Source organism: Mobula hypostoma, chromosome 4, assembly GCF_963921235.1.
Source record: "Mobula hypostoma chromosome 4, sMobHyp1.1, whole genome shotgun sequence".
Taxonomy (NCBI): domain Eukaryota; kingdom Metazoa; phylum Chordata; class Chondrichthyes; order Myliobatiformes; family Myliobatidae; genus Mobula; species Mobula hypostoma.
In genome coordinates, this window is record NC_086100.1 from 127,845,754 (window position 1) to 128,066,525 (window position 220,772).

Genomic DNA, 220,772 nt, shown 5'->3' on the forward strand with positions numbered 1-220,772 from the left:
GCGGTATATATTGTTGCATTCTGTGTTGTCTGCCAGGCATTGTGGGAGTATAATATTGGTACTGGAATGTGTGGTGTCACTTGCGGGCTGCCCTTAGCACGCCCTTGGCTGTGTTTGTTGATAACGCTGATGGCGCATTTTGCTGTATTTATTTATTTAGAAACAGGGCGCGGAACAGGCACTTCTGGCCCAACAAAACAGGCACTTCTGGCCCAACAAAACAGGCCCTTCTGGCCCAATGAAACAGGCCCTTCTGGCCCAACAAAACAGGCCCTTCCGGCCCAACAAAACAGGCACTTCTGGCCCAACAAAACAGGCCCTTCTGGCCCAATGAAACAGGCCCTTCCGGCCCAACGAAACAGGCCCTTCCGGCTCAACGAAACAGGCACTTCTGGCCCAACAAAACAGGCCCTTCTGGCCCAACAAAACAGGCCCTTCTGGCCCAATGAAACAGGCCCTTTCGGCTCAACGAGCTGCACCAGCCAGCAACACACCTGTTTAACACGAGCCTTATCACGAGACAAGTTACAACGACCAATTAACCTACCCTCTATACACCTTTGAACTGTGAGTAGAAACCGGAGCACCGGGATTCCACACCATCACGGGGAGAACGTACAAACTCCTGACCGGAACACCAGTATTCCCACACTGTCACGGGGAGAACGTACAAACTCCTTACTGGAACACCAGTATTCCCACACTGTCACGGGGAGAATGTACAAACTCCTGACCGGAACACCAGTATTCCCACTCCGTCACAGGGAGAACGTACAAACTCCTGACCGGAACACCAGTATTCCCACTCCGTCACAGGGAAAATGTACAAACTCCTGACCGGAACACCAGTATTCCCACTCCGTCACGGGGAGAATGTACAAACTCCTGACCGGAACACCAGTATTCCCACTCCGTCACAGGGAGAACATACAAACTCCTGACTGGAACACCAGTATTCCCACACCGTCACGGGGAGATCGTATAAACGCCTTACCGGAACACCGGGATTCCCACTCCGTCACAGGGAGAACGTACAAACTCCTTATCAGAACACTGGGATTCCCACACTGTCACGGGGAGAACGTACAAACTCCTTACTGGAACACCAGGATTCCCACTCTGTCACAGGGAGAACGTACAAACTCCTGACCGGAACACTGGGGTCACACACCATCACGGGGAGAACGTACAAACTCCTGACCGGAACACTGGGATTCCCACACTGTTACGGGGAGAATGTACAAACGCCTTACTGGAACACCAGTATTCCCACACTGTCACGGGGAGAACGTACAAACTCCTGACTGGAACACCAGGATTCCCACTCCGTCACAGGGAGAACGTACAAACTCCTGACCAGAACACTGGGATTCCCACACCATCACGGGGAGAACGTACAAATTCCTTATCGGAACACTGGGATCACACACCATCACAAGGAGACCGTACAAACTCCTGACCGGAACACCGGGGTCACACACCATCACGGGGAGAACGTACAAACTCCTGACCGGAACACTGGGATTCCCACACTGTTACGGGGAGAATGTACAAACGCCTTACTGGAACACCAGTATTCCCACACTGTCACGGGGAGAACGTACAAACTCCTGACTGGAACACCAGTATTCCCACTCCATCACAGGAAGAACGTACAAACTCCTGACCGGAACACCAGTATTCCCACTCCGTCACAGGGAGAACGTACAAACTCCTGACCGGAACACCAGTATTCCCACTCCGTCACAGGGAGAACGTACAAACTCCTGACCGGAACACCAGTATTCCCACTCCGTCACGGGGAGAACGTACAAACTCCTAACCGGAACACCAGTATTCCCACTCCGTCACAGGGAGAAGGTACAAACTCCTGACTGGAACACCAGTATTCCCACACTGTCACGGGGAGATCGTATAAACGCCTTACCGGAACACCGGGATTCCCACTCCGTCACAGGGAGAACGTACAAACTCCTTATCAGAACACTGGGATTCCCACACTGTCACGGGGAGAACGTACAAACTCCTTACTGGAACACCAGGATTCCCACTCTGTCACAGGGAGAACGTACAAACTCCTGACCGGAACACTGGGGTCACACACCATCACGGGGAGAACGTACAAACTCCTGACCGGAACACTGGGATTCCCACACTGTTACGGGGAGAATGTACAAACGCCTTACTGGAACACCAGTATTCCCACACTGTCACGGGGAGAACGTACAAACTCCTGACTGGAACACCAGGATTCCCACTCCGTCACAGGGAGAACGTACAAACTCCTGACCAGAACACTGGGATTCCCACACCATCACGGGGAGAACGTACAAATTCCTTATCGGAACACTGGGATCACACACCATCACAAGGAGACCGTACAAACTCCTGACCGGAACACCGGGGTCACACACCATCACGGGGAGAACGTACAAACTCCTGACCGGAACACTGGGATTCCCACACTGTTACGGGGAGAATGTACAAACGCCTTACTGGAACACCAGTATTCCCACACTGTCACGGGGAGAACGTACAAACTCCTGACTGGAACACCAGTATTCCCACTCCGTCACAGGGAAAATGTACAAACTCCTGACCGGAACACCAGTATTCCCACTCCGTCACAGGGAGAACATACAAACTCCTGACTGGAACACCAGTATTCCCACACCGTCACGGGGAGATTGTATAAACGCCTTACCGGAACACCGGGATTCCCACTCCGTCACAGGGAGAACGTACAAACTCCTTATCAGAACACTGGGATTCCCACACTGTCACGGGGAGAACGTACAAACTCCTTACTGGAACACCAGGATTCCCACTCTGTCACAGGGAGAACGTACAAACTCCTGACCGGAACACTGGGGTCACACACCATCACGGGGAGAACGTACAAACTCCTGACCGGAACACTGGGATTCCCACACTGTTACGGGGAGAATGTACAAACGCCTTACTGGAACACCAGTATTCCCACACTGTCACGGGGAGAACGTACAAACTCCTGACTGGAACACCAGGATTCCCACTCCGTCACAGGGAGAACGTACAAACTCCTGACCAGAACACTGGGATTCCCACACCATCACGGGGAGAACGTACAAATTCCTTATCGGAACACTGGGATCACACACCATCACAAGGAGACCGTACAAACTCCTGACCGGAACACCGGGGTCACACACCATCACGGGGAGAACGTACAAACTCCTGACCGGAACACTGGGATTCCCACACTGTTACGGGGAGAATGTACAAACGCCTTACTGGAACACCAGTATTCCCACACTGTCACGGGGAGAACGTACAAACTCCTGACTGGAACACCAGTATTCCCACTCCATCACAGGGAGAACGTACAAACTCCTGACCGGAACACCAGTATTCCCACTCCGTCACAGGGAGAACGTACAAACTCCTGACCGGAACACCAGTATTCCCACTCCGTCACAGGGAGAACGTACAAACTCCTGACCGGAACACCAGTATTCCCACTCCGTCACGGGGAGAACGTACAAACTCCTAACCGGAACACCAGTATTCCCACTCCGTCACAGGGAGAAGGTACAAACTCCTGACTGGAACACCAGTATTCCCACACCATCACGGGGAGATCGTATAAAGGCCTTACCGGAACACCGGGATTCCCAATCCGTCACAGGGAGAACGTACAAACTCCTGACCGGGACACCGGGATTCCCAAACCGTCACGGGGAGAACGTACAAACTCCTTATCAGAACACTGGGATTCCCACACTGTTACGGGGAGAACGTACAAACTCCTTACTGGAACACCAGGATTCCCACTCCGTCACAGGGAGAACGTACAAACTCCTGACCGGAATACCAGTATTCCCACTCCGTCACAGGGAAAATGTACAAACTCCTGACTGGAACACCAGTATTCCCACTCCGTCACGGGGAGAACGTACAAACTCCTGACCGGAACACCAGTATTCCCATTCCGTCACAGGGAGAACGTACAAATTCCTTATCGGAACACTGGGATCACACACCGTCACAAGGAGACCGTACAAACTCCTGACCGGAACACTGTGGTCACACTCCGTCACAGGGAGAACGTACAAACGCCTTACTGGAACACCAGTATTCCCACTCTGTCACGGGCAGAACGTACAAACTCCTGACTGGAACACCAGGATTCCCACTCCGTCACAGGGAGAACGTACAAACTCCTGACCTGAACACTGGGGTCACACACCATCACGGGGACAACGTACAAACTCCTGACCGGAACACTGGGATTCCCACACCATCACGCGGAGAACGTACAAATTCCTTATCGGAACACTGGGATCACACACCATCACAAGGAGACCGTACAAACTCCTGACCGGAACACTGGGGTCACACACCATCACGGGGAGAACGCACAAACTCCTGACCGGAACACTGGGATTCCCGCACTGTTACGGGGAGAATGTACAAACGCCTTACTGGAACACCAGTATTCCCACACTGTCACGGGGAGAACGTACAAACTCCTGACTGGAACACCAGGATTCCCGCTCCGTCACAGGGAGAACGTACAAACTCCTGACCAGAACACTGGGATTCCCACACCATCACGGGGAGAACATACAAATTCCTTATCGGAACACTGGGATCACACACCGTCATAAGGAGACCGTACAAACTCCTGACCGGAACACTGGGGTCACACACCATCACGGGGAGAACGTACAAACTCCTGACCGGAACACTGGGATTCCCACACTGTTACGGGGAGAATGTACAAACGCCTTACTGGAACACCAGTATTCCCACACTGTCACGGGGAGAACGTACAAACTCCTGACTGGAACACCAGTATTCCCACTCCATCACAGGGAGAACGTACAAACTCCTGACCGGAACACCAGTATTCCCACTCCGTCACAGGGAGAACGTACAAACTCCTGACCGGAACACCAGTATTCCCACTCCGTCACGGGGAGAACGTACAAACTCCTGACCGGAACACCAGTATTCCCACTCCGTCACAGGGAGAACGTACAAACTCCTGACTGGAACACCAGTATTCCCACACCGTCACGGGGAGATCGTATAAACGCCTTACCGGAACACCGGGATTCCCAATCCGTCACAGGGAGAACGTACAAACTCCTGACCTGGACACCGGGATTCCCAAACCGTCACGGGGAGAATGTACAAACTCCTTATCAGAACACTGGGATTCCCACACTGTCACGGGGAGAACGTACAAACTCCTTACTGGAACACCAGGATTCCCACTCCGTCACAGGGAGAACGTACAAACTCCTGACCGGAACACTGGGATTCCCACACTGTTACGGGGAGAATGTACAAACGCCTTACTGGAACACCAGGATTCCCACACCATCACGGGGAAAACGTAGAAACTCCTTACTGGAACACCGGGATCACACACCATCACGGGGAGAACGTACAAACTCCTTACAGCTGGGTCAATGCCAGATTTGAACTCTGAGCTTAATTGCATCAAGCTACCCGTTACCGTTCACCTCATGCGCTGTACGTGTGGTAAGTAAATCTGAATCCTGAACAGAGAGGTCAGCATGGATGTCATGGGCCAAGAGGCTTTTTTACTATGTTATATGCTTCTCGAAGAGAAGGGAACTTGTTTCTCTGAAGGCAACAGTTGGAATCAGTAATTCAAAGGAAGGAACAATAGAAATTCATCAAACCTAGTTTTGAGTTCTTGTTTTGTGAAGCTTTTCATTTCCACTTGCCGACATATCATTCGATATCGGTTCGAAGCACATTGTGTTCAGATCGGAGGTGCCACTGCACCCCCAGTGTGCAGGTTCCTTCCCGGGCAGGAGGGATGTCTGAGTGGCGATTCTGACATGCTGTCTGTTACTGTCCCGTGACCATGGGGCACCTGACAGGATTGGGACGTCTTTGCCATTCTATTGCCGGGAAACAGCAATTTGACGCCGCACAGCAGCTGTTTTATCTCATTTTTTTTCTCTTTCACTCTTTACTGACTTTCTCTCTAAAATACTGGAATATAAAACAGACCTAACGAGTGTACGATTGAGGCGATGACAAAGTTCCAACCTGAAACACAATGGGGCACTTTTTAAGCACTCTGAAATCCCTAACTGTCCTTTTAATCCCCAAGAGTTCAGTCTGCCTTTTTTGCAGACAAGTCAGAGCTAAGTTGAAAGAGGAGATTCTTCATGTGCTCATAGTTCATTGTGTGGGATCATTGCCAGCAGCAGCAGTTTTTGTATGACCTAATGAGACAGTCACCTAGTGCGCAGGATGTGTCTGACAAAGAAGAGGAAAAACAGCGAACAGCACCTCAGGAATTCAGAAAAATTATGAGAGGGAGATACAGCAATAAACAAACGATTTTTAATTTTTTAAAAATGTAATTTTTGCATATGATTAACTAGATCTGGGGGAAGGACAAGACTTTCATGAAAGTGTTAAATTATACTGATAATCAGCTGGAATTGTAAACTAACATGATCAGTGCCACTGAACAAGAATGATTATGAGTGATAAAGTTTTAGTCTTTAAAAATTGATCTTACCTTTTACATATAATTGGTGAGGATGGGTTTGAAAACTGGAAAAAATACATTAGTACCACAGTCTATGCAAACATATTTGGAAAAGAAAGGATTTTTTTGAATAATTGCAAGATAAATTCCAAACAATTAATTTGCTGAGAAAAAATAATAACAAACACTGTGACTAATACTTCCCATTTAAAAACCTCAGAAGTAAACTTGTTTTAAGGTGTAGTTAAGCATGTTTCTATCAAATCACTCAGGCATCTGGGTGTGACGTTCAGCAAAGCAACACAGAGGCAAGGCAGGCGCTATAGTGATTTTTAACCAGGTTTAACACAACAGCATTTCACAGCGACACTTACCTTCGCCAGAAAATAACAGGACCACCATCACCATCAAACGCAAACTTGAGTTCTGCTGGTTCATGTTACTTTATAGTAAATGTGTGTTCAGTTTCATTGTGCTCTGATTTCCTCTCATACTCAAAAGAACATTACCATTTCCTGTTTCCTGTGAGTGTTTCTGGCCTAAAGATTTCTTCAGGACCTGTTTTTGAATGATATTTTTAAGGAAGTGATGTAATACAACCTAAGTTATATTACATCACAACCAGGCTGATTAATTTTGAAAGTGATTATTTTCTCATTTTTTGGCATTAAAATATACCGTACAGCATTTTCTACTTGGAATAACCAGGATCCTCCAGCGTCCATCCAAGGGTTACCTGCTCCAGTCTGTGAGTATAGGATGCAACCATTTAAAAAGTGCCTTATTTGATAAACAAATATAGATATATACAAAAATAAAGATGAATATTATATTCACTTAATAAATTCAGTCCATTTTGTCCTGTAAGAAGGCAAAACATATTGATCTTTTCCAGATTTGGATAAAATCTATATTTGACTTCCACCAGGAAGAGGAGATTATTAAAACCTAGCCTGGAGCAAAAAGATTTCCAATATCTATAGACTTCCTTGAGTTTAAAAAATCAGTCCGTTTTCAATGTGTATGAGAAGCCAAAGTGAAATTTAGAGGTAAGAGATCAATAAAAATGAACTAAAGTGCCCATTTTATTTGATGCCCCTTTTAGGTCATATACTCTTCCAGAATGAAATTATTGTTTGTGAAAATATATGCAATGTAGGAAGCAAAAATTTGTAGATGTAAGGAGCATCGACAGCTAAGAAACACAATTAAGGCTTCACTGTCAATATGATTTGTATTGCAAAGAGTCTCATTCATAAATAATGAAATAAAAGAGGCAACTTTGAACTGGTCTGCTTCCTGTAGGTAGTCAGGTACAAGAACCTAGCTCTGAGAACCATCCTCTCAGCTTCATGTACCATCTTCACCTTTCAACGGGTGAAGATCCACTCCACAGCTAACATGCTGAGATGGGACGAAACATCTGGATGTGCATCACTAGGAGGGGTTGCCCTCTCTGATGTGACCTCTTCATGAAGATATTGCTTACACGAACAACCTAGAAGGAAGAGAAGAGAAACAAGTTTAGGATGGAGCAATATTTTGCAGGTGTCTCTCTTCAATTTGCAAACTTCCTTGAACTAGATAACTTAGCCAATGTTGTCTGGTTTGATACAGGCCAATTCACATCACCCCATTCTCATACATTGCAACCAGTTCCTTTCTGTGGGCCAGCAGTCTGTGATCTAGAGACAGTGTTGTTTGTTTGAGAAGCTGATCTTTTAACTTCAGTCTGATTACTGCTTGCCATTTACAATAAGAACTGAAGACTGTTTATGGCAAAAAGCTGAACAAAGAATATTGGTTGGAGTATTGGTTAATCAAAACAACTCTTTGATCTCTAGGAGTTCCCTGCTGCTGTGTTAGAAAGCTGAGTATGCCAAAAAAACAGTGAATATCCATCATAATCTAAGATCTGCATCTTCACTTTAATTAGAGTTTGGAAAGGAAACCGACTATGAGACAGGTCATTTGGAATGGCAACCCAATCCCTGATGAGAATGCTTGGGCAACACATTTATCCTGTTGGAAAGGGTATCTGGGGTTAAACTGCTCCCATGTTGTAATCACACCAGGATGCTTTCCGCTAGTAAGTGCACTAAGTTAACTCAAGGCTCTCCTGTATGGTTGACGTACAGCATAAACAGTACACCTCTAAATTTTGATCCCGATCACAAGGCACTTGTCCCTATGTGGGCAATGCATTGCTGAGTAAATCTTCACAAGCTCTAAGCATTAGCAAATCATAAAGTTGTAGTTAATTGAAGTAGGTAAATCTACAATATTCATTTTCAGAAAAACGATATGATCCAGATTGTAATTTCTAACTAGTAGGAAGTATGTTGGTTGTACAGTCTGTGCACTTACACTGGGTGCTGTGGGTGCAGAATTAGATCCAATGCAGTAAGCACTGCTGAACATTTGCACAGAGGGAGGAAGGGGAGCTGGGGGGGGGGGTACTTTGGAGTTCTTACGTTTAACTGTCATTCATCCTCTGGGGCACTCCTCTGTTTTCATGGATGTTTGCAAAGAAAAAGCATTTCGGGATGTATATTGTATACATTTCTCTGACATTAAATTGAACCTTTGAATCTTTGAAATGCACAGTTGATATTACAAACTATGGAAAAACAGCAATCTGTTAAAAAATTTCTAAAGAACAAGAGGTCAAACTCAGTTATTCTCTTTCTCTGTCCCCTAGTTTGAATATTTATTTGTAGGCTTGGAGGAAGTTGAACATACACTTACCAAATTGTCACCTGCACTCAAGGGGTTAAATTGCAAAGAGAGCATGCAGGAACAAGTTGTGCTCTCTGCAATTTAAAAAGTAAGATGAGTTGTGGGCATGCTATGTTGCCACTGGAAGTGAAGCCACACTTGCAGACAGTCAAGAACAATCCTCACTGAATTACTTTGTAATTTGACACAAACTATGCTATGTTTCGATGTACATGTGTCACATAATGCTAATCTTTCTTTCTTTATGTTTCTTTAAGTAGACAATTGGGTCTGTTTTATTGGCTAACACCTGAACAAATGCAAGAAGAAAAAATATGGGGTCATAAAGCTCCTCTCTACGTGTATCTGTGCACTGGTATGGAAGTTGGGAACAGCCAATGGTTCTCTGCAGACTGTCATCTGAAGATCAGTAGAATCCAATGGCTCCCCTCTGCCCCACACCCCGCCTAGAGCATCACAACAGGGCTGGTGTAATTACGAGGGGTGATTGATAAGTTTGTGGTCTAAGGTAGAAGGAGTCAATTTTAGAAAACCTAGCACATTTATTTTTCAACATTGTCCCCTCCTACATTTACACACTTAGTCCAGCAGTTGTGGAGCATACGGATCTTGGACTTCCAGAAGGTGTCCACAGCAGGGGTGATTGATAAGTTCGTGGCCTAAGGTAGAAGGAGATGAGTTATTAACTTCAAACTTTCTGCATAATCACTCAAAGATTTGAACTGCATGTGCGTGTAATGAGAGCTGTATAACTCATCAGGATGAGAGGGGATCTGATTGAAACATATAAGATTATTAAGGGATTAGACACGCTAGAGGCAGGAAACATGTTCCCGATGTTGGGGGAGTCCAGAACCAGAGGCCACAGTTTAAGAATAAGGGGTAGACCATTTAGAACAGAGTTGGGGAAAAACTTTTTCACACAGAGGGTTGTGGTTCTGTGGAATGCTCTGCCTCAGAAGGCAGTGGAGGCCAATCCTCTGGATTCTTTCAAGAAAGAGTTAGATAGAGATCTTAAAGATAGCGGAGTCAATGATATGAGGAGAAGGCAAGATCAGGATACTGATCGCGGATGATCAGCCATGATCACAGTGAATGGCAGTGCTGGCTCGAAGGGCCGAATGGCCTACTCCTGCACCTATTGTCTATTGTCTATTGACCGCTGGACTAAGTGAATGAATGTTTTCTAAGTGAATGAATGAATGTTTTCTAAAATTGACTCCTACCTTAGGCCACTCACCCCTTGTATACTTTCAAAAGTTCAGTGACAGCAAAGCTGATCTATGGACTAGGTTCTTGAGCTAACCTGTGACTCATTTCTCTTTTCAATACCTTTGATCACAAAAATACTACCAATTTCAGATTCAAAATTAACAATTGAATGAACTCCAGAAAGGAAGCTTCAAACTTCTATGATGCTTTGCATGTCGTATTTTTGTCTAACTACACTTCCTAAAGACCTGACAATAATTTTAATCTCTCCCTATTAACCCTTGGCTCTCCAGTCAATGGAAGTAATTTCTCTCATCTATTTCAAGTCCCCTTAATATATTGCAAACTTCAAGCAAACTTTTACTTTCTAAACTGTAGAGAACCCAACTTGTTCCCGAGAGATCTCTTTGAAATTTAACCTCTTAATGCAGGTAATAATTTGGTATAAGTATGTTGAACTTTGGTAAAAGTTGTTGCTCCGAGCTACAAATAAATATTCAAGCTAAGAGACAGAGGAGGAGAATAACCGGGTCTGACCTCTTGTTTTAGAGGGACATGAGTGACTTGGGTTCTGATTTAAGCTAAGAACTATCTTGGGTTTGGTGGTATTATTTAATCATGTGTATTGTTCAAGGGAGGTTTGCTGATGATGTGTGTCGCTAATTTATTCTGTAAAGCAAATGCTTGGTGTTTGCAACTGTGCTTCATTGGCTCCAGTGTAGTCATCTCTGCTACAATGCCTATCAATAGTCTACTTGGAACCTCCTCGCTTTGAGGATCTCCTCAGCATCCACTAAATTTTTCCTTTTTTCCTTTCCTCAGAGATGGCTCTGGGGAAGACTAGTAAATGCTACTGAAATTTATCTTGTTATTCATCAAAGGGACTGGTTGACCAATATTTCCTGTGAAGGTCCACAAGATATGTAGATTACACAGTTAACAGATGTGAATTTCCGTTTTTAATCTCGGTTTCAGGAGGAAGATAAACCAGTTTGTGGGTGCTAAGCACTGATGTAGAACAAAGAAGCTGAAGAAAATTCTTTTCTAAGTTATTATTTTGATAACATACATTATTAATCGTTTGGGTTTAATGTAGCTCTTGAAACATGTGTGACACCTCCACGTTGTGCTTGAGAAGTGTCGGTCCTGAATATTTTACAAGGCTCTTCAAATGGTTACATTGGCAGCGTCTGAACAAACACCCACGCAAACTGTCAGCCAATCAGCACCACAGATCTGTGCATTCAGGTTTGCTGCTGCAGGCCGAGAAAAGCTCAAAGGCAAGCAACTATGAGCGTTGCCTTTCAACTGTTTTTAATCTTAAAGAGACGTGCTGCTTAATCAAAACAAAGTGATTTTCCACTTACTAACTTAAACGTGAGATTTCAACGTCAGATTGACTGTGAATGGTTGTAAATTTAACCTGAATCAGCTATGGCTGTTAGACTTTGACGAGTGGCGTCAGTGCTTTGTCCAGTCAGCTGGGCATTGCCGCACTATCCGTCCTTGTCAGCAGATATTTCCAAGTAAAGAGCCCTGATCGTAAGTCGAGAAGGCCTGGATCTGCGCAGAACATCCTGCAGACATTGCGGACAGGGACTCCATGGGGTCAGATACGGTGGGCTGGCTCCCCAAGCAGACCATTCAAGCCACCTGTCAGAGCGCCTCATTGCCAGATCTCACCAGCAAGCACCAAGACCTCGCTTGGCTGTCGGTGAGAGGGGGCCTGCCTGTACTGTATCACCCCCAGTGGAAGCTGTCCTCGGGATAGCTGTGTTGGGGTGGAGCTGGGCACCCACCTCTCTGCAGACTGTTGATTTGCAGATAGGTTGAGGAGTCAGATGCGATTCCTGGTCACCCTCAGCAGCAGCATGACACAGGACCCGCTGATCGACAGGCTGCTGCCAGAATCTCCCACCAATACAGACATCAAATGCCACTGACAGGTCATCAGCTCAGTGAAAGGTGCCCAAAACCTGTTGTTCTCCCCGCACTGTGGCGTGTCTATAAGGGAATGCTGCAGACTAGCATAGTCCAGGCCGTAGGGGTATCTGGCTAAGGGATGCGCTCAAACTCGGTGCTACCCATGTTAAGTCTCCGTGGGGAAGGACCACAGTCTGGGCTCTTTCCACTAGTGCACGTGGAGGGATAGAGTTGAGTGAGGAAGCCCCTTGAGCAATAAAAAGGGCCTCTCAGCCCAGGGGGCTACAGTAGTGGCATGGTGCTCTGTTTGTATTTCTTTACTGAATGTAACGACCATGAATATAAAGTTGTTTTGCATTGTTTATTCCTCTGTACATGTTTTATAAACAATATTTAATTTTGAAATAAAATAATCAGGGCTTTGTAAGGTGTATCACCCCAGGGGGTCACAGAGTGGCAAAGATGCTATGGTTTTTAAAATAAGCTAACACGACTGAATATAATAACCAAGAATGTGAAAGTTTTTCACTCTCTTCTTTTGTATATATTTTAGACAATAGATAATAGAAAATAGGTGCAGGTTTAGGCCATTCGGCCCTTTGAGCCAGCACCGCCATTCACTGTGATCATGGCTGATCATCCACAATCAGTATCCGGTTCCTGCCTTATCCCCATAACCTTTGATTCTGCTATCTTTAAGAGCTCTATCCATCTCTTTTTTGAAAGCATCCAGAGACTTGGCCTCCGCAGCCTTCTGGGGCAGAGCATTCCATATATCCACCACTCTCTGGGTGAAAAAGTTTCTCCTCAACTCCGTTCTAAATGGCCTACCCCCTATTCTCAAACTGTGGCCTCTGGTTCTGGACTCACCCATCAGTGGGAATATGCTTCCTGCCTCCAGCGTGTCCAATCCCTGAATAATCTTATATGTTTCAATCAGATCCCTTCTCAGCCTTCTAAATTCCAGCGTATACAAGCCCAGTCGCTCCAATCTTTCGACATATGACAGTCCCGCCATCCTGGGAATTAACCTTGTGAACCTACGCTGCACTCCCTCAATAGCAAGAATGTCCTTCCTCAAATTTGGAGACCAAAACTGCACACAGTACTCCAGGTGTGGTCTCACCAGGGCCCTGTACAGCTGCAGAAGGACCTCTTTGCTCTTATACTCAATTCCCCTTGTGATGAAGGCCAGCATGCCATTAGCTTTCTTCACAGTCTGCTGTACTTGCATGCTTGCTTTCAGCGACTGATGTACAAGAACACCTAGATCTCATTGTGCTTCCCCTTTTCCTAACTTGACTCCATTTAGATAATAATCTGCCTTCCCGTTCTTACCACCAAAGTGGATAACCTCACATTTATCCACATTAAACTGCATCCGCCATGCATCTGCTCACTCACCCAGCCTGTCCAAGTCACCATGCATTCTCATAACATCCTCCTCACATTTCACACTGCCTCCCAGCTTTGTGTCATCGGCAAATTTGCTAATGTTACTTTTAATTCCCTCATCTAAATCATTAATATATATTGTAAACAGCTGCGGTCCTAGCACTGAACCCTGCAGTACCCCACTGGTCACCGCCTGCCATTCCGAAAGGGACCCATTAATCCCTACTCTTTGTTTTCTGTCAGCCAGCCAATTTTCAATCCATGTCAGTACTCTGCCCCCAATACCATGTGCCCTAATTTTGCCCACTAATCTCCTATGTGGGACTTTATCAAAGGCTTTCTGAAAGTCCAGGTACTCTACATCCACTGGCTCTCCCTTGTCCATTTTCATAGTTACATCCTCAAAAAATTCCAGAAGATTAGTCAAGCACGATTTCCCGTTCGTAAATCCATGCTGACTCGGACTGATCCTGTTACTGCTATCCAGATGTGTCGTAATTCATTCTTTTATAATTGACTCCAGCATCTTTCCCACCACCGACGTCAGGCTAACTGGTCTATTATTCCCTGTTTTCTCTCTTCCTCCCTTCTTGAAGAGAGGGACAACATTAGCCACCCTCCAATCCACAGGAACTGATCCTGAATCTATAGAACATTGGAAAATGATTATCAATGCGTCCACGATTTCTAAAGCCACCTCCTTAAGTACCCTGGGATGCAGACAATCAGGTCCCGGGGAGTTATCAGTCTTCAGACCCAACAGCCTATCCAACACCATTTCCTGCCTAATATAAATTTCCTTCAGTTCATCCATTACCCTAAGTCCTTTGGCCACTATTGTATCTGGGAGATTGTTTGTGTCTTCCCTAGTGAAGACAGATCCAAAGTACCTTTTCAACTCATCTGCCATTTCCTTGTTCCCCATAATAGATTCACCCATTTCTGTCTTCAAGGGCCCAATTTTGGTCTTAACTATTTTTTTCCTTTTCGCATACCTAAAGAAGCTTTTACTATCTTCCCTTATACTCTTGGCTAGTTTACCTTCATACCTCATTTTTTCTCCGCGTATTGCCTTTTTAGTTACCTTCTGTTGCTCTTTAAAAGTCTCCCAATCCTCCGGCTTCCCGTTCATCTTTGCTATGTTATACTTCTTCTCTTTTATTTTTATACTGTCCATTACTTCCCTTGTCAGCCACGACCTCCCCTTACTCCCCTTAGGATCTTTCTTCCTCTTTGGAACGAACTGATCCTGCACCTTCCGTGTTATTCCCAGAAACACCTGCCATTGCTGTTCCACTGTCATCCCTGCTAGGGTATTGTTCCATTGAACTTTGGCCAGCTCCTCCCTCATAGCACCATAGTTCCCTTTGTTCAACTGTAATACTGACACTTCCGAGTTTCCCTTCTCCCTCTCAAATTGTAGATTAAAACTTATCATATTATGGTCACTACCTCCTAATGGCTCCTTTACCTCGAGGTCCCTGATCAAATCCGGTTCATTGCACAACACTAAATCTGGAATTGCCTTCTCTCTGGTAGGCTCCAGTACCAGCTGTTCTAAGAATCCATCTCGGAGGGACTCCACAAACTCCCTTTCTTGGGGTCCGGTACCAACCTGATTCCTCTGGTCTACCTGCATGTTGGAGTCCCCCATAACAACTGTAGCATTACCAATTTTAATGCCAATCTATTTACCAATCTACATGCCAATTTTAACTCTTGATTCAATTTACACCCTACATCCAGACTACTGTTAGGGGGCCTGTAGATAACTCCCATTAGGGTCTTTCTACCCTTAGAATTTCTCAGTTCTATGCATACTGACTCTATGTCTCCTGATCCTATGTCCCCCCTTGCAAGGGACTGAATATCATTCCTCACCAACAGAGCCACCCCACCCCCTCTGCCCATCAGTCTGTCCTTTCGATAGGACGTATACCTTGAATATTCATTTCCCAGGCCCTGTCCACTTGAAGCCATGTCTCTGTTATTCCCACAACATCATACTTACCAATTTCCAACTGTGCCTCAAACTCATCCACTTTATTTCTTATACTCTGTGCATCCATATACAATACTTTTAATTCATTACTCCCCTCACCTCCCATATCAATTCCTATTTCACTTGGCCATACTGTACGATTCCTTCTTGAGCTTTCTGCTCTGTTGATTCTGCTGTCATTCTTAATTTTTCTTATTCTCACTTTCCCTTTATCTCCATCCTTATGTTTCCAGTTCGTCCCCTTCCCCCCCACAACTTAGTTTAAACACACCCGTGTTGCAAACCTGGCTGCCAGAATGCTGGTGCCCCGTTTATTAAGGTGCAACCCGTCGCTTTTGTACAATTCATCCTGACCCCGAAACATTCCCCCAGTGGTCCAAGAATGTAAATCCTTGCTTCCTGCACCAGTTCCTCAGCCACACATTCAGATCCATTATCTCCCTGTTCTTGACCACTCCAGCACGAGGAACTAGAAGCAAACCGGAGATAACCACCCTGGAAGTCCTGCTTTTCAGCCTTCTTCCGAGTTCTCTGAAGTCACGCTGTAGAATGTCTTTCCTCTTCTTCCCCACGTCATTTGTGACGACATGCACCACCACTTCCGGATGTTCACCTTCACTCTTGAGGATTCCCTGCAATCGGTCCGTGACATCCTGGATCCCGGCACCAGGGAGGCAACACACCATCCTTAAATCTCGCCTGTTGCCACAGAAACCCCTTTCTGTACCTCTCACTATGGAGTCCCCTACCACCATGGCTCTGCCTGATGTCTGTCTCCTCGGCTTTGCCTCAGCGCCAATTGTTGACTCACAGACCCGTCGGCCTCTCAGACTGGCACTGTCTTCTGTCCCGACAGCTTCCAAGAGGGAGAACCTGTTTACAAGAGGCACATCCCCCGGGGTCTCCAGTACTTCAAGCATCCTTTCCTTGCTCATCGTCGCCCCCCCTCCTCCAGTATCCTGGGTGTAACGACCTCACTGTAGGTCCTGTCCAGAAAACTCTCGTTTTCCCGGATGAACCTAAAGTCATCCAGTTGCCTCTCCAGTGCTGCAACACGGACCTTCAGAAGCTGAAACTGGACACATTTTCCACAGGTGTAGGAGCCAGAGGCACTATCAGTGTCCCTGACCTCCCACATCATGCATGCAGCACACTGAATCAGCCTAGCGGTCATCTCTTCACCATTTCTCACCCTGTCCAACTGTGCCGTAGTCTCCTCTCTCAGCCTCCTCGCCGAAGCCTCCTGAGGGGTCCCCACTTGGAGTGAAGCTCGTCCTCAGCCTCTGCTCGCCGAAGCCTCTCGAGCCAAAGCCTTCCTACTCTGTCTCCCTCCACTCCGTCGCCTGCTCCGTCAAACTGCTCTCCTTTAAATACTCCTGCTGACTCACGGACTGACTTGCACGCGTTTGTGCAGTCCTGTCCCAATCAACCGCCAAGAAAAATGTATTTCGTATGATGAATAAAGTTTATTTTGAAATATATTTAAAAATCAGTGGTTTGTATGCAGAACATACTAACTTGATGGCACCTTAAATGTATAGACTAGATATCACAATGAATGTAAAGAAAGCCACGTACAGTTTTGCATATAGAGAATAGGGTTTATTTTTGAAATAAAAGATAGAAGGGTGACAATGGGGCTGTTCAGACCGATCGTATGTGGATGACATCACCATCTTCTGCTGGGATCCACGGTTAGTCTGCAGATCGATTAGCAAGGCCTTGGGGGTCAGAAGCATCGCAGGCAGAATGAGACACATCTGTGGCAAGTGACCCTACCAATCATCTTTTCCCCTCCCAGTCAAGTCTGAGCATATTGGCAAGCTCGAACAAAACTGGGAACATGAGAGTGGTGCTCCCTCTTCATGGCATCAGGTGTGCGGTGCGCTTGGTATTGGTGTACGTGGCACGAGCGTGGCCCCAACTCCACTCCTGCACCGTGCCAGTCACCGCAGTGATCTTCCATTTCATCTGGGGATCCAAGGTGGAGCACGACGGGTGGGGTGTGATGCACAAGTCTCTGAAAAACAGGAAAGAAAGCTTTCCCGAAACCACCCTTATCCCAATGGCAACCTTTTGCTTGTGCCTGCATCAAGCTGTAGAACTGAAGTACTTGGTGAGATTCTACCTGTGCTCAGCATTCAGAAGGTTGGACCTAGCCTTGTTTGCACACAATCTCATATTCAGTTGGACTTTGATGCAATACCTGTCCTTTGTAGAAACGTTTCAGCAGGTGAAGGATGGCCTAGTAGTGTAGCTGTTAGAATAATGTTTTCACAGTACCAGAGACCTGGCATCAATTCCTCCACTATCCTCGTGACCGTGTGGGTTCATCCAGGTTCTCCGATTTCCTCCCACATCCAAAGGCGTCACGGCTAGCAGGTTAAATTGTCACACAGGTGTGATTAGGCAGTATGGACTCATTGGACTGTTACTGTGTCGTGTCTGTATATAATAAAACTCCATGGACCATACAGGCATCAAAGTGTGACCAGAAAGGTCACAAAAGGTGGTCAGCGTGAGACGTCCTGTAGGCCCAGCTGGAAGGGACCTGCTGGATATTGTAGGATGATTTCCTGAGCTAGGGGTTCCCAACCTTTTTAATGCCATGGTCTTCTACCATTACCCCAGAGGTGCACGGACCCTTGTCCTGAGCAGATTGTTCAAACCATCTGGCAGGAAGTCTGATCGCCAGAGCTCAGCAACAAGCAGCAATACCTCAGCTGGGCGGCGATGAGAGGGGCCAACCTCGTCAGGTGCCTCCTGTGTGGTCGGAGTCATAATTCCATTGCATGTGACCCTTGAGAAGGCTGCGATAAGAGTGAGACGGTCATCTGTTTTTTGGCTATGCTTTGGCCAAGAAGGTCTGGCAAAGGATGTAAGGTTCCTGCAGGAACTCAATGCTGCTATGAATGTATAGACTCAACAACATTATGGATGTATAGAGAGGATGACACAATGAGTGCAAAAAGCAATGAGCTAATTAACTGTTCTGTATTCCTTGTATATACACTCAATGGTCACTTTACTAAGTACCTCTTAGACCTAATAAAGTGGCCACTGTATGCATGTTCATGATCTTCTGCTGCTGTAGCCCATCCACCTCAGTGCTCGATGTGTTGTACATTCAGAGATGCTCTTCTGCACACCACTGTTGTAAGGCGTGGATATTTGAGTTACTGTCACCTTCCTGTCAGCTTGAACCAGTCTGGCCATTCTCCTCTGATCTCTCACAAGGTGTTTTTGCTTGCAGAACAGCTGCTCAATGAATGTGTTTTTTTGTTTTTAGCACTATTCTCTGTAAACTCTAGAGATCGGTACGTGTAAAAACCCCAAGAGATCAGCAGATTCTGAGATACTCAACCCACCCTGTCTGGCACCAACAGACATTCCACTGTCAAAGTCACTTAGATCACATTTCTTCCCCATTCTGATATTTTGTCTGAACAGCAAATGAATCTCTTGACCATGTCTGCCTGCTTTTATGCATTGAGTTGCTGCCACATGATTGGCTGTTGAGATATTGGGATTAACAAGCAGGTGTACAAGTGGATTTAATAAACTGCCTCCTCAGTGTATTTTTTATGAATAATGTTAGTTTTGGAATAAAATAATAATCTTACTTTGGGAGATAGAAGGAAACAAGATTTAAAGATGCAATCTGTCTTCTCTGCGATGACCATTAATTAACAAAGGTCAGGAACCTAAATACATCGTTTCATCAATACAACAATGTACAAAAATCTCCCAACAAAGTTGGATCTCTCATCCTGTTCACAAATTACAAGAAGCTGGCAGTTACAAGAAGAACAGCCTGTTGCATTTTTGTGCTTAGAATGATCTGAATCCCCCTCCTTTGCCAAACAGAAACCTTACACCTAACTATTTTCATTTCTTAACAGCTTTTCATTGGAATTATTCCTCTCAGGAGCCGGTGGAGGTGTAGCGCCATCTGGTGGTAATACAATTGTAATGATCAATAAGAAAAAAGCTGCAGATATTGGAAATCTGCAATGTAAGGCAAAATAATAGTGATACTTAGCAGGTGAGGCAGCATTCGTGGGCAGAGTAATTACGAGGATAAAGCATTTTGAGGTCAGTAGTCAAAGTGTGGAGGGTGCTTGCTTGGTAGCTTACAATCTTTTATGTCGTAATTTATAATATGACTCACCAAGAAAGATATGCTTCATCAAAAAAGCTATTGTTGATGGCTTTACATAATACAGTCCCAGAAGGAGATTTGAGCATGTTGTATTGATTCTATGTGTGATTTTGCTTGAAACAATAAATTGCTTTTGAGAAAATGATGGATCCACCACTTGGCATTGAGCCAGCAACCATCATTAAGGAGCCCGTCACCCAGGGCATGTCTCCATCAGGGAGGAGGTGCTGGAGCCTGAAGCACACACTCAACGATTCAGGAACAGCCTCTTCCCCTTGGCCATCCAACTTCTGAATGGACATTAAACCCATGAACACTACCTCACCACTTCTTTATTTTTATTTTTGCATTACTTATTTAAAATAACTATTGAACATAGAGACACGCTTACTGCAACTGCAGTTCTTTTCTATTATTATGTATTGCTTTGTACTATTGCAGGAAACACAACAAATTTTATGACACAAACACGAGGAATTCTGCAGATGCTGGAAATTCAAGCAACACACATCAAAGTTGCTGGTGAACGCAGCAGGCCAGGCAGCATCTGTAGGAACAGCTACAGTCGACGTTTCAGAACAAGACCCTTCGGCCCGAAACATCGACTGTACCTCTTCCTAGAAATTTTATGACATATGCCGATGATATTAAACCTGATTCTGATTCTGAAATTGCTGGAGGAAGAAAGATGTATCTGGTGCTCCTGGTACGGCCTCTGGTATATCGATGAGATCTGACGTAGATTGGGAGACCGCCGCTGAGCACCTACTCTCCATCCACCAGCAGGATCTTCCAGTCGCCACCTATTTTAATTCCACATCCCTTTCCCATTCCGATATGTCCATCCATGGCCTCCTCTAAGGTCACGATGAGGCCATACACAGGGTGGAGGAACAACACCTTATATTCCATCAGGGTAACCTCCGACCCGATGGCATAGAACATAGAAATTTACGGCACATTACTTGTGCTGACCATGTAACCTACTCGAGAGACTGCCTAGAATTTCCCTAGCGCATAGCCCCCTATTTCTCTAAGCTCCATGTACCTATCTAAGAGGCTCTCAAAAGACCCTATTGTATCCACTTCCACTGCCACTGCCAGCAGTGCATTCCACACACCCACCACTCTCTGTGTGAAAAACATACCCCTGACATCCCCTCAGTACCTACTCCCAAGCACCCTCATACTAGCCATTTCAGCCCTTGGGAAAAAGCCTCTGGCTATCCACACGATCAATGCCCCTCATCATCTTATATATCTTATATGCCTCTATCAGGTCACCTCTCGTCCTCCGTCGCTCCAAGGAGAAAAGGCCCAGTTCACTCAACCTATTCTCATAAGATACGCTCTCCAATCCAGGCAATAACCTTGTAAATCTCATCTGCACTCTCTCTGTAGTATCCACATCCTTCCTGTAGTGAGGTGACCAGAACTGGACACAGTACTCCAAGTGGGGTCTGACCAAGGTCTTATATAGCCATAACATTACCTCTTGGCTCTTGAACTCAATCCCATGGTTAATGAATGCCAACACACCATACGCCTTCTTAACAACACTGTCAACCTGCGCAGCAGCTTTGAGTGTCCTATGGACATGGACCCCAAGATCCCTCTGATCCTCTACTCTGCCAAGAGTCTTAACATTTATATTATATTCTGTCTTCAAACTGGACCTACCAAAATGAACCACTTCACACTTATCTGGGTTGAACTCCATCTGCCACTTCTCAGTCCAGTTCTGCATCTTATCCATGTCCCGCTGTAACCTCTGACAACCCTCCAGACCATCCACAACATTCCCCAACCTTTGTGTCATCAGCAAATTTACTAACCCACCCTTCTACTTCTTCACCCAGGTCATTTATAAAAGTCACAAAGAGGAGGGGTCCCAGAACAGATCCCTGCAGAACACCACTGGTCACCGGCCTCCATGCAGAATACGAACCATCTACAACCACCCTTTGCCTTCTGTGGGCAAGCTAGTTCTGGATCAACAAAGCAAGGTCCTATTGGATCCCATGCCTCCTTACTTTCTGAAGGAGCCTGGCATGGGGAACCTTATCAAATACCTTACTGAAATCCATATACACCACATCCACTGCTCTATCTTCATCAATGTGGTTTGTTACATCCTCAAGGGATTCAATCAGGCTCGTAAGGCATGACTTTTGAAAAAGCCATGCTGACTATCCCGAATCAGATTACGTTTCTCCAAATGCTCATAATTCCTGCCTCTCAGGATGTTCTCCAACAACATGCCCACCACTGAAGTCAGACTCGCAGGTCTATAATTTCCTGGGTTATCTCTACTCCCTTTCCTGAACAAGGGAACAACATTTGCAACCTCCAATCCTCCGGTACTTCTCCCGTCCTCAGTGATAATGCAAAGATCATTGCATGAGGCTAGCAATCTCCTCCCTCGCTTCCCTGGGGTATACCTCATCTAACTTAATGCTTTTCAAAATCTCCACTACATCCTCTTTCTTATTGTCTATATGCTCAAGTGTTTCAGTTCGCTGTAAGTCATCCCTACAATTGCCAAGGTCTTCTTCCCTTGTGAACACTGAAGCAAAGCACTTATTAAATACCTCCGCTACCTCCTCCGACTCCATGTACGTGTTTTCACTATCGCACCTGATTGGTCCTATTCTCACATGGCTTATCCTCTTGCTCTTCACATACTTGTAGAGTGCCTTGGGGTTTTCCTTAATCCTGCTCGCTAAGGCCTTCTCATGGCCCCTTCTTGCTCTCCCCATTCTTAAGCGCCTTCCTAGCAACCTGGTAATTTTCTAGAACTCTAACAGTACCTAGTTTCTTGAACCTTTTGTAAGCTTTTCTTTTTTTCTTAACTAGATTCTCTATGTCCTTTGTACATCATGGTTCTTTTACCTTACCATCCTTTCCATGCCTTAATGGAACATAGCTATGCAGAACTCCATGCAAATATTCCCTGAACATAGAACATAGAACATAGAAAGCCTACAGCACAATACAGGCCCCTTGGCCCACAAAGCTGTGAAAGGCAGCGTCCATTATTAAAGACCTCCAGCACCCAGGGCATGCAGCTTTCTCACTGTTACCATCAGGCAGGAGGTACAGAAGCCTGAAGGCACACACTCAGCGATTCAGGAGCAGCTTCTTCCCCTCTGCCATCCGATTCCTAAATGGACTTTGAGCTTTGGACACTACCTCACTTTTTTAATACACAGTATTTCTGTTGTTGCACATTTTTAAAATAATCTATTCAATATACGTAATTGATTTACTTGTTTATTTATTATGTTTTATTTTATTTATTATTATTATTTTTTTCTCTCTCTCTGCTAGATTATGTATTGCATTGAACTGCTGCTGCTAAGTTAACAAATTTCACGTCACATGCCGGTGATAATAAAGCTGATTCTGATTCTGACCTTAGAAATTACCTAGGGTTACCCATAGCCCTCTATTTTTCTGAGCTCTATGTACCTGTCCATAGGCTCTTAAAAGACCCTATTGTATCCGCCTTCACCACCGTCGCTGGCAGCCCATTCCATGCACTCACGACTCTCTGCGTAAAAAACTTACCCCTGACATCTTCTCTGTACCTACTTCCAAGCACCTTAAAACTGTGCCCTCTTGTGTTAGCCAATTCAGCCCTGGGAAAAAGCCTTTGACTATCCACACGATCAATGCCTCCCATCATCTTATACACCTTTATCAGGTCACCTCTCATCCTCCGTTGCTCCAAGGAGAAAAGGCCAAGTTCACTCAAACTATTCTCGTAAGGCATGCTCCCCAATCCAGGCAACGTCCTTGTAAGTCTCTTCTTTGACTATCCACACAATCAATGCCTCTCATCTTTCTTTCTCATCATCTTTCTGCCATACATTTCCCTAAGAACACCTGTTCCCAATTTATGCTCCTAAGTTCCTACCTAAGAGCATCATATTTCCCCCTACCCCAACTAAATGTTTTCCCAAATTGCCTGCTCCTATTCCTCTCCAGCGCTATGGTGAAGGAGATAGAGTTGTGGTCACTACCTCCAAAATTATCTCCCACCAAGAGATCTGACACCTGATCAGGTTCATTTCTCAGTACCAGATCAAGTACAACCTCTCCTCTCGTTAGCTTATCTATATATTTTGTCAGGAAATCTTCCTGAACAAACGTAACAAACTCCACCTCATCTAAACCCCTTACATGAAGGAGATGCCAATCAATATGAGGAAAGTTAAAATCTCCCATCACAACAACCCTATTATTATTGCACTGTTCCAGAATCTGCCTTCTGATCTGCTCCTCGATATCCCTGTTACTATTGGCGGGGGGTGGGGGGGATGTAAAAAACACACAGTAGAGTTATTGCACCTTTCCTGTTTCTGACTTTCATCCACACTGACTCAGTAGACCATCCCTCCATGACCTCCTCCTTTCCTGCAGCCGTGACGCTATCCCTAATTAGCAATGCCACGCTCCACCTCTTTTGCCTCCCTCTCTCCTTTCTGAAACACCTAAAGCCTGGCAAACTCAGCAGCCATTCCTCCCCCTAAGACATTCAAATCTCTGTAATGGCCACAGCGTCACAGTTTCACATATTGATCCATGCTCTAAGTTCATCTGCCTTGTTTATGATCCTCCTTGCATTGAAATAGACACATCTCAAACCATAGGCTGAGTGCATTTTGCTCTAACATCTGCCTATCCTTCCTCACAACCTCCCTACAAGCTGTCTCTACTTGTCCTCCAACCTCACCATCCTCTGCCTCTTCACTTCGGTTCCCACCCCCCTGCAAATCTAGTTTAAACCCTCACCAATAGCCTTAGCAAACCTCCTCGCCAGGATATTGGTCCCCCTCGGATTCAAGTGCAACCGCCCTGTTTGTACATATCACTCCTGTCCCAGAAGAGGTCCCAATGATCCAAAATCTGAATCGCTGACCCCCGCTCCAGTCCTTCAGCCACACATTTATCCTCCACCTTATTCTATTCCTATACTCACTATCATGTGGCAAAGGTAGCAATCCCAAGATTACTACCTTTGAGGGCCTGCTTCTCAACTTCCTTCCTAACTCCCCGTATTCTGTTTTCAGGACCTCCACCCTTTTTCTATCTATGTCGTTGGTACCAATATGTACCACGACTCCTGGCTGTCACCCTCCCATTTATACTTTATACTTTATACTTTATTGTCACCAAACAATTGATACTAGAACGTACAATCATCACAGTGATGTTTGATTCTGCGCTTCGTGCTCCCTGGAGTACAAATCGATAGTAAATATTAAAAATTTAAATTATAAATCATAAATAGAAAATAGAAAAATGAAAGTAAGGTAGTGCAAAAAAACCAAGATGCAGGTCCAGGTATTTGGAGGGTACGGCCCAGATCCGGGTCAGGATCCGTTCAGCAGTCTTATCACAGTTGGAAAGAAGCTGTTCCCAAATCTGGCCATACGAGTCTTCAAGCTCCTGAGTCTTCTCCCAGAGGGAAGAGGGACGAAAAGTGTGTTGGCTGGGTGGGTCGTGTCCTTGATTATCCCGGCAGCACTGCTCCGACAGCGTGTGGTGTAAAGTGAGTCCACGGACGGAAGATTGGTTTGTGTGATGTGCTGCACCGTGTTCACGATCTTCTGCGGCTTCTTTCGGTCTTGGACAGGACAACTTCCATACCAGGTTGTGATGCACCCTAGAAGAATGCTTTCTACGGTGCATCCATAAAAATTAGTGAGGGTTTTAGGGGACAGGCCGAATTTCTTTAGTTTTCTCAGGAAGTAAAGGCGCTGGTGGGCCTTTTTGGCAGTGGACTCTGCTTGGTTGGACCAAGTCAGGTCATTTGTGATATTGACCCCGAGGAACTTAAAGCTTTTGACTTGTTCCACTTGCGTACCACCGATGTAAATTGGGTCGTGCAGTCCGCTACTCCTTCTGAAATCAACAACCAATTCCTTTGTCTTGCTGACGTTGAGGGATAGGTTATTGTCTTCGCTCCATGCCGCCAGGTTCTTAATTTCCTTTCTGTACTCAAACTCATCATTACCCAAGATACGGCCTACAATTGTTGCGTCATCAGCAAATTTATATATTGAGTTTGATGGAAACTTGGCTACACAATCATGGGTGTACAGTGAGTACAGCAGGGGGCTGAGTACACAGCCTTGGGGGGCACCGGTGCTCAGAGTGATTGCAGAGGAGGGCTTGTCCCCTATTATTACAGCCTGGGTCCTGTCTGTGAGGAAGTTGAAGATCCAGCTGCAGATCTGAGTGCTAAGGCCCAGGTTCCGGAGCTTAGGAATCAGTTTATTTAGAATTATGGTATTAAAGGCAGAGCTGTAGTCAATGAAAAGGAGCCTTACATATGCATCTTTATTCTCCAGGTGTTCTAAGGAGGAACGTAGGGCCAGAGAGATGGCATCTGCTGTTACCGTTGCCATTGTGAATGCGCTCAGAAACATCACTAACCCTGGCACCTGGGAGGCAAACTACCAACCTTGTTTCTTTTCGAACATCATGGACGTCAATTTCTCTAACTTCTGGTAATGGCCCCTCCTTCACCTTTTCTCATCCCCTTTTCCCTCTCTCACCTTATCTCCTTGCCTGCGCATCACCTGCCCCTTTTCTTTCTTCCATGGCCTTCTGTCCTCTCCTATTAGATTCCCTCTTCTCCAGCCCAGTACCTCTTTCACCGATCAACTTCCCAGCTCTTTACTTCACCCCTCCCCCTCCCGGTTTCGCCTATCACCTTGCGTTTCTCCCTCCCCTCCCCTCACCTTTTAAATCTACCCCACATCTTTTTTTCCTCCAGCCTTGCTGGAGGGTCTCAGCCCAAAACATTGACTGTACTCTTTTCCATAGATGCTGCCTGGCCTGTTGAGTTCCTCCAGCATTTTGTGTGTGTTGCAAGAATTTGAAGGTATTGGCAATCATCTTGAATATTAAGATGAAAATGAAGATTTGGATGACACAATCATCAAAAACATTGTATGAAGGCAGACTATTATCTGCAGTAGGTGTCTGCACTGATTTTGTTCATTTACAGTCAATCATAGAATATGGCAGCATACACTGGATGAATTCCTCTGTCAATAACTATTAGGAACTAATACACAGTTTCATAGTACTCTAGTAGCAGTGGAAGTGTTCTAGTTCATTCTGTCTTTCATTTAAATGCAAAATGTGTTCCTCAGTTAAACGGTAGTTTGACATTTTTGTACCTTTTTAACTATTTCCATGAAACTTTGGCTAATTGAGGCAGCTGCTTAAATGGGCCAACATGTACTGGTTGGTCCCAAGGTGTCTCAATTAACCAAAATTGACTGTATCATCAAAATAACCAAGCAGTCTTCAGGTTTTGGAGCAAAATTCTTCTGACCATGCAACATAATTTGGAGATTTCCATATCTTCTCCCAAACCTAATTTGATTGCCTAGCCTTATAGAACAGAACTGAATGGTTTGCACCCACAAAACACTGGAAGAATTCAGCAGGCCAGGCAGCATCTATGGAAAAAAATACAGTCAACATCTCGACTGAGATGCTGCCTGGCCTGCTGAGTTCCTCCAGCATTTGTGTGTGTTGTTTCAATTTCCAGCATCTGTAGATTTTCTCTTGTTTGTGGCTTGCACCTAGTTCTTTTGATTTTTTTTTTGTGCATTTGTGATTGATTGGAGAATTTTCAAGGGTTTTTTTTAGTTGTTTTCACTCTCAATATGTCCAAACCTTCTAACATATATTCTCATTAATGTTGCTCATGGAAAAAGTCCCAAATTCGTAAGAGTCAATTAACTATTCCTTCACTAAAACATTGTTAGAATCATCAACAACTCTAGCAGAACTTTATTTGTACAAAGTGACAGGAAGTATCTCTGAAAGAAGAGGACAGAAATCTTACACTGAGGAATAGTTTATATATAATCTCATTTAATTGGACTACAAAAGAGCCTAGTCATTTCAGGGTCCATTACTTGCAATCTTATCTCCTTGAGTCAAAAGGTTTTGTGGTCAAATCCAATTCCAAAAATCTAGACTAATGATTCAGTGCTGCACTGTTGAAGGTGTCATCTTCCTTAAGGTCTTCTTAATTAGAGTCATTAGCAAAGTTTACTGTACTCAAATAGAAGTGTGTGCCTTTTTAGGTAACAAGCAGACTAGGAAATTAAACTAATAACAGAGACCTGATGAGAGCCCATGATCCTGCAAAAACGCATTCCACACTCAATAAAACGCAACTGTTAAATGAGTTCTGAAGAAATTTCTGAAAGTGAGTCCTGAAGAAGGGTCTGCGGCCAAAATGTTGACTGTTTACTCTTTTCCATAAATGCTGCCTGACCTGTTGAGTTCCTCCAGCATTTTGTGCGTGTTGTTAAATGAGTTAAAGGAACTGGAAAACCTGCAGGAAACCCCATTATACACCGATATGAAAGTAGACAGTAGGTAGTACATCTGTCAGTTTTGCATTCCAGGAACTGTTAAGGAGAAATTGAAAGCTTAATTTGATAGACTGATAGAGGAGGAAATTGATGTCTATTTTTCCACTCCGGAATTTTTCTCAACAAAGCCCACTCAAGCTCTCTCGGAAATCTTGGTGGTGGTGAGAAAAACTTAACTGCAGTTTAGAACTCCTCCTCACAAATTTCCCCATTCTCAACCAAACACTGGAAGAATATCATTGGGTCGGTTGAGAAAAATGTGCCTCCATATCTCTGCTGTGTTTTCTCAGTGGTATGGATTTGTAGTTAGACTTATCATCATCATCATCATAATAATAGTTATTAATCCCGAATGGGGAATTCTTTCATTACAGCAGCAACTTTTTAAAACACACTTAGACGTGTGCTTAACTAATAATAAATATAGAATAATAATAGTGTGAACATAGTAATAATATAAAAAGTGTACCAATGTACAATAACAATGAACAAAATAATAAAACAGAGACTATTGCACTATGATGTGTGTTCTCCTGATGAACAGAGATGAGCTGTTGTATATGTTTATTGCATATGTAACGCTCCTTGTGACAGCAGAACTGAATGAGTCTGTTTGAAAAGATCCTTCTCTGTTTATTCAGTAGGTCATGGAGAGGATGTGCCAGATTACCCATAATGGATAACAGTTTGTTTAGTGACCTCCTCTCCAGCACTAACTGAAAAGAGTCCAGGTTGTAGCCAAGGACAGATCAAGCCTTTCAGATGAGCTTATTTAGTCCTTTCGAATTACCAGCACCGATGCTGCCCCCCCCCCAACATAAAGCCGCAAAGAAGGTTGCACTTGCTGCAATGGACTGGTAAAAGATCTATCAGCAGTGTTTAACTTTTTTCCCTATAGCTTCTAACAAGGTAACTATTTGTTTATCAGCAAATGCAATTCAGTGCAAGGGTGTCTGCAGATGATTTTCAATAGTTGACACTGTTTCTGTCATGGTCCGGTCCGTATGGTCCGGTCCGTGTAGTCCGTATTCCGGTTCACGGTCTGGTCCATCGACCCTTGCTCCAGGTTTTCCTGTCTACCCTGTTTCTGTTCTTGTTGAGCTCTAAGTGAGACAGCTGATTCTCATTGGGACTGGCTGCACAAATACCTTCAGAGACCAGGGCATGGCTGCTGGATTGTTCTTGTCCTTACTTCTTGTATCCCTTCCCCTGCCTTCTGTTTCCTCGCCTGAAGCCCTGCCCTGCCTTGTCTTGCTGGTAACTCTCACCTCACCTGAAGTTCTGTCTTGCCTTGCATTGCCTGAAGCCTAGCCTTGTCTTGTCTTGCTGCCTTGTCCTGGAGCCACCCTGTACCTAGCTCCCTTTCTGTCCCTTGCCTCTGCCGGGTAAGTCAGGCCATCTTGCCAGTACCCTGCAGTTGGTTCTGTCCCTTCCTGTCCCTTGCCTCTGTTGGGTAGTGTACCGCGCCCTGCCCAGGAGGAGCCTCCAGCCTTCTGCCTCCTGCCAAACCTCGCCTCTAGCCTCTAGCCTCAAGCCTGAAGACTCCAGCCTCCTGCCTCCTGCCAAGCCTCACCTCTAGCCTCAAGCCTGAAGACTCCAGCCTCCTGCCTCCTGCCAAGCCTCGCCTCTAGCCTCAAGCCTGAAGACTCCAGCCTCCTGCCAAGCCTCGCCTCGTCTCTAGCCTCTAGCCTCTAGCCTCAAGCCTCAAGTCTCTGGCTTTCTGCGTCCTGCCAAGCCTTGCCTCAAGTCTCCAGCCTCCTGCCTCCTGCCAAGCCTCACCTGTAGTCTCTAGCCTCTAGCCTCAAGCCTGAAGACTCCAGCCTCCTGCCTCCTGCCAAGCCTCGCCTCTAGTCTCTAGCCTTAAGCCTGAAGACTCCAGCCTCATCCTGCCTGCCAGCCAAGCCTCGTCCTTGCCTAGTTCTGGGGTCCGAACCAGAGGCAAGACCCAGGTACTGGGTCCTTGTCCAGTCTCTGGCTTGGAGCCCAAGCCCGGGCTCCTAGCTCTCTTGTCCAGTCCTGTTCCAGGTTCCTGGTTTTCCTGTCCATGTCCTTGCCATCGCCCTGTATCCTAGTCCTGTCCCTAGTACTTCAGTGTCTGTGTCTTGCACTTGGGTCCGTTCCCAGCTACCGCCTTATGACAGTTTCATGTTGTAAAATTGACTACCAGATTTATGTTATCATTAGCAAAATACAATTTTAGCTTAACATAAACTTGAGGACTTCTATTTATCTAAGTATACCATGTTTTGTTTTAAGAATGTACTTTCCAATGCTTCCTCCTATATATATTTTAGATTCGATAATTAACCTTAATCCATGTCAGAAAGGTGCATCGGCTATGATTTATAATATTATTATGAAACTCAGGAAAGCTCCATTTGATAAGATTAGGGTAGATTGGGAACAGGAATTGGGGCTTACCATTTCTGTGGATGATTGGGGGCAGATTTTACAATTAGTTAATACTTCCTCTATTTGTGCTAAACATTCCCTAATTCAATTTAAAGTGGTGCATAGAGCACATATGTCCAAAGATAAGTTAGCGCGTTTTTACTCGCATATTAATCCTTTCTGTGATAGATGTTCGGGGCAGATAGCCTCTTTAACTCATATGTTTTGGTCTTGCCCTACTTTGGAAACTTTTTGGAGAGATACTTTCAATATTATTTCTAAGGTATTAAATATAGATATCTCTCCTCACCCTATTACTGCTATCTTTGGACTACCTAAAATTTCTAGTAATCTTTCCCCTTCAGCCCGTAGAATGATTGCATTTCTTACTTTAATGGCGAAAAGATGTATTTTACAACATTGGAAAGAGCTTAATGCTCCAACTACCTTTTTTTGGTTTTCTCAGACGATTTTATGTTTGAATCTGGAGAAAATTAGAAGTAACCTTTATGATTCTTCATTTAAATTTGAACAGATTTGGGGACCTTTTATTCGATATTTTCATTTAATGTAATATTTACCCTTCTTGTTTTTTTTTCACTGTTTTAATGGAGGTCGGGATTGAGGACGTGATTTTAAGTTTAACTCTGTTTGGTTTCAAGTTAGCCCATTGCTTTGCTTTGCTTTTAGTTAGTTGCACGGTGGGTTTTTTTTTGGGGGGTTTTTTTTTTCTTTTTTTCCATTGATATATATAAAATCTAGTATACTATTATGTTATCTTGGTTTCTTATGCTTAAATTACATTGTTTGTAGTATTTTCTTTTTGGTATTGTTATCTTTTGGAATTTTATTATACTTTAACATTGTATTAATGTTTATATGGCTTACTTTTTTTGTATACTTACTCAATAAAAAGATTTAAAAAGAAAGAAAGAAAGAAGAATGTAATCATTTTATAAAATCATGTAATATTTTACTGTTGAATGCAAGAAACATATTTGTCATGGTCCGGTCCATTGACTCCTCATTTCTTTTAATTCCCTTTTCCCCGTGTTTTACCGGGCTCCTTGATTAAGGCATCTGATTCTCATCCAAACCAGCAACATAAAAACCCCGGCTTACATCTACTCGGGGCTGGACCATCACCCGAGCCAGTGTGGCAATGCACATTCCAAGCCGCCAAGAATGGTGGATTCTAAGTTGCTCTGGTGCCTGGGGTTGCTTTGGGATTTCAGTCATTTTCGAGTTCAGCTGAGTTTTGCCGGCCATTTGCCGTACTCCGAGTCAAGATACGAATTCTGTCGTTTTTGTGGCCAGCTTAGAATTGCAGGCCGTTTGCCGCTACTCGGAGCCAAGATATGAATTGTCTGTCATTGTTTGGTTTTGTCGAATCAGAGTCCGAGTCCAGGCTCCGTGTCTGAGTCCAAGTCCGGGCTCCATGACCAAGCTCCAGGTCCAGGCTCCTCCGGTTTGTTGTCCAATGATCACGTCCACGTAGGCATCTAATCCTCACTCCCTGGCCTTCCTTGCTACTATTAATAAACACACTTCTGTTAATGCTACCTATGTCTCGGTGTCCTGCACTTGGGTTCGCTTCCAGTCGCTGATTGTAACAGAATGGTCCAGTCCAAACACGGACCCAGCGGACACATACACTGTCTTACAAACTCTCGCTAGCCAGAGTCCTCTACTGGAATCCCACCCAGAGAGCAACTTGTGGGTTTGAAGAGAGTGACTCAGAGCTCCCAGGTATCAAATGAGAAAATTGTGCAATTACAACGACAATTAGAAGAAGCTAATGTGTCGTTACGAACTGAATTATACTTCTGAGCTAGGATTATGGGACTGTCGCCAATTGAGCAAGAAAAGCGTTCACTGACTTCCACAAAAGAGGGACCTGTGTCTGTCAGCCGTTGTGCCCTCCTGCCAAACCCCCCTCCACCCGCCCGGGTCGTTGACAATCTGGACAAGCCTGTTGAATTGCCTGGAGGCTCCCATTAAGGGGAGGGTACTGTCACGGTCCGGTCCGTTGACTCCTCATTTCTTTTAATTCCCTTTTCCCCATGTTTTACCGGGTTCCTTGATTAAGGCACCTGATTCTCATCCGAACCGGCAGCATAAAAACTCCGGCTTACATCTACTCGGGGCTGGACCGTCACCTGAGCCAGTGTGGCAATGCACGTTCCGGGCTGCCGAGAATGGTGGATTCTAAGTTGCTTCGGTGCCTGGGGTTGCTTCGGGAATTCGGTCATTTTCGAGTCCAGCTGAGGATTGCAGGCCATTTGCCGCTACTCCAAGCCAAGATACGAATCATCTGTTGTTGTTTGGTTTTGTCGAGTCTGAGTCCAGGCTCTGTGTCCGTGACCAAGTCCAGGCTCCGTTACCAAGTCCAGGTTCCATGACCAAGCTCTGGGTCCAGGCTCCTGCGGTTTGTTGTCCAACAATCACGTCCACGTAGGCATCTAATCCTCGATCTCCAGCTTTCTTTCCAACTGTTAATAAACACACTTCTGTTAATGCTACCTACATGTCGGGGTCCTGCACTCGGGGCCGCTCCTTATGCCCGTATAACAATAATATCTTTATATTACTATTCCAGATTCTGCAGTTACTTTTGCGCTTTGACATTATCCCTGATATTAAAAGAAAGGGACCTGGGTGGTGGAGGGGTGTAGGTATAATTGCTGGAAAACTTGAAAATGCAAACTTCCTTGAAGGTGTGGCTGTAAGGATGCTTTAGGTGTAAGAACGTTAATATGCCCTGATATTGTGTGAGCTTAGTGGAGGGTAAAGGATGCAGAAATTAATTCTGAATCACATTGACTAAAACAGTAAAATTGACAATCGAGTACACTCGAGACTTTGTTGGTGTCAGATTTTCTGGAGTCTCACTCCATTTAAAAGTTTACCTCTTCTTTCTTTCATTCTTTCTTTCAAGGTGGATGACACGTATGTGGATTTTCACCAATTTGCCAATTCTTGCCCATACATCTATCTAAATCCTTCTACAAATTCATTGTGTTCTGTTCACAATTTACTAACCCATCTATATTTGTATCATCAGCAAATGTGGCTAAAGCATACTTAATCCAGGCTATTACCATACTTTGTAAATAATTGAAGTCCCAGCACTGATCGCTATAGCACCAAACTCATTACTAATTACTGATCTGAAAATTACATTATATTCTACTAGTTAATCAATTCCCTATTGATACTTTTGTGTTAGCTTGAGGACAGTTCAGGATATTTCATCATCTTTCAACAGTTTTGAGGAAGAACCTTCAACCTAAAACATTAACTCTTTTCACAGATGCTGACTGACATGCCGACTGTTTCCAGTATTTTCAGTTTCTGCTTTCAGTTTCCTGCACTTTTCCTTCAGTTTGTTGCGGAATTCTACTAGAGAATCGGCTTTTGGGTCCTGCACCCTTAAACTCATTGATTTCAGGAGGAAGAATCAAAGAGTCACAGATAAAACTTAAAAGAAGTAGTGAGTTTCTTTTTTAACAATTAAATTTCTATTTTTATAGAAGTTCTCAGTCAATTTTATCACTTATTTTTAAAAAGAATAATTTTACAAGTCACTGGACTCAAAGTGCTCCCCAGTTGTAATTGTGGTTACTTGGTTTTCCTGGTTCCCCAAGGTCAGACTATTATTGCTCCTTCCTGGATGAGGAAACTGTCTTGGATACACCGCATAAATTCTGCCCCATCCAGATCCTTTACACTCTGGGTGGCCCAGTCGACACCGGGAAAATTTAAATCTCCCACTCGCACTACTCTACTATTCTCAACATGCAATTTCTCAACAAATTCCTGTGGACTATCAGGGTGACCATCCCTTTTTATTCAAAATTCTGCCCATATGGCCTTGGTAGATAATATCTCAAGAATTTCTTCTCTGCACTGCTGTAATATTCTCCCTTATCAAAAAGTCCACACTCCCTTCCCTCTATCTGTTTCTCTGCCATGCCTAAAACATTAGTATAGTGGAGCATTGAGTTGCCAGTCCTGCCCTTTCTGCTGTGGCCATGTTATCTCAGTCCCTACAGGCAATCCACACTCTCTATTTGTCCCCATTACCCGTTAAGCCAAGTGCATTGATTTCAAGCAGTGGCTGTCGGCCCCTTTACTTTCCTGATCGCTCAGCTTTCACTCCTTGCTTGCTGCATCTACAGTATCTCTGTCTTCTAGCTGACTTTGCCCTCTTGACTCCCACCCCGTCCCTTCTGCCAGTGTAGAACCCTGCCTGGTGGCAAAAGAAAATTTTCCCACTAGAATACTAACTCTCTGGTTCAATTGCAAACTCTTGAACAGGTCACCTGTACCTCAGAAGAGATCCCATTGATCCAAGAATCCAACTTCAGCCACATGTTCATCTGGACTATCTTTCTATTCTTAGACTCGCTAGCATCTGGCATTGAAAATAACTTGGTCTGCACCCGGACCTCTGCCAATTATGCAAATAAACTTGTTCAAAAAATTTGAGTCCAGTTTGAATGGAATAAAATTTGTTGTTAATATTTTAGACCAATGGCATCTGCTGAAAGATAATTCCAGACAATTTAACTCATTGTGATATTTAGTCCTCTTCAACAAGGTATAAGTTTTCAAAACACAAAATAAAATCTACGGCATTGTCAGCTGGCTTCAGTTACTGGTAAAAAAATGTAATTTTGCAGAAAGAGCAAATGAGGAATACTAGAGATATATCCATAGTTCCAGAGAGGATATGATTCATTTCTCTGGAGGTATCGGTGGCAATTTAATTACTGATACAGGGCACAGTGTGCTGAAATTTGACATACAGAGAAAATATGGTGCTGGCTTCCACTGGCATCATTGTCCCACTGTGAGGATTTGTAGCAGGACAGAAATGCTAATGCAAAATCTATCAAAAAGTGCAAGGGACTCCTGTGGCCAGGGTGGGATATACTGAGTGAGCAGTAAGGCACTGGAGAGTGTGGTAAAATAGGCAGATCTGGGAATACAGACCCATAATTGCCTGAAAGTGGTGTCACAGGTCGATAGGGTCGTAAAGAGGACTTTTGGTACATTGGCCTCCATAAGTCAAAGTATTGAGTGCAGGAGTTGGGATGTTACTTTGAACTTCTATAAGGCATTGGTGAGGCCTAATTTGGAGTACTGTGTGCAGTTCTGATCAACTACCTGTAGGAAAGATATCAATAAGAATGAAAGAGTGCAGAGAAAATTGACAAGGCTGGGACTTGAGGGCCTGAGTTATAGGGAAAGGTTGACTAGGTTAGGATTTTTTTCCTTGGAGCATTGGAGAGTGAGGTGAAATTTGACGGAAGTGTACAAAATTATGAGGGGTATAGATAGGGTAAACACAAGCAGGCTTTTTCCACTGAGTTTAGATGACACTAGAACTAGAAGTCATGGGTTAAGGGTGAAAAGTGAAATATTTAGGAAGAAACCTGTGTCTGGAGCCTTGCCCTGATTGTGTATTGTTGAGTGGGAACCGTCTCTGTGTCCACACCTTCGCTAGGTAGGTCTGGCTATTTGCCGCTACCTAGTGTTGGGAACCGTCTCATTGTGTTCAGCATTCTGTATATGATTCCTGGCTCTACGTCCTGTTCCCAAGGAGGGGTCCCAGCTCTGTGTTCCACGTTCCTGTCTCCCAAGTCCAAGGCTCCATATTCCTGTGCTTGAGACCAAGGCTCTGTGTTCCTTTCCTCCCCAAGACCAAGGCTCTGTGTTCCTTTCCTCCCCAAGACCAAGGCTCTGTGTTCTGCGTTCCTGTCATCCCAAGTCCAAGGCTCGGCTGTTCCTGAGTACCAAGTCAAGGCTTTATGTTCTCGTCCTGTCCATGTGTTCCCTTGTCTTGCCCAGGAGTCTCTCCTTTTGTCCTGTAGCCTAGCTTAGTCCTGTCTCCCAAGACCATGTCATGTCTTTGCCTAGTTCCGGAGTCTGAGCCTGAATCAAGACCCAGTCTCTGCCTTGCAGTCCAAATCCAAGCCTCGAGGAACCCAAGCCATGTCCGGTCCTGTAGCCATGTCATGTCCTTGCCTAGTTCCGGGGTCCAAGCCTGAGTCAAGACCCAGGTTCTGGGTCCTTGTCCAGTCTCCGGCTCAAAGTCCAAGCCCAGGCTGCTAGTTCCCAGTTCCTAGTCCTGGTCCCGCTTGCCTAGCCAATGTCCTAGCCCAAGTCTGTGTTCTTGTCCCAGCTCCTAGTCTGCATCCAGTCACGTCCCTAACTCTAGTCTCTAGTCCTGTCCTGTTCCTAGTACCTCAGTGTCTGTGTCTTGCATCTGGGTCCACCATCAACGCCCACCTTATGACATAAGGTAAAAGGAAATGAGTTATTAACTTCAAACTTTCTGCATAATCACTCAGAGTTGACCTGCATGTGCATGTAATGAGAGTTGTATAACTCATCTCCTTCTACTTTAGGCCACAAACTTATCAATCATCCCTGCTGTGGACACTTTTTGGAGGTCCAAGATCGGTATGCTCCAAGACCGCTGGACTAAGTGTGTAAATGTAGGAGGGGACTATGTTGAAAAATAAAAGTGGTAGGTTTTCTAAAATTGACTCCTTCTACCGTAGGCCATGAACTTATCAATCGCCCCTCGTATAATTCTAACTACTGTGGCAGTTGATAAGAATTATTAGTTTCCCATTAAGTTCCATGTAAGATTATTGGTTTGTATTGGTCATGCCAAGAAGATGGTGATCAAGAGTATGTAAATCAATGTATTTACAATTACAAAGATAATTATATTGAATTAACAATTGAGAAACTGGCTAGGAAACCAGATCTGAGGGAAGCTAATCCGATATGTGATTGACCGGAATTAATAGCCTCCAGAGGGATATTTCAGAGTCATTAAAAAAAGAAACAAAATGATCAGCTGAATTTGCCTTTGTTTGAATTTACAAATATATGCAAATCTTTGTAGTTAACTGGGTGTATAATCGTACGAACATAAATGGTTTGTTTTTATTTAAAGGGCGAGAGAGCAGTGTAGTGTATAGGAACTGAGTGCACTATGTGGTAGGATTTGAAATGTTATATCAGAGACAACTACCTAGTTGGGAGTCGTTGCATTCAGTAAATGTTGTTAATAGCTCCAGCTCGGTATTGGCCTTCGTTAGCAGCAGGGCTAAAGACACCACAATGAAAAGCAGATGTCCTCATATGTACTAAATAATTCAGAGCAGCCTATACCAGCTTCATTCTTCAGCAGCCATGACAACAGCAGTTGTAAATTAAGGAAAGGCAAAATATTTGGAATTTGTAATCTTGGATCAAACACTGAACAGAATATTCTCTTGATCTCCTGCATTTAAGGTCGCGGTCTCCTGCCAGCTCTGGAAACGAGCCATCACTTTCAGGAAGGAAAGCTGAAGGAATGAACAACATTTAGATGTATTTGTACACTTGAAGGTGCTGAGGTAACACAACTTTTATATGGTTGTTTACTTATTTTGTTTCTCAGTCTGGAGTTGCAAATGCACAACTTGCGCTGCCAATGCTTTTGGGCTTCTGAACTCACTGGGTCAACTGAGCACTTAACGTTGTAACCCCAGGGTTTTGTGTATGATCTGTGTGGGAATAGACCTCCAATGCACTCCGTTGTATTATATAGCTGCCTTGGTGTGGATACTGTATTGCTATTTCATGAATGTCTTTAGTTTGGAGAAACCAATCATGGAAGTACATTTGAAATGAAAGATGAAGAATCATATTCTGACTGACTCAACATGACTTGACACCATAGAGAAAACTTTCCCCTGGTTAATTAGATGTAAAGCTGCAATTATGGATTCAGCTGGTCTGAATGGTCTGTTTCTTTTGAGAAAGTGACCATCTTGCTTTCACTTCTTTTGCTTTTTAATTCTGCAAGAAGCAGTCATTTATAGTCCCATGATGCAAGGCACTAACTTGAAATTTTCTTGCAGCAAGCTGATAATTGGGTATTTGTTCCAATTTTTAATTCTGGTCAAAAAGTATAAAGCATGATCAAATAGGAAAGAGATGACCTGATGATTGACTGTGACTGCAGCAATACTGCAAAGATCTCTAACTTGCTGAAAATAGATTCTCAGAATTGAACAGTGGGTATTCCCTGCAAGAAATGGACATTTGTCAATCTTGCTCACCCCAAATTGAATTGAAATGTCGTTATTATTTTTCAGCTTGGATTTGGTTCATTGTATCATGCAAAATCTGCAGAGATTCTGGTATATTGGTGATTAAAATGTTAGTGGAATAAAGAGCTGACATGACATTTAATGCAAAACTACATTAACTAAAGATAAGAAATCACAATCCCATTACACATTGATTGTGAACCTTGCCATCAAATTACAGCAAAAGCATGAGATAAAGTGTAACTTAGTGGCAGCACAATGACTAACATTTTCTTCAAGTATATTGATGAAGTAACGATTTGTTAAGATGCAAGATTATTTGTGCTTCTGCTCATGAACCTCTTCAATTTTCAGAATCAGATTTACTGTCATTATCACTTACATGATGTGAAATTTGTTATTTTGTGGCAACAGTACTGGCAACTATTTCACACCATTGAACTGGAAGTCGTTCTGTTTCTGTCTCAATTTAAGTTGATTTGTGAATAGATGTTACCCTGATCATGAACAAGGATAAATATGGTGACATGGAAATTTTACTGTTGCAGCTGAACTGCAAGAACTCCATTAGAGAAACATGGTCAAAAATGAAACAAATAGTTGGTGCTTGTGCTTTACCGCCTGATGTCATGATCACACGGAAAGTCATAACACAGACAATGATACCATGGCAGAAAGTCCTTCAAAATGAGCACACAATTTCTGAAAGAATAGTGTTCCAAAGGAATGCACATGGATGAAGGGAAAATAAGGCGCTATGTGGGGGAGGGGAAGGGTTAGATTGATCTTGCAGTAGGTTAAAGGGTCAGCACAACATTGCGGTCTGAAGGGCCTGTACTGTGCAATAATGCTCCATGTTCCATGTTCTGTGGTCTGTGGTCTAATCTATACTGCGTAATCTACACTGGACCATTGCTACACCACCATCAAGAATGCCTACCGTGCTATTCCATGCCCTCACTTCAGAAAGTCTGATCACCTGGCTGTACTTCTACTCCCTGAGTATAGGCAGACTGAAGACTGAAGCACCAGCAGTGAGGACCAAGAAGGTTTGGACAAGGGAAGCCAGGAGCGCCTACAGGACTGCTTTGAATTGGTAGACTGGACTGTATTCAGGGATTCATCTTTAAATCTGGATGAGTATGCTGCAGTTGTTACCAATTTCATTAATGCCTGTGTGGATGAGTGTGTGCCTACAAAGACTTACTGTACACTCCCAAACCAAAAGCCGTGGATGAACCAGGAGGTACGTCGCCTGCTGAAGGCTAGATCTGTGGCATTCAAGTCTGGCAACCTAGGCCTGTACCAGAAAACCAGGTATGATTTGTGGAGGGCTATTTGAAGGTCAAAGAGACAATTTTGAATGAGGTTGGAGGCGGTATCAGATGCACTGCAACTCTGGCAGGGTCTGCGAGACATTAGTTCCTACAAAGCGAAACCCAATAGTATGAATGGAAACGATGCTTCACTACCAGATGAACTCAACGCCTTCTATGCACGCTTTGAAAATGAGAACACAACTACAGCTGTGAAGATCCCTGTTCACCTGATGACCCTGTGATCTCTGTCTCACCGGCCAATGTTAGGCTATCTTTAAAGAGAGTTAACCCTCGCAAGGTGGGAGGTCCCGATGGAGTACCTGGTAAGGCTCTGAAAACCTGTGTGAACCAACTAGCGGGACTATTCAAGGACATTTTCAACTTCACACTGCTATGGGTGGAAGTTCCCACTTGCTTCAAAAGGCAACAATTATACCAGTGCCTGAGAGGAATAATGTGGGCTGCCTTTATGACTATTGCCCGGTAGAACTCACATCGACAGTGATGAAATGCTTTGAGAGGTTGGTCAGGACTAGACTGAACTCCTGACTCAGCAAAAACCTGGACCCATTGAAATTTGCCTGTCGCCACAATAGGTCAATGGCAGACGCAATCTCAATGGCTCTTCACATGACCTTAGACCATCTGGACAACACAAACACCTACGTCAGAATGCTGTTCATTAACTATAGCTCAGCATTTAATGCTATCATTTCCACAATCCTGATTGATGAACTACAGAACCTAGGCTTCTGTATCTCCCTCTGCAATTGGATCCCAGACTTCCTAACTGGAAGACCACAATCTGTGCAGACTGGTGATAACATCTCCTCCTCGCTGGCGATCAATACTGGTGCACCTCAGGGGTGTGTGCTTAGCCCACTGCTCTACTCTCTGTATACACATGACTGTGTGGCTAGGCATAGCTCAAATACCATCTATAGATTTGCTGACGATACAACCATTATTGGTAGAATCTTAGGTGGTAACAAGAGGGTGTACAGGAGTGAGATATGCCAACTAGTGGAATGGTGTCGCAGCAACAACCTGGCACTCAACGTCAGTAAGACGAAAGAGCTGATTGTGGACTTCCAGAAGGGTAAGATGAAGGAACACGTACCTCACTTTTTTTAATATACAGTATTTCTGTTTTTGCACGTATTTTTAATCTATTCAGTATACTTGTTTATTTATTATTATTTTTTTCTCTCTGTGTGCTAGATTATGTATCGCATTGTACTGCTGCTGCTAAGTTAACAAATTTCACGTCACATGCTGGTGATAATAAACCTGATTCTGATTCCTTACAGAGGGATCAGAAGTGGAGAGTGAGTAGTTTCAAGCTCCTGGGTGTCAAGATCTCTGGGGATCTAACCTGATTCCAACTATCAATGCGGCTACGGAGGAGGCAAAACAAGGTCTATACTTTATCTGGAGATTGAAGAGATTTGGTATGTCAATAAATACACTCAAAAACTTCTGTAGATGTACTATGGAGAGCATTCTGACAGGCTGCATCACTGTCTGGTATGGAGGGGCTACTGCACAGGACTGAAAGAAGCTGCAGAGAGTTATAAATTTAGTCAGCTCCATCTTGGGTACTAGCCTACAAAGTACCCAGGAAATCTTCAAGGAGCAATGTCTCAGAAAGGCAGCATCCATTAAGGGCCTCCAGCACACAGGGCATGCCCTTTTCTCACTGTTACCATCTGAAAGGAGATACAGAAGCCTGAAGGCACACACTTTACAATTCAGGAACAGCTTCTTCCCCTCTGCCATCCGATTCCTAAATGGACATTGATCCTGTGAACACTACCTCACTTTTTAAATATATATTATTTCTGTTATTGCATGATTTTTAATCTATCCGTTTATACATATACTGTTATTTATTTACTTTATTATTTTTGTTTTTTCTTCTAGATTATGTATTGAACTGCTGGTGCTAAGTTAACAAGTTTCATGACACATGCTGGTGACAATAAACCTTATTCTAATTTATGATAACCAGACAGAACTTTTTCCATAAGTGTCCACATCATTTTCTGTTTTTAATTTAGATTTCCATTATTGGAAACACCAATAAATTGTGGAGAAGCGACATTCTGGCAGGATCCTTACTGATCTGTCATCTATTTTACACCCACACAATCCCTGCAGTCAGGAAGAGCAAACCAGTCGTTCTCATCAGATGCCAGCAGAGGGAATCTCTGCGTTTGGGACTGCATTCAGGGAAATGAGGTGACAGAGTGAGATTTCATCCCACTGCTTTGACCCTTAGGTAATGTTTACTGATTTGTTAGCCATTTGTCAGCCTTGAAGTACAGGTTCCAGAAAAACACCCTGTATCACCAGTCACTACTGATAAGAAATACTAGCACTGCAGAACTTGGGGTTATCTAAGGAAGACTGTTCTGTTTAAATATGGAAATGTATCACTCTTCTGAGACTTGGGTTTTGGGTTTTGGATTTTGTGGAGAGGAAACCACAGCTGGGCCCTCTCCTTTCATGCTAATATGTAGACTGCCTACTGCTCAAATACAGCACTGCTACAATCTTTTTCCTGGGGTCAGAAGGCAGAGGCCCCACCTAATTTCCATGACATTCCTACATTGATACTCAGATCCCCTAGCAATAAATAATAACACTCAGTTAGCTTTCCTAATTTATTGTCCTATCTATAGAGATGTCTTTGCAAATCATGCTTTGGGACACTGAATTCCCTCTGCATCTTGCAGCTCTGCAATCTCTAGCCATTTAGAAAAGACACTATAAACTTTCCTGTCAAAATGAACATTTTCACACTTGGCCACTCACTTAATCTATTCATATCCCTTTGTGGCATCTTTACTACTTTTTGTTGGTAACATTGAACCTGGGTGTCAACGTATAACTCATTTGTAGAAACTGAGGCTATAGCACTGAAGCCTGAGGCATATTGCTTGTTATATTTTGGTTAGAAAAAGAACCATTTACTCTCAGTTTCCTGTTAGCTAGCTAATTTGTCTATTCATCCTGGTAGCTACTGCCTACCGCTTTTCTTTTCCACATTAACCTTCAAGGCATCTTATCAAATACTTCATGGAAATCTAAGGAAAGTACATTTACCAATCCCCCTTCTCACAGCTGCTTTGAAGAACTCTAGTAAATTGGTCAGCCATGATTGCTCTTTCACTAAATAACATTGGTGTTCCATAAAAATTTCTAACTTACCTGCTATAACAACTTCAAATACTTTCTCAATGATATTTCCTCATTTTCTCCCCTTAAATATACAGCCCTCAGTCACAAACAAGAGAAAATCTGCCAATGCTGGAAATCAAAGTAATACACACATGATGCTGGAAGAACTCAGCAGGCCAGGCAGCGTCTATGGAAAAGAGTAAACAGTTGACATTTCGGGCCGAGTCACTACATCAGGACCAGTGAAGGGTCTTGGCCCGAAACGTCGATTATACTCTTTTCATTAGGTGCTGCCTGGCCAACCGAGTTCCTCCTGCATTTTGTGTGTGTACAACCCTCAGTGTTAACCTTGGGCTCTAGCAAAATTCATTACTAATTCATATAATCTGCCAAACTGACAAGCAAATTACTTGTGAGTTGATTTAAACAAATGCTTCATTGTCCAATAACCACAAAGAATGTTTGTCACTGCCGATATTAACTGCTGTGCTTACATTTTATACCACAAAGGCCTTTTACAGTCCACAAAAAGATAGCGTAGGGTGAGCCAGGGCTTGGAGTACGAGCATACATGGCATGTTTTAACTGCAGCTAGTTGCATGCTTTCATGCTTGTAAACATGTGGATCCAAAGAGGGCTGTTTTTTCCCCCAGATTAACAGGTTACTGGCAAATACAAAAACTCCAGTGGGAGAGTTGTGTAATCATAAAATAGACGTTGTAAGAACCAGTATATTGTACATTTCTTACTGCACTTTATTTTCTTGCCATGGAGAAAAGTAACATTGGTAAGAAGTAAATAATTTTGCTTGAACATAGATCACAAAACATAGGAAAAGGTCCTTGTGCCCATGACATTCTGCTGAACTAACTAAATTAATGAGGTTAAAAATTAATTAAACTAATCCCTTCTGCCTGCACGTGGTCCATATCCCCTTATTACGATATCTTTGTAAATAAATAATTGTGCACTCCTCTCTGATCTTTTGTCTCAGATGAGAGATGTGACAGAAGGCAAATTGTTAAGGATATGCATAAAACAGTTTTAGTAATTCTCACTTCAAGTGAACTTCATTCATAGAACTATCAGCTATAGAATTGTAAAGTGCAGAAAGAAGTAATTCAGTCCACCATCCTAATACCAGCCCTTTAAAAGAGCTGCCATTAAATTCCTTCCTGGTGGTAAATAAGATTAATGCAACAAATGGATCCACACTTTCACTGGACTAAGAGTATTCATTTTTGTTGGACTTTGTTTCTGAAACTAAATGGTAGGACAAGGGATCTTGGCTTTGATGGCTGCTGCAGTCAAAGAGCCTAGCAATAATTTTAGCCAAAGCTGGCATGACTAAAGTCTTGTGACTTGCGATCAAGGAGTTTTCTTTTGAGATGTAAGTGAGCGATTATGGTGAAGGAGAGATGAGTCAAGGTCAAACAGAAAAGCAAGAATAGGGAGTCCCAAGTGCTGAAGTGACGACCAGTCCTGACGAAGGGTTCCTGTCCGAAACGTTGACTGATCGTTTCCACGGATGCGGCCTGACCTGGACAAAAAGTGTGTTGGCTGGGTGGGTCGTGTCCTTGATTATCCTGGCAGCACTGCTCCGACAAAATGCAGTGTAAAGTGAGTCCAAGGTTGGAAGATTGGTTTATGTGTTGTGCTGGGCTGTGTTCACGATCTTCTGCAGCTTCTTCTGGTCTTGGACAGGACAACTTCCATATCGGGTTATGATGTACCCTAGAAGAATGCTTTCTATGGTGCATCTATAAAAATTAGTGAGGGTTTTAGGGGACAGGCCAAAGTTCTTTAGCTTTCTCAGGAAGTAAAGGCGCTGGTGGGCCTTCTTGGCAGTGGACTCTGCTTGGTTGGACCAAGTCAAGTCATTTATGATATTGACCCTGAGGAACTTAAAGCTTTTGACCTGTTCCACTTGCGCACCACCGACGTAAATGGGGTCGTGCAGTCTGCTACTCCTTCTGAAGTCGACAACCAATTCCTTTGTCTTGCTGACGTTGAGGGATAGGTTATTGTCTTCACACCATGCCACCAGGTTCTTAATTTCCTCTCTGTACTCAAACTCATCATTACCCAGGTTACGGCCTACAATTGTTGTGTCATCAGCAAACTTATATATTGAGTTTGATGGAAACTTGGCCACACAATCATGGGTGTACAGTGCACAGCAGTGGTACAGTATAGTGAGTCCTGAGAGGCCTTGACAGGGTGAGTATGGAAATATACTTCCCTTAAGGGAGAAACTGGAACGAGAGGCCACAATAGAAGTGGTTGCCCAGAGGGGAGGTGATTTTGTTTTTTACTGTTACTGGTTTCAGTTTTTGGAATTTCCTTAAGAAGTCTGAAAATTTTAAAGGCAAAGATAGAGAGATTCCTGATATGCAAGGGGGTGATAAATTATTCAGGAAAGACTGGGATACAGATTCAAAATATGAATCAGATTATCCATGATCTTTCTGAATGATGAAGCAAACAGAAGGGATGGAGTGCCTACATGTATTCATAATCTGTAAATTTGTATTTTTGTGGGAAGGGTTAGTGTGAGCAGGTAAGAATGCACAGCTGATATTGCCTTCAGATAAGCTGTCATCTTCCAGAGTGGCAAAATAGACTTGATGCGTCAAGTGGTTTAAATCAGCCACTAATTCCTCTGATGGTATGTATGTTTGAGTGGTGATTTTGTATGCCATGCTGTGGCACAGGAGGCAAGAGTCAGAGTAGTCAGTTATGTTCAGGTGATAATGGTGGTGTACCCGAACTTGGCTTGCAAAACTGACGATGCAGCCTCTTCCTCTGATGGATAGTGATTTACAGGATATTCACTGTGAGAATCACACAAGATTCTGAAGGACTGAACATCAAGGTTTAAAGAAGGTGTGAAAGGATAGCCAGGTGGTCCTTCTCTTCATTTGATGAAGCTTCTTATTCCAAGCTAGGTTTTTTTTCCCTCATCATAAGACCACATCTTATGCTGCACTCTATGTTGGAATCATCATCTTTTAAAATGACTATATTTTCTCAATGCGGAAGAACGTTGCCAGAAAACATTTTGTTGACAGCTGATTTAACAGTGGTGGTGTAATGCCAATAGCTTCTTGTTCCTCTTGCAATTTCTGTTGCTCAAGTTTTAACAAATCCTTATCTGTAAATTTTTCATCACGAGATTTCAATAACTGACCAACATAATTTTGAGCTGCTTTATCAAACACAGACACATTTTCAATTTAACAATGCCTTTTCAAAACTTTTGCAGTTTCATAAACACATAGGAGACATATCTACTCCAGTCTTAATATTCATTATATATCACCATTCTTAGGCAATGCCATTTCAAGAAGCTCTGATGTAGGCTATAGCTATCTTGATATTTTACCTCTTTTAAACTTCCCAAGTGGAAGTTTGTCATTGCCCTTTGATCATGTAACTGCATGGCTTATTACTGTGGTAGATACCAAACCATGAACACAGTGCTCCAATGAAATAGCATCAGAGGCAAAAATGCCACCCAGATGTTGTCAGTTGTATTCCTGATGTTAATTGGGACATTGCTATTGATAAGAAAGGCACTGTTATCCAGGTTATTCCGTGTACAATATCACACAGTGAAGAGCAAGAGAAATGACATGATATAATCTTGGAAGAGTAGGGCTGTTATTCAGGTTTCTTTGTTAGATTACCTCACCCGTTAAAGTTTGGCTGCTGAATACCCCTGTTTTGTACTTGGATCCTCTGATTAATAAAGATCTCAACTTGGAGTTACCATTGGCATTGTCTGAAAAGAGAAGATGACATCAATTTGGTTGCTTTGAAGCCTGGAACAGTTTTCTCATCCTTTAAGATGAATGTGTGAGGGCACCCCATTTAAACAGAGTCCCACTCATCCATGATAAACGTGCTTAAGAGACTAGGTGCCTTCCTTGATGATTGGAAAAATATCAATGTTTGAGGGGCCCCCCTTGTAAGACCACCAAATATTGAAAGGCCTAGATACAGTGGGTGGATAGGTTGCTTCCATTAGTGGGAGAGTCTAGCAGCAGAGGGTTTAGCCTCAGAAATAGAGAACATCCCTTTAGAACAGATGAGGAGGACTTTCTTTAGCTATAGATGGCAGTGGAGGCGAAGTCATTCAGTATATTAAAGAGTCACACTCAACCATGATAAATATTTGTTTAAGAGAGTAGGTACTTCCTTGATGATTGAGAAAATATCAACATTTGAGGGCTCCTCTTGCAAGACCAACAAATAATAGGTTCTTGATTAGTAACAGCATCAAAGATTATGGGGAGAAGGCTGGACATTGGGGTTGAGGGAAAATCATCAGCGACATTCGAATAGCAGAGCAGTCTTAATGGGCCAAATGGCCCAAATCTCTCCAATGTCTTATATGAAAGTTTGCAAGTTTCTTCAGATGTTCAGCCAAGGCTGGGCTTGAATGTATTGTTATTTTTGGAAGATCCAACACCAGTCTTGTGCTATTTTAAAGTCTTGCCACAACATCTCATATTTTCCTGGATCATCAAATTCACAGTACAGGTCGACCTTCACTAATCCAACTACCTGTAATCCGGTTCCTTCGATAATCAGGCACTGATTATGCTTAATGTGATCCTTCTGTAATTCAGCATTTTCACTGATCCGGCACTCCTCAGGTCCCAATGGTGCCGGATTAGTGAAGGTCAACCTGTAATGGGATTGAATCTGATCTTCTAACCACATTTTTAATGCTTTTCTTTTCAGTTTACTATATTGTAAGATCTGTTCCTTGTAACATGTAATGCACTTGTAGGAATAATATTTTGGGTGCCTACTTTTGTCTGTATTGGTAAAGAACTTGATGCTGCAAGCTTTAACATGCAGCTGTTGGAACCAAACATCCACTCTTTTCACTGGAATACTACAGCACAGTACAAGCCCTTCAGCCCTCGATGTTGTGCCGACCCATATATTCCTTTATTAAAAAGAAGTACTAAACCCACACTACCCTGTACCCCTCTATTTTTCTTTCATCCATGTGCCTGTCCAAGAGGTTCTTAAATACCCCAAATGTTTTAGCCTCCACCACCATCCCTGGCAAGTCATTTCAGGCACCCACAACCCTCTGTGTAAAAAAACTTACCCCTGATGTCTCCCCTAAACTTCCCTCCCTTAACTTTGTACATTTGCCCTCTGGTGTTTGCTATTCGTGCTCTGGGAAACAGGTACTGGCTATCCACCCTATCTATGCCTCTCAAAATCTTGTAGACCTCTATCAAGTCACCTCTCATCCTTCTACGCTCCAAAGAGAAAAGCCCCAGCTCTGCTAACCTTGCCTCATAAGACTTGTTTTCCAATCCAGGCAACATCCTGGTAAATCTCCTCTGCACCCTCTCCATAGCTTCCACATCCTTCCTATAATGAGGTGACCAGAACTGAACACAATACTCCAAGTGTGGTCTCACCAGAGATTTGTAGAGTTGCAACATGACCTCTCTACTCCTGAACTCAATCCCCCTATTAATGAAGCCTAGCATCCCATAGGCCTTCTTAACTATCCTATCAACCTGTGCAGTGACCTTGAGGGACATATGGATTTGAACCCCAAGGTCCCTCTGTTCATCCACACTCTTAAGTAACCGACCATTAACCCTGTACTCAGCCTTCTGGTTTGTCCTTCCAAAATGCATCACCTCACACTTATCCGGATTGAACTCCATCTGCCACTTTTTTGCCCAACTCTGCATCCTGTCTATGTCCTCTTGTAACTTTCGACAACCTACAGCTCCATCCACAACTCCTCCAATCTTCGTGTCATCCGCAAACTTACTCACCCATCCTTCCACCTCTTCATCCAGGTCATTTATAAAAATCACAAAGGGCAAGGGTACCAGGACAGATCCCTGTGGCACTCCACTAGTCACCGACCTCCAGGCAGAATACTTTCCTTCCACTACTACGCTCTGCTTTCTTCCTGTAAGCCATTTTTTTTATCCAAACAGCCAAGGTTCCACTGATCCCATGCCTCATGACTTTGTGGATGAGTTTCTCGTGGGGGACCTTGTCAAATGCCTTGCTAACATCCATGTAGACCACATCTACCAACCTATCCTCATCAATTTCTTTTGTTATCTCTTCAAAAAACTCAATTAGGCTCGTGAGGCACAACCTTCCCTTCACAAAGCCATGTTGACTATCCTTGAGTAGACTGTACTTCTCCAAGTGCTTGTAGATCCTATCCTTAAGAATCCTTTCCAATAGTTTGCAGACCACCAATGTAAGACTCACCGGTCTATAGTTCCCAGGATTCTCCCCATTACCTTTTTTAATCAAGGGAACTACATTTGCCATTCTCCAAACCTCTGGCACCTCCCCTGCAGGCAAAGAGGATTCAAAGATCATAGCTACTGCTCCAACGATCTCTTCTCTCACTTCCCACAGCAACCTGGGGTATATAACATCCGGCCCTGCGGACTTATCAATCTTGATGTTTTTAAGAAGATCCAACACTTCTTCCTTATTCTCCACATTGTCCAGCACACAGGCCTGTTCTATTTCGACCTCACCCTGATCAAGGTTGTTTTCACTTGTGAATACTGAAGCAAAGTATTCATTTAGGAACTCCCCAACCTCGTCCGCCTCCAGGCACATGTTGCATTCTTTGTCCTTTAGCGGCCCCACCTTCATTCTTGTCATCCTTCTGTTCTTCACATATGCATAGAACGCCTTGGGGTTCTCCTTAATCCTACATGCCAAGACCTTCTCATACCTCCTTCAAACTCTCCTGAGTCCTTTCTTAAGCTCCTTCCTGGCTACCCTATATTTCTCATGAGCCCCTCCTGCTTCCTGCTTGTTATATCTAACATATGCTTCCTCCTTCCTCTTGAGGAGTTGCCTCACCTATTTCGTCAGCCATGGTTCCCTTTTCCTACCATTTTTTCCTTGTCTCAGTGGGACAAACCTATCCTGAACCCAGCACAAGTGGTCCCTAAACTTCCTCCACATTACTTGTGTGCTTTCACCCTTGAACATCTGTTTCCAATTTACTCTCGCTAGTTCCTGCCTCATTCCTTCATAGTTAGCCCTTCCCCAGTTAAGCACTTTCCCATTTTGTCTGTTTTTATCCTTTTCCATAGCTATGCTGAAGCTAAGGGAGTTGTGGTCACTCTCACCGAAATGCTCCCACACCAAGAGGTCTGCCACCTGACCAGATTCATTACCCAGAACTAGATCCAGTATGGCCTCTCCTCTCATCGGCCGGTCCACATACTGTGTCAGGAATCCTTCTTGAACACATCTGACAAATTCAGCCTCATCTATCCCTGTTGCAGTCAGGAGGTGCCAGTCAATATGAGGGAAGTTGAAATCACCCATAACTACAACCCTGTATTTCCTGCAACGTTCTAAAATCTGCCTGCTTATCTGCTCCTCGGTGTCCCGAGGGCTATTTGAGGGCCTATAGACAACTCCCAGCACAGTGATTGATCCCTTCCTATTTTAGACTTCCACCCACACTGACTCAGTGGACACTCCCTCTGCAGCGTCCTCCCTTTCTATAACCGTGATACTATCCCTGACCAGTAATTCTACTCCCCCCCCTTTTCTACCTCCCATCCTATTCCTTTTAAAACACCTAAACCCCGGTACCTGCATCAGCCAATCCTGCCCTTCCTCCAGCCAAGTTTCAGTAATGACCACAACATCGTAGTTCCACGTACTGGTCCATGCTCTAAGTTCATCCCCTTTATTCCTAATACTCCTAGCATTGAAATAGACACATTTCAACCCCTCTAACTGGCTACATTTGTGTTTTGTCCCCTGCCTGTCCTTCCTCACCAACTCAGAACACATAGCATCATGCCCTTGTCCTTCTACCCTAATCTCTGCACTCACATTCTGATTCCCACCCCCCTGTCAAACTAGTTTAAACCCTCCCCAACAGCTCTAGCAAACCTGCCCGGCAGGATATTGGTCCCTTTCCAGTTCAGGTTCAGCCCGTCCTTTTTGTACAGGTCAGACCTTCCCCAGAAGAGATCCCAATGATCCAGAAATCTGAACCCCTGCACCCTGCACCAACTCTTCAGCCACACATTCATCTGCCACTTCTGTTAAAAACACCCAGCTTCATATTAATCTTACATTTTGCAATGAATTCATAGAGGAAGTGCAATCCTCTAAACCACCTTAAACTGTGATAAATTAAAAAACAAAAAACTTTCACAACAAAAAAAAATGGCATAGGATGAAGTACAAAATGAATTGTTGGTGAAGGTCACCAACAACCAAGTAAAGCTTAATAAATAAGAGTCAATGGCATCATGGCAAATACTCACAGATTTATAATTGGAGGAGTACCTGTATTAAATTAAATGACCTTCAGATAAATCCATGGGTAAAGTACACACTTAGTGGCCACCTGGTTAGGTACACCTCTACACCTGCTCATTAATGCAGATATCTAATCAGCTAATCATACGCAACAACTCAATGCAAAAAAAAAATTCAGGCATGGTCAAGAGGTTCAGACCAAAGATCAGAATGGAGAAGACATTTGACCTAAGTGGCTTTGACCATGGAATGATTGTTGGTGCTGAGCTGGCTGGTTTGAGTATTTTATTTTATTATTTAGTGATCTAGTGAAGAACAGGCCCTTCCAGATCTTTGAGCCATGCTGCTCCAACAACCCACAATTTCACCCGAGCCTAATCATGAGACTGTCATGGTCTGGATTGGGGTCCCTTTAAATTTACTTTGTTTATGTTACGATCCAGACCGTTGTCTCCCTGTTTCCCTTTGGTTCCCTGTTTTCCCATGTCCCTCGGCCTTGGTGATTGAAGGCAATTTACTCCCAGCTGAACCGATAGTTTATAGTCTCCGGCTGTCAGCTGTTTGGTGCGGGAAGTCACCAAAGTCACGGCGTGCCAATGTCATCTGGCTGGAGCCAGCCTAGTCTCCGCCCGAAGCGAGTGCCGGTAATTTGCCTTTCCTCACCGGAGCAACCCTGTCAAGTTACCTCACCAAAGCGAGCCTGCAAAGTTTCCTCACCGAGGAGGGTCCGTCAGTTAACCCGCCGGAGGGAATCAAGAACCGCTCTCTACTGTTCCCGGGCCGAGTTGAGAGCTCGCCACTACCCAGAGGATCCAAGTCAAGTCTGGCTCCGGCGGCATTCAGGTACTGAGTCAAGTCCCGTCCCTCGCAGCATCCACGTACCGAGTCAAGTCCCGGCCCTGGCGGTCTGTGATTCCTGTCCTACCCCGCCTGTCTGAATCCCTTCTCTACCCCTCTCGCCTCTAGCCCTCGTCTGCAGCCCTGGCCTGCACTTTGGTCTAGTTCTGTCGCCGGAGCTAGATGGGTACTGTCTTGTGTTCTTTTGTGTTGGTCTTGTCTTGTCCTCACCTCTGTGGGGAAAGTCAGGCCGGATTGCCATTGCCCTGCGGGGGGTCATGAGTCCCAGCCCTATGTCCTGTACCCAAGGAGGGGTCCCGGCTCTCTGTTCTGTGTGTGAGTCCCGGCCCTATGTCCTGTACCCAAGGAGGGGTCCCGGCTCTCTGTTCTGTGTGTGAGTCCCGGCCCTATGTCCTGTACCCAAGGAGGGGTCCCAACTCTGTGTTCTGTGTATGTGTTCACGGTTCCATGTACCTGCTCTCCTGAGACCGAGGCTTTGTTTACCATGTTCCTCCTCTCCCTAGCCCATGTCATGTCCATGCCTGGTTCTGGGGTCCAAGCCCGAGGCAAGACCCAGGTACTGGGTCCTTGCCCAGTCTCTGGCTCGGAGTCCATGCCCTAGCCTCTTCATGTCTCCTCTAGTTCTGGGATCCGATTCCGAGTCCCAGCCCAGGCCCTTGGTCCCAGCCTAGTCGTAGTCCTGAGTCCTTGTCCAGTTTGCTACTCCTGCTCCTGCCTTGCTCTCCTGGTATCAAACAATAAACTAAATCTAAGTAACCTCACAAGATGTGTCTTGCATTTGGGTCCACCCTTGCTCCCAATGCTCCCCCATTGTGACAGAACGCCTTCACCAAATATGGACCAGGAAGACACAAGCATTGTTTTTCCAAACTCTTGTCAGCCTGAAAGTCAAGGTGTTGTTGTTCTGTTTTGCCCGCCGGCCAAACCCCCTCCACCCACCCAGGTCATCGATAATACAGGCAAATCTGTCATTGACTCCCTGTTTCACTTTGGTTCCCTGTTTCCCCGTGTCCCTCGACTTTGGTGATTGAAGGCAATTTACTCCCGGCTGAACCGGTAGTTTATAGTCTCTGGCTGTCAGCTGTTCGGTGCGGGAGCGTCTGAAAAGTCACCAAAGGTATGGCGTGCCAATGTCATCTGGCCGGAGCCAGCCTCGTCTCCGCCCGAAGCGAGTGCCGGTAATTTGCCTTTCCTCACCGGAGCAACCCTGTCAAGTTACCTCACCAAAGCGAGCCTGCAAAGTTTCCTCACCAAGGTGGGTCTGTCAGTTAACCCGCCGGAGGGAATCAAGAACCGCTGTCTACTGTTCCCAGGCCGAGTCGAGAGCTCGCCACTACCCGGAGGATCCAAATCGAGTCCTGGCCCTGGCGGCATCCAAGTTCCGAGTCAAGTCCTGGCCCTGGCGGTCTGTGATTCCTGTCCTACCCCCTTGTCTGAATCCCTTTTCTGCCCCTCCCACCTCTAGCCCTTGTCTGCAGCCCTCGCCTGCACTTCGGTCTAGTTCTATTGCCGGAGCTAGATAGGTACTGTCTGGTGTTCTTTCGTGTTGGTCTTGTCTTGTCCTCGCCTCCATGGGGTAAGTCAGGCTGTCTTGCCATTGCCCCACGGGGGGTCATGAGTCCCGGCCCTATGTCCTGTACCCAAGGAGGGGTCCCAACTCTGTGTTCTGTGTATGTGTTCACGGTTCCATGTACCTGCTCTCCTGAGACCGAGGCTTTGTTTTCCATGTTCCTCCTCTCCCTAGCCCATGTCATGTCCATGCCTGGTTCTGGGGTCCGAGCCCGAGGCAAGACCCAGGTACTGGGTCCTTGCCCAGTCTCTGGCTCGGAGTCCATGCCCTAGCCTCTTCATGTCTCCTCTAGTTCTGGGATCCGATTCCAAGTCCTAGCCCAGACCCTTGTGCCAGCCTAGTCGTAGTCCTGGGTCCTTGTCCAGTTCGCTATTCCTGCTTCCGCTTTGCTCTCCTGGTATCAAACAATAAACTAAATTTAATTAACCTCACAAGATGTGTCTTGCATTTAGGTCCACCCTTGCTCCCAATGCCCCCCCATTGTGACAGAGACAACTTACAATAACCAATTAACCTACTAACTGGTACGTCTTTGAACTGTGGGAGGAAACCGGAACATCCGGAGAAAACCCACACATTTCACGGGGAGAACGTACAGATTCCTTGGAGAAGAAAGGAATTGAACTGCAAACTCTGACACCCTCTGCTGTAATAGTATCACACTAACTACTAGGCAACCTTGGCATGCATCCCAGAATCTCAGAAACTGCTGATCTCCCGGGATTTTCACACAAGACAGTCTCTAGTGTTTATAGGGAATGGTGTGAAAAACAAAAAACATTCAGTGAGCAGCAGTTCTAAAAGTGAAAACAACTTGCTAATGAGAAAGGTCAGAAGAAAATGGCCAGACTGGTTCGAGGTGACAGTAACTCAAATAACCACATTATAACAGTGGTGTGTAGAAGAACATCTCTAAATTCACAACACGTCGAATCTTGAAGTGGTAGGCTATAGCAGCAGAAGACCATGAACAAACATGGTACAGGAGGCACCTAACAAAGTGGCCACTGAGTGTACAGGACCTATAAGTTTCTAGGAGAGACAAGAGATGCCAGATGTTGTAAACTAGAGCAACAAACAATCTGTTGAAGGAAATCAGCAGGTTGAGCCACATCTGCAGTGGGAAAGGAATTGTCGATGTTTCAGGTTAAAACTTGGCACCAGGCTATTGTTACTGTGATTATGCCACTGAAGAAACTGGAGAAGTTTTGGATATGGAAGTCTTTATTCACAACAAACAAACATTCTCTCAAACACACTGTTGGTAAACTCCCACAAACTCAAATGTACATCACATTTTTATTTCTCTTTAGATCAAAGGGAACAGTAGATGATTCAATACAATTTCAGTTGTTACAATGACATTGTTTACTTCAATACTTTGGGTTGACAAATGCTTCCTTTGAGACATACTTACTGTGGAAGCATCTTGTAATTGTTAACACACCTCTGAAGGTTCAAACTGCTTTGTTGGGAGAAACTAATTTACACAGATATTACAAAAAATCTTCTGAGAACAGAGAGTCAGATGAAACCCATAGTTGCCTGGATTCATGCAGGCCAATTAACACAACCCCATTGTCTTAATGTTTGGCTGATGCAATGCAAACATCTTATGGTCACCATTTTTCAAACCACATTTCTTACAGAAAATAATGTTTATTTGCAAAGGTGTGCTTTTAAGTTCAATTTACTACTTGCAAATAACAAATTGCATTAAAAATGGAAGACTGATTCTTGTTTGAATTAATAGCTGCTATATTCACTTTGCTCCAGCATACTTCCTAAGATATCCTCCTCTTGGCACCTGGACAGAAATCTGTTCCAGGAAAGCCAGACTTTAAGAAGGATCTAATTAAAGAGGGTCGCAAAAATGCCCTTCACTTCGCATCCCTTCTCAAATTAATAACCTATCATGTCCTTATGAATTTATACCTACACCTGGGTTTCCCAACCTTGGGTTAATGATAGGGGGCCATGGCATAAAAAAAGCTTGGGAAGCACTGATCTAGACAATCCGTCATCCCTAATTGGTTATCTGCAAGACTAGGTAGAGATGGCAATAAAATGTTCCAGAAATTTAATCACATCATTTTCTTGGACATAGTTGTCTCCTCAATTTCAATGTCTCCTCGCCTGCTGGCCCGTTGCACTTCCATCACATCCTTACCTTTGCCCCCTCCATCTCTGATCTCTAATCTGGAACTAGGAGAGCTGGTTGTCAGTAGTTACTGTGTGGTCAGGGGGCTCCCGCAAGGTAACTTTTTTTCAGCTTCACATGCAACGGTTCACATTCCACGCCATGACAGATTATCAAAATAATTTGACAAGTCTCTCAGACCCTTTGATTGATCTACAGGAGGGTTGGGTTGCCTTTATTTGAATCGCTGCAAGGGCTTCGCCCCAGTGGCTCTCCCGCCCAGACTGTCCTTTTGATCGCTGGCCTGACACTGAAAGGACTCAGTTCATTTGTGTTCACTCTTATTCAGGCTGGGACAGCACCTTCAACACTATGTGAAATTTTCTTCTCTTTCTTGGTCTACCTTGCCTTTCTTTCTTTATTAATCTTTTTATTGATTTAGAAAGGGCATATATACAAACAAGAGGAGAATTATCTCAAATATATATCAATAACAATACAAACAGAAAGTGAAATAGACATTATCAAAATCATACATAGTGTTAAGCAAATATGTAATATACAATAAAAAAGAAAGACAACTAATTCTCCTCTTATCAATTCATAGAGAGAGAAAAAACTTACAATTTTTAAAATGAGAAGAAAAAAAAACCCACTACACTATAAGAAAAAAGAAAAAAAGGGGAAACAACAGGAATTCTGCAGATGCTGGAAATTCAAGCAACACACATAAAAGTTGCTGGTGAACGCAGCAGGCCAGGCAGCACCTCTTCAAAGAAAAAAAGGGGACTGGGCAGTCCCTTCTGAGGATACGACTTTCTGATCAAATCTAAAACTTCAAAAAGAAATAATTGGGAGAGCAATAAATCAAATCAAATGAAAATATTGAATAAAAGGTTGCCAGATTTGCTCAAATTTAAAGGATGTATCAAATGTCCGACTTCTCTAAAGATTTTCTCTAAACTTAAACAGGACATAATGGAGGAAAGCCAATAAAAGACCGTAGGTGGATTAGAATCTTTCCACTTCAGTAAAATGGCTCTCCTAGCCAATAAAGTTGAAAAGGCTATCATACGTTGAGCAGAAACAGGAATATTTCCTGCTTCCGATGGGAAAATCCCAAAGATTGCCGTAAGTAAATTAGGTTGTAGGTCCAGATCCAAGACTTTTGATAGCATTTTAAACATATCTCTCCAAAAATTATCTAGCTTTATACAAGACCAAAACATATGAGTTAAAGAGTCCACCTCAATATTACATCTGTCACAAATAGGATTGATGTTGGAAAAAATACATGCTAGTTTATCCTTTGACATATGGGCCCGATGCACTACCTTGAACTGTATCAAGGAATGATGGGCACAAATAGATGAGTTATTTACCAAATGAAAAATTTTATTCCATTGATTATCTGAAAATGGCACTTGAAATTCCAGTTCCCAAGCATGTTTAATTTTATCGTTAGATGTCTTTCGTAAATTCAATAACCGTTTATAGATGATAGCTATCAACTCTTTTTGAAGTGGTTTAAGCTGAAAGAGAGCATCTGTCATACTAGGTGGATAAGCAGAAGGGTAATTTGGCAGCAAATCATGTAAAAAATTCCTAATTTGTAAATATCTAAAAAAGTGTACATTAGATAAATCATTTTGATCCACTAACTGAGAAAAAGAGATTAAACAATCCCTTCACTGAGTTTTCCTCCAATTCCAAACATGAAGGACATTCATATATGTCTAAATAATGAATCCAAAAAGTAATGTATTGAATATTAATTGTCCAATAATACATTCTAAAATTTGGCAAAGCCATACCACCATCCCTTTTTAAGTTCTGCAATAAGGGTTTACTCAATCTAGGATTTTTATTATTCCAAATATAAGATAAGAGTATAGAGTCTATTCTGTCAAAAAACTTTTTAGGAACAAGGGAAAGAACTGCCTGAAATATATATCGTTATAAGAATTTCGATAGAGCTATCATTTTAATAGCATTAATTCGACCTATTAATGATAATATCATAGGTGGCCATTTAGAAAGCATTTGTTGGGTGTAATCAATTAATGGGAGAAAATTATATTTATAGAGGTCCTTATAATTTTTAGTAATTTTAATACCAAGATAAGTAAAGTAATTTTTAGCAATACTAAAAGGTACTTGATGATTTTGATCCAAGTAATTATTAATGGGAAATAACTCATGTAAATTTAATTTATATCCAGAAAAACTACTGAAAATATAGGTAACATAGAAGGAGTAGATTTCCTAGGATCTGAAATATAAACTGACAGGTCATCTGCATACAACAAAACCTTGTGTACTTTGTCCCCTCTCTTAATACCCTGAACAGTATTAGAAGCTCTAAGAGCAATAGCAAGGGAGTTCTAGAGCCAAGTTAAATAATAAAGGCCTAAGAGGACATCCCTGCCTAGTACCCCTGTATAATCTAAAGTAAGGAGATTTTTGATTATTATTTATAACCGCAGCCATAAGGGCGTGATAGATCAATTTGATCCAGGAAATAAATCCCGGACCAAAATTAAATCTTCCCAAAACCTCGAATAAGTAAGACCACTCCACCCTATCAAAGGCTTTCTCTGCATCAAGAGAAACAACACGTTCAGATTCTTTAGATGGAGAAGAATGAATAATGTTTAATAATCTTCAAATGTTAAAATGCGAATATCTATTTTTAATAAATCCAGTTTGATCATTGGAAATAACACTAGGTAAAATACTCTCAAGTCTATTAGCCAAGATCTTAGAAAGAATTTTAAAATCCACATTCAGTAGAGACATTGGTCTATAGTAAGTGCATTCAGATAAATCTTTTTCTTTTTTTAGGAATTAATGAGATTGATGCTTCATAAAAAGTTTTTGGGGAGAATCCCAGAGGATTTGACATAAGTGAGGTGTAAGTATTTTAGTGAAAGATTTATAAAATTCCACTGTATATCCATCCGGTCCTGGGGCCTTACCTGGTTGGGAAGAGGATATAGCCCTTGCTATTTCCTCTTGTTTAATAGGTGCATCTAATGTATTCATATCTTGAATAGAAATTTTAGGTATATTCAATTTTTGCAAAAATCTATTCATAAAGGTAATATTGTCTGAAAATTCAGGTTTATAAAGATTAGAGTAGAAATCCATAAATACCTCATTAATTTCATAAGGATCTACCATTTCAGTTCTATCCAGGTCTTCGTATTTTCAGGATCTGTCTTCTAGCCATATTTGCTTTTAATTGACCTGTCACTAATTTGCCTGACCTGTTTCCATGTATATAAAATTGACTTTTAGATTTAGGAAGTTACTGCTCAATGGGAAAAGTCAAAAGCAAGTCATGCTGTGTTTGGAGTTCTACCCTTTCCTTATAGAGATCTTCACTAGGCATTACTGAATAAACTTTATCTATTTCTTTAATCCTATTAGTAATCACTAAAAGTTCTGCCTCGGGTTTCCTTCTTAAACCTACTGAGTATGAAATTACCTGTCCCCTAAGAAAAGATTTCATCGTATCCCAAATAACCAAATTTGACATTCCCTCAGTTGTATTTAATTTAAAAAATAGAAAAATTTGCTCTTTAATAAAATTTACAAAGGTTGAATTTTGTAGCAATGAAGCATTAAATCTCCACTGAGGTAACTTCAGAATATTATCGGAAAACTTCAAAGTTAGTTTCATAGGCGCATGATCCAACAACACAATCACATCATACACACATTCAGCATCAGAGGGCACCAATCGCATGCCCAGCAAAAAATAATCAATTCTTGAATATTTATGGCATACATGTGGAACAAAAGGAAAAAATCTTTTTCTTTAGGATGTCTAAATCTCCAAATATCCACCAAACCGTATTCTAATAAAAAAGAATTAATACAAGTCGCAGCTTTATTAGGAAGTGATGGATTGGTGGACGATCTGTCAATCGAGATTGAGCTACCTTGCCATCAAGGTTTGAAAACCTGATGTCTCTGCCATAACTCAAGATCCCTTTCCAACTACTTTCACAATATCTTTCTATCCTGATCTATAGACCTGATCATTTACCTTCCAGAACCAGTCTTCATTACAAAGTACTATTACCATTATATTTTAATGAGTTACTTGTGGCTTGTTGTCACACTTTCTATATCTTCTGCATTTGTATTCCCATTCCTTTTCATTCTCAGGCTGCTTTAATCAGGTGGTTGACAGCTATCATTTAATTTCCTGTAGTGAGATTGTTAGTGGGCTGACTCACTTGGCTTACCTTCTCCCTCTGGTTCTGTAGGATCAACAATGATGAACACTCATTTTGCATTTTCCAGACACAGGCATCTCATATCCAGAATAGAAACTCACAAGTCCATCATCTTAACCTGGATTCCCCATGACCAGTGTGGAAAACGGGTCTCTCTCTCCAATTCAATTCTAAAGCAAAAAAATAAATAGACACAAGCTTAAAACACATATAAAACAAAAAAAATCCATGCTCACACTTCCTTCTGAAGCTTCACAAATAAATTGAAAAAATTTGAAACAAACATTTAATATACAGTAGACACATATTTCAAAGAACAAAGGAAAGGAAAAGATAGACGGCCCCCCACACATTCATACAATTTCTTAGAGACTTCTTGAGAAGACATCCTGCAAATTAATTTCACATTAAGGAATAGAATATTCCTCTTGGATTAATTCAAACATCTTTCCAATACAGATTTAACAAACATATGACAGAATGTGTACTCACTGACTCATGCATACTCTCCCTCTCAGTCTCTCAAGCGAACTCGTGTGGCCACACCTCACATAATATTTTTCAAACTCAAACCATCCATGTTTTAATTACTGTCTCTCAAAGGTCAAACAATCAGCAAAACATCTTAAAACACACAGTCACAACCACCTTCCAGAATCTTAGATCTTAAGGCTTTGAAACAAAGGACACTGGAAATTATTAGTCAAGGACAAGCAAACATTCGACCATCCCCACATCAACCTAAGTTCCAACATCTTCTGAGCTTTCTCAAATTCAAATCCCTGATTGATAGAATTCTGATTATATGACCTGTTTATTTTACAGTCTTGGGCAATCTACCCTACTTTAGAACAACTCATCCTTTTAGAACCCTCTTTCAGACCAGAGCCTTGCTTCCACTTCTGTCTCAAGCCATCATGTCCACTATGAATCTTATGTGTTTGCTGACCCTGACTTGTCTATGTAATTGGTCTTGTCCCTGAATCTATGACAACAGCTGACTTACTAAGTACATGTATCTCCAGGACAGTGCCTTAATTGTTCAGGCATATGCAGAAATCCACTGGAAAAGTGCACTCCCTCTACTTCAAGTACCTGAGGCTCACTTTTTTCTGCCCTTATTGTTCTTCCTTCCCTCCCCCACACCCCACCTGATAACTGTAAGTAGCCTCCCCAGTTGTGGGCAAAGGTAAGTCAGTTATGGACACTGAAGGTTCTGTGTTCACAAATATTTCATACTGTTGGCCCTATTTAGAACTCTTGTGACCAGTACTGACAATAGGGGCTATCAATAGTTGTTTGTCTGACTTGGCTGTTGTCTTTACTACTTCTATAATCTAGTCAGTGATCAATGTGGGTAGAGAAGATTCTGCTGTGGTTCCTGCCTGTTTTGGTTGGTGACTGTCACACTTCCTTTCCTTCTTGCGATACTGCCTCCAACCATGGTCTGTGAGACCACAGCTGTAACAAACCATTGTCTTTACCCTTCTATGTCCGTTCTGGCAGTCCTGTGCTAGGTACCCCAATTGCTGGCACAAAAAAGCAAGTCCTGTGTCCTTGCAGATGCTATATCCACTATGACCTCTTTCTGCTCTTTTGATCTATTTCCCCGGCCCATAAAACTATTGTGGAGTAGTTGTGTCCCACCGTTATCCCCAAGCCTAAAGCTTTGAGATGGGCTGAGCTCAGCCCTTTCTTGAGTGTTTTCAGAAGACTGGATCATCATTCCCTAGATTGCCCAGCCCTGAGTAGTCCTCATAGACCCAGTATTTTCACTTTGCAAAGTCCATGGCTGGCTAATTGGCTATTTGAACAGCTAGCATTATCATTCACCAGTTACTCACTTCTCTTCCTAGTCACTACCTCATTTCTTCCTTAAAGTTCCGATACCTCTCCTCATGACTGGCATTCCCATTAATCGCCCATGTTCCACCTGTAGCCCTGGGATATTTCTCGTCCTACATATTTCTCGGGCATTTAGCTTTAATCAACACATGTGCACTGGTTAGTCCTGACGAAGGGTCTCGGCCTGAGACGTCGACTGCACCTCTTCCTAGAGATGCTGCCTGGCCTGCTGTGTTCACCAGCAACTTTGATGTGTGTTACATGTGCACTGGTGCCAGAATGTTTGTGAATCCTGTAGAATTTTCTCTATTTCTGCATTACTATGTTGTAAAATATGATCAGATCTTCATACAGGTCCTAAAACTACAGTTTGGAGATAAGAGAACCAAATTAAATAAATAACACAAAAACATTATACTTGGTCATTTACTTATGGAGAAAAATGATCCAATATTACATGTATTTGTTGGAAAAAGTATGTGAACCTCTGAGGTAATGCCTTCTACAAAAGCTATTTGGAGTCAGGTTTTCCAATCAATGAGATGAGATTGGAGATGTGGGTTGTAGAGATGCCCTGCCCTTAAAAAAGACACACATAGTCAGGTTACTGACAGAGCTTGCTCTTCTCAAGAAAGATCTGTTTATGTGCACCATGCCTCGACCAAAACTACTTTCAGAGGACCTTAGAACAATATTTGTAGAGATTCACGAAGCTGGAAAAGGCTACAAAACCATTTCTTAAAGTCCTGAGTGTTCATCAGTCCACAACTTGTCTACAAATGGAGAAAACACAGTGCTGTTGCTACTCTCCCTAGGAGTGGGTGTCCTGCAGAGAACGTACCAAGAACACAATGTGCAGTACCAAAGCAGGTGGAAAAAAAACCAAGGGTAGCAGCAAAAGACCTGCAATCTCTAGAATTTGCTAAAATCTCTGTTCACGAGCCCACTATAAGAAAAATACTGAACAAGAATAGTGTTTATGGAAGGACACCAGAGGAAACCACTGCTCTCCAAAAAAAAAATGCAGAAGACCACCTGGATGTTCTACAATGCTTTTGGCAGAAATGCACATTGCTGTGTTTAGAAGAAAAAGGGCACTGCACACCAACACCAAAACCACATCCCAACTGTGAAGCATAATGGAAGGAGCATCATGGTTTGGGGCTGCTCTGCTGCCTCAGGGCCTGGACAGTTTGCAATCATTGAGGAACAAGGGGGTCACACCAGTTACTGAAAGCAAAGATTTACATACTTTTTCCATCAAATACATGTAATATTGGATCATTCTTCTCAATAAGTGGACAAATCTCATTTTTCGTGTTATTTATTTAATTAGGTTCTCCTGACCTAGTTTTAGGAGTTACATGAAGATCTGATCACATTTTAGGTCATATTTATGCAGAAATAAAGAAAATTCGATAGGGTTCACAAACTTTCCAGCAGCACTGAATGTCTCTGGTGGACTTCAATTATTTCTTCTAACTTACCCCAAAATTCCACATTGCCACACACAGCTCCAATTGAGGGCAATTCACATACAATGCTCTGCTTTTCCCCTGGGGTAAAGGGCTTGTGGATGGTGGTGATGAGAGTGGAGTGGCTGGCTGGAATCATTAGGGCTTTGAGCCTGTTGTTGCCTGGTCTTTATGGGTGGCATTCTAACAGGCAGCAGTGGATATAACCTCTGTTGTTTGTGGGCACTTTCCCTTATGTCAACCTCTCAGCCCAGCACATTCCAGTTTATCTCATCACTTTCCTCAGCTGTCATCTAGTGAGCACCCACCTGCTATTCCATTATTCAGTCTGCATATTTCCTTGACAAATTGATTCTTGTATTGTTGTAACAGTTCTGTTTCTCACCCATGTGTCTCTCTCTGTTCTAACTGCTTTGATTGTACACTGTCTCACCGTTCTTTCTCTTCATCCCTTTTCTTCTGTAGGTCTGCTATTTATATACATGTGATTCCAAGCTCTTTGTCCTCTCTTGCTAATATACATGACATAGAATAATTGCTGCTTTATTGCCCTTCCTCTTTGATTGCCTTTTTCACCACTGCCAGTGTTCCGGGCTCTAGGTTTTAATCCGCAGAGCATCGTCTATTCCCTGTTCAATCTCCTCAAGTTTATGGGGCATATACTCTGTGAGTTCTCTCCTCTTTATAATTGAGCCCACAATGTTTCTGTTTCCCTTTCATGTAGAAAGTTAAATATTTCTGCACTATCATCCATCTTGGGCTTTAATTCGAAGGTTTTTCCACACCCACAGTCAAACACACTTACAAACAATGCACTACTATATAGTTCCCTGAACACACCCTCTGGCAACCCGCACAGTAACTTCCACACCACTCAATAGCTAAGCTACACTTAAACAGTAGCCCAGCAAACAAGTATACACTCAGTCTGAAATCACGTTTTGCAACTGGTAGGTTGGTCTCAAGACTATCCAATGCTGTCTGGTGGCTGGGCCTTTGCACAAAACACACACACACACACCCCACCACATTTTAACATCTACCTCTCCAGCTCTCTGATGTTCTTTGATACTTTGCGACTCCTTGCAAAGCAGAGTATGGGGGAGCATGGGGTGTCATGATCTGAAATGCTCATCCCCCTCCCTTTAGACTGCCGAGGTTGCTGGTAATTGGATTATCAATGTATCCAGGAAGAACCCCCAAATGTTGTGACTGAGACTAGGTCATTGGAGAAACTGGAGAGATTTTGGATATGAAAGTCTTTATTCATCACAACAAGCAGAGACACTCTTGGTAGAGTCCCACAAACTCAAAAGTACATCAGATTGTTATACTCTTAAGATCAAAGGAAACAGTAGGTGATTCAATACAATTTCAATTGTTACAATGACATGATTTACTTCAATAATCGGGTTGACAAATGGTTCCTTTGAGACATATTTACAATGGAAGCATCTTATAATTGATAAGATACCTCTGAATGTTCAAGCACCTTTGTTGAGAGAAACTAATTAACAGTTATTCTAAAAACTTCTGAGAACAGAGCCAGATGAAAACCATTGTTGCCTAGATTCATGCAGACCTTGTGTTTCTTCCACCCCTCCCCCACCCTTTAACTCTGACTCCTCATCTGTTTTCTCCAACCTTGCTGAAGGGTCTTGGCCCGAAACGTCAGCTGTACTCTTTTCCCATAACTGCTGCCTGGCCTGCTGAGTTCCTCCAGCATTTTGTGTGTGTTATTTGGATTTCCAGCATCTGCAGATTTTCTCTTGTTTGTGACAGAGTAAGAGATGTTTGACCCCCGTGGTTTTGGCAGTTCACAGAACTTTAATATTCAAAATACTGATATAAGACAGGAAGACAGGCTCAACAGTCAACAAAATGGAGTCAAGAGTTGTTGGAGAAAAGCACTCTGAGCACTTAAGTTATGTGAAAAAACAAAATTGCTACATTGAAGTTCTATGAAATGACAGTGAGTAGGTGGGAGGGCGGAGGAAGTCTTTCAAAATTTATTTTCCCACCTTGAATGTGTCAATTTACAAAAGTGTATTTCAACTGAAAATACCTTTCCACTCGAGTATTATTAGAGTTAAAAGTGTAATTCCAATTCTAACTATTGAAAAGGTGTTTGTCTGCCTGGAAGTTATAATTTTTTAACATTAAAATTTGTTTCAGACAGCCTACACAGATACCACTCATGAGTGGGAAAAGAGTTGAAGCCCTGTTTGTTCAGGCCAATGTGTAGGTGAGGTGAGGGAGGAAGGGAGTGCTGTTGGCTGGGAGTGTGAAACTTAGTCTTAGATAAAAGAAGAAGCTACAATTATGGCAGTTTATGGATAGTAGTGCTTTCTTTTGAAGCCTTCTGGACTTTGAAATTTTGGATAACTGCGTGGACGCGTTCCTGGGAGATACCCAGCTCTGTGGCAATGTACCGCTGTGTTATTCGTGGATCTTTTAAGATCATGTCATGGATTTTGTCAATGGTCTCCTGTGTGGTGACTGTGACAGACCTTCCAGGACGGGGGTTGTCTTCCAGGCTCTGTCTGCCACGTTTGAATTCAGCAGCCCACTTCTTCACCATGCTGTAAGAAGGGGCACCCTTCCCAAGTGTTGCCACCATATCCTTGTGGACCTCCTTGGGTGATAAGCCCTTGAGACCGAGGTAGCGTATGACTGCACGAAGGCTGATGTTGTCCATTTTCTCAGACAGTGCTTATTTGCAATTTTCAATTATCTGAAACAGAAATACCACAAAAGTTTATTAACTTCAAACTTTCTGCATAATCACTCAGAGTTGAACTGCATGTGCATGTAACGAGAGCTGTATAACTCATCTCCTTCTACCTTAGACCACAAACTTATCAATCACCCCTCATAATGAGCACTTCCAGCTTTTTGATCTCACATTGCCTGTGTTTATTGTTTTCCTCTTTACAGCTGGTAATAAGTGATGCCTGCTTAACTCTTCTATTTGAAGACTAAGTTTTCTGATTGCATGTAACTTATTTCCCCCATGTTAATTTCCCTCTCAATAGTCCATGGTCACTTTTCCATCCATTCCTCTCGACTTACACAGACTCATCACCCTCTCAATGAGCTCCCACTACCCATCATCCCACTGGTTCTACTTATCATATATCAATCTTTGTCTCCATCCATCCCCTCTTCTTCTCACCCCCAATGGCTCTGCCTTCCTATAATTTTCCTTGTTTCCACCTAATACCTACCAGCCTCTCTCATCCCTCCCTTTCACTTCTTTGCAACGGCTATCTTCCTTCTACAGGCATCAGATCTAGAGAGGGTTAGAGTACAGAGGGAAGGATCTACATGGATTGGAAAAAATGGAGGACTGAAGAAAGCATTGATAATTTTATGGACTGCCTTCTGATAATTTGGACACAAGATTTCTCAGTTGTTCTGAGAAGGTATTGGAAGTCCGACTGCATTTGGAAAGTCAAACCAGCATAGGAATTTTACTATGAATGGAAAGGCACTAGGGAGTGTAAGAGAACAGAGGAACTTAGGAGTACAAGTGCATACTTTGTTGAAAGTGGCATCACAGGTACACAGGGGGTGAAAAATTCATTTAGCACACTGGACTTTTATCAGTCTGGGCACTGAGTTAGGACATTATATTGCAGATGTACAAGTTGTTGGTGAATCCATACTTGGAGTACTATGAGAGTTTTGGTTACTCTGTTATAGGAAAGATGTGGTTAAACTAGAAAGAGCGGAGAAACAAATTTACAAGGATGTTGCCAGGACTAGAGGGCCTGGGTTATAGGGAGAGTTTGGCCAGGCTAGGTCTTTGTTCTTTTGAATGTAGGAGAATGAGGGGTGTCCTTATAGAAATGTTTAAAGTTATAGGAGGCACGGATAAGATGGATGGTAACAGTCTTTTGCCTCGGGTAGGAAAGACCAAAACTAGCAGACATATACCCACTTTATGAGGTACCTCTTAAACTTAAAAAAATGGCCACTGAGTGTACGTTCATGGTCTTCTGCTGTAGGCCATTCATTTCGAGGTTTGACAGGGACACTCTGAATGCGTGGTTAATTGAGTTACTGTTGCTGCCTTGTCAGCTTGAACCAATCTGGCCATTCTCCCCTCACCTCTCTCATTACAAGGCATTTTCATCCACAGAACTGCCACTCACTGGATATTTTTGGCACCATTCTCTGCAAACTCTAGACTGCTGAAAATCTCAGGAGACTAGCAGTTTCTGAGATACATAAACCATCTCTCCTTGCACTAACAATTATTCCATGGTTAAAGTCACTTAGATCGTATTTCTTCTCAGAAATCTTAGGTACCACACTACAAAGATCAGGAACAGTCTGATGGTTGGTCTGAATAACAACTGAATCTCCTGACCATGTCTGCATGCTTTCAAGCATTTAATTGCTGCCACATACTGTAACTAGTTGATTAGATATATGCATTAACAAGCAAGTGTACAGGTATACCTAATCAAGTAGCCACTGAGTGTAGATTTAGGGTGAGGGGGAAGGCTTTAACAATGATCTAATGGGGGTAACCTTTTCACAGAGAGGGTGATGAGTATATGGAACAAGCTGTCAGAGGAAGTGGTTGAAGCAGATATGGTAGTGTCATTTAAGAAGCTCTTGGATGATACATGGAAGGATGGGGCTTAGAAGGCCAAATGCAGGATTTGGGACTAGCTGGTTGGGCATCATGGTTGATATGGACTCACTGGGCTGAAGGGCCTATATCTATGCCCTATGGCTCTGACTCTTTTAGATTTATATTCCAGTTTGAAAACAAGATTTTAGCAATATTGGGTGTTTGAGTTATCATCTTCCAATATTCTCTTTCTTTACCCCTCCCATTGGGCAGAAGAAAAGCTTGACAATAGCTTGAAAAGACATACCATCAGACTGAAGTACAGCTTCTATCCCACTGTTATAAGAGTCTTGAATGGATCTCTTGTACAATGAAAATAAATTCTTGATCCTTCATAATACTTATGATTGGTTGTGGCTAAGTACACCTCCAACACATTATTTATGTTTGCTCTCGCTGGTTGAATCAAAGGTGGTGATGAATTGGCACTTAGGTGGGGGATTAAAAATCTGGTTGAATGGTGGCACAACAACCTCTCACTTCGTGTCAGCAAAACCAAAGTCCTGTATCAACTACAGAAGGAAGTAGCTGGAGTTCCTTGAGTCAGTCGTATTAGGGGAATGGAGATAGAGAGGGTCAGTAGCTTTAAATTCCTTGGCATTAACATATCAGAGATTTGTCCTGGCACCGGTACATGTCATCAAAAAGAAGGTACAACTGCACCTCTACAACTTTGACAAACTTCTGTAGATGCACAGTGGAGAGTATTCTAACTTATTGCATCATGGTTGGTATGGAAACACCAAAGCTCAGGAATGGAAAGACCCAGTCCATCACAGACAAATCCTTTCCCACCATTGAATACATTTACGTGGCCACTGCCACAATAAAGCAGCAACCATCACCAAAGAGCCCCATCATCTCGGCAATGCCCTTTTCTATTACCATTGGGCAGGAAGTACAGAAATCTTAGGTACCACACTACAAAGATCAGGAACAGTTATTGCCCTACAACCATCAGGCCCCTGAAGCTTCAATCACCACTACCCTGAACTGACTGCATGACCTACAGACTCACTTTCAATGGCTCTTTACAACTCATCTTCTCAGTATTATATTTTTCACACTTAGTCTTATTTTGCACATTGGTTGGTTGCCAGTGAAAATTCTGTTGTTCTTCTTTTTTTCATGTAAATGCCAAGAGACTGAATCTCAAGGGAGTACATATGTACTTTGAACTCAATCTACCTCTTCTATGGTCTTTGCACCTTATTTATACATTAGCACTATACTTTCCCTATAGTTGTAATGCTATACTTTGAACCTTTTGTACTGTCTCGTTGAGCTGTTTGGAAGGATCTATATCAATGGAATGCTAAATACACCTTTTCACTGTATCTCAGTATATATGGCACTAATAAACCAATTCTGCATGACAACAAAAACTTTGCTTCCTGAATACTTACGGATCGATGTTATGGATTTTGGGTTACTGATCATGAAAATCACCATGACATTTCCTTATCATGCACCATTTAAAAAAAAATCACCTATATTTGATATTTCAATTTATAATTCAAGTCAGAATAACTGATACCAAGATTAAGGAAGGCATTTTTGTAGGTCCACAAATCGAACAGGTCATCAATGACAAGCAATTTGAAGAACTTCTAGTGGGACTGGAAAAAATTGCATGGAAGGCATTTAAGAACGTTGCTGAAAATTTTCTGGACAGTTAGAGCAACAAACTACGTGCCGCTGGTTGAGAACAGGCTTCAAGCATCCAAAACCATGAAGTGCAACATGTAAATAAAGATTCTTTTTGTTCTTTCCCATTTACACTTTTTCCCTGCAAATCTTGCCGTTGGCAGTGAAGAGCATGATGAAAGGTTTCATCAGGACATTATGGTCGTAGAGATACGGTATCAGGGCAACTTGAATTCATCAATGCTGGCTGATTATTGTTGAACACTTAAGCGAGAAGTCTCTGACATCGAGTAGAAAGGAAAATCAACAAAACATTTTTAGCTTAGTTTTAAGCTTAGCTTAGTAAAGCATCAGCACCATTATGCAATTAATGGCATCATATTCAATAAAAGTTAATTTCTTGTTTCTCCAAATTCCTACATGATACAAGTAGTCTAAAATTATATTTGTGTTCAGCATCAAGCAGTGATAAACAAAAAAATAATCTGAAGAAGCAACACTTCCAAAAAATACTGCTGTCCAGTGATGGTTTCTTTATCTCACTTAAATCAGCAGTCAGGGAGAGAGAATGACATTATCTTTATGAATGGTAAGACGATGCCCTTTCCTCACCCGACACCAACGGCAAATTTAAATCAAGCCCGAAGTTTCATGTTTCATTGTATGATTCTGTAAATGATTAAACATATTGTTTTATTATTGACAGATGGTTAATAGCATGCTGGTTATTTTGCCACTATTCTTGTAGTGCCAATTTATCCTCCATTTCTTTACTTGCTGTGTGATTTGTGCTTTGATCCTGATGCAGGTAATCTTTTTATGATGTTAATTGTGATGTGACTTTTTACTCAACTGCAGCAACCTTCTCAAGGACATTAGTAAATATTGATTGGCAGAGCTTATGCAAAAAAAGGTAGACTGTCAAACCAGACTTTCTGTGTACTTTTTGTCTCCATTGATATTGATCATGGATAAAAATGTAACATATTTTTGGTAGGTGATGTACTTTGTTGATTGAAAGGTGGTTTTTTTTTCCTGTGTAGAATCAATGATGCATTGACGACTGGGTGAGACTAGATAATGCGAGAACCTCTTTATGTAATTTTTTCTGCTGAAGTATGTCCATCTCTCAACCCCTCCCGAGGAGACAATGCTAAGCCTCATTTTGAAGCGACCGCAGTCCTGGATACCTGGATTGTTTGCACTGCAGCCAGAAACTGCCTGTTTAGAATGGAAGATAGGGTGCCAGTTTAGTTAGCAGCTGTTCCTACAAGGACAGTTAAGTTTTAAGTTTCGTTAGAACTGCACTAATCTAAGTGGAAGATATTTTACCACAGTCTTGTAGACGATGGGAGAGCCACAGGGTAGCCAGTGGATTTGCCACAGGATACCCAGCTCCACTTGACTGTCAAAGGTTATTATCATGCTCTCTATCGTTGCAAATGGTCATTATTTGGTATGGTGGCATAGTGCACAGCACAATGCTTTACAACATCAGGGTCCTGGGTTTAATTCCTGCCGCTGTCTGTAAGGAATTTGTACATTCCTCCTATGACTGTCTGTGGGTTTCCCCTCAGAGTCCAAAGATGTACCAGTTGGTAGGTTAATAGGTTATTGTAAATTGTCCTGTGATTAGGCTACGGTTGTATCAGGGGTTGCTGGGTAGTGCGGCTCAAAGGGCCGGAAATGCCTATTCCACGATGTATCTCAATAAATACATGTGATGAAATGGTTACTTGCTACTTCCTTACCTGTGAAGCTGTAAACAGAACCCCCCCTGAGGCATCGTGGGAGAATACAGAACATCAGGAGCAGTGGGTTAGATGCTGTGGGTTGTGTGTCCAGAGATCTGAGCCTTTCCGGGGCCGACGCTCTGGGTGCAGAGCTTGGAATAAGCAATGCAACGGACTTTTAACATCGTCTCCCCTCTTGCTGTGAAACGGGGATACCTCTTTTCCCCTTATTAAGAAGAGAGAGAACCTGTGGTATGTTGAATTACTGGGTGAATGAGTAGTCGTTAGGGTACTGCAAGTCTGTGTCTTTATTGATGCTTTGCTGTATGCTTGAGCGCTTCAGTGGAGGGTGCAGATGCTTTTTTGCTGGTGGGGTGGGGGGTGGTCATTGCCTTGCTACTGCTTGTACATGGGAGGGGGGAGCTGGGGGTCTTTGGGGTTCTAACATTTAACTGTCATTCATTCTTTGGGGCACTCCTCTGCTTTCATGGATGTTTGTGAAGAAAAAGAATTTCAGGATGTATATTTACATTTTTCTGACATTAAATGTATCTATTGAAACATTCTGCAATTCTCACCAAACATCCCCATTCCTAACCTTATGACAGAAGATCCATTGATGAAGAAGCTGGAGGAATTCCTCAAGGCATTGACCTGGTAGACCCAGGTATTTGCCCTCAGGAAATCCAACAGTGATGAACTGGAGTTCAGAAAGTTTGATTTCCCCATGGGCACTTTGATGCCAAAGTTGGTCAAACTTCAAGGGCAGATCCCCTTCTTTGCTGTAATCTAGGTCTTTGTCGCAAGGTTGGATGAGTCATAGAAACCAGTGGTCCTGGCAAAATCAAAACTGGGTATTCTTTGTCCTTAGCTACAGTGGCATGCAAAAGTTTGGGCACCCCTGGTCAAAATTTCTGTTACTGTGAATAGTTAAGTGAGTCGAAGATGAACTGATCCCCAAAAGTCATAAAGTTAAAGATGAAACATTCTTTTCAACATTTTAAGCAAGATTAGTGTATTATTTTTGTTTTGTACAATTTTAGAGTGAAAAAAAAGGAAAGGAGCACCATGCAGAAGTTTGGGCACCCCAAGAGATTTGAGCTCTCAGATAACTTTTACCAAGGTCTCAGACCTTAATTAGCTTGTTAGGGCTATGGCTTGTTCACAGTCATCATTAGGAAAGGCCAGGTGATGCAAATTTCAAAGCTTTATGAATACCCTGACTCCTCAAACCTTGTCCCAACAATCAGCAGCCATGGGCTCCTCTAAGCAGCTGCCTAGCACTCTGAAAATTAAAATAAATGATGTCCACAAAGCAGGAGAAGGCTATAAGAAGATAGCAAAGTGTTTTCAGGTAGCCGTTTCCTCAGTTTGTAATGTAATTAAGAAATGGCAGTTAACAGGAACGGTGGAGGTCAAGTTTAAGTCTGGAAGACCAAGAAAACTTTCTGAGAGAACTGCTCGTAAGATTGCTAGAAAGGCAATCAAAACCCCCATGTGACTGCAAAAGACCTTCAGGAAGATTTAGCAGACTCTGGAGTGGTGGTGCACTGTTCTACTGTGCAGCGACACCTGCACAAATATGACCTTCATGGAACAGTCATCAGAAGAAACCTTTCCTGCATCCTCACCACAAAATTTAGCGCCAGAAGTTTGCAAAGAAACATCTAAGTAAGCCTGATGCATTTTGGAAACAAGTCCTGTGGACTGATGAAGTTAAAATAGAACTTTTTGGCCACAATGAGCAAAGGTATGTTTGGAGAAAAAAGGGTGCAGGATTTCATGAAAAGAACACCTCTCCAACTGTTAAGCACGGGGGTGGATCGATCATGCTTTGGACTTGTGTTGCAGCCAGTGGCACGGGGAACATTTACTGGTAGAGGAAAGAATGAATTCAATTAAATACCAGCAAATTCTGGAAGCAAACATCACACCGTCTATAAAAAAGCTGAAGATGAAAAGAGGATGGCTTCTACAACAGGATATTGATCCTAAACACACCTCAAAATCCACAATGGACTACCTCAAGAGGCACAAGTTGAAGGTTTTGCCATAGCCTTCACAGTCCCCCTACCTAAACATCATTGAAAATCTGTGGATAGACCTCAAAAGAGCAGTGCATGCAAGACGGCCCAGGAATCTCACTGAACTAGAAGCCTTTTGCAAGGAAGAATGGGCAAAAATCCCCCAAACAAGAATTGAAAGACTCTTAGCTGGCTACAGGAAATGTTTACAAGCTGTGATACTTGCCAAAAGGGGTGTTACTAAGTACTGACCCATGCAGGGTGCCCAAACTTTTGCTTCGGGCCCTTTTCCTTTGTTACTGTGTTGTTTGGGACCCTTGAACTCTATGTGTGGGCTCCTAGACGAAGTGCCCAACGTTGCAATCAGGTTGCAGACATCCTGGGATTCAGAATGAACGCAAGGGGCTGGTGGTGTCACTAGAGTAAAGTTTTGTCCGTAGAGGTATTGGTGGAATTTCTTTACTCCCCATGCTACACTAAGGGCCCCCTCAGTCATTCTATGCATTACTGTATTCTGCACTCATCAGTGATTTTGAAGCAAATGCAATCAGTCACTCAGATCTATCTTTCATATTGTGTGACAAAACAGCACCAATGCCATAAGGGGACACATCGCAAGGCAGCCTGATGGGCAGGGATGGGCCATAATGGGTGAGCATTTCATCTGATGTTATTAGTATCTTTGTTTCCTTGAATGCTTTTTCTGACCCTTCCCACTTTGCCTGCAACAGTGCGTTCAACGGGTGCAGCACTGTAGAATTGTTTGGAAAAAACTGGTGGTAGTAGTTTTGGATCTGCAACACTGTTTTAATCTTCTCTTGTGACTTATGTAAGCCATGCTTGTCAATGACATGTCCACAATGTGAGATTTCATTCTTGAAAAACTCACATTTCTCTTTCTTTGCACACAGACCACACTCACTCAGCCTGGTAAGCACTTTACCAAGGTTCTGGAGATACTCCATCATTTTTGCCAGTCACGATGATGTCTCAAGGTAATATTGTGTTCCTGGGATATCTTGGGGCACTTGGTCCATTGCTCTTTGCCAAATTGCTGGAGCTGATGTGATGCCAAAGATGAGATAATTATACTGGAACAGTCCCTTGTGAGTGTTGATTGTGAGGAACTTCCTGCTTAACTCCTCAATCTCCATTCACAGTCTAGTGATAAGTTAATCTTGAAAACCTTCTCCACCTGCCAAAGACATAATAATGTCTATTTGTGGCAGGCAATTCTGTTCAGTATGCACTTTGAAGTCCCTGCATATGCGAACAGCTCCAGTGTTCCCTTTCTTGATTCCTGGGACAATGGGTACAGCCCAATCACTTCACTCAAACTTGGAGAGAATGCCAGAAACTTCCAAGCTCTGAAGTTCAGCATCTACTTTGGGAAGTAGAGCGTAAGGCACTGACTGCGCTTTATAGCATCTTGGTATTGGTGCTTCATCCAGGTCCAATTCTGGCATTCATGCCTTTGAGTTTACCAATACGCTTCTCAAACACCTTCTCATTAGCATTAAGCAGCTGTGACGGTCTCTGGTTAGTGCTACTATTTGGCCTGCAGTTGCCTGTTGATGACACGTTCAGAGCTTTCATTGGTAATTCAGATTTGCATTCAGTCATCTCATGCATTTGTTTAGTTTTGTGCTTGAAACTTTCCACTGCGTGGCTTTTCTCTTTGGTTGTGCTTTTTATCTGACTTGCACACTCTATATGGTCCTGCCTGTGACATTCTCTGCAAACTTTTAATTTGAACCAACGTTCATTTGCATCATGGGAAGATTTTCCACACTGATAACATTTTTGGCCTTTTGCACCATTCAGGGATACTTTGTGCGTTTCACATTCTAAACTCTTTTTCTCTAGTTCAGCCACATCCTTTGCTGCAGCCTCTAACAATATTGCAATGGTCAATGCCTGCTCCAAGGTTAGGTCTCTTCCTGACAGTAGCCTCTATTGAGTGGTCCGAGTATGCACGCCACATACAAGCCTGGCCCTTAATGCACCAGAAAGTCCATCTCTAAAGTCACAGTATTGGGGAAGTTTGCACAGCATTGCAATGTTTTCACAAATGCTTTCATTCTTTGACTGGTTATTTTGTAAAATCTAAAAATCTCAGCTATTACTAGCGGTTTTGGGCTCAAGTGATTTTGTAAAATTTCAGCAGTTTCATCAAAAGTCATGCTTGCTGGCTTTCCAGGAATTACTAAATTGCGTAAGGGGCTGCACGTTTAACACCCATTAAGTGTAGAGACATCTTTTTTCTCATGCACATCATTAGTATTACAATACAGATCAATCCTCTCGATATATGATTCCCAGTCCTCATTAGTAGAGTGAAATTCGTCAACTTTCCCGACTAAGACCATCGTCACGTTATTCTCACTTTAGCTTTGCTAGCTGTCTCTCACTGTACTACACTGTCACTCACTCACGCATGCCTGACTGCCCTCTCTGTACTGGTTCACCCTTTCCTCTCGCTGTCTCTGCCCCTTCCCGCGAGTCCTGTCATCTCGTAACTGTCGGTGCAGTTGGTGATACCCGCTCACATTCAGGTTGTACTCGTTTACAACCTGTAAAGTTGTGTCTTTACAACTACATACACACGCACCCAGAGGTGAACATACCTTCGCTGTGCAGCCGCAACAAATCAATGCGCATGCGTAAATTTTCGGTCAATAATTAGTGCTAAGGGTAGTAACTGCGCTAAAAGAAATATATCTGTATATTACAGAAGGTCTAAGGAACTGCTTGACAGAATGTGGAGATGTAGGGAGGGAAATTGGAGTGCTTACCACCACGCCGCTGAGACCAAAGGCAACAAGGCAAATGGTGGTCGGCCCACAGGTATGAACCGGGGCCTCGGATGCGCCGTTTGATCTCGGGCAGGGAAAACTGAGACCCGGATGTGGCGGTTACCGCCAGGTGGACCATGCGGATCTGGATGTGACGTCGTGGCTTGTGCCGGTCTCGGCGCAGACCCGGATGTTGTTGCCAGCCTTGCTTCCGGGAGCGACTTAAATGAGTGTGGGGGCTGCGTTGATGACTTCGGTCTCGGTGACGGCGACGGGGACGAGTTCCTGAAGGCGCCGAAGAGGTGAGAGTGAAAGAAGGTGAGCGAGACTAAACGGAGTCCGGACCGGGGAGGGGGTCATCGGTTAATCAAAGTACCTGGTACTGGTACGAGGATTGGCAGCCAGCATACCGACCGTGCCCCGCCCCTCGCCCCTGGACCCGGTCTCGGGGTCCCGGCACCAGTGGTACCAAGGCTTCCCTTCTCTGTATCTCCCCAGCTTACTTGGCTGCTCTGGGAGGAGCTGTCCTGGTGTCTGGCCGCTGCCGCCGCCTACATGTTGATGTGGCGGTCGGCCTCAGGCTCTGTTCACAACCACAGATCTCTTCCCAGCTTCATGTCCCAGAAGCTTGTATTGTAAATTATTTCAGAACTTATCACTTGTTGCGACTCGTGTTCTTGCACCATTGGTATGGTGTGCCGGAGTTGCGAACTCCGTGTTGCTTCCTCCTTTGCACTGAGGAAAGTAGCAAAGTCTTTAGAGGTTGTGATGAGAGCTGTCTAGTTTTTTTTTGGTGCTTTGTAGATCCAACTGAATGGATAAGCATGCTTTATTTTAACAACAAAATTCAAATAGTCCCTTAAGAAACACAAACATTTTCAAAATTCTTCCTGGAAGTATAATTTGTAGTAAAATGAAGATAGTGTTTATAAGACTTAATTAACCAGTGATGAAGGCACAGGATAGAACCGAAAGATAATAAATTATCCAGTATTTCTGAAGTGGAGTGCAGTATCCCACCTGATAAATTTGGCCTTTGCTTGTGGCCTTCATCCTCAGTTTTAAAGAGGGGACTGTGGGGATACTGAGCATAATAGTTCTTTTTTTCAAAATGTATATTTTGGGTGAATAGGAAGGTATGTTGCTATCAAATATAATGCTGTTATTTGGAAATGATGGTGTTGTTGCAACATGGATATATTTGCACTGCAGGAGTGTCCCAACAACTTCCACTCTCTGATTTGTCCATAGCTCTGCAAAATGCTTTCTTTTCAAATATTTACACTGCTCACTTTTAGGTGTTACATTTGAATCTGCCTCTGTCACTATCCTTATCCCTGATTTCCAGTGTAAAAGGCTGGGAATTATTTTACAAAATGCTAATTACTCAGCATGGTATTAGTGAGGAAATTGGTAGGGAACTTATAAAAGGATAAAGAAAATGATCCTGGGATTATACACTCTGGAATTCAGAAGAATGAGATGGGATCTTATAAAAACATACAAAATTTTCAAAGGGGTAGATAAGATAGAAGTAGGAAAGTTGTTTCCATTGGTAGGTGAGACTAGAACTAGGGGTCGTTGCCTCAAGATTCAGCAGAGAAGATTTAGGATAGAGATGAGGAGAAACTTTTTCCCAGAGAGTGGTGAATCTGTGGAATTCTTTGCCCAGGGAAGCAGTTGAGGCTTCTTCACTAAATATATTTAAGATACAGTTAGATAGGTTTTTACATCGTAACGGAATTAAGGGTTATGGGGAAAAGGCAGGTAGATAGAGCTGAATTTACAGACAAATCAACCATGATCTTATTGAATGGCGGGGCTGGCTTGATGGGCTCGATGGGCCAGATGGCCTACACCTGCTCCTATTTCTTACGTTCTTATGACCCAAAAGATAGAGAAGAAAAGTAGCAAAAAGAAAGACAGATACCAGAGAGTCAATATAGGCAAATAAAATAGAGAAGGAAGGGAAGGGTGTGAGAACATTTTGCCTGAAAATATGGGCCTGAATCCAGAAGTATAGATACAGATGTCTCCACAGGAAAAGGGCTACAAGTGTAAAAATGGGAGCTAAGTGGAAAATTTATTCATGGAGACAGTTGGTAAATTTTCCCTTCCATTCGTGCTGCCTGACGTGCTCAGTTCCTCCAGCTCTTTGTTGTTCTAGATTCCAGCATCTGCTGTCCCTTGTCTCCTATCTTAATACTTTACCAAGGTTTAAGATACTGCAGCAGTCTCAGGAAAGAAAGAAATAATAGAAATTCCGGATGTTTTAAAAAAGACTGAGGTAGTACTAGAAAAGCTAGCTGCACTGGAAGTAAATAAATTACTTGATCTAGATGGGATGCCTGCTGGGTTGTTGTGGGTGGGGAAAGATCACGCAAGTTTGCATAATCTTGCAAACATCCGTAGATTCAAGGATGGAGCCTATAGTCTGGAATGCTGGAAATTTGACATCCTTGTTCATTATAGGCTGTTAGGGTAAAGACCATGAAGACAGATGGTAGCACTGGAGATACTTGGCAGATCAGGTTATATCTATTGGAAAAGAAGCAGAGGTAACTAATTGAGTCGATGATCCTATTTCAGGAATGAGATAGAAAGCACTGAAGTTTGTGAAACTGTGGGGAAGGTTGGTGGGGGGAGAGATATGTCTCTGATAAGGAAAATCTAGGGTGAGCATGGGGTTAAGCTGTAAACTAAATCATAGTGAGGTAATGGCCGAAATTAGAATGGGGCATAAAGCAAAATATTTACAAAATGCAGAGCAGGAAGATGTACCTAGCACATCAGGTTAGGCACTTCCTCCAACAAAATGTGAAAAAGGAAAAAATAAACTGAGTCAATATCACAGAAGGGTGACTGATAGCAACAAGTTAGCTGAGGTTGTAGAATTGAAACTAGAAGGCTGTAGTGGGAGTGCTGTCTGTCGGGCTTACTTTGGGTCTCATTGTAACAGTAGGGAGGCCACACCGATAAGTCAACATGGGACCGGGATGGAGTTTCCCCTGCAGATTTAACACGTGTTCTGCAAAACAATCACCCCAACTGGGATTTGGAGAAGATCACATTGTGAACACCACAGTGAAAAGGAATTGCTGCTTCACTCTGAAGGGTTTTTGGGTCCTTGGTTTGTGAGAAGAGAAGTGGTAAAGGGACAAATGTGACATTGTCTGCAGTTGCAAGGGAAAGTGGTGCAAGAAGCAGGCTGGTTGCTGAAAATAGAGCAGACGAGAAAGTTGCAAAGTCCCATTTGGTGGTGGATTATCTGAAGGGGCTCAAAAATTGTGGTGAATGTGTTGAATATGGAGGCTGGTGGGTGGAAGATATGGACCAGGGAAAACCATTTTTTGCCCTGAAGAGAGGGGGAAGAGCACAGACGCAGGAAATGGATGAGATATGGCAATGGGATTGCTAACAATGATGCAGGGGAAGTCAAAGTTGAAGAGAAAGGAAGACATTTCAGAGGCATTTGTGTAAAATGTCCTATCTTTGGAGCAAGTGTAATGGAGATAGAGGGACTGGGATAATGGAATAGAGTCTTCGCAGGAGGCAGGGTGGGATGCGGAATAAGGAAAGGAAATTGGTTAGTCTGTAACGGAGATTAGTAGCTAGCCTGTCTCCTGACATGGAGGCAGATGGTTTCAGATGTCACACAAAACATCAGGCGTCACTGGGTCCTATCTGATTACCAGTGTTCATCTTTGATCTGGAGTTAAAGGCAAGATGTTCAATGTGAGTACAAATTCAAGCTGGCGGAGGGAAAGTGGTTGGGCTTCTGCAGGAAGAAGCAGAGGGCCTAAGATTATCTTGATGAAGGTGTAAAAAGATTGCCAGTGATAAAGGTGAGTCTGCTTATACCAGATAATTGGGAATGAGCAGAATGCTATAGGGAATCTGAGGTCTCAATTGTGGATACAAGTGGGAGCAGATTGAACCAGAGGAGAAAGGCGAGAGGGAAAGACAAGTAGGTTTGGTGGGGCAAGAGCAGGTTGAATGTGGCTGCTAGGGCAGTTCTGTTGTGCGTTTAGAGTAGGTTCTGCAGGGCTGGGACACGAGGATTTTCATTTCCCAATTGCTTTAATCTGATTGGTAGAGGATATCCTAGCAATAATAATCAGGGACAACATTAGCTTCAATAGAGAAGGTGAGCACTGATTTGTGAAAACCCATTTGTTTAGATGGAGTTTGTGATGTGGTATTGAAGGACTTTGCAAAGGGATTTGGTAGTGCCTCATAATAGGTGTTGCCAATATTGTAAGGCATGGAATAACATGATCTGCAGAAACACTGCTGAAAAATGGACAGTAGAGTAGTAGCTAATGGTTATTTTTTCACTGGAATGAAATATATAGTGGACTGCTTTTCATAGTCTGTTATTGGCTTAGAGGAGGGTCTACAAGGTATAATTTACAAAATTGCCTTCCACACAAAAAGGGGAACATACGACTCAGTTCTCTGAAATAAATGAGTTTTTTAAAATTAAGGATGTAATACTCAAACAGAGCCAAACAAAGGGTTCATCTGTTTGGATCTTTGTGATGTACCTAGAAAGGTTAAGCCTCTTGGTATCTGGAAATACTGTACACTGGCATGGAAGGTAAGTAATGGAAAGAACTGAGTTTGGTTTGGGACGTTAGGATGCACTTTCATGAGGGTCAGTTCTGGATCTTCAGCAATATGCATTCTTAATGACTAAAATGGAAAGATTGCCTATACTGTCACGCAACACACATCAAAGTTGCTGGTGAACACAGCAGGCCAGGCAGCATCTCTAGGAAGAGGTGCAGTCAACGTTTCAGGCCGAGACCCTTCGTCAGGACGTTTTAGGCCGAGACCTTTCATCCAGCATCTGCAGTGTGCTGCTTGAATTTCCAGCATCTGCAGAATTCTTGTTGTTTGCCTATACTGTATCCAAGTCTGCTGATCCTTCAGTCTGAAATGGGAGATGTGTCTGAATGGACATACCACCAGGTTGAAAGAGGAACAGATGGGGAGAAAAGCAGCAAAAGAATAGAAAAGCATAATAAATGTGTTTGCTGAAAAACTAATAAATATTATTCAGAGTTCAGAGTGAGTTGTTTGTCCTTTTGCACAAAATGCAAAAAATAATGTGCAGAAGACTGCTGGTGGTGAGGAAGGCAAATAGCCCAGGCAGCCCTGTGTTCTGGTAGGAGGGTGAGGTGGGTTGTGTTCCTAGAAAATGGTCCATATTGCAGTTCTCTGTAATGCAAAGCTATGTTGTCAGTGCTTGTATCCAGAAATGAGAGTTGGAAAATAATTGTTTACTTTTCCCACATAAAGTTTGTGAGTGAATTTTAATTGCTTAGTTTTGGTCAGTGATTTGTGATTTCTATAAGGGTGAATTTCCATTACCAGCAGCTATAAAGCGGCAGTCATTATGAAGGGTTTGACTATAAGAGTAATATGGATAAGTTGCAATTACAAAAGGTTTAATGAAATCAGAACTGCGATATGATCTTCAGTTTTGTTCTCCCCACCTGAGGATATTGTAGCTCTAAGATCTTCTCAATCCATTGAAAGGATAGGTGAACTCTTCCCAGTCCAATGTCAACAGCATTAAGGCTGTAATTACACTCAGCACCATTGGGTAGGTCATGTGAAAAATGGAGCTGACACCAGAGTCCTGAAATAATATTTTATTCTGCAGTGTCATGGGAAGAGATTACCGGATCGACTGATTGGGGAAAATGCAACATCTCTGACACCTGGGAATTCTGGCCCAGAACTGCTCAAAGTGGAAAGGGGGAACCTCAAGTTCAAGTATTGGGAACACACAGATGCCTGATTCAAACACCAGGAGTGTAACACCTCACAAACAGTCCAGCTGCCCATTTTGTCACGTATCTAAGACTCCATATTTGGTTGAGCCAAGAAACGCATAATTGAAACTACTTTATAAGTTAACACTTTATGAGGAAGGAATACAATTAGAAGGAAAAATGGTCAATTTTGGTGTAAAGGGTTCTAGTGGTCATAGTGTTGCTAATTAGTTGTGATTAGGGTTTTATCAGTTGGGTCAAGAACTGAATGGTTGAAGGGAAAGAGTTGTTTTTGAACCTGGTGGTGTAGGATTTGCGGTTTTGTACTTCCTGTAGACCTTTATGCTGCTCCATTCTTGTGTTGACATGTCAATTATTAATAGTATTACGTAAGAGTTCATTTAAAGGCATATTTGGTCTGTATTGGTAGTACTATAGATTTTAGGTTTTTGTTAATTGGCATTCACCTCTCCTGAATATAATGCTGTGATAACTTCCTGCTACCTTCTGACGTGACAACATTTGACAATGATTGTGTTGAAAATCTGAAGCTAATACACTCAAGACTCCATCAGAGCTGTAATGCAAGATCAGCATTTGGAACAATTGCAGTTGAGTTCAGATCTGATGATGGAACTGTGAAAACCTTTGAAGAAAGTTTGTGTATTGAGTATATCCAGCATACTGTAAGATCACTTATCACATGTTCAGTCAGCCTGTTAAAGCTGTTGGACCTCATCCAAAACTTAAATGTTCTGAAAGGGCTGATTCCTTCGCTATACTCTCAAGATGTCTAAAATGAGAGGTGTTCTCTATTTGTTAAAGCAGATCATCTCTTGGATCTTGTAATTCAAGTTCATGGCATCCAGATGAATAGATTTACTATTGGCTGATTTTTTTTCTTTGATCAATTTGTTACTATGAAGAAGAGAAAAATCTGGCATTGGCACTTTTCTGAGCTGTTAAATTTGTGAATGGAAGCAAACATTTCGTGTGTATTTAATCTCATTCTTGGATTTTGCTGTAAAGTTGATCTTCACATCGTTTTATTGACATCACCCTTGTTGAAAGACTTGTTTTGTCCATTAATGTCCCAACCGTTGGATATATCCTGGCAACTGTTGCTAGGATCTGGGCACACCTGAGCATTCATACAATACAAATCTGTTTTAACTGCCACGGTGCCCCTCCTCTTGCAATTTACTGCCTAAAACTTCCTTGAAGATGAGTTTTCATTTTGTTTACTTCTAAAATGAGATGCTTCAGTAATCTGAGGGTGCAGTCAATCTGCAGAATAACAGATTGTGTGCTATAGTTAATGTTCTTGCATTGACTAAGCTAGCAGAACTGCAGCAATAATTAAGATACCAAAAGTCTTTTCCTAGATCATAATCTAGAAGTTGTTTTCACCTATGTGATGTTATTTATGGGTATTTGCTACGTTTACTTGTTAAGTTTAAAAAATATATCTGAACGTACAAAGCTAATCATTGTGTTTATGGTTATTTCAAACAAACCTTTGGGCTGGAGCAATAAGGAATCAGCTGGAAGAACGTGGTGGGTTGACAGCACCTGTGGGAGGAAAGGAATTTGAACCAAACCATCAGTAATTCCATTCCTCCCACAGATGCTGCTTGACTCGCTGAGTTCTTCCAGCAAATTGTTTATTGTATCTGTTGTCACTTGTGGCTCCAAACGCTTGGGCTGTGAAGTAATGGGTTTTATCTTGCTATAATCATCTGATTTCTTGGACTTGAATTTTCAATTATCTTATTCTTTTCCTGCACTGACAACCTACAGTCACACGAGTATTTCCTAATCCAGGCTTTATTTACCTACAACACTGATTTTTGCTTCTTGTCTGTCCATCATCTTAGTTTGAATGCTGCTCCAGGCCAAAGCTAATTCCTTTTTACTTTTTTCAAATATAAAAAAAATTCTGTGACTCTGTGGTGGAATCTGCTGTTATTACAGCCAATCTAATGTAGCGACTGGGAGAAAGCTGTAGAGGTCGTTCTGCTAAATCAGCATACTGTATGTTCTGAAGATGTCACCTTCCACATCATGGCTTTTAAAAGGTTCTCTAATCATGGATTTTAGTCCAATATATGGAAAGGGTCCTCATTTCGGTCATTTACATTTTAAAAAATTCTTACCTGACCACCCTTTTTATGATGCGGTCCCACTTCTGCCTTCTATTCCACTAGGTTTGACATTTAATTGAATTTTTAATATTTCTGCCATGATCTCATTTCCAAACATATTAATGCATCATGTTCTCAATATTTATTTTTAATTACTTGTGGTTCTAATACTGGCTTTCATTTCTCAATACACTTACCTGAGATACTACTTGTCCCCAATAACTTCCTTCAGTAACACTGACCTATGTTCCAATAGTGAGGAAGGAATCTAATTGTATTTTGTTTAGCCTAAACACAAGGGACAAACAGACAGGTTCTGACATAATGTTGCAAACATCTGACTCTGAATTTGAACTTTTGATAGTTTGTCTTTTTCCTGCAGCCACTCTTGTTTTGCCTGTTTAGTGCTATGCTAGTGGTTTAGAAACCGTACACAAGTAATGTTAGCGGACAGATTTGCAATCTGAGCCACATTCAGTCCTTGGAGATAAGACCCCTTCCATCCTCTCCATCTCCCTGCCTATCTACTTATCCTTTACACCCTCGCCCAATTTCCCGTAGATTGTAAGCCCACTTTCACTGTGGTCACGCTACCTATGTCCACCAGTTGAAAGTGAGAAGCTCCATTCAAGTCCTTGTAATCTGTTGGGTAACAAGACCTTGAGGAGATAAATGAGAGGATATAGGAATGACTGATGGAATGCCAATGAGTGCAGTATAAAGAGAGGGAAGGAAAGAGTGAGGAAAATACTCTAGTTGAGGGCAGTGGTGCAGGTCTTCGAGATAATAGAGGTCAGAGAAATACAATGAGTAACAGATTGGGAGTGAAAATGAAAGGGGGGTAGATGGCATAAAGAGTGAGGGAGTAGGAGACAAAAATGGAGGAAGAGGTGAATTTTCTATCTCTGCTAGGCAGCACGATTCTCTGGGCGGGGTTGGGGGGGGGGAACGTGGAGAGAGAAAAGGGTGTCCCTGCATTCCCTCAACTGCTGACTGTAAACTCTGGGTTTCTGACAGGTAACTGTAGCTGTGAATTGTTTCAACTTGTAACATTTCTGTGCAGATAGGTTTTGGAGTCTCATACATCCAAATGTTAATGTGTATCCTCAGCAGTTGTGTCTTTACCTGAATCATTAATTAGTACATTTGTGTCACATTAATTGGTGTTGCAATGTCCCATGTGACATATTTAAGTTTGGGCTTGGATATTGGATTTCAAGATAATAATTATTCTTTCCGGTGTCCTGACTCAGATTTGTCCGTTAATTAGTATTGCTAAAGTAAATGATGCTTGTGGGATCTGGTGTATATAAGTTACGCTTGTTTTTGGTTGTTCTTGCTCTTGGGGACTTGTCAAATATCAAGATGGATTGCTTTGGAAAATTACTTTTGAAAATTTATTCTAAACAATATATCAAATGAGTCTATAGCCAATTATCTTTCACTAGCTACGAGTCCTATCATTTGTCACTTGAATTCTCTTCCCTACTTCCACTGGAAACTTCTGTCTCTGGTACTCTGTTACAACAAATGGCAATGCAAGCATTCGGAACATTCTCTTGGCACTTGTTAAAAAGTTTGGCTTTGTATTAGATTTTAACTATGTCTTTATTCACCTTCACTGTAACTCCTGCATCCTCCCGTTTGGTTGGTTTGGCTGTAGATGGTGTTTTTGATGGGGGGATTTGACTGTGTCAGTGACTGAGCATTGTGCGGAGGAAGTGTGCTTTCAGACTGCTTTTTGAGCTCTGCAGTTTTACTGGAGCCTTGTTCATTTCTACGTTTATTCTCGTAATCCTCCTGCTTTGGCCCTACTTCATTTATATCGCAAAGGACTTTTGGTTCCCATATTGTTCCTTCTACTAAATATCTGCTGTTTCCCTCAAGTGCTTTCTCCTCAGTCTCTGTCAAGCAGGGGACAGTAGCATTTCAGTTTTTGGATTTGGATGCCAATGATCAAGCATTAGAGGTTTGATGTTGGTCCAGGAGAGATTTGATCTTGCCTAGTGATTTGGAGCAATTTGCAGGCATCAGCTTTGAGGTGCCCAAGGAGGTGGTAATTGGGTAATTTAGATCATGAGCTATGTTCAGATTGAGGTTTTACCCTTTGGACATTGTTTTCCTCAGGCATTGAAAGTGATGGTGAATTTCATCATTGATGTCCGCCTTTACAGAGAGGCGGTTCCTGCAGTGTGGAAGATGGCCCCTGATTGTGAACCTTGATTGGTGAGGGAGTGTGCTAGTGATTCTGACACTGCCTGGGCATCAGAGGCAGTTTATTTCCTTTGTTTTCCAATTGTTCATTTTAAAGTTCATTCTCATGCACTTGAATGAATGGGTGAGTAATGACTTGGAGCTCAGCAACCATGTGTTTGCAAGTGCAGCTGCTGTCCATTTACTGCAGGTTGATGACTTGCCAAATGATTTGGAGTAATTTGCAGGCATCAGCTTTGAGGTGCCCAAGGAGGTGGTAATTGGGTAATTTAGATCATTTAGGAGGTGGCAATTTAGGTTGGAGTGACTTTGGGATACAATGTAGGTTGAACTCTCTTATTTTCTTGTGGACCAGGTCCACTTTTGCAGGAAGCTAGTTGAGGTATGCTAGTTGTGAGTATTTATATTGGGACTGTGTCTGTGCTGGACCTATTGGTTAGAACCATTCTAGCACATTATCATGTGGCAGATCGAGAATGGGAACTAATTTCTGAGAGCACACATTTTGAGAAGGATTCTGCGCACAGACCGCGGTTGGGGGAAGTTTAAGACACTTGCAAGATTATGAAGGCCACATATTGTGGTTAGTGTTGCTCTCGGCATTTGTCTTGGCGTTGTTGCATGCTGAGGATGATACTTAGTGAGTCCCAAGTTTGACAGAATCTACACTGGAACTTGGGGAGGGTGGGTCACCTTTATGGTCACAGGGAGGAAGATTCCCGGTGAGGATGTGAATTTGTGTCTGAAGTCCCTCTGTCAAACAGAAATGCCATATGCTTCAGTGGTTTTGCTAAAGAGCTTTTCAAGATACTCATTTCACCAGCTGATAAAATTTCCTTTGTTCTTGGTATTTAGCAGGGTGGCCCCTGGAATTTTTAAAATTGTAGATGGTCTTGCTAGTGCTAACTGTGGTTAGCAAAGTGACACTGAACTGAGCCGCTCGAAGACTTTCACTGAGAAATGTGAAGGTCTGTACTCAAAACATTAATCTATAATTTTTGCATGTGTTGTTAAAATATAACAGAATCCAAATGTTGTGCATCCAACATTGCTTTCAGTGGCCTTTAGAGTGTTAGTGCAAGCTTAATTGTAAACCAGTTTTACTTCTGAAGAGTAATTCTTGTTTTAATTAACACTTGCTGTAATTCTACGTAGTAATTTCATAACTATCTATTGTCCCAAATAGGCTGATACAAAATTCAAAAACAAAACATTGTTCCAGGCATTTGCCACTTCTTAGAATTTATCCTCTGTTTCAGCTGATGTTTAAAGATGTGGGTTTTGTCGTTCATGGCACTTTGCCACCTCCTTCTCTGTTGGTCCACTGCACTATACATTGCATCCTTATCTGTTTGTCTTTGTACAGGGTTGAAATGGTCAGACATTGGAGCCAGTATTGTGTGGGAAAGGGGCACCAGCTGGAGAACTGATTTCATCTCAGGATTGCGGGCAACATGTCATTATTATTCCATGACAGAAGATTGTCAGAATAGTTGCAAGGCACTCTTTCATCTGTCTACAGGAGGGTATGGGGTGGTTTACATTGAAATGGCTGTAAGGATCTTGCCCTAATAACAAGCCAACCTCACCTCTTAGTTTGCCCTTCTGCTTGGTGATCCCAGCTCTCTCCCCCCCCCCCCCGCATCTTTGCCATCGCTCAGATCCCTTCCCATCTATTTTCCCAGAGGCTCACTGCTCTAATCTATATCACTAAATATCTAACTCCTAGAACCGTTCTTCATTCCTGTTGCACTTCAGTACCTGCATCAAACTTTGCTAAAATATGCTCCTTGTTATTGATTTCCTGTTCCCTTGCATTCATTGGTTTGTTTCCATCAGGTAGGAAGCAAGGCGGTGGGTTTCATCATTTAAATTCTCTGTAAGCTGATAGTTTATGGGTGGACTTTTTCTGTATATGGAGGTAAGAAAAATGTGAGCCACAGTATTTAACCTGAATCCAGTGTTTTCACGGGCTGCACACAGTCACAGGTCCCATTTGTCGTGAACGCCACCTGTGGCCCGATCCATCTGGGAGCAAACTCTGCCATTTCAGTCTTTATATAACTTCATCAGCTGGCTGTGGGAGGGTTACTCTCACGCTCTCATCAGTAGTGCGGTGCTGATGCTTTTCTTAATCCCTCGTAATTCTCACACGTCTTTCACATCACCATGTAATATTTCTGAATTGTATTTAATAACTTCTTTCTCTTCACTAGCAATATTTGTTGTCTTTGTTCTTCTGTTGCTTTTGCCCTAAGATTTGCCCTCTCCTTCTCTTCCTGTTCCTACTTTCCCCTTTCTAGTGTGTCTTTAATGTCTGATAACTCTGCTTCTGACAGTTCTTGTTTGTGTTTGACGCCCTACTCCTGGGAACTTGTGACATTATCGATGTGCACTCGCCTGTCTCCAGTCCCTGCCTGGGACTGCTGTAGCTTTGTGGGCCTGTCTTTTGCTGACACTGACTCACTCATGTAATCCCTCCTTTCCCCAAGTCTATGATAACCTGTTCAATGTTCACAGTAAATTTATTATCACAGTACATGTATGTCACCATATACATCCCAGTGATTCGTGTTCTTGCAGGCATATACAGCAAGTCTAAGAAACAGTGGAATCACTGAAAGACCAAACCCAACAGGACAACACTACAAATACAAAAGAGAAAAGATAACAATAAATATTGGGAACATAAGATGAAGAGTCCTTTAGAGTGATGGAGATAGTGGAAGAGATGATATTGCCAATCCAGATTGACAGGGGTCTGCAATTGAGGAAATCGAGGATCATATTGCACAATAAAGTCTTGAAGCTAATTGATTAGCTTTGAGGGGAATTTAGTGTTAAATGCCGAGCTGTAGTTAATAAAGAGCATCCTGCTGTATGCAGCTTTGCTGCCCAGATGTTCCAGGGTTGAATGAAGAGCCAGTGAGATGGCATTTGTTGTGGACCTCTTGTGCCAGTAGGCAAACTGTAGTGGATCCAAGTCAGGACAGCACCATTATTGTTTATCTATAAGCAGAAATCTACCAGAAGGTGTACTCTCTCTATCTTAATTACCTGAGGCTTACTTCTTTCTGCTTTTATTGTTGCCTGCATCGGGAATATAAATAGCCTCTTCAGCTGTGGGCACAAATAGGTCAGTTATTGATACTGATACCCCTGTGTTCACTGACACAAAACATTGCTGACCCCTAATAAAGCTGTCATGTACATTCATGGACGACCAGTAATTGCAGTAGAGGCAAAGGTACTAGACAATAACCTACAGTTTCAGTAGCTATGGTTAATGACTGAACTGTAAGCAGGCAGCATTTTCAGATTTGCCTACTTACAAGGGGAGAACATACCAACTGGCATACCTGATTTGAATATTCAAATATTGGTGGCTCTGAGAGTTTCTGAGCAAACTTCAGACACTTTTTCATTATTATGTTGAGGGATGGGTGGCTCCCTAAATATACAAATATGCAGAATATTAAGTGACAAAGTAGACTTGTCCAGAGCAGTGCATAAGTGGCAGCAGATTTGTTTGTTAATACAAGAGATGGCTCCTGATTTGTCGCCAAGCTGACGAAATTAACACATTAAGTGGTGGCAGGGGTCATTCACTCATCTTGGTGGTCTTTAGCTTTGATGGGAGTCTTTCTGTGAGGTCTCGTATCTCTGGAAAAATAGTGCACTGCTAATGGCAAAGTTGTGTTTCAGGCATTTTGTCAGGAGGACGTCTTTGGTGTTGGCTTTTTTCACTTCCTTTTTGCCTTTCAGTCATTCTCAGAGAGAGTCTCTTTCCAACCTCAAATTGATTTGTGACCCTTTATATTGCAGCCCAGTGTTTCTGTCAAGGTGAAATGTGAAAAATTTCATACTTTCCTGGGTTGGAGTTTGTGCTGATGACAACAGTGTTCCATGGTAGAGTAAACTGGTAGGCTGTGAAATGTTCACTTAACTCACAGGAAAGTTGTGCTGCAAAGATGGGTCATTCTTAATGACAAAACACAACTCTATAATGTTGGTGTTTCTCCTCTCATTTGCATTTTCAGATGCCGGTATACCCACCTATAACCTTGCTCTTTCACTCCCTCACACTGGTGATAACAGCATCAGTGCATCTTGAGTTTCTGGGTGATGTTAGAGGAGCAGTTTTTGTATTTCTTTCTGTTGTGGAGTTGTCCATTGGGTTCTGATGTTCCAGGTCCCCAACTTCACACTGAAGAATAGAATAGGACAGTATAATTTAAAAAAAATATTTGGGATGGCTGCACACTAGCCACTGCAAGAGCTAGACAGCACAGGTTTAGTTTTGGTGGGCCAAGGAAATTGAGTCCAGTCCCTTCTGCATGGGTGTAAACTTGTATGTGTGCATGAATAAAGCATGTGAGCTGTTAATGTGCGTCCTAATGGTTTTTTTAAACTTTCTTCCCAGTATCTACCAATATTATACACCTATTTAATGTTTCCAATATTAAATGGGCATACAATATTAGAAATTCAGTCTCAAGATCACTTGAACACTATGAACCATATAACACTACTATTTTTTTTGTAAACTTTTTATTTAGGTTGTGGCTTAATTTGAAGCAAAGTAGGCAGCTATGAGTTTTAAAGCCTGTGTAGCTGTAAATTAGCCTACTGTTTTTAATTTGTCCACAAAGCTACCCCAGCAATACTAATTTTGCGAGGCACAACAATGGATAGTCTGTTGTGTTTTATAAATACAACTCTGTTCCTTTTTATACAGTGTGAAATATATAGATTCAAATTCATCAACAAGGCGAAAGCTTTTATGGTATTAGATTATAGTATAATTGCATTGGCAGTATTGAATAAAAATTATCAGGAACAGTTGTGAATAAGCCATTTTAATGCTAATAAAGGACATACTGGAATTAATGAAGCTTAAAAGTAGTCTACTTATATGGTTCAGTGATGAATTTTCTGTGTTGTATCGAATTTAAATTCTCTCAGAAATAAAACTAGCTAAAATTACAAGCAGTGCCATCTTGTGGTTATTTGTAATATTTCCTGTAAAGCTTTCATCCTTTTATTTTTGAGAAGTTCAATTTTGGATTTGACAATTTTTTTGTTTTCCCTTTTTAATAGAAAAGGCAAAAAAACTTAGTATTTAAATGCCTTTGCTTTTATGATTTTTGTTTCTTTTACTTCCCTTTCCCTTCATCCACCTATGTCTGTGAATTTATTGGTACCGATCTAGAATGGGAGGGAATGTAAGTGAACCTCAGGAAATGAGGCTATAGAATTGAGATCTGGTGTGCAGAAGGCAAGAATGTTTTTCATTGCAGATTTAAATTAAGAAAAGCTGTTTTCTTAATGAAACATAATTATGGTTCTTAATCAGTTAAGATGTATTGCATATGTTTCTAATAAATATTTCAGTATTATCACAAGAATATGATGTTTCCCTTCCTCATTCCCCCAAAAGAGCTGAAGATGTTTTATGACACCCTATACTTTTGGGGCTTGCATATGGCTGACACTTCCTTTGGTCACTTATTAGTTTGGTTATCATTAGTTTTGCGTAATATTTTCTTTGCTTTTGACAATACTGCGGAAATGTTATGCAAATTGTTTGGATCGTTTTAAAGCGGAAGTTTGGCTGTAGTTGCATACTCCCATCAGGTCATTCAGAATTGCCTGCCATTTGGTTTTAAGTGTTTTTGCATTCAGTTGGATAAGTTCTTGTTTCTCATTTTATGTTTAAGGCTGTTTCCAATGTCTTCCACATTTTTTAAGCAGCTACTTTCTGTTCAAGATTGCCTCATTTCACAATGCTATTTATTTCAGAATAGTGTTTGCAGAGCTCAGTAATTGGCTAATCCTGGGAAGAGGAAGCCTGCACATGAGGAAATAATCAGAAAAGGAGAATTTTTTATTATTATTATTCTTGGGTAATGAGTTTGATCAGTAAATGTTGTTGAAGTAGGGAATTTGTGTCATTTCAGTACATTTAGGAAGAGTAGAATGAAACATTTTAAAACATCTTGCCATTATTTGTATTTACATTTCAGGGGATTTTTTTAAAAATCGTAGTTACATGCACCTGGTTATGAAAAGCCACCATTTTATTCTGGAGTACTATGATATGATATGATATGAAATTGGTATGTTTATTTTTGTTTTGTTAACATATTGGCCATAATCTGTTTAACATTTGATTGTACATAAATAGATGGTTTCAAAATAATCATTTGCAGGATAAATAATGCTAGTGTAACTGTAACCCAATTAAGTGTACAGTACTTCATTGTGTGTGTGTGTGGATGCCGAATATCTTACAATAAATGGAACTCAAATATGAATCTGAAATTAATCCTGTTGTAATGAAAACATGATACACATTCAACAGGTGATTTAGAAGGTGGGTGCTATTCCCACCAGTATTAGGCAAACTAGTACTGTTTCCTTTCCATATGGTTTGTTTGGAAGTAGACGATGCTTTTGCCAATGCTTCTTTTTGCTTTCAGGAAACCACCATGTCTGCTGCTGGTGATGCTCCAGGTCTGAATGTACATTCCCGTCCAGCTGAAGTGCAGGCACAGGATTCTGAACTCAACTCTAAGGTTATTACAAAATTATATTTAGTAACATTTTCTAATCATGTTAAATATGTGCTTAGTTACACTTAATGTTTAAATTCAACTAGTTGCACTTTGTATCAGGCAATAGTTTATTGCTCTCAAACAGTTTAAAACATTGAATCATTTTCTACAAATGTAAGGTGTCTAGAATTGGTCAGTGTTCTAAAGAGTTCATTTTTGTTTTTTGTCATCCAATTATTATTTTCTCCTGCCTGTGTACACACTGATGGTCTTTGGTACCTGGTTTGCAATTTTGTTGGATTCTGCCTCTGCCTGTGCCTGTGCCTCTGCTTGTTGTATCCAAGATGACTTTGTCAGTGAAAAGTTGATTTGAATCTTGTTGACTTGACATGCAAATTTCCATCCTTCTTCTGTTAGTGATAAATAGTTCTGGAAACATAAAAAACCTACAGCACAATACAAGCCCTTTGGCCTACAATGCTGTGCCAAACATGTACTTACTTTAGAAATTACCGAGGGTTACCCATATCCTTCTATTTTTCTAAGCTCCAAGTACCTATCCAGGAGTTTCTTAAAAGACCCTATTGTATCCGTCTCCACCACCATCGCCAGCAGCCCATTCCACGCACTCACCACTCTCTGCGTAAAAATACTTACCCCAAAAACTTCCCTGTACCTACTTCTAAGCACCTTAAAACTGTGCCCTCTCCTGTTAGCCATTTCAGCCCTGGGGAAAAAACCTGTGACTATCCACATGGTCAATGCCTCTCATTATCTGGTCACCTCTCATCCTCCATCACTCCAAGGAGAAAAGGTTGGGTTCACTCAACCCATTCTCATAAGTCATGCTCCCTAGTCCAGGCAACATCCTTGTAAATCTCCTCTGCATCCCTTTCTATGGTTTCCACATCCTTCCTGTAGTGAGGCGACCAGAACTGAGCATAGTACTCTTAGTGGGGTCTGACCAGGATTCTATATAGCTGCAACATTACCTCTCTGCTCCTAAATTCAATCCCACGATTGATGAAGGCCAATGCACCGCATGCCTTTGTAACCACAGAGTCAACCTGTGCAGCAACTTTGAGTGTCCTATGGACTCAGACCCCAAGATCCCTCTGATCCTCCACACTGCCAAGAGTCTTACCATTAATATATTCTGCTATCATATTTGACCTACCAAAATGAACCACCTCACACTTGTCTGGGTTGAACTCCATCTGCCACTTCTCAGCCAGTTTTGCATCCTATCAATGTCCCGCTGTAACCTCTGACAGCCCTCCACACTATCCACAACATCCCCAACCTTTGTGTCATTAGCAAATTTACTAACCCATTCCTCCACTTCCTCATTCAGGTCATTTATAAAAATCACAAAGAGAAGGGGTTCCAGAGCAGATCCCTGAGGCACACACTGGTCACCAACCTCCATGCAGAATATGACCCGTCTACAGCTACTCTTTGTCTTGTGTGGGCAAACCAGTTCTAAATCCACAAAGCAATGTTCCCTTGGATCCCATGCTTTCTTACTTTCTAAATAAGCCTTGCATGGGGTACCTTATCAAATGACTTGCTGAAATCCATATACACTTCATCTACGGCTCTACCTTCATCAATGTGTTTAGTCACATCCTCAAAAAATTCAATCAGGCTTGTAAGGCACAACCTGCCCTTGACAAACCCATGCTGACTATTCCTAATCATATTATGCCTCTCAAAATGTTCATAAATCCTGCCTCTCAGGATCTTTTCCATCAACTTGCCAACCACTGAAGTAAGACTCACGAGTCTATAATTTCCTGGGCAATCTCTACTCTCCTTCTTGAATAAGGGAATAACATCAGCAACACTCCAATCCTCTGGAACATCTCCCATCCCCATTGATGATGCAAAGATCATCGCCAGAGGCTCAGCAATCTCCTCCCTCGCCTCCCATAATAGCCTGGGGTAATTTCAACCGGTCCCGGTGACTTATCCAACTTGATGCTTTCCAAAAGCTCCAGCACATCCTCTTTCTGTATGCTCAAGCTTTTCAATCCACTGTAAATCAACCCTACAGTCGCCAAGATCCTTTTCCGTAGTGAATACTGAAGCAAAGTATTCATTAAGTATCTCTGCTATCTCCTCCAGTTCCATACACACTTTTCCACTGTCACACTTGATTGGTCCTATTCTCTCACTTCTTATCCTCTTGTCTTTACATACTTGTAGAATGCCTTGGGGTTTTCCTTAATCCAGTCCGCCAAGGCCTTCTGGCTCTCCTAATTTCATTCTTAAGCGCCTTCCTGTTGGCCTTATAATCTTCTAGATCTTTATCACTACCTAGTTTTTTTGAACCTTTCGTAAGCTTTTCTTCTTGACTACATTTACAACAGCCTTTGTACACCATGGTTCCTGTACCCTTCCATCCTTTCCCTGTCTCATTGGAATGTACCTATGCAGAACGCCATGCAAATATTCCCTGAACATTTGCCACATTTCTGCTTCCAAGTTCCTGCCTGATAGCTTCATATTTCTCCTTACTCCAATTAAATGCTTTCGTAACTTGTCTGTTCCTGTCCCTGTCCAATGCTATGGTAAAGGAGATAGAATTGTGATCACTATCTCCAAAATGCTCTCCCACTGAGAGATCTGACACCTGACCAGGTTCATTTCTCAATACCAGATCAAGTACAGCCTCTCCTCTTGTAGGCTTATCTACATATTGTGTCAAGAAACCTTCCTGAACACACCGAACAGTTCCACCCCATCTAAACCCCTTACTCTAGGGAGATACCAGTCAAGATTTGGGAAATTAAAATTTCTCACCAGGACAACCCTATTATTATTACCTTTTCAGGATCTGTCTCCCTATCTGTTCCTCGATGTCCCTGTTACTATTGGGTGGTCCATTAATAAAAAAAAACACCCAGTCGAGTTATTGACCTCTTCCTGTTCCTAACATCCACCCACAGAGACTCCGTAGACAATCCCTCCATGACTTCATCCTTTTCTGCAGCCGTGACACTATCTCTGATCAACCGTGCCACACCCCCACCTCTTTTGCTTCCCTCCCTGTCTTTTCTGAAACATCTAAAGTCTGGCACTCGAAGAAACCATTCTTGCCCCTGAACCATCGAAGTCTCTGTAATGGCCACAACATTGAGATTCTGTACCCCTGCTTTAAAGTTTATAATCTTCAAAAAGATTGTGCTTGATCCCACTGCGCCTGCAAATCGATCATTTGCTTTCACTGTGTTATTCGCCGGATTTGTTGCACTATATCTTTAATATTAGGTGAGGTTTAAAAATTCCTAATACCTTAATTTGTTGAATTATAGCAGGCATTGAATATGCTTTTATTGGTTCCTACTACAAAATCAGCTACACACTTGCCAACTTGGTTAATAATTTCTGCTTTCTGGCTTTTGTATCTTTTGCCCAATGGGGAGGGGGGAGGAGGGAGAATAGCTAGCATGTGTGGGCCTTTGATTATGCTCGGTAAAAGTTGATAGGGATGCGCTAAACTTCTCTAACATCCAGAGGAAGCAGTGGTGTTGGTAAGTTTTTACTGGCCGTGGCATCTTTGTGACTGGCCCAGGACAGGCTATTGATGATACTCACTTCTAGGAACCTGAAGTTTTCATTTCATCACATCCTGTGCACCTGTTAAAGTTTTTCACTGCTCTGGAATTATTGTGAGACATGATTATATCATTTTATCTAAATGCTGCAGTTGGTTTTCACAGAACAAGCTACCAGTTAATCTTCCAATAAGTTTAGTTGTGGAAGGATAATTGTTGAGATATGCAATAACTTATATATCCTTGGGATTTTTTTTACATCTATGATGGTAGAACCTGAGTATAACATCTCTATAGTGCAGTTGTTCTTCAAAATGGAGGCTTCAGTGGTAATAACTTGCACATCATTTGTGTGGGGTTTACATGCACATGTCTGAATTTAACAGATGAAAAGCACCTTAGCCAAGTGCAGCTTAAAGTTATGAGATCTGCAAAAAAAAGTAGCAGATTATTTTTCAACTGCAGTTCAGTTACAATTCCTTTAGATACAGGAAGGAAAAGAAAGAAAAGATGAAGCAATTCTCATGGCCCAGTGTATTGCAACTTAATGAGTCAAGTTCCTACTGGGTGGGTTAAGTTAAGGAATGTATGTATTTTGAGTTTAACAATCAACTTTTTTTCTGAAGGGTGTGCATGTGAACACAGACCTATCATGTAGTCATATCAACTGTACTCAAACATCAGCTTCATCAAGGCCTCTTAACAATCGAGGCAATTTTGCTTCCGTCTCCCAAAAGCTAACACGGGATATATGCTGTTGATCCAGGTTCAGGTTTGACCTGCTACTGGTTCAACAATTTCATTTCGATTCATTGGTTCAAGGGAGTGTAAATAAATGTATTCTTTATTAATTTGTTTAATCTAAGTCAATTTATAATAGAACACAAGAGCAGGAGTAAATCATTTGACCTTTTGAAGCTGGTCTGCCATTCAGTACGTTTGTGTCTGATCTTCCATGTTACTGCCTTTTCTATCTGGAAATCTTTTTATCGCCTCTTTAAATATATTTGGTGAACTGGCCTCCAGTTTTCAGTGTGGTGAATTCCAAAGGTTAACCAGTATGTCAGTGAAGGACTTTCTTCTTCTTTTCATTTTTAAATGCTTTGCCCCTGATTCTGAGACCAGATGATCAAGTTTATTTCTAAGATTCACACTTTCTTATTTCTATCAATTACAAAATTTCTGTCCTGTTTTCCTTATTTAGTTTAAGGAAATTTGAACTCAATCATTCTGTAAGACACCTGTATCTTGATTAGTTTAGTGGAGTTGCTTCTTATTTTTCCTGAAGGTACATTCGGATGGTAGTTCTGTGTTTGACCCCCTCTTCCCCCCCCACCCCGCCACCAGAGAGACAGGAGAAAGAAAACTATAGCTGCCTGTTACATTATTACTGCAGTGACTTCTGAAAATGGTCAACAAAATGATCTGCCTCTTTGTACCTAGCAGTTCACTGACTTGTCACCATTTGGGAAACACCAATATCCTAGAGGGGATGGTGGATAAAGGAAGCATCTCAAATTCAAGGTCGAAGTAATGTACTATGTGACCATATTCTACCTTGAGATGCATTTTCTTGCAGACATTTACAGGGAAATAATGAAGTATAGAATTTATTTTAAAAAACTGTAAGTAACAAAGACTGGCAAACAACTAATGTGCAAAAGAAGACAAATTGTGCTAATAATAAAATAAATAAAACTGAGAACATGAGCTGTAGCGTCCCTGAAAGTGAGTTTCTGTAGATGGTGTTTATAGTGTACTGTAGGTCATGGAGCCAGTTCAGCATTTCGGTGAGAGGTTGGTTCAGGAGCCTGACGTTTGTAGAGTAATCTAGTGGTGTGGGACCCAAGGCTCCTGAACCTCCTGCTCAATGGTAGATTTAGAATTTACTTAAATCCTACATCCATCCCACAACATGAGGGAGTAAGCATCTTCACATTATGACTCCATCGCAATGTACAGACATGTGAATTTAAAAGTCTAATGGCTTGTTGAAAGAAGCCTGTTGATCCTGGCTTTAATGCTGTGGTAGCATTTGCCAGACGGAAGCAGCTGGAACAGCTGATGGTTGGGGTGACTGGTGTCCCCGATGATCTTTCAGGCCCTTTTTCTGCACCTGCTGCTGTAAATGTCCTCAGTGGAAGGAAGTTCACATATACAGATGCGCTGGGCTGTCCATGCCACACTCTGCAGTGCCCAGTGATCAAGGTTGGTGCAGTTCCCGTACCAGGTTGTGATACAGACAGTATGCTCTCAATGGTGCCCCTGTAGAAGGTCTTGAGGATTTGGGGGCCTACGCTGAACTACTTAAGTCAACTGAGGTGGAAGAGATGCAATTGTGCTTTTTTTTGCCTCAAAGCTGGTGTGTACGGTCCAAGTGAGATCATCGGTGATGTGTATACTGAGGAACTTGAAACTACTCATCCTCTCAACTGCAGTCCTATTGATGTTGGTCGGGGCGAGCCTGTCTCCGTTCCTCCTGTGTGTGGCATAAAGGGAGTGGAGAAAGAGACTCTGGACCCAACCCTGGAGGGCCCCTGTGTTCAGGGGCAGGGGTGAGGAAGCCCATCCTTGCCACCTGTCGGCAATCCAGTAGGAAGTCTCGGATCCAGCTGCACAAGGTGGGGTGCAGGCCGAGGTCGCTGAGTTTTCTGTCAAGTCTGGAAGGAATTATGCTGTTGAATGCTGAGCTGTAGTCCAGGATCAGCATTCTTGTGTTAGCATCCCTCTTCTCCAGGTGAGTGAGGACGGTGTGTAGTGCTGTGGCTATGGCATCATCAGTAGACCAGCTTTGTCAGTAAGCAAATTGTAAGGGGTCCAGTGTGGGTGGTAGTATGCTGCAGATGTAGTCTTCAACCAGCCTCTCAAAGCATTAGCTTATAACTGAGGTGAGTGCGACTGTGTGCCAATCATTCAGGCATGCTACCTTGGTTTTAGTGCAGGGACAATAATGGATGATTTGAAACAGGAAGGTACTACACACTGGGAGAGGGAGAATATCCGTAAGTGCACCAACCAGCTGTTCAGCCTACACTTTGAGGACGCGCCCTGGGATGCCGTCCGGCCCCGCTGTTCAGCACACACTTTGGGGACGTGCCCTGGGATGCTGTCCGGCCCCACTACCTTGTGACTGTTGACACCTCGGAATGTTCTACGTACTTCAGCCTCGGAGATGACCAAGGTGCAGGTCTTGTCAGCAACTCTCCTCTGGGGTTCAGTCCTACAACCTCGAATTGAGTATAAGAAAACATTTGTCTCATCTAGGAGAGAGGCGGTAATGTTGGCTGTACTGCTGTGTTCCTCCTTGAAGTCTGCGATGTTGTGCAGTCTTTGCCATGTACAGCATGTGTCATTGTTGCAGAGTTGTGACTGGATTTTGTCCTTGCATTGCCATTTTGCCACGACAATGTTACAGGACTACTTTGATAGCGTCACCCGAGAGGTGAAACAAGAGCACAGCCTGGATGATGAGTCCTTGATGATGGATGCTGCTTACTTGTGGTAGAGCTCCTCATATCTTGCATCTGAACATGGATAATCTAATTAGTTGCCAGCTATAGTTAACAATACTGGGACTTTGTTCACCAGGCAAGCTGCTGAAGGAGACATGGTTATGGAAGCAGAGAGCTGCTCTGCTTGCTCTGCCAGGCTGTACAGAATTAATCTGGCCCATGCATAGGGTTAAAATTAGTTTATACTCACAAATTTCTGCAGATGTACCATGGAGAGCATCTGAACTGGTTGCATCATAGTTTGGTATGAAGGGGCCACTGGACAGGATTGGAGAAGTTTCAAACTCGGCCAGCCCCATCATGAGCACTGGCCTCTCTAGCATCGAGGACATCCTTAAAAAGCGATGCCTCAACAATGTGGCATCTGTCATTAAGGACCCCCATCACCCAGCACATGCCCTCTTTTCATCGTTACCATCAAGGAGGAGGTACAAGAGCCTGAAAACATACACAACATTTTAGGAACGGCTTCCCTTCCATCAGCAGATTTTTGAATGGTCAATGAACCCATATACAGGTTTCCCCCGCCATTCGAAGATAGGGCGTTCCTATGAAACAGTTCATAAGCTGAAATGTCGTGAAGCGAAGAAGCAATTACCATTTATATGGGAAAATTTTGTGAGTGTTTGCAGACCCAAAAATAACCTACCAAATCATGCCAAATAACACAAAACCTAAAATAACAGTAATATATAGTAAAAGCAGGAATGATATGATAAATACACAGCCTATATAAAATAGAAATACTTTTCCATGATCGTTACTGAACTGTTCTCCGTAGCGAAAATCTCACGCAAGCGTTGTTGGCAGAAACATGGCGCAAGCGCTCTTGGCAAAACACTCTCTCCAGTAACCTTTAAGCTATGAAGCTGCCAAATCATACCAAATAACACGTAAAAATACACAGCCGATATAAAGTAGAAATAATGTATGTACAGTGTAGTATCTGTTACCGGAATCAGGACAGCGCCGAGCACACTGATGATGGTGTGTTAGGCTGAGTCGTCACAGGTTGGGTGGTGCAGTGGCCCCCACCCTCCAGGCTGCCAAGCGATACATTGCCGCGAAGCATGCAGGGGTACAGCGGTAGCTGGGAGGCACACAGCACATCTTTAAGAAAAAAGCCGAAATAAACATGCTAATTAATTAGGTGCTGCCCGGCATGTAATTGTCGGCCCAGATCAGTGCCAATTGCATCGCCTTTGATCTGGGCCGATAATTGCGTGTGGGGCAGCACCTAATTAATTAGCATGTTTATTTCGGCTTTTTTCTTAAAGATGTGCTGTGTGCCTCCCAGCTACTGCTGCATTCTCCGCGAATCGGTACAGTATCTGTCCGCGGCCTGGCTGTTGGGGTGGTGGGACACTGGGGTGTCATCTCGTCGTCTGTTTCCATTAGAGCAGGCAGCTGATCTTCTCCCATGACTGCCCGCCTCGATGTCGAAGGTCGAGGTTCATCGTCTGCTGTGGCTGATGTGGAAGGCTTGCTTGACTGCTGAGCCTCGCGCATTTTTCTATTACACAGTTCTTTGTAAGGTCTCAAAGAATTTTGCAAATATCCCCTAAACCTACGTACCCTTTCAAAATTAAAGTCGTACTTTATCATTACTCGTTCAGTTTCAATTGTTATCCTTCCTCTTCCAATTGCATCAGCTCTTCATCTATCAGTTCTTGGTGATGGGATGCCAAAACCTCTTCAACATCATCTTCATCAGCTTCCACAAGCCAAACTCACTTTGTCCTTACTTCGTTCATCACAATCGAAAGGCTTAATTATGTCTAGTTTTACGCTAAGTGTGACACCCTTACAAGCTCTTTCAGGCTTTTCCGATACCTTAGAACTCATCTTGCTAACGGCTGCTCACAGGCTCGTGTTAAAGCAATGCTGGTGAGAATGTCATTCCGAATCCGGGGAGAGCGGCTGCTTGGGGCGCACGCTGAATTTTTTATCATGCGCTGAATTTTTTTCGTAACAGTGAAAACACCTTCTGAAAGCGAAAACGGTACTAATGTAGGTCTTTCGTAAGAGTGAGGTTTCGTAAAGTGAACGTTGGAAAAGCGGGGGACACCTGTACATACTTCATTTTTCCTTCTTTGCACTATTTTATTTACTTGTGTATTTCTTCTTGTAATTTATAATTGTGTATTGCAATGTACTGCTGTCGCTAAACAATGAGTTTCACAGCAAATGTTGGAGATATTAAACCTGCTACTGGATTCTGATTCACATTGAAAGAAAAATAAACTCAAATCCTTAACATTAAGCGGTGAACAGGACCTTGTACTGTTACTGCATTACAGTTAAAAACAGATTTCATTCAACACAGCTTAACATATTCTGAATGTTTTTGTGCTATACTGAAGCAAAATACTTTGCTGAATACCGAGCCTGCAGGAGCTCAGCAAGTTGTGGGGGGGGGGGGTGGGAGGGAGCGCAGGAATCACAGACTGCTCCTTCTGTGTTTGCATTTTAACTGCCTATGTGCACTTTTACACAACAGCATTGAGTTTTATATCAAAACAATTGCAAATTACAGGTGGTTATGTAAAGACACTAAAACTTTTGCAACCCATTTCAGTCACTTTGTTTTATCTCCTTTTATCTTTCCAAAGTTCTACAGAGACCTGTGGCGGTGTACCCATTAACTGATTAATTTGGTTTAGTGGATTAGCGCTTGTCAGCTTTGTGTTCTGCCTTTCATAAGAATTTGAAGTACAATTTTGTTAAAATTTGTCAGAATTTTGCTGTGATGATATAACTGGTATAGTTTTCATAGTGCAAATTGCACTTTACTATGAATTTGCCAGTCCACCAGGGCGCTTTCTACAAACATGCTGCTATTGAATTTGTTAAATGGTATAGAAGTTTTATATTTAACATGCTTATTTATGTTGAATGTTTTTGAATGATTGCTACTGAATTTTCACTGTGTTCATTGCAAAGCCCAAGTGTAACTGACTCGCCCTGGTTCAGCAAACATCTATCACAGATACGTTGGTGTAGGTGAGGTCAAGTACATTTATTTCTTGTACTGATGTACTCATGACCTCTTTGCACACAGTCTGGCACCTGTGTTTTTCAGGACTCGGCCCTCTCAGTTAGTGACCTTTGGGAATACAAATAACAGAAGTTCCTTTTGTGATCCTTTGTCTGTAATGAGTTCTAAGACTAAACAAAGTAATGGTAAAATGCATTTCTGTTTTGCAACAGTTACTGATTATGAACTCTATTCCTCATCTACTACACATTGGAATTTTGTAGGACTGCATCAATGATGGTGAGGACAGGAATGGCCACAGTTTAGTGAAGATTAGCCCAGCACATTCACTGAGACTACTTTGTGCATACTACTTCTGGAAATGCACAAGGAGTCAATAACTTCGAATTAAAAATTAACGATAATGGAATCTTCTGCGAAATTCAGGTTTTTCCTCTTCCCTCCATTCATCTCTGCATTTAGCTCTTAAAGCAATTACTGCATTTGTGGACTGTAAATTACTAAAACAGTTACAGAGAAATAGGCATTAACAATTTAGCACTGACTCTTCCAAGGTCTTTATTAAAGATCTTACCAAGGCAGCTCTGAGATTTAGTGTCAGTTATAATCTGGAACTTGTATATAAAATAAAAGAAATTTACCATAAGTAATGATAACTAACATGCTACCAGATCTGCTGCTCCACTCACTTTCTTCATGGGGGAAAATCTATTATCTTTATTCAATGAGCAGTTTTGGTTGACTTTTAAATGTCTTCTGAAATGGTCCAGCAAACCATGTAATTGTAGCACAACTGCTGAGTTCAAATCAGACTGATCACTTGATATTAACCAGTACACCAATTCTAATGCTGCAAAGTCAATCCAGTCTAGTCAATCTCCCTATAAATATCTCTGGTATGGTGGAAAAATTAGGAGCTGTCCCATAGACTAGTTAAGAACCAGACAGACATATTATAACACTCTCAAAATTGTACTATATAGACAATGAGCTGGACTTCTCTATTGTCTCTGGACACCACTTATCCCATGAGTTGATCACCTTAAGGAATGGCACACTTCTGAAGGTCGAAACCTTTGGACCAGATGGCCTGATCCCAAGGTCTTCTGTTAAGACCTTGTCTTATTTATGAAAAATAATGTTTGTCAAATTTGCCAGAATATTTTGAAACTTGCCAGAAAGGGTAGGTAAAAAGATAACTAGTATGTATTTTTTTTTATTTCCAGAAGGCATTCGATAAGTGCCAAATTTTAAAAAAAGCTGTAAAAATGCTGAGGCTGATCTGAAGTTTGGGAGGGAAGTTGGGGGTAATACATATCAAAATGGATAAGGATTGTCTGTGTGATGTAAACCAAAAAGGAGGATTTATGGATAATTTTTGGCTCCGTAATCAGAAGGATTGTAACTGGCCTCATTGATGTATGTCAAATTCTTGAGGCGGGTAGATAGAACATCGACTGTTTATTCCTCTCCTTTCCTCTGGCTGACCTGCTGAGTTCCTCCAGCATTTTGTGTCTGTTGCTCTAGGCAGGAGGAGGATGTCTTGAACAGGTTCACAATGAGGGACAAGCCATTTATGACTGAAAGGAGAAATTTCTTCTTTCGTCTCTGTCCCAGGTATCCGTGTAGACTTAGTCTTATGCTTTCTAAACTGGCATTTTAGATTTTGGGACATTAAAGGATATGGGAATTAGACAGGAATGAGGTAAATGAACTTGTTGAATAGTATGTGGCTTCAAGGGGCTAAATAGTATTCTCCAGCTCATCTTGTGTTCCCAAAGAAGATTGGGAAAGGGCAATAAATGCTACCCTTGACAGTGACATCTAGATCTCATAAACAGAAACATTTTTTTTAAAAAAGGCACTTTTTTATTTGCTATTACTTTGTAATAGTTGTAGTTCTAAATATACCCAGTAGAAGGCAGGAAGACTCTGTAGTAAAGTTAATATTTCTGCATTGGAAAACAAAAACAATAGCATTTTGTGTTCTTGTGGCATCTTTGGCAGCAGATTTCTCAAGGTACTTTGGAAGGCTGTCCCTTATCATTTTAGCACTGTTAAGAGAATGGGAAATAGAAACAGAAATTTTTATTTATTTTGATTTAATAATAGTTCAGAGTAGGCCCCTCCGGCCTTTCAAGCCGCACCTCCCCAGCAACCCCACAGCCCTGATTAACCCTACCCTAATCACGGGACAATTCACAATGACCCGTTAACTTAACCGGTACATCTTTGGACTGTGGGAAGAAATTGAGCACCTGAGGAAAACCCACACATTTCCACTGGGGGGGGGGGGGGGCGGGTACGGAGACTCCTTGCAGAATGGTGCCGGAATTGAACTCCAAACTCTGCAAAGCTCTGAGCTGTAATATCATCACGCTAAAAGCTAAGCTATAGCCTGTTTGACTCCTTGTGCTTGCTGCACCATTCCATTGCTAAAATTTTACCATAATCCTATTTTCGTGTACGAACCTCTCATCTGCTAGCTGTCTCTGATTTGAATATACAAAGTGACTGAACTTCCATAGCCGCCTTGGATAGAGAATCCCAAGAATGAAATTTCTTTTAGTCTGTCCGGATAGCCAGTTTCCTATTTTCAGACTTTGATCCCTAATCCTAAATCCTGTATCTACCTTGCCATGCTAAACTGTGAATACTGTACACCTCTGATAATGCACCATCCCAATGGTTTGACATCTGGCTCAATGGTTACTATTTCCTGAGGTTTTAGACTTAGTGAGGCATAGATTCCCAGGCTCACTTTAAACTTGGATCCCATTTCCCACACTGTCTCTAAACTCAGAGACCCGACACCACATTCCTTTCAAACACACTGGGCTTTACTTCCCACAATCCCTTTGAACTCACTGGGTTTTGATTCCCAGTATCTCTCAGAACTCAGCAGGTTCATTGAACAAACGTATTGTCCACCAGCTCACATTTTTTTTTAAAGTGTCAATTAAAAGTTGTTTGGGGATTTTATGAGTAACATCCAGAAGTCTGAAAAACCAATCATTCTAGTATTACCACAATTTCAAGGGTGCCAGATTATCAGAGTTTTACAGAATTGTGGCTGCCTGCAATCCCAGGTTTTATTGTGTAGTACACACTATACTATTCACTATTGATCAGCAGTTTTATAATGTTTCTAGTTACATCATTCCTTTGGTAGGGAGATTCTACTCTGAAGGAGAGAAAGACTGAGAGGCCAGTATTCCAAATACTTCTCACCAAGTTACGTGTGCCTTTGGTTGTATTAGAGCACAATGGCATTTTGTGTTACATAGATTTTTGCACTGTGGGATACACCGAAGCTAATTGTGTCCGGTGCCTTTTAATGCCCTTCGAGTCAGATGAATCAAAGTACTGAGCATTTCATTTGTAGCTATTTTAACAGCTTTCAAAAAGACTTAATCACACTTGCCTAGTGAAGTATTTTTCAAAGTGAAATGGATTTTTAAACGAGGACATTGTGGATCTCCACAATTATATGTTTTGTCCCATGGTGTAGCATTACCTGAAGTATGGTAATATCCAATGGATATTATGTGGCTAACAAAAGCAGTCATTGCCACTACTGTAATTTTCAGTAGTTACATTCAATTCCGCCAGTGTTCAGAAGATTTATTTTGTGGACATTTTCTTGTTTTAAAAAAGATACCCATGAGGATCTCCACACTTAAAACATTTCCTTGTCTTTGAGTGTGGATCATTGTAAATTAGTTTATTCTTCAGACAATACTGGATTTGATTCTATACTGCTGTGATAGCAAACTTCTACCTCCAAGCAAAATTGGAGTGAATCACCTCAACTCAATTCATACTGGAACAACCTAATTTGGATCTCCTTCAGAGGTGGCAAGAGGACATGTTAAACATTTATAGAAGCAAGTCAACGTTTGTCTCTTATTTGTGTAATAAGATTACAGGAGTTTTATCTTTGGAGAATTATTGAAGGATTAGAATACTTGGGACCATTTGACCCATCAAGTCTGCACCATCTCTTTTTAGGAGGAATTGATTTTGCTTCAATTCCCTACCCAATCTGTAATCTTGCAAATTATTTATTTTTAGACTTTTAACGGATTTCACTTTTGAACAATTTGCCTCCATTATTGTCTGTACCAATGGTGTCTGTTTTTCAAACCGTAACCATTCACTCTGTTTATTCATTGAAACTTGTTTTATCTGTCAATGTTTAGGTTCACTTACTAATCACCCTTTTCACACCGTCTAAAATCTTTGCGTGGAATTGAAGAAGGTAGTCCAGCAGAAGATGAACTAGGTTTTTATTGATCTCCTTTCTCTGTGCTACTGTACATTACTGTTTTGAAGAATATTTCCTGTTTCTGTCAACTTTGCCAGTAAACATCATCCAGAAGCAATCAATTAAAGAAGGAATTTGATTTATATGAAGTATTTCATCTCAGAACATCTAAAAAGACAACTTAAAAATTACTTCATTGGGTTCTAGTCAGTTTTGTAGATGGTTTGATCACTTAATATTATCCTTAACCTCAGTAATTGTCTTCTTCATGCCACAACAAACATATTTTCTCTCCATTTCTTTACCTCCTGATGCGCACAAGTGGTTTGTTGACATTTTTGGGTTTTTTTCCAAATGCTCCTCTTCATTTTGGCATTCCTCTGCTGATTTAGACAGTTACCCCTATTTCCTCCTTTTGTATAGTTTAGGATATTATGCACTTTGTGACTGTCAGCACAGTAGATTACAAATTGTAAGAGTTAAGCTCAAACCATTCTTCCCGGAGGTGCTTTGGGTACTGTATCTAGTTATGGACATTGTTCCTGGAAAATGACTGAAGAAAGCAATTGAAGATGCGTCTGTCTTGATTATGAACAAAAAATGGAGTCTTGATAAAATCCATTTGTGTCGTGAACCTGCAGAACTGTACAGAACTGCATGGAGAAAGGAAATACAGAAAACTTGATGAATTGCAAGGGTGGCATAAAATGTCATCAGTTTAAACTGGACAAAGACAATTTTGAATAGATTTTTGCATTGATGTGTGATGAGCTCAGTTGCTTTTCTGTAATTATGTAATGTCTGTGACATCCATTTTCATACTTAACAATTTAACTTGTTTCAAGATGAATTCTCTTAACATAATGTTTAATGCTCACTCAGTGGCCACTTTACTAGGTACACCTACCCATTAATGAAAAATCCAACCAGCCAATCATTTGGTAGTAGCTCAATGAAAAAAGCATGCAGACATGATCAACAGGTTCAGTTGTTAAACAGCAGGAGGCCATGGATCCATTCTGCTTTGTGTCATCTTGCCAGGTGGTGCAATGGTGTGGTGCTACTATCATCTCTCCATGGACCAGAATCTTTAAAGAATGTTTCCAGCACCTTGTTGAATCCATGCTGTGAAGAATTCAAGTGTTCGGAGGGTAAAGGGGGACAGGGGGTTCATCCTACCCAATGTTAGGAAGGTGTACCTGATAAAGTGTTCACTAAGTGTAAATCTTCATGTATCTCTTCCCATTTAACTTCCACTGTGTTGTCTTCTGTCTGTAAGTCACTTATCTGTTCTTTCTCCATTGTAACTTTCAGGCACAAACCACAGATATTCTTTTACCACTTCCTGGGTTGTTAGTTTTAGCTAGGATTAATTCAATGTTTGTTCTTTCTCATGTGCCCTCCCTATCTCTTGTTGAAATATTTCAGTAGACTTTTGTCCAGTGATTGGCTTGCCCCTTTTTTTGTGTGTGCGAAAATGCTGGTGTATTGCTCTGATATTCAGTCAGACTTGCAGAAGTTATGAAATAAGCCAGAATCCATTTTGAATGTTGTGAAAGTGTTTACACAGTAAAAAGCATGAAAATATTGTTTATGTAATTCCTAATAGGACCTTGTCTATTGTTGTCTCCTTCCTTACAGAACTGGCTAATATTCACACAGGGCTTTCACCATTTCAGGGTTTTCTCAATATGGCAACCACTCAGCAACACTGTACTTGGTCTACAGAGAAAAGGTGATCGTGTGCACAATCACTCAAAGGGAGTTGCAAGTTCTAGTTAGTATGATGAAGGGGATTGGAGTTGGGTAGAATATGTGGTTGTCCATGAGGCGTTGTGAGAGTCTGTTATGGGATAGCTGGAGCAGTCTTCTCCAGAAGTGAGAATCCTCACTCAGTGGAGCGATTTTAAAACAATCTTTAGATCCCTATCTGTGTTGAGGCCATTGTTTACGTTTACAGCATGTAGATCTTCACAGCAAATTTTATTTTTATGGAAGTCCTTAAATCAGGTGGCACTCATCTGGAAATACAGTGATTGTAGAAAGCCATTAACGATGTCCAGCTCTGATTATTTTAATATGGGATGAGAGAGATTTTTACCTGTGCGCTCTCATATCTTCACTCATATCGGAAAGGACAATAACGTTCAGAGGGTGAGATTCTTCACAGTGTTCTGAAGAGCTGGTGAAGGATCTTGCCCTCTGAACAATCATGATCATTGAGTTGCAGTAAACACTGCCTCAGTAAAGAAATTCTGTTTCCCTGAAGCATGGCATTCAACAGGTGGAATTTTTTTCTGATTGTCCACAACATTGAAGATATAGAAAACATCTGTATTTTTGGGCAGCCATTAATGGGCACACATGAAGTCAGTGGTTGCCTGTACTTATGGGAAGACAGCAATGCTGGCAGATCCCACTGTCTCAGATGCTAAATGCTTCCTGAAGTCAAAATAATTACTGTGTGAATACATTTTCTGGGCAAGTCTTTCCTTCAGTGGTGAGTAGCAAATCAGAATATACAATTGAGTTACACTGTGATTGTTCGAAGATTCTGAGGAGTGGAAGCTGCAAGTCAAAATGGCTTTGATCTCCATGGAGAGGGAAGTTTAGCTTTGGGAGTGTGGGTGAATCTTTTTTTCACTGATTGCCATGTAGCTAGATGAAGGCATCCTTGGAAAACCAGATCCCTGTGAATACATTTCTGATCATGGAATGTGGCGCCTCTTCACTTGGTAATGGCCTAACCTCCTCTAACAAGGTCCCTGGCACATCCAAAGTCATTAGTTGGCGAGGTTACCAGTGTGGCTCCTATTGAATGGGTGTCTCCATGTCAGTTGAGACAGACTGTGGATTTAAGAAGCTGTTTCAGTGGATTACAATTACAGCTGAAGGTATCTGGTCAAACCGACAAAGTCCTTTATAAATTGCAAATGAAGCAAAAAAATTAACTCAATGTTCTACTAATTCTACAAAAATGTTTCATAGCAGCTGTAGTGCAGAGCTTTCTATTCCAGTTTAGATTGGTGCAGATAAAAATGTGTGTTAAGCCAGTAATGACCTCATTTGGTGAGTGCCGAAGGTTGAAGAGCATGCAAGTGCAAAATCCAATTTTGCATTTAGTGAAATTTTATCTGGAAATTATTGTCCACAGGATGTACTTTAGGTAAAATTGAAATTGAACTTTGTATTGCCCAAACAATGGGTGTAATATACTAGCTTCTTATATAAATGGCCCCCGAAGTAAGTACTAATTCAGAGGAGTAAAAGGTTCATTATCTTGCACAGTAGAATATCAAATCAGTAATATATATTGTAATTTATTTGCACCAATTCCACTTTCTACCTTTTGGATCCAAATGGGCTATGAACTGGTTCACAATTCTTGTATAAATCTGCCTTGTTAAAGAGGATTACTGCAGTTTTTAAAAAAAAAAACAATCCATGTTCAAAGTTCTCAGCAGTTTGGATAGTAGCTATGGGGGGGGGAAACAAAATTAATGCTTTGCTTACCCTTCCTTTGAAAGGTCACCCCTTTCTTCAAAGGTTTCAAAGGTACATTTAATGTCAGAAATGTACACAATATACAGCCTGAAATGCTTTTTCTTCACAACCATCCACAAAAACAGGAGTGCCCCCAAAGAATGGATGACAGTTAAATATTAAACCCCAAAGTCCCCCCTCCCAGCTCCCCTCCCTCCTGCGCATAAGCGGCAGCAAGCAACAATCCCCCTCCCATCAGTAAAAAAAAACATGGGCACCCACTCCCGAGCACTCAAGCATGAGCAAGGCAACAGCAAAGGCACAAACTTGCAGTACCCCAAAGACTACATTGTTCACCCGGCATTTGACATACCACAGGTTTTCTCTCACTAATAAGGGAGAAAGAGCTGTCTCCATTTCACAGCGAGAGGGGAGACATAACAAACTACTCTCTGATTTACAATGTTAATAGTCCGTTGTGTTGCTTTTTCTGAGCTCTGTACCCAAAGATCTCGGTTTTTGGGCACACAGCCAGAGATCTTCCGTCTCCAACAACACACTGATCTCCTGCCGAGGCACCAACCTCCGATTTTCACACCCCCTCTCCAGAGCCACGAGATCCCGGGCCCCGAAGGCGAGCAGAGCTCTTAGACTGAGCCCTTGGTGTGCCGAACAATGGCCAGTTGTGAAACCCCAAGAGCGGGTCCCATTCCTGCAAAGAACCGTAGTCAGCATGTAACTCAAAGGAACTCTGAAAGGGAAAAATAAAGATATAAAGATGGAAATAGAGCTGTTTCTGAAGATGCAAGCAAAGGAATTGCTGTTGGGTGCCATTAATCCTCCTAAGCTTCTTATGCAAGTATTTCAATCTTTCCGCACTCACTAATCTGCCTTTTCTTTGCACTTAATAGTACACGCAAAAAAATGCATATGCATACAATATCAGTTTGTGCTTGGATTGTTACCATCATGAAATAAAATTTTTAAAATGTTTTGTACAAATACTATTAATTAAAAATTGAGAAATAGAGGCAAATGAAAGGACTGGAGTGTTTTAAGCAAGAAATTTCAAGGTTTAAGATCATAGAATAGAAGTGTTTAAAATTTAGTGTGCTCCAGAGACAAGTGTAGGGTGCACAATGGAGACACGTGTGCAAATGCTAGAATCTAGTGCAACACCTAAAGTGCCGGAGGAACGCAAAGGGACGTGCAACATCGAAAGAGGAAATTTGGGGAATTGATGTCTGTGGTCAAAATTCCTCATTTCCAGATTAAGGGTCTTGGCCTGAAATGTTGACTATCCATTTTCCTTCATGAATGCTCCCTGACCACTTGAGTTCCTTCAGTTCTTTATGTGTGCTTTGAATGCAGTGATGAAATTAACATCCTTCATATCCTGGGCATTACCAAGATTATGAAATTATCTTATCTCTCTATCATTTAGTTGTTGGAATGTCTGGGCCCCCATTTCATTGATGGGATCTTAGCCACCTCCGCAGTTAATTACTGGGTTTGTGGGAAATAACAAGTGACTTAGGGCAGTAAAAGTAAAAAAAAGTGATGAATATAAATAGCCATATACACTTTTGTTTTACATTATTATTTTTTTTACTACATGTAATTCTGTGGTATTACAGGTATATCTTCTGCTTTATATTTTAGTTCCAACCAGCTATCTAGATTTTTTTGATTTTGATTTAAACTCCTGTACTTCTGTTTATTGAAGTTAAAAGCACCTGCACATGATAGATCTGGGTCAATGAGGTAACTGACTTAAAATGCAGTGCAATGGAGAAAGGGCACGTTTCTAAATTTAAAATGTCTTGATCAAAAGAAAGGATTGATTAGACTGGCTTTACTTGATTTTGTTCAAAAATTTTCAGAATAAATTGAAAAGAAAGGTATACTATTTAGTTAGGACCATGATGTTGTCTTGAGCAGCATTTAAACACATCTCAAACCCTTGTTACTTATTCAAGTAAACCTAGTTTCCAAGCAATAATGGTTTAGGCTATAGTTTTTCATTATCCTTGATTTGTAAAGATCTCTTCAGCTATGTACAACATGACAATCAAAATACATTTACTTTTCATAAAACCTCTTAAAGTGTTCAAGTTAGTGGTTCAAGGTACATTTGTGAATAGTTACACTGAAGGGAATGCTGACCTAACTCAAACTTATAAAGGCATCATACATCAAAGTTGCTGGTGAACGCAGCAGGCCAAGCAGCATCTATAGGAAGAGGCGCAGTCGACGTTTCAGGCCGAGACCCTTCGTCAGGACTAACTGAAGGAAGAGTGAGTAAGGGATTTGAAAGCTGGAGGGGGAGGGGGAGATGCAAAGTGATAGGAGAAGACAGGAGGGGGAGGGATAGAGCCAAGAGCTGGACAGGTGATAGGCAAAAGGGGATACGAGAGGATCATGGGACAGGAGGTCCGGGAAGAAAGACGGGGGGGTGTGACCCAGAGGATGGGCAAGAGGTATATTCAGAGGGACAGAGGGAGAAAAAGGAGAGTGAGAGAAAGAATGTGTGCATAAAAATGAGTAACAGATGGGGTACGAGGGGGAGGTGGGGCCTAGTGGAAGTTAGAGAAGTCAATGTTCATGCCATCAGGTTGGAGGCTACCCAGACGGAATATAAGGTGTTGTTCCTCCAACCTGAGTGTGGCTTCATCTTTACAGTAGAGGAGGCCGTGGATAGACATGTCAGAATGGGAATGGGATGTGGAATTAAAATGTGTGGCCACTGGGAGATCTTATAAAGGCATTCTCATGACCTCCTTTCCCCTTAGCTCATGCATAGTATATTTTTGTTTTATCAATTTCAGGATATAAATTATGCTGAAACAGAGATATTATATGTTGTTCATACTAATAATAGTAAATCTAAACACAAAGCTGATTTCTCTTCTCTACTTATTTCCATAGTGCCAACATTTTGCAGTCCAATTTCTAACGTGTAAATTCACAACTGTATTTGTACGACAGTCAAGGCAAATAAGTGTTCGAAATTTCTGAGACCATATGCTAAAAATGCAAGTTGAACCACAGAAGATTGTATTAGGAGAAATTGAAAAGCAGGCACGAAAGAGTTTAAAGAATCTTAAGGCAGAGCTATAAAGAGGTGAATGGAGAAGTAAGATGAAGTTTAAGGGTGGGAAAGGACTGACATAATGTGACAGGAAAGGAGACAGTTTCTTTTTTCTCCACCTACTTCAGATTTACATTTGAAGTTGGTTTTTGAAAGCAAACAGAAAGCCATTGAGAGAAAAAATCATGGCGGGGGATGAGTGTAGGCAGAGATGTAGGAGGTGGTGAAGAAGCAAGGTTAAAAGAAAGTAATTTAAAAATGAAGGTAGTGTGCAATTAAACTTGTGTGCATAACCATTTTGCATGTTGTAGGTATTAATGTGCTTATTATTTTCTTTTGGTACATGGTGACTGCTGGCAAGGCCATCAAAGCAACAATCTCTGCTGATTGCTTTTTCCTTGTTATCTGATCATTAACAGAAGAAAATAGGAGTAGCAGGAGGAAACTGATTTCCCCCAAGTCTGCCCTGCTGTTCAATATGAGTATGATTGATCAGTCCAAGGCTTTGCTTCTACAGTGCCGGTTTACCATAGCTTTCCATTCCATGACATTTCAAAAATGCACCACCCTCTTTTTTAAATGCCCCCCAATGATTGTCCTTCCACAACCTCATGTAATAGAAAATTCCAGAGATTGACCATCCCTGTGCACCTTGGTTTTAAGTAACCAGCCTTAATCTTGTAACTGTGTTCTCGTGTTCGAGATCCTTCCACTAGTGGAAACATCTTGACATCTGTCCTATTGGTCCCCTCAAAGTTTTGCGTTTCAGTAAGATCATCCTACTTCAGCAGAAAGTGATATATTTAATTGTTGGATACTGTTGATTAAAATAACAGCTGTTGAAACCAATTCCCATCACATTTGAGTTTTAAGTTCTGGATTTTACATGTTATGCTTTGATAGTACTGCACAAAGGTATTTATGTTGAAAATTGTATTTGCCAGGTCAACCTTTAAGAGCACAAAGAATTTAATGCCAGCTTGTCTGAAGGTTTTTTGAAAAATTGATTTGTTTGTTCTTTTTTTAAAGGAACCTGTAATGGCAGAAACACCTGCTGGGGATTTTGCAGCTGAAATTCCAGTCACGAGTAACGGAGAAGTAAGTGGTTCACGAGCAGCGTTTTAAATGCAGTGATATTTTTCTAGTATGTTCCCTATCATTAGATGCATTCTTACTCAGTGATAGTTGTAGGCACATTGTTTGCCAGCTCTAAGTTGTGACGGAAATTCTTCTGCTTCTAGCTAAATAATAGTGCAGACTTCCTCTCTGGATTAACAATGTTAGTCCATAAACTGGAGGAGAGTGAATTAGTGTTTTTTTTCTGTATCTCATTGAAGGACAGTTGGTAAAGCTGTGACTAGTAACTTGTATGGTACTTTCTAATTTTCTCACTGTATTCTTTTACTCCCATGTATTTTGCCCTATATATTGATGACTTGGATGAGAATGTGTGACATGATTAGTTAGGGTGGGGATGATGCCACATTTGTTGGCATAATGGACAGTAAATAAAGTTATCTGTGATTCCAAAAAGGAACTAGATCATTTGGGAAAGTATGCAAAGAAACGATTGATGGAAGGTGAGGGATTTTGTGAAGTTAAACCAGGACAGAGCATGCATTATGGTATTGGGGCGCCACGGTAGCATAGCGGTTCACATGACACTATTACAACTCGGGGTGCTGGAGTTTGGAGTTCAATTCTGACGTTATCTGTACGCAGTCTGTATGTCCTGTCTGTGGAATGTGTGAGTTTTCTCCAGGTGCTCTGGTTTCCTCCCACAGTCCAAAGACAGACTGGTTAGTAGGTTAATTGGTTGTTGTAAATTGTCCCGAGATTTAGGTTAGGTTTAAATCGGGTGTTGCTGGGTGGTGCAGCTCAGTGGGCTGGAAGGGCCTTTTCTATTCTGTCTCTAACTAAATAAAATACATTATTGAGACTCAGCTGTACGTAGTTCACTGAAGGTGGTGATGCAAGTAAACAGGATGGTGAAGATGGTCTATGGTATCCTGACACAAAGTACAAAAGTTGAGATGCCATGGTATAGCAGTACAAGATGTTGGTGAGATTGCATTTAGAGTATTGTGTGTAGTTCTGGTTACCACACTCTGGGAAGGACGTGATTATGTGTGAGAGCATGCTAAAAAGATTCTCCATGTGGTATAAGGAGAGACTGGATACCCTGGGACAGTTTTCCTTGGAGTGTAGGAAGCCAAAAGGTGACCTTGGAGGGAGATCTCACCTAACCCCATTTTCCTGCTGCCTTAACAGGGATAGAGTTGTTCTTGTCCTTGCCTCCCATCCCATGAGCTTTCGTACCCAGTACATCATTCTTGCCCAGCAATTCTGCCATCTTCAACAGGACCCTACCACCAAACACTACTTTACCTCCCCCCCCCCCACCCTCTGCTTTCTGCAGGGTTTGCTCTCTCTGTGATTCCCTTGTCCATTTGTTCCTCCCCACTGATCTCCCTCCTAGCACTTATCCCTGCAAGCAGAATAAGTGTTATATCTGTCCATTCACCACCTCGCTCATTCAGGGCCCTAAACAGCCTTTCCGGGTGATGCAACACTCTACCCGCAAGTCTGTCAGGGTTCTCCTCTGTAGCCAACATTTCCATTGTGACCTCCCGTAAATTGGTAAGACCCGACCTAGATTGGAGACAGCTTTGTCGAGCACCTTCACTCTGTCCACAAAAGGGAGGATTTCTCAGTGGAGTGGCAGAAATTCTGCTACTCCCCATTCACATTCTGACATGTCTGTCAATGGCCACCTCTACTGCCACGATGAGGCCACACTCAGGTTGGAGGAACAACACTTCATATTCCTTTTGAGTAGCCTCTAGCCTGACAGCATGAGCATTGATTTCTGCATTTTTCTTTTAGTAATTTCTCCCTTTTTCTCCCTCCTCTCCTTTTCCATTCACCATTCTGTCTCCCCGCTCCTCCTCACCTGCCTATTACCCCCTCCCTTTTCTCCCACAGTTTACTCTCATCTCCTGTTAGGTTCTTCTTTAAGCCCTTTAACTTTTCCACCTATCACCTTCCATGCTGCTATTTTCATCCTCCCTCCCTCACACAACGACCTTCCTTCTCACCTGGCTTCACCTATTACCTTCCAGCTTGTATTCCTTTCCCTCCCCCTACCTTATTCTGGCTGCTTCCCTCTTGCTTTCCAATCTCGGCCAGAAACATTGACTCTTTATTCCTCTGCATAGATGCTGCATGTCCTGCTGAGTTCCTCCAGCAGTTTGTGTGTGTTAACTCTGGATTTCCAGAATCTTCAGAATTATGGTAATGAGGAAGGCCTGGAAATGATATTGAGTAGTTGATAGTTGGAGGATAGGATAGTTGAGTAGAAAATAAGAGTTAATGAATAAAGTCTTCTTGGACTTCCAGCCAGCTACAGGTATCAATTATAACTGTTTCGATGACAAACTCTGCCATTTTCTTCAGGGATGATGCCTGAGCAAGTCTAGTCTGGAGTGATTTATACCCTTGTATTTCATCCCCCCGATTGGTTAGTTCTCATCCAATCAGTTTTCCACCGTCCCAGCTAGACTACAATCGAATTCCAGTTCTTCGAGCAGGACCTTCATCTTGGTTAAAATTCTTTTCCTCTAGTTTTATTTCAGTGGCTTCCTTTTCCAGGCGGTCCCAAAAGGCATTGGCACGGCACAGTAGTTTTGCGCCATGGAAGTCAATCCCATATGGCCATTGCCAATGCAGTGTTCCACTGCTGATTTCTCTGGGAAAATGGCAGAGTTTGTCATCGAAATGTTGGTTGTAATTGATACTTGTACCCGGCTGGAAGCCCGAGAAGAGCTTATTCATCATATACGCCAGGAAAACACTGGCTCCTTTTCAAAAAAGTTTGTTAAATTAATTCAAGAAAGTTATAGTTAAAGTTTCATGGATACTTTATTAACTTGACTTGTAATACCAATGTGGATCTGTGGAAATTTTTATGGTCCTAGCTTTGATGGTTGACTCAATCAGCACACTTATAAACAAAGTTTACCCATTTTCAGTTTCTGCCACTAAGAAACTGTGTTGTGGTTTGGAATGTTAAAGAATATTGAAGACTAGAATCAATGGGGAGGTTATCTTTTCTCATTTTTTTTTGCATGTCTCAGTCATGTGATACAGTAATACATTGAATTTTTACTTTTGAACTTGGTGCAAATTCAAGTTATTGTCATTCAGTTGTACACATGCACACTGCCAAACGAAACTACACTCTTCCAGACCAAGGTGCAATACACCGTGCATATAACTTAGACACATAATGCATTAAGTAATATCACAAATAAATGAACAAATAATAAGGTGCATATACAATACAAGTTAAGCACCAAACAATATAATTCTACCAGCGGATCATACGTGATGAGACCTGGTGATGGCAGGGAGTTCAGCAGTCTTACAGCCTGAGGGAAGAAGCTGCTTCCCATCCTGAGAGTTCTTGTCCTAAAGCTACAGTACCTCTTGCCTGATGGTAGGGGGTCAGAGAGATTGTTGGACGGATGTGAGGAATCATTGACAATGCTGAGGCCTCAGCATGCACAGTGTTTCTGATAAATATCTCGGAAGGGTGGAAGAGAGACCCTGTTGATCCTCTCAGCAGTCCTCGCAATCCTTTGCAGGGACTTGCGGTCAGATTTCTTGTAATTTCCGTACTAAATGGTGATGCAACTAGCCAGGATACTCTGGATAGTGCTTCTGTACAAATTGGTTAAAATGGGGTTAGAGAGAGGGAACTCGCTCATCTCAGTCTCCTCAGGAAGGGGAGACGTTGCTGTGCTTTCTTGACAAAGAGGTGGTGTTGAGGGACCAGGTGAGATCCTCAAGGTAGGTGCTTTATTTAATATAAAGCAACAAGGAGCAGAACTAGGTTGTGTCCTTAACTTTGATAATGCCACACTAGAAACAGAGCTGTGCAGCTACATATTGGTTTATGAGAAGCGTCATTGTAATTCTGCAAGAAATGTAAGATTGCAAATCGGGAAGATATAAAATGAAGTTACTAAAATGGTGTCTAATTGACATAATTATATGCAAAAAGCAAATTGAAAAAATGATTTGCACCAAACTGTTCACTGTCATTCTGATTCCCTCTCTCCACCCTCCTCATCACCCTTTCTCCCTTCAGTATTAGCCTTGCAGTAGCTGCATCTTAGATCTAAGTTTCAATTAATCTTTTGGGAGCTAATAAGCATAATGCACTTGGTGTAATTTATTTTCATTATGGTGTTCAAGAAAGTGAAGCGCTTGATGAGTATGGGACTTTGAGCTAAATATTTAATGAAAAATGTGACCTATAGAGTTAAGATAGTTGGTGATAACTCAGCAGATTTAAGGCACCATCTTGGAATAGCCATGATATGTGGTGAAATAATGATTAGTCATGTGAAATAATGATTAGTCACAGACTAATAGATGGAGGAGGAGGCATTTCTATGACAAGTAATTTATCAAAGAAGTTTGACTAATGGTTTAAATTGCCTATAATTCACTCCGGATGTAAATTTTTTTGTTGTGAAGATTGACTGTTAATTGCACTCTTCACTATTCTGATGAAAATCTGTACTAAGTAATGTGAAGGACTTAATAGTAAAGGTAAATAAGGGTGTAAATAAAATTTCAAATTAATAATGTGGTAGCAAGTTATTGATTTATACATTACTGATTGTTAATGCTTATTCAATTAGTTGCAATGTATGTACTCCACCAAATGCTGGAAGGAAATTGGAGGAGTAATCCAGCAAGTGAATAACAGGAAAAGTAAAGCAATCCTGGAATAAATAAACTTTTCTTAGGCTTCCAGCTGGGTAAAGATGTTGATTATAACCAATATTTGTACCCGGCTGGAAGCCTGAGAAAAGTTTATTCATCATACGTCAGGAAAGCACTAGATCCTTTTTCAATCATGGCATATTTCGAGAATATTTTCTACCTCCTCCCCCCTCACCCCAAAGTATATGGCAGGAAGATGAAATGAAAGGAGAAAAGGGTTTAGAATTCTTGTAGTTTATACAGGGCTCTATTCTCAGTCAGGATTTAGAAGTAAAACAAATCAGCAAAACTAAAAGTAAGTAAAACTGTGTCCATAGATAAGCAGCTGGTGAATTTTGCAAAATGAAACATGTATCAAAGTCGGATGAAAGACTAGTTGACCATGTAGGTAATTGTAAAGGTCCTAGAATCAATCTCACAGAATGATTGAGTCTATCAGCACTTATCGTGATTTTTTAAAGTAAAAATAATGAGCTGAGTAAATGTCAATGCTTGAATATTCACAATGCCAGAAAGTGCCACATCAGCTAATGAGAGGATCTGATGGGGGGAATAATCTGTAAGGATAGCAAATTAGCTCAATAGAAAGCAGAGTGGAGAGGGTAAATGATCATTCAGATTCAGGAAGCAGACCATTATTTGTAAATTAATATTCTTGATTTAGCAGTGCAATTCCACATCATAATTTGCACACAAGAGCAAACGGATTTAAAGTAAGACCGAGGAAAAATAATACCTGAAAATGTTGGGAGTTATGGACCAAGCATTTAAAGACAATGGATAATTGTGAAATGATGCAAGGCATAACAGGTAAACAGATAATCAAAAGCAAATTTGAAGCTTAGCAAAAGAATTTAAGAAGTTAATTAAGTGCTGGGATTTGCATCTAAGAGGCCTTTTATCTTTAATTATAGGAAAACCTGGAAGTAACCTAAAATGAATGCATTGGTCAGAATTGTGAGAAATTATATATAGGGCTATGGTTACTGCTAGGTTTAAAAAAGAGAGGAATTTTTTACTCAGTTTATCACATTGGTCACATCACTGCCTGGTAAGGAAACAACAATGCACTTGAATGGAAAAGCCTCCAAAAAGTAGGGGATACAGCACAGTCCCATCATAGGTAAAGCCCTCCCCACCATTGAGCACATGCACAAGGAGCACTGTCAAAGGAAAGTGCATTCATCATCAAGGAACCACCCCCTGTCCCCCAACCATCCAGGTGATGTTCTCTTCTTGCTGCTGCCAATCAGGAAGGAGATGCAAGGGCTGTAGTTCCCACACCAGGTTCAGATACAGTTATTATCTCTGAACTATCGGGCTTCTGAACCAAAGTGGATATAACTTCACTCACCCCCATCACTGAATTGAATACACACCCTTTTGAAGATAGGCTAAATGACCTGTTTCTATCATGCGTGTTCATTGAAATGTTTACAGTCCAACATATGTGGCTTTCGTATTATGTAGAGCAATTTTTTTTCCAAAGGAAAACCTTCAAAATGGTACTGGCAGCATCCCGAAAACCACCTTTTGACAATAAGTGAAAACTGGAATGAAGCAAAAGTAATATCCACTTTGGTGAATATGCTATGTAATCTTTTGGAGGGAACCAGAGCATGAAGCCCTCATGGTATGCCAGCAAATTCTAGCAAAGTTCTGGTTGGACAGCAGAGACCATGAAAGGAATAAAGCAACACAGAAAACCCTGGAGAAACTGACCAGGCCAGGCAGCATCAATGGAAATGAATATACAGTTGACGGTTCAGGCTAGGATGCTTCTTTAGGAACAAGAAAAACTTGGTTTGCATTAACAGACCCATATTTAGTCTATACTTCAAAATTCATCAATTATAATGTAAGGAGTTTTTTTTATATGTCACTGCGTAGTCTAATTAAAATAGCTTCTTTGTTATGTTATAATTGAAAGGGCTTCTTTGTTATGTTAACTGCTGAGAAAGTCCTTCCCGCTAGCAGTTTGTTTGAATCACGTTACTGATAAGAAGGTGTTATGAACCAATTGCGATAGTTGTTATGTTTTTGGTGTATCTGTAAGATATTGTATGTGCGGGGTTTTGGAGCAGAAGGTGGGAGAGAGATGGGATGGACCAGGTGCTGTGAGTCCACTAACGGGGTCGGACCCCGAGCGGGGCGTTCGGCGAGGAGAGGAGACGGACTGGGGTGGAGCGTCTGGTCGACCACTGTTGTGTCCCAGGCGGCCAGTCGAGGTGGTCCGAGGGGTCGCAGGGTGAAGAAGAAGGGTCCTGAGCTCCAACTGTTTGTGCACGAAGAGGTTGAACTTTGATAAGTGTGGCGCCTTTTATTTTCCTTTTATATTTTGTCTCTATTAATTATATAGTTCCAGTAATATCTATAAACTGTAAATCATTTAATCGTGTCTGGTGTATTGTCTGTTATTTGGGCGGGGTGGGGTACATCACACAGCATCCACACAAACTGATTACCCAGTTTGGCAGGGCTGAGGGCTGTCTCCCAAGACGACAGCGAGCCGAGCGACCCTGAGGCTGGCCAGGGGGGCTATAATAGGATGGATGTGATTATAACTAAGAATTTACAGGCTACTGCCTAAACCTGATGCTTTTAAAAATGTTTAAAATTTAGTTTTTGAAAGTCTTTGATGAATCATGCAAGCCTGAGTTTATTGCCCACCTTTGAATGCACTAAAAACATTGAACGAATCATGATTGACATTCAGGGTGGAGTGGCAGGATTCCCTTTGAAGCATAAAACTGAACTAAGGCATTTTGTTTTCCGCTGTTTTATTTGCTTCATTTCCACTTGTTAATGGCACAACTCTAGATTTATTGAATGGTTTCACAATTTACTGAGCAGTTGAACTTGAGCTTTTAGTCTGTGTGTCAGCCATCTGAGCTATAACTGCAGTGGTCTTTCATCCCACCAGCTAAAAATTAACTAAACCTTGCCAATAGATTCAAAACAGGTTGATTACACAAAAGAACCCTTGGATGTTATTAAATGTAAAAGTTACATCTGAAAAAAAGAAATTGCTGCTGACCAAGTTAAGTTCTCATTTACCTGTTGCAAATCCCTATTTAAGAACTTCCTATGCGAAGCTTGCTGAAACTTTGATGTTAAGTGCCAGGGTAGTGCCGGGCTTTCTCAAGTTTCTCCGCCCAACCTGATTTATTAGACAGGTCCAATCAACAAAACTGCTGAGAAAACATTGGTAGCATACCCATTGGTTAATGCAGCTTTCAAAACACTGTTTCTGAAACTTAGAAGCATTCTGAATCCATCAAAAAAATAGTCAATACAACACATTGGAATAAATGTTTATGAAGTCTAACAAGCATTCAATAAAATGCAAATAAACTTAACAATCAAGAAGAACTTTGCACTCAGTTTTTATAGTCCTGCTCCACTAAAATAGTGGAACACATTCAGTCCTAATTATTTGATTGGATTATTGACCACGTCATGGGCAATTGCACATTATGTTCCACTGCTGAGCTGGTAGTTATGAGGATGTTGTGAGCACCTGCCAGGAAGACCAGTACTTCAGTGTTCCTGCTTGTCCAGCCAGGTATCCTAGACCTTCAGCATTTCTGAGCAAGATAAATTCAATTAAACTTTTCATAGCTTCAAGATGACAAAATATTTGTTTTGGTATCTTTGTCATTCAGGAAAATATAGCGGCCAATTTTAGAGACAGCAATATCCTGCAGTAAGATATGACCAGATTATCTGTTTGGGATATCATCCAATAAAAATTGGCCTGTGGATTCCCCAGCTTTTTTTAATAGTATAATGGGATATAGAATTACAGACAGTTTAAGATTCATTGAAGAAACAGCGCCCATAACAGTTTTAACACTTGGCTCAAACAGAATATGGCACCTCCAACACCATAATACTCCTCAGTACTGTATTTAAATGATAGCTGAGAATTGGGCTTGATTTCAATTCACATCCATTTGACACAGCAAGAATGCCTATACTGAGTTAAGACATGGGTACAAATAATTAAATTGAAAAGCTGCAGAAATGTTGGGCTGCTTGGAACTTCAACTACAAAACTATTGTTTTACAACATTGAATCTCAGTGGATTTAATTTGGCTTCTTTTGACAGTGCTCATCAGAAAAGACTCTTTTGTGTCACAGTGAAAGCAAAGTTTATTAAGTTATTAAACACAAAATAACTTATTGCATAATTACTCACCCCTTCAAGTCAGCATTTAGTAGATGCTCCTTTGACAGCAATTACAGCCTTGAGTGGGTGTGGATTGGTCTCTATCAACTTTGCATGTAGCACTGCAATTTTTCCCTATTCTTCTTTACGGAACTGCTCAAGCTCTGTCAAATTGCATGGGGGTCATGAGTGAACAGCCCATTTCAAGTCCAGCTACAAATTCTAAATTTGATTAAGGTCTGGACTCTGACTCGGCCACTCTGGGACATTAACTTTGTTGTTTTTAAGTCATTCCTCTGTACCTTGGGCTTTATGCTTGACCCATTGTCTTGCTGGAAAGCAGATCTTCTCCCGAGTCGTGGTTCTCTTGCAGACTGCATCAATTTTTTCCTCCAGGCTTTCCCTGTATTTTGCTGCATTCATTTTACCCTCTACTTTCACAAGCCTTCCAGGGCCTGCTGCAGTAAAGCATCCCCACAACATGATGGTAGCTGCCACCGTGCTTCATGGTAGGGATGGTATGTTTTTGGTGTGTGATGTTTGGCTTATGCCAAACATAACCTTTAGTCTGATGGCCAAAAGGCTGAATTTTGGTTTCATTAGACCACAGAACCTCCTTTCGGCTGATTTCAGTGTCTCCCACATACCTTCTGGAAAACTCTAGCCAAGATTACATGTAAATTTTTTGTTTCAATAATGGCTTTCTCTTTGCCACTTTCCCATAAAGCTGCGACTGGTGAAGCACCCAGGCAACAGTTGTTGGATGCGCAGTATCTCCCATCTCAGCTACTAAAGCTTGTAACTCCTTCAAAGTTGTCGTAGGTTTCTTGGTGGCTTCCCTCACGTTCTCTTTGCACGGTCACTCAGTTTTTGCAGATTTGCTTGGAATGTTCTTTTGTCTTCATGGTGTTTTTGACAGGAAACTGACTCACCAGTGGTTGGACCATCCAAATACAGGTGTATTTTTACTACAGTCAATTGAACCACCATGACTACACACAGGTTTATATATAGCTAGGACACCTTGACTAATTATGTGACTTCTAAAACCAGTTGGCTATGCTCGTGATGATTTGGTGTGTCATATTAAAGGGGGTGAATACGTAGCAATCAATTATTTTGTGTTTTATATCTGTAATTGGGATCACTTTGTAGAGATCTGTTTTTAATTTTGACATGAAAGAGGCTTTTTCTGTTGATCATTGTCAAAAAAAAGCCAAATTAAATCCATGGTGATTCAATGCTGTAGAACAATAAAGCATGAAAACTTCCGGGGGGGGGTGAATATTTTTTGTAGGTGCTGTAGCTTGAGGAGACATCGTGATTAATTCCTGCAAATGCCCACTTCACTTAGGTGCTGTATTTGAGTAAATTGATCACTGGCACAACCTTGCCATTTCTTTATCTCTGCTGGGATCCTTGAAAGGTCTTCGCTCTCACAAGTACTTTTGGCCTTTAATTATTTTGTTCTTGGACACAGGTCCCTGGGTAGGGAAAAAAAAAAGCATTTGACACTGAGTTGTAAGGCATTTACAGAAGAAAGCCAGCCTGACTTGATTTCATCTGGTGGGAAATGTTGCATTTTGTTACTCTAAATCTAGCAGTCATGGCAAAAGGTAAACAGGAATGCATTTAAAGTACTTGTGCAGAGGTTTGTTGGTTTTTAAACTAAGGCATCTGAACTTGGGTTATCGATGCACAATTTTTCTTCTGCTTTAAATCTTCTGAAATGTTATAATTTAAAAAAAAACTTTCCACAATAATTTGTTTTGACTTTACTCTTGTTTTCATAATTGTGCAATTTTCAGTTATTCCAAGGCAGGATGGAGATAAGAGAGACATCAAGGCAGTATTCTTGACCCAATGCAGCATCAAGTAAAATTTAAGCCAAAAGGAATATGAAGTTTTTCACTGGCTGGGGTTAACTCTAGCAATGATTTGTTCATACGTTGGGAACTAATGATCACAGCCCCAGAAGTTCACTATCTGAGTTCTTAAAACCACTATCTGTGGCCCAACCATCTGCAGCCGTGACTTCAATCAACGCCACCATTCAGAATAGGGAATGTTCAGATTGACCAGAGTTCAATTCCATTCACAGCCCTTTAAAGTAATAATCGCAGTCTACATGTATTTAAAACAGACTAACCAGGATTGGAATAAGTTCCAGGCTTGCCTACCTCTACCAAAAATGTCCATTTCTTTCTTTTGAGAGACATTGGCCTTAGTTGTTCAATTTTATCTTTTGAATTTGGGGGGGGTGGGGGAAATGATTTTGTTGCATCCTTGGGGTGCGGTTTCAGATTTAGCCTGGTGCCTTGAGCAGAAAAATGTAGGCTGATTCCAGCATCAGCTTTTAAACAGGTCGATGGATAGGAAAGGTTTAGAGGGATATCGATCAAATGTGGGCACATTAGACTAGTTTAGGTCAGAATGGAAGGTTTGGGCCAAAAGGCCTAGTTCTCTGCTCTATGATTAGTTCTGTCATACTGTACCCCATTTCTGATTAACCCAGGCCCCACTACGCGATGAGATGACTGTAAAAGATCCCATCACAGTGTTCTGAGGAAAAGCAAAATTTTGTGTCCTGCCTAATACTTTTCCTTCAGTAAACATTGCTAAAACCAATTAGTCATTATTTACAGCATTACTATTTTTGCAGTCCTGTTCCAGGCAAACTGGCAGCTGCATTTCTTCCATTTTTAATAGTTCCTGCAGTTTGGGGGAAAAAAATGTTGGCTTTAAAACCGTGCAGAACACCTTGTAGGAGAGTACTTTTTGTAGGGGTGCCGAGGTTATAGTCTTAGGGGGTTTGACTATGGTGTGGAGACCTTGTAATCCTGATGTTAATGAGTTCAAGTGTTTTCTGCTTTGTATATAAACAGGGTGGTTTACCCCCTACCTCTTTTAATGCAAGAGGAAACAGTTTAGTTCAGATCCTACGTGCCTTTGTGTTCAATACAATATTCTACAAAAGAAGTCTAATAACCTTGTGCTCTGATGCACTTGGCTGTACCTTTTTATTACAGTTTTTTGATTTAGAAGGTATGTGTTTTTTTCTCTCTTGGTGGTTTGACTGGGGGAAAAAGCGACCTCCACAATAAAATGTTTTAATTTAAACTTATTTTTCTGCATGTTACAAGGATAAATGGCCTATTATCATGTATTATAACGTTTCATTTTCTATTTTCTCCTTGTGTTGATAATCTTTAAGAAATTATGCTGCAGTACAAGGAAGAAATTTGTTTGTGAATACTGTAATCTAATCTGGAGATTCAGTGAAGGTCAATGAACTATTTAAATTTGGTCTTTACAGTTTGACTAAACACCCTCAGTTATGTTGCTCAAACCTCCTTCAAAATCATTGTCTAGCAGTGCTGCCTGTTCTTTATTCATGAGATGCCACACAAGTGAAGTTGTGAGGATTGTGCAAAGGAGGACAAAAGGTTTTGAGCAGACATTGCTGCAGGTGGATTTAACTGTTCTGAGACTAAAGCCTGATTTATACTTCTGTGTCAACGCGTCGCCGCAAAGCTGACGCGGAACCCTACGCGAGCGCCTGCGTTGCTGCGACGCGCACCTCTCCTAATATGTAACCGCATGTCGTGGCAACGCAGAAGGCAACAGCTGTGATTGGTCCACTTGGTAGCATCGCATTTCATTCTCCGCTGCAGTAGCTTCCCATTGGACGACTGAAGGGCGGGGAAGGAACTCTGGCTGCAATGCTTTCCATAAAGCTTTACAGACCTCCGAAATTATGGGGGACACATTTCGCTTTTACGAAAAAAGACGCTCACTTCTTGTTTACCCCCAGAGAGACTGCCATGACTATGAAGCCTTGCGCGAGCAGGTGAGTGTGCATGCGTGACGTGCGTGAATTGAAGAGCGACGCAGACACACCAACGCACAAGTATAAATGCTCACAATGAGCGTCGGCCACTTGCGTAGGTTACGGCATCCAGATAACGCAGAAGTATAAATCAGGCTGAAGGCTATGTCCACGCCAGATAATTTTGGAAACGAAGCTTTTTCTCTTCGTTTTGACCCTCTGTCCACATTGAAATGGCGTTTTTATCACCCGAAAACGGAGCTTTTCTAAAACACTCTCCAGAGTGTGTAAATTTGAAAACGATTGTTGCGCGTTGTAGTATGGACGGGGTAAACGGAGATATTTAAAAACGCTGTTATGACAACACCACAACAACGATGCTTTTTCTGCTTCTGCTTGGTACTGCGCAAGTGCTGCCAGATGGCTGTTATAACGCACAGTTGGTGTGAACGGTGTGAGAGTTAAATTGTAAAGTGAGCTTTTTTGACTAGATCCCCTAAATTGATTTGATTGAGTCTATCTTTAAAAATATTAGGTCTGGCGGCAGAAGACTCCACTCTCTTGTTGATCTTGGGTAGAGGACGGCTTCATGCATGTGTTGTTTACTTTATTGTCTACGTTAATAGCTTGTTTGGAGTTAAACACCTCCACGTTCTCCACTGCTTTGCTGACTTTGTAGTCGTTTGTAACTCGCAGAAACAGTTCAACTTCATTGCCTGTCTAAACGAAGAAGTCCAGTCTGATTTTTCCAGCGGAGGTTTTCTTTGTATTCCACGAAGATATTGTTGAAAACTTTCTTTCACTGTTGTTGGTACTCTAGTTTTTGACCAATGGAAATAGCACAATGCCGCCGTGGAAACGTAAATATTATACCGTTTCCTCTTTACTAGTTTTATGTAGATGTGTCTGCGCATGCCCGGTAGGAGTAGATTCGCCCAAATATCTGTTTTAATGTGGACAGGGATATTTTGAAAAATGCCTAGTGTGGACACCTGTCGTTTTTACTCAACCGGCGTTTTCAAAATTATCTGGTCTAGTGTGGACGTAGCCTAAGGCTACGTCCACACTGGACCGGATAAATCTGTAACCCCCGAAGCTTTTCCTCTTCGTTTTGACCCTCCGTCCACACTGAAACGGCGTTTTCCTCCCCCGAAAACAGAGCTTTCCTAAAACACTCTCCAGAGTGTTTAAATCTGAAAACACCGGTTGGCCGTTGTAGTGTGTACGGGGTAACTGGCTAATTTTTAAAACGCTGTCATGATGTGCCGGAACAAATGGTGACGGTAGCACGGCATTTCATTGTTTTCTTGAATGCAACCTCCAACACCACAACAACAATATCTGACAATACAGTAGATGTGTAACAGCCTAATGTAATATTGTATGGAAATACAAGAAAGCACTGATGCAGACATGTTTTATACATTTAACAAGGCGCTTTATTTGTCATGGTCCCTTCTGGCAATCCCCCCCCCCCCACCTTACTATTTACCTCAGGAATTGGGCCTCAATCTCCGCATTTAATTTCCAGTCATTCCCAGGTTCCACTAACTACACATACCTGCTTTCCATCAGCAAATGCAGGGTAAAGACCCTGTGATCACAACAAGGTGCTGCCAGTTCGTTGGTCGACTCTGGTGTGAGTAACCTTGTTTCATGGTTCTTAGGGTATGGGGAGAAGGCAGTGTTACGTACCCCGTAACTGGGTTGCCAAACCAGCAGAAATGGATCACTCAGTTGGAGTCTGGAGTACTAGAACTAAGAAAGTTTTATTAAAGAAACAAGCAACACAGTAATCGAAAGGATAATAAATGCAACAGTTCAACAATGATAACCACACATGTGCACAGAATTAAGATAACAGCATCATTCAAGCTCTATCGTTGTCTAGGGGGTAAATGACCAAATTTCAAAATGACTCAAAGTTCAGTCCAGTTCAGTTCGCAGTAATCGTTGCCATGGCGAGGGACAACGTGGGGGGAGAGAGACAGAATAGGAACAACTGATCATTCAGACACGGCTTCACTCACAGACCAGCGAGATGGCTCACAAACAGCTTTTGGGCGGGTCCTTGGTGATGTCACCTGAGGTCACCGACTGTGACCCCTCCTCCAGACGCGGTCGATCCTCTGCAGTGAACCCGGCACCCAGGCAAGGGCGGACACACACCGGGTTCCCGCTGATCGTACCTTTCCACCCTTGTCGTTGTCTGATACTTCTCACCCACTCGTGAGAGGCGCACCGCTTCCAGGGTCTCGTTACCTCGGGTGGCGTGTGTGTCCGTCTTAGCGAACCTGTCCCTTTTTATCCCCCTGCTGGGGTATCGCCTGTCCATCACTTCAAACAGTTCAGGGTTCAAAGGGGGAGCCGCTCCAGACAGCTCTCTCTCTCCCACGTCCCTTCATTACACATCTCCAGACGCTGCTCCATTGTTCCTTATCTCTCCTTCCCCTGAGGGCAGATGGCAGACCAACTGCTGATGCCACTGATGCTAGCCCAGGCCAGCAAACATCTTAATTTTATGTGTATTCTCGTAACACTTCCCCCCCTTTAAGGATTTTTACCGGGAGGTAAAAATTACAAACATGACTACATTATCTGATACATACACAATATACATCTTTAACAGTTATTTAGCTAATACAGAGAATTTGAAGCTGTCAACACCTTGACAGACAGTCATCACATTTTCTGTTCCTTTTACACGTGTTATTAATAATCCCTTAGACCAGGCTCCAACTCAGCAAACTTCATAGTGGCCAAAAACACTGATGAATTGCGACCAATGTAACCTCTCATTTGGTTTTGTCCCGGACCACAACAACAAGGGTCGTCCCATTCCGACTCAATTTTCTCTCGCAAGGGCTTAGTAGGAGGGGGACGGGTATTGACCGCAGAGTTATTGCAAAACTTCCTGCAGTACCCCACCATCTCCAAGAGCCTTCTGAGGGCCCTCTTGTCTGTCGGGGTTGGGAGGTCAGCGATAGCCTGCACTGTAGCTTGCATCACTGCCAGCTGCCCCTGTGTCACCACAATTCCCAGGTAAGTGACCCTCGTGTGGCCGAATTCATTTTTTTCAAGGTTCACTATCAAACTGGCTTCAGACAGCCGTATTAAATTGCCAATGCACACCTCTGTGTTCATCAGCCCTTTAGTCACTGAATTACTCGAAAAATATGGGTGTTGTTTACTTGGCTGCCCTATTGTAACAGACATCACCCAACGTCCCAGTTCTTTGCATTTCCTCGGGACAATCAAACACATAGGCGCGAGTCGTTTAATTACTCCTTCTAAAGATTCGCTTTGTTCGGGGATTAAGGGAGAGACCTTATCAGTAGACCTGGCCAAAACAATAGCCTTCTCCCATCTGATCGATCCCATACTAATCTTTTCAAAATGTTTTTTTTCTCTTATCAAGGGGCCCCTAGTTTCATTGATTTCCACGCTAACACCGACTAGGTTTGTTAGCATATCAAAAGCCGGTGACCGTCTCAGTTCGCGTCGGTCATGATCAATAACATTCTTCCCCCTGGGCAGCCGGTAAATCTCTTTCATGATTCCACCAACTGTTTCCTCCAGCACCGCAAAATGTCAACCGGGGGGTACCTCGTGGGCCATGTTAAAAACCTCATCCCCATAACTCTTTTGCACCACCCCCCACTCCTCATCTGCGGATGCTGTACTTGATTTCCCTTTCTTCCTTAGCACCTCCTCATCCGCACAATAGCTTGTCAAGGCTGTGTCAGAGAGAGCGGTCTCGGCAAAAACCATCAGCCCCTCGTCTCGCTCCTGCGTCTGCACAAATTCTTTCCTGGCTACTGCTACGTCCGTCCCAGCTCCCTCACTACCTCTTATCTCTCTACACCCTGTCTCATACAAGGTTGGCAGAAATGTTTCAGCCAAATTCACCATCGCGGGCGGGGCCTCCATGCTGGCAGGCTGACCCGTCAATCTCACGACTGGGAACACGATTCCTCCGGCGATGTCATTACTGAGCAAGACTTCCACGTCTTTCATCGGTAATTCAGACCTCACCCCGATCGTGACTAGTCCAGAGACCAGGTTGCTCTGTAAGTGTATCTGGTGCAAAGGGACTGACTCTGTCCCTTCCCCAACACCTTTGACCTCTACCTCCCCAGTCTGGGTCTCTGAGCTAAACTCTAATACACTCTTCAGTATTAGTGACTGACACGCTCCCGTGTCTCTCCAGATCCGCACTGGAACTGGTTTTAACCTCTCCTTCACTGACACCAGTCCGGCCGAGATAAACCTCTCGCGCCCTTCCTGGACTTTTTCAGACCTGTCCTTCCCTAGCGGTTCGCTTAACAGCTCGATACAGCCATTCCAAATTTCCGCTTTTCCTTTCCCCGTCTCCTTCCTTGGGGCAAAGCACCTGGACGCAAAGTGTCCGACTTTCCCACAATTATAACAGACGACCCCAGGAGACTTCCTACCAGACTGCTCCCGGTCTACCTTATCCTTTTCACTAGTCCCCGGCTTACTTTCTGACTTTTCCGGCGGACTCTCCCCGCCGTCCTGACTACCCTTCTGGTAGCCTTTACTCGGGGCAAACTTCATTTTATGCGTCAACGCATACTCATCCGCTAACTTAGCAGTTGCGGCTAACGTGGCTGCCTCTTTCTCATCGAGGTAGGGTCTCATACCCTCAGGGACACAACCTTTAAACTGCTCAATCAGAATCAGCTGCAGCAGTCTGTCATAATCCCCCTCTACCCCTTTCGAGGCGCACCAACGCTCACAATATGTTTGCATCTCACGAGCAAGCTCCAAATACGTGCGGTCCCACCGCTTCCTCGCATTCCGGAACCTCTGCCGGTATGCCTCCGGGACCAACTCATAAATCCTGAGGATGGCCTCTTTCACCACCTCATACCTCTGGGCATCTTCCGCGGATAAAGCGGAGTAAGCTTCTTGGGCCTTCCCTTTCAGTACACTCTGAAGTAAAACAACCCACTTATCCCTCGGCCAGTCCTGACTTATAGCCACCTTTTCGAAGTGGAGAAAGTACCGATCCACGTCGGTATCGTCAAAGGGGGGAACCAGCCTAACCTCCTGGGTCGCCCGGAACCCTCCACTTTGGTTCGGCACGAGCCCCTGTTCGGCCCTTATCCTTAACTTTTCCAACTCGAATTCCCTTTCCCTCTGTTTCTCCTCTCTCTCCAACTGTCTGTCCCTCTCTTTCTCCTCTCTCTCTAACTGTCTTTCTCTCTCTTGCCTTTCGAACTCTCTCTCCTTCTCTTCGTGTTCTAACTGCCGTACCCGGAACTCGTGCTCGAGTCTCAGTTTTTCAAGCTGTACCTGTACCGCGTCTCCAGCAGGTTTTTCAATAGACACCTCCCCCAGCTCACCTTGGGGAAACACACCTTTAGATACATAGTGCTCTACAATAGCTCTGTGTATCTCCTCTCTCCTCATTGTCGACTTCACCTTAGCAAGATTCACCCGTTTGGCCACAGCTATCAATTCCGATTTCCTGGCATCCTCTAATGCCTCCAAGGTCGGCGCCTTTATAAATTCCTCAACCTCCATTTCTGCTGTTTGTCTTTTCTTTCTTTCGGGAATTTTAACCCAATCAATTTACTCCGTCCCAAATTTAGCGTTCAAAATCGCGGACGAGAACCCCACTTATGTTACGTACCCCGTAACTGGGTTGCCAAACCAGCAGAAATGGATCACTCAGTTGGAGTCTGGAGTACTAGAACTAAGAAAGTTTTATTAAAGAAACAAGCAACACAGTAATCGAAAGGATAATAAATGCAACAGTTCAACAATGATAACCACACATGTGCACAGAATTAAGATAACAGCATCAATCAAGCTCTATCGTTGTCTAGGGGGTAAATGACCAAATTTCAAAATGACTCAAAGTTCAGTCCAGTTCAGTTCGCAGTAATCGTTGCCATGGCGAGGGACAACGTGGGGGGAGAGAGACAGAATAGGAACAACTGATCATTCAGACACGGCTTCACTCACAGACCAGCGAGATGGCTCACAAACAGCTTTTGGGCGGGTCCTTGGTGATGTCACCTGAGGTCACCGACTGTGACCCCTCCTCCAGATGCGGTCGATCCTCTGCAGTGAACCCGGCACCCAGGCAAGGGCGGACACACACCGGGTTCCCGCTGATCGTACCTTTCCACCCTTGTCGTTGTCTGATACTTCTCACCCACTCGTGAGAGGCGCACCGCTTCCAGGGTCTCGTTACCTCGGGTGGCGTGTGTGTCCGTCTTAGCGAACCTGTCCCTTTTTATCCCCCTGCTGGGGTATCGCCTGTCCATCACTTCAAACAGTTCAGGGTTCAAAGGGGGTGCCGCTCCAGACAGCTCTCTCTCTCCCATGTCCCTTCATTACACATCTCCAGACGCTGCTCCATTGTTCCTTATCTCTCCTTCCCCTGAGGGCAGGTGGCAGACCAACTGCTGATGCCACTGATGCTAGCCCAGGCCAGCAAACATCTTAATTTTATGTGTATTCTCGTAACAGCAGGTATAGGGTTCTGAGTTGGATGATCTGCCATCATAATGAATGGCGATGCAAGCTCGAAGGACCGAAAGGCCTACTCCTGCACCTATTTTCTACGTTTCTATGTTTCTAAGTCTAGCATCGCTCCTGGATTCTCTCCAAACCCAAGACTTCGGGTAAAGACTCTCCTGGAAACCGATTCCACACTCGATGCGGCGATAACGCCTCCCAACTCTGCCCTCGCGCCCGTTTTCTACACTTGGGTTCGTTCACCGTCATGCTCGTGTAACATTATTAATGTATTGCTTGTGCAAACATTCAATAGATGCAATTGTCACTTTTGCCCAGTAACTCGCTTTATTGCACATGTTAAATACAGCAAAATAATACATGGCGAAAGTAAAGGCAAACAAATGAGGTAACAGCAAATTTCACCTTTGCCCAGTAACAAGCCTTATTGCAATTAGTTACAGCTGTCGTCCCTTTCATCGGTGAAGAGACTATGACTAGGAAATGTTTCTGGACAAACGCGCACCAAGTACACAGTTTCCTCTTCGCTTGTTTTCTGTGTGTCCTGCGCATGCCCAGTAGGAGGAGGTTCGCCCAAGTATCTGTTCTAATGTGGACGGAGGTATTTTGAAAAACGCCTGGTGTGGACACCTATCGTTTTTATGCGAAACTGGTGTTTTCAAAATTATCCAGTCTAGTGTGGGCGTAGCCTAAGTTACCAGACAGTTTCTGGCCTAGTCAATAAGATTCATTAAGACTCAATAAAATATGTTGAAGGTTCAGAATATTATAAATTAATTTTAAAATTCAAGTTTGATGACCAATCACATGTATGGAGTTTTAATAAACAGCCACAAAATATTTGGTATGGTATTGTAAATACAAATCAGAATGTGTTATTTTTTATTTAGCAATTACAGCAGGGCATAGGTAATTCCAACCCTTTGAGCCACATCGCCCCAGCAAACCCCAACAAACCCCAACAAACCTGATTAGCCCTAACCTCATCACGGGACAATTTACAAAGACCAATTAATCTACCCAGTATGTCTTTGTACTCTGAGGAAAGCCCACACATCCCACGGGGAGGACGTACAGACTCCTTACAAAACTTTGGCGTAATTGAACTCTGAACTCTGGAAATTTCCAAGCTGTAATAGTGTAGCACTTACTACTAAGCTACCGTTCCTCAATTTATGCATATTCCCACTTGTTTTCCCTGTTGCTTTTCACGTGCCTCCTTAGAGTTGCTGTGTCTATCTGAGGCTATGTCCACACTACGCCAGATAATTTTGAAAACGCTGGTTTCGAGTAAAAACGATAGGCGTCCACACCATGCGTTTTTCAAAATATTTCTGTCCATATTAGAACGGATATTTGGGCGAATCTCCTCCTACTGGGCATGCGCAGGACACACAGAAAACAAGCAAAGAGGAAACGGTATACTTGGTGCGAGTTTGTCCAGCTACAGAGTAGAAAATTTTAAAAGGAATTGCTCTTGGCTGTTGCGCAGGAGGACTTAAAACTGGAAAAAAAAACAAATACTGGAGCGTATGGAGGCAACCGACAGGGAGTCCATGGACGGTATGACCCAGCTGACGACGAACATTGAAAAACTGACTAACTCTGTTGCATTAATAAAGCACCTTGTTAAATGTATAAAACATGTCTGCATCAGTGTTATCTTGTATTTCCATACAATGTTACATTAGACTGTTACACATCTATTGTCAGAGAAGTACTTGCATAAATAGGTAAACCACCTTCATACAAGCAAGGACAGAAAACAGGGCAAAGTGAGTATACTTATTTATTCAGTAAGCTATGGGTCAAAGTATTTGGTGAGTACATTTCTAACTCTTCTGGCTTCAGTCTTGTTGCCATCTGTTCTGAAATTGTTAGGTTCTGCGAAGCGCAGAATCAAATATCGCTGTGATGATTGTACGCTCTAGTATCAATTGTTTGGCGATAATAAAGTAGTGATAATAATAATAATAAGAAGAAGACAATGAAATGCTGCACTGCTGCCATCTGTTCTGGAACCTCATGACAGCGGTTTTAAAAAGCTCCGATTACACCGTACACACTGCAACGGATCTTAGGCGTTTTCAGATTTATTCACTCTGGAGACTGTTTCTGAAAATCTCCATTTTTGGGGGATGAAAACGCCGCTTTAGTATGGACGGAGGGTCAAAACGAAGAGAAAAAGCTTCGTTTTCAAAATTATCCGGCGTTGTGTGGGCGTAGCCTGAGAGACGATTGAATATTGCAGTCAAGTAATATCTCTTTCACAAGTGTGTAAGATGGGAGTAGCCTGCTCCATTGTTCAATTTGATCATGGCTGATCTTTGCTGGACTTAACTCTTCTGTGCCATTTTAAGGTGGAGGCATATAAATTACTGAATCTTTAAATTATTTATCTGACTCCACCTTAAATGTATCTAATGATCTGGCCTCCATCATTCGCAGGCCAGAGAATTTCAAAGGTGCACTGCTTTCTAAGATGGGATGCTTCTAGAACACTGGGCAGTAAATTACAGCTCAGGCCTTTTGGCCATGATGTTGTGCCAAATTTAAACCCACTCCAAGATCAATTTAACCCTTCACTCCTACAGAGGCATCCTACTTATCAAGACCGACTATGTAGATTTAAAGCAGTGGTTGATAGGTTATTGATTAGTCAGAGTTAAAGGTTATGGGGAGAAGGCAGGAGAATAAGGTTGAGTGAGATTTTAAATTAGGCATGCAGGAATGGTGGAGAAAACTCAATGGGCTGAATGGCCTAATTCTACTTCTGTGATCTTGTGATCTTACAAGAAATTTCGATGCATCTTACTTTTAAATGACCAGCCCCTTATTTTGTAGCTATGTCCCCTTGTTTACAAATCTCCCTGTGGTGAAATCTTCTGAACATCTAATGTGCTATCCTCCTTGGATTCTTATTTGACTAAATGTTGCCCCCCCTCCCCAGGTTCTGAGGAACACAGGCCCATCGTTTCTTAATAAGACAATGCTATCATCCCAGGAATCTCCTTTGGACTGTCTGCAATGCCACGAATACTTGTTTCTGTATAATATTTCAGGTGTGGCCTCAACAACACCCCAACAACTGTAATTCCCTATTAACTTCCAACATCTCTGCAATAAAGTCAACATGCTGCTTGCTGTCTTAACTACTTTTGGAACTTGCCTGCTAAGCTTTTCTGATTCATACACTGGAACACCTAGATCTCTCTGAACTTCATTCTTTTGAGATCTCTTGCCATTTAAGTAATTTGATTCCTCTTGAAGTACAGCATCTCACTGCTCCTCAGTTAAACTCTATTTATAAATGCTGATTCATGTCGCTTCCCCTCGGAGGGTCCCGATGCTCTCGGAGATGTTATTGAAATTCTGAGATTTATGGATTGGACTATAGTTCACTTTAACCTCTTTTAGATCTATATTTCTTTCGTGTTCTCACCCATTCTTGTTGCCGATTGGTGGGCTAGGAATTTGGGTGATCTGTTAGTTTTCATGCAATGCAAGAGATGGGGAAGTTTGGGGTGTGCACGTTTTTGGTTATTTTTCTTTTTGTACAGGGGGGGATTGATGTGTTTCTTTCAACTACTGTGGTTTTCTGTCTGTTATGGCTATCTGGAGAAGACAGAGTTGTATTCTGCATACATACTTTGATAATAAAATGAACCTTTGAACTCTTATTTATCAGATTTTTGCCCAATATCTATCTAAACCCCACTGCTGAATCACAATACCCTCATCACAGCATGTTCAACCACCTATTTTCGTATCATTAGCAAACATAGGTATAGCTTGCATTTAATTCCATCACAGTAGTAATTTTATGTATTACACTGTACTGCTGCAAAAACAAAACTTTAAAGCATTAAAGTTTTATTTTTTAAACCTGAGTTCTGATATGGATCTCTGTTGTGGACTGAAAGTGAGAAGGGGGCAGAGAGAGGGAATCATGGTTGGGAAAAGGGGAAGGGAGCAGGGAGGGAGTGGGAAGTGCCAGAGAAACATTCTGTAATGATCAATAAACCAATTGTTTGGAATCAAGTGACCTTGCACCACCACCTGTCCCTGGCACTCCTCTGCCATCTGTCCCACACCCCTCTCGTGGCACTCAACCCTCACCATTCATAACTGTAGAAGGGTTGGATGGTAAAGAGTTCGTCAAATGTGTTCAGAAAGGTTTCCTTAATCAGTCCATACAAGTCCCAACTATAGAGAGTGTGACATTAGATATCTGATTGGGGAATGAGACAGGGCAGGTGACAGAAGTTTGTCAGGAAACACTATGTGTCAAGTGATCATAATTTATTATTTTCAAGGTAATTATGGAAAAGGATAGGTCTGGCTCTTGTTTTGAGATTCTAAGTTGGAGAAAGGCCAATTTTGATGGTATCAGAACGAACCTGGCGAGTGTGGATTGAGCTATGTTGTTTTCTAGCAAAAGTATACTTGGTAAGTGGAAGACTTTCAAAAGTGAACTTTTTGAGAGTGTAGAGTTTGTATGCTCCTGTAAGAATAAACGGCAAGGGTAACAGGTGCCGGGAACCTTGGTTTTCGAGAGATATTGAGGTCCTGGTTTTTTAAAAAAAAAACAGGTGCATAGCAGGTATAGGCAGGCAAGAAGAAATGAAGTATTAGGGAACACTTGAAGGAAATCAGGACAGCTATAAGAAGGGATGTGGTTGGTCTAGGTGACAAGGTGAAGGAGAATCTTAAGGGCTTCTATGGATATATTAAGAGCAAAAGGATAGTAAGGTACAAAATTGGTCCTGTGGAAGATGAGTGGTAATCTATGCATGGAGCTGAAAAAGATGGGGGAAATCTTAAAAGGAATTTTTGTATCTGCACTTACTCATGAGATGGACACAGTCTGTGGATATTGGGCAATGAAGCAGGGAGGTTATGGACCCTGTACAGATTGGAGGAAGAGGTGTTTGCTGTCTTGAGGTAAATTTGGGTGGATAATTCCCTAGTGCCTGACGAGGTGTTCCTCAGACCCTGTGGGACACCAGTGCAGAAATTGCAGGGGCCCTAGCAGAGATCTTTATTCATAGATGGTGTGCCAGAGGATTGGAGAATAGTTAATGTTGTTCAGTAAAGGCTGTAAGAATAAGCCAGGAAATTATAGGCTGGCACACCTGATATCAGTCATGGGTAGGTCATTGAAGGTACTCTGAGGAACTGGATATATAAATATTTCAATGGACGGACTGATTAGGGATAGTCAGCATGGCGTTGTGTGTGGTAAGTTGTGCCTGATCAATATTCTAGAGTTTTTCGAGTAACCTACCAGGAAAGTTGTTGAAGGCAAGGCAGTGGATGTTGTGTACATGGACTTTAGGGGTTAGGCCTTTGACAAGGGCTTGCATGGGAGGTGTGTCAAGTGGGTTCGGTCACTTGGCATTCAAGATGAGGCAGTAAATTGGATTAGACATTTGCTTCACTGAAGAAGCCGTTGTGTTGTTGTAGATGTTTGCCTCTCTAACTGGAGGCCTGTGACTAGTAGTGTGCCTCACACACAATGACGCTGGGTTTGTTGTTTGTCATCTGTATCAATGACCTGGATGATAATGCAGTAAGCTGGATCAGCAAGTTTGCAGATGGCACCCAAGATTCTTTTCTTTCCTTTCTTGGTTTCATGGCTATCTGGAGAAGAATTTTGGAGTTGTATACTTTGATATTAAATGAACCTTTGAAAATTGGGGATGTAGTTGGACAGTGAGGAAGACCATCAAAGCTTGCAGTGGGATATGGACCAGTTAGAAAAATGACAGATGGAATTTAATGCAGGCAATTATGAGATGTTGCACTAAGGTAGGTCTTACAAGGTGAGCAGTAGGGCACTGGCGAGTGTGGCAGACCAAAAGGATCTGTGAATATAGATCCATAATTCCTTGAAAGTGGTGTCACAGGTGGATAGGATCATAAAGAAAGCTTTTGGCTCATTGACCTTCAAAAATCATTGTATTGAGTGCAGGAGTTGGGATGTTATGTTGAAGTTGTATAAGATGTTGGTGAAGCCTAATCTGGAGGATTGTGTGTAGTTTTGGTCACCTACATCACAAAAGGTGTAAGTAAGGTTGAAAGAGTGCAGAGATAATTTATAAGGATCTTGAGGACCTGAATTATAGGGAAAGGTTGAACAGGTTACAATTTTATTCCCCAGAAAGAAGACTGAGAGGAGATTTGGTAGAGATATACATAATCATGGGGTATAGATACGGTAAGTGCAAGCAGGCTTTTTCCACAGGTTGGGTAAGACTCAACTAGGTTATAGTTAAGGGTGAAAGGTGAAACGTGTAAGGGGAACATGAGGGGGAGTTTCTTCACTCTGCATGGTGAATGTTTGGAATGAGCTACTGCACAAGTGGTGAATGCGGGGTCAATTTCAATGTATAAGAGTAATTTGGATAGATACATAGATTAGTTTAGAAGGTTATGGAGGGCTATGGTCCGGGTGCAGGTCGATAGGACTAGGCAGATTAATGGCTCGGCACTGACTAGATGGGCCTGTTTCTGTGCTGTTGCGTGCTATTGATCTGAGCGTTTATATCTCCTCTCTGATGGCAGCAATGAGAAGAGGGCATGTCCTGAGTGATGGGTATCCTTAATGATGATGCATCGCCTTTTACAGGGGAGGCTAGTGCCCATGAGCTGGCTGAGTTTGCAACTTTCTGCAGCTTTTTCTGATCCTGTGCAGTGGGCCCTCCATACCAGACAGTAATGCAACCAGTTAGAATGTTCTCCACTGTGCAGCTGTAGAAATTTGTGAAAGTTTTTGTTACGTACCAAATATCCTCACACTCCTGACAGAGCTGCTGTCGTGCCATCTTTATAATTGCATCAATATGATCTTTAGAGATGTTGACACCCATCACTGAAACTGCTCACCCTTTCCACTGTTTATCCCTTGATGAGGACTGGTGTGTGTTTCCATGACTTCCCCTTCTTGAAGTCCACAATCAGTTCATTGGTCTTACTGATGTTGAGTGCAAGGTTGTTGTGACAGCACTCAACCAGCTGATCTGCCTCACTCCTCTAAGCCTCCTTGTCACCATCTGATATTCTTCCAACAGTAGTTGTGTAATTGGAAAATTTATAGATGGCATTTGAGCTGTGCCTAGCCATTGTGTCAGGAGTGTAGAGAGCATAGAGCAGTGGGCTAAGCACCCATTCTTGAGGTGTGCCTGTGTTGACTGTCTTCGAAGAGGAATTGTTATTTCTGATCCGCACTGACCGGTCTCCCAATGAGGAAGTCAAGAATCCAGGAAGGTACAGGAGCCCTGGTTTTGAAGCTTGTTGATGAGTACTGAGGGTAAGATGGTGTCGGAATGCCGAGCTGTAGTCAATAGACAGCAGCCTGACATAGATATTGCTATTGTACAGGTGGTGCAATGGCAAGTGATGAGCTGGTGAGATTGCATCTGCTGTTGACTTCTTGTGATGGGCAAATTGCAGAGGGCTTGGTCCTTAGCTCAGAGTTGATTCTGGCCATGACCGACCTCTCTCAAAGCACTTCATCACAATAGATGTGAGAGCCACTAGGCGATAGGTGTTGAGGCATTTCACCCTGCTCTTGGGCACTGGTACTATTGTCACCCCTTTGAGCAGGTGAGAACTTCCAGCTGCAGCAGTGAGAAATTGAAGATGTCCTTGAACACTCTGACTAGTTGGTTGACACTGGTTTTCAGTGCCCTACCAGATACATCAATGGGGTCTGATCCATTGCAAAGGTTCATCCTCTTGAAAGATGTTCTGATATCAGCCTCTGAGACAGAGATCACAGGGCCACCAGGAGCTGCAGGGATGTGCATAAGTGTAGTTTTATTCTCCCTTTCAAAGTGTTCATAAAAGGCATTGAGCTCATCTGGAAATGAAGCATCATAGCCGTTCATGGGGTTAGTTTTACTTGTAGGAAGTAAAAGCCTGCAAGCCCTGCCAGAGCTAATGTACATCTGATTCAGTCTTTAACTTCAGTCGACATTGTTGTTTTTGCTCTTAAAAAGCCTTCTGCAGGTCATACTGGACTTCTTGCATAGCTCTGTATCATCATCATCATCATCATCATCATCAGGTGCCATGCCCAGTTTGAGCTTTGACTGCCATGGCCTACACACTCCTGTTTCGGGTCAAGTGGATCAATTCATTGGTATTCATTTCTAGTTTTCTGGCTGCTGTCTCCATCATCATTTGTCTTTGCCTTCCTCTTGCTTTCTTCCCTTCAATCTTTCCCATAATTACCGTGCATTCTAACTCCTCTTTTCTAATCACATGTCCATTGAAGTTACGTTGCCTTTTCATGATCTCATACATTATTTCTCTTTTTGTGCTTGCTCTGTTCATGACATCCTCCTTAGATATTCGTTTTGTCCATGATATTCTTTGCATCTTCCTCAAAAACCACATCTCTGCTGCTTCAATTCGTTTCCTCATGTTGCTAAATATTGTCCAACATTCTGAGCCATATAACATAACTGGATAAACGTAACACTTCTGTACTCTGAGGCGGGTTTTCATGCCAGGTTTAGTGTTGGTCAGTATACTCTTCATTCTCGTAAAGGTGTCTTTTGCCATCCCTATTCCTCTTTTGATGTCCATGTCACACCTGCCTTCTGATGTCACCCAGCTTCCTAAGTAGCAAAAGTTCTGTACTTGTTTTATGTCTTTCCCATTTATTCTCAGCCTGCAGATAGGAATCTCCTTCTTTTTGGATATCACCATACATTTTGTCTTTGTGCGATTGATAGACACATTTTTGCACTTTCTTCAACAACTATATCAATTAAGTTTTGTAGTTCTTCCTCCATACTTGCAATTAACACAGTGTCATCCGCATATCTGAAATTATTGATGTTTTCACCACCAACTTTGATTCCCAAGATGTCTCTTATTTTTTGTAATATTGTCTCACTGTACACATTAAACAAATCAGGGGAGAAAACACACCTTGTCTAATGCAATGCCTCTCTTAATCCATGTCAGAAAGGTGCATCGGCTATGATTTATAATATTATTATGAAACTTAGGAAAGCTCCATTTGATAAGATTAGGGTAGATTGGGAACAGGAATTGGGGCTTACCATTTCTGTGGATGATTGGGGGCAGATTTTACAATTAGTTAATACTTCCTCTATTTGTGCTAAACATTCCCTAATTCAATTTAAAGTGGTTCATAGAGCACATATGTCCAAAGATAAGTTAGCGCGTTTTTACTCGCATATTAATCCTTTCTGTGATAGATGTTCGGGGCAGATAGCCTCTTTAACTCATATGTTTTGGTCTTGCCCTACTTTGGAAACTTTTTGGAGAGATATTTTCAATATTATTTCTAAGGTATTAAATATAGATATCTCTCCTCACCCTATTACTGCTATCTTTGGACTACCTAAAATTTCTAGTAATCTTTCCCCTTCAGCCCGTAGAATGATTGCATTTCTTACTTTAATGGCGAAAAGATGTATTTTACAACATTGGAAAGAGCTTAATGCTCCAACTACCTTTTTTTGGTTTTCTCAGACGATTTTATGTTTGAATCTGGAGAAAATTAGAAGTAACCTTTATGATTCTTCATTTAAATTTGAACAGATTTGGGGACCTTTTATTCGATATTTTCATTTAATGTAATATTTACCCTTCTTGTTTTCTCTTCACTGTTTTAATGGAGGTCGGGATTGAGGACGTGATTTTAAGTTTAACTCTGTTTGGTTTCAAGTTAGCCCATTGCTTTGCTTTGCTTTTAGTTAGTTGCACGGTGGGTTTTTTTTTGGGGTTTTTTTTTTCTTTTTTTCCATTGATATATATAAAATCTAGTATACTATTATGTTATCTTGGTTTCTTATGCTTAAATTACATTGTTTGTAGTATTTTCTTTTTGGTATTGTTATCTTTTGGAATTTTATTATACTTTAACATTGTATTAATGTTTATATGGCTTACCTTTTTTGTATACTTACTCAATAAAAAGATTTAAAAAGAAAGAAAGATTTTTGTAAACTGACTCATTTCTCCATCTATTCTTACAGCGGCAGTTTGATCCCAGTACAGTTTTTTGATTAGGCAGAGGTCTTTCGAATCTAGATCTAGGGTTTCCTGTAATACTTCAAATAACTTATTGTGCTTCATTTTACTGATTTTAATCAATGACATCTATGAGACTGGAATAATACCAGAAGAGATGAAAAAATCAGTATTTATCACTCTTCCTATGTAACCTGGAGCAATAGAATGTGAATTACATAAGACCATAAGTTTAATAAGTCATATTACCAAGATACTTCTAAGAATTTAGCACAGGAGTTGAGTGGGCGAAGCAGTCCCGACCCTCCAAGCAGACCATTGCCTTTGTTAGAGCTGGGAAGCAGCCAGTACCCTCCAAAAGGACATCTGCAGGCATCCTGACCTCCGCAAGGGACTGGCAGCTGTTGGTGGACCTCGAACGGCAGCTGAAGTTCCCTAACCATATTGCAGCCACCACCCTGCGACCAGACATTGTCCTTGTGTCTGAGTCTACTAAGCAAGGGGTGCTGCTGGAGCTGACAGTCCCATGGGAAGGTCGTTTGGAAGAGGCCTTTGAAAGGAAGCTCTCCAAGTACGCAGGACTGGTCAGCAACTGTTAGCAGGCTGGATGGAGCGCAAAGTGTCTCCCAGTGGAGGTTGGTTGTAGGGGATTCGCAGCCCGTTCCTTAGCTAGAGCCATCCGCAGTACTACCAATGCGGCAGAGAGGGCCTCAAGATGGCTGTGGCTCAAAAGTGGGGAGCCATGAAGTCATAAGTAGCCATCTGGACACAAGCTTGGGTCTGATTAGCCCTGGCTGGGTCACCTGGAGGAGGGTGTATCATGTTGAAAGACCCAAAACTCCCGATGATTCCAGGAACATCACTGAAGATGTGTCCGGAGGCATCAGTAGATGTATGTACTCGGATGACAAGAGCTAAAAGTAAGATGCAGGCTGAAATAGGTAAAGAACAATGTGGTTTTGTGAAAGACAAAGGTACAAGAAACACGATATTGATGTTAAGGATACTATCAGAACGAGCTATTCAAGTGCAAAAAGATTTGTTTGTTTGTTTTATCGACTACACAAAAGCATTTGATAGAGCTCTGTATCACCAGTCTTGAATGGTATGAGTCTGACCCTTGGCAGACTGAATCTCTTTATTCTTTCATGGCTTTTGGTTTCAGTATGTTCTCGAAGGCGCACACTCGAACTGCATCTTACATACTTAACTTACGTACTTGATGTAGCAGCCTGTTATGATGGCACCTTTAAAATGCCTTTTTAGAAGTGGAAATATACTACATTTACCCTCCCTGTCACATGTTCAAAGATTTGAGTAAATTTGTCAATCATGATTCATCTTCCGTAAAATTAATGTTGATTAGATTTGATTAAATTTAGTTTCCTTAAACGACTAGTCATTTCTGATTGATTTGCGTCATCTTGCAAACAACTGGTTTATAGTTTTCTGCCTTCTGTTCTCCTCCCTTCTTGAACAAGGGAGTCACATTGGCTGTTTTCCAATCTGTTGATATATTTCCGGGAATTTCAATCAATGAGTCCTCTATTTCCGCCGCCACTTCCTTTAAAAGCTTTGATTGCAAGTCATTAGGTTCTAGCTATTTGTCTGTTTCACCCAGTCAATTTCTTTGATATATTGTCCCTTGTGATTGGGATTTTTACAATTTATGCCACATTATTTGAAAGTCGACCTTTGGTTATCCTCATGATATTTGCAGTGTCCTCCATGAGGCCAACAAAATTGTTTTAAGGTATTTTTCCCTTTTTACTGTTGATTTACCAGCTTTTTCTAGAGGTCCCATGCCTTCTTTAGTCAACTACTTATTTACGTATCCACAGAAATTCTTTGTCTTTTGATATTGCACACGTTTTCTCCCAAAAATGTTTTTTGTCCTCTTTCTTTGAGCATTTTAATCCAAGTGAAGCAAGTACCAACAGTTACCTGATAAATGTTCCGCGCAAGTCAGATAGTCCAGCACAGTATTATTGTGGTAAAGTGTGCAATACTGAATCTAACTTTAAAAATGTTTTACTGCATACCAGAGTTTAGATAAAGGTCAAGGGCTACAATTGTGCAAGTCGATTTCATAACTAAATTAACTATTTTTAGTTTACAACGACATTAACTATATGCATTTTATAATACATTAGTACTTTTTAAAAACCTCCCTTGCCAGAATATCTGGTAGAATATTTCTCACTAATGTTGCACACAAAATGTTGAAAGAATTGTGTTTTGAGATGTGTGTTGATAATGGCCTGCTGAAGCTCTTTAACAACATCAAAATAAATAAGCACAATCTTGTGTACAAAAAACATTATTTCAAGGCTCAGTCATGCTAATACCAGAGATTTGTGTCACTTTAAAGAACGTTTATGTGTGTGTATTATCATGAGTGTTTGGTGTTCAACTGATTTATGACTGATTAAATTTATATATTGTAACTGCTGTGAAATTATAGCCTGCTGTGAAGCACGTTTGTAAGACAAATGAAACTTAACTTTTTTAAGTCTTAAAGCAGTTTAGATCCATAGTAATCAAGTAACTACCATGTATGATTGAAATTTTATCCCTGCTCATTGAAAACAATGACTTTTTAGCAAGGATATAGGCTTCTTGCTTAGACATGTGTTTGTGAATGCTGATGTTGCCCCTGTAAGAGCAAAATTTAGCCAAAGTATTTCCTTTGGTATTCTACTGTGCTTGATTTGAATTTCCAAACCAGCCCTTATTTCATTGAAAAGCTGGTCTGTATGGAATTTAAACAATTGGTGGTAATTAAACGAGTTGTTAGCTGCCATTAGCTTTAGTCTTTTTCTTCCAGTGCAATGGCAAATATCTGTCTTTGATCACCTCACACCGCTCAGTTTCAGCAATGATAGCTAAATACGTGGGAGTGTTACTGAAAAATATCTCCCCACAATTGTTTGGCACTTGGAATATTGTTCAGTTTTGATCTCAACTGCAACTTCCTACAATGTTTAAAAAACACAGAAAAATAATGTTAGAATAAATGATGTCATTGAAACATCAGACATGGCTAGCCATTGCCTTTTCTGAATTATTACTTTCTATCTTGGGAAATCTCTTATCACCATTCCTCCCCCCCAAAAACTTTCCTTTGACCTACTGACCTTGAGAATTATCTTCCCATCTCCATTCAATCTGAGTGTGTTGTCTCCTCTCAAATTTTTGTTTAATACTATTTAAATTTAGTTTATGGCCCAACAATAGTTTCGCAAACTCTCTACCATAGCCACAAATTGTATTGTGAGAATTTGTAAGTAGAGCATTTGTAATTTGAGTAATATGGCTAGGCAAGATTAAGTTGAAATTTTTGATTTAAGTTGTGGCCATTTATGGTATGGAGATTCTGATGAGAGCAGTGCACCAAGTTTTATTGTGCCTCATTTTTCTTTCCATTAAATTCATTAATAAGGCTTCAGTGTACTTTTGGTATTGTTTTCCATCGTATTTCCATGCATTCTCTGTTGATCCAGATGATAACAAGTTCGGTATTAATATAGTTATTCAATTATAGGCATTAAAAATAAGGGAGGGAATTTTTAATTCAATATTATATGCGTAGGTTCAGCCAAAGTGCATTTTAAATTGGAGTTGAGTCAGGTTACTGATCGCTACATTCGTTTGCCACTGTGGATTGAGCTTCAATAAATGAAACTAAACACAAATAATAACCAATTTGTATGCAGGAAAGAATTGAGCATTTCAGCACAATGTTATGTAAATTTCATATGGCCACAAATTAGTGCAGGTCAGGAGAAATAACGATTGCAGGATACAATAATTCTTCATTTACTTGATTTTTTTTATTAACCATTTCACATGTACTGACATCATGGAGGTGACAGAGAGGCAAGTTAAAATGCAGCACAGCATGCAGTTATTAGGATAAGTACAAGGGGTTGGATTCCAAAAGTAACACTCCAGTTCTATAGACAGGAGAGATTAGTTAGCCATTTGATTGGTTCAGCACAGCATTGTCCTGGTCCTGTGCTGTGCTGAACTGTGCTATGTAAACAGCTGTTTGGTGAGGCCACAGGAGGTGTGCCTGGTGCAGGTTTTGTGTCCTAAGGAATAAGATGTACTTGACCAAAGATTCGATTTGATTTCTGGAATGAGGGATATTGAGAAGAATGAGCTGATACTTGAAGAATAAGAAGCCATGTCACTCAAGTGTTAAGAATTTGAGAGAGCTTGACAAGAGAAGATATTTTCTATTGAGCTAATTCTCCAGAAATAGATCATTTTCATAACAGGTTGCCAGTGAGAGTTGTGACTCTGCAATTCTGTGTTCCATAAAATTGTGCATACAGTTGGAAATCTAAAGGTAACACTCACAACATGCTGCCCGACCTGCTGAGTTCCTCCAGCATGTTGTGAGTGTTGCTTTGACCCCAGCATCTGCAGATTATTTTGTGTTGAGGAAATCTAAAGGTATTTGGGCAACTAATTGCAAAGTCAATGTTATCATGCTTGGTCACACTGATATTTATGAAGTGTGATATTTTTCACTTGTCTGAAATATGGCTCTTGACTGTATCAGCCAAATGAAGACACTATGGAAGGTACCTGAGTGAGGAACAGTTCTGTACAGTGTCTCCGGATATGTAATTGTATTTCTTTGTTTGGAGAATCATTTCAAATCTCTTACTTTTGGCCTGCTTGCAGTTCCGAAGTTGAGTTTTTCATATACACAAATATGTGCAGGTGTAATGAAAAACGTATCTGCAGCCGCAGCATTCAGGAGAAAAACATGAATTTAATTAATTTCACCAAATTTTTACAAGCAAGAACACAATTAGAACAAAAAAAGTTCAGAGTGATTGAAGTTTTTATACTGTTGCTAAATGGAAGTGATAAGGGTTTTGCTAGATGCGATATGAGAACCCGTTTAAGAAGCTCTGTTTTTCCAACACCAACTGTGATGAAGGCTTAACATTTTTTGTACCATGGAGTTGATTGATTCAGATTTGAATATATTTACAGTACCATTAAGCAGCTGGAATTTGATGAAGTGGCTCCCTCACATAAGTAGCATTTAATGTCCCCTTTGGTCCTGAGTTCTAATCTCAAAGGTTCACTTTCCTTTTTAAAAAAAAAAGGTACCTGCTTAGAACTAACTGATTTTGTTTAATTTGTCCTAAGGAAGAGTTTCACCACACGATTCCTCTGGATGCTGCCTGGCCTGCTGAGTTCTTTCAGTTAGTTTTTAATTTAATCATTGGAAAGCGATACCATTAGAGAAAAGGAACTATATGCTTTTGAAAGATCCTGTAGCATTTATCAAAGGGGAGTCAGAGAGAGTTTTCCAGTGTCTTCACCAATATTTAGCCTTGAACACTAACAGCCTTTCTATGTACAGGCTATCCCCAAGTTAAGAACACCTGATTTATCGACATCCCTAGATGCCAATGAGTTCCCATAAACTTAGTACTTTAAGAAGTTTTGTGTACTGGTATACATTCGTTCCTATGAATGGCTGAACTAGCTTGCTCTGTGTTTCTTCACTTTTGGTAAAAATTCTTTGTTATCAACCTTAGAGTCATAGGGTCACGTCTCCAAAGCACAGAAACTGGCCCTTCAACCCATCGAGTCCACGTTGAACTATTATCCTGCCTCGTCCCATTGACCTGCACCTGAACCACAGCCATCCATACCCTTCCTGTCCATGTACTTATCCAAATTAAAATTAAATTTTGAAATTGAACTCGTCCACCACTTCCACTGGCAGTTTGTTCCACACTCTAACCACCTGAGTGAAAGAAGTTTGTTCCTTGCTTTTAATACCTATTATGCACTTAACCATTGCTTCAAGATCTCTCTCAAACCAAGGTTCCCTAAACCTGTTAGCCACCCCTTTTATTCTGACAGGAACATGCAAATTCTGTACTCTGAAAATTTCACTTTTGAAGGCCGAGTTCAGTTCAAAGTGGCAGAGGTTGTAAATCTGGTGCACATCCTAAGTATTGCACGGCTTTGTGGGCACACCTTTGCAGCAATACCTGTGTATACACCATATCTTCACATGTATGTGCATGCTTCCATCCTCTGCCAAACCTGATGCCTGCCAGACCCAGAATCCTGCTGTCATGACAGGGGCAGTGCGGCTATTTGGCGTGTATTCTAGGTACTTTGGTACCTCAAGAATTGGAGTCAAACTAATAAAAGTGCTGCTGTCGTGTATTCTTTTCGGCATTTTATCCCTGAAAATTGAATCTGATTTTTCAGGTCTTAAACCAGGATGGTCTTCATTCAGATATTAATGGTAAATGAGCAACTTTGGCATTTTTTTTGTTATTTTGATGTTTTCACTGAACTGAATGGAGAGCCATAACTGCTTGAAAACTGATTCTGCTCCATTTTAATTGTATCACCTCTGCAGTTGAACTGGTCCATGCCTCCTCTTTATTAAATGGACAACTACACCAATAAATGATGCCTATTTGAGTAATCCAAAAAATAAAAATTCCTCTTAGAAACTACAAAGCCTTGAAAAATGTGGTATAGTAAGGAAATGTACAAGACGGCCTCCAAAATATAACAAACCAGAGAACTTGCATTTATATACTGAGTTGAATTTTCTGCTTTGCTATTGTTCTGGTGTTACTGTTCTTTAGATATGTGTACAGCAAGGTGTTCTAAACAGTGACCAATAATCCTGTTTGGAGACCATTGGCTATTGGACAGGTAATAGGGCATAATTGCTGTTCTTTCAAATAATGCTTCAGAAACTTCTGCATCCAGTTATGCATAAGGTGACATCTTTGACAATGAAACACTCCCATCAGATCTGTACTAAGTATCAGGTGTGCTCGGGTAGGTGGAGTAGCAGCTCAACTGGCGAGCTTTTGATGAAGGTCTGAGGGCACTGCTGCTAAGGTAGGGTTTAACTTTGCTGCAATATCTCAAAGCAACATACCATTTGTGTGCATCTTTACCTAAACCATTGTCCTGTGCAATTAATGGCAGCAGTAATAGGAAAATTTTCTATTGAGAGATCTGTTTCCTCTGTTATAACAGATTGAACAAATACAAATAAACTGGATAAAGATTTGTTAACTCTGGTTTCTGTGATGTCATAATTGTTCTTGACATTACAATAATGAGCTCACAAATTGACACTCAAAAGGAATATGCTTTTAAAAAATTTGTTAACAGTATAAATGATTAAACGTGCTGTCATCTGAGAACAGTATTCGGATTATCCTTTGTTTTCTCATATGTTTCAGGATGTGAAGCAAATGATGACTGGTGGCCCTACCCTAAAAGAAACCAGAATTGTTTCCAGTAGCTATGGTAATCCTTCTGAAGGAATCATTGAAGCTGAAGCATATAGAGGTAATGGTAGTTCTGTACTTGGTAATGTTTGGTTTATTTTTTGTTATAAGAACATGTGTGTATCAAAGACTTGTTTCACATTTATGTTCAAACAATATTTTCTATTTAATGAATAATCCCACTTTCTGCAATTTTGGTGAGGTTAGTATCACGAATGTTGTCTTAGAAGGTGAAAAGTGATAAATAGGACTGCACTTACCATTCTCAGGGCCTCAGAAAACGACGACTTAATCTCTCTTAATCTCGCTAAGATGTTTATATATGCTTCTGTGGGCTTCCATTTGTATAAATCAGGAAGCATTTAAAGGTGAAAAGTGCAACATGCAGATCTGTTGCCATTACTGAATATTTATATAAATATTTTTTTCTTTGAGCTTGGATCAAAAGGTACATTTAATGTCAGAGAAATGTATACAATATACATCCTCCAATGCTTTTTCTTCGCATCCATCCACAAAAACAGAGGAGTGCCCCCAAAGAATGAATGACGGTTAAATGTTAGAATCCTAAAGTACCCCCCCAGCTCATCCCTCCCGCGCGTAAACGTCAGCAAGCAATAACCCTCCCCTCCCCCCACCAGCAAAAAAAAAGCACATCAGCACCCATCACCAAGCACTCAAGCGTACAGCAAAGACATAGACTTGCAGTACCTCAAAGACTACTCGTTCACCTGGCATTCAACATACCACAGGCTCTATCTCTCTCTCTCTCCCTAATCAGCAAGAGAGAGGTGTCTCTTCCATTTCACAGTGAGATGGGAGACATAACAAACAACTCGCTGGTTTACGATGTTAAAAGTCCATGGCGTCACTTTTTCTGAGCTCTGTGCCCAAAGATCTCAGGTTTCTGGGCACACAGCCATAGATCTTCCGACTCCCACGACACACTGATCCCCTTCCAGTTTGCCGACCTTCGATTTTCCACCCCCCCCCACCCCCAACATCTCCAGAGCCACGAAATCTCAGACCTCCGAAGGTGAGCGAAGCTCTTAGGCTGCATCCTTGGCATGTCAAATAACGGCCAGTCATGAAACCCATAGAGAGGGTCCCATTCTTTCAAAGAACTGAAGTCAGCGTGTAATTCCAGGTCAGGGTCTTCAAAAGAACCCTGAAAGTGAAAAGTAGAGATATTTAAGATAGAAATAGAGCTGTTTCCAAAGATGCAAACAAAGAAGCCGCCGTTAAGATAATAGTAAAAGGCCATTTCTGAAAGTGCAATGAAATTATACTTTCTCAGTTTTTCCCTTTGGGCCTGATGTTGATTTTTCTTGAAATATTTCATTCTTTTTTTGAAAGTTTCATGAATTTTTTGAGCACCACCTTCCTGCTCATTACTGGCTTGGTTTAAGAAAAATGACCTTGCTCCTTGATCTTTCTCTGTGGCTTCATATGACTGTCTATTCCAATGGTAAAACAGTTTCTTTCTCATCAAAACACTTTTGTTTGAGCACCTAAATTAAGTTCTGCTTGACATTTTTTGTTCTTAGAATTTCAATCAGAATTTCTCCCTTCTCAAATTTCACATCTCACATCCCATGTAACTATGAGGTTTCAATTATATGGAAATGAGAGAATCTTTAGAAAATCTTTTCAAGACCCTTTCAAATGCCTTTACAGATTTCCTAGAAGGTTTTATCTAGAATTGACCATAATGTTGTGGCTGGGACTTGATCTATGATTTACAAATACAGGTTTCCCCCGTTATCCGAAGGTAGAGCGTTCCTATGAAACCGTTCGTAAGCCGAAATGGCGTAAAGCGAAGAAGCAATTACCATTAATTTATATGGGGAAAAGTTTTTGAGCGTTCCCAGACCCTAAAAACAACCTACCAAATCATACCAAATAGCACATAAAACCTAAAATAACACTAACATATAGTAAAAGCAGGAATATGATAAATACACAGCCTATATAAAGTAGAAATACTGTATGTACAGTGTAGTTTCACTTAACAGAATCATGAAGTTTGAGCCAAAATCGATTTGTCGAAAAAATCGGCACATACACACATGTGCACGTCATACATGCACACAGACATGCATTTGCACGTCATGCATGTGCACAACCTGCCCGCACAAGGCTTCATGGTCATGGTAGTCTTTCTCGGGGTAAACGCATGTTTAAAGCAAGCGTCCTTTATCGTAAAAGCGAAAATCCTCTTTCAGTTAACGAAAACAGGTACTAATGTAGGTCTTATGTAAAAGTGAAATGTCGTAAAGAGAACGTTCGGAAAGCGGGGGACACCTGTATCAAGGATTATTGTTATTCTCCTCTTCCATGTACAGTATCTATTTATAACACCATGGGTTTATTATTTTTTGCATCCTTTTCAATTTACAAATATCTTGGAAAGTATAGATACATATTCCTACTCTTTTCCTGGCCTCCTTGAAAATTGCGTTAGTACTTCTTGTGTCTAAAGAAAATGCTTCACGTCACATTTCTCCAAATCAAATTGCATCTGCTCTGTGTCTACATCTTTTCTCAAGCCTGCTTGTGTTCCCCAGAAATATTAGTCTTGTTCATTATTTATTACACCTGTTTTATGCCTTGTCAATTGCAGGCTTTGTCATTGTACACTAACCTGGGTTGAAACAAACAAGGTAAAAGATGCATAACCTATTTGTGGGCACCTCTCCCATGTGAATTGTAAGGGTTGGCAGAAGTGTATCTGTTCCTTGTATCTCTTTGAGACTTGACTATGCATGATTTGTGTAGAATCTTAAATTTGTATTTGAATGTTTGGTGAAAAAGCTGAAAGCACTCAGCAAGATCAGGGAACTTTCAGTGAGAGGAAACCAAGTTAATGGGGCACATGTTGCCATTGTAATTGAGCACCTGCCAACCTCCAATACGTTCTGAACTAAAACAAAAAAAAGCAGACTTAGCTGATGACCCTCTCAGCATGAACTGTGAAAACTGGAGGGAGGATTCTCCCAGGCCTTGCTCCGCACGTTGAAATATGCTCCGATCCGTGTCAGGCTTTAAGAGTTGGCCAAAGCAAGTCATGCCCTTAGAATGAGTAGAACAATTATTACTTATCAATGTAGTCATGTATCCAGAAATAAACAAACAACTGCACTTGGAGTGTTTCTGAGATACAGAGCAACATACAAAGGTTTTAATAACTTAAAATACATTAACTTAAAGATTTAAAACATCTTAAACTGAAAAACATTTCATGATATTCTTAAAAACTCTTAAAGCATTGTCAGTCCGGCTTCACAAAGGTAAACTGCTGATAGTAACTTCAGGATTTCTGTTCTTATCTTAAAATTGATGTCAATTAGGAATAATGACACAAAGGTTGTCAGTTACGTTATTGTAATCCCAGAAAATCCAGTCACTTTTATACCTTTCATTAGAAAATCTTAAATTTGTTTCTCAAAGTGCATTATGCTATCTATCATCCAAGTCCACATACTGTACCTATAAAAAGTATTCACCCCCCCCCCCCCAGAAGTTTTCATGTTTTATTGTCTTACAATATTGAATCACAGTGGATTTAATTTGGCTTTCTTAACACTGGTCAACAGAAAAAGATTCTTTCATGTCAAAGTGAAAACAATCTCTACAAAGTGATCTAAATTAATTACAAACATAAAACACAAAATTACTCAGTTCATAATTATTCACCCACTTCAAGTCAGTATTTAGTAGATGCACCTTTGGCAGCAATTACAGCCTTGAGTCTGTGTTGATAGGTCTTTATCAGCTTTGCACATCTGGACACTGCAATTTTTCCCCATTCTTCTTTGCAAAACTGCCTGAGCTCTGTCAGATTGCATGGGGATCGTGAGAGAACAGCCCATTTCAATTCCCGCCACAAATTCTCTATTGTATTCAGTTCTGGACTCTGGCTTGTCCAGGACATTAACTGTGTTATTTTTAAGCTATTCCTGTGTAGCTTTGGCTTTGTGCTTGAGGTCATTGTTTTGCTAGAAAACAAGTCTCAGTTCTCTTGCAGACTGCGTCAGGTTTTCCTCCGGGATTCCCTGTATTTTGCTGCATTCATTTTAACCTCTCTGGTGCATGATGCAGCCACCACCATGTTTCATGGTAGGGACTGTGTGTTTCTGATGATGTGCATTGCTTGGCTTAGGCCAAATATAGCGTTTAGTTTGGCCATAAAACTGAATTTTGGTTTCATCAGAACATGGAATCTTCCAGCTGAATTCAGAGTCTCCCACATGCCATCTGGCAAATTCTAGCCAAGACTTCATGTGAGTTTTTCTCAACAGTAGCTTTCTCTTTGCCATTCTCCCATAAGCCTGCAACTTGTGAAGCACCCGGGCAACAGCTGTATGCGCACTCTCTCCCATCTTAGCCACTGAAGCCTGTAACTCCTCCAGAGTTGTCATAGGTCTCCTGGTGGCATCCCTCACTAGTTCTCTCTTGCACGGTCACTCAGTTTTTGAGGACGGCCTGCTCTAGGCAGATGTGCAGCTGTGCCATATTCTTTCCATTTCTTGATGATTGACAACTGTACTCCAAGGGATATTCTGTGACTTGGAAATGTTCTTGTATCCATCTCCCGACTTGTGCTTTTGAATAACCTTTTCACAGAGTTGATTGGAGTGTTATTTTGTCTTCATGGTGTAGTTTATGCCAGGATACTGACTTGCCAGCAGTTGGACCTTTTAAATACAGGTGTATTTTTTACTATGATCAATTGAAGCACCTTGACTGCACATAAGTCTCCAAAAAAAGATTGCCATTTAACTAATTATGTGACTTCTGAAACCAGTTGGCTGCACCAGTGATGATTTGGTGTGTCATACTAAAAGTGGGAGTGTAAAGACTTGAGCAATCAATTATTTTGTGTATTACATTTGAAATTAATTTAGATCACTTTGTGGAGGTCTGTGTTCATTTCGACATGAAAGAGTATTTTTCTATTGAATAGTGTCAAAAAAAGTCAAATCCACTGTGATTCAGTGTTGTAAAACAATAAAACAAGAAAACTTTTAAGGGAGGTGTATACTTTTTCTCGGCACTATATTTGTACAATGCTCAATTTGATGTTATTTTCAACGAGAGTTTAATTAAAGGATTGTATTTCAAATTTGCTCATGAAGTCCAAATTCGTTGGAAATCTGCAAAGATAGTTTAGCCCATTTGTATTGCCTCTTTTTTTTGGACTGAAAATAATTCAAGATATCTCTGCAATGAGCGCCATAAATTCCTTGATAAAATCAACTTTATGGATCTAAATTTTGAAAATCTATGTTATAAATCAGCATTTTGTAGAAGACTAATATGAATTTGAGATTTAGCTGGTGAAAGCCAGTGAATAATTCTAATTTACACTGCTTACTTTTTAAGTTTTTTTAAAAAAGCACATCTTTAAAGTAGTTCAACAGCTTTTATTTTAGTCAGTTTATCTCACATTCTCCAAAGACCCTCTTATGGGTGAATGAGAAGAAGCTATTCCAGATGCTAGGATTGGGATTTCTGTGGAGTGCAATATGTTTCCCTTCGATTGCCACTTTTCTTTCCCTCCTTGATGATACAAATGATATTGGAAAACAGCTGCCTTGTATGTTACTTTGATGTTCAGTAATTATAATTTTAATTCCTGTAATTTACTTTCAAAGAATATACTGAATCATTATGAAAGATGATATAAAATGTTAGAAAAGCAATGTTTTATACAGTTGCTATTATTTGCAAGTACTCTGTATTCATAAACTGATGCATTTGGTTCTTATTTTATAAACAAGTTGATGGCTGTTTGCTAACACTAATGCCTTTTTAAATTGTGCAGTTGTCAACAGATGAACAGATGCTAATTTTGCAATGGTAAATATTGTGCTCCCTATCTTAGCAACAAGTCATGAAACATATTAAAAAAATCTCATGTATTGTAGCTAAATGGAAATTAGACACATCTTATAGGTGATTAAATTTAAAAAGTAACTCACAGTACTTTACAAGTGCATTCAAGTTGAAATTTGCATAATTCAGGGTTTTTACCTTGCCTTGTACCATTTTTAAAAAGAATCCATTTTTAAAAAGACCACCGAATGCCCAATGCACAGAGAGACGGAGAAAAAACAAATCCTGCAAGAAATAAAAATAAGCAAATGACATTCAGAACTGGAGTTTTACGAAAGGCACAAAGCCAAACATAGAAACATAGAAAATAGGTGCAGGAGTAGGCCATTCGGCCCTTCAAGCCTGCACTGCCATTTATTATGATCATGGCTGATCATCCAACTCAGAACCCTGCCCCAGCCTTCCGTCCATACCCCCTGATCCCCGTAGCCACAAGGGCCATATCTAACTCCCTCTTAAATATAGCCAATGAACTGGCCTCAACTGTTTCCTGTGGCAGAGAATTCCACAGATTCACCACTCTCTGTGTGAAGAAATTTTTCCTAATCTCGGTCCTAAAAGGCTTCCCCTTTATCCTCAAACTGTGACCCCTCGTTCTGGACTTCCCCATCCTCGGGAACAATCTTCCTGCATCTAGCCTGTCCAATCCCTTTAGGATTTTATACGCTTCAATCAGATCCCCCCTCAATCTTCTAAATTCCAACGAGTACAAGCCCAGTTCATCCAGTCTTTCTTCATATGAAAGTCCTGCCATTCCAGGAATCAATCTGGTGAACCTTCTTTGTACTCCCTCTATGGCAAAGATGTCTTTCCTCAGATTAGGGGACCAAAACTGCACACAATACTCCAGGTGTGGTCTCACCAAGGCCTTGTACAACTGCAGTAGTACCTCCCTGCTCCTGTACTCGAATCCTCTCGCTATAAATGCCAGCATACCATTCGCCTTTTTCACCGCCTGCTGTACCTGCATGCCCACTTTCAATGACTGGTGTATAATGACACCCAGGTCTCGTTGCACCTCCCCTTTTCCTAATCGGCCACTATTCAGATAATAATCTGTTTTCCTATTTTTGCCACCAAAGTGGATAACTTTACACTTATCCACATTAAATTGCATCTGCCATGAATTTACCCACTCACCCAACCTATCCAAGTCACTCTGCATCCTCTTAGCATCCTCCTCACAGCTAACACTGCCACCCAGCTTCGTGTCATCCGCAAACTTGGAGATGCTGCATTTAATTCCCTCATCCAAGTCATTAATATATATTGTAAACAACTAGGGTCCCAGCACTGAGCCTTGGGGTACCCCACTAGTCACCGCCTGCCATTCTGAAAAGGTCCCGTTTATTCCCACTCTTTGCTTCCTGTCTGCTAACCAATTCTCTATCCACATCAATACCTTACCCCCAATACCGTGTGCTTTAAGTTTGCACACTAATCTCCTGTGTGGGACCTTGTCAAAAGCCTTTTGAAAATCCAGATATACCACATCCACTGGTTCTCCCCTATCCACTCTACTAGTTACATCCTCAAAAAATTCTATGAGATTCGTCAGACATGATTTTCCTTTCACAAATCCATGCTGACTTTGTCCGATGATTTCACCGCTTTCCAAATGTGCTGTTATCACATCTTTGATAACTGACTCCAGCAGTTTCCCCACCACCGACGTTAGGCTAACCGGTCTATAATTCCCCGGTTTCTCTCTCCCTCCTTTTTTAAAAAGTGGGGTTACATTAGCTACCCTCCAATCCTCAGGAACTAGTCCAGAATCTAACGAGTTTTGAAAAATTATCACTAATGCATCACTGCAGCTAGAGCAAGTAACAGCCACAGTTCATCGCGAAGCCGAGTAAAGGTTGTGAGACCACAGGTGAGAAGCCAGGCCTCACTGCAGTTCAGCACAGAGCTGAGTTAATGTTGTGGAACAGCGAGCAAAACTGGCCCTTGCCTCGCTTCCGGTCCCAATACCCGACTTTTTCAATCTCGCCAGGCACTTAAATTGTTCAGACATCAGGCTATTCTTTGCTGTCGGACTGCTGTGGGGCCTGGATCTCACCAGCACGATTCAGCCCATACCTGACCCGGCACTTAATCGACCAGACATTGGGTCTCTCCTCACTCTTGGGGACGATACAGCTCTGCCTGAGCCTCCACTTGCCATGACCATGTCTTGCCTGTGCCTCTGTAACCGCTCGTCTCTACTTGGCACAACCACACCTTACCTGTACCTGTGCCTCTTGACTCCACCACCACTTGCCTTGACCACCCTTTGCTTGCATCGCCATTGTTACCATCGTTATTAATAAAGCATATAGTAGTTTTGTTTTGTTTTTTGCTGCCATTAAGTAGTCGCTGGGCAAGAGCAGCACTGTCTTAAATGGTGTGAGCTGCATGAATGTGCAGCTGAGAAATTTGCATCAACTGCATGATGCTGACTAGGAGGAGTGCTTCCAGCACCTGGTTGAATCCTTGCCACGAACAATTCAGGCTGCTCTGGGGGCAAAGGAGGGCCCTACCCAGTGCTGGAAAGGCGTATCTAATAAAGTGGCTACTGAGTGTATACATTGCAATACACGTGGGCACAGGGATAGCATCAATTAGTCATATGTGCAGTTATGGGAATGACTTGCTCAGATTTAAAGAAACAGCTGCAAATAAAGTAAATTGGAATTGTTCATTCACTGCTGAAGAAAATCAGTGCACAGCAATACAGTAGGTTTAAGGTTTGAAATTTTGGATCATGTTACCTTGCTCCATTGTAATTGTTGCAGTTCTAGTTTCAAAGCTGTTGAAAGCTGGCATTAGTTGATTGGCGTTTGGGGACGGTAAGACCATTCAGTGTGAACAGCCAACAGTATGATCTCGGGCTGGAATCTCTCTGGTTCAGTGACACTGAGCTGCAGTCTGGGTTGGAGGTTTACAGATTTACACCATATAGCAGATGATAGTTTATTTTGAAATCTTTTATACCAGATAATTGTACTTGGGTGCTGGGATTTGGTTAAAAAATATCCTGAAGTGCGATTGACTTGTGCTGAATTACCTCATATAATAAAATGTGATTTTGCACTTCATGTTTTGAAATCGGCATAGCCAGCTAGGCTGTGATTATCATGGAATTCACCTTTAAATGCTGCCTTGTTGTTTATATCTGTGTTTCTTGTATTTGTGATTTTAGCTACCTGTTATGGTTTGTACAGCACTTTGGTCAACATGGGTTGTTTTTAAATGTGCTTTATAAATAAATTTGACTTGACTTTAAATCTATTTTCATTAAACTTTATAAAGGCCGAGAACCTATACTATGCACACTGACATTTAAAATGAAAAATTGTTATCAGGCTAACATAGTGACTCTGGTATTCATATTATAAAATTCAAGCTTTAGTGAACTGATGGCAAGCTTTCTGGCAGTTTCCTATACTTTCTTTGCCAAGGGACTCATGATTGATTTGTGGTAAACATCCGGAGTCCTGTAGGTGAATTCCATGGCTGCTTGATTGATTTACCTGACCTTTGCTGACATCTTCAGTGTATGTGCCTTATGCGTGCACGTGTGGTTTGAGACATTTAAGATAACGATGTATGAGTCTGAAATGTATAAAGGAACAAACATTACTTTGAACCGCACAGTTTAAGGTAAGGTTTGTAGTGCAGGAGCTATTCAACATTTCATTTCTGCATCTTTGAACTAAGGTACCAATTTTATGTTGAGGCAAGGCTAACACCATCCAAAAATATTCTAAGATGGTGCTGAGCTGCAGCCTTCATGGAGTCGCAGCTCAGATTTTGTAGGTTTTTTTCCCGTTTTTTTAAGGTTCATAAGAATGGTTTGGGGACAGACTGAATTTAGGGGCCAGATTATGCTTTAAGGATAGGGATTTGGGGGAATTACAGGTCAGGCCAGAGTCAGTCTCTGCTCTGTGTCAGAAGAGCAGCGAGAAGGGCGTGTGATATCTGTGGCCGGATGTCGGACCAGCAGAGAGTGGATGAGGCCCCCGCCAGGGTCAGCGAGTTGTTGGTGGGTTCCAGAGTTGGAGTTCCATGTGGGCAGGAGGAATAAGTTCCAATGACCTCCTGGGCTCGCAAATCAGTGAGATTAGTGTTCAATTATCATCAATCTGGGATTGATGCCGATAATCAAGGGCTGAGGGTAGAGTCAGAAGTCTGGAATTTGAGGCCTGTTGCTGGTGCCAAATCTGTAAGTCCACTGGGGAGATCGAAACCTGGTGTCTGCAGGTCCGAGTCTGTATTGGGGATAAAGTACTGTGTTTGTGCTTGGGTGGGAGAGAGGAATAGGGTTTATTTTTGCTGTGGTTTTGTTGCTTGTTACGTTCTTTTTTGTTGTGATCTGTTGTTCTGCTGAGCACTGTGAGTATGCTGTTGTGTTGGGTGTGTTGGTTGTTAACGATGCATTTCTCTATTTTGATGTACATGTGACAAATAAACTTGAATCTTAAAAGTAGCATAGACATTTACTAATGATGGACGAGAACGTAAACCTTTTTCCTGGTTTTCAGCTCATAACATTATTGAACATGGCATGGGAATGAGCCTTTTAGCTCCTTCAGCTTGTTATATTATTGAGTATGATTATACCTGATCTGTCACATAACTCCAGATTATTCCCTTTATCATATTTTGCTCTTTTTCATGATTAACAAAAGCTGTTAGTCCTATATTTATAATTAACAATTGACTTGCATCAATTTCCCTTGCCCTGTGCAGTCAGTGTAAACCCATTCTGATTCTTCGCTCTCCTACAAGGGGGTGACAGACGCCTGGAACTACCAAGCCCTTCCTGGTTTATCAGGGGTTCCCTAACTCAGCGGTCCTCAACCACCGGGCTGCAAAGCATGCGCTACCGGGCCACGAGGAAATGATATGATTTGGCAATAGGAGTCAGCTGCACTTTTTCTCATTCCCTGTCACGCCCACTGTTGAGCTTGAATGCACGCGAGGTCATTACGCACGCGTCATCCATGTCAGCGCGGGAAGGAGATCAACTCCTCGAGCTTGCAAATGACGGCGGGCTGAAAAGCATATTTAACATAACATCTCTGCCGGCATTCTGGATCAAAGTCGAGGCTAAATATCCTGAGATAGCCACGAAAGCACTGAAAATGTTGCTTCCATTTCCAACATATCTCTGCAATGAATGCAACGAAAACTAAACTGCGGAATAGACTGGACATAAGGAACCCCCTTTGAGTATTGCTGTCTCTCATCACCCCTCGATAGGACCGTCTTGTTGCAGGGAAACAAACCCAGGGCTCCCACTGATTCAGCGATATTGGTGTGTTGCAATGATTTTATATGTTCATACGGGGAAAATATGTGCTGTGTGTTTAATATCCAAACGTTACTTAAAATGTTATGATGCTATTGTAATCGTATAACAACTACAGCACGGAAACGGGCGATCTCTGCTCTTCTAGTCCGTGCGGAACGCTACTCTCACCTAGTCCCACCGACCTGCACTCAGCCCATAACCCTCCATTCCTTTCCTGTCTATATACCTATCCAATTTTTCTTTAAATGATAATACCGAACCTGCCTCTACCACTTCCACCGGAAGTTCATTCAACACTTACTTCAAGGTCCCCTGATAATTGACTTATCGCTATATTCATGTGAGGAAAATATGCGCTGTGTGTTTAATATTAAATTCATTAGATAAACCCTTTTAGAAACGAAATTGAGTGTGTTAGCCACTTATCACCTATATTGCGTTCGTGATTAACACCCCCCCCGAACAGAATCGCCAAAAACGATTTGTAGAAAAAAATCCGCACGTATACGCATGCACACTGGTGCCTGCACAAAGCTTCATGGTCATTGTAGTCTTTCTCGGGGTAAACCCAACGTATTTAACTGCTACTCTTGTTCGTTGGCAACCCTACCACCCCCCCCCCCCACCCCTGGTCGGCCGGTCTGTAAGAATATTGTCAATATGAAACTGGTTCGCAGTGCAAAAAAGGTTGGGGACCCCTGCCCTAACTGATGCTCCAACTCTGTCACTGAAGCAGAGAGAAGTGAACCTGAGAAACCTACTGCGGGTGTGTTATTCTGAATGGCCATGCTCTAATACAGTTTAATAAAAGTACACAACCCACTTTCATAATTTATACTATTTAGATTTTACTTACATGCTGGTCAGAATGATAAATATTTACTGCCTCCAGCTTCACAGATCATAAATGTATTGGACACTAAAATCTGCACACCCTTTGACCTGTGCTCTACTGTACTTCATTTAAAATGACACTTAATAGCATTGCAGTAACAACAGCACTGAAAATTTATACATTCTCTGAAAGATTTTCAGGAAATAATGCTTCCATATTTAGATCACTTCTTATGAAATGGTTACATTATAATTCTGCAGATATATATATGTGTGTGTGTGAAACTCCCATGCAAATTTAATGTTCATCAGGAAACAATAATTCATGTTGAACCAGCATAAACATAGATTTAAGTTATTGACAAAATATTTAAACTATACCAAACAAAGGGCCCATCCATATATCAGTTTATAGGATGCATGCAAATGTTGGAGCTCAGGCCGAGTAATCAATCCAGTTTGCTTCACTTCGTTTACTCACCATATCAAATGGTTCTGCGCCGAAGAACCAGTCTGAGTAAAATTAAATGTCCACGCCACATGTGAGGAAGACATTGAACCATCTCCTCTTGCCCTTTCTCCAAATGTCGTGTGCTGGCTGACTAACTGAAAGTTATTTGCACATTCTCCATGAGACCATAGTCTGCAGGAGGATATTCTGATATTGGTACATGTCCTTCCAAATGGGGTTCTGTGAGCACTTAACCATGTTCTTCCACTTTGTTGTCCGTTTCTTCTTTCTTGAAATTTCTTTGATCCCACGCTGTCACTAGAGAAATGGCTACCCTTTGTTTTCCAGGGCATCTTATTGGTCAAAATATTAAAATCCTAATGGCTAATTCAACAGGCCCAATTTATTAATCAACTGAACTTTTATTGTAAAGAACAAAATGAAATAACGGATTGAAATTGTATGTTGTCAAGTGTATAATAATGTGTGCAAGGAACACTTTTTCTATAGATTTGCATTTTGAGGAGATCTACAGAAAATAAAATGCCCAACTGCATAATTGTATTAATAAAATAAAGGAGGGAGGGAACGTCAACTCAGCCCATGAGAGGCCTGCGTCGGGCATTTTCATGCCTTAAGGCATAATAAAATAAAACTTGGTCTTAAACCAGGGTATTACATATAACTCTGAGATTTTTGACAATGATTGTTGCTTTCCACACATGCATATGAGTCCCACGCACAGAACAGAGTCCCATCAGGATCAAAGTTTTGTCAGATTTTCAATTTTATTGGATTTTGAACAATAAGTACAGTGTTTTGAAAACAAAAGTTATTCCTGTGTTTACTAAATTAACTACAAGTTGTTTTAATGCTTTTTATGATGGCAAAAAAAACCCAAGTGGTAAGGTGATAGAGGTCAAGCAATTGAGAACAAAGATCCTTTGGGTGAAATTGAAGCACAGGAACAAAAGCATGTTGTAAACAAAGCCACGAAGCCAGTCACTGACTAAATTCATCACGCAGAGCTCATGCCAGGCCCTCAGAAAAGTGTATGATCCCTGTCTGTCCAACGCTTCAGTTAGAAGCACTGGGGTTCTCAGAAACTCCTGTAATCTCTCTAGTAAACTTAAATGGGAAGAGTTAAGAATGAAGCTGATCTGTGAGAGGATCTGTAACCCTGAAGTTTTCAACCGACAGAATCCCAGTTCAGTCCCTTGAGTCTATTCTGCTCTTCATTTCAAATTGGAGATCAAATCAGATCCCTATTGCAATGTACTATTAAAATGTGTTAGTGATCAGAACAATAATTGCCTGTTAAGATTTGCTGTCTTCGTACAATTAATGAAAGCAGGCAAGCATTGTGTGATATCCACTCCAAGTTCATCAAAAATCTGTGCATTTAGCAATGTTGATGCTTTGCAGGTCTGAGATGGTCACATCCTGTTAATCATGTTGGGAAGTATAATTACAATGATTTTGTAGAAACGGTGATCAATTTGTGCACATCCAACACAAGTGGAATGTTGTTTAAATAATTTGATTTTGTTGGCATTGATTTAGTAAAGTTTTCTGGTCTTTGTGAGGAAACCATATTTTGTTATTTAGTATTGTTGTGGAAACCCTACACCAGAGGAGCTAGATCAGACTTCAGGGTTGCACTTACAAGACTGTGCAAAAGTTGTAGGTACATATGCCTAGGGTGCTTAAAGACATTTGCACAGTACTGTATATTGGTTAAAATATAGGAAGATGATTGGGAAGCAGAAATAAGAGTACTTTGTAGTAGCTCAGTAGTATTAGGTGTTATTTGGTAACTGCAAGTATATAATATACAGTACTGTGCAAAAGTCTTGGGCACCCTAGCTATGTATACAGTGGCTTGAAAATGTTTTCAACCCCCCCACAACTATTTTCACATATTACTGTCTCATTTTCTAAATTTAAAATGTATTGACTTTTTGTGCTAATCTACAAAACATTGTGCATGTCAAATCAAAAGAAAAATTCTAAAACCTGTCACCAATTTACTAAAAATTAAAAACCAAACTTGAGGCTGAAAAACTTGTCATCCCCTTTGTAGTTACTACGCTAATTTTCCTCAGGTGCAAAATACTGTACTACCTTACCAACTCATCCAGTTTGTTAAACGTTTAGCATTACTGTCATCTCAATTCATTCTGTATTTGTATCAACATTTTGTGTAGCAACTTCTCCCAGCAATACTTAATGGTATTACTGACATCCTGTAGATCACTTCCCTATCCCCAGCTCTACCCCAATTTCTGCCAAACTAGTGGTTGCTATCTGAGCAAATATGCTTATGTCTTAAATTGTTTTCACACAAGCACTAACCAGATCTGATATCAATTGGATTTGAGAAACAGTGCATTTTAGACAAAATTCTGGTCTTGTACTTTTAAAGGCATTATCCTGCGAAAAGTCCGGTGCCAAATTTGCCACGTTTCCTTTTTCTTTAAAATAGTCATTAGATTCTTCCATTTTCACCCCTTCCCCCAGCCCCTTTCCAAAAAGTAAAAAAAGGTAATTCAATTCCCAGGGAAACAAGAACAGAAAATGCTGGAAATTCAGGGAAACAAGGTGTGATGTATCTAAAGAGTTGCTGAACCCCTTTGTTGAAGTTTCTGGACACGGTCAAATTAAGACTAAAAGCTCAAAATAAAGGTAAGGTACACAAGTGTGGCACAGTAATTTGAGATGAGAAATCCTATCATGCTATGATGACAAGAAATGCTAATGTGGGGGAGGGAGTCTTGGTGTGGCATAACTTGTTCCTCTTGTTAGCAGTGAGAGATGCAGGTTATGAACATTTCAAAAGCATTGCCTCAAACTAAATGAAACATTGACAGATGTGATATCTGCTCAGTTTAGAGATCAATCATCCAACCAAATTACTGAAAAGTCGGCACTCCTTTGCAGTCACTGATGATAGTTGGGGATGGCAGTGGTGAAAATGCAGGCCTAAAAATAAGAGTAAGAAACTGATAGAAATCATTACTTAAAGGATTCTTATTTAACCACAAAAATAATTTAAAATCCAACATTACAAGGCAGGTTTCAATGGTTTTGATACTGAAGTTTTATTTCCTTGTGTTGTGCTTAAACCATTGAATATATTGTTGTGCTTAAACCATTGAATATATTAGAAAAATAGAGGGTTATGGGTAACCTGAGGTTCTGAGGTACTGATGGTTCTGCATATTTTAAGATTCTGTTTCTTTTACTGGTAGGGAATTGGATATGTTTGACTCAAATTCCAACATTTCTACAATAACAGCAACTGTTGGCACCAGAATTGTAACGATCATATTTCTCAACCACTTTTTCAGGTGTAGTCACTAATTACATATTAGAAAATTACTGAAGGTACATTGTATGGGAACTTGTAGTTTCTGGCTCACTCTTGTATGATTCTTATGGATACACTTAAACTAGAATTGAAAATAATTACTTGTCAGATAAAACAGAACACTGGACTGACAGCATTTCTTAAGAAATTTATTGTTTTTATAAACTTCATTTGGCAAACGTATGTCATAATGAAGCTTTGTATACAAAGGAATCCATATACTAATCGTAGAAACAATTGGTGACCTTATGAAATGCCATTGGTGGTCAAAATTGAAGCTTGTATGTTCAGACTAAAGATTGTTTGGATGTATTGTGATTTGCATATTTACTGTATTTTCTAGGTATTGACATGTATTCAATATTCTAAACTAATAGAATTTTGCTTTTTGGATTTTTAATATCTATATAATGGATTTCTTTCTCTAACCCTACCACACTCTCATAAACCCAGAAGACAACTTGAAAGATATTAAAGTTCTTCTATCAGAACGTTTCCAATGGTGTTTATTGTTTTGATTCAATGTGGTTCACATACAAATGGTAAATTTTTATTGGTTTGAAAATGTTCCATTCTGCAAATCCTTTTAATATTTCTCACTGTAATTTTTACTGTTTTCAGGTGCTTCTTTCTTTCCAAAGAGTCCAATATTGTTTCCTAGCAATGCAGCTGCCAGCAGATTGGCTGAACAAGCACAGGATATTTCTGGTCCCGCAGGTATTCAGGTCTTTCTGGAGAAACTCTTCTTTTCTCAGCTGGCAATGCACTAACTCATTCTAATATAATTTTTAAGAAATAATGGATTATTCTCTTCCTGGTACTTACAGATATCTCTCTTGTATTGGAGGTCAAATAATGCTACGTTTCAGTGGCTTTTTCTTGTTCTATTCTTCATTCAGGCTTCCATCTTGCTGTGCATGAACTCTAATGATTGTCTATAGTTGATTTGCTTTTGCTTAAATTCTTAATGCTAATCACTTTTTTTCCCTGCGGGGAGCATTTAGGCTGAAACCATAAATTGAAAGTGACTAAGATTTTGGCCTCAGTGAAAGCAGTGGTGTAGTCCAGTTTGACCATGATGGGCATATTGTTAATGTTCCATTGTGCTATTTGAATCCAACTGCTAAACCCTTTTAATGTGAATATAAATGAATTATAAGTGATTTTCATCCATTGAGCAAATAGTTGCAAAATTTCCAGATTCAATCCCAAATTGAGCATTGGTAGGCTATATTTAGTTTCATCAAATAGGCGTGTGGTTGAAAAATACACTAGGAGTCCAATTTCATAGTCACTTGTCATCTCGTCCTGTTAGAAATTACTGTATGTATCCATTTGTGTATATGATGATGGCAGAGGTAGCTTTATTGTCAATCTTCCTGATGATTAAACTCTGCCAGCAATTGCTGTTTTAAATAATAGACAACCAATTAGGAGGCATCTTGCTTATATTTGTTGGATCATATCTGCATTTTTTAATAATCATTTTTTAGTGTGTAAATGCAAAGTTCAAATGCAAGTTGAAACTAAAAATTTGAACCTCCCATTTGGGGCTGTTTTGAACAGAATATTGAATGTAATTATTTCTGTGAATTCAGTGGTTCTCTTCTACTGTTAGGATCATTGATGTTAAATGCATCTTTAATTCTCATCTGCCTTTCAGAAGTTTTTTCGAGTTCTGGAGTTTACCTTTTGCAGACTTGCAGTGGATGACTTTTTACTCCTAACCAACTTTGCATTTTAAATGCTTTCCTCAATTTGTTCTGATAAGTCTTTGTATTTATGATATTGCAGAAAAACTGTTGGAATGCTGCCATTGAATGTATACATAGTTTACAAAAGTATTGTTATTTTTAAAAATGTTTTTAGAAACATAGAAAACTTACAGCACAATACAGGCCCTTCGCCCCACAATGCTGTGCCGAATATGTACGTACTTTAGAAATTACCTCAGGTTACCCATAACCCTCTATTTTTCTAAGCTCCATATACCTATCCAAGAGTCTCTTAGAAGACCCTATTGTATCCACCTCCATACCACACTGAGATGCAGTTGGTGAGTATGCTCTCAATGGTACAGCAGTAAAAGTCCGTTAGTATCCTGGGACAGAGGTGAGCTTTCTTGATGCTCTGCAGGAAATACCCTCTGATCCCCCACACTGCCAACAGTCTTATCTTTAACACTATAATCCGCCATCATATTTGACCTACCAAAATGAGCCACCTCACACTTATCTGGGTTGAACTCCATTTGCCACTTCTCAGCCCAGTTTTGCATCCTATCGGTGTCCCACTGTAACCTCTGACAGCCCTCCACACTATCCACAACACCGCCAACCTTTTTATTTCCCTTTTTGGTTTGAATTGCTTTATTTTGAATCTTTGCATTCTCTGTTTTCAGAGCATGGTTTGTCAGCTGCCCTACAAACTTTTGTATGACCAGGAACATATGGTAGTCTACCAAAACATTCTGCCTAGTAGTGAGCAACACACTCAAAATACTGGAGGAACTGAGCAGGCCTGACAGTAAACAGTTGATGTTTCGGGCCAAGACCCTTCAGGACTGATGAAGGGTCTCGGCTTGAAACATTGACTGTTTACTCTTTCCTGCAGATGCTGTCTGACCTGATTTCCTCCAGCACTTTGTATGTATTGCTCTGGATTTCCAGCATCTGCAGATTTTCAAGTGTTTGTAATACTGCCTAGTAGTACATTCTTCTAATCTCTTGCCTTCATGTACAAAGCATAAATGGTGTATCAATGTGGTACTTTTGCTGAGAGGTGGTGGACTACATATTTGTGGTCTGATCAGTGGTTCATTTTAAATTTGTATCAGTGTTCCAAAACTGTTTTTGTCGTAACTTGTATATAGCCATATCCTTTATGATAGAATACACTCAGTGGCCACTTTATTAGGTACGGAGTGGAACCCGGTGTGGTCTTTGCTGTTGGAGCCCATTCACTTCAGGGTCTGACGTGTTGTGCATTCAGAAATACTCTTGCTCACTCCTGCTGTAACGTGTGGCTACTTGAGTTATTGTTTCCTTCTGGCCATTCTCCTTTGCCCTCTCTCATTAATGAAGTGAGAACTGCTGCTCATTGGATCATTTTTGTTTTTATCCACACTATTTTCAGTGAAGTCTAGCAACTGTTGTGCGTGAAAGTACCAGGAGGTCATCAGTTTCTCAGATACTCAAATCACCACACCTGGCACCAACAATTATTCCACGGTCAAAGTCACTTGGATCATATTTCTTCCCCATTCTGATTTTGAATATGCCTGCATGCTTTTGTGCATTGAGTTGCATGATTGGCTGATTAGATGTTTGCATTAACATGCAGGTGTACAGGTATACCTAATAAAATAGCCACCAAGTGTACGTTGCTAAAGTGAACTTCATTTCCTCCCTGAAAGAAATATTGAGATAATTCAATTTCAGGTGTCATTTATCCAATTGTGCCGAATCACTAATGTGTAGTGTGAGTACAAAGATTAAAGAAATATAATGCACTGTAAAAGGCAATTTAATTCAAAATGGTCTGTACTGGTATGTATACTCCTCTCCATGCTTTTTATGTGTCTCACCTTGAATTTTCAGGATACCAGTCTATTCCCTTCCCTTTCCTTTAATGTATTCTCAGCTTTTCACTTTTCCACTGGGGGGCCAAATTATCAATCTGAAACACTAGACAAGGCAGCATTTTTGTTTTCTTTGCAACCCAGTTGAAATTTTCAGTACTTGCCATCAAGGTTTTGCTTTCTGTCTGTTCTATATCTTTTTCTCTTCTACGTTTAAATCCATTTTGGTCTTCCCTCTGTTCATTTTCTTTTTATGGGCCTTCACCTCTCTCTGCATCCCCTGTGCTTTTGACTAATCAATAAGGTAACCTTGAACTGACGCACACCAAGACTTCACAGAGTTCACCACTGTTTTAAAAGTACTTAAACTAGATCCAAATATCTGTGCTGAGAAGTTCCACACCTTGAATGCAGTGAATAAATTTCTAGTTTATGAAGCTAGTAATCTGCAGGAAGGGTGAGGGCGAGAGATGGCTCTGATAGGTTAATCAGATAAACTGTTAACAAAGTTATCAGGTCAGTGAGTGAATGGAAGCAGTTAAAAACAAAAGAGTGTAGGAGTTGCAAAATGCAGAGCAGGAGGACAAGCCAAGCAAATCAAGTAAGACATCTTCTCTGCTCCTCAGGAGGAAAAGAAAACAAATGGAAAACTATAACACAAGTTAAGCTAATCTTACAGATGTGTGATTGATACAGAACAAGAAATCAAGTTACCTGAAAATGTGGAATTCTATATTGAATCCTGAAAGCAAAGAGGTACTCCCAGAGGAAAAGTGAGGTGCAGTTCCTCAAGCTCCCATTGAGCTTCACTGTAACAGACCAATATAGTGCCTTGAAGAAGTATTCATCCCCCACAAATATTTTCACATTTTACTGTCTCATTTTCTAACTTTCAAATATATTGAAATAGGATTTCTTGTGCTAATCTACAAAATGTTGTGCATCGTGTCAAGTCTAAACAAAAATTCCAAAACCTGTCAAAAGTTTACTAAAAATTAAAAACCAAAATTGTGGGGTTGAAGAAGTATTCATCCTCTTTGTAATTACTACACTAGCTTTCCTCAGGTGCAATATACTATATTACCTTACCAACTCACCCGATTTGTAAGTGTAGAAAATTTGGAGTGTCACCTTTTTTCAATGAATTCATAAGAATATATACCCTCTCACCCCCACTTGAAAAGGTCCAGCAGTATTATAGATTTTTAACAGGCCAGACCAAAATGAAGACAAAAGAGCATTGAAGACAAGTCAGGGAAATAGTAATAGAGAAGCACTAATCTGGGGAAGGGTAAAGACCATCTCAAGGGCACTGAACATACTTCAGAGCTCAGTGCAGTCCATTGTGAAAACATGGGGAAAAATATGAAACCACGGCAGCACTGCCTCAGCCAAACTGCCCTTCTCAACAGTTGCCAGAGAAGAATGGCACGTATAAGAGAGGCTCCTATGATGCCAGCAGTCATGCTGAGCGAGCTGCAGAAGTCAGTGGCTGCAAATGGGGATGAAGTTCATGGCTCCACAATCTCCAAAGCCTTGCACAAAAAGGGTATTTATGAAGACTAGCAAGGAAGAAGCCCTAGCTTAAGAAAAGGCATATCCTTGCATGTAAAGACTCTGCAAAGCGTCGTTTAAAAGATACTGTAAAAAAATATGGAAGAAGATCTTGTTGTCACATGTGACCAAGGTGGAACATTTTTGGCCTCAACACTAAGTGGTATGTGTGGCATAAATCTAATACTGCACATCAGCATCATCCCTATTGTAAAGTATGGTGGAGGTGAGATCACGCAATGAGGATGCTTTTCAGCTGCAGGGACTGGAAATCTTGTCAGGATTGACGTGAAGATGAATGCTGCGAAATATAAGAAATCCTGGATAAAAGCATGCTAGCTTAAACTAGGAAGGAAGTTTGTCTTTTAACAGGACAACCACCCAACGCTCAGTGCCAGATCAACCATGGAGTAGTTTCAAATGAATAAAATTGATGTCCTTGAGTGGCCCAGTTAGTCCTGACCTTAACCTAATTGAACATCTCTGGTAAGACCTCAAGTTGGCTGTCCACCTATACTCCCCAACTAACCTGGCACAGCTTAAGCAATTTTGCAAGGAGGAATGGGCAAATCTTGCTCCATCACATTGAGCAAAGCTAATGGAGATTTGTACAAAAAGACCACTGGCTATAATAGATGTGGGAGGTGGTTCTGAGTACTGAGCAAAATGGGATGAATACTTTTGAACTGCTGACATTACAGTTTTTAGATTTTTCTTTAGTTTTTCAAGCTTTGCAATTTTCTCCATTTTTGTTTTGGACTCTATTGTGGGGTGGTGGGAGCATGTGATTCACAAGTAAAAATTCAGTTCAATTGATTAAAATTCCTTGTTGTAATACTCATTTATGTGGACAAAGTATCAACAAGATGGCACCGCGTACGGCAGCCATGTTGTGAGCTCTGTTCCAAATCTACGGTATACGACTAACTTCTACGATTTCTTAGCATTTTCTGTTCAAGTAGCTGATAGTCACATCAGATACGATAGACTGACCCTTCTGAACTTTGGGAAGATGACATTTACCCACAGTGTGTCACCTTTCCTACACCTGCTTGCGCGATCCATGGGAAACTCATCTCTTACACCTTGGAAGAAGCGCCAGAGGCGAGGGAGAAGGGCTGGCTTCCTGGTGAGGCTGAGACGGCATGCCAATCGACCGCCGCTCCCTAGCATATTCCTGGCTAACGTTCAGTCCCTGGATAACAAGCTCTGTGAACTGAGAGCCAGAATCTCCTATCAGTGGGAAACAAAGGAATGCAACGTTTTGTGCTTCGTGGAGACCTGGCTGATGGAGGAGATACCGGATCATGCCGTCGAGCCCTTTGGGTTCTTCCTGTTCTGGGCAGACAGGTCAAGAAACCTCACTGGGAAGAGTAAAGGAGGAAGGGTATGCTTCATGGTCAACAATGCTTGGTTTGACCCCCAGAATGTGCATCCACTCAAATCCTTTTGTTCCCCAGACCTGGAATACCTGGTGCTGCTGTGCAGCCCCTACTGGCTGCCTAGGGAGTTCACGGCTGTTATCATCACAGCAGTGTACATTCCGGCACAGGCTGATACTGACCTGGCTCGCAAGGAACTGTATGAAACCATCAGCATGTTGGAGACAGCACACCCAGAGGCTGCCTTCATCATCGCCGGTGACTTTAATCGAGCGTCGCTGACAAAAGTCTCTCTGAAGTTTTATCAGCACATTCAGATGTGCACTCATGGAGATAACACACTTGACCACTGCTACACTCCCTTCTGCAACGGTTACAAAGCTCTCCCTCGCCCAGCTTTTGGAAAATCAGATCACTCTTCAATCCTGCTTCTCCCAATGTACAGGCAGAAGCTGAAACAAGAGGCGGCCATAGTTAAAACCGTCCACTGTTGGTCAGACCAATTGGCCTCCATGCTGCAGGACTGCTTCGATGACATCGACTGGAATGTTTTCCATGATGAGGATGTCTCCAAGTTCACTGATGGAGTAACGTGCTTCATCCGGAAGTGTATCGATGATATTGTCCTCCAGAAGTCGGTCAGGGTCTTCCTGAACCAGAAACCCTGGATCAATAGTTCCATGTGAGCAGCACATACAGCGCAACGTCAGGCTTACATTGCTGGAGATCAACTAGAGCTCAAGAAAACCAGCTATGATCTGAGCAAAACCAGCTATGACCTGAGCAAAGCCATCAAGTCTGCAAAACAACAATACAGGGAGAAGATTGAGTCAAGATTCACAATGAACAGCACACGTCTTGTGGCGAGGGCTGCACACCATCGCAGACTTCAAAGCCAAACGTTGTGGTGCCGCCAACATCGTGGCCTCTCTGCCAGATGAGCTCAATCGCTTTTACACTCGGTTCAACGACGCTAACTCTGAGCCTCCGAGGAAAGCCACTACAACCTGCAACCTGGTCATCTCTGAGGCTGTGGTACACAGATGTTTCCAACGAGTGAACAGTCACAAAGCTAAGGGACCAGACAGCATCCCATGGCGAGTACTCAGTGTGCGCAGCACAACTGGCTGGTGTGTTTACAAACATTTTTAATCTCTCCCTCTCCCAGTGTAGAGTGCCCTCCTGCTTCAAATTATCCACAATTGCCCCTGTACCAAAAAAGACCCACGTAACATGCCTAAACGACTGGCGTCCCGTCGCACTCACTGCAATAATAAGCAAATGCTTTGAGAGGCTGGTCAAGGATTACATCTGCAGCTTGCTACCACCCTCACTGGACCACTGACAATTCGCCTACTGACACAACCAATCGACAGATGACACAATAGCCACTGCTCTACATATTGTCTTTACACATCTGAAGAAGAAGGATGCTTATGTGAGAATGCTGTTCTTGGACCACCGTTCAACATTCAAAACCATAGTTCCAACCAGGCATGACAAGAAGCTCAGAGACCTCAACCTTGACCCTGCCTTGTGCAGCTAGATCCTGGACTTGCTGTCAGATCACCAGCAGGTTGTAAGAGTGGGCTTCCTCATCTCCAACCCTCTGACTCTCAATACAGGAGTCCTTCAGGGCTGTGTACTGAGTCCCCTCCTTTACTCCCTGTACACCCATGACTGTATCGCCATCCACAGTGCCAATCTGCTAATTAAATTTGCCGACGACACTACATTGATTGGCCTTATCTCAAACAATAACGAGGTGGCCAACAGGGGAGAAGTCATCTCTCTGACACAGTGGTGTCAAGAAAACAACCTCTCCCTCAGTGTCGCAAAAACAAAGGTGCTGTTTGTGGACTACAGGAGGAATGGAGATGGGCTAACCCCTATTGACATCAATGGATCTAGAGTTGAGAGGATAAACAACTTTAAGTTCCTCAGCATCCACATCACTGAGGACCTCCCGTGGTCTGTACACACCAGCTGTGTGGTGAAAAAGGCACAACAGTGCCTCTTTCACCTTAGACAGTTGAAGAAGTTTGGTGTGGGCCCCCAAATCCTAAGAACTTTCTACAGGGGCACAACTGAGAGCATCCTGACTGGCTGCATCACTGCCTGGTATGGGAACTGTCGTCATCATCATCATCATCAGGTGCCATGCCCAGTTTGAGCTTTGACTGCCATGGCCCACACGCTGCTGTTTCGGGTCAAGTGGATCAATTCATTGGTATTCATTTCCAGTTCTCTGGCTGCTGTCTCCATCATCATTTGTCTTTGTCTTTCTCTTGCTTTCTTCCCTTCAATCTTTCCAATGATTACCGTGCATTCTAACTCCTCTTTCCTAATTACATGTCCAATGAAGTTACGTTGCCTTTTCATGATCTCATACATTATTTCTCTTTTTGTCTTTGCTCTGTTCATGACATCCTCGTCAGATATTCGTTTCGTCCATGATATTCTTATCATCCTCCTCAAAAACCACATCTCTGCTGTTTCAATTCATTTCCTCATGTTACTAGATATTGTCCAACATTGTGAGCCATATAACATAACTGGATAAACGTTACATTTCAGTACTCTGAGGTGGGTTGTCATGCCTAGTTTAGTATTGGTCAATGTACTCTTCATGTCTTTTGCCATCCCTATTCTTCTTTTGATGTCTGATGTCACCCAGCTTCCTAAGTAGCAAAAGTTCTGTACTTGTTTTACGTCTTCCCTGTTTATTCTCAGCCTGCAGATAGGATAGATAGAACAGAGCAAACTGCCGCTGTAAGAATAGATGGAGAAGTGAAACAGTTTACAAAAATCAAGAGAGGCGTTAGACAAGGGTGTGTTTTCTCCCCTGATTTATTTAATGGTAACTGTACCTCCCTTAATCACAGGACTGTGCAGGGAGTGGTGCGGACAGCCCAACGCATCTGTAGTTGTGAACTTCCCACTATTCAGGACATTTACAAGGGCAGGATCATTGGGGACCCAGGTCATCCCAACCACAATCTATTCCAGCTGCTACCATCCGGGAAGCGGTACCGCAGCATAAAAGCCAGAACCAACAGGCTCTGGGGCAGCTTCTTCCACCAGGCCATTAGACTGGTAAACTCACGTTGATTTGAGTGTACTCTATATTACATTGACTGTTCTATTTATTATAAATTATTATAAATTGCGATGATTGCACATGGCACATTTAGACGGAGACGTAATGTAAAAATTTTTACTGGTATGTGAAGGATGTAAAAAATGTAGTCAATTCAAAGGGTTGGGGCTGAATACTTTTACAAGTTATTGTAGGTCAGCATGGAAGTTGGGATAGGGAATTAAAGTACAGGCACTAAAGTAGAAGTTCAAGATCACCTCTGCAGACTGATCACAGATTTTCTGCAAAGCGGTCATTTAATCTGTGTTTAGTTTCTAATAGGAGACCACATTGTCAACACTGAATGCAGTGCACTTACATTAGAAGATCTTCGGTGTTCATGGCGTCTCTACATTGGAGAAGCCAAGCAAAAATCACTGGTCACAGATTTTCAGTCAGAAAAGGCATTCCAGTGGTTTATTAGTAATGGTTCATTAATTTGATCTAATCTTCCCAACTGAATGTGATTTTTGAGCTGAGTTGCTGTATGGGATGAAGGGATAACCAGAGATAGAAACGTTGCATGCTGCTGTGGAATTCTCCATCATTCAGAGGACAGGTTATGAAAGAATGGGGGCTTTCCCTTTTGCTACTTGGATCTGTCATTAAATGAAACGGCAAAATCAGAGAATGGGCAAGGAGAATGTGAATTATCTAGAGAAAACCTGATTTTTAAAAAAAACAGTTGGTCTGTTTATCTTCCCGGGGGGTGGGGGGGAGAGAATGGTTGTCAGATGTGCTTAAGCATTCATGAAGCAGATTTGAGACGCGGAGTTTACATAGATTGTGTCATAGTTTATTTCATTTGTATAAGGAGTTGAATGAGCATGAAGGTCAATGTGCTTACCCATGGTGAAAATTATTTGCAATTTCATTATTTTAAAGCAGAGGCTGGAGGACTTGATTTTTTGATTTCTCAAGTCATTCCCTGCTTAAACAACTTTCTGCTTAGTACCTTACACTAAAACCACATGGCAGCCTACAATTGGAGCATTTCTGTGATGTAGGTGTCACTGAATATGCTTTATGGAATTTATTGCCTTTCTAAACGTCTGTTGTCAGTGGCCACATTAATCTAGAAATGTACTGCACAGAAGGTCCACTTGGCAGTTGTGTCCATACCACCCACAAAAATGCTACTTGGATTAATTCCATGTCCGACATCCTAGTCTATGCTCTATCAGAGGCTAACAATTTAAATGGTCCTTCTGGCCTCCATCACCCATTTCAAGTGGTGACTCACAGATGCCTGTTACTCTGCATGTGGAAAAATGATTAATTTCTCCTTTGATTCCTTTAGTCTCTATTTGGCAAACACAATGGAAAGGGAAGTAGATCCTCCCCTATGGGTGGTGTGGATACAAACTGCCAACTGGACCTTCTGTGCAGTACATTTCTAGATTAATGTGGCCCTCAATATTTAATAAATTCTATTAAATAATCTCCAAAGAAAACTGGCCAAACTGACCCATACCAGTACTTATCAGCCCTGATAAGATCCTTTTGAACATCCTATGCACCCACAAGTGCTATCATATTCTTCCTGTAATGTCACCAAAAATATATACATTATTCTTTCTGTGATCTAGCTAGTCCTTTATGCAGGTGGAGGAGCACTTACAGGACTGCTTTGAATCAGTGGACTGGACAAAATTCAGAGATTCATCTTCAAATCTGAATGAATATGTCAGAGATGTCACTAACTTCATCGGGACCTGAGTGGTGAGTGTGTGCCTTCAAGAACATACCGGATGTACCCAAACCAAAACCTGTGGATGAACCAGGATATTTGCAGTAGGCTGAGGGCTAGATCTGTGGCCTTCAAGACCAGTGATCGAGGACCATACAAGAAGTCAAATTACAACCTATGGAAGGTAATTGGAATCGGATGCACGTCACTCTGGCAGGGTTAGGGTTACAGGCCATTACTTCCTGCAAGGTGAAACCAAACATCATGAATGACTGTGATACTTCACTCCTAGATGAGCTCAGTGCCTTTTATGCACTCTTTAAGTGAATAAAACTATACCTGTGTGGATCCCTGGAGTATATGGTGACCCTATGATCTCTGTCCTGGAGGCTGATGTCACATCTTTTAAGAGGGTGAACGTTCACTAGGCGTTGGGCCCTGATGATGTACCTGGTAAGACATTGAAAACCTGTGCCAACCATATGGCGGGAATCTGCAAGGACATCTTCAAACTCTTACTCTGCATTACTCCTGCAGTCAGAGGTTCCCACCTGCTTTAAAAGAGCAACAATCATACCAGTGCCCAAGAAGAGCAGAGTGAACTGCTTCGATGACTGTTGCCCAGCTGCACTAACATCTACTGTGATGAAGTGCTTTGACATCAACTCCTTCCTAAGCGAGGACCTGGACCCACTGCAATTTGCCTTTTGCCACAATAGGTTCAGAGTGGATGCAATCTTACTGGCTCTCCACTCGGCCTTGTATAACCTGGACAATAGCAATACTTATGACCGGCTTCTGTTTATTGATTACAGCTCAGCATTCAACACAATCATACACTCAGTACTAATCAAGAAGTTCCAATACCTGGGCTCCTGTACCTCCCTCTGCAAATGGATCCTTGACTTCCTCACCAGGAGACCACAGTCAGTACGAATCAGAAATAACATCTCCTCGCTGGCAATCAACACCAGCGCACCTCAAGGATGAATGCTTAGCCCATTGCTGTATTTTCTCTGTGCCCATGACTGTGTGGTTGGGCACAGCTCAAATGCCATCTATAAATTTGCCATTGACACAACTATTGTTGGTGAAATTTAGGTGATAAGGTGATGTACAGCTGTGAGATGAGATTGATCAGCTGGTTGAGTAGTGTCACAGCAACTCATTAAGACCAAGGAATTGGTTGTGAACTTCAGAAATGGGAAGCTAAGGGAACACACGCTAGTTCTCATCAAGGGATCAGCAGTGGAATGGGGGAGCAGTTTCAAGTTCCTGGGATTCAATGTCTCTGAAGATCTAACCTGGGACTAACATATTGATGCAATCTCAAAGAATGACAGCAGCTATGTTTCATTAGGAGTTTGAGAGGATTTGATATGTAACCAGATACTCTAGCAAATTTCTACGATGTACCATGAAGAACATTATAACAGGTTACAATGCCATCTAGTATGGAGGGGCCACTGTGCAGGATCAAAAAAGCTGCAGAAAGATGTAAACTCAGCCAGCTCCATCATGGGCACTGTCTTCCCCAGCAGCGAGGACCTCTTCAAAAATGTGAAATCTGTCATTATAGACTCACATCACCCAGGGCATGCTCTCTTCCCATTGCTACCATCAAGGAAGGGTGATATAGTATGAAGACACACACACTTGCTGTTTTAGTAACAGCTTCTTTTCCTCTATTGGATTTCTCAATGGACAATGAACCTATGTATACTACCTCATATTTCCCCCCTCCCCCATCCCCTCTCCCCCCATAATTTTTAATATATAATTTTATATTTCACTGCCACAAATTAACAATTTTCATGACATATGCCAGTGATATTAAACTTGATTCTGATCCTTATGCAATTTCAGCAGAACATTCCTGCTCTTAAAATGATGTGCTTCATGAAATAAGACATTCCAGCCTGTATCCTGTCTGCCAGCTTATCCTCTGTACGTGCCTGCACATTGAGTTTTCAGGAGCTTTGGACATGCACTGTTCCTTAGCAACATGATTGACCATCCCAAAGTGTAGTCCCCATATGTGTACAGATTAAATTTTCTGTCCACCTCATCATTCTTACTGATATATCCCCACATTTGCAATTCCAAACTGACTGCCACTATTTCTCACAAACAGACCAATCTCTTTCCAAATTGTGCTGGGGTATCTCTAGGGCGCTGGGAGACATCTGATATTTCACTTCATTTGTCAGGATGTAGTCTTCAAGCTACTAATCTGCTGCTTTATCCTGAGCCTATCCTCAAATGCTGTCCAGAGGTGGATACTTCTATAAGCATGTGTTGCCTTTTTGGATAAAAATTCATTGCTTTTAACTTCACTAGTCTAGAAAATGAGTGCACTTTCTTAGTCTCGCCATTTGCTCATCTATAACAGCCACTCCAGTCCAGAATGGAATTATAAGCCAGTATTGTGGTCTGCAGAGTACATTGTTCCATTGCTTAGCCCATTAAACTTTATAATTTGAAGTAACTGGCACTATATTTATGCCACAGTATGATGCATTTTCCTAATGTATCTGAATATGAATTTCCTGAAAACAGGTACAGTTGGGACTGCCATTATGTCCTAAGGTGTGCCCTGCTATTGTTTGCAACTAGATACCGTAGTTTAAAAATAGGCATGTCTCAGGCCTTTCGTCCTGTGAGTATAAATGCAGGATCATTGGATCTAGAGTTCTTCTGGAGTAAAGTTAAAAGAAGGTCTCAAGATTAACTCTGGCATAATAAAGTTATTAAATATTCAGTTCTTCATGCCGCCTTAAGGTGTAAAATGATGCACAGTATTGTGATGCACCATTGGGTTTGTCCCAGGCAAAGTTCCCACCCTTGAAACTGGGGCTAACTTTGAAGATAAAACATAGTTTTTGATTTCAGCAGCAGTTTCCAGTATTGCATGCAATTCATTGTGAATCTGAGACAAACACTTGAATTAATGAGTTGTATAAATCCATATATGCCAGCCGGTGGTGTAGTGGCCTTCAAATCCAGCCGGCCCCTTGCATACTTTCCATCTGTGCTGGGTTGAGCATCGAACTAACAACTCGACCTTGTAAACAAAAAACAAATGCTGAAGAAACGGCAACGTTGCCGCCCGATGCACCACAAGGTGCGGAGAGGAACAACAATAAATCCATTTATGTTTCTAAATTAAAATCTTCAACTGATTAAAACACAGTGCCTGCATTGTTATCATGTACATGTGTTTCTGACTGTTTTTACTTTGTCTTTTGTTTATATATGGTCTGGGTTCTCTTGTTTAATCATAGTTGAACATGTTCTTTCAAGTAAATTCTGTCAACCTTTAATGTTATTTGTTGTTTACATTTTAACTGCATTTATTTGAAATACAACAGGTGGTCTGAAAAACAGACAGAGTGGTCCAGTTGTCATTTCAGATGAAATATCCAAAAATATTGCTCTAGAAAAGCTTGAACAGATGAAAAAATGGAGCATAAGCACCTACAAGGTATGAGCCTTTGAGATGTTTCCCTATCTTATCATCTGTATTACATTGTGCAATTATTGTTTAATTAAAGTTGGAAAATGGCTCCAGGGTTTTAACAATACAAGGTGTTGGCTGTGTGGTTTATATGACTAGTTTGAAATGTTTTACTGTTTAGACATGCCAAACCTTGTAGTCACTCTGGTGCCTTTAGTAATGACAATTTCAAAAAATTCGAAGGCAATTTAGGGAAGAACACCAAATAATTTTTGCTTCAGTAGTAGTGTTTGTATTCAGTTAAGGAAATAAACATTTTTTCACATTTTGGGATCCTTTAATTTCTTCCCCCAACCCACAACTTCCCTCTCCCTCCATTTGTTACGTTTTCTGGTTTATGATCAATGACCTACTCCAAATTGTTCTCTTTTTTTTTTAACCAAAAAATACTTGATCTGTCACTAAAACCCCAGGTAGCAAAGCTTGATTATTTCTGATGCATCTAGAGAGCCATTTCTATCTCCTGTCTTACATTTATAAACCTGATGTGGATAAAGCTCTCTGATATGTGATCCATCCATCTCCTTCACTTTGCACATAATTTAATATTAGTTCACATAGCCAAAAAGAGTAAGTTGATGGTCTGTAATAAAGGAAAAGTACGATTGATTAAATGGTCAAATGGATGCTGGTGCAAGGCAAAAGTGATTAGTCATAGGACAAATCATCATCATCAGGTGCCATGCCCAGTTTGAGCTTTGACTGCCATGGCCCACACACTCCTGTTCTGGGTCGAGTGGATCAATTCACTGGTATTCATTTCCAGTTCTCTGGCTGCTCTCTCCATCATCATTTGTCTTTGCCTTGCTCTTGCTTTCTTCCCTTCAATCTTCCCCATAATTACCGTGCATTCTAACTCCTCTTTCCTAATCACATGTCCAATGAAGTCATGTTGCCTTTTCATGATCTCATACATTATTTCTCTTTTTGTCTTTGCTCTGTTCATGACATCCTCGTAAGATATTCGTTTCGTCCATGATATTCTTTGCATCCTCCTCAAAAATCACATCTCTGCTGCTTCAATTCGTTTCCTTATGTTACTAGATATTGTCCAACATTCTGAGCCATATAACATAACTGGATAAATGTAACATTTCAGTGCTCTGAGGTGGGTTGTCATGCCTAGTTTAGTGTTGGTCAGTATACTGTTCATTCTCATAAAGGTGTCTTCTGCCATCCCTATTCTTCTTTTGATGTCCATGTCACACCTGCCGTCTGATGTCACCCAACTTACTCAGTAGCAAAAGTTCTGTACTTATTTTATGTCTTCACCGTTTATTCTCAGCCTGCAGATAGGATTCTCCTCCTTTTTGGATATAACCATACATTCTGTCTTTTTGCAATTCATAGGTAGACCCATTTTTACACTTTCTTCAACAACTATATCAATTATGATGAAGAAAGGAAAGGCAGCAGGTCCTGATGAATTAGTAATAGAACAAATTATGGCCCTGAAGATTATGGAATTGAAAAACTTACTGATTTAATCAATCCACACACGCAAACTGCTGGTGGAATGCAGCAGGCCAGGCAGCATCTATAGGAAGAGGTACAGTCGACGTTTCAGGCTGAGACCCTTCATCAGGACTGACCAAAAGAAGAGATAGTCAGAGATTTGAAAGTGGGAGGTTCCACCAGCATTTTGTGTGTTGCTTGAATTTCCAGCATCTGGAGATTTTCTCATGTTTGCCTGAGTGAATCAATGACATTTATGAGACAAAATCAGTATTTATCACTCTTCCTAAGAAACCTGAAGCAATAGAAAGTGAATTACATAGAACCATAAGTTTAATGAGCCATATCACTAAGATACGTATAAGAATTTTGATGACAGGAGTTAAAAATAAGATACAAGCTGAAACAGGTAAAGAACAAAGTAATTTTGTGAAAGACAAAGGTACAAGAAACACGATACTATCAGAATGAGCTATTCAAGTACAAAAAGATTTGTTTGGTTTATCGACTACACAAAAGCATTTGATAAAGTGAAGCACAATAATTTATTTGAAATATCACAGGGAACTCTAGATCTAGATTCGAAAGACCTCTCCCTAAATCAGAAATCTGTACTGAGAACAAACTGCCACTGTAAGAATAGATGGAGAAGTGAGTCAGTTTACGAAAATCAAGAGAGGCATTAGACAAGGGTGTGTTTTCTCCCCTGGTTTGTTTAATGTGTACAGTGAAACAATATTACAAAAAATAAGAGACATCTTGGGTATCAAAGTTGGCCGTGAAAACATCAATAATTTTAGATATGCAGATGACACTGTTAATTGCATAGGACAGATAAAGAAGCAAAATATACATCTAGCCTAGAGGAATTGTAAGTGGGGACTAGAGAGCTGTTGTTTTTTTTTAAATTTTATTTAGAAATACAGCGTTGAACAGTCCCTTCTAGCCCAATGAGTTATTCTGCCCAGCAATCCACCTATTTAACCCTAGCCTAATCACAGCACAATCTACAATGACTGATTAACCTACCAACCAGCATGTCCTTAGACGGTGAGAGGAACCCAGAGCGCCCGCCAAGAAGCCCACACGCTTACGGGAAGAACATAAAACTTTCATACAGAGGATGCTGGAATTGAACCCTTGAACTCCCGACACCCCGAGCTGTAAAATTGTCGTGCTTACTGCTACACTACTGTGGCACAATAGTTAGCACTTGCTGTACAAAAATTGGCAATTGTAATGGTTGTTTAAGCTCCAATCAATTTTCCTTCTTGTTAAAAGCTTAATCTATATTAGGAATATTGGAAATAGAAGTACTAATAGATTATTCTGTCTCTCAAGGCTACCCTGCCATCCAGAAAGATATTTTTAAACTACCTTTTGGCACCAACCCCAATCTCTTGATTCTCTTGCTATCTATCCAAAAAAAACTATCAATCTCTGTTGTAAATATATTCAGTGCTTGAACCTCTGCAGCAGTCCTGGGTAATTATAGATGAAAATTTCTTCTCATCTCTGTAAAAACAGCAGGGTTGTCATAGTGGATGGCTTTAATTTCTCCATAATTGACTGGGACTTCCAGTGTAAGTGGCTTAGATGGGGCTGAACTTGCTGGGTGCATCCAAAAGGATTTAGTGGAATAGTATGTAAATAGTCCAGCCAGGGAGGGGCCATAATACATCCTATACGGGGAAATGAGCCTGACCAAGTGATTGCAGGAAGAGATCACAGTTCCTTGTATTTTATGTATAGGTAAGAATAAGGTTGAACCTTAGAAGAGGAGGGTGTAGTGGGATCTGCTACATTGGGAAAAGGCAACCTTATTTAGGTTGGAAACACAAAATAATCTGCAGATGTGAGTGTTATTTAGGTTGGAGCTGGGACGAGAAAACTGGGAGCAGATGTTCATGGGTAGATCAACCTCTGGCATGTAACATTTGTTTAAACACAAGCTGATCAGAGTTCAGAACTGGCATATCTTAGTGAAGAAGAAAGACAAGGTTCCAGATCTAGGGGAGGTAGATGGGGACATGGGAGGGCAAGGGGAGAGGGTGAGGAGCATGGGAGGGATGGGATAGGGAGAGAGAAAGAGAGTGCTGAGGAGGACTGGGGGTGGGAGCAAAGGAGATGGGGAGGCGGGGAGAGGAAGAGACAGTGTATGGAGAGAGAGCGAGTGACAGGGAGGATGGAGGGTGTGAGGGGGCGCTGTGGAGGATGGGGGTATGAGAGACAGGACATCGGGGAGCGCGAGGAGAGAGAATGCCTGGGAGGGTGGGGTGGGGGGGGAGAGATTTACAAGGATGGGGGAGGAGAGAGAGTCATGGAGGGTGGAGGTGGGATGGGTGGGACAGAGAGAATTGGGGAGGCTGGGGCAGGGAGGGAGAAAGAGAAAGTGGCAAGGAGGATGGGGTGGGGGTAAACATTGAAAGGTTGCACCATAGTTACAGTGTAATGCTGAAGTAATAAAACAGTTTTTAGAAGCTCCTCTTTTGAATGATAACTAAAGAATTTATTGGTAGAATAACCTTTCTGATGTTGTTTTGAAGAGAAAATGAATGAGGCAGTTATTTCTAGTGTGTTGTGCAGTATTTGTGCCTTAATTGACATTACTTAAGAAATATTATCACTTTGCTGTTTGAGGTTAATATGTATAGATTGATTGTTTTTCTGAAATTTCTTCAGTCAGTTGTTCTTCAAAAGGATTACTTTTTGCTCTAAAGGTCTTTTGAACAATATTATTTACAGCTTCACAATATAATTTTTTTTACTTGGTTCTTCTGCAGTGTGTAAAATTCAAGCTTTGAATTACTAATTGCTATTTCTAATTTGACTTTCCTTCCATTGGTAATATTTTGATTTGTGGACATTGACTCTTTGAACAGTTTGGTTTTGTGTTAGGGTTAGAATTATGCTTCATTGTGATACCGCTAGAGTTTTAAAAAAAATGTCTATACTTCTCACAAATATGAACAAGATAATTCCACCCAGCCTGTTGGAACTTAGATTATGGCATCTTTATGCAGCTTAGATGTCAGATGTTCAAAATGAATAGACTAAATAGCAATTATGTTTAGAGAAAATTCCTGACAACAGCATTTTGGTGTTCATTAATGTTCAGGTGTTTTCCTTCAAAATGAACCATTAAGGGGGGAAGATTTACCTGTTCAGAAATTTCATATATATCCACTATTATGTAGTGATGCTACTTGAATGAGTAAGATTTGACAGTCTGCAAAGATAAAGATCTTAATATTCAATTACCATATTATCCCAACGTGAGCTATAATTAAAATCTCTAAAATCTGTTCACACCTGTCTGCTGACTTAAATAGTGTCTTTATTCAGTGGCAGATTGTTCGAAGGAATTAGAATTCAACATTTGCACAAATCATATCAACCAACAAGTTATTGATTGCAAAATTTTTCAAACTATCTCCGCGGAACAATCTGAATGCTGCACAATAGAAACTGAGCAACAAATTTCTGAGTAACATTATTCTACACTTTTGAAGCATTCAAAATGTCAGTATAGCAAAACTGAAAAGCGGGAGACTGGATTGAAAACGTGAGTCATTACCTTGTCTGTGTTTGAGTCCCTTAGACCTGTCATATCAGTGACAGATTGTGGAAATAAACCGGGTAGGGTCCTTGCCATTGCTGCTTTGTCACCAAGGAGATTGCTTAAAATTGTATGTAGTATGCAGTGCCTGCCTTTCAGACATTAGCAAGAACACTATGATTCTGATTGATCAAATGAAATCCAGCATACAAAAATGAAAAGATGGAAATGTTGATATTTCCTCTGACTTGGACCAGAGATCTCAGTATCAAAATAGGGAGTCAGCCATTCAGGACATGGTTGAGAAATGTCTTCGCACAAGTGCTAGTAAATATTTGGAGCTCAATACTCAAGAGGGCTGTAGAAGTTGCTGATTATATTCAGGATAGACATCATAAATTCTTTGAATGTTAGGGCAGTAAGGGCTATGAAGTTGGTGCAGGACAGTGGAGCTGAGGTGAAAGATCATATTCAACAGCAGAGCAGTCATGGGATGAATATCCTATTTCTAATTATATTTCTTAATTTTTGTTCTACACAAAACATGAGTAATTTTTATTGCCATTCTTTTTAAAAATAGTTGATTCTTGTTCATTCCTTTTCACCTTATCAGTTTCTTCTGCCTCGTCCTGGCACTTCTATAACCAATATGGACTTTCCCCCTCGCCTGTTCCTCTCTACCCCCCCCCCCCAGCGTACCCATTGGCACATCTGTTTCCATGTTGTATCTGGGACTCAATGATTTGGGTGTGAATTTTCAGCTAATTGTAAACCTTTGGAAAACCACATGCTAAGCAAATTGGCTGTGGACTTCGCAGCTTCTGTAAGGGTTGTGCCTTTATTAGGTGTTTATGAATTGAGTAATAAACTAAGTTAAATTTATATGTTGGTAATCAGATTCTGAACCATAAACTACATTGAATAAATTCCTTTTTATTAATATTACTTATTATTAGTTTTTTTTCCCCTCATTTACCGGATTTTACCAAACCACTTCTATTTTCAGAAGTTCTTGTATTCTGGTGAAATCTTCAATATTTTCACAGTGCACAAGACAAGTCCTATCTGAAAGGTTGGGACGTGGCTCAAAGACTGTGGATCTGGAACTTGAGTCACAGATCGAAATACTCAGAGACACGAAGAAACGGTATGAAAATCTCCTGCGACTAGCTCGGCAGATGTCAGCACAATTTTACCAAGTGGTGCAGACACAGCGACAACTTGGAGATGCTTTTGGAGAACTTAGTGTGAAATCACCTGAACTTCATGTAAGTCCTCTATTCTTAAATACTTCTACTGACTTAACCATTTAAAAATAATCTGTTGTGAGACATCAGTTAATCATTTTAATTGTGATTCCTGTTAGGGTACCATAGAGTAGTTGTTTTCTGATTTAAGAAACACGAGAAATAGCAGCAGGGGTGAGTCATGCAGCAACTCAAACAAGCTCTGCCATTCGTTGGGCAACTCCACTTTCCAGTCTGATTCCATTACATTGACTTCCATCTATTTCAATAATCTGCACTACTTAGCACGGTATATATTCAACAACTCTGCCTTCCTGGTGTAGAATATTCAAAAGGCTAATAACACCCTGAAGAAACTCTTCCTGAAGATGGCCCTTTATTCTTTAACTACACATCTGTGCTTCAGATTTACCCAGGTGTTGAAATGTCTTCTCGTCATTCAGTCCTTCAAGGAGGGCCCTGTTGTGTCAGAAGGGCCTGTTACCATGCTATGTCTCTAAATATAAAATAAATGAACAGAGAAGTTTTACCAGATATATAAAGTTTTGTTTTTAAGTCAACCGGCTAAAAAGACTGACATGGGACCTGCAGCGTCTCAAGGCCATCCGAATGTTACTCCTTTTTTTTTAAGCAATCATAGGCTATGGATTCCCCTATATTGCTGGGAAGTACACTTTGAGAGCATCCTTTAATTTTCTTCCTCTGTCCACATGATAATCTTGCTGTGACAAGGCTCAAAATAATGCATCTATTTTGTGGGTCTAGTTCCAGGCAGGCAAACATTGTGATCTGCTTATTGGAGTGATGGGCCCATCATTGCAACCAGAATGTTAGTGTTTTAGGCCTGGAAGAGGATGCTGATATTCGTTTAAGCAACACACACAAAATGCTGGAGGAACTCAGCAGGCCAGGCAGCATCTATGGAAAAAAGTAGTCGACATTTTGGGCCGAAACCCTTCTGCAGGATTGGAGAAAAAAGGCTGAGGAGTAGATTTAAAAGGTGGGGGATGGGAGGAGGGAAACACAAGGTGATAGGTGAAGCCTGCAGGGAGAGGGATGAATTAAAGAGCTGGGGTTGATTGGTGAAAGAGACAGAAGGCCATGGAAGAAAGAAAAAGGGGGGAGAAGCACCAGAGGGAGGTGATGGGCAGGCAAGGAGATAAGGTGAGAGAGGGAAAAGGGGATTGGGAATGGTGAAGGGGGAGCATTACTGGAAGTTTGAGAAATTGATGTTCATGCCATCAGGTTGGAGGCTACCCAAACGTAATATAAGGTGTTGTTCCTCCAACCTAAAGGCTGATTTATACTTGTGCGTCAAATGTACGCCGGAGGTATGGCATAGCCGCATACCCTTCACTGTACTCTACACCGAACCCTACGTCGTAGCCTAACGCGCACCTCTCCCAAAATGTAACTATACGTCGCGGTGATGCAAACTGAAACAACTGTGATTGGTCTGCCTGGTGGCATCGCATTTCCTCCTACGCTGCAATAGCTTCCCATTGGACGACTGAAGGGCAGGGAAGGAACTCTGGCTGCAATACTTTCCGTAAAGCTTTACAGATCTCCGAAATTATGGAGAACATTGTGCTTGATGCCAGTTTGTAGCTAGTTGCTACAGCCTGTTGACTTCCACCTGAAGCTAAAACTCGAATGGTGATTGCCAGTCTACTGTGCGTACACTGATGTGAAATAAATGGTTGGAGACGATGAACCGAATCGTCAAATCTACCTGCCGACATCCGAAAATACTTGAAATGCATTTCCTCGTCCATGTCTCTCAGTGGCCGGACAAGCACAGAAAATTCACCCTCCTTCAGTTTCAGTCGTCATTGTTTGAAGTTTGCGTTTCTCAACACAGTGGCATAGAAACCCCACCGCCAACTAGTGTTTTGGCAGTGAATTGCAGAACGACGCAGACACACCACGGCACAAGTATAAATGCTCACAACGGCGTAGCCCGCTTGCATAGGCTACGGCGTAAGCTAGCATGCGCAAGTATAAATTACCCTTAAGTGTGGCCTTATCATAAAGGCCATAGATGGTAGTGAGTGAGGAGGTGTAGCACTTGGTTTGCTTGCAAGGATAAGTAGAGGGTGAATGGAGAAGGGAGTTGTGTAGGGAACAATCCCTGCGGAAAGCAGAAAGTGGGGTGGGGGGAGGAAAAGATGTGCTGGGCAGTGGGATCCTGTTGGAGGTGGCGGAAGTTTTGGAGAATTGTGTGCTGGATGCAGAAGCAGATGGGGTGGTAGGTGAGGACAAGAGGAACCCTATCCCTGATAGGGTGGCGGGAGGATGGGGTAACAGCAGACGTGCATGAAATGGAAGAGATGTGGTTGAGGGCAACGTTGATGGTGGAGGAAGGGAAACCCTTTCCTTTGAAAAAGGAGGACATCTCCTTCATTCTGAAATGAAAACCCTCATCCTGAGAGTAGATGTGGCAGAGAAGGAGAAATTGAGAGAAGAGTATGGCGATTTTACAAGTAGTAGGGTGGGATGCGGTATAGTCGAGGTAGCTGTGAGAGTCCATGTATTGGTAATGGACATCGGTGGATAAGCTGTCTCTGGAGATGGAGACAGCGAGATTGAGAAAAGGAAGGGAGGTGTCAGAAATTGACCTGGTGAATTTGAAGATTATCCTCCCTCACTACCATTTAGGTTCTTAAAACAGTCCTTCCAGGTGAGGTGACACTTCACCTGTGAGTCTGTTGGGGTCATTTACTGTATTTGGTACTCCTTGTGTAGCCTCCTGTATGTCGGTGAGACCCGATCTAGATTGGGAGACCGATTCGCCGAGCATCTACGCTCTATTCACCAGAACAAGCAGGATCTCCCAGTGGCCACGCATTTTAATTCCGCTTCCCATTCCCATTCCCACTCTCATTCCAATATACCCATCCATGGTCTCCTCCACTGTTGTGATGAGGCTACGCTTAGGTTGTATTCCGTTTGGGTAGCCTCCAACCTGATGGCATGAACATCGACTTCTCAAATTTCCATCGCCTCCCTCTGGCGCTCCTCCCCCTTTTTTCCTTCCTCCATGGCCTTGTGTCTCTTTCACTAATCAACTTCCCAGCTCTTTACTTCATCCCTCTCCCTCCAGGTTTCACCTATCACCTGGTGTTTCTCTCTTCCCACCCCCACTGTTTAAATTTACTCCTCAGCTTTTTTTCTCCAGTCCTGCCAAAGGATTTTGCATAAAATGTCGACTGTCCTTTTTTTCTATAGATGCTGCCTGGCCTGCTGGGTTCCTCCAGCATTTTGTGTGTGTTGCTTGGATTTCCAGCATTTGCAGATTTTCTCTCTGGCTTTGCAGGATCATTGGTGGTAATTGTCCAGTTCTTTCACTACTTTATGTACATACTATAGTTCCTGATTTAAGCATGTAAGAGGGTAGGATCACAACTGCTAAGTCAATGGTAAATTTTCTTGGGCTTGAGGTGTGGATTTTTAAAATGTTTATTCCTCCCTTGAAATCAAAAGCAGTGCCTACAGTTTTGGTTCCAATGCCATCTTCATTTCCTCAATAAGGGCATTATATTTGTGGTCTCCTGGTAGGTTGTGAATTTTTCAGATTCTTGAGACTTTTGGAAGATCTCATATAATTAATTGTCCATCTTGCAGCTACTTGCTCTCAGACTCCTGGAAATGGACTGTCAGGTGTCGGGGACTTGTCAGCCTTCAGTCTCATTAGTTTGCCTAGTACTCTTTCTCAAGAAATGTCTTTGCTTCTTTTTGCCTCCTTATTTCCTGTTGTTTTCCAGTTGTTTTGGTGTATTCTGTTATGAAGTTGGAGAAAAAACATTTGCAGTTTCTGTTTCTTTGTTTCCAATTATTTATTCTATAGTCTTATCCTCAGGGAACAAATTTTTATTTTAGCTACTCTATCCCTTTTTATTTATTTTTACACACCCCATGACTTTACCCATTTGATTTGTCCAATATTTGTAATACATTCTTTGCTATTTTAGTACCTTTTGTACAAGCCCACATTGCTCCTTTGTACTCCACAATATGGCTACTGTTAGAGGGAGGGTTAGTGCACACACTATTCCCTCCAGGGACTACTTCCCTGCTATATCTTCACTCGTATTGATCTTGTATATTGTCATTCAAGCCAACTTTATTTCTTTATTCTAATCCATTCTGATCCCTTTTTGACAGAACTACCCAAACTACTACTTTCCAGCTAACCATCTAAATTGTTGAGTACCGTAGAACATTCAGTTCCCAGTCTTGGTCACCTTGTAACCATATCTCTGCACTGGCTATCAGATCATTCTTACTACTTTCTACCTGTGGCACTAAGTCATCTGTTTTGTTTTGAGTGCAGATAACAAGCCTTCAATTGTGTTGCTTTATCTTTTTTTTCCTACTCTGAATGCATGTTCAGTTTCTGTCTGTTTGTTCCATATTCCTTCATATTCATACTGGTTATCATAGCCCACATCACCACCCTGTACAATTGTCTCACCTTGTTTCCCTTCATTTCTTCTCTTAAGACTCCTTCCCCACCTTTTTATTGTGAAGTCCTATAAATGGCCTTAGTTATTTAATTTGCAAGACTGGTTCCAGCTCATTTTAAGTGACGTCTATTCCAACTCCTTAAGTACTGATGCCAGTGTTCCAAGAATTGAAACCCACTCACCCTTTCTTTCAGCTCATATTCAGCTCTCCGATGTTATTGAATTTATGGCATGTACCTCAGTTTGATCATGACCTTTTTGATTCTGTTTTTAAATTTGGAGTCCAGCTTCACGTACTGCTTCGCCAGAACCTCTTTCTTTGTCCTTTCTATTTCATTGGTGTCCACGTGGAACAAGACAGTTACATCTCTCCTGTTCCATTCATAGTTCCTCTCCAGCCCCTACAAAGTCCTTAACCCTGACATGAGGCAGATTGAGTTTGTGGGGCTCATGCTTAAAGCTGCAGAGAACAGGATCTGTCCCCACTAACTATACTGATCCCTATTGTTGCTGCATTACTTTGTCCATTACCCTTTGATCCTGGAACATGTACCTTTTGTAGTGGGGTTATCTTTCTCTCCCTAGCCCGGTCTTCCCCACCCCTTTACCTTACATTATACAGGCTGCACGAACCTTGTGTCTGTTGCACAGGTGCTACACTTACAAAGAAAAGGAACAGACTAGTTTTGGATCACCTTTTCAGGGGCTTCCCCCATAAGAAAAGACATACCCACACATTAAGATGTAAATCCTTCACACCCTTGCTCCTGGCTGTCAGGTTTCAACACTTCCAGCTCTTCCATCGGTTCCACACATGCTGAAACTCTCCTCCATACGTAACTGCCTTGTGGGTGAGGTTTCCACGTTAGATCGCTAGACTAATTTGTTATGCCTGAACTGGGGCAAGATTGATTTCTAGTTTTGGATTAGGAAAATCTATCTTGATGGAAATTACATAGGAATAGAACATTGAAATTTGCCATGATCCCTCTACCCCAGGTTTATTTTCCCTCTGATTGGAGGTTCCACCAGCCCTGATAAGACCATCAGACATAGGAGCAAAATTAGGCCATTTGACCCATCGAGTCTGCTCCACCATTTCATCATGGCCAATCTATTTCTCTCTCATCCCCATTCTCCTGCCTTCTCCCTGTAACCTGCCATGCCCTGACTAATCAATATCCTATTGACCTCTGCCTTAAATGCACCAATGTCCAGCTGCTTGTGGTAACAAATTCTATGGATTCATGACCCCCAGCTGAAGAAATTCCTCTATTTCCATTCTGAATGGACATCCCTCTATTCTCAGGCTATGCCATCTGGTCCTAGCCTCCCCCACCACAGGAAGTGTCCTCTCCATATTGGCTCTATCTAGGCCTTTCAACATTGGATTAGTTTCAATGAGATCCCTCTTCATTCTTCTAAATTCCAGTGAGTGGAGGCCCAGAGTCATCAATCACTTCTCATACGATAAGCCTTTCATTCCAGGAGTCATTCTCATGAACCACCTCTGTATGCTGTCCAACGTCAGCACATCCTTTCTTAAATAAGGGCCCAAAATTGCTCGCAGTACTCCAAGTGAGGCCTCATCAGTGCCTTATAAAGCTTCAGCATTACATCTTTGCTTTTATTTTCTGGTCCTATCGAAATGAATGTTAATATTGCATTTGCCTTCCTCACCACCAAATCAAACCTTCACAAGGACTCCCAAATCTTCTTTTCCACTTTGGATTTTTGGATTTTCTCTACGTTTAGAAAATAGTCTCTGCTTTTATTCCTCCCATCAAAGTGCATGACCATACACTTCCCGACCCTGTATTCCATCTGCCACCTCTATGCCTATTCTCCTAATCTGCCTAGTCCTTCTGTAGCCTCCCTGCTTTCTCAATACTCTGCTCCTCTACCTCTTTGTATCATCCACAATCTTGGCCACAAAGCCATCAATTCCATCATCAAATCATTGACATACAACGTAAAAAGAAGCAGTCCCAACAACAACCCCTGCTGAACACCACTAGTCACTGAGAGCCAACCAGAAAAGGTCCCCTTTATTCCCACTCTTTGCTTCCTGCCAGTCAGCTAATCTTCTATCCATGCTCGTATCTTTCCTGTAATAGTACAGGCTCTTACCTTGTTAAGCAGCCTTGTGTGTGTCAAAGGCCTTTTGAAAATCCAAGTACATAACATCCACTGATTCTCCTTTGTCTATCCTGCTTGTTATTTCCTCAAAAATTTGTCAGACAAGATTTTCCCTTAAGGACCATGAGTCTAACTTTGGTCTGTTTTTATCATGTGCCTCCAAGTACCCCAAAACCACATCCTTAACAATCGATTCCAACTTCTTTCCAATCACTGAGGTCAGGCTAACTGCCCTACAATTTCCTTTCTTCTGACTCCCTCCCTCCCTTGAAGAGTGGAGTGACATTTGATTCTGATTAGATTCCTAATTCAGCCTCTGATTCCAGTGCTGTTCTTGACCAATCTGGCAGGTTCTGCCTTTTATTAAATTGAAAATAGAAATTGGTTTCCGTATTGGTTCAGTTACCGGCTTTTTATTTTGAATTCCCTTCTGAAATCCCTTGAGGCAGTTCAGTTTCATGGTATGTAATCAAAGAGTAGGCGGCCCTGAACACCCTCTCGCCTTCTGCACTCGCTTCGATGGTTTCAATCTTCCTTGGTGCTTTAATCGGTGAGAAATGGAGTCAATTATGGGCTCGTGGCTTCTTGGCCTCGAGGCCACATATTTTGCTCGAAGCCTCACAGAATCCTCTCGGAGACAGAAAAGCACCAGATCGCTCAATTGGTTCAAAAACACACCATCAAAATGGCTGAAACCACCTTGTACTAAGCAATCTGTGTTGAGAGTGTTCTTAATTTTCTCTCCTTGTTTTGTGTTAGCTTTCTATACCATACTTTTTCCCTAAATACTCTGCACCTCAATATACAACACCATCTTTCTCTGTCTAGGAAATTTGCCACTTTTTTTGACACTGCTACATGGTGCCTTTTGTTAAACCATTCCCATGAACCAGTGCAGTTTTTTCACTACTTGTGTTAAATTTTTTGGGTCTCTGATTGAGATGGTTTCAGACAAAGTGACAATTGAGTCTTTTGAGTGAAAAGTCATATTGAACTAACAACTTTCTCTTCAGGCTTTCCCAGATAGATCTGTCATTCAGCCAAACCTTGAACTTAATACACAAGTTGGATTTTGACCAAGTTGTGTTCAAATGCACAAACTGATGCCTTTTGTTGAATACTTTCGCATTCATCAAAAGCGTTGATAGGCTTATACATGCCCTCACCTCAAGAACTGAACTTAAGCTAGGTTTCTCTGCTCCTCTTACATTACTGGCTTTAATCCGACAACTTTCTGTAATTGTTCAGCTCCCACCCAGCCCTCATCAGACCTTTGCTCTGTGACATTCATCTCTGTTCCCTTAATTTCCTCTCACATAACCCCCACCTAATTGCGTGCTACTCGGGTATCTCTCTCAGTCTATTGTTCCCTGATATCAGAAGCTGCTCCCTATCCACAGGCACATTTTGTTCCTTCCTAGCTGCATTTTCAAAACTGCCGTCTTTAATTCCCTTTATTGAAGCCTATCATTGACCTGGCCATCACCTTTAATTATTGCACCATTTCTGACCTTGCCAACGTGTCCAGACATGTGTTAATATCAGCCATCGCACTCTGTTTACAAGGCCTGAAATTTAGTTTTCATCCCTTTCATGGCACTAGGAATCCCCTAATCAAAGTCCCTGACTATATTTAAGGCCTTTTAATTTTCTCTGCATTCTGTTTTCTTGCATCTTTTGGTAGATAGATCTGTGGGATCAATCCTATTTTTCTTTAGCATGGCCTTTTAATGCTTCACTTCTTTCCTGTCCCAAACTGCTACCAATGTGCTTCACCATGTCGTTGGTTCTCTAAATTTGCTCCTGCTGACTCTCGGCAACAAAAGTAAATATATATTTTCTTTCATGAATTTTGGAAGTCGTTTACTGGCAGTAATGTACTTTTTTAAACAGAGACTGGTATTGATATGCATGGTGAGTAACTACCACATACTGTACATCTTCGACATGTAGCACCAGCTCCTAGCTACTCATTCTGCCTTTGCACTTTGGACCCTCCTGTGCTGCCTAGTTACTTGACAGATATCAAAACAAATCCCATCCAGATAACTAACAAAAATTAAGCCTTTTTGTTTTTTCTTTTGTACTCTGCTCTACAATGACATTAACTGCGGACATCTTCATCAGTTAAGTGATCACTGTTATCCATATTTGCTCTCCTTTGAGTTCAGCCTCAATGTGAGCACTGGATGTGCAAAATGTGGAAAGATGGGATGTGGAATGGTAACTGGTGTGCCATCTTCAGGCATTGCATTGAACCTTTTCAATCTCTTTGTGTTTCAGGAAGAGTTCGGATATAATGCTGAAACTCAGAAATTGCTATGTAAAAATGGGGAGACACTTCTTGGAGCAATTAACTTTTTCATTGCCAGTGTGAATACATTGGTGAACAAAACAATTGAAGACACATTAATTGCAGTAAAACAGTATGAAAATGCCAGGTACACAATTTCCAGCATTCATCTAACACCCTAAAGATCATGCTTTTCTTTGTAGGAATGTCATTCTGTTCATTTAATTTTTATGAAAATTGTTAAAGTTCAATGAAGTATCATTGCTTATGACCGTAACAGATAACTGAGCAGAAATTAGTTTTTTTAAAAGGTGTATTCTTATCCTACTTAATCAGTAAAACTTTCCTGTTAAGCACATTTATAGTTAACCAAAGTGGGCATTAATTTAACTAATTGCAAAATGTGGAAAGATGGGATGTGGAATGATAACTGGTGTGCCATCTTCATAATTTAACTAATTTAACTTACTGACAACATATGGGGAAATGAATGATAGTGGATAATGATGGGTCTTTTGGTTACCCTGGCATGTGACCGGGTAAGACTGGGCTCTTTTAATGTAGGAGGAAATGAGCTTCAATTCCATATGAACATGGCACACGTGAAAGACTCAGAACAAAATTGCATAAATGCAATACCAATGTAATGAACACCAAATCATGCTTAACTCAGGAAATTCTATGTAGTCATGCAACAAAGAATTGTACCATGTGATTGCATTTCCCAGTCAACATTTTTCCGATTTGGTTCTTGAAAACTGAGATATGAATATATTCTTCTTCCTGATCTAACAGAACTGGGGGTGTATCCAGGCTCTCTGAGTGCTACATTCATTAATCTCAAGAGTTGGTACTTGAAGTTCATTTTATGTGGTTATGAGCTGTGAAGTAGTTGCTCCAAGCTTGTTAGTGTCCATTGCTGAAGATATTTTTCATTGAAGTACACAAGTTCAGCATGATTGAGCTTACCGAAGCATTTCAAACAATGAAGGAGCTCCTTGATGCAACCTTGAGATAGACTTCATATATATTGTAATCAGAAACACGCACTTCAGTCTTCTATGGAAAGGGTGATGTGGGTCAGTGTTTAATACAAAGTATTGCTCATGTTGACTGAGTTCTTGTTTGTTAGTTTCTTTAAGTAAAAATATTTAATGTGGGGGCTTTGAATTGGACATGTCTCAGTAAAGAGCCCTGAATGTTGTAGATATTTATGCCATGGGAAAGTTAAATATACTTTGGGATACACAAGGCTGTAGATGCTGGAATCTAGAGTAAAGTACAAGGTGCATGAGGAGCTCAGCTGGTCAGGAAGCATCTATGAAAGGAAGTGGGCAACCAACGTTTTGAATCTGTTTACTTATTTTTAACAATTTAACATTTTTAATCTTCAAATTTCTAGGCATTTCAGTGTTTTTTTGTTTTTACCCTTTCCTCAGTCATTTTCTCCCCTGTTCTGAAGGAGCTGACTGCTTTGGGTATGGTACAAATGATTCTCTGGTCCCTAATCATGACTGAATGTCTACCTATAAATAGGTCAATGTGCGAGCTTTGAAGGCACACATTGACATATATCCATTAGGTAGATCCTAAGCCTGTCTTTTTTTTTCCAGCTTCCCGTATGTCCTTCCCTTCTTTGCTTCTCATACCTTGCCATCACCAAGTCATTTTCTGTTGTTCCTTTGCCAGACATTTTCCCTGGACATCATAACCTTTTAATTACTTCTGCATTTCTTTTCTTCTACTTTTTTTAAGCTTCAGTTCTCCCGTTGTTGTTCTCCAACAACACTGTTGTGGCACCTGTTACTGTATTGTTAAGAGCAATCTTTCCTTCTATGAGCCATCATGCCTAGCGTAACTTTCGGATAACTACCATTCATCACCCTAATGCCTTCACCATCATTTTGGGAGATTTTCAACAAGGCCAGTCTGAAAAGATCACTAAGCAATTACCATCAACAATCACTTGCAATACCAGAGGAAACAACACACTGGACCATTGCTACACCACCATCAAGAATACCTACCGTGCTATTCCATGCCCTCACTTCGGGAAGTCTGCTCACCTGGCTGTACTTCTTCTCCCTGAGTATAGGCAGAGACTGAAGACTGCAGCACCCGTAGTGAGGACCAGAAAGGTTTGGACAACGGAAGCACAGGAGCGCCTACAGGACTGCTTTGAATCGGTGGACTGGACTGTATTCAGGGATTCATCTTTGAACCTGGATGAGTATGCTGCCATTGTTACCGACTTCATTAAAACCTGTGTGGATGAGTGTGTGCCTACAAAGACTTACTGTACACTCCCAAACCAAAAGCCATGGATGAACCAGGAGGTACGTCGCCTGCTGAAGGCTAGATCTGTGGCATTCAAGTCTGGCAACCTAGGCCTGTACCAAAAAATCAGGTATAATTTGCAGAGGGCTATTTGAAGGTCAAAGAGACAATTTCAAACGAGGTTGGAGGCGGTATCAGATGCACAGCAGCTCTGGCAAGGTCTGCGAGACATTAATTCCTACAAAACGAAACCCAATAGTATAAATGGCAGTGATGCTTCACTACCAGATGAACTCAATGCCTTCTATGCACGCTTTGAAAGGGAGAACACAACTACAGCTGTGAAGATCCCTGCTGCACCTGATGACCCTGTGATCTCTGTCTCAGAGGCCGATGTTAGGCTGTCTTTAAAGAGAGTTGACCCTCGCAAGGCAGAAGGTCCCGATGGAGTACCTGGTAAGGCTCTGAAAACCTGTGACAACCAACTAGCAGGAGTACTCAAAGACATTTTCAACCTCTCAATGCTATGGACAGAAGTTCCCACTTGCTTCAAAAAGGCAACAATCATACCAGTGCCTAAGAAGAATAATGTGGACTGCCTTAATGACTTTTGCCCAGTAGCACTCACATCAACAGTGATGAAATGCTTTGAGAGGTTGGTTATGTCTAGACTGAACTCCTGCCTCAGCAAGGACCTGGACCCATTGCAATTTGCCTATCATCACAATAAGTCAATGGCTCTCCACACAGCCTTGGACCACCTGGACAACACAAACACCTACGTCAGAATGCTGGTCATCGACTATAGCTCAGCATTTAATACCATCAATCCCACAATCCTGATTGCGAAGTTGCAGAACCTGGGCCTCTGTTCCTCCCTCTGCAATTGGATCCTCGACTTCCTAACCAGAAGACCACAATCTGTGCGGATTGGTGATAACATATCCTTTCGCTGACAATCAACACTGGTGCACCTCAGGGATGTGTGCTTAGCCCACTGCTCTACTCTCTGTATACACATGACTGTGTGGCTAGGCATAGCTCAAATACCATCTACAAATTTGCTGACGATACAACCATTGTTGGTAGAATCTCAGGTGGTGACGAGAGGGCGTACAGGAGTGAGATATGCCAACTAGTGGAATGGTGTCGCAGCAACAACCTGGCACTCAATGTCAGTAAGACGAAAGAGCTGATTGTGGACTTCAGGAAGGGTAAGACGAAGGAACACATACCAATCCTCATAGAGGGATCAGAGGTGGAGAGGGTGAGCAGCTTCAAGTTCCTTTGTGTCAGGATCTGTGAGGATCTAACCTGGTCCCAACGTATTGATTTAGTCATAAAGAAGGCAAGACAGCTGCTATACTTTATTAGGAGTTTGAAGCGATTTGGCATGTCAACAAATATACTCAAAAACTTCTATAGTTGTACAGTGGAGAACATTCTGACAGGCTGCATCACTGTCTGGTATGGAGGGGCTACTGCACAGGACCGAAAGAAGCTGCAGAAGGTTGTAAATCTAGTCAGTTCCATCTTGGGCACTAGCCTACAAAGTACCCAGTACACCTTCAGGGAGCAGTGTCTCAAAAGGCAGCGTCCATTATTAAAGACCTCCAGCACCCAGGGCATGCCCTTTTCTCACTGTTACCATCAGGTAGGAGATACAGAAGCCTGAAGGCACACACTCAGTGATTCAGGAACAGCTTCTCCTCTGCCATCCAATTCCTGAATGGACATTGAAGCTTTGAACACTACCTCACTTTTTTTTCATATATGGTATTTCTGATTTTGCACATTAAAAAAAATCTATTCAATATATGTAATTGATTTACTTGTTTATTTATTGTTTTATTTATTATTATTATTTCTCTGCTAGATTATGTATTGCATCGAACTGCTGCTGCTAAGTTAACAAATTTCACGTCACATGCCAGTGATAATAAACCTGGTTCTGATTCTGAATATCTGTTTCAAGAGCAGAGTATGTTGGCTCTCTTCTTTCCCCAATCCCTCTAATTTCTCCTCAGCACTCTGTAAATGTTCACAATGGTAGTGAGGGCTTTACCCATGATGGACTGGACATGTCCACTGTTTTTTGTAGCATTTTCTGTTCAAGGGCATTAATATTTCCATACCAGACTGTGATGCAACCAGTCACATGCTGGTGATAATAAACCTGATTCTGATTCTATACACTACTGTGCAAAAATCTTAGGCATCCTAATTTTTTAATATAAATTTTGTTTTAGATGTTTATTTTTTGCCCTCTATATTAGTGTGCAGGGAAAATTTTAGATTTCCAAACATTCATTTTCCAAAATGTTAAATATTAGAGAAATATTTGTATTTCTTTTAAGGAAGTAACATATTAGTAATAGCCCACTTTTCAAATAAAAACTTAATTACTTTGTAGGTATATAGCCCAGTGCATGATTAAACAGGAAAACAAACAGATGCTAATGATCAATGACATAATGAATTGACTGAACTAAACTGATTCACTGAAACAGAAACGGGTGTAGAAGGGATCAAACTGGGTGAAGGACAACCAAACTAAAAAGTGAGGGTGTAACAGTTTAACCTTCAAATCAATTCTTACACCATGGCAAGACCATAGCAACAAGACACAAAGTGGTTATCCTGCATCAGCAAGGTCTACTCCCAGCAGAAATTTTGTGGTAAATAGAGTCTCAAGATGTATTGTCCAAGCTCTTCTGAAGAAGCACAGAGAAGCAGGCAATGTTGAGGACCAGGAAATCAGTAGTCGGCCACAGAAAATAAACACAGCAGACAAGAGATACATCAAACTGAAGTCTCTTCTAACTCGGAGAAGTCCATCACTCTTATCAGCTCTGAACTCACAGAAACAACTGGTACCCAAGTACATCCCTCTACAGTCCAGAGAGTCTATCAGAAGTGGTCTTCATGGAAGAGTTGCTGCCAAAAAGCCATTCCTCTGAAGTGGAAAGAAAGCCAAGAGACTCACCTATGTACAGAAACACAAAGACTGGGGTGATGATTAATGGCAGCAAGTGCTCTGAATTTTGACAAGTCAAAGTTTGAAACTATTGGGTCAAACGGGTGGCAATTTATCCATAGAAGAGCTTGAGCACTACGTGGATAAGTATCTGCAGCCAACAGTGAAGCACAGTGGAGGTTCCGTTCAGGTTTGGGGTTGCATTTCTGCAAATGGAATTGGTGATCTGTTCACAATTAATGCTGAGAAGTACAGCATATGAGGATTTCATTAATTCTGACCAGATGATTAATGCTCATATATTACGCAATACCATCAGAAAGGCATCTGATCAATCTGAACTTCATTCTGCAGCAGGACAAGACCTCAAACACACGCCCAAGGTCATAAAGAACTATCTTCAACAAAAATAAGAATGAGTTGTGCAACAGTTGGTATGGCCTTTGCAGAACACTGATGTCAACATCATTGAGACGGTCTGGGATTACCTGGAGAGACAAAATAATCTGCAGATGCTGTGATCAAAGCAAGACTTTCAGTACGCTGGATGAACTCAGCAGGTTGGGCAGCATCAGTTAGAAACGATGAGTTGACGTTTCGGGCCGGAACCCTTCATCAGGACTGCAGAATGGAAGGTGGGGAAGGATTTGAAGAATGCTTGTAGCCTTAGTTGAAAGACCAGTAATTTGAAAGACAAAGGGGTGGGGGAAGGGAAGCATTGAGGTCATAGCCCTGAAAACAACAGGTAGTAGAAGAAGGAGGTGGAACCATGAGGGAGCTGGTCGAGGGGGTAGAGTGAAAAAGGGATAGAGGAAGGGAGGGGGAGGGAATTACCGGAAGTTGGAGAATTCTGTGTTCATACCAAGGGGCTGGAGACTATCTAGACGGTATACGAGGTGTTGCTCCTCCAACCTGAGTTTAGCCTCATCATGGCAGTAGAGGAGGCCATGTATGGACATATCTGAATGGGAGTGGGAAGCAGAGTTGAAGTGGGTGGCTACCAGGAGATCCTGCCAGTTGTGGCGCACAGAGTGGAGGTGCTCGACGAAGCGGTCCCCTGATGTAGAGGAGGCCGTACCAGGAGCACCGGATGCAATAGATGACCCCAACAGACTCACAAGTGAAGTGTTGTCTCACCTGGATGGACTGTTTGGGGAATGGTGGCAAGAGATGAGGTGTAGGGACAGGTGTAGCACTTACGCTTACAGGGATAAGTGCCGGGTGGGAGATCAGTGGGGATGGACATGCGGATAAGGGAGTCGCGGAGGGACCGATCCCTGCGGAAAGCGGAGAGAGGTGGAGAGGGAAGCAAGTGAGACGGCCAAAGTCTGCAGAAGAAGTGTGGCAAGTTCTCCAAGATGCTTGGAACAACCTACCAGCCAATTATCTTATGAAACTGCATGACAGTTTACCGAAGCGAATAGATGCAAAAGTAAACTTATCAAAGTATGTATAAATTATACAAACTTGAGATTCGTCTGCTTACAGGCAGCCACGAAACAAGAAACCCAAAACAACCCAATTTTAAAAAAACAACAGCCAATGCGCAGAGGAAGAAAAAACACAAATCATGCAAAAATTAAAAGCAAGCAATAGCAATCAGAACAAAAGTGAATCCATAGCCCTGGAACCCTGAACAGCCAGAGCAGGCCCATAGTCTCAGCTCATCACACAGTGGAGCAATTCGTCACGAAGCTTGCAGACACAAAGCCTGAAGCAGCCATAGCAGGATATAGCATCAGTCTCAGTGTTATGGCTTGTGGAGAGCAGAGTAAACATTGCAGTGAACAGCCTGACCCTCGCCCCTGGTCCCCAACATCCAGCCTTTTCAATCCATTCAGCCCAATGTTTAAACTGTCTGCCGTATTCAGACCCGGGCCCTGCCGAAGCAATACACTCTGGGCCTGTACCGATCTTTCCAGATCAGGGTGGTGCTGAGATTGATCTAACCTCACTCTCGATTTAGGTGGACAGGCTCTGAAACTCCTCTGCTCCAGTTTTACTCTGCTTCGCTCACTCTAACTCTGTCTATAACTCTCACTTCGTCTCGAACGTGCCTCGACCCTCAGATTAGCCTTGCCTTTGCTCACCTCTTCATTGTTTACCACAATTTTCCACAGAGAGTGTTATTAATAGTGTATTTAGTTGTCATTCCTGCTTTCAAAACTGCCAGTAAGCTGTCACCCATCTTCAGTAGCGCCACCTTAAACCGGAGTCTCTATTGTAACTTTAAAGGCAAAGGACAATCACACCAAATTTTGATTTGATTTGGTGCTTTGCTGTTTATTTCTTTTGATACTTAGAAACTTTTTATTATATTACTTTTAAAAGCATCTTTACAGGTTTATTTTTTACATGTACCTAGAACTTTTGCACAGTACTGAATTTACCATCACCCTTTTTGAACTCTTACATTTCTTCAGATTTTTTGCGAGAAAGTTTCATGTTCCTACCTTCTTTCTATACTTGTATCTTTCCATAACCAAGTCACTTTTCTGTTCTTCCTTTATCTTTTCTTTGAAAGGAATTGCTGGAGCAGAGATTCTTGCCACCTCTCATCAAGGGTGACGTACTGTAAGACTGGGAAGTTAGCTAATGTATGCTTATTTAACAAGGGCTGCAAGGCCAAGGCAGGGAGCTCCAGGCCAGTGAGCATTGCAACTGTGGTGGACAAGTTCCTGGAGTGGTATCTGAGACTCGGGATATCTCTGCTTTTGGAAAGACAAGGACTGGTTAGGGATAGTTGGCATGGTTCATGAATTGAGTAATTTGGAGAGGTAACTGACAGGATTAACATGGGCAGAGCAGTTGATGTTGTCTATGTGGGCTTCAGCAAGGCCTTTGACTAGGTCCTGCGTGTTAGACATGTTGGACTGGAAGGAGATATCTTCAGGGATAGGGGGTGATCTAGCCAATTAGATACAAAATTGGCTGTTGGGAGTTGGAAGTGGTAGTGAAAGGTTGTTTGTTGTATTGGAGCATATGAACAGTGGTGTGCCAGATGGATGGGTGTTTGTCAGCTGTTTGGATGAACGTGTAGGTGGCATACCAATTTGGGTGCGCATGTAGGAGGCATGACTGTAAGTTTGAGGTTGACACCGGAATTGGTGTTGTGAACAATGAAGAAGATTGTCTAAGGTTGCAATGGGATCTTGATTGGGAAAGTTGGAAAAGGAATGACAAAGAGAACTTACCACAGGCAGGTCCATTTAGAACATTTAAAAGACACTTGGACATGTTCATGGATAGGAAAGTTTTATAGTGATACGGGCCAATTACAGGCAAATGAGACTTGCTAGGGAACACACTTTGTTTGGATGAGTTGCAGACTCTGTGTCTATTCACTGTCAAGATCATTACTATCCACCACCTGTCTGGCTTTGGCAGAAACAAAACCTAGTCAATACATGCAACTGCATTTTCCATTACAGCACTTATATAGTCAACAGTATCAGTATGGCTTAGGGTCTTTCACCATCTTTTCACCATGTTCTCACAACTTCATTAAAATTCTCAATGTTACCCAATGCTGGACATTAAAACAATCATTGTTGCATTAAATCTTTCAATGGTCTCACCATCATCTTCCCCCATCCCCAACCCTCAAATCTCAATAATTACTTGAGTGTTACAGTCCAGCCACTAACACACCTTCCCCTTCTTAGCCAAAGAGTTTAGTTATTTGATCCAGGCTTCTTTTCTAGTTATCTCAGTCTTCCTCACCTTGCTCATCACCTTTTTCCCTCAGTTCATCCACTGCCATCTATAGTGACAGCCAGCCAGCTTCTAAGTTTTAGACCACCCTACCCTCTCTAAATCGCACCATCATCCTGGCTTGGCCATATATTTTCATTCCTTTATGGTTCCTCTTGCTTAGAGCTGGTAAGTTTTTAATGGGCTGAATGGCCCATTAAACTCTGGAATTTCACACCTATCATTGCCTTACCTTCAACAAAAGGACTGCAGTGGCTCACCACAAATGTTCCGAAGCCACTTCGACATTGACAGTAAATTCTGGTAATCACACGTCACCAAAAACAAAACAAAAATTAAGAATCTCTTCAATAATACTTTTGAATATTTTAATAATTCCTCTGTTAAGCTGTCATTATGTTTAAGTGTCTCTAAAATGCCTTGGAATTATTCAAAGATTTTATCCCTACAATTTGAAAAAAGAGAACACTGGCCAGAGGTCAGGAGTATTGTATTATCTTCTCCTTCTTTCTCCCGACCTCTCAAATTCACACCAACAAGGTGGTGCTTCTCTAAGTGCCAGATGCAGTTTGCCATTGCAGCGTAAGATTTGAGTTATTCCTTCCCAGTAGAGATCATTACTGACTGTATGTACTGTATTTGCTAAACCATTCGGAGATCCTCATTTTCAACAGCAGCCCACAAGAAAACAACGTTGCTCCTCACCACTTTCTGTATTTCTGGACAATAGACAATAGGTGCAGAAGTAGGCCATTCAGCCCTTTGAGCCAGCACCGCCATTCACTGTGATCATGGCTGATCATCCACAATCAGTACCCTTTTCCTGCCTTCTCCCCATATCCCTTCACTCCGCTATCTTTAAGAGCTCTATCTAACTCTTTTTTGAAAGAATCCAGAGAATTGGCCTCCACTGCCTTCTGAGGCAGAGCATTCCGCAGAACCACAACCCTCTGTGTGAAAAAGTTTTTCCTCAACTCCATTCCAAATTGTCTACCCCTTATTGTGGCAAATGTGGCATGTATGTTAAAATGCGCAGCAAAGTCCAGGGTTTTGGGTGAGTTTGCAAAGTTGCTTGGACCAAATATCTTTTTTCATATCATTGTAAAAACAATCAGAGCTTGTGGCTTTTGGAAATTAAGTACAACTTGTCCTCTCTGTGTAAAAGCTAAATTATAATTGAATTATAATTCAATGTTCCCCAGGCAATGTCTGTATGATATAACCACAAGTAATGAGTCAGCACAGTACAGTCAAAATTGATTAAGCCTTCTTCAAGACTGAAGCCATTCATGATGTTGCCTTTGTTGCATTTTATCTCTGATGTAATTATCAATGAAATGTGGTGATTACCTCATGCAATGATTATTAACCACAATCAAAGAATGAGTTCTGTTGCTGCTTCCTCTGAGCGAGGGTGTTTTACATGCACTGTTTTTATCTTTGTTAAGTATACCAGGGACTGAGTGTAATGCACTTTGTCCATGTTTTGCATCACAGGATAGAGTACGATGCGTATCGAACTGATTTGGAGGAATTGAACCTTGGTCCTCGCGATGCAGTTACGATTCCAAAAATTGAACACTCCCAGCAACAATTCCAGATTCACAAAGAGAAGTTTGACAAACTCAGAACGAGTGTGTCCATCAAACTGAAATTTCTGGATGAAAACAAGGTATTTTTTTTGGAATGTTTGTCAGCGTCTTATTGAAATCTTCCATTTCAGGAAGAGCTTTGCCTAGTTCCCTGAGGTAAGGCTGCGCTCTATCATTTTCACTGTGAAATAATCTGTTAATTCATTACATATTATTTTATTCCATCGTTTAGCCTCACTGCTGCAATCTTGGCAGTCAACTACTAAGCGTTAGAAATGGCACTCTTCTAGCCACAGGGAAGTCTTGCTACTTGATGAATGAATTCTGTAACAACGATGCAGAGATGGGAGAGCATTCACAGAGGTCTAAGGGGTGTGGGCCACCTGGGGAAAATGAACTTACAAGTGGTACATTCTAAGTGGAAGGGTCAATGAAACCCCTCCAAGACTATAGACACACGTGTTTCACAGAAATTGCCGGGCAAGTGTAACCCTACGTGAGTGCAGGTTCCCAGTGTGTATATTTTGGAGGAAGGCACAATTCAAGCAAATCCCTGTGGCTATTTTCTCTGCTCCTGTGGATCAAACGAAAAACAGATAAAGTCTTGCCTCCTTGAGAATGAAGTTCAAGAGACCTCACACATGCAGCGGTGTGCAATAAACTGAATTGGCAGAGATCAGCTGATACCAAAGATGACATTGAGGCATGGAAGCTGATTTTAGGAGTCACCTGGAAGATTAAAATCTTGAAATGCCATGAATCTGATGTCCTATAAAACTCTCCTTTTTTTATATATTTACTAAAGGCTTCTAATTAGCAAGTTGTCACTTTACCCTTATTCCAGTTTTTATCAAGAAAAATAATGGTTCTGTTTCCATGACAGTTGCTATGTGTGGATGTTTTTGGCCAGCTCTACAATTGTGGGGATAGGTGAACTCTGCACTACTCAGGAACCTAAAGATTGTAGTAAACAAGGAGGCCATTCAGCCCATTAAAAACTTACCAGCTTTATGCCTCCTTGTGTGCTACAATCTTTAGGATCCTGAGTAGTGCGGAGTTCACCAATCCCCACAATTGTAGAGTAATCGAGCCGGTTACTCTCCTCTCACCATTGTTCCCTTTTTCCTTTAAGGCACTAAATTACTTTCTTTTTAAAAACTATAATTGAATCTGCCTCTGTTAACACATTACTCCCTCCCAAACTCTTTCAAGGGCAGCACATTTTTAACCCGAACCACTTACTATATATTTTAAAAATTGTCTCATTTCACTTTTGGTTCTTTTGCTAATCATCTACATTCTGGCCTTTCTGTTTTTTGATTCTGCCAATGGAAGCAGTTTCTCTTTAACTATCCATTCCATTCATATCCTCACTTTAAATATATGTATCGGTTCCTGTTCCACCCTCCTCTTTTATAGGGAAAACAATCTCAGCTATGCCAGTCCACCCACATACCTAAGCTCCCTTAACTCTGAAATCATGCATTATCTTTGCAGCTCTCCTGAAGTGCAGTGTTCAGAATTGAGCACAAGACCAAGTTTGTGGCTGATCCAGTATTTTACAAAGGTTCATCATGACTGCCTTGCTGTTGTTCCATTTACATCTATTTATTAAGCCAATGTTCTGTATACTTAATTGCTTTTTTCAATCCGACAGTCAAATTTCCAATAGTTAATTCACACATAACATCAGATCTCTATTGCTGTACCTGTGTTGGAATTGTGCCTTTCTAGTTTCGATTGCTTATCCTTAAAATCCCAGGAGTTAACATGGATGGTATCGCATTTATTGCTGCTGAGGCATTTATCATTCCCCTTTGGATTATATCTAAAGCTATGAGTTTAAAATGGGCATTGTGTGGTGCCATTTCCACACGCATTCAGATGTAACTTGCCTTGTTCCATTGAATGAGAATCTGATTATAATGGGAGATGCAAATGTTCAAGCCATTATCTTAAAAAAAAACCTGTTCAAGTTATGGAAAATTAGCATTAGTATGAAACAGAACAATTGTAAACAAAACTTAAACCAATGGCAACTCAGTCACTTTAACCATAAGAAAATCCCCAGTCAACATAGCAAATGTCAGCTATTAAGAATTAAAATAAATAATGCTGGGAGCAGTCAGTAAGTTTGGCACAGTGTCTTGCCTGACCTGTTTGCAGCATTTTTTTGTTTTTACTTCAGATTTCCAGCATCTGCAATTTTTGATTTTCATTAAGAATTAACTTGATCTTTTAAGAAACAGAGCTTTGATTGAAATGCCACTTTTCATAACCCATAATGTTCCATAATAGAATTAGTCCACGTTACTATGTGGGAAACACAGCTGCCAATTTGCGCATGACGAAGCTTGTTTGTTATAATTTCTTTCAATATTTCTTCTATTCAATTTTCCACATATTGATCTGAAAAGAAAGAAATGGCTATGAAATGAAATGAGTTCAGCAATTGTAGAGCAGTTAAGTTAACATTTGTCAGCAAAATAATGGAACTTTTGCCAAAGATTTATTAGAAAAATATTAAGAAGGTGAGCCCATAATGGAGCATTGATTTAAAGCAGAAAGGTTAGGATCATTCACCTTGCATAACCTGCAACATGTATTTTGATAGGAAGAGCAAGGTTTTATATGCATGGCTAATAGACCAAGTGGAAAGGAAAGAGCAAAAGGGATCCAAGTCCCTGATACACATATCATTAATAGTACCATTAATAGCAAACCTTGCCTTTCAATTTATTTCTGAATAATTACAAGAGAATATAATTAAAAAGAGAGCTTGTACTAACTTGTACCAAGCCCTTGTTTGTTGTACATTTTTCTCATCTCTTTTTGCAGAGATGTAGAATCACTGGTGTAAGTACAAAAATGATTCAAAAGAATGATAGCAAAGCTGAGAGTGCACTTGTATCAGGAAAAGCTGCATTGTATGACAAGGAATAATTGAGGAGAATAGGATATTTAGATATTTAAAGAAGGGGAACTGACTAGAAAGATGTGCTGTATGTCAAATGAAGAGGGCTGGCATGATGCCTGTGATAAAGATAGAGGCCAAGATTCAAGATTGTTTAATGTCAGTTTCAGTACAAAAGTGTAAAGGAGACCAAAATAATTGTTACTTCAGATCCGATGCAGCACAAAAAAAAGCACACTAAGACAAAGAACACAATAATAAAAACTCACAATAAATATAAATACGTAAGGCAGCTTACATACACAGATTGATTGCATGTCCATAAAGTAACACTAGCCACAGTAGTGTCTGTACATAAAGTGACTGACAGAGAATGATAAAGAAGTGATGCTGGGATGTGTGGAGTGTTGATCAGTCTTGCTGCTTGTGGAAAGTAACTGTTTTTGAGTGTGGTGGCCCTGGCTGTGGATGCTACATAGCTTTCTCCCTGATGGGAGTGGGACAAACAATCCATGAGGAGGGTGTGTGGGATCCTTCATGATATTACTGGCCCTTTACCAGCACCTTTCTCTATACTTGTCATTGATGGCTTGTAGGCTGGTGCTGGTGATGCACTGGGGTATTTTGTCTCCCTGTTGTAGAGCTTTCCTGTCCACCGGAATGCAGTTTCCGTACCAAGCAGTGACACAGGTTGTTAGGATGCTGTCTCCGGCCTCCTTGGAGGGAAGAGGCATTGGCGAGCTTTCCTGATTTTGTAGGATGTCTTCTGGTTGTGTGAGATGTGCACTCCCAGGAGTTCAAACCATGACACCGACGTAAAGAGGGCATGAATGGTGCGAGTTCTTCTGAAGTCAATAACCATCTCTTTGGCCTTGATAGTAAGGAAGAGGTTATTTGCCTGGTACCAGGCCTTGAGCTCTTCCAACCTCCTGTCTGTTGGCCATCTCACTGTTGATGGTGATGAGCCCCACCATTGTCGTGATTGGCGAACTTGACAATGTGATGACTTGGGTGTTTGCATGTGTCATGTGTGAGCAGGGTGTACAGCAATAGGCTCATCACACAGCCCTGAGCTTGACAACTAGCCTTTTTTGTAAACTGACTCAGTATAACTTTATATAACTTCAAATGGCTGCAGTCAGGGCATAGGGATGCTCAGTTTTCAGAGTGCTGGCATGGCGGAAGAGTCCAGAGGTAGTTTACGAGAATGATTTTGGGAATGAAAGGATTAATGTATGAGGAGTATTTGCTAGCTCTGTGCCTATACTTGCTGGAGTTTCGAAGAATGAGGAAGGATCTCATTGAAACCTTTCGAATAGGGGAGTATGTAGAGAGAGTGGACATGGAGAGAATGTTCCCAATAGTGGGGGTGTCTCGGACCAAAGGGCACAGCCTCAGAAGGATGTCCCTTGAGAACAGTAATGAGGAGGAATTTCTTTAGCCAGAGAGTGAGTCAGTCTGTCGAATTTATTGCCACATTCGGCTGTGGAGGTCAAGTCATTGGGTATATTTAAAGCAGACATTGATAAGTTCTTGATTGGTAAGTATGTCAAAGTGTGAGGGCAGGAGAATGGGATTGAGAGGAAAATGAATAAGCCATAATGGAATGGCGGAGCGGTCTCGATGGGCCAAATGCTCTAATTCTGCTCCTATGTCTTATGGGCAAACAAACCAGAAAATTCTAAAAGAAAGGGTAACCTAATTCTTGAGCTAACTTTGCTGGGTTATCTACTAAAGAGTTAGTAGTGTTGGGAACTTTTAAAACTGTGTTTCCTGAACTGAAATCCATTATAGTTCATCTAAAGTATAAGGAATCATTGACAGGATCAAAGTTTGTCAGGAGAAATGGAATTAATACTTTTAAGCTTTAAACAGTAGGGACCCAATATAGTAACAAGTTATTATAGTAATGTTGTTCACTTGGTAAGTTATTTTTTTATCATTATCCTTGGAAGAGTTGGGTCTGCATTTTAATGCATTGGCATTCTTCTCTTTATCTGATAATGTTAGTTATAGGCAGTGCTGAATTCTGCTGATGTCTTAAAAGCAATTGATAGCAGAACTTAATTGCAGAATGTCAATCTGTACCAGTTTATCCATGATTGTTATCAGCAACCAATTTGGTTTGTTGCAATCTGGCAAAAACAATGAGGTGAGCTGTCAGATTGGTCCACCATCTCAAACACATTGGACAAGTCTGAAACCTGACCTGACTTCTTCTGATTTTGTCATGTCAGTTTTACAGTAGCACCAAGTCATTTTGTTACATAGCAAGTAGCGGACATAGGGATCTTATTCTCTTCTTATTTCATTCTTTCTAAAATAGCACAACTCAATGAGTCTTGTACCTGGGAACTTGAATGCAAAGATCTTCACTATGAAGAGTCTATCCATCCAGATTGATCAGCGTAGTAGTTTCCTTGAAGTTACTCCAAATTTGTGCTAAGTAATGTGCCTTTGATTATCAAACAGATTTTTATTCAGTGGAACTGAGTGATTAATATCTTCCAGTATTATGGTCATTTGCCAATTCTACTGTTTACACTCCTTAACGCAAACAACAGGAATTCTGCAGATGCTGGAAATTCAAGCAACACACATCAAAGTTGCTGGTGAACGCAGCAGGCCAGGCAGTATCTCTAGGAAGAGGTACAGTCGACGTTTCAGACCAAGACCCTTCGTCCTGAAACATCTCAGCCTGAAACGTCGACTGTACCTCTTCCTAGAGATGCTGCCTGGCCTGCTGCGTTCACCAGCAACTTTGATGTGTGTTGTTTACACTCCTTTTTATTAAAAAGTAAAATTTTAACCATGAAGTGTTAATGATGATTGATTATAAAAGCTAATTTATTTATTAAACACAGAAATGTAAATACTCCAGCTTTTAAGTTTCATGGAATATTTTGTAATGACCTGAATGAAAGCTTACTGTAATATTGTTCAACCATGCAGCATTCTGTCAGTACATTGAAACATCAGTTTATTGCTTGAGCTTGTGAACCCACAACTTTATAATTCCAAAGCATGTGCTTCCAACTGAGTGTTGGAAGTTGACAGTAAAATTAGATGCCACACTCAAATATTTGATGGAACCCTGCAATCAATACATGCAAGCACTGCCAAAATCTACCCAATAATCTGAATTTTAAAACAGTACATCAAATACATCAATGAGGCATTGATCGTGTGGATAGTCAGAGGCTTTTTCGCAGGGCTGAAATGGCTAGCACAAGAGGGCACAGTTTTACGGTGCTTGGATGTAGGTACAGAGGAGATGTCAGGGGTAAGTTTCTTACGCAGAGAGTGGTGAGTGTGTGGAATGGGCTGCTGGCGGCGGTGGTGGAGGCGGAAACGATAGGGTCTTATAAGAAGCTCCTGGATAGGTACATAGAGCTCAGAAAAATAGAGGGCTATGGGTAACCCTAGGTAATTTCTAAATTAAGTACATGTTCTGCTCAGCTTTGTGGGCCAAAGGGCCTGTATTGTGATGTAGGTTTTCTGTGTTTCTATGTAACTGAGCTTGTAACCTGTAAGTCAGAAGGTCATGAGTGGAGGCAGTATCTAGGCTGATGCTTTTCTTTTGTGATCTTTGCACATCCAACATTGAAATCTTGATTTTTTTTTGGATATTACTAGATAGTTACAAGACCTCATTGTGAACACATTGGCTGCTGACTGTTTACAACAGTGACTAGGCTTCAAAAATAAAGCTCTTCAGATGCAATAAGGGCACAAAACATAGTAGTTAAGATGCATCGTCCTCTTTTCCAACTTAGTTTTCTCAATAGGCAATTAATGTTCTTCCAAATGAATAAACAAAATATAAGCTTAATAAGAGCACCTAATGCTAATAGCAATAGACAAAATCATAAGTATTGGTGTTTGCCTTCTGACAGCAATAGAAGTATTTTAAATTTTGAAATATGTTTAGTATTCTCCGCACAATATAAATGTATTCTATCACTCACCTGGCAGGGTCTGAAAATTGCCTTAGTTTTTGTGAGCAGGAATTAGGTGGGGCAAAATACAAGTACACAATATTATGTTTTTACTGTCAGTAAAGGGGTAGAAGTAGATGTTTTCTTACATCAGAATCCTGCATTTTGCTCTTTTGAATGAATGTTATTTGAAAGGTAATCTTCTTTCTCTTCACAGATTAAAGTCATGCACAACCAGCTCCTTCTGTTTCACAACTCTGTGTCAGCCTACTTTGCTGGCAACCAGCATCAACTTGAACAGGTGCTCAAACAATTCCACATCAAGTTGAAGGCTCCTGGTTCAGATGGACCTTCCTGGCTAGAGGAACAGTAATGTCTCAAAACTCAGAAATAATTGATGCGGTTATGAAATGTTTGAATTCTTTTTCATTTAATGCGGAGTGAGGCAGTCAGTACCCCAGATTGTGGTCAATGATATAGCTGTTTCTCACTTTTTGCTATACATTAATCTGAAATATTAGATTGAATATGATAATTTTATGCAACTAAATAAACTTTATAAAACCAAGACCTAAGAAAAAATATTCCTTTTTGTTACAGGGGTTAGAGGGGAATAGTTAGTCTAAACCTACATTCAGGTTTATACTGAAGAGTAACTGTAGATCTGTTTGGTGCTTTTAGGGTCACTACAATGTAATTGTTTGAGAATAAGATTCAGAGGCATTTTATATACATCCTTTCACAAAAAAGGCACCTGAGTTCACAAAGCAAGTGAACTGTTAAGCAAAATATAATGTCTTTACAGAGCAATGAGATAAATGGTATTAGAAAGAAGCACCTGTGCTGAATGAAATAGCTGGTTTAGCACTCGAAATTGTAACCAGTACCATACTTCCAATAGACTTTATTCAGTTAACTGTGTTAAATGCGAATCCTTGTAACAGAGTCAGGGAGAGAGAAATGTAACTTGTATTACAAATGCATCAAATGGTGACATAATAGTATTTGGAAATGTTTGTGAAAATTATATCTTGTTCCCATTAACTTTGTTTTCAATTGACGTCATTGCTATTTTCAAAAGGGTGTAACTCTAATTAAGCCACGACTGGCCTTATGTCTACTATTGTGTGCCTTGAACAATGTATTTTCTGTTCTGTCACATTCCTGAAGTTTGTGAAATATTTTTCTGTTCCCTATATCTTACCACTTCCAAGGGAACTGGGGGAATGGGCAGGAGGGAAGAGAGAGAAAAAAAATTGCATTATTAATCCCTTGTGATTCCACTAGCTACATTTGATTTTTGTCTTAATTTGCTCCTGCTCATGTGTTAATTCAGTTTCTTTCATACTATGTAAACGCTCTTTGACATTGATGCTCCCTACATGTAATATTTGGATTGCCATTCTGTAAAGCTTTGTGGCAATGCCATCTACATTCTGTATGCTTAATATTTAACATTAAATTAACCTCCTATTTTAATGTAAAACAATTGCTTTGTTTAATACTTTTTGTCAATCACTGTTTTGCTGTTAAAGTTGATATCCAGATTGTGCCTCATTATTATAAATATTCTATGTACAAATTAAAAGGTTCTTGCTGCAAGCCAGGTTTCTGAATGCTATACTTTAAAAATACTAAAACAGGACCATAGTGCTAAATGGAATTGAATGTGCATCTTTTTCATTTTGCTGCATATTCTTAAGTCTTTCCAAAATGTCCTTGCAATAAAGGGCTCTAACTTCATGGAGATCATGTATCTTGAATAGTATTTAAACTATTATTGTGGCTATTCTGTAGAAAATCTCTTATCCATGAAGAAGCATTTATTGACCAGTGGTATTTCCATAACAGAGTTGCTTTTAACAATTTATACAAGAAAAAAATAATATTGGAACTGTATTCTAACCTGCACCATTCACTGTTTTAATTTGAAAGCATTCATCACGATCTATTTGTAAAATGGTTTATTATTGTGTCATGTACAAAGGCACAGTGGAAAACATCCTGCATACAATCTATACAGATTAATTACAACAGTGCATCGAGATCATAGAAGGTAAAGTAATAACAAAGTGCAGAGTAAAGTGTTGCAGTACAGAGAAAGTGCAGTATAGGTTCATAGTAAGGTATTCGGTCACTAGAGGTAAACTGAGAGGCCAAGAGTCCACTTGTTTCATACTAAGGAAACATTATAGACATTACAGTCGTGTGTATAAGAGTGGGATAGAAACTCTTCTTGAGTCTGGTGGCATGTCCTTTCAGGCTTTTGTATCCTCAGCTCAATGGGACAGGCGGAGAAGAGAGAATGTCTGGGGTGGGTGGGATGTTTGATTATACTGGTGGCTTACTGAGATAAAAATGGTCTTCAGATATTCCACCACCTGATCTGTGCAGTTTCCAAGGATGTGACTGGGAGCACCATCTGGGTCAGTTGCTTTCTGTGGGTTCACTCTCCAGAAGACTGATCCTGCATCCTCAATGGTGCCTATGGGTTCAGGGTTGATGTGTAACGGAGGCTGTCGGTGTGGGTGCTGTTCGCAACATACAGTGAATGTGTTAAGGCTCATTGGACAGGGATGTACTGCTATTGCCGATGCTGTCTAAATTTATTTTGTAACACGTCATACCATGTAGGCCCTGCCACAAATGACGGCTGTTCTGGTACGTATTCTGTTTTGGACTGGTATTGTCTATTGACATCCCTGATTACGGAGGTTATATCTGGATTTCTTGTAAAGGTCAGGTTCACCTGATTTAAATGCTGCAGTCCGAGACTTCAGTTGGGAGGCACATCTCATGGTTCATGTATCTTGTCCTCGGGTACACAGGCCTCTCACTCTTGCTGATAAAGTCCGTGGCAGTGCAGACGTAGTCAGCTAGGCGGAGTAGTAAAAGCTTGTTTTTTTTAACAGTAGCATCAAATACAATGTCATCTTACTGACTCACTGCTTATTGAAGAAAAGGAAAATCATGCTTTTGTTTTTATACGCAAACAACAGGAATTCTGCAGATGCTGGAAATTCAAGCAACACACATCAAAGTTGCTGGTGAACGCAGCAGGCCAGGCAGCCTCTCTAGGAAGAGGTACAGTCGACGTTTCAGGCCGAGACCCTTCGTCAGGCCTAACTGAAGGAAGAGTGAGTAAGGGATTTGAAAGCTGGAGGGGGAGGGAGAGATGCAAAATGATAGGAGAAGACAGGAGGGGGAGGGATGGAGACAAGAGCTGGACAGGTGATTGGCAAAAGGGGATACGAGAGGATCATGGGACAGGAGGTCCGGGAAGAAAGACGGGGGAGGGACCCAGAGGATGGGCAAGAGGTATATTCAGAGGGAGAAAAAGGAGGGTGAGAGAAAGAATGTGTGCATAAAAATAAGTAACAGATGGGGTACGAGGGGGAGGTGGGGCCTTAGCGGAAGTTAGAGAAGTCGATGTTCATGCCATCAGGTTGGAGGCTACCCAGACGGAATATAAGGCGTTATTTCATCCTCTGTCGGATTCACATCTGCAATCGCCATTTTTTTGACTTTGTCATGTTAGGCAAAGATCGCAAAATCCTATATCTGCAGACCCCAGAGCCTGCTGGCCCAGACACTAGCAGGCATGAACTTCAGATTGCCTCTGCCATTGATCTCGCTGGCTCCAACACCTCAGGGCATATTCAAAACCTGGACTCCAGCAACGACCATGGACACCTTCAAAGCGATTGCGCAACCACCAACTGCGACTCCAGCCTTGAACTCCAGGCCAGGTCTTTATGTGCTGCTGTTGTGACTCCCGTCTCCCCTTCCCCCACCAATACTCTGCAATCCTGTCTCCTTCAGATCCCACCGTCAACTCCTGGGCCCTCAGAGGCTCCATCTTCCTCTCACCCCAACCCTCCCCTCTCCACTGACACCCCCAGCCTCCCCCCTCCCCCCCTCTGATCCCAGCTCTCATCCGTGCCGGGTCTTTACCATCCCCTCCGACCTTCAACTGTCGGAGGCAGAACGCTCTGTCCTCAGTAAGGGCCTCACGTTTGTCCCCCTTCGCCCACACCTCAGCGAGTTCCGTGTTCGCCACGATGCGGAACTTTTCTTCCGCCGTCTCCATCTCCGAGCCTACTTCTTCGGCAAGGACTCTTCCACCCTAACCGATGACCCCTTCTCCCGTCTTCAACCCTCCTCTTCTTCATGGACACCCCGCTCTGGTCTTCTGCCTGCTCTGGATCTCTTTATCGCTAACTGCCGACGGGACATCAACCGTCTCGACTTCACCGCACCTTGTCCCCATTCCAACCTCACTTCTTCGGAACGCTCTGCTCTCCACTCCCTCCGCACTAATCCTAACCTTATTATTAAACCCCGCTGATAAGGGGGGGTGCTGTTGTAGTCTGGCATACTGACCTCTACCTTGCTGAGGCACAGCGACAACTCGCGGATACCTCCTCTTATTTACCCCTCGATCGTGACCCCACTAAGGAGCACCAGGCCATTGTCTCCCACACCATCACCGACTTTATCCGCTCAGGGGATCTCCCATCCACTGCTACCAACCTTATAGTTCCCACACCCCGCACTTCCCGTTTCTACCTCCTACCCAAGATCCACAAACCTGCCTGTCCTGGCCGACCTATTGTCTCAGCTTGCTCCTGCCCCACCGAACTCGTTTCTGCATACCTCGACAGAGTTTTATCCCCCCTTGTTCAATCCCTTCCTACCTATGTTCGTGACACTTCTCACGCTCTTAAACTTTTTGATGATTTTAAGTTCCCTGGCCCCCACCGCTTTATTTTCACCATGGATGTCCAGTCCTTGTATACTTCCATCCCCCATCAGGAAGGTCTCAAAGTTCTCCGCTTCTTTTTGGATTCCAGACCTAATCAGTTCCCCTCTACCACCACTCTGCTCCGTCTAGCGGAATTAGTCCTTACTCTTAATAATTTCTCCTTTGGCTCCTCCCACTTCCTCCAAACTAAAGGTGTAGCTATGGGCACCCGTATGGGTCCTAGCTATGCCTGCCTTTTTGTTGGCTTTGTGGAACAATCTATGTTCCGTGCCTATTCTGGTATCTGTCCCCCACTTTTCCTTCGCTACATCGACGACTGCATTGGCGCTGCTTCCTGCACGCAAGCAGAACTCGTTGACTTTATTAACTTTGCCTCCAACTTTCACCCTGCCCTCAAGTTTACCTGGTCCATTTCCAACACCTCCCTCCCCTTTCTAGATCTTTCTGTCTCTGTCTCTGGAGACAGCTTATCCACTGATGTCTACTATAAGCCTACTGACTCTCACAGCTATCTGGACTATTCCTCTTCTCATCCTGTCTCTTGCAAAAACGCCATCCCCTTCTCGCAATTCCTCCGTCTCCACCGCATCTGTTCTCAGGATGAGGCTTTTCATTCTAGGACGAGGGAGATGTCTTCCTTTTTTAAAGAAAGGGGCTTCCCTTCCTCCACTATCAACTCTGCTCTTAAACGCATCTCCCCCATTTCACGTACATCTGCTCTCACTCCATCCTCCCACCACCCCACTAGGAATAGGGTTCCCCTGGTCCTCACCTACCACCCCACCAGCCTCTGGGTCCAACATATTCTCCATA

General features: G+C 41.7%; 2 protein-coding genes across 7 annotated transcripts in view; one reads left to right on the forward strand and one right to left on the reverse strand.

The window, feature by feature from the left end:
- Positions 1–7,041, reverse strand: part of LOC134344915 (transmembrane protein 154-like) — a 75,008-nt gene extending 67,967 nt beyond the window's left edge. For 2 of the 3 annotated variants that reach the window (XM_063045051.1, XM_063045050.1), the window contains exon 1: positions 6,898–7,041. In XM_063045051.1, the coding sequence (XP_062901121.1) occupies positions 6,898–6,961 (64 nt within the window). In that variant the 5' untranslated portion in view covers positions 6,962–7,041. Of the gene's footprint in view, positions 1–5,696; positions 5,919–6,897 lie in introns of those variants that run through there. The other variant, XR_010017564.1, reaches the window with a different exon arrangement.
- Positions 7,042–76,835: 69,794 nt separating this feature from the next.
- LOC134345594 (arfaptin-1-like) lies at positions 76,836–216,869 on the forward strand. 4 transcript variants are annotated; one of them, XM_063046491.1, is made up of 11 exons: positions 76,836–76,974; positions 93,296–93,391; positions 115,311–115,379; positions 151,862–151,970; positions 168,383–168,478; positions 182,478–182,590; positions 188,684–188,905; positions 192,113–192,211; positions 197,773–197,930; positions 208,248–208,422; positions 215,412–216,869. In XM_063046491.1, exons 2-11 carry the CDS (start codon positions 93,305–93,307, stop codon positions 215,565–215,567), a joined length of 1,284 nt encoding a protein of 427 aa, XP_062902561.1. In that variant the 5' UTR covers positions 76,836–76,974; positions 93,296–93,304; the 3' UTR covers positions 215,568–216,869. The 4 variants fall into 4 exon arrangements, with proteins under 4 accessions (XP_062902561.1, XP_062902560.1, XP_062902562.1 ...); XM_063046490.1 differs by having other exon boundaries at positions 76,844–76,990; positions 215,412–216,868; XM_063046492.1 differs by lacking the exon at positions 168,383–168,478 and having other exon boundaries at positions 76,844–76,990.
- The last annotated feature ends 3,903 nt before the right edge of the window (positions 216,870–220,772 follow it).

What these genes read in the sequence shown, in the direction of transcription:
- LOC134345594 (XM_063046491.1), top strand. Translation starts at nt 93,305, where the DNA reads ATGTCTGCTGCTGGTGATGCTCCAGGTCTGAATGTACATTCCCGTCCA. An exon ending in TGAAATCACCTGAACTTCAT is followed by an intron (nt 188,906 to 192,112) that starts GTAAGTCCTCTA and finishes TTTTTTCTATAG; the next exon opens with ATGCTGCCTGGCCTGCTGGG. An exon ending in AAACAGTATGAAAATGCCAG is followed by an intron (nt 197,931 to 208,247) that starts GTACACAATTTC and finishes TTTGCATCACAG; the next exon opens with GATAGAGTACGATGCGTATC.